General features: G+C 42.4%; 1 protein-coding gene across 6 annotated transcripts; it reads left to right on the top strand.

The window, feature by feature from the left end:
• Positions 1–104,791: 104,791 nt before the first annotated feature.
• RIMKLB (ribosomal modification protein rimK like family member B) lies at positions 104,792–221,686 on the top strand. 6 transcript variants are annotated; one of them, XR_011558188.1, is made up of 12 exons: positions 104,792–105,316; positions 105,927–106,351; positions 112,925–113,144; positions 129,170–129,400; positions 160,943–161,029; positions 186,766–186,969; positions 190,518–190,663; positions 194,952–195,140; positions 196,899–197,056; positions 211,734–211,830; positions 214,190–215,667; positions 221,287–221,686. XR_011558188.1 is itself a non-coding variant. In XM_070741751.1 (7 exons), exons 3-7 carry the CDS (start codon positions 112,970–112,972, stop codon positions 190,979–190,981), a joined length of 1,161 nt encoding a protein of 386 aa, XP_070597852.1. In that variant the 5' UTR covers positions 104,792–105,316; positions 105,927–106,351; positions 112,925–112,969; the 3' UTR covers positions 190,982–193,114. The 6 variants fall into 6 exon arrangements, 2 of the variants coding, with proteins under 2 accessions (XP_070597852.1, XP_070597853.1); XR_011558190.1 differs by having other exon boundaries at positions 215,609–215,667; XR_011558189.1 differs by lacking the exon at positions 211,734–211,830 and having other exon boundaries at positions 215,609–215,667.
• The last annotated feature ends 25,712 nt before the right edge of the window (positions 221,687–247,398 follow it).

A 247,398-nucleotide genomic window follows, 5' to 3' on the forward strand; every position in this document is an offset into this window, starting at 1 on the left:
AAAATCAATGTGGATCCTAGACCAAGGGCCAGCAGGCTGTTCCCACTCAGCCGGAGTTGTTTTGGGGGGACTGGGCCTAGACTCTTGGCACGGGTCACACTTTGAAACCCAACTTTCAATATCAACATCAAGCCCTGGCCACCATAAATGCCCCCTTGCTAGGCTCTTCATCCTGACAATCCCAGGATGGCCCACGTGTAACATTTTGAGTACCTTTTCCCTTAGGCGTTTGGGGATGATCACTCTATCCCCCCACAGCAAACAACCTTTTACATATGATAATTCAAGCCTTTTGTTCTTAAAATCACACAATTCAGGTTTAACAATATCATTTTGCCATCCCTTTAGAACACAGTTCACCACTTGTTTAAGGATTTGGTCTTGCTGCGTGTGTGCAGCTACCTCTTTTGCTGTGGTTAGTGGGTTTTCCTCGAGTTCTATCATTAGCACATCAGTGGCAGGAACAGGGTCTTCTACCAAGTCTGCTATGGGGCATCTGCTGAGGCCGTCTGCATGATTGATTTCCTTCCCCCCCTTGTGGGTGAGCTCATACTGATACCCTGAGAGGAAAAGGGCCCATCTGATTAGTCTTGGAGACATAAAAGGTGGAGTGGGCTTGTTGGGGGCTAGCAGGCCTAGTAGGGGTTTGTGGTCAGTGACTAGCTCAAAGCTTCTCCCAAAAATGTAATTGTGAAACTTCTTTACCCCTGCCACTAATGCTAGAGCCTCCTTGTCTAACTGGCTATAATTCCTCTCTGTGCTGGTCATGGTTCTTGAAAAGAATGCTATTGGGGCCTCTGTCTTATTCGGTAGAACGTGAGCTAAGACTCCTCCTATGCCGTACGGCGAAGCGTCGCACGTGAGCCTAATGGGTAGTGAAGCACTATATTGGACTACTACACTTTCAGAAGTTATTAAATTTTTTATTTGAGAAAAAGCTTCACGTTCAGTTTTCCCCCATGTCCAGCGGGCTTCCTTCTGGAGTAAACGATGGAGAGGCTCTGCTACTGTTGCCTTCTGCTTTAAAAAAACGGAATAAAAATTAAGGAGGCCCAAAAATGCCTGCAACTCATTCTTATCTTGTGGCTCTGGGGCTTCTCTAATTGCTCTCAGCTTCTCTGTTGTGGGGTGGATACCTTCCTTATCTATTTTATACCCAAGGAATTCAACACTGTCAGTTCCCCAGACACATTTATCAGGCTTGATCCGTAACCCTTTGTCCTGTAGCCTCTTAAGTACTTCCCTTATTCTTTTGTTCACTTGCCCCTGGTTTTCCCCTGCAATTAAGATGTCATCAAAATATGGAATTGCCCCATTTACCCCTGACAATAGGCGTTCCATGATGCTCTGGAATATTCCTGGGGCTATGCTTACCCCAAACTGTAACCTCGTGCATTTGAAAGCCCCCCTGTGTGTTACAATCGTTTGGGCGTTTGCTGTTTGTTCATCGACCGGAAGCTGCTGGTAAGCCTGGGCCAGGTCGATCTTTGCGAACCTTTTTCCCTCCCCCAGGGAGTGTAAGAGTTGTTGCACGACCGGGATGGGGTAGGGGTGGTGTTGGAGTGCCTTATTCAAGGTTGATTTGTAATCAGCGCAAACTCTTAAAGAGCCATCTGGCTTCAATGGTGTCACTATGGGAGTTTCCCATGGCCCCTGTTCCACAGGGACCAAAATACCTTGACTAATGAGTTTGTCCAGCTGCATGTCCAGCTTGGGGAGAAGCGGAAGGGGAACCCTGCGAGGTTTCAGTCTGACCGGTGGGACCTTTGGGTCGATAGAGAAAGATATAGGGGGTCCCTTATACAATCCCAAGGTGGGGCTGAACACTTCAGGGAACTCTTTCACAAAGTTAGGCATATTATCACAGTTTACATTACACACACCCGAAATTTCGATCCCCAACGGTTCCATCCACGCTAGACCCAGCAGGGAGTGTTTGGCCCCCGTCACAATAAGCATGGGAAGGGTACATTTCACATTCTTAAAGGCAATAGGTACATTTGCTGTTCCCAGGACCGAGATTACCCCCCCCTTGGAAGTCTCTGATCACCAATGAGGTTTGAGTTAAGTCAGCCTTAGACACATTAGGCATGTATAGTTTAAATTTTTCCCAGGGCATGATGGTATATCTCGAGCCCGTATCCAGCTCCATTGAGCAAGGCTGGTTATTTAGTAACAATGAGATAACAATTTTAGCCCCCTTTTTGGTTGCCGTGTTATTCACGGAAAATTTAGAGTTACCTCTATTGTAGTCGCGGTTAGCGCTTGAGTAGTTCCTTTGACCCGAGCTGCGGAACGGTCTCCTTTCTCGCGATTGGGGGGGTTGGTTTTGAGGTCGCTGGTATTGTTGTGTGGCAAACGTTTCTTCTGGTGCCGTTGCTCTGCATGCGATGGCGATGTGGCCTCTCCGGTTGCAACGGTGGCAAGTAGCGTCTCGGAAGGGGCATCGATGGCGCTGGTGATTTCCCCGGCAGCCCGCGCAGGGGGCTGGGTGAGTAGCTCTAGGATGTCTCGGCTGGTCTTGTAGGAGGAGGCAGTTGTCCCCGTTTCTAGTCGGCTGGCTGAGGTCGTCTGTTCCCTCGGCGCTGGGAGACTCGGCGTTGATTTTGGCAATGATTTCTCGCCTTCCGTGCTCCTTTAATTCTCTTGCCGCTGCGTCGGCTGCTTCCGCGGTTTGTGCTAATTTAATTACGGTTTGTAGCGTCGGCTCTTCTTCGGTGAGGAGTTTGTTTCTCACCGAGTTGCTCTTCATGCCGAAAACCAAGGCGTCGGTAAGGCGAGCTTCCGGGTCTTGAAACTTGCATTGAGCAAGTACCGTTCGAAGCCGCGTTGTGAATTGGCTGATTGACTCGGTTTCTCTCTGAGCCATCATGTGAAATTGATGCCGGTAAACCATGGCTGGTCTGGTTGGTTTAAAATGGCTCGCTAGTTTCTGTTGAAGGACGTCCCACGCTGTGGCTCTTGCTTGTTCTGGCTCGGTGAGAGTTTGGGCAAGTCTACGGATCTCTGCGCCGCAGTAGTTGAGAAAAATAGCCCGTCTGCGATCGGCTCCGGCGTCCTGCATTCCCGCCGCCTCGAGGAATATCTCGAAGGTGGCCATGTACTCGTCCCATGTCATTTTCTCGGAATCGAAGAGTTCTGGAGCCTGGCCGATCTGGATTTTGTCCATGTTGCACGCGAAGTTCTTCCGTTCGTTCGTCGCCAGTGAAGTAGACCCAGAGACAGGGTTTTGAGCAATCGGTACTTTTATTCAGCTCAGAGAACAAGTGACAGCTCAGCAAGGTAAAGTGACAGTTCAGCGAGTACCGACTGACTCTGCAGGAAGAAACCGCTTCTTTTATACTTTTGCGGTTCCCGCCAAAGCGAGAGCCGGCCGCGTCTGAGCCAATCAGGAGCGACTTCCTGCTTGGGCTCAGACAGCGCTGGAAAAGAGGAACAAACTATTTACAGCGTTACAAGGTAGCCATTCCAGGATACAACAATTATACCCATACCTATGTGTCTGACTGTTACTCCGCCTGCGCCGCAATTGGGTGTCTTGGTTTCTCCTTGTCCTTTGTTTCATAATATCCAGCTTTTCATTTTGTTCATAATCCCCTGGTATCTTCTTGTCAAGGTGTCTTTAATACTCAGAGTTATCAACACAATCTCTTCCCAAATTCCTCTCATTTTTAATTTCTTTTCTTTCTTTTTGTCTAATAATCAGCAATCTTATATTCAAACCTAAAAAAAGTTCAAAAAGTTCAATGTCCAGTGCCCGAGAGTCTTTATATCCTGAAGTTAATCAGTCTGTTCCTCTAAAAAATCCAAAAGTGATGGCTTCCCATATCTCTCTGCCAATTCAGTCTTATACTGAAGCTTTCAGAGATCTTTTCCTTAATCAAGTTTTTCTTATTTTTACAATTAAATCTTCAAAAGCCAAATCTTTCCAGGATTTTGGAAATATGTTGTATCTTCCTTTGACAGCAGGTGGCACTCTTAAATCAGATTTCAATCTTGACCATTCTTATCCAAATTTATTAGAATACTCCAAAATATTATGATATTAGCTTTTATATAAATAGCTCCAGCATTTTAAGATGCCTACCCCAAGCCAATGCCTGTCCAATTAAAAAATCCAATTTTCTATATTTTAAACAATTTTTCTAATATCTTCCTTTAATTCTTTTCCCTTCCATTGCAAAGTTTTGTTTCAGGTATTAAGTCACATCCACTTTATAGATAACTGTGAGACTCTCTTTTTCCAAATATTTTTTTTGGGGTTACACTTTCAATAAAAAGTTTTCTTCTCACCGGTTCCAAGCGCTGTTCAATAAATCCACTCCAGCACTCTTCTTAGATGTTAACCTGTCTCTGGCTCTGTGCCAGCCATCTTAAATGGCCTCTTCTCCTCACTGTGTCCTGGAATTCTGCAGGAGAGTTGCACTCTTTCCTGCGACCTCACAAGACACCCCTTCTTAGCTTCACCACCCCACAAGGCAGCCGTGCACAATCTGGGAGATCTATAAGGTTAGATTTGGGAGGCACAGCGGTGGGATGTCTTTGTGGAGCAATGGAAGCAGGACTTTTTCAGATGATTTGCTCCATTTTTGAGATGTATGTTCCAGGGGGCCTGATTCTAACCCAGTGCCATGATAATCCTGCAGCAGGACATTTTGGTCTCTTCAAGACCCTCCACCTTGTTTCTTAGACCTTTTGGTGGCCTAGACTCAGGCATGATGTCCACTCCTTGTAGTCAAGCCAAAACAGCCATGGGAGCACCTCCTGGATTATTACAGCCTTTGCCAATGCCAGAGAGACCCTGGGGGGGGGGCATTTCCATGGATTTCCTGACTAACATGCCCCCTTCCGCCAGTTTTACATCTGTGTCCATGGTAGTGGACATGCTGACAAAGATGGCATATTTCATTCCCTGTTGAGGAGTGCTGACTGCTTGTGTCATCGCTCGTATGTTTATTCAGCATGTCTTTTGGTTACATGGTCTGCCAGATAGAGTGGTGTCAGAGGAGCTTAGTTCAGTGCTAAATTTTGGAAAGAACTCATGTCAGTTCTTGAAGTCCAAGCCTGTTTAGCATCCATGTATCACTCAAAGACTGATGAAGGTATAGAGACAGTGATCGGCATTCTGGAGCAGTACTTGCGTTCAGTGTTCCCTCTAATTTTTTTTTGGGGGGGGGGGGGGCGGAAAAGTATAGTGTCTGAGCGGCAGTCCCTTCGGGGCTGGGCGGCACAGAAATAATAAATAAATAAATAAATAAATAAACAAACAAACAAATAAATAAATAAAAAACCCACCCTGTTTTGCCTCAGAGAATTTCAAAATAAAATACTGTACTGTGTGTCTATAACAGTGAGCTCATAATAGGGCAACTCTATCAATATCAAAATGCCACTTAAATAGTTGAACTAGTTTCAAACTAGATTTTGATTTTCTTTCTCTCTTCCTTACTCCCATTCTTTTTCTTTCTCTTTTCCTTCCTCTCTTTTTTCTATCTGTTTCTCTCTCTTCCTCTCTTCCTCTCTTCCTCTCTCTCTCCTTCCCTCTCACTCTTTCCCTCTCGGCTTCTGGGCAGGTTTGGAAAACTCTGAGTTGATGATGATTTTTAAGTGAGCGATTGCTCACTGCTCAGCTTAGAGGGAACTATGCTTGCGTTGTTTTGTTTTGACCAGCAGAAGAATTGGACAGCGTACCTTGCCCTGGCCGAATTTGCTTTCAACAACTCCCAACACACTTCCACTCAAAGCATTCCTTTCTTCTCCAACTACAGCTATCACCCCAGATTCTTTCTGCTCATGCTGCTTGATTCTCTAGTTCCAGTGGCGGAAGTGTTCTTTTCTGAGCTCCAGGTCATTCACTACATGGTGAAGTGGTACTTGAATAAGGTTAAAAAATATTATAAGAGATTTGAGGACCATTCGCATCGAGACACCCCACCTTTGGCTGATGGGGACTGGGTTTTACTATCCACCAAATATTTATCCTCAGAGAAACTATATCGCAAGCTCAATCATCAGTATATGGGTCCGTTCCCATTGGAAAAGGTCATCAACCTGGTGACTTATCGTCTGACTTTGCCCAGCTCTCTTCATGTTCATTCAGTGTTTCATTGGTCCCCTCTTATTCCAGAAAGTCCTGCCTGTCCACTTCATCCTATTGATCAAGCCAGTGTCTAGTGTTCAAGATGATCTGCCTGAGGCAGGCGATCACCAACATTTGAGATTCCCAGTGAATAAATGATTGGTTCCAGTACCTCGTTGAGTGGAAAGAGGATGGATCAGACAATTGTACCTGGGGGGGATATAATTTATGTTCAAGCTCCTGATTTGGTTCATGCATTTCATGTGCAGTTTCTGTTCAGACCACATCCCCTCCAACAGATCTGGGGGAAGGGCCCTGTGGTGAGGGATAGTGTTGTGGCTGGTTCCCATCATGCTCAGCTGATCATGGATTTTGACGATCGCGAGATGGGTGCATTTTGATATCCTAGGCCAGTGTATCCTAGGCCAGTGACCTGAGTCTGAGAGTGAAGAGGATGAGGCATTAGAGACTGAAAGCCAACCAGAGACTGTGGCACCTCCAGAGATGGTATTCAGTGACTCAGGAGATGAAGAAGAGCCACGTATAGATGGAAGGGTGCACATATTTATGACCAGGCAGGATTATTTGAGAAGAAAGAAGTTTGGGTGCAAATAGTTCTATGGAACACTTGGCCATGCCTTGTGGCTATATAAAAGGGAGAACTCACAAGGAAGCAGTGCAAGCAACAATGTTCCAGCAATGACAAGGTATGGACTCTGGCTTCAGAGATTATGTTTGCTTCAAGACAGCTTTAAATCTCCACAATCAACTCATCCAGGACTTCTGCCAAAATGCTGTAAGTTTTGAGTGATTAGTAGACCTTTCAAAGAGACTTTTAATGCACTCTTGGACTCTGGCCTGAAAAAGTCATTAGCTATGGATTGTTTTTTTGATAATGTGCCTTTTAACCATTTTTATGTTATGAATATTTTTTTGACCAATATATTGCCATTTTATACCTTTCCAGTTGTTTGTGTGTGTGAACTTATTTCCTGGAGTTTCCTTGCTTTGACAGAACACAAGTGCTTCTGTGACAAATAGAAAAATTCCCCAGACCTCCCTAGGAAAGAAAAAAAGATGAGTGTGGGTGATATGAGTTTAAATTATCAAGAGAACAGACTCAGCCATCTGTAGACCAGACATTCAATCCAGAGAGGTATGTTGTCTCCCTGGAGCAAAAAATCAAAGATGTGGTTGAGAATTTAACCAAAATAATAAAACCCTCTTCCACTGCTACCTTGTTTCCCTGAAAATAACACCCAGTCATATTTTCTTTTTGCCTTCAAAATAAGCACTCAGGCTTATTTTGGGGGAGGTCTTGTTTTTTTGTCAATGTAGGAAGCATTGAGCGTGGGGGCCAATGGGAGTGGGAGCACCGCTACTGCTGGCCCTGCCCTCTCTGTCCCACTATCTGCTTGCCTGCTGCAACAGGCCAAACTCTCACCTTGCCCTGACCTTCACTACACTGGGCAGGAGCAGCCCAGCAGAGTGGCCAAGAGCCATATTGCCAGGATGGTGAAGACCCATGTGAGGCCAGCAACAAAATGGATAACCACTTAGCCATTTTAAGACTCATGGATTCCAACTCTCAGAATTCCCCACACACACCCTTTTTCTGTCGATCATCCTTTCCTTGTGCCAAAGACACAAGGAGGGAGCGTTAAAAGTTAAAATTTCAGAAATATTACCTGTGGAGCAAACCTCCTACTTCCCAGTACAGGATTGCAAGGCTAGAGGCTTCGGATGGAGCATTTTTCATATGTGTGTCTGTGTAAGGCTCCTCAAGGAAAGGGCAATCAGCAGGAAAATGGGGAGGGATTTTCCTGCCAATCATCCTTTCTTTGGAGCCCTGCACAGATGTACATCCCAGTGTAATAGCAGAGACAAATAGTTAATAGACAGTGTTGCCAGTCAAACAATTGTTAATAATTCAAAATTCTTTTTTGGAATGGATCCAGCTGGAGGAGGTACAGTAGCCTTGATGTATGGCTGGAAGGCTAAAGTCATTAGAAAAGGCAGTGTGGTGATTCCATGTCTGAAGAAAAGGTTTAGTAGTAAAGTGTGTGCCTGAAATGGAGAATAAATTTCTGAGTGTCTCTAATCTAGACCAAAAAGGCTTTGAGACTATATTTGTAAATGGGAAGTCCCTTATAAAGAGAAATGGGAATGAATGTGCACAGGTTATAAAGCAGTATAATCTTTAGGTGTTGCAGAGACAAATGGTTGAATATACCCAAACATTTGGAAATGTTGTTTAACATGATTCATGCATTCATTTCTTGCACAAAAAGCAAGTGCCAAAATTTCAGAGTTTTGCAAAGGATACAACAGTTTTGAAAAGGGTTAAAGTTAAAAGGGTGTAAGGCAGTGGTGGGTTGCTACCAGTTCACCCAGATCTGTCAAACCAGTAGCGGTAATGGCGGGATGCCTCCACCCACCCAGACATTTCTGCCCATGCACAGAAGTGCTGTGCACACACTCCCAATAATGAAACAGTAGTGAAGGTAATTGAAACCCTCTACTGGTGTAAGGCATACTTGGGCCGTGCAGTATGTAAGTCATTAAGATCCAAGACATTGCAACGAAGCAAGAGTATCACAAGGCAGACAACAAAGTCGCCTTGAGAAGGGTGACATAGAAGAGCGATACATACAAACCTTAGAAGATAAAAATGGGGAACTACAATATATACTGGGGGAAAAAAAGAACATAGCAGTTGAATATTATGCCCATCTATATCAAAAGGAAGAAACAAATCAAACCCAATTAAATAAATATTTAGAGGAAGCGAAAATACAGAAGATACCAGAATTAGATGAAACCATACTAAATAAAGAAATAACCAAATCAGAAGTGGAATACGCAATAGCTAAACAAAAGAATAGTAAAACCCCAGGTACAGATGGGATACCGGCCGAATTCTATAAAGAACTAAAGGAGTCCTTACTAGAAATCCTAGTAATAATATTTAATGAAGTATTAGAAAAAGGTTTGTTACCGACATCTTGGACACAAGCCTTAATAAGTCTAATCCCGAAAGATCCCGAAAAAAAAAAGCACATACAAAACTATCGGCCAATATCCCTCCTCAATGTTGATTATAAAATCTTCATGACAATAATAGCTGAAAGACTTAAACCAATTCTAAACAAAACAATAAAGGAAGATCAAAATGGTTTCCTCCCAGATAGATACATAAGAAACAACACAAGAATAATTCTCAATACTTTAGAATACTATGAGACATACTCAGAAAAACAATTAGCACTAATATTTTTGGACGCTCAAAAGGCCTTCGATAACCTAAGATGGGAGTTTATTCTTGAATTAATTAAAAAAATGCAATTCGGCCCAAAAATGATAAAAATGATTCAAACTATATATAATACTCATATCGGCTCAAATTATATTTAATGGGGAATTAACAAGGTCTCTTCAAATTTCAAAAGGAGTCTGACAAGGGTGTCCTTTATCTCCGCTTCTATACATCTTAGCAGTAGAAACACTTTTAAACCAAATAAGAACCAATGCGAGAATTACAGGTCTCACGACAAAAAAACAGGAATTTAAAGTCCAGGCTTATGCAGATGACCTAGCATTTATCTTGGAGGACCCAATAGAAGCAGGGGAACACCTTCTGAGAGAAGTACAATGATATGGAGAGGTAGCTGGTCTAAAAATCAATAAACAAAAAACTAAAATCATAACCAAAAATATGGACATTAAACAAGAACAGGAACTAGAAAAAATATTAGGAATCCAAACCGTCAAAAAAGTAAAATATCTGGGCATAATACTAACTAATAGATGTGGTACAATACAAAAGGATAATTATGATCCCCTTATTAAAAAAACAGAACAACAGTTAATCAGGTGGAATAAAATTCACATCTCATTATCAGGGAGGATAGCCACAATCAAAATGTCTATATTACCTAAATTTTTATATTTATTCCAGACGATCCCAATAAAATTAAACAAAAAATTTTTCACCAAAATAAACACAACTATTTCAAAATTTATCTGGGCGGGGAAAAAACCAAGGGTGAGATTTAAAGCTTTACAAGACAGGGTAACACAAGGCGGATTTGGACTACCAAACTTTCAAGCTTACTACGAAGCATCGGTCCTTTTATGGGCAAAAGAATGGATAACCCTCCAAGACCAGAGACTCCTGGCCTTGGAAGGACATAATATTCTCCAAGGATGGCATAGCTTCCTATGGAGCGAAAAAGAGAAAACTCCAGTATACTTTAGAAGCCACATGATCAGGGACTCTTTAATAAACGTTTGGTTAAGAATTAAAAAAGAACACTACTGCAAAATCCCGAGGTGGTACTCCAGCCTTGAAGCACTTAGACACCCTAACCTATTTCAAACACAAAAAGTACTGAATTATAATCACACACTAGATGAGAAAGGGGGTATAAAATCTAGACAACAACTACGAAACCAAAATATCGATATTGACTGGTGGTCCTACGCCCAAATTTTGACGAAATGGAATAAAGACAAAAAGAAAGAAGGAATCCAAGAAAAAGATAGTATAATTGATAAAATATTACTAGGATATGGGAAAAAATTTATAACCAAAATGTATAATTATATAATGGGGTACACTATGGAAACTGAATTAGTAAAAGAAAATATGATCACCTGGGCCAAAAACATAGGTCATAGCATTTATATTGAACAATGGGAACAAATGTGGAGAAACCTGAAAATTACTAAATCAGTTCCGTATAAAGAAAATCTACAAAAAATGTTTTATAGATGGCACTTATCACCAACGAGACTGGCCAAGATCTACCCCAACATAAAACCAAACTGTTGGAGATGCAATAGCAAAGCCGGAACCTTCTTTCATCTATGGTGGACATGCCCTCCCATAAAAAAACTATGGAAAAAAAATTCAAATATGGATACAACAAATCACAGCAATCTCATTAAAACTTACACCAGAAATATTCCTCCTGAGCATAATGGATTCGAAAATTAAAAAAGAAGACACATACCTAATACAACATATAATTACAGCTACAAGAATCACAATAGCACAAAATTGGAAAAGAGACAATACACCAAATGAAAGAGAAATTATTAAAAAAAATTATGATTGTGCAGAAATGGATAGGCTCACCCAAAAACTTAAAAATAAAGAAGATTCGAGATTCTATAAGAATTGGGAAAAATTTTATGACTGGGTAAAAAATAAAAAACAAATGGAGAAAGGAAAGAAAAACAAGGAAATAATATAAAATGTAGATTAAAATATATTAATGGATAGCGTAGAAATGGCTATACAAAACGTAAAACTCTGAATGGTTATATCGGATTATTATGAATATTTTGATCAATCCAATACGATCTCTTCTCAAGTGTAATTTAGAAATGTATTGATAAAAATAAAATAACAACAAAACCGCGGCAACCATATGCCGCCCAATTAACAATCTAAACTTTTTTAGAACTATCATAGTTCAGTGGGGGGAAGGGGATGGGAGGAAGACCCAGAAGACTTAAAGGATAACGAACTATAAAGATATAGTATTTCAGCCATAATAGGTTATGATTCTGATATGTATATTGATTAGACAAAGTGTAACTGAATAGAATAATTATATTATGCCCGTGGGTATATGTTATCATAATGTTATCAATTAAGATGCATCTTCCTCCCTTTGTATATAACTCTTTGTAAATTAATAAAAATTATTTTTTTAAAAATAAAAAAATAAAAAATAAATGCCGCCCTGAGTCGCCTCAAGAAGGGTAGCATAGGAATGTAATTAATAAAATAAATAATAAAGAAATAAAAGCTCTAGAGTTGGTACATGCAGATTTGGCGGAACAACTAAAGTAATTTTGGGGCTCTGACATCCCACTCATTCACCAATTCAGAATCTGAGGAAGGAAAGTGCTTCCAGGCCACCAAATATTGTATTTTGCCCCTATGTTTTCTAGAATTTAGAATTTCCTTAACCTAGAAATGTTGTTCACCTTCAATTAGCAAAGAAACAGTAGTAGGGGTCTGATCTGGCTGAAGAGAGGAGGTCTGTTCAGACGTCAATAAGCTGACATGAAAAACAGGGGTTTTGGAAGTTCTAATTGAACAGTTACTGAGTTTATAATTTTCACAATAGGAAAAGACCCCACATACTTGGGCCCCCAATATTTTTGATTTCTGTGTAGTCTGTAGGTATTTAGTTGACAGGAAACCAGGGATGGGCCATGCTCCGGAACGCTGGGAATGCCATTCCAGCAGCAAAATGGAGCATGTAGCCTAGCACTATTGCCACCGGATGTGCAAAAACCATGCACACGAACAGAGCAGGCCACGCGGCCAGAGCTCAAGGTCACCCAGCCTGCTCCCTGTGCCATTGCCCATCTTCTTGGTGCCCTGCAGCAAGTATCGGGTAAGGGCGAGCGGATAGGCTAGTCATGGCGGAGCTGCCGTGAGCGGCAAAGTGGAGCTGGCAGGCCGCTTGAGGCGGAGCTGCCATGACCAGTTGGGGGCAGGTGAGCAGACAGGCTGCTTGTGGTGCGGTGGACCTGGCAGGCTGCTCACATCAGAGCCGCCATGAACAGCACAGAGGGGCAGGTGAGTGGACAGGCTGCTCGCGGCGGAACTGCCACAAGCAGTGCAGCAGAGTGGTGGGGCAGGCGTGGGGACGGGTGGCTGTCATTTACCTATTTTGGCTGGTTTTCCAGACTTTTTGGAAAAAAACCTGGAAATCTCTCTCGTGCGCGTCCTGTGCCAAGCATTCATTGCACTGGGTATGCGCACGCTCCTACACTCCTGGTCTGTTCCATTAGCACTGGGAATGCTGGCAACTTGAGCTGGCAACTTGAGCATGAGCCTTGTTGGGGTGCCAGGAGGGGGAGAGGATGAAAGTGAGGAAAAAGAGGAGGAAGAAGAAGAGATAGCAGGAAGCAAGGCTGAGAAGACAATTTAAAAAACCCAAAACCAACTTGGCATAGCACAATGCCTCTTTGCAAAGAAACCCAAAGCATGCAGTCATTCAGCTTGCAAAACTTTGTAAGGTCTGTCAATATGCTTAAGCCAGAATAGGGCCAAAATGAAACTTAACCGGAAGCTTGAATAACAATCAGCATTTAATCTTGATCAAGGTTAAAGACCAGGTGGTCAGCTGTTCCAAACACATACAGGAGACATGCAAGGAAAAGCCACACTTTCAGAGAACTATAAATCCTTTTTATACAGTTTGAAATGTAGTTAAATCTCCAAAAATATATAAGATAGGATCTTATTTTGGGGGAAATATGGTATTTATACATACCATATTTTTGGAGTATAAGACACACCTTTTATCCCCCAAAAAGAGGGTGAAAATCTGGATGCATCTTATATTCTGAATGTAGCCCCACCCACCCACTCCCCACATTGCATTTTTGGTGGTTCCAGACAGTAGGGATCCTCACTTCCACATGGACCCTGATTCCCGAAGCGTCACAAAAGCATGTTGAAAGCTGGGCTTTCTCACAGCGAGGCCCAATAGAGAGGCAGCACATCAGCCCTCCTGGACCTGCCATTTCATAAACATGCTGCTGGGCTTCCCAGCAAACCCCTGCACCTTTGATGCCTTGGTCAAAGCCAGATTTCCAAAGCAGTCTGGGGAACTGCATTGAAAGCCTTTTAAATGAAAGTGTTTTCAGGCAGCAGCACCACAATCCCCTCCCCAATTCTAAAAACGCCCCCTGAAATGCGAGGATCATGGAGGAAAGAGTTTCCAGCCATTTTTGGAATCAGGAAGGGGAATCTGACACCTGAAAAGTCTTTCCTCCACAATCCTTGCATTTCAGGGGCCATTTTTGGAATTGGGGAGGGAATTGCAGCACTGCTGCTCAAAAACGCTTTCCCTGAAAATGCTTTGCATGCACCTTTGCATGGTGCGTGCAAAGTTGAGAGCATGCATCTTCTCCCTCTCCTTCAAATGACCCCCCCCTTCCCTGCTATACAAAAAGCTTTCCTCCCTGATTTCATAAATGGAACATGCAGAGACAAAAAACCAGCACCACGTTTTCGGACAGTTCCAGGCAGCGGAGATCGCAGGAACAGTGTTTTTCATTGGCAGCGCCTTGCCTTATGCCACCTGAGCAGCACTCAATTTGCCAACCAAGTCTTGACTTCTGCCCTTTTCTGGGCTGCTTGCAGAATCAGGCTCTGGCACTCCAGAAGCTTGGCATTGTGTTTATGAGATGATAGCATCCAGGAGGACTGAAGTGCTGCGTCTCTAATTGGGCCTTGCTGTAAGAAGGCCAGGCTTTCAAATGCCTATAATTATAGGTAGGAAGATAGGGGTGTTTGGGGAGTGGAGCCTTCAGTGCCAAATCTGTTTTCTGCCCCCATAAAAATCATACCCACTCACTCTAGTTAAATTCACATAGGGTGATAGGTTTTGTTTTAAACAGATAAAAAGATTTGTGCTGCTCGTTATCAAAGTCCAAGTGGAAGTGAGGATGTTGCTAATCCTGATGCTAGTAGGCAGAGGCAGAATTCTTTTTTTCTTATTTTCCTCCCCCCAAATTAAGGTGTGTCTTATACTTCAGTGCGTGTTACACTCCAAAAAATATTTCAAGTTTTTTAGCTTTCGTCAGCCAAGCCATACACTTCTAGGATTCGAACCTGGGCTGCTTATGCCTTGCTAGGCAGTGATTTTTCCTCTAAGCCCCAGGCTCTACTCCCTTTTATCAGCTAAGAAATAAGGAAGAACTTTCTGACGTACAGGAATCAGACAATGCCCAAGAATCATATGCATATCAACAGTTTGCAACAAACAAAACGTAGACAAGTTGGAAAGATTAGCAAGACGTAGCCAAATATTATACTCCATCTGCTGCTGCAGGTCCTCAGATCGTCTGGGGCGGGAGTAAGTGGGAGCATGGGAACAGACAATTAGGACAATAAGAAAAACTAAACACAAAAAACACAACACAAATTTAAAAACATGCAAGCAAAGTGACATATATGACATGGGTCCTTTCAATCCCCCACAAAGAGTGACAAAGGAGGGGCGCTTGCGAATGCATAAAGCAGGGCATCCTCGAAGTGGGGGGTGTTTCAGAGGATCAGGAAAAACTTCAGCGTAGGGTGGAGGTTGTAGTCCGGATTCCTGGGCAAGCATGGAGACAGGCTCTGCAGCTGGAGTGGGCATCGTAAATGAAAGAGACAGCACTCAGAGAGGTCAGGGAAGGATTCCTTCTTTTCCTTAGTTTTTAGCAAAAAAGGGCGTACGTGCCGTCCAGGAACCCACAAGACACGATCTTCTAGTAGCACCACGGCGTAACCTCAGCCCCAGGTGATGAGATCTGCGGGGCCTCTCCAGGTCAGATCTGGAAGTATCCTGTAATAAACGTGGGGTCAGGGAGGCAAAGACATGCACAGCAAAGTGTCACTGGGCGGCAGTAGAGGGAGTGGAGGACCCAGTTAAGTTTAAAAAATTAAGAGTAAAAAGTACTCTGTTCAATTGGTTTTGCAAGTACAGGAGGCCCGGAGGGATTTTCTCCATGTTCAATTTTTCTAGTGCCCATTTAACGGTCAAGTTCTTTATGGCGTCTCATCATTGCAAAGGTACGAATACAATGGTTGATAACATGCTTGGCAATCTCACCCCTCTGTGGGGAGGCCATAATAAAACCAGAATAAGTGTCAACGGAAACATGTAAATATTTCCAGGGCGCAAAAGGTTGAAATTGCATAACATCCATTTGCCAAATTTGTAAAGCCTCAAGACCACGTGGCTTAACTCCCATAGGGATGGAATTGGCATGCTGACTGCATGTGGGGCATTGTTGAACAATGGCTGAGGCTTCAGATTTTGAAATACCAAATTGTTTGGCGAGAGCTTTGGCATTGGATAGAAATAAGAGTGGCTGTCCCATGGGGTTGGGGAGGACAGAGAAAAAACAGTAGGTGACCGCGCAGCCTGATGGCAGCGTTATCGCCCTCAGTTAACATGCCAGGAAAGGGCTGATGGCTGCGTATGTGAGCGACAAAAAAGGGAGCAGTCCTAGCCATAACAAGTTGCTGGAGAGTCATAAACAAGGCCATTAAGGAGCTCTCAACATCTGGAGACAAATAGGCATAAAAAATGTTAAGAATAATCTGAGAAACATACAATGAGTCTACAACAAGATTAAAAGGGGTATCAGTTAATTTCTGGAAGGCATGGATGGAAGCGGCCAATTCTGCACGTTGAGCAGAGGATTGGACCAGGGTGTGATATATAAGCCACAGCGGAAACAGTTAATGCCTGCAGGATGAGTTGGTCCTGCATACAGGTGTTAAAGCGGACGGGGACCAACTGAATTAATTGAATGCGAGTGTCCGCAGGTAGATGATATAAAATCTGACCAGGCCAGTCCACAAGGGCCATCTGCAGGTCAGTACTCTGAGAAAATAAAGACTCCCAAGTGAGAAGAGTAAGGGGGACATAAAAAGAAACCGGCTCAAAACCTATGAGCGTTAAGCAGCGGCGGCGGCTGCAAACAATTAAAAGAGAATATAATGAGAAGCGAGAGGAAATAGTTTTCAGGGGTGTGTGTGAAAGATGAATCCATTCAATGATTAGGACTGAGGAGGGCAGCACTTGTATAATACAAGCAGTAGGAACAGAGGGAGTGTTAAGCAAAAGAAGAGACAGGGGGGTGTTCTCCTGGCATCTGTCCACCCACTTGACACACAGCATGCGATTAATTTCAGCCAGTGTATCCAGTTGCTCAGGGGTGAGATGAATAAGATCTGAGGGGGAGGAGGCCCCTGCCAAGGCAGAAAAGAGGGGGGCTCAACTGAGAAGTCGTGAATCCCAAGTAAGGGGGTGCCCAATTCAGCGATCCCAAATACTGCTGGAGCTGAACCAGGGTGGCAGGGGAGGGTAAAGATAAAGAGGGAAGAACAGGGGAAGAACGGGACTGGGAAAGCCTGTGACCCAGATACAAAAAGGGTTCTGTTTGCTGAACCTTCTCAGGAGCTATAGTCATACCATTGGTGGTTAAATGTTCAATGAGAAGGAGCAGAATTTGTTGAAAAGATGGGTGAGGCATATCAGCGGCTAACAAGATATCGTCCATGTAGTGGTATAAGAGAATGTTTGTGTGGGAGCAACGAAAAGGCTCCAACAATGAATGCACCACATATTGACACATAGTAGGGCTGTTTAACATTCCTTGTGGCAAGACTTTCCACTGATAGCGAGAAGTAAGATAACTATTGTTGAAAACAGGGAGAGTAAAAGCAAACAACAAATGGTCTTGGAGTTGCAAAGGAATGGAAAAGAAAGCATCTTTTAAATCAATTACAGCCAGTTCAAAATTTTGAGGAAGAAGATTGGGGTTAGAAGAAGGTTATAGATTGTGGTAAGATTTCTAAAAACAGTCTGACAATAAGCAGAGGTAAGGCCATAATCAGAGATTGCTTGTTTCAAGTTGTTAAGAATCGAGAAAGGGATAGGTTCATAGACCGGGGCAGCACCCGTGAAATCAACAGGGAATTGAGAAAGGGTCTCAAGATCATCTGGGGAAAGGGATGGGTCAGCACGGGTGGAGGCCAGCCCCCATACGACCGCACTGCCGGAGGAAAAATCAGAACAAAAAGGGAAGGTAAAGTAAGCAGAAGCAGAAGTAGGGTGTCCTTGGGAGGGTGGAGGTGGAATAGGAGGAGGAGGAGGAGGTAAGGGTATGGGAGCAGGGAAATCCTGAGAAGGTATAGGCACGGGGTCTTGGGGGGGTATGGATGGAGGAGGAAAGGGGTCGGTAGGGGAGGGGGGACAAGGCAGAAGTGGTGCCGAAGGCTCGGCAGAATGAGCAATAGAGAAGTCGGAGGGAGAGACAGAATCAGAGTTATGAAAATGAAGGGCTGCAAGAACAGCCTTCCAAGTTAAAAGAATTTCTGCAGGAGCCCGAGGCTCCTGATGAAGATAGGTACCTATCTTAATCCAAACGACAGGCTTTATCGAGCCGTGAGGAGAATAAGAGGGACAATGTTTCCAAACATAAGTTAAAAAATTGCGTAACTCGCGGTTAGTAGGGAAAAGAAAGTCTTGTCTAAATTTAGAACCAAAAGCTCTGAGAATCTGTCCAAGCTCCTTCATGTGACTGGCCTGCTGCTGCCGGGACAGATCTCCCCCCATACTTACGAAATTGCCCACTCCTATCGAAGGACGACGAGGGTGCCGGTAAGCGATGAGGGTCTCATGTACGTGTCAACAGCATCGGCACGCCGAGGTAACAGGGATAAATCTGCCCGCTTTCTCCACCACCTGCGGATGCCGCAAAGTCCCTGTGGGGAACAGGGTCTTCAGAGGGACTCATGGCAACCCAGACACGTGGGGTCACTCACGAAACCGAATCCTAGAAAGAAAACCTGGACACATTTCTCTCCGGGTGAAATGACACAGTATAGAGCTGTGCATGCGCTTTTATGGGGGGAATATGCAAATTGGGTAAGGTTATACGTATATGTCAAGTGGTATACAAACATCCAATAACATGACTCTAAGATATGACACAACTTCCGAGTCTTTCCTATCTACATATGGCACGTAACTAGCTTCTACTGAACAAATGTCTCTTATGGCCAATTTCCTGGGACCTTTGTTGTGAATATGGTTATCTTCCTGTTTACCACAAAGCAAGGTTTTTTTATTGCTGCTTTCGTCCGGTGTGCCCCAGGAAATGTAAACATGCATCCTTTTATCACAGTTCTCATCCTGCTGGCACATTCTTGTTATTCGAGGAGAGCTGCCTTGAACTGCTTTATGGCCAGTCACTTCCAAGCAGATTTCACTAGAAATGCAGACTCACTTTGTGACCTATATGCAATCCTGTTCCTGGCTAATGGAATAAAAGTGTATAAGACATTTATGTTAGAAGTCCAGATATTGAATCCTATCCTAACATGATATGGCAGCCACACTCATTTTGTAATGTGGAGGCTTGCTTTGTGTGTTTTTATTATTTTACTGGCTTTACTTGTTTTGCAAAGGCTCATGATAGGTCTTAATTATCACTTTCTTAGTCCTAATCCTGTCAGGCATGGCAATTGATTTTATCCTGTTATCTATTGCCTCTACCCCAGTGGTGAAATCCATTTTTTTTACTACTGGTTCTGTGGGTGTTGCTTGGTGGACATGGTATGGCTCGGTGGGCATGGCAGGGGAAGGATACTGCAAAATCTTCATTCCCTCCCCACTCCTGGGTGAGAGATATTGCAAAATCTCCATTCACAACTCACTCTGGGGCCAGTCAGAGGTGGTATTTGCTGGTTCTCTGAACTACTCAAAATTTTCACTATCAATACTCCAGAACCTGTTAGAACCTGCTGGATTTCATCCCTGCTCTAGTCTGCCTTTCTTAATGGACCAGTGCTGTTTCCAATTTTTCTCAGTGAATGGGATTAAGGTCATACCCTATGCTTCTAATTCCAATCACCCTGAAGCAACATCAGTGGTGGGATTCAAATAAATTAACAACTGGTTCTCTGCCGTTAATGACCATTTTAAGTATAAAAAAGGAATGTTGTCTTATTTTCAGGGGATGTCTTATTTTACAGCAGGGGGCACCGGGGTGGGGTGGGGATCTGGGCATAATTCAGTGTCTGGTGCCCAGATGCCCTCACTTAGGTTTTTGAATATTTGACTCATACCATAGACAGTCCAAATCTAATTATCTGTATTAAGGTTATAGAGAATAGCAGACATAACAGCATCAGAATGATGATGATGATATATATAATATAGTTTGTCCCAAATTCAAGCTTTATCTTTTACCATATTTTTACCACACACTCCCCTCCCAAAAAATGGGGGGAAATTTCTGTGCATCTTATACAGCAAATATTGTGGTGGTGGTTGGGGGTTGGTGTGGCAGTGGAGGCAGTGGCAAATGGGCCATAAAGAATGGGCCGCAGTGGCAATGGCAAATGGACTGCAGGAACAAATGGGTGGCAGTGAATTGGCCATACCAAATGGGCAGTGGCAAATGACCTACAGTGAAAGGGCCACAGTGAACAGGCTGTGGTGGTTAATGCATGGCAGTGAACAAGCTGCAGAGAATGGTGGTGAATGGGCCATGCCAAATGGGGGTAGGGGTGAATGGACAGCAGCGAATGGGCCACAGTGAATTGGCTGTGCCAAATGGCCCACGCTGAATGGGCCAGATGAACAGTGGATGGATCCTGGAAGTTACAGGCAGATTTTTTTTGTTTCCCTCCCCAGAAGGTAGGTGCATCTTATAGTCTGTAGCACTGTTCACCATAAGCTGCGTGCGTGCACTCCAAAATACCACCCTGCACACCCTTTTACTCAGGCGTGTGCTCCCCATCCCCCTGCCAGCCCGTGGGGGGCAGGGGGAGGTGCAGGCAGTAGAAGGGAGCCACAGCCGCCCCTGCCTCTCCATGGTGCCTCCGGCCCCCTCGCGCTCCTGGCCTCTCAGCCCTGCCCCCCGCCCGCCCCATCCGCCCCCTCTCCTCCTCCGCCGCCTCCTGCCTTGGGGCACGACTTCTCTCGCAGCGGCTGCAGCTTCTTGGGATGAAAGCGCTCCCAGCCAGGGGGCTGCGAGAGGGGCGGGGCGGGGATTCCCGAAACGGATGGAGAAAGCCCTCTCTCGCAGCCCCCTGGCTGGGAGCGCTTTCGCTGCAAGAGAGGGCTTTCTCTGTCCGTTTTGGGAATGCCCGCCACGCCCCTCTCGCAGCCCCTTCGCTGGGAGCACTTTCGTCCCAGACTTCCAGCAAGAGGGCTGCAGTAGAGGCAGGGCAGGCGTTCCCGAAGTGCTCGGAGAAAGCGCTCTCGTGGCCCCCTCGCTGACAGAGAGAGAGAGAGGGAGAGAGAGAAAGTAAGTGTGAAAGAGAGAGAGAGAGAAAGGGGGGAGAGATAGCAAGAGAGAGAAGAGAAAGAAAGCAAGAGAGTTAGAAAGAAAGAGAAAGAAAGAAAGCAATAGAAAGAGAGAAATAAAACAAGAGAGAAAGAGAGGGAGAGAGAAAGTGAGAAAAAGAGAGAGAGAGCAAGAGGGGGAGAGAGAAAGAGAGAGAAATGACTCTTGATTTAAAGCATATGGTAAAAAGCACCCAAATAATAACAGAGAAAAAAAACCCCAGCCGTTTGTTTGTGTGAACTCTTGAATCATTTCCAATAGCTCACCTGTTATTGGAAATGGTTCAAGAGTTCACACACACACACACACACACACACACACAAGAGGGGAGGAGACAGGGATGAAAAAAGAAGATAGTAATAATAGTAATAGATTTTGGTTTTGTTTTATTATTAACTTCTTTTAATAAAAAAGGGAATTTTTTTAAATTATTTATTTATTTATTTATTTATTTATACTTCTATGCCGTCCAGTCCCAAAGGGACTGTCGCTCAGACCAGTGTTTTTCAACCAGTGTGCCGTGGCACACTAGTGTGCCGCGAGACATGGTCAGGTGTGCCGCGAAGCTCAGAGAGAAAGAAAACAAGAGAGAGAGAAAGAAAGAGAGAAAGAAAGAAAGCAAGAGAGAGAGAAAGCAAGAGAGAAAAAAAGCAAGAGAGAGAGAGAGAAAGAAAGAAAGAAAGAGAGCAAGAGCGAGAGAGAGAGAAAGAGAACAAGAGAGAGAGAAAGAAAGCAAGAGAGAGAGAAAACAAGAGAAAGAAAGAGAGAGAGAAAGAGAGAGAGAGAAAGAGAGAGAAAGAAAGCAAGAGAGAGAGAGAAAGAGGGAGGGAAGGAGAGAGAGAGAAAGACATAGAGGGAGGTAGGGAGGGAGAGAGAAAGAGCAAAAAAGAGAGGAAGGAAGGAAGAGAAAGAAAGAGGGATGGAGAGAGAGAGAAAGAAAGAGGAAGAAAGGGAGAGAAAGAAGGAGGGAGAAAGAAATAGAGTGAAGGGGAGGAAGAGAGAGAGAGAGATTTTTTTGTCCAAACTTTTTTTAGCGCCCCCCCCCCCCGCTCAATGTGCCCCAGGGTTTCGTAAATGTAAAAAATGTGCCGTGGCTCAAAAAAGGTTGAAAATCACTGGCTCAGACACTATACTTTTCCACCCACACCGAAAAAAAATTAGAGGGAACATTGGTCTGTAGTGTAATTGAAAAAATGTGGTAACTCTTTGGTGCAGAGACTTTGGGTTCTTGCTTAAAACTGAATTAAACTCCTATTCTCTACTACTTGAACTAACAGAAAAGTATCCTAACTTAAAATTTATTGATCCCATGTCAATCTATTGCACTATAGTAATGAAGACCAACACTATTTTTACTATTTTAATCTCAAATTAAGGAGACATTGTAGCAGAGGAAGCCATGTTAGTCTATAGTTTATGGTGTCAAAAAACAAGGAGTTTGGTAGCAACTTCTCCGATTAGCCATTTTTCTCAAAAGGCAGAAGCTTTTTGTGAGCTAAATCTCACTTCACCAGAAAAGCTTCTGCCAGTTTTTTTTTTAATGTTAGTCAAAAAAGGCACTGTGCAGCAAGATTCTCTCTGAAGTTAAGGAAAGCAGTCAAAGTATTTTCCCTGCCACCAAGCATCATTGGTTGGTATGGAAACAATCACCAAATTCAAGCTTTATCATTTACCATATTTACTCACTCCCTCTAAAGTGGAGGTGAAAAGGGATGGGACAGATTGAATGTGAGATTTAGCGCTCTGTCAAGTTATTTAATACAGTGATTCTCAACCTTTTTTGAGCCGCGGCACATTTTTTACATTTTAAAATCCTGGGGCACACCACCAACCAAAATGACACAAAATGACACCCTAAGACACTCTCCTCTCTTTTTCCATCCCTGTCTCATCCCCACCCTTGTGTGTGTGTGTATACACACTCTTGAACCATTTCCAAAAACAGGTGAGGGCTGGGGTTTTTTTCTCTCTTATTCTTATTTCTCTTTTTATCATATGCTTTAAATCAAGAGTCACTTCTCTCTCTCTTTTGTTTCTCTCTCTTTCCTCTCATTCTCTGTCTCAATCATTTTCTCATTTCTCTTTTTTCCTTCCCTTTTTGCTCATTTCCCTCCCTCCTTCCTTCCTCTCCTTTTCTCTCTCTCTCTCTTGCTTTCTCTCTCTCACTCTCTCTCTTTCTCTCTTGCTTTCTCTCTCTCTTTCTCTCACTTTCTCTCTCACTTTCTCTCTCTCTGCAAAAAGTTGCGAGACCGGAACCTGAGCTTCCTTCTTCGCGGCACACCTGACCATGTCTCGCAGCACACTAGTGTGCCACGGCACACTGGTTGAAAAACACTGATTTAATAGATGTCAAACACTAATGGAAAGGAGGGAGAACAGGACAAAGCAGGAGGAGCTCAATGCTCTTGCTAATGCAACTGCTCCCTTGTGCCTTTTCTGGGGGGAAAATAGCCCAATGAAACATGGGTGAAAATAAGGTAATAAAGTGAGCAATGGTATGCTGCAAGGGCATGACTGGGGAAATGACCAATAAACTTTCAATTCTCTTGCCCAGGAGCACTCAGAAGAATCAGCTGGGACTATCAAAACAGGACTGGAATAGACAACATTATGCTTATTCTCCCATGGTGCATTGCACAAAAAAACCACAAGGGAACTGGCAATTGGATAAAAGTGCTGGCTTCCTTGGATTTTTAACCATTTAACAAATGTAATTAATCCCATTATTCCCCTATATTTAGTTAGTCTGATGTGGTCAACAAGCTTTCTTTGTAAATTGAAAGGCTGGGTTCAAAGATTCTGCTTTCCACAACAGCTGAAGTTATTCAGGCTTCTGATTGCAAGGTATCCTTGGAGAGATTTATCTCTGGCTCCAGTTAGATTCTTCACACTTTTCATTTCCATATTTCTTTTTTTTTTTTAAAGGAAAGGTTTCCCAAACCCTGTGTGTGGCTTTTTCATTCCAGGATGGAAAGCACCCAAGGTTAGAAGGGTGATGGATTCCGAATGTACAATGACAGATTACAGTAATCCTGCAGGGATGACTACTCAATCACTAGGAGGGGTGTGAGCAGAATCTACTTGATCTCTGAATTCACTTCTAACTTCACACTAATTCGGAGAGTCAGCATGACATCACAGGGGCTCCTGGTCCTTGAAAACCTGGAGGGTGATTAGCTGAAAGAAGGGGCTGCTTTTGTCCATCTTCCTCTTTGTCTATAATTCTTATATAGACATGAGATGGGGGGGAGGCAGAAAAAAAAAGCATGACTGGGCAAGGCACAAGAAAACAGCCATAGCTACAGCGGCTGTTAGGTGATTAAGTAATTATCCCTTTTCTGTCCCCCTTGCTTCTTCTTGTGTCTCCATTTGGTTTCTATCACTCCGCTCTCAGCCCTTGGGGAGAGATCCCCCCCCACCCCTAACCAGATGGATTTTCATCCAAGAAGCAAAATGTTTTCAAAGAAAAACCAAAAAGTTCAGTGGCCTCTTTAAAAAGCACATTTGGGACATAAAGGTGATACTGTTCTCAAAACCAAAATGAATCCTGCATTCAGGTGAACAGAGATCCTGTCCAGCTCAGGAAAAAAGAGCTCTAAATGTAAGGATATTTAGCATTTTTCTCAGACGTCCGTTTATGCATAAGTATGGAGACTTGTCTATAAAATCTATACTGTAATTCTAAACTTTCCTAATCTAAAAAGGGGCTCTCAAAAATCTTATGCCACCATTATACATAGTAAACACTGGAGGGCACTGCAGCATCACAATGTAAAAGGCACACTTTTAGTTAATCTCTATCAGATTACATGCATTGAAAGCAAAAATAAAAATAAAATTTCTGCTTTGTCATTTGTAAATGTTATTCCAAATCCTATTGTAATCTTAAATTGTTCTCACTTTTATTGTGGACTTTATGGCTCAGGGATTTCCAGAATAGGTTTTGCACAGGAAAGTTAAAAAGGCTAAAAGTTCCTTTAAAAGTTTTGCAAATACTGAAATACTGTAATAAAATATGAAGATTTACTAAATGAACAACAAAAATTGAAAACCAAAGAAGAATTAGTGGAAAGGGGCTTACTACTAGACGGGTGGACTTATGGACAGATACAAGATAAATTTTAAAAGGACAATAAAGGTCAAGTTTTCAAAGGGGCAGGGGTGACTTTGACTGGATAATAATGGGTATAAAAGAAAAATTAAATGGTAAAATCTATAAATTTTTAATTAGATACAAACTAGAAGGGGAGATGGTGAAAGATCCTATGATCAACTGGGCAAAAAACTCTGGACATCCAATTGATCTGGAAAATGGGAAAAACTATGGACATTTAATTGGCAAATTACCAGATCCATTGCATTCAAGGAAAACCAATGCAAAATGTTTTATCGTTGGCATTTATCCCCCTTAAGAATATCAAATATGTTTCCAAATACATCACCCACTTATTGGAAATGTAAAAAAGAAATGGGAATATTTTATCACCTATGGTGGGCATGTTCGGAAGCAAAGATGTACTGGAATAAGGTAGGTATTTGGTTAAAATAAATTAGAAAAGAAGAAATTGAGGGGGGGGCTGTTATTTCTCTTAGGTATTTTTAACAAGATTTATAAAAAAAGAAACTCGAAGGAACATAGAGGTCTTAATAGACTCTAAAGGAGAAACACAATACACAAATAAAAACAAGAAAGAGGTAGCCTATAAATGTTATACTGAATTATATAATCAAGAAGACATAGGTGAAGATTCAATTAAGGACTATTTGATCCAAAGCAAACTACTGACTATATTAGATGAAGAACAAAAAATGTTAAACCAAAAGATTACCCTAACTGAATTAAGAAGCACAATAGATAAACAAAAAAAGAACCAATAAGATTCCTGGTCCAGATGGTATACCTTTTGAACTATACAAAAAGATCCAAAACCCACTTGATCTGATCATGCTTGATCTGTTTAATGAAACTTTGGAACATGGAACCATACCTGAATCTTAGAAAGAAGGCTACATAACTCTCATTGCGAAAGATATCCAAAATAAAAATAAGATACAGAACTGCAGACCCATCTCACTTTTAAATACAGATTACAAAATCTTTGTAGCCATCCTTGCAGAAAGACTTAAAAAATATTAAACAACTTCATCCATCATGACGAAAAGGGTTTCCTACCAAATCGCCATATAAGAAACAACATGTGAATCTTACTGAACGCTCTAGAAATTTATGATTTATGATTGACAAGCAAACTGCTTTTATTTCTATTGATGCGCAGAAAGCATTCGATAATCTTAATTGGCATTTCTTTACTAAACAATTAGAAGTGATGGACTTTGGAAATAACTTTACCGGAATAATTAAAAATATCTATACACACCAGACTGTAAAAATTATTTTAAACAGGGATCTCACAGATAAGATAACAATCAAAAAAGGTGTCCGACAAGGATGCCCATTAGCCCCACTAATTTATATCCTCGTATTAGAAACACTATTGAGAAATATAAGAAACAATCCAATAATTAGAGGACCAAGGATTAGGAAGGAGGAATATAAACTTCTTGCCTTTGCGGATGATATTGCATTTATTATTAAGGATCCCCTAACCACAGCCCAAACTTTAATAAAAGAAATTGAGAAAATCGGTGAAGTCACAGGCCTTAAAATAAACAAAGGAAAAGCTAAGTTAATAGCCAAAAACATGACCCCCATTCAAAATTTAAAACTGGAAGAGTTGCTTGGCATTAATAAGTTAAATATCTAGGAATTATAATATCACAAAGACTTAGCTCGCTGAAAAAGGGCAATTATGACCCCCTAGTTCAAAAAACAATTATGGACCTAGACCCAAGGTCCAAACTACAACTATCATTCATGGGGAAAATATCTGCAATTAAAATGAACATTTCACCAAAATTCCTTTTTCTCTTCCAGACAATTCCAATTAGATTAAACAAATCATTTTTTACAAACCTCAATAGAATAACACACAAATTCATCTGGCTCAAAAGAAAAGCAAGAATGAAACTCAAGTGAATGCAGGACCACAGAACCCGAGGCGGTATGGGTCTCCCAAACTGGGAAATTTACTATAGAGCTGCATCACTAATGTGGATAAGAGAGTGGATTCTCTTAAGAGACAAAAGAACATTAGCCCTAGAAGGCTTTGATTTACACCAAGGATGGCACGCATTCCTGATTAGATTTAGATTAGATTAGATTTATTGGATTTATATGCCGATGATGGCAGACAAGGACAAAAAACACTTGGTATTCAGACACCATTACATTAGAAATAGCCTATTTAATTCCTGGATTAAAATGAAAGAATCTCGTTTTGTACAGATGCCTAGGTGGTTCATACCCATAGAGGCAGAAACTTATCCAAATGTCTTGCCCTCAGGTAAAGCAAAAACTTATGACGACCTATTGGATGAAAAAAAAAACAATTAAGCTTTAAAGAGGCCCTACATCTTAAAGGTATTAATCTGGACTGGTTACAATATTTCCTAATCAAATCTAGATACAACAAAGACAGAATAATGCTAGGCTTTCAAAAACGGAATATCATCCTTGGTCCGGATAAACAAATAATATCAACCCTTTATAAATTTCTATTACAACACGAACTTTTCTAAGAACAGGTTAAAGGAAATATGGTTGCCTGGGCCCAAAACTTTGGTTATACAATAAATCTGTCAGAATGGGATAAAATCTGGACTGAGAATTACAAACTAACTATAGCCACTAACTTTAGAGAGAACATCTTTAAGATGTTCTACCATTGGTACCTTCCTACAGCCCGCCTATCTAAAATGTTTCCAACTACAACTTTTTTCTGCTGGAAATGCAAACAAAAAATAGGGACATACTACCACCTTTGGTGGACGTGCCTCAAAGTTAGGACCTTTTGGCTAAAGATTAAAAAATACCTTGAACAAATTATTCAGAAACCAATTTCCTTAAAACCAGAACTATTCCTCCTAGGAATAATTAAGCAGCCATTAAACAAAGATGATAGATACCTACTGGTAAACCTTTTAACTACTGCAAGAATAACATTCGCCCAATCTTGGAAATTGGATCACACCCCATCTACTCTAAATTTCATTAACAAAACTTATTAATGTGCTGAGCTGATGAAAATGACCCTCGAACTACAGGACAAAGAGGAATCAGAGTTCTATAAAGCGTGGAATAAATGGTACACCTGGTTGGAGAAAAGACAATATACAACTTCATCATGATCTTTTTACCCTTCACCTGAACAATTATCCCACAAACCTATAAAATAATATTATGAATCATTGATAAAAGGATGAACAAATCCAAAATGACAAAACTTAAACTCAAACTCAAGTTTAGAAATCTAAATCTTTTGTCTATATTGATAGCAAAGATTTTAAAAACTGTAATCAGGTCAACAGATAAGTTGACACTATTTATGACATGTGATAAATTTACAGATGAATGTATCTCTTCTTTCTTTCTTTTATGGTTATGCACCCTGAAGAACCAGCATCGTTTAGAACTTCTTTAACAGAGGGGGATTGCACTTCACTGTGACTGTGACTATTAAAGCCATCTAGCCATCTTTTTTTGACCAAGGTTATTGAGGTTTGTTAACATTTCAACATGGTAATGACCTGCTATGTCAGATTCTCTAGTCTTCGCACTCTTAGCACTTTATTTCTCAAATATCATTACTTGAACTGCACCAGTGTTGGACTATTATGCACTTTTTACTCTAGTACTTTGTCATTCCTCCTTATTAAAGGAGAGAGGATACCTTTGGTAGAAGAAGGGAGAGGAGCAATATATATATAAGTTTTAAATTAATATCTTTGGGGAATAGTAATTGTATTAATTAATTCATAAGAATTTTTAACTTAATTTAATTAATGAAGAAAGGTGCGTGAATGAGATGGATGGATAGGGTGGATGTTAGTATAATATTAAATATATATTTTATTACTGTATTTTTAAGTAAATTAATTAACTCAAATTTAATAATTAATGAGACTGTTTTTAACGTAAATAAATGGATATGAATGGAAGTGTGAATGTTTGAACCATATGGGATGAGTGAAATGTATAGGATGAATGGAAGGGCCAGCTTTCCTGGTGGCCTGAGGGCAGAAGGAGTCGGGGAGCCCATATCTGGGGTGGTAGAGGGTCAAAATATTATGGTCCTGCTGGGGAGATGTAGATATAGTGGGAGACATGGGGTAGGTCGTTCTCGGGGAATAAGGGACTGCTGCTTGAAAGTGGTTCCTCATTCCAGCCCCATGGACTCGACCCGGAGTACTGGTGACAAGCGAAATCCAGATCCTGGGCTCAGGCTGTTGCTGCTTAATGCCAGGTCTGTTATAAATAAAGCTCCTGGAGGAGGAGGCAGACCTGGCGTGTGTGACTGAGACCTGGCTGGGCCCGGAGGGAGGAGTTCCTCTCTCAGAAATATGCCCAGCTGGGTTTCGGGGGGGGAGTGGCAATTATAGCCAAGAAGACCTTCAAACTGCGTAGGCTCACTGCTCGTGAAATTGCGGGTTGTGAGTCCCTTCTTATGAGGCTGGACTTAGGGTAACAGGTGGACTTATTGCTCATGTACCTGCCCCTCAGCTGCATGTCAACAGCCCTGTCTGCACTGCTCGAGGAGGTAGCCAGGCTGGCGATGGAGTCCCCCAGACTTATTGTCTTGGGGGATTTTAATCTGTCGTTGCTTGGTGAATCCTCTGGGTAGTTGCAGGAGTTCATGGCCGCCATGGCAACCATGGACCTGACCAAAGTAGTTCAGGCCCGACCCATGAGAGGGGGCACACTCTCGACATGGTTTTCCTTTCGGAGCAGTTGAGTAATGATCTGATACTAAGGGGCTTAGAAACATTGCCTTTGTCATGGTCAGATCATTTCCTATTGCGGCTTGGTTTTAAGGCTCCAATCCTTCCCCGCAGGGAGTTGGAACCAATTAAGAGGTTCTGCCCCAGATACCTGATGGATCCAGAAGGCTTTCAAAGGGCGCTTGGGGTCTTGCTAGATTCACTTGTACAGAGTTCGGCAGAGTCTCTTGCTGCAGCCTGGAATACGGCTGCGATGGAGACTGTAGACCGAATTGCATCTTTGCAACCTCTCTCTGGCAACAGACCCTGGAAGTCTCCTTGGTTTACTGAGGAGATCAGGGGAATGAAACACCTGAAGAGACGTCTGGAGAAGCATTGGAGAAAGACCAGATCTGAATCTGATCGAACACTTGTAAAAACTCATATTAAGATTTGCAAAGTGGCGATCAGGTTGACTAGACATGCTTACAAGGTTGGCCTGATTGTGTCTGTGGAATCTCACCTGGCCACCCTCCTCCCACTCGCTCCCTCCTTAACCATGGGGGAGTTGGGAAGCCCTTGCAGGGTAGTGCCAAGGCCTTTAATAAGTTTTTGCAGATAAAATCACTCAGATCCAGACAGATCTTGACTCCAATTGGAGTGCAGAGTCAGCTGATGAGTCAGTTGAGGTGACAGGGGCTCATTTTGGTCCACCTGCTTGGAGCAAGTTTCACCTTGATCATGGTATCCTTCTGCGGCGACTGGAGGGGTTGGGAGTGGGAGACACCATTCTACAGTGGTTTTTCTCCTACCTTTCTGGTCAGTCACAATCGGTGTTAGCGGGGGTTTAGAGGTAGATTCCTAAGTCCCTACCTTGTGGGATTTCTCAGGGGTCAGTCCTCTCCCCCCTGCTGTTTAATATCTACACGAAACCAATGGGTGAGATCATCCAAGGACATGGGGGGAGTTACCATCAGTACGCTGACGACAATCAGCTGTACATTTCCATCCCATGTCCACTCAGCGAAGCAGTGGAAGTGATGTGCCGGTGTCTGGAGGCTGTCAGGGTCTGGATGGGTGCCAACAGACTCAGACTAAATCCAGACAAGACGGAGTGGCTGTGGGTACTGCCTCCCAAGGACACGTCCATCTATCCGTCCATTACCCTTGTGGGGAATTATTGACCCCCTCAGAGAGGGTTCACAACTTGGGCATCCTCCTTGATCCACAGCTAACTTTAGATCACCATCCTTCAGTTGTGGTGAGGGGGGGTGTTTGCCCGGGTTCGCCTGGTGCACCAGTTGCGGCCCTATTTGGACAGGAAGTCTTTGCTCATGGTCACTCCTGCCCTTATCACCTTGAGGTTTGACTACTGCAATGCTCTCTACATGGGGCTATCTTTGAAGAGTGTTCGGAAACTTCAGATCATCCAAAATGCAGCCACAAGAGCGGTTTGGGGCCTGCCAAGACATGCCCGTATCTCGTCATCACTCCAAGGACTGCACTGGCTGCCGATCTGTTTCTGGACACAATTCAAATGTTGGTTATGACCTATAAATCCCTATATGGCATAGGACCAGACTATCTCCAAGACCGCCTTTTGTCGCACAAATCCCAGCGACTGGAGAGGTCCCACAGAGTTGGCCTCCTTAGGGTGCCATCGACAAAACAATGCTGGCTGGCAGGACCTAGGAGAAGAGCCCTCCAGAGGGCTCCAGCCCTCTGGAATCAGCTCCCCCCCAGAGATTCGCACTTCCCCCACCCTCCTTGCCTTCCAAAGGACTTTAAAAACTCATCTTTGCCACCAGGCCTGGGTTTTTTAAATCTTTCCCTCGACCAATGAATGTTTTAGTATGATTGTCAAATGAATGGTAATGAGCGCTTTTTAATTTTTATATTAATTTTTTTTAAAGAATTGTTTTAAATGTATTACTAATTGGATTGCTTACTATTGTTCTCTGTTTTTTTGTATATGCTGTGAGCCGCCCCAAGTCCCTGGAGAGGGGTGGCATACAAATCCAATTAAATAAATAAATAAATATTCTTCTAAAGAGATGTCTCTTGTGGCTTGTATAGATATTTTAAAATGTGAAACATTTTCTAACTGCCTTGTATAATAATAACAACAAAGTTGGAAGGAACCTTGGAGATCTTCTAGTCCAGCCCCCTGCTTAGGCAGGGTTGTGGTTGGCTCTGGGCCAGCTCCTGCAACGGGGAATTTGGACGTTGCTTCAGGGAAATTCTTGGGCTCACAGAGGCTTGTATTATTGCCAGCAGATTCTGATGGTGAAGATTCACAGCCAAGGACAGACAGTGGGGGAGAGGAATCAGACAGAGAGATGGGTGGAGGTTAGGGTTAGGGTTAGGGTTAGGGTTAGGGTCAGTTAGTGCTCCCATTAGTGAGACATCAGAGTCAGAGGAGGATCCACTTGTGACAAGAAGAGAGCAGCTGCGCAGGCATCTACACAGATAAGGGAAAATACCTGTGTCAGAGACAATTATATTAATGTGTTTGGGGATAAATTACGGGTGTTGGGGAATGTGCGTGTGGGCGTTTATCCTTTGGAGAAAGACCATTGCTACTGTTTGGATTGTTCCAGGACTTCTACTGACTTTTGGACACTTCAATTAAATAACTCTTGTGGACTCATTGAAGGGGTGGCTGTGAAGATTCATAGCTGCCTTAATTGCTCATTTGTTTTGTCTTTTGCTGCATTCCAGGACTGTTATCTGGGTGAGAGAAATTTGGCTCTTTTTTTAGTGTTTGTGCTCACAAAACTGTTTGGATAAACTACTTTCACTTCTTCTATGACGGTGTGTGTGTGTTTGAATTTGCATTCCTAACTCACTGGGAACTATTAGTGAAGGGCCCGGCATAACAGGCAGGAAACCCTACACTACTTCAGATAAATGGGTATCCAATATCTTCTTTAAAACTTCCAGTGTTGGAGCATTCACAACTTCTGGTGGCAATCTGTTCCATGGATTCATTCGTTGTTCTAACTGTCACAAATTTTCTCCTTAGTTCTAAGTTGCTTCTCTCCTAGATTAGTTTCCATCCATTGCTTACTGTCCTACCCTCAGGTGCTCTGGAGAATAACTATAACTCCTCCTCCTTTTGGCAGCCTCTGAGATATTTGAACACTGATATCATGTCACCCTAATCCTACTTTTCATTAAACTAGACATACCCAGTTCCTGCAACCATTCTTCATATGTTTTAGCCTCCAGTCCCCTGACCAAAACCAAATGTAGTATTCCAAGTGTGGCCTTACTGTCACAAAACTGTCACAAAAAGGTATATTGAGATACTCACCTTTGTAATAAATGTTGGACTTAGTCAGATTTACTGATATTGCTTTTGGGCAGTAAAGATAGTTTCCTGAACAAAATGGCAAATAAGCTGTCTCAGACAGTTCTCTTAAAACAGAGCTCTTATAAAATTGAACATTAAGTAATATGCTAATTTATATTTCCAAACTTTGAACTGGAGGAATCAGCAAATGTATGATACTTTAGTGACTAGACTGATATTTAGCAAGACATTCAATATATTCCGCTGCTGGTTGGCATTTATAGCTAAAGAAACATGCAAATAATTGTAGCCTTCTGTTAAAATGAAACCTTCTGTGAACATAATATACCGGTAGTAGTTGGGAGCAAATATACAGTACTTTTTAAACCTATTATTTCCACTCATAAATTAGTTTTGTTAACAAAGAAGATATAAACAAGCTTAACATAGTTTCTCCCTTTGGCAAGAGTGGCGGAAATTTGAGGAGGGATGACTGATTATTTAATATGGAATGATGGTAAAATATATATTTAAATGTTGTTTAATATTAGGATGTATTAATTTGTAAAATTGGATTAGAATTTTAGAACTATATAGAATTACATAGGTAAAATTAATGGAAGATACATATAATGATCTCTGGCGGGCCCAGGATAGGGGAGAGGATAAACAGTGGAAGTGATGTGCCGGTGCCTGGAGGCTGTTAGGGTGTGCATGGGTGTCAACAGACTCAAACTCAACCCTGATAAGAGGAAGTGGCTGTGGGTTTTGCCACCCAAAGACAATTCCATCTGTCCGTCCATTACCCGGGGGGGGAATTATTGACCCACTCAGAGAGGGTCCACAACTTGGGCGTCCTCCTCGATCCACAGCTCACATTAGAGAAACATCTTTCAGCTGTGGCGAGGGGGGCATTTGCCCATGTTCGCCTGGTGCACCAGTTGCAGCCCTATCTGGACCAGGACGCACTGCTCACAGTCACTCATGCCCTCATCACCTTGAGGTTCGACTACTGTAACACTCTCTACATGGGGCTACCTCTGAAAAGTGTTTGGAAACTTCAGATCATGCAAGAGCAATCGTGGGCTTCCCTAGGTATGCCCATGTCACACCAACAGTCCGCAGTCTGCATTGGTTGCCGATCAATTTCCGGTCACAATTCAAAGTGTTGGTTATGACCTATAAAGCCCTTCATGGCATCGGACCAGAATATCTCCGGGATCGCCTTCTGCCACACGAATCCCAGCGACCGGTTAGGTCCCACAGAGTTGGCCTTCTCTGGGTCCCGTCGACTAAACAATGTCATTTGGTGGGACCAGGGGAAGAGCCTTCTCTGTGGCGGCCTTGGCCCTCTGGAACCAACTCACCCCAGAGATCAGAATTGCCCCCACCCTCCTTGCCTTTCGTAAACTTCTCAAAACACCCCCTCTGCCGTCAGGCATGGGGGAATTGAAATATCTTCCCCAGGCCTATATAATTTATGTATGGTGTGTTGTGTGCATGTTCTTTAAATTATGGGTTTTTAACTTCGTATTATTAGATTTGTATTGTACATTATTTCTATCACTGTTGTGAGCCGCCCCGAGTCTACAGAGAGGGGCGGCATACAAATTTAATAAATAAATAAATAAATAAAATAATAAATAAGGGGTTTATGACATGTACCTGTACTGTATGATTTTACGACTTTGCATTATGAATTTAAAATATATTTGGAAATGTAGAAGGTTGATGAAAGTTAAATGCTAAGTACCTGAAAATTAGTTGAGCTTGGAAATATTGAATGGAATTATAGAAAAGTAAATATGGAAATATATACTGCTCAAAAAAATAAAGGGAACACTCAAATAACATATCCTAGATCTGAATGAATGAAATATTCTCATTGAATATTTCATTTGCACAACTATTCCATTTGTACAACAGCATGTGAAATTGACTGTCAGTCAGTGTTGCTTCCTAAGTTTTATTTCACAGAAGTTTGATTTACTTGAAGTTATATTCTGTTTTTTAAGTGTTCCCTTTATTTTTTGAGCAGTGTATTAATTGACGCATTGGATGCAGTGCATACTAGATTTTCATAGTATTATTAGATTACTATAATGCTATGATAAATATTTAAGCAATGAAGATTTTAAAGCATGGATTTATTAATAGTTGTGTTTTTAGTTTTGCTGGGTTTTTTAGTTTTAAAAGTAATAGATTTTGATTTTGTTTTATTATTAATTTATTTTAATAAAAAAGAAGGGAAAATTTTCTTCCCTGTTAATTAGGAAAAGATTGTAGAAGGGTTTTTAGTTGCTTTTAGGAAGAATGTATAAGAAGGAAGAGTAGGCATGATGGCCTATCTGGATTTGTAAGGGAATAATGATATTAATTGAAATATAAAATAACAGAATAACATAGTGGGAAGCAGTGAAGGGCTACAAAAATTTTTACTACCACACTGTGGGCATGGCTTATGCAGGATGCCCTGCATTTTCTTTCAACATCTTTCAGTGCAATTGGGGGCTCCATTTTTGCTACCTCACTGTGTTCCACCCCGTCCGGGCAGCAGGACCTTATTCTGCCCCAGCACTGAACCCCAAATAATTATTCAACAAGTTGTCTTGGGTGACATCTGCGCTCAGGCATGAAAATGTGCCGCTCAGACACTATACTTTTCCACCCACACCAAAAAATATTAGAGGGAACATTGATTTGCAACCTATTGCATGCTCACCTGGTGGAAACTTCACATCCTCATATACCTCAAGATCCTTTAAAGATTTTAATATGCATTACTTTCTCTAGATGCTCTCAATTTCCAGCCATTTGTTAATGATACATGCTGATTACTCTTGGTCATATTAACAAATTGCTCTTTACTTTTAGTTATACAGTACACTGAGATGTCCCACTGTCAATTATCCATATATCATGGTTTACGTCTACTTGATATAGCTGCACTAACATCATTATAAGCTCTCTGCATATTACTAGCATACTGCTTTTTACCCTTTTAGCATACTGCTTTTTACTCTTCTCACAGAATCTGGCTATATGACCCTTAGCCCCATAAAAATAACATTTCCTTTTTAAAAAAATTCTATTTTATTAATTTTTCATAAAAAGACAAACAAAACAAACAAACATCGAACATATACAGGGGCTACAATTGCTCTGCTTAAAATGTTTCTAATACAGAAAAGAAAACACTAGAATTTGTAAGATCCATACAGAGAATATAAAAAAGAGAAAAAATTTATTTAAATTTTTATATATTAAAACATTTGTAAGAGAATCAATTCACATATATATTTCTTTTTATTCCATTCATTTAGTATTCTTTTTTATTCAACCATATATAAATCCTTTCCCAAATTTTATAGAAATCTGATTCTTCTTGATTATTTAACCACCTCGTCATCCTGTCCATCTCTGCACACTCTATGATTTTCCTTAGTACGTCATCTTCCTTGGGGATATCTTTTTCTTTCCATTTTTGTGCATATACAATCCTGGTGGCAACCAAGATATGAGTTATTAAATAATAATTTTCCTTTTAATATTTTTTTATTTGTTATGCCTAGTAGAAAAAATTCTGGGGTTTTCCTAATCTCCTGAAGGATAATTTCTTTTATCCAACTTTCTATTTTATTCCAATAGAGTTTGGCTTTTTGGCAAGTCTACCACTGATGATAGTAGGAACCTATTTCTCTTTTACATTTCCAACAATTTGGAGATATGTTCGGAAACATTTTTGAAATTCTATTAGGTGGTAAATGCCACCTATAAAACATCTTAATCTGATTTTCTTTAAATGAAACTGATTTAGTTATTTTTCAATTATATGTCCAAACTCTTTCCCACGTATCTAAGTCAATTTCTTTTCCTAAATTTTTACACCAACTTGTCATATTATCTTTTAAAATCAAATCGGTAGTTTTAAAGCTAATCAGATAGTTTTCCTATTAGTTTTCTCTGGTTTGTGATTAACATGTTCCCTAAATTATTTTTCCCCTTCCTGAATATATATGTTTTCATGTCTTTTTGATATCTGGACTGAATCTGCATGTATTGCCACCAATCTATTGTTACTCCCTCATCTTGGAACTTTTGTTTAGATTTCAATTTCATTTGTTCATCTATTAATTCTTTATATTTCCATATTTTCCCTTCTTGAATTAGGTTAGGGTGGCAAGTTGCTTCTATAGGAGAAATCCATTCTGGAATTGTTAAGAAATGATCTTTTTTTATATCCTTCCAAACATCTAATAAGGCTTTTCTCATTATATGTTTCTTAAAATAAGAATGTGTTTTATTCTTATCATACCATATAAAGGCATGCCAGCCAAGCATAAGATCATGGCCTTCCAAATTCAATAATCTTCTATTTTCCAAAGTTAGCCATTCCTTAATCCAAGATAAGGCTGCGGCCTCGAGGTTACTCCCTTGTGGGGTGCCTCAGGGGCCGGTTCTCTCCCCCCTACTGTTCAATATCTACGTGAAACCACTGGGTCAGATCATCCAGGGGCATGGGGTGAGGTATTATCAGTATGCAGATGATACCCAGTTATACATCTCCACCCCATGTCCAGTCAACGAAGCAGTGGAAGTGATGTGCCAGTGCCTGGAGGCTGTTGGGGTCTGGATGGATGTCAACAGACTCAAACTCAACCTGGATAAGACGGAGTGGCTGTGGCTTCTGCCTCCCAAGGACAATTCCATCTGTCAGTCCATAAACCTGGGGGGGGGAATTATTGACCCCCTCAGAGAGGGTCCGCAACTTGGGCATCCTCCTCGATCCACAGCTCACATTAGAGAAGAACCGTTGTACCTACCTGAACGGTCTTCTCGATGCCCTGGAAGGAGAGTCCAGCATGGTTTAGCTCAAGTCTTATTGGTAGGACTGAGTTTCAAATTAACATAAATACATAATAATTAGGTACCGCCCCCTTGCTGCCCCAAGTATCCAGTTTTAAAAAACGAAGAGATGTAAGAATAATCAACTTTATTAAACAACCATAATAAAATACTAATAACAACCAAAACAAGAACTCCCATGGTTCTTAGGGAGGGTATGGACTCTCCTTCCAGGGCATCAAGAAGACCGTTCAGGTAGGTACAACAGTTCTTCTCCCATGCCTCCTGGAAGGAGAGTCCAGCATGGGATATACCCAAGGTTTAATATTCCAGGGAGGGAGATTGGTGAACCATGGGTTGTACCTCCCCGCACACTTTCTGGAGTACACGCCTGCCAAAGGCAGCTTCAGCCGAAGCGAAGGCATCTAACTTGTAGTGACGAATAAAGGTTATGGGTGAACTCCACGCCGCGGCTCTGCAGATATCTTCAAGGGGTGCTTGCGTCGCCCAAGCCGCCGAGGAAGCCGCACTCCTTGTTGAATGAGCCTGAATACCACTCGGCGGAGTCCTTGAACTCGCCTTGTATGCCTCAACTATACACAGTCTTACCCACTGGCTAATGGTATTGGAAGACACCTTGAAGCCCAGTTTACTAGAACTAAATGATACAAACAAGGCCTCAGTTTTGCGTAAACTGCTGGTACGCCTGATGTAAAGTTTCAACGCTGTGCGTACGTCTACCTTGTGCCACTTAAGTTCTAAGGGGTGATTACCACGAGCACAGAAATCTGGTAACACTAACTCTAGAGCTCTGTGAAAGTGTGTGTTGATTTTTGGGAGAAAGGTGGGGTCCAAGCGTAAACAAACTCTGTCCGGATAAAAGTGACACAAATCTGATCTTACCGACAATGCGGACAGTTTGGACACCCACCTTGCCGAGGTGACTGCTACCAAAAAGGCCGTCTTGAAGGAGAGGTAACGCAATGAAACAGTCCTCAACGGTTCAAACGGTGGCCCCGTGAGGGCCTGAAGGACCAAAGTTAAGTCCCATGTGGGGAAACGACGAACAGGAGGAGGGTGTGTGTTCGTAGCCCCTCTGAGAAAGTCTTTAATCCAAGGGTGATAAGTTAAGGGTCCCCCATCGTCCCGCTTTATAATAGTGGCAAGCGCTGCGACCTGGCGTTTTAGCGTGTTTGGCGCCAGACCTTTCTCCAAACTTTTCTGCAAAAATTCCAAGATAGGTATGACTGAGGAATCCTCTGGTCGTAGGTTCCTGTCTTTGCAGAAAGAATGGAAGGCTGCCCATGTTGCCTGATAAATTCGGACGGTGAAAGGGCGTCGGGCCGCTTGAATAGTTGCGATAACATTCTCGGGAAGGTGACAGCTCCTCAACCTGTCCCCTTCAAATGCCATGCGGTTAGGTGGAACCATTGGGGTTCCGGGTGGTACACGAACCCCTGACTGAGGGAGATCTGGTCGTCCGGGATCCTCCATGGTGGGGAGATGGACAGTTCCCTGAGGTCCGCAAACCAAGGTCTTCGAGGCCAATGAGGCGCTAGCAAGAGCACCTCCGCCTTCTCCATCAGGATCTTCCTTACCACTGATGGAATAAGCGGAATCGGAGGAAAGGCGTACAGTAGGTCCTTTGGCCACTGAAGATGTAGTGCATTGATTCCTTCGGCTCCCGGAGATGGGAATCGGGAGTAGAACCTCGGGAGTTGGGTATTCTGGGGGGTGGCGAATAGGTCCACCACCAGTTCCCCGAACCGACGCGAGACTTCTTGAAATAGACCCGGATCGAGTCTCCACTCCGTCGGGTCCAGTTCCTGGCGGCTGAGCCAATCCGCCTGTTTGTTGTCCTCCCCCGCAATGTGTTCTGCATGCAGAGAGGAGAGATGAGTCTCCGCCCAGTCGAAGAGAAGGACCGTCTCTTCCATCAGCCTGAGAGAGCGCGTTCCACCTTGGTGATTTAAATGTGCCCTGGTCGCTACGTTGTCCGTGCGTACGAGGACGTGCTGACCCTCCAGTAAGGTGGAAAAGGTCAGCAAAGCCAAGCAGACCGCTCGCAGCTCCAAAAAATTTATATTGATTGGGCGTAGTTCCTGGGGGCTCCAGAACCCCTGAGCTACCTGGGAGTGGACGTGGGCGCCCCACCCCAACAGACTGGCATCCGTGGTGAGGATAGTATGACGGAATGGTCCGAAGGGAGTGCCCTGCCGCAGTGCTGGGGATCTCCACCATCTCAGGGAAAGTTGTAACTCGCATCCCACGGAGGTTAGACGGTGTGTATGGCTTAATCTTCGATGCTGGAATGGGAGTAAAGTCCACTGAAGCAGTCGGTAATGGTAACGGGCCCAAGGAACAATGTCCACGCAGGAGACCAGGGTCCCCAGCACCTTGGACAGGAAAGACAGTGGGACCCTCCGTTCCTGTTGAAGGCTGTTTACCAGAGAGCAGATGTTGAGTTGCCGCTCTGGAGAGAGATATACCTTCTGGGAGACCGTGTCTATCACTGCACCCAGATGAATGAGTCTGGTGGCAGGAATCAAGTGGCTCTTTGGCATATTGATGGTAAAGCCGTGATGTTGTAGACAAAGCATCGTGGTTTGCAAGTCCTCTTGCACCCTCTGGCGGTTTGGAGACAAAAGTAAGATGTCGTCCAAATATTTATTTATTTATTTTATTTATTAATCAGATTTGTATGCCGCCCCTCTCCGCAGACTCGGGGCGGCTCACAGCAATCGCCATACAATGTAAACAAATCCAATATTTAAATTAATTTTAAAACACCACAAGTTAAAACCAATCATACACACTAGCACACCATACATAAATTTTATAAGCCTAGGGGGGAAGGAACATGTCAATTCCCCCATGCCTGATGACAGAGGTGGGTTTTAAGGAGCTTACGAAAGGCTAGGAGGGTCGGACAACGTAGCGACCAGGGAACAGCTTAATCGGTTCCGCCTCCCTGCGGGGAAGGATTGGAGCCAGGAAGTCAAGCCGCAGTAGAAAATGGTCTGACCATGACACAGGCAACACTTCTAAGCCCCTTAGTCTCAGACCATTACTCAGTTGCTCAGAGAGGAATACCATGTCGGGTGCATGCCCCCCCTCATGAGTCGGACCCTGTACTACTTGGGTCAGGTCCATGGCTGTCATGGTGGCCATGAACTCCTGTGCCAGTCCAGAGGTTTCACCGAGCGACGGCAGGTTAAAGTCCCCCAAGACAATAAGTCTGGGGAACCCCACCGCCAACCCGGCTACCTCCTCGAGTAGCACAGGCAGGGCTTGTGACACGCAGCTGGGAGGCAGGTACGTGAGAAACAAGCCCACCTGGACCCCTAAGTCCAACTTCACCAGGAGGGACTCGCAGCCCGCAATCTCTGGAGCAACGAGTCTACGCAAGCCAAGGCTCTCCCTGGCTATAATAGCCACTCCTCCCCCCCTTCCCTGGGGTCGAGGCTGATGCCATATCTGAAACCCGGCTGGGCAAATTTCAGAGAGAGGGACTCCTCCCTCTGGGCCCAGCCAGGTTTCAGTGACACATGCCAGGTCGGCCTCCTCATCCAGGATCAGATCCCGGATGAGGAGAGCTTTATTTACCACCGACCTGGCATTGAGTAGCAGCAGCTTGAGCCCAGGGCCAGAATTACACTCATCACCAGCACCCAGGATTGGGTTCACAGAGCCGGAACAAGGGATCATTATTACGCAACGATCTCTCGTTCCCCTGGAACGGCTAGCTCTGTGGCCCCCGCCATATCTGCCTCTCCCCAGCAGGACCGGAATATTCCGACCCTCTACCACCTCAGACATCGGTGCCCCCTCCCCTCCTGCCTCTCCTGTGTCAGGTAGGCTAATCAAGTCATTCATACCATTTCCATTTATTTCATCCATGCCAAATTCCACCCAGCCCACCCATAACAATCATCCATTTCATACATATCATCATACCCACCCCAATAATTCACTAGTTTTAAAACCCCTTCTAAGAAATTAGCTAAAATATTAATTATTAAAAATTCGATATAGATTCAATTAAAAAGAAAAACAATATAAAAAACCAATTACACTAAATAGGATATTAATTAACACTAAGTTATTCTCAAGATCTTAATAGAATAACATATAATTATTAAAAAATCGTTAAAGTTATAAAGTGCTAAAGTTATAGAGTGCAAAAAATATAGGAAATAATTAACATGATTAAATATGCTAGAATTCGGATTGGCCGGGCCCGCAGATCGGCCAGCAGTACATCCAGTATCTTCGTAAAAGTACGTGGGGCTGATGACAGGCCAAAGGGCATTGCCCTGTACTGGTAATGGACGTTGTGTAGACAGAATCTGAGAAACTGTCGATGGGTCGGGTGTATGGGAACATGTAGGTAGGCCTCCTTTAAATCGACTGAAGTAAGAAGGTCCCCTGGTCGAACAGAGGTCAGGATGGAGCGGAGAGAGCTCATCTTGAACCGTCGATAAAGAACATATTGGTTCAAACGTTTGAGGTTCAAGATGAGTCTGCAACCCCCGGAGGCCTTGGGTATGAGGAACACCTTTGAATAGAATCCCGTCCCTTTGGAACTGTCCTGAACGGGTTCGATCGCTTGGATCTGTAAAAGGTGGAGAATTTCCTGATCCAAGAGAGACCTCCTTGCGGAATCCCTGGGTACGGGGCACGTGACGAAATGATGTGGAGGGCTGTACATAAATTCGATCTGTAGCCCCCGGGAGATAGTGGCTAATACCCAGGGGTCTGAAGTAGTAGTTCGCCATCTCTCGCTGAACTTTTGTAGCTTGCCCCCCAAAGGAATGCCGTCCAGGCAGTCACTTGGAACGTCTAGCGTTCCGTTGCTGGTATCCCCGGAAAGGTCGTCTTGTTTGGGAGAAGCCTCTGCCCCGGTCTTGGGAATACGGTCTCTCATTCCTATATGATGTCGAAAAGGCACCCTGTGAGTAAGGCCTGGCCGGCTGTGAAGTGGCCGACCACGAGTCCCACCGAAAGGACTGCCTACGGGAGTATGGACCAGTCCTTTGGTCCTGGCGGCGGAAAGATCTTGGAAGGACTTTCCTCTTATCCTTATCCTCCACCAGGACAGGATCAAGGGCCTCCCCAAACAATTTTGTGCCCTCAAAGGGAGCCGAAGACAATGTCCACTTCGACTTGGCATCCACCTGCCAGTTTCTTAGCCAAAGTAAACGCCTCGACGAAATGGTGGAAGCCATAGCCCTGGAGGCAAACTTAGCGGCATGCAGGGTGGCATCAGTGGAAAATTCCGCCGTCGCGAGGAGCTTATTCAAGTCCTGTCGCAATCGAGTCTCGTCAGGACCCAGCCTCGCCTGAACCTCCTGGATCCACATGATGGATGCCCGACTGAAGAACGAGGCAGTGGATGCTGCCCGAAGAGCCCATGCGGCCATCTGGTGGGTCTTCTTGAGAAGTGTCTCCGCCCTCCTTTCATCCGGTTTTAAATTGTCAGCTGTCTCCGAAGGTATGACAGCGCGGGAGACCAATGTGGCCACTGGTTTGTCCACAGGGGGAAACTGTAGCAGGTTCTCCATGCTGTCATCAAACGTATAAAACCTGCGTTCCAGGTTGGAAGGCCCCTGCGCCGCCGCCGGATGCTGCCATGGGCGTTTAATATTCTCGAGAAAAATCTCCAGTGCAGGAACCTTGTCCGATTCCTTGGTGGGCTCCTTGCATAATGCCGCCGAAGTGCGTGGTCCATCTCCTGGTTCCACTAGTGGTGTTGCTCCCGGCACATCCAAGGCCTGCTTCGCCTTGTGTAATAAAACCCTAAACAAGGAGGGTTTAAAGAGGCCGGCCACTGCTGGCTGCTCTGGAAAGGTGAATTCATCATCTGACAGGCCATTTCCGTGGTCACTGTCTTCCTCAAAGTTGGAGTGGTCAATTGACATAGAATCCAACCCAGTAGGGGGCGGTGGTGCTGACCAGATGTCTCTGGGTTGGGTAGGCTGAGAAGGAAAGGCATTGGCCCGTTGGGTTGCTGCAGCTATGCCTTGTGTATATGCATTGGCCACAATGTCCTGTAGAGTAGGTGCAAAGGCCTGCCAAGCATCTGAATGGTCTCTAAGACCCGCTGCCGTTGGCGTGAAGGTAGATGAGGGAACATAGTTTGGTGTCTGTAACCCCATTTGAGGCAGTGCCTGGCTATGAGAAGAGGAAGGCCTCTCAGGCCTCGCTGCGGTTGATGGCAATGGAGGGGGAATCTGCCTGTCAGGGGACCAGTCTCTCTCCGTTGCGGTGCCCTGGAGTCCCATGGAAACAGCAGGTGAAAGAGCAGATGGAGGAAGAGGCTGGAAAGGGCCTATAGTCAGTCCTCCTACGATGGGGGGGGACAAGGCCGCCTCCAAACGCTGCTCTAGGGCCTTGATCTTCCTCTCAGCCTCACGAAGAGAGGAGCTCGATTGAGAGGACTTACTCCTAGGCTTGCTGGCCTTATCCTTCCCTTTGACAGGTGTTTTAACTGTCTGGGCCTGCTCCTCCCCAAGGACAAGCTGGTCTGCCATATTTATTAGTATATGGGGCACACAATCGATCCACAAAAGCAATGCACATCAACAGTCGTTTGTCAGTAACAGAAAGCTCTCACTCGCAAGTGATGGCATGCAGGCAGGACTGACAGCGAAACCCCATTTTAATTGGCTGTCAGCCGACCACGTGACCTCGTCGACTGTCTCTGGGCAGACAGTATAGCACTGACAACTTGGCTAGCTGCCCAGTTCGCGCCTATTTAAAACAGCGAATTGAGGCCGTTCGCGCCCTCGGCTTGTTGCCAAAAATGGCGGGCGCGATGAATCGCCTCATAGGGCGAGCGCCCCGTCAGCAAAGCCGGGAAAACATCTCAGTCGCCGCCAGCCGACTCCCTGCAAGCCGCTCGGTGGTTGCCGAAGCCTCCGTTTGCCGCTCGCCGTTTGCGAGCGCTCGATCAGCTGTTCGGCGGCTTGTAATGGCCGCCGCAGCTTTATTTTCCGGCGTCCGTGTCTCCCGCCGCCCCCGGCAATGGGGAGGGACGGAAACCCCCCCATCTGGGGTGATCTGGGCTTATTAGACCACCAGGTCATAATAATAATAATCATAGCCCGGTTGCTCCTCGGTGGGCAGTACCCACTGAGAGAAGAGGCCCCAAAAGGAGAAAAAGGTGGGGGTGGTGCCCGCGGAGGGCAGAGACCCCATCAAAACAGGAACCTATTGGAAGAGAAAAAAGGAAAAAAATTACAAGGTTCAACACAAACATTTAATTAACATTTACATACTCAACCTAGAGGGAGAGAAAAAACTCATGTCCTTAACCTCGACTGAGTTTTTAAAAACTGGATACTTGGGGCAGCAAGGGGGCGGTACCTAATTATTATGTATTTATGTTAATTTGAAACTCAGTCCTACCAATAAGACTTGAGCTAAACCATGCTGGACTCTCCTTCCAGGAGGCATGGGAGAAACATCTTTCAGCTGTGGCGAGGGGGCCGTTTGCCCAGGTTCGCCTGATGCACCAGTTGCGGCCCTATCTGGACCGGGACTCACTGCTCACAGTCACTCATGCCCTCATTGACAGAAATAGAGATAAATTACAGCTCGCGTGGACCATAATAAATAATTTCTGAGAGTCGATGGATTAAAAGAGAGAATCTGCTTTCAAATGAAGTTTCTTTTATTACAAAAACAATAAAATATAAGGAATGCCTTGGGAGGCATATGAGATGCGTGCTACATCATTGCACCTCACAGAGAATATAAAAGACTATATGGAGGATCTCAACAAGACGGAAATGAAACATAAATGATGTGGCAGGATTTTACATTATAATGGGTGGAGCTAATACAAACACACACTGTTAAATATTTAATTACTTAATAACACTGAATGTCTCTGACACCCCTTCTTTGGCAGTCATCAGGGACATTGGTTCACATAAGGCACATTTTCTTGGATAGGTATTCGTGTTGATCAGCTGGCAATGGTTTATTCAGCAAGTCAGCAATTTGTTCAGTTGTAGGCACATATTGTAATTTCACAAATACTTGTTTTACGTATTCTCTTGCATTCTTATATCTTATGTCGATGTGCCGTGAACGAGCTCCAACATATTCAGTTTCAGATATGAACATGACTGAAACATTGTCCTCCATAATAACAATTGTTTTCATGGGATCTCCCCAAATACTATCAACGAGAGCAGAAACACAGGTTAATGCATTACAACAATCAGAAACACCCGCATATTCAGCTTCAGTGGAAGAACAAGAAATAAAATTCTGCTTTCTAACTTTCCAATAAATTGGACAACCATTTAAAAACATTATATAACCAGGAGTACTTTTACGTGTTTCTTTATCACCTGCCCAGTCAGCATCTGCATAACAAATCAATTCAGGATACTTGTCGTGTTTCGGCTCTAGGAACTACTTCATGTCCTTCGTATACTTCTTTTTTTTTTGTAAAATACTTTATTAAATATATACATTAAAAAACAAAGAAAACGAAGAAAAAACAGAACAACAATACAGCATTTGATATATACATATAACATACAACAAAAAATAAAGCATCATGCTTTATACATGGATTATTTGATATCATAGCTTAGTATTATTAACACCTGCTAAATAGCAGTGTAATTGGTTTGCAGCTCATTCATTTATAATAATATTTTCGCTTTATTAGTTATTACACATATACTGTATACATCTTGTTAATTTTCCTATTAATTTGTCAATTTTTTGTTTCATTTACTCAATGGTATAGTAGTGCCTTATATTAATAATATTTCCTCTTAATATCAATTTGATTTTTCTCTCTAAATTTAATATTTAAAATAATTTTATCGTTATTCCCATTTTTCTTTTCTTTTTTCTTTTGTTTTTCGCAATCCAGACATACCACCTGCCCCAAGTTTTATGGAAATCCTCCATATCCTTGTCCTGTAATTCGTATGTAAGTTTTGTCATTTCTATGACTTCATAAATTTTAGTTATTAGGTTAAACATTGTTGGGATAGTTTCCTGTTTCCAAGCTTGTGCATAGATTATTCTTGCTGCAGTCGTTATATGTAATATTAAATGTCTGTCGTTTATTGTGACTTTATGTCTAATTATTCCAAGGAGGAAGAGTTCCGGTTTTAGAGATATTTTTTCTCCTGTAATTTCCTCCATTATATTTTTAACTTTTTTCCAACATTTTTTAACCATTGAGCATGTCCACCACATGTGATAGTATGTACCTGTTTTCTTTTGGCCCTTCCAACAAATTGGGGAGAATTTTGGGTACATCTTTGTTAATCGTGCTGGGGGCAAGTGCCACCTATAAAACCTTTTATAGATGTTTTCGCTATAGGGGACTGATGGCATTATTTTATAGTTGGATGTCCATAATTTCTCCCACTCCTGCAAATTTATGGTATAGCCAAAATTTTGGACCCATGCTATCATGGATCCCTTTACTTCTTCCTCTGCTAATTCTTGATATAATAAGTGCTTATATATTTTCGAAATTAATTTCTCATCTGGTCCAAGTAAAATTTTGTCTAATATGCCTATTTTTTGAAATCCCTGTGTATCTTTATCTTCCTTGTATCTTGATCTAATCTGGTAATATTGAATCCAATCTATCTCAATCCCTTTCTGTTGTAAATCTTGTTTAGAAATTAATATATTGATTTCGTCTAAAATTTGATCATATGTTATTTTATTTTTTTAATTCATTATTTTAGGATATATTATAACCTCGTTTGAGGATATCCATCTTGGTATTTGTAAGTACAGTGGTACCTCAAGATACGAACCCCTCGTCTTATGAACAACTCGAGATACGAACCTGGGGTTCAGAAAAAATTCGTGTTACGAACGCCAAACCCCGAACTTTTGCCGAACTTCCGGGTTCGGGATTCGGGAGGTTGCTGGGAAGCCTCCCAGCCCGGCTGTCACCTTTTAAAACAGCCGCGTGGCTTTCCAGCAGCCTCCGAACGCCAAATGCAGAAGTTCGGGTTTGGCGTTCGGCTTCGGGAAGCTGCTGGGAAGCCACTCGGCTGTTTTAAGCTGCTGGGAAGCCGGGCTGGGGGGCTTCCCAGCAGCCTCCGAACGCCGAACGCCAAACCCGAACTTCCGCGTTCGGCGTTCAGAGGCTGCTGGGAAGCCCCGCCGCCCGGCTGTCACCTTTTAAAACAGCCTGGGGGTTCGTAAGATGAAACATTGTTTCCCATAGGAAACAATGTAAAGTCAATTAATCCGTGCAACCAAAAAAACCCCCCCGCAAAAAACCACTGCCGCCCGGCTGTCACCTCCCGAACGCCGAACCCAGAAGTTCAGGTTTGGCGTTCGGCGTTCAGGAGGTCACTGAGAAGCCCCCAGGCTGTTTTAAAAGGTGACAGCCGGGCGGCAGCGTTTTTTTTGCGGGGGGTTTTTTTTGGTTGCACGGATTAATTGACTTTACATTGTTTCCTATGGGAAACAATGTTTCGTCTTACGAACCTTTCGTCTTACGAACCTCCCCCTGGAACCAATTAGGTTCGTAAGACGAGGTATGACTGTACTGGGATTTTTGTACTGTTGATCATGATTCTATTAAACTTTCTCTTATAAGGTGTTGTGTCGACTAATGCTTCAATATATCTTTCTGATTGTTGATTTGCTAATTTCCAGGCTAACCACCTTCCGGGCTTATTAGCACATTCAAATTTTTTTTGGTTTTGGCCCTTTAATTTTTGTGCTAATTCCTCTTGATTTTGGAGATTAACTTTATGTTTTGTCAAATTCAATTCTTCCAATATTTTTTTGTCTGATGGATTTTTATGTAGTTCTTCTTTCAAAGAGGTTACTTTCTGGGTTAGTTTTTGCATTTCACTCCTCTTTTTTTTGTTATTTACTGCTAGGTAGGATATTGATAGGCCTCTGATATAGGCCTTAGTAGTGTCCCAGAGATTAGCTTTAGTTGTTTCTTCATTGTCATTTATTTTCAGGAAATATTCTAACTCTTTTTCCATCATTAATATATATTTCTTTTCTTTAATTATAGATTGATTTAACGACCATCTTTTTTTGATATAACTTTCTTGCTCCCTCCATTTTATCCAGATAGGATTATGATCAGCCCAAGTATTGGGCAATATCTCAGATTCTGTTAAGTTTTTTATGAATTCTTGATTGGCCCAGGCCATGTCTATCCTGGACCATGACTTATGCGGATATGAGAAAAAAGTGTAATATCTGTTGTCAGGGTGGAGATGTCTCCATACATCTTTCAAGTAAAATTCTTCTGTCATTTGATTAAAGGTAGGGGGCAAAACCTTCCTGATCTTTTTTTTATTGCTATTTTTATAATCTTTTTTCCTATCTACTATTGAATTGTAATCTCTGACAAGCACTACTTTTGCTGGTTCAATTTCTAATAAAATTCTATGTATCTTTGCATAAAATTGAGTCTGATTTGTATTTGGGGCGTATATTGAGATTATTACTGTTGGGATGTTTCCTTTATTTATTTGTACTACTAAAATCCTTCCTTTCTCATCTGAGTATAATAATTTTGGTTTCAACCATGCTTTAATATAAATTGAGATCCCACGTTTTTTAACTGGAGCTAAAGCTACGAAAAGTTTTCCTAGTTTCGGACATTCTAGAATTTGATGTTGATCCTTTTTAATATGTACCTCTTGAAGGCAGGTGATATCTGGATTATTTTTTATTAATTTGTACCATATTTTATTTCTTTTTTTTGGGCGCATTTATACCATTGATATTTATAGAGAGTAATAATATTTCATTGTTTAAGGTTGTATTCTTAATTCCGTTCCCTGGCTCCTGTCTTGGATCTTGTGATTGCACCTTCTTTACCATTGTCAATCTGTTTATATCTAATCTCTGGTTCTTGCAAATTCTCATCTGATGTCAGTTCTTCCCTACTCTCCCCTTCTTTTGCCTTTGTCTCTTTTGGTTCCTGTGTCTCTATCAGTCTAAGATTCTGATCATAGAAGTTTTGGGCCTCCTCAGCTGAATTTATTCTATGCTTTTTTTCCCAGAAGAGTAATTAGGAGACCTTCAGGCATGAGCCATCTAAAAGGGATTTTATGCCGATGTAACTTTGATGTAAGGAATTGATACAACCTTCTTTTCTCCCTAACCCGTCTAGGGATTTGTTTTAAGACTATTACCTCCTTTCCCTTATGTATTATTGTATCTTCCCTTCCTAGGTGGTATATCTCATCCCTTGCTGTTTTTTTAAAGAATCTGACATGCACCTCTCGTGGCAATTTGTTTCTATGGGCATAACTGGTATAAACACGGTATATTTCATCTGTCTCTTTTAGTACTCTATTGGATGTTGACCCTGTAACGCCCGCTATTATCTCTGCCATTACTTCTGCTATATTTTCTTCTTTATTCTCCTGTATGTTTTGGAATCATAGAAAGAAGGAGGCTTTCTCAAGTTCTACATTAAGTAGGGCCTCTTCCATGTTTTTAATGGCTGACATTGTATTAGTTTCCGTTTCTTGTATTTTTATTTCCAGTTTTTCATTCTTCTGTTCAATCTCCTGTATTTTTTGTGCATTTTTAGAGAGTGCACCTTGTATGAACTCAATTTTTTTCATCCATTTTACCTACTCTATCCTCCACTCTTTGTATGTCCATTTGAATCTCACCCCTTACATTTTCCATATTTCCTGTCAGTTTTTCATAATTTTGATCAAGTGATTCTTGCATCTTTAGCATTAGCTAAAAGCTATAGCTGCCAAAGCTATAGCTGAAGTTTGAGGAACCATATTTGTCGCACTTTCTATACCTCTAGTATTTTGGGGAGTTGTTGGTTGAGGTGTTGCTGTTGACTTATTACCACTTTTAGGTTGGAAAACAGTCACTGAGGGTCTCGACATCTTAATTAATCTCAATGTCACAAATGTCACAAAATATCCAAATATACTGTTATAGGTTTTTTTTTAAGTTATTCGAATGGTAGAGGTTAATATCAATTAATTAATCAGTTAATTAGGGCTAGTTGAGATCCCAATTCAAATAATTCAAATAATGTATATTATTGTCAATCTAAAAGTTACACACAATTGCACTCTGATAAAGATCAATTATAATCACACTAATCAATTATAATCACACTAATCAATCAATCCAGTTCATCAAAATTATTAATAATATTAATAGTGTTATCACACTAACAGTTCAATAATACAATTAATAATTAATTAGTTAAATATTTAAATTGATAGTTAAGTGCTCCAACAAATTTCCCTGGTGTTTCTTAAATCACTTAAATTTCTACATTTCTAAATGTCTTAAGCACAATTAAATCACCATTAAATATATATTTAAATTCTAAATAAAATCCCTTAATAAGTAGTACCAAATATATGATTGTATATAATTATACAGAACTATATATTATAGCAAAAAATTGATAGAATCTTAATTATTAAACCAGGGGATAAGTAGAAAGGAATAAGGAAAAGAAAGTAAATGGTTAGATATGTAAAAGAACAAATTATATAATTATATTTCAGACAATAGCTTTGTATAGCTTCTATATAACTTTTATACCTCCAAGAATTTTCTATGATTTTTTATAATCTTCTACGATCGCCTGTCAAAGTATTTAAATGTTCTGTAATCAAAGGTCAGTATTTAGATTAATTCCGTCTGCGTGATGATTCGTATTGACTTGATTCAATTAAAGAGTCAAAAGTCTCAGAGGTTTATATGAAAGTTATATGAAAATTATAAGAGTTATAAAGAGTTATAAAAGTTCTCACCAAGCTGCACACAAAACTGCAAGTATTTTGTAGGTTTCCAAAACTGTTTTGCACCAAATAAATCCAATTGTTATGTGTGCTGATTTGACAGTATATCAGCACAGGCTTCCAATTTGCAAAGTCACCTCTAGGCCACTCCGTTTCCCCCCCTCCTTCTCTCCTTCTCTCAATCCACTTCCATGAACCACCATACACTTCAAGGAACCACCTTGCTCTTGCTGCACAATCTATTCTTGATGTTGTCACTCCAGATCCAAAACCAAGTTGTAAAGGAAGGGTCTATAATCTTGCCGGGCTCCTACCCCCCGGCTCCGATCCAAGCACAATCTTCAATACAGCCCCCACCACCACTCTCAGCAATCAGCAATGGCCACCGTAAAAGATCCTCCAAGACTTTCAAATCACTGGTTATTCTTATCCGTCACAGCAAGAGCTCTTCTTCCAAAATCCTCTGCTTTGTCAAAACACGAGACGCTCCTCATTCGACCACTATACCACCAATATCAATATCTTCCTTCATGAATCAGGCCTATTTCAGCTGCTCTTCTCACTTCCTCATTGAGTGTCGGGCAGCCATGTCTCTGGATCGGCACAGGCCGATCTCTTCGGCTCCAGTCCGGGGTGTTTCCTCGCACCCCCGGGGGGGGTGTGTTGCCTTACCACCGCAGGTGCATGGAGACTTCCCCTTCAAGCTGCAAATCCCTCCAAGTTGCAACTGCCTCTATGGCGACCAAAGGAACCCGAAAAACGGAGAACAATCCCAAGAGCTCTTGGAGACCGCTCTGCCACGATGTGACGTCAAACCAGAAGTCTCTCTCCTTTGTATACTTCATGTATCTCAGCAGTCTCTTTATGCATGTCCAATGGAACGTAGTTGCTTTGCCAACATACCTTGACAAAAGATTCACACTCAGTGAAATGTCGGGTCTTGTCCAACTGCTAATGTATAATAGTGACCCAATTACTGACCGATAAAGCATTTGGTCTTCAAATTGAGGATAATCTTGTTAAGTCAACCTGTAAAAATCAGTTTGCATAGGAGAATGATATGGATGTGCGTTAAACATGTTACAATTATGCAAAAGTTGGTCAACCTTGATCTCTTGTGAAAGGCAAAACCCCTTCTCAGTTTTTTCAATCTGAACTCCTAAATAATCATGAAGCTTTTCAAAGTAAAATGTCTTTCTAAACCATTTGCAAAAACTTCACTCATACGTTTGTTAGGGCCAATATAAACAATGTCATCAACATAAACAAGAATAATTTCATAAACATTACCTTGCCCTTTTGTAAACACGCATTCATCAGAGTCGGACTTAATAAAGCCCATTGAATTTAGTTTCTCTATGAGGCAGCGGTGCCACATGAGGACAGACTGTTTCAAACCATAAAGACTCTTTTGCAGGTACCAGACATCCCCTTCTTAATCCTGGAACCCGGGTGCGCTCTTCACGTAGATTTCTTCATTTAGATCAGCATTCAAATAGGCGGTTTCAACATCAAACTGGAAAACTTCTAAATTCAAGGCAATAGCTGTGGTTAGGGCAATTTTGACACTTTCATTTTTAACTGTAGGTGAAAATGTATCTGTGTAGTCTTCAGGATACACCTGTGAGTACCCCTGTGCTACTAGTCTTGCTTTGTATATTTTCTCATCATTTTGTTTTTGTTTAACTTTGTAGACCCATCATGTGCCAATAATCTTCTTGTTCGTTGGAGGCTCAACTTGTTGAAACACATTAAGTTTCTTTAAACTGTTTAGTTCATTTTCCATAGCCCCATACCATTTTTCTTGTTCAGACTCAGGCAAATGTTTTATTTGAGAAACGTTCTCAGGAGGAAGTGTAACATTGTTACATAGAAAAGGAAAAGGTTTGTGTAATACTTGCTGTTCGTATCTCTTTGGAGGAATTCCTTTCGTGGTTGTCTGTGAACGTCTTGGAACTGTGGTCCATCCTTCATCTTGGTCATCTCCATCTCCAATTGTATCGCTAGGAACACCATCTGCGACTGTTGAAGACTGTGCATCATCTCTTGTAGAAACATCATCTGGAACAGCTACCTGTGGATCAGGTTGCACTGTACCTTGAACATCATCTTTAGGAAAATAAACTGAAGTATCATTACTGTGTATTCTGGACCAATTTGTATCTTCCTCAAATTTAGCTGAATTAGAAACAACAGCTCTGTGATTAGTGTCAGCAAATTTGTAGTACTTAGAACTTTCATCAAACCCAATAAATCTCAGTCTCTCTGACACTGAACCTCCTTTTCTTCTTTGAACCAGTGGAACGTTAACCATGGCGTATGAGCCAAAAATATGGAGGTTTTGAATATCAGGCTTCTTTGCATAAAGCAGGTAGTAAGGAGTCTGTTGTATAACACTACTCCAAGTATGGTTAACAATGTAATTGGCATACCTGAGTGCTTCACCCCAATATAGATTGTCCTTGTCAGCATCTTCTAGAAGGCAACGAAACATAGTCTGTAGGACCCCCTGCCGACGTTCAGCTATACCATTATGAGGGGGGGTAAGGTGCTGACGCTTGATGATGGATTCCATTTCTCTTCATCCATCCTTGGAATTCTTGCGACATGAATTCTCCACCACAATCACTTTGTATTCTTCTGATGCGGACACCATGTTGAGTGAGTACTTCTGCAGCAAAATCTTTAAAGATCTGAAAGGTCTCAGATTTTTGTTTCATTAGGTACACATACCTATATCTACAATAACTATCAACAATAGTCAAGAAATACTTACAGTTACTTTTAGTAGGCCAAATGGACCGACAATGTCGGTATGGACCAAATAAAAAATGCGTGTAGACCAGTGATTTTCAACCAGTGTGCCGCGGCACACTAGTGTGCCACGGGACATGGTCAGGTGTGCCGCAATCCCAGCCCAGCTGGAGCTACCTGGCAGTGACGGCAAGTGAGCTTTTGCGGCTTGTTGGGAGGGCGCCGGCCACTGTTGCCTCTAAGCTGCATGGGTGTGTGCCCGCACAGACATTAGGAAAACTCCCCCTGCAGAAACCTTTGAAGTGGCGCAAATCCACGCAGTCCCGAATCGCTCTCTTCTCCGGCCAGCAAAGCCAGCTGTCCAGAAAAGCGTGCATTTAAAAAGCACGCCGCTTTCCCAGGCAGCTGGCTTGCTGGCCGGAGAAGGGAGCGATCCGGGACTGCATGGCTTTGCGCCATGACGACAACAACGGCGCTGTGGCGGCCTTCAAGGGCCGCCCTTGATGAATACTCACCACCCATTCTTGCAGGTAGAAGTCGGGCGTGCTACTGGGAGGCGGAGGTGGCGCATGGCCGGGCGCTGAGCGCAGTGGATGCCTTGGAGGGCGGTGGATGTGGCTGCTGCCTCTTAGCTGCAGAGCCGGGCTGGGGCGGAGGTGAAGGCGATGGCGGAGTCTGCGCTGGGGCCATGTGGGGCTGCTGATCCAGGGGGCAAGCCACCCTTCACTCTCTCTCCACTCTCTCTCTCTTTCTCACTCTGTTGCCAGCGTGGTGTACGAGAGAGAAAGAGAGAGAGAGAAAAAGGAGGAGAGAGAGAAAGCAAGAGAGAAAGAGAAAGAAAGCCAGAGAGAGAGAAATAAAGCAAGAGAAAGAGGAAGAGAAAGAGAGAAGGAAAGCAAGAGAGAGAGAAAGAGAGAGAAAGCAAGAGAGAAAGAGAGAGAAAGAAAGCAAGAGAGAAAGAAAGAGAAAAAGAAAGCAAGAGAGAGAGAGGGAGAGAAAGAAAGCAAGAGAGAAAGAGAAAGAGAGAAAGAAAGCGAGAGAAAGAGAAAGAGAGAAGGAAAGCAAGAGAGAAAGAGAGAGAAAGCAAGAGAGAGAGAAAGCAAGAGAGAGAGAGAAAGCAAGAGAGAGAGAGAAAGCAAGGGAGAGAGAAAGTGTGTGAGTGAGAAAGCAAGAGAGAATAAAAGAGAGAGAGAAAGAGAGAGAGAAAGAATGCAACAGAGAGAGAAAGCAAGAAAGAGAAAGAGGAGGGAAGGAGGGAGAGAGAAAGAGCAAAATAGAGAGGAAGGAAGGAAGAAAGAAAGAAAGAGGGATGGAGAGAGAGAGGGAAAGAAAGAGGGAGAGAGAAATAGGGTGAAAGGGAGGAAAAGAGGGGTTTTTTGTCCAAATTTTTTTTAGCCCCCCCCTGCACCCCCTCTCCCGCTCAATGTTCCCCAGGATTTTGTAAATGTGAATAATGTGCCGCGGCTCAAAAAAGGTTGGGAAACACTGGTGTAGACAAACGTGTAGCATGCTGAGCGACAGGTGCCGCTTTAGACTTGGAAGAGTTACAAACCATACAGTCTAAATGAACTTTGCAATTACTATCAACCTTAAAACCATTTACAAATTCAGGCATCTTGGCTAAGACTGGGTAGGATGCATGGCCCAAACGACGGTGCCATCTATGAACACACCTGAAATGAAAATATTTGTTTGTTAATACAGGTTTAACATTTGAAACATCATTTGGAACCTCTTGAACCTCATTGGCTTTAGGAACCTTTGTATCTATAGTGGCAACAGGTTTTCTCTCTGGACCTGTGCTATCGCTCTTTGGAACTTTTATACTTACATCAACCTTTGCAGGAGGATTTGGCTTTAAGTAGTAAACATCTCTAAATAGAAAACCGGTAACAATGACTTTACCATTCTTAATGATGTAAGCTTATGTTAGTTTATGAGTCACTTCAGTACCCAAGTCTTCATTCAGGCAATATATGCTAAGTAAATTGCTTGTAACTCTTGGAACATATAAAACACGTGGGATGAATTGATCCAATTCTTTTATGTAGACTGTTCCTTCTCCTTCGACTTTGCATAAGTGATCGGAAATAGCATAGAAACGTAGTTTCTTCTAAATTACTCTGGTCATAAATCATGTGAGACTGGGCTTCTAAAGGCTTTATCATTGGTACATCATAAATCACTTGCTCGCTTTGAAGTTGTAAAAAGGTTTCGGCACTTACTTTTTGCTCACAGCCCATCTCTTCTCTTGGAAGGAAAAATTCCTGTTCAGCTTGGCTGCTTGCTTCATGAGAGCTCTGCTCTTGCATTGTGTAGTATTTCATTTCTCTTTAGAATTATTGATGAGGGCCATCAAGTCATCAATTTGATCACTAGACATCTGATCAATGAAGGACTGAGCTTCTTCTTACGTTTTGCAGGCATTACAGAATGTGGTAGCTATTAAATAAAATCAAACCGAACTTTGCTACCATGACAGAAATAGAGGTAAATTAAAGCCCGCATGGACCATAATAAATCATTTCTGAGAGTCGATGGATTAAAAGAGAGAATCTGCTTTCAAACGAAGTTTCTTTTATTACAAAAACAATAAAATATAAGGAATGCCTTGGGAGGCATATGAGATGCGTGCTACATCATTGCACCTAACAGAGAATAAAAAAGACAATATGGAGGACCTCAACAAGACAGAAATGAAACATAAATGATGTGGCAGGATTTTACATCATAATGGGTGGAGCTAATACAAACACACACTGTTAACTATTTAATTATTGAATAACACTGAATGTCTCTGGGGCTGTCAATACTCAGCGTGACACTCATCACCTCGAGGTTCGACTACTGTAATGCTCTCTACATCGGGCTACCTTTGAAAAGTGTTCGGAAACTTCAGATCGTGCAGAATGCAGCTGCAAGAGCAATCATGGGCTTCCCAAGGTATGCCCATGTTACACCAACACTTTGCAGTCTGCATTGGTTGCCGATCAATTTCCGGTCACAATTCAAAGTGTTGGTTATGACCTATAAAGCCCTTCATGGCATCGGACCAGAATATCTCTGGGACCGCCTTCTGCCGCACGAATCCCAATGACCGGTTAGGTCCCACAGAGTTGGCCTTCTCCGGGTCCTGTCGATTAAGCAATGTTGTTTGGCGGGACCCAGGAGAAGAGCCTTCTCTGTGGCGGCCCCGACCCTCTGGAACCAGCTCCCCCCAGATATCAGAGTTGCCCCCACCCTCCTTGCCTTTCGCAAGCTCCTTAAAACCCACCTCTGTCATCAGGCATGGGGGAATTTAAATCTCCCTTCCCCTAGGCTTATAGAATTTATACATGGTATGCTTGTATGTATGAGTGGTTCTTTAAATTGGGGTTTTTTAGATTGTTTTTAATATTAGATTTGTTTACATTGTCTTTTTATATTGTTGTTAGCCACCCCGAGTCTTCGGAGAGGGGCGGCATACAAATCTAATAAATAAACAAACAAACAAACAAACAAACAAACAAATAAATAAATCTTCCAATTTGGGAGAGCAGGACCTCCTCTTTCTTTAATATCTTCTAAAGCACTTAGTTTTATTCTTGCCTTTTTCCCTTGCCATAAAAATTTCTTAACAATCTTTGTTAATTCTTAAAAAAAAATTCCTCAAGGATTTATAGGAATAACCTGGAATAAAAACAATACTTTGGGGAAAATATTCATCTTAATTGTTGAAATTCCCTCTATGAAGGATAATTGTAAATTATTCCATATTTCAAAATCCTTTTTAATTTCACCAATGAGTTTCATATAATTGTCATTTTTAGAGACATTGTTTTAGCTGTAACCCAAATACCTAAATATTTCACTTTATTTACTATCTTCATATCCGTCAAATTTTCCAATTGTCTTATTTGTATATCTGTCATATTCTTAATTAATACTTGTGTCTTATTTCTATTAATTTTTAAACCTGAAACACATCCATATTCTTCTATCAATTCTATTAAATTTGGGATTGATGTTATAGAATTTTCTACAATAAAAACCACATCATCGGCAAAAGTTTGAACCTTGTAAGTTTCTTTCCCAATCTCTAATCCTTTAATTTTATTATTTGCTCTTATCTTTATTAACAAAACTTCCAAAGTTAAAATAAACAGTAATGGTGAAAGAGGACAACCCTTTCTGAAACCTTTCTAATTGTTCATTATTAAATATAATTTTAGCTGTTTGATTTGAATATATTGCATCTATTATGTTAACAAATTTTGTTCCAAATTTCATTTTATTTAATTGCAGTTTTATGAATGTCCAATCAACATTATCAAAAGCTTTTTTCACATCCAAAAATACCAATGACATTTGTCTTTCTGGATGTTGTTCATAAAATTCTAATGTATTAATAATTGTTCTTAAATTATTTTTTATTTGTCTACCCGGTAGGAAGCCATTCTGATCTTCATATATTATTTCATTTAGAATTTTTTAAAGTCTAAATGCATAAATAGAAGTGGAAATTTTGTAATCTACATTTAATAAAGATATTGGTCTATAATTTTGTATTTTATCTTTCTCTGTCCCTGTCTTATGTATTAAAGTTATTAATGCCTCTAACCAAGATCTAGGGATTTTACCGTCCATTATAATCCTATTAAAAATCTCTAACATGTTCACAGTAGGTACATTACTTTCTATTTTATAAAATTCAGCCGGTATGGCGTCTGGGCCTGTAGCTTTATTATTTTTTTGTTTTTTTAAGATCAACTGAAGTTCAGCCATAGTGAATGGGCCATTAAGCCTTTGTTGTTGTTCTTCTGACAGAAAAGGTAGATCTAATGAATTTAAAAATTTAAAAATATCTTCTTCTTTTATTTCTTCTTTTCTATATAAAGTCTTATAAAATTCCTCAACTATTTTTATTTTCTCTTCTATTCTAAATCTTGGCACTCCTTTGCTATCTACCAATTTCTTTATCATTTTTGATTCTGTTTCCTTAATTTGAATGCTAACCATCGTCCTGGTTTATTTGCATGTTCAAAATATTCTTGTTTCGCTCTTTTGATTTTTTCAGCTATTTGTTCTTGTTCTATAAGATTTATTTTATGTTAAACCAGATCCCTTTTTCTTTTTATCATATGAACTATTTTGTAATACTATTTCTAAATCCTTTAGTTTTTTTTCTAATTGTTCATGTTGTTTCTTTTTTTCTCTATTTTTTCTTGCAGTGTAAGAAATCGTTAAGCCCCGAATATATGCCTTGGTTGTATCCCATAAATTTTGTGGGGATGTTTCTGAGTTTTTGTTAATTTTTTTAAAAAATTCTAATTCTTTTTCCATCCATTCAATATACTGTGGGTCTCGTAAAACATTCCTTTTTTTTTTTTTTTTTTTTTTAAAAGATATCCTTATTGTTACCGTTTATATCTTATGTTATATTTGTAATTCATACATTTAATTTCCAATTTCTATTGACATTAAAGTTTTAGTTATAAAGAGGTGGAATAAAGAAAAAGAGAAGGAGAGAAAAGAAAAGAAAAAAGGAATATATAAAAAAAAGAAATGAAAGAAAGAAAGAGAGAAGAGTCTGCATTTAATGCAGACGTTTTTATGGACGACTTTTGTTTAATTGTGGGGTGGGGAGTATGTGGGTGATATGATGGGTGTATATAAAGATTGATTATTTTGAAAGTAGTCAGTATGTTTGTAATGTGTATTAAGTTAGTTAGAAAACAGATAAAAAGAGATTTGATATATTTTCTTGTTGCAAATTTGATTAGTTTTTGGTGCTTCTTTTCTAATTTATTTTAATATTAATTTAAGTGTTGAAGGTAGTTTTGGGTATGATAATGTATAAGCTTTACATTAAAAGTTTTTTGTATTTTTTCTGAGAAACCCATTTATACCAACTTTCCCATGCTTCGTAATATTCTGAGTCATTTTTGTTTTGTGCTTCCATTGCTATTTTGGACATTTCAGCACATTCGTTAATTTTCGTAATTATTGTAAAGAAAGAGGGTACTTGGTCCGATTTCCAGAGAGAGGCATATGATATTCTGGCAGCAGTTATTATTTGTAGTATAAGGTATTTTTCTGTCTTAGTAAGATTTTGTCTGAATATCCCCAAAAGATAGAGCTCAGGTTTGAGTGGTAATTTGATTGACATGACTTGGTCGATTAGGGATTGAATTGTTGTCCAGTATTTTTGTGCAATTGGGCATGTCCACCATGTATGGTAGTAGGTTCCAGGTTTGATCTTGCACTTCCAGCAGGTCGGTGAGAAGTTGGGAAACATTTTGGATATTCTTGCTGGGGGCAAATGCCAACGATAAAACATTTTAATTTGGTTCTCCTTATAGGACATTGCAGTTGTCATTTTATAATTTGATGTCCATGTTTTCTCCCATTCAATTAAGTTAATCGTATATCCAAAATTCTGAGCCCAAGCTATCATACAACATTTCACTTGCTCTTCAGGATTTTCTTGAATTAGTAAGTAGTTGTACAATTTTGAAATCATTTTTGTAGAAGGGCCAAAAAGAATCGTGTCTATTACATTATTATTTTGAAATCCAAATTGCTTTTTGTGTTGTTCATATTTTAGTTTAATTTGTAAATATGTTAACCAGTCTATATTAATTCCTTGATTGTTCAATTGTTGTTTAGAAATAAGAGCGTCTGATTCATCAAGTAGTTGTTGGTATCTCAGAGTTTTGGAGTACGAGAAAAGATTGGGAAAAGTTATTATTTCATTGGGGGATATCCATTTTGGTATTGAGGTGTAGTAATTTTTTTTTATAGTAAACCAGATTGTTATTAGTGTTTTACGTAAGTAATGATTTTTAAAGTATTTGGGTATTTTGTGGTAGTCTGCTGTCAAGAAAGTATGCCACCCAGCAAGAAGATCAAATCCTTCCAGAGTTAAGAGTCTTGTGTTTTGGAATGTAATCCAATTTTTAATCATAGTTAAAATGGTAGCTTGATAATACAGGTAAAAATCTGGAAGTCCAAGTCCACCCCTGGATCTAAGGTCTTGAAGGTTTTTCAATTTTATTCTGGCCTTCTTCTTGGTCCAAATAAACTTCTTTACTTGTTTGTGAAGAATATTAAAAAAAGTTTTATTCAAATTTATTGGAGCAACCTGAAATAGGTAAAGAAACCTTGGAAGAATGTTTGATTTTATGGCAGCTATTTTTCCCATAATAGATAAGTTTAATTTTGACCATCTGTTAAGATCTTGTTGTATTTCTTTAGCTAATCGTTCATAATTGTCTTTTTTGATCGTAGCATAATTCGAAGTCATCCAAATTCCTAAATATTTAATTTTTTGGGCGGGGGCGGAGCCAGCGGCGGAGCTGAACGGACGGTGTGGAGCGGAGCTCCGTTAAACACCTCCGTTTTTATAGGTTCTCCTTGGTCCCCGAGGGCCACAGACCCTGCGATTAGGGGTCTGACGGATTGGGGGTGACGCTAGTCCGATTTCGAGGCGGCAGCCTGATCGACGAAGCGATCTATCCCCTTACGACGGAGTGCCTGTAAGCTAGGAGCGACATGGCGGCCTAGAGAGCTCCCAGCTGGTCAAGACTACACGGTGACTAGCGGAGGCGAAGGAGACGGCGGAGTTGAACCATAACATACCAGTCTGAGATCGTATTAGAGTGTTTCAACTGGAGATTTTCTTCTCCCACTCTTCTGGGCTGCGTCTTCTGAGCTTGAAAAGCTACTAGCTCCGACCAGAGAAGAGAGAAGGAGGAACTGTCATCTTCCTCTTTCCGGCTGGCGGCGACCAAGCGTTCTGGGTCTTTATAGCTTCTGGCATCTATTCTACTCTTTAACATCACGCGAAGTTTATATAATACAATAACAAGATCTGACGTCCCAGAGGGTTTTCTACCGTCTTAGATATGTTCCCGTTTTGTCTTCCCTGACTTCTGAAACTCATCTTGAGGTTCCGTTTCATTAGCGTGAACAGCGTGACTCAGCGTGACTCAGCTGCTTCCTGGTTCCTGTTTTTCCTTTCGATTTCTTCTTCTGTTGCTGAGCTACAGTCCGTCTTCATTTCTCACGCTGGGAAAACTGACAGCGAGGAAGGAGTTGTTTGCTAACCCCCCTAACAATCTGGGCAGATCTTGAGAAGCTTCAGGGGTGGAATATACCAAGCACTTGAGACAGAAGATCCTTGGAGCGGACAAATCAACATCGATTACACTCAGCAGACTATTTATTTTCCTAACCAACTCAGCACATAATCACCAACTCTACGACCTAGATCTGGAGAACGTAGAATGATCTGATATTCTAATTATTGATATAGCAATATATATATTTTTTTTAACATCAAAGTTTGCTTTCCACCTGACTATATTTGATAACTAACACAAGGTATTTATATTGTCCAATAACCGTTCTATAACTCATAACTTATAACTTATAATTTTACAATTTATATTAAATTTACACTCATCATACTGATTAATTAAAAATTCACTGTACTTACTTTAAAGAATTTTCTGCCCTTAACATTTACTATAGGTACTATAATAGGATACTAACTACTATCAAGCGTATCATCTACATAATCATTGTATATATTAACTGATATTTAAAATTTATTGAACTTATTGTATTTATTTCAATGAATTAATCATCTAACTAATTATCTAGTGTACCATATAACTATTACTGTATATATTAACTGAAGTTAAGCTCCCCATGTATAGAATAATTTGTTAGGAGACCATTCACCCATTGATTCCCTCATAGACTATTTGATTATAATACTAACCCCTTAAGTGATTCTCTTTTTTGGATATATATATATATTAAATACAAAGTTATTATAGTTTAACAAAAGGAATATTAGATAAGATTTACGCATTGTATTACTCTGATTAAGTTTATATGTATTATTCTAGCTAGTGATTTTCTTTGGGTATTTAGGAAGAGATAATTTTTTTTTTTTTTTTTCCCCCTCAGAAACTAACTTCAACCAAGTTTAGGCCTTATTCTCTTAATAATCTATACAATATATATAAGTAATTAATATAAAACCGGCTTGATCCTGTCCCTTTGCCTCTTTCCTTCCTTTTTCTCTTTCACTAGAAAGAAGAACCACTCTTATAATCCATATTCATATAAAACAACTGAAATTAACCTATCTTATTACTTTCTTATTAATTTTCTCTCCTTCTACCCCCTTTAACTGGTTATAATTTTCCATTGCTATTTGTACTAGGGCCTTTCGATAGATTTGTCTGGAACTGCCCTCTCGCTTCTATAACAACTAAAAGTCCAGCAGTATATACTATTTAATTTAAACTCTGGATCGGACCATAAGACAATTATACAAGTGGGCTAGTTGGTGGTCCATCGGAAAAATGACAAGCCTTTCAAATTTGTCCAGAGTGGGTTCTGGGAGGAAACCAACCAACCAATCAACTTCAGCCATACCGAGTCCCTCTACTCAGAGATCTCTGGAAGATATGCTACCCAGAGAAAGATCTAGCTCATATAAAGATCTTCAAGCCACTCTTCTCCAAATGCAGGAGCTAATGCTTAAGAACCACCAAGATATTAAAAAAGAACTTGGTGAGGTTAGAAATGACACAGCAGAGCTTAAAGAGAGGATGCAAAATATGGACAAAAGGCACGAGGCTTTCGAACAACAAATGATTAAACAAGATAAAAGGATTCAAGATCTAGAAGACAAAATTGATCAGGACCACAAACAATTGGAAGACCTGACAGATAAACTAGTCCTTGCCAACAGAGAACTTGAAAATACAGTGATACAATTAGAGAGCGAGAAAGCGAATCAATATCTTAGATTTCAAAATCTTAGGGAGGAGAAAAGTGAAGACCTACCAGACACTATGGCCGATATTCTTTCAAAAGCTCTGGGCATTGAAAAGGATACAATGCTCAACGAAATAGATGAAGTTTATCGTATAAATACCAATTACGCTAGACGCCATAACCTCCCCAAAGAAGTACATATCAAATTTGTTAAAAAATCGGTTAGGGACGAAATACTGCACAGAGCGAGGGACGACCCCATAGAATTCAAGGGGAGACAATTGGTAATCCTTAAACAAGTTCCAAAACACGTCAGAGATCTACGTAGACCCTACACCTTTTTGTCAGCCAAACTGACCAGGCACAATGTAAACTTTAGATGGCTGGTCCCTGAGGGCATGCTAGTGACCTGGCAAGACAGAAAGCTAAAAATCGATTCGGTCGAAAAGGCAGAAGAATTCTACGATAAAAATTTCCCCACTGAACGGTCTTCCGATATACAAGAGAGGAAAGAAACAAGGAACCCCCAACCAACCAGTCCACCATCCACAGAGCAGACCCTACTTAGTTTGGAGGGAAATCAGGCCACTGATACTTTAACCTCAGGTAATAATGGCTATACAGGATATCCAAAGGAAACAAGAAGTACTAGGGCAACAAGACCTAAGTATAGATAACCTAAACCTGGCTCAGGAAAAACCAAACAAGGGAATCGAGTTATATACAATTAATATAAATGGACTCAACGCCCCCAAAAAAAGGAATCAAATTTTAAACAAAATTGCTAAATTGAATTTCGACATCATTGCAATGCAAGAAGTCCATATTAAACATAAATTTGAACATCTACTTCAAAGAAATAAACTTGGGAAGTTGTTTACATCTTTGGCCGCAGAGAAAAAAAGGGGTGTAATATGCTACATCAATTCGAACATCCAAGCTAAATTGAAATATAAAGATAGGGAGGGCAGAATTTTAATCTTAGAATTAAATATAGAACGAGATACAATAACACTAATTAATATCTACGCTCCGAATGAAGGCCAAGAAAGATTTTATAAAAGATTATTAAATATAATTAAAGAGCACTCCACAGACAATATCTGTCTAGTAGGAGACTTTAATGGTATAATTAACCCCGAACTGGATTATAAAAATGACAAGATGACCAAACAAAAGAAAAGAACATTACCGAAAGCTTTCTTTGAATTAATTAAAGAACTAAAATTGAAAGATAGTTGGAGAGATAGAAACCCTAATCTTAAAAAATATACCTTCTATTCCGATAGGCACCAATCTTGGTCAAGATTAGATATGGTTTGGGTAACAACAGAAATTAATACCAAAATTTATTCGACAGAGATCGATTCCAGTTACATCTCAGACCATAATGCACTCAAAGTAACTTGGAAAGGATTTAAACAGTGTTGCAGATGGTCTCTTCAAAAATCCATATTAACTCAGGAAGAGTTTAAGGTAAAATTCCAAACTGAAATGAACTATTTTTTCCAAGAAAACCCCAAGGATCATACAAATCTTCAAAATGTGTGGGACACAGCCAAAGCTGTTATCAGAGGGATAGCGATTTCATATATGGCCAAAGAATTTAAGCTAAAAAAGCAGAAATCGGCTAAATTAGAGGAAGATTATAGGGCCTTAGAAGAAGAACTCCAGAAATTTCCCCAGAAAAAAGAAATTAAACAAAACATGCTACAAATTAAACATCAACTAAATCTAATAGATCAACAAAATTTGGCACAACAAATTCAAAGAACTAACCAATATAATTTTGAAAATGCTAATAAACCTAGCAAATGGTTAGCCAATAAACTCAGAAAGCAAAAAGAAAAGAAACTAATAAATTGTCTTAAAAACAAAAATGGGGAACTATGTCACGACCTGGAAAGGAAGAAAAAGATTGCTGGCGATTTCTACAGTAAACTTTACGAGTATACTGATAGTACACAAAATAACACTCAAGAGTTAAAAATACAAGAAATTTTAGAACAGGCCAAATTACCTAAAGTTCCACAAGAAATGGTCAACATAATAAATAAACCGATCACCGACACGGAATTAAAAGAAGTAATTAAAAATCAAAAAAATAATAAAGCACCAGGGCCGGATGGGCTTCCAATAGAACTATATAAAGATCTGCCTATAGAAATGGAAAAGGCCTTGTTAGAAACACTGAATGAGGCCTTAGACAGAGGTAAAATCCCTACTTCATGGACAGAAGCAAACCTAGCGTTAATCCCAAAAAAAGATACAGACCATACAGATATATCTAATTACCGCCCGATCTCTCTTTTAAACGCCGATTATAAAATCTTCACCTCTATCCTAGCGAATAGAATCAAAGGATTCCTAAACTATTTTATACATTCGGACCAAAATGGTTTTCTTCCCGGGAGACAGCTTAAAAATAACATCAGAATTGTACTAGACACACTGGAGTATTATGAAGTTCATAACGAAAAACAAGTGGCGCTAATATTTCTTGACGCCCAGAAGGCTTTCGACAATGTGTCCTGGAAATTCATGATTAAACAACTAGAATATATGGAATTTGGCCCCAAATTTATAAATGCAATAAAAGCTATCTACTCTGTCCAATCAGCCTATATTATTCTCAATGGGGACACATCGACAAAAATCTCTCTTTACAAGGGTACAAGACAAGGATGCCCACTGTCCCCTTTATTATTTATCTTAACCCTTGAAGTACTAACGAGAATTATTAGAGACAAGGAAGATATAAGGGGATTAAATTGCAAGAAAGAAACCTATAAACTCCAAGCTTTCGCAGACGACCTGGTATTCATTTTAGAAGATCCTTTAGACTCAGGTCCCAAATTATTAGAAGTCCTGGAAGATTATGGTGCAGTGGCAGGCCTCAAAATAAATAAAACCAAAACCCAAATTCTAACCAAAAATATGCGACAATCACAGAAAGATATACTATCAGCTAAATTGGACATTCAAATAACTACAAAAATTAAATACCTCGGCATCAATTTGACAAACAGAGTGTCTAGCTTAAAATCAAACAATTATGATACTCTAATAGACCAAATACAAGCAGACCTGTCAAAATGGAGGAACTTACAACTTTCCCTACTTGGGAGGATTGCAGCCATCAAACTGAATATATTACCCAAAATTCTGTTTTTATTTCAAACAATCCCCATACAACTAAAACAGGTTTTTTTTAACAATCTGACTAAATTAACTAACAATTTCATTTGGCAAAACAAACGCCCCCGAATACGACTGAAATATTTACAAGGTAAGAAAGAAGAGGGAGGACTGGCTCTTCCAATCTGGAAGGATTACTATATTGCCGCTTCCCTGGCATGGACAAGAGAGTGGATGAGTCTAACTAATACCAGACTTCTTAGCTTAGAAGGCCACGATCTCCATTTAGGGTGGCATTATTATCTCTGGGACGAAAAACCGACAACCCATAAATATTTCTCTAACCATTTGATAAGGAAATCACTAATCAACACTTGGAAAAAAATTAAAATTAAATTATATAAAGGAACCCCCATGTGGTACGCCCCGTTAGAAGCCTACGTACATCCAAATTTAAACAAAAGAAACAATATAATAAGATATAATGACATTCTAAACTCAAATGGAACAATTAAAACAAGGCTAGAACTAGAAAATTTGGGTCAAAAAGTGGAATGGTGGGAATACCTCCAGATCCAATCTAAATATAACAAAGACAAAAAAATATCTGGGATAAGGAAAAATGCCCTTCTAGACAAGCTATGTATAGGCCCTCAAGAAAAGCTAATTAAAAATTTCTATTCTTACTTAACTTACAATGAATTGGACAACTTTAATATAAAAATTAACGTTAAGAAATGGAACCTGGACCTCAAAAACGAAATTAAAGAGGAGGAGTGGCAAACACTCTGGACTAGGAATTACAAATTGACTATCGCCACTTCCTATAAAGAAAATTTGATCAAAATGTATTACCGATGGCATATTACCCCAATCAAGTTAACTAAATCAAACAACAAACTCTCTCCAAATTGCTGGAAATGCCAACGAGAATTGGGCACCTACTTCCACTTATGGTGGCAATGTACCAAAGCAAATTTATTTTGGAATAAGATCGGAATTTGGATCGATGAAATGTTAAATTTAACACTCGACAAAACTCCTGATTGCTTTTTATTGGGCATAATCAGACAAAATCTAGCGAAATCCCAAGTACACCTAATCATTCATTTAGTAACCGCAGCTAGACTTGCATATGCGCAGTGGTGGAAGAACGAAGAAGTACCCCCAAATGAAGTAATAATTAAAAAAATATTATACTGTGCAGAAATGTCAAAATTGACTTCACAAGTTAGAAAGGAATCCTCGGCTACGTTCAACGAGTGTTGGGACCCTTTTTATATCTGGCTAGGAAGCAAAAGCGAGAACAATAGGCTATAAGATTGTGATTTTTGACCCCACTTCGAACTGTTACAAATCTGGTATAAACCATTTTATTATCTCATAAAATAACACGAGACGTTATATATATTTAGATATGTAGATTTATTAATATCTGTTAACTTCTCCGCAATGTGTTTATTTCAACTCTGGCATTGAACCTTTCTGATACAATCCTCGAAACATGGTAATGAGCATATACAATTTGACCCAATTTTCGTTCTCAATACAACTCCTCTGTTTACTCGCCGACACTTTTACTCGTTTCGTCTATAGGTTTTTCTTTTGTTTTTCTTTTTTCTTTTTTTTTTCTGTACTGTTTGTTTTTATGTTTCGAATTGTATCTTATGTTGTATTATATGATGTAAATGTTTTCATTTTAATAATAAAACAATTTAAAAATAAAAAAAAAAAAAATATTTAATTTTTTTGGTGGTCTTTATTTTAATTAATTCTTCCAAGGTAAGTATCTCTTTTGGTATCATATTTTTTGTCAAAATTTGTGTTTTGTTTTTATTGATTTGTAGGCCAGATATTTCACCAAATTTATAAATTTCGTCAAATAGAATGGGTGCTGTTCGAATTGGATCTTGTAGGATGAATACAATGTCATCCGCAAAGGCCTGCAGTTTGTAATGTTCTTTTTTAATCATAATACCGTGAATTTGTGAGTTGTTTCTTATAGTCTTGAGAAAGGTCTCGATGGCCAGAATAAAAATAAGTGGGGACAGAGGACATCCTTGGCGTACACCCTTAGTTATAGTGATTGTGTTAGTGATATCATTGTTAAAAAGAATTTTGACCGATTGAATAGAGTAAATAGTTTGGATTAGATTGAAAAATTTGGAGCCAAAATTCATGAATTTAATTTGATTTATAAGATAATGCCTAATCATTTGCCATTTAATTTGTTTCCTGTGTCCTTTCCAATAGATTACCAAAGGGTTGTGATCCACCCAGGTATTTGTATCTATCTCAATATCTTTAATGTATTCTGCGGTTTGTGTCGAAGCTGAGCCTGGTTTCATTTTGGTTTTCCTATTTTTCTTTTTCATGGAGATTGTATTGTTTTGGGCATCTATGATACTGTTTTTTAGGGCCTCCCAGGCTTCCTGTGTGGTTTTACCCTTTAGAAGTTCCTTCCAGGTTTTTTTTTCCAGGTTTGCTCTGAGCTTGTTAAAGTCTGCTTTTCTGAAGTCTGGGACTCTAGTGGTGTTGGGCACAGCAGTTGGTGATTGTAATATGTTGAATTTGAGGATGACATGGTCATTCTCACCCAGTGTCCCTTCTTCTTCAATTCCCTCTATCATTTCTTCCCTGTTGGTTAATATTAGGTCAAGTATTGCAGTCCCTCTAGTTCCTGTGTCCACTCTTTGGGTTAGAAAGTTATCAGTGAGACCGGTGAGAAATCTATCAGACTTTCCACTTGGTGCTGAGTTTGAATTCCAGTTAATGTCGGGGTAGTTAAAGTCTCCCATTATTGTTGTGCTGTGCTTGTTGCATATTTCTGTTAGTTGGCTTGTAAAGGGGTCTTCTCATGTAGCTGTTTATAAAATTCTTTTTGGTTATCATTCAGTGCATAGATGGATACAATAACGAGAGGTTTCTGATCTATTTTCAATTGTACAATTAAAATTCTACCATTCTGGTCACTGTAAAGTTGTTTTGAATCTATTGAATTATCTATGTACATTGCAATACCTCTTTTTTTTAATCAGCTAAACTAGTAAATATATTCCATAATTTCGAATTACATAATAGTTTTCTATTAGTTTTTTAATATGAACTTCTTGTAATATAATTATTTGTGCAAGTTGCAATTCTAAATGGGTTATTGCCTCATCATACCCTCTATTAATTATGATGCTGCGATCCTCAAATTCTTCCATTCTCTGCTCTACAATGTCCATTTTTCCTTCAACTGTCTTAATCCTTTGTTCATTTTCTTTCAAGGTTTGTTGTATTTCTACAATTTTTCCATCTAATTATTTCATCCTTTCCTTCATTTTGCCTGTATCAACTTTCAGGTCGCCCATTTCAGCTTTCAAATCTTCGTGCTGCTGTCTTCCTTCTTTTTATTGGTGTCGAGAGAAATCTGAGTTTTCTGCATAAAATCTTGCATAACTGCTAATGTGTCTTGAATTGTTTGCAGTGTTGGTTGTGGTTGGACTTTTTCCTTTTCTTTCTCTTTCTCTTTTGCCAACATACTTGTTATCATTTTTTGTTGAACTGGTGATGCCAGTGGAGATGCTTGTGGTGTTGAAGATGTAGTTGAAGTTTGTTTTCTAGATGTTTTTATGTTGGTGGATGTACTTGACATCCTGTGTATGTTTCTAAACTTCTTGGTGTCTGTTCTGCTGGCGTGTTTCAACCGCCCGTAATTACAGGGTAATTAGTCCAAGAAGACACACACCACGCGATAAAAGGAAAACCCAAAAGTTTTTATAAACAGAAAAACAGAAACAGCTCCCTTTTTAAATGTCAAAGGGATTTTCTGGTACATACAAGGCACAGGTTAAATGCAATCCAATTGCTCACCCAACAACTGGGAAATTGAGTCCAATTCTAAAGTCCAGAGAGTCCACACACAATCTTGAACAGCACAAAAACCATGATCTTGACGAAACAATGAATCAGATAAACTGCCATGAGGCTAAAACACCAAGCTGCACTTTTATCTGTAGCACTAATTATAGCAGCCCCACCCAACCACAGGTGGCCTCATTTTCTCTTGTAATAATGCTTCAATTGTTGTCTCCTATGCATCACTCTATGCATGCATGGATGTGTCATTAATTCTTGTTCAGAATCCAGCTGATTGATCTCCTCCTGGGCTGTCTGCCAAACTCCCATCTTCCCTGTCACTCACGCTTCCTTGGTCAGAGGAGGCTTCGTTGGCAGATTCCATCGGGAGCAAAACAGGCCTGCGGCATGTGGATGTTTCTCCCACATCCACCTGCACATTCCTTGGGGCAGGAGCTGGGCCAGAGCTAACCACAACAGTGTCTAAGGTAAGCCTGATTTTTTTTCCAAAATAGCATTCATTTATTTACTTACACTTTTTATGTAAAAGAAATAAGAGGTTATTTTAAAAAGGAAAAATTCTTACTATTTACTTCAATAAATTTTTCCAAAATCTAGGATGAAATTACCAATTATCCAATTAACACTAAAGTGATTTCCACCTACAAATCCAGTTAATACAATCAATGTTCCCTCTAATTATTTTCCGGTGTGGGCGGAAAAGTATAGTGTCTGAGCGGCAGTCCCCTTCGGACTGGGCAGCATATAAACAAACAAACAAACAAACAAACAAACAAATAAGAAAAAATCCCTTCTTTTTTATTAAAAGAAATTAATAATTAAAAAAAACAAAATCCATTACTATTAAAACTAAAACAATCAAAAACATAACTATTAATAAAAACAGGTGAGGGCTGGGGTTTTTTTCCCCTGTTATTATTTAAACGCTTTTACCATATGCTTTAAATCAAGAGTCACTTCTCTCTGTTTCTCTCTCTTTCCTGTCATTCTCTGCCTCAATCATTTTCTCATTTCTCTTTTTTTCTCCCCTTTTTTCTATCATTTCTCTCTCTCTCTTTTCCTTCCACTCTTCTCTCACTCTCTTCCTTCCTCTCTCATCTCTCTCTCTTGCTTTCTCTTTATTTCATTCTCTCCCACTCTTGCTCTCTCCTTCTCACTTTCTCTCGTTTTCTTTCTCTCTCTCTTGCTTTCTCTATCTCTCACTCTTTCTCTCTTGTTTTCTTTCTCTCACTCTTTCTCTCCCCCTCTTTCTCTCTCTCTCTCTCTCTCACTTTATCTCTATCTTGCTCTGTCTGTTGCTCTCACTCTCTCTTGTTTTCTCTCCATTCTTCTCACAGCGGAGACCGGCGAAGGCGATTTTCAATGTGGGGCGTGCGGGCGGGCGCACTCCCTATTCCCCTACCAGCCCGCCTGGAACATTCAAAATAAGAAAAACCTTCGCCGGCAAAGGTTTTTCTTATTTTGAATGTTCCGAGTGGGCTGGCAGGGGGATGGGGATCGGGATCATGTGCACCCGCACACCCGACATTGAAAATCACCTTTGCTGGCCACCGCTGCGAGAATGCCTGCCCCGCCTCTCCTGCAGCCCCCTCTCTGAGAGCCCAGGATGAAAGCGCTCTCGGCAAAGGGACTGCAAGAGAGGCGGGGCGGGCGTTCCCGCTGTGGGAGGAGCCACACCCCAAGGCGGGAAGCAGAGGAGGAGAAAGAGAGGTGGATCGGGCGGGCGGGCAGGGGGCAGCGGCAAGAAGCCAGGGGTACGAGGGGGCCAGAGGCGCGGGGGGGCAGGGGCAGCCGTGGCTCCTTGCGCGCCCTTGAAAAAGGATGTGCGGGGGGTGTTTTGGGGTGTGCGCGCACAGCTTAGAGGGAACAGTGAATACAATCTTATTTCAACAATCTATATTTATCACTATCATTTAAAAACTTGATTATAAGACCCTAACAAAAAGCTTATACAGATTATATCAAATTGTAAAATTGTTACAAGTTAGACTAATTAGATCCACTCCAAATAAAATGTAGTATTATCAATGTACTTAATATATAATCAGTTAATATATATATTTAAGAAAGAGAGTATCTTTATAATGCAATTATATGCAAACTTAACAATATGATATAAAACACAATAAACCTTTACTCTATATAAATGTGATATAAAACTTAATAGGCTCTGATTATTACTAATTAGACAGTTAATTAATTATTTAGTATCTTAATCAAATCTATTAAAGCAAAAAGCTGAACAAAAAAAGAATAAGAAAAAGAATAAACCTAGTGACCGCAGCAATATCTAAAACAACAGAATTATTAGGGGTTGGGGTATGCCAGACCAAGTGGGAGAAAAAAGAAAATTAGCACTTCATTATATACTTTAACAATCTATATAAAAAAAATAAAGAACACCAAAATGACTATAGGATAAAATAAGAGGAATAACAACAATGAATATACTTATACTAAGTTTTCTTTGCAGTCTATTTCAGGAGTTCTTAATTAAAAGCTTCTTTATGATTTTTTTTCTTCCTTTTTCTCTTTGTCTTTAATCTTTAGTACTTGTTTAGTCCATTCATCTTGTTTTCCAAGTAATGAACAAAGAATCCAAAAGTCATTTAGCCAAAGAAAAATTGATCTTCAATTATAATCCAAATTGTAATCCAATTGTAATCCACAAATGTTCAAATAATTATATATCCATCCGATGTATGCAATTTAGTCCATCTATAATCCAATCTCTTTCAAAATAGTCCACTCCTGTATGTTTAAACCAAGTACAAATATAAACTTTCTAAAGTCAGATTTAATCCATCAAAGCTCAGTCCTTTATTTTCAATATCCAATCATCTGTTCCATTTATGTTCTAATCCCTTTTAACTTTTATGCATAATTTTCATATTTCTTTGTTATTAAGCAACAAAAAAGACAGGTCTTCCAAAAAAGAAAAGTTCAGGAAACAGCAGCCGTTCAAAATTTCCCTTTTATCTTCTTTAAATACTTTGATTTAATTTATTAACGTACCAGTCCTCATCCCCTAATTTTAATATAAAAAACAAGTTCTTTTATTCTTTCCAGGGATAGGATCGCATGTAGAAACAGATTTATTTATTTATTCTTTATTTCTTACAATTCATTCACACACAAAAAAAAGTTCCAGCTGGTATTTTTCCACTCACCCAAGGATATAACTCTGAAAACCTCTCTTTGTTCGCCTTATTACATTCAAATTCTTAACTGTTCAAAGATTGTGGAATCCAAAATAAAGTTTTTAAACTTTATCATTTTCTTTTCTTCTTCTCTGTAGATCTTTATTTTCAAATGACTTCTTATAATACGTCTTCTCTTCCTCTTACATGGTCATGCTGCTATGGCCGTGTCCCAACTAGCTGAGGCACAGGTCTTCACTCCCGAAGCTGCGGGGCAATCCCTTCCTCCAGGGCAATGGTGTTTTGCCCCTTGGGATCCAGGAGAACCCCTGTTCTGGATCGAGCCCTCCAAGCCCGATCAGATCGCAAACTGCGACCTTCGGGAGGAAAAAAGGAGCATCGGGGATGGAGCTCTATCCCCGACCTCCTGCTGCAGCTCCGTTCCCACCCGGAAGATGGCCAAAAATAACATTTCCTAACAATATAGGCAGTTGAAGACATTTTTTTCTTCCTGTGGTTGCTTTTCTCTCAGTTGGTTTTTATCTTTCCTTCTTCTAGACTCTTCTAACAGTCTCCCAATTATGTCAGTCAATGTCAGTTGATCTCTGGTCAAAACTTCCAGTGAAAACACATAATCATCATAAGAGTCATGCAAATAAGAAAGAATAATATAAACTTGATGCAACTCAATCAGTTCTTTTTCATGTAGCTCTTGTAATGTTCGCTTCATAAACTCCAAATAAGCTAACATGTCACCACTTTTTAACAGACGTGCTCTGAACAGTTTATATGTAAGGTGTACATGTGCATCAACACTATCTCAAACATAAAGTACCAACACTTGGCAGCAGAATCTTCATCACAAATATGTATAAATTGTCAATCATTTAGAGTCAGTCCAATAATACTAAGATCCTTAAAGTCAGCTATTTTCTTCTTATCTTCACCATTTCTTGGATCCCAAGCTGTAACATCTGATGGATTATTAACCACAGTCCATAAGCTTTCTTTACGCAATTTCTGGTTCCGGTGGGGAAGCAGGAAGGAGGGGTGGAACTATCGCTCCACCGGACTACAGTTTAACACCGAAATTATAGGAAATTTCTGTCTGAGTCAGCAAACCTGTTTTGGAGGTTTGGGGAGGTGAAGTGTCCCTGCTCCTGGAGATCCTTGATTCGGTGGTGCTCGTGGTGGTGGAGAGCTGTTTGGCCACGAACACGCCTGGAGTCGGATCAGCTGAGACACGGTAGAATGGCGGCCGCCATTTACAGCTGAGTTGCACTGCTGGGGGTGAGTCGGAGAATGGAAGAACGAAAGACCGTGAGAGCCGGGGAGAGGGAGCCAGCCAAGCCAGCCAAAAACAATTGGCCTGAACGACCTAGATTTCAGGGGAGGTTTTTGGAGGAGGTCTCCTGGAATTGAGGACCCCCTGGAGAAGCCTCGAGCACGTGATGGACGGATGACGGGAGGAGAGAGTGTGTGCCGGGGGAGAGGGGCGAGAGAGGAACAATGAAGGAGAGGGGCAAGAGAAGAATGATGCCCGAGATTGCCCTGTCCCCACTACATGGACCCGAGACGCCGAGGAGCTGTATGGTGGGAGCACCCAGCGCCGGAGGGCCTGTGGAAGAATAAACTAGTGGGAGGAAGGAGAAGAAAAAGGAAGGAGGAGGCCGGGATGGAGATTGAGGCTCACCCTATTGAGACCACATGGAGTCTGTATTAAAATCATATAAGACTGCAGAGGGACTGGAGACTTGGAAATACTATAAGAGCAGAGGAGTGAAAGTGATTCTGGACCCAGAGAAAGACCTGAGAGTGCCAGCCAGTGGCAGTGGCTGGCACCAAAGACCCTGAAGAACAATATGCTAGGACTTCTCCCTGAACATTGATCCTTTTCCCCAGAACTCACCTTTTAGATCTGGTGCTGTATCGCTGACTTGATGGACAATTGATTTTAATTAGTTCCTATATTTTCAGCACTTTATAATCTTGCACTTTATAAATTTACGAATTTTTGATAATTAATATGTTATTCTTTTAAGACTTTAAGAATAACTTAGTGTAATTTGGTATTCTAGTTTTAGGCTAATTTGATGTTTATATTAATTATTAATAAGATTTCATTTAGAGTTTTTAGTTATTAACATTTTAGCTAATTTATTGGAGGGGGGATTTAAATTAGATGGATTATTGGAGTGGTTGTGATAATATGTATGAAATGAGTGATCGTTATGGGTGGGCTGGGTGGGATTTTAGTATGGATGAAACAAATGAAAATGGTATGAATGGTTTAATTAGCCTACCTGACACTGGAGAGGCGGGAGGGGAGGGGGCACCAATGTCTGGGGTGGTGGAGGGTCGGAATATCCCGGTCTTGCTGGGGAGAGGCAGATATGGCGGGGGCCACAGAGATAGCCGTTCCAGGGAAATGAGGGATCTCTGCTTAATAATGATCCCTTGTTCCGGCAATGTGAACCCAACCCTGGGCACTGGTGATGAGTGTAATTCTGGCACTGGGCTCAGGCTGCTACTACTCAATGCCAGGTCGGTGGTAAATAAAGCTCTCCTCATCCTGGATTTGATCCTGTATGAGGAGGCCGACCTGGCATGTGTAACTGAAACCTGGCTGGGCTAGGAGGGAGGAGTTCCTCTCTCTGAAATCTGCCCAGCCGGGTTTCAGATATGGCATCAGCCTCGACCCCAGGGAAGGGGGGGAGGAGTAGCTATTATAGCCAGGGAGAGCCTTGGCCTACGTAGACTCATTGGCCCAGAGATTGCAGGTTGTGAGTCCCTCCTAGTGAAGTTGGACTTAGGGGTTCAGGTGGGCTTGTTTCTCACGTACCTGCCTCCCAGCTGCGTGTCACAGGCCCTGCCTGTGCTACTCAAGGAGGTAGGTTGGCAGTGGGGTTCCCCAGACTTATTGTCTTGGGGGACTTTAAACTGCCGTCACTCGGTGAAACCTCTGGACTGGCACAGGAGTTCATGGCCACCATGACAGCCATGGACCTGACCCAAGTAGTACAGGGTCTGACTCACGAGGGGGGGCACACACCCGACATGGTATTCCTCTCTGAGCAATTGAGTAATGGTCTGAGACTAAGGAGCTTAGAAGTGTTGCCTTTGTCATGGTCGGACCATTTTCTACTGCGGCTTGACTTCCTGGATCTAATCCTTCCCCACAAGGAGGCGGAACCGATTAGGTTGTTCCGCCCCAGACGCCTGATGGATCCAGAGGGCTTTCAGAAGGCACTTGGGGTTATTTCAGATGCACTCGTCCACAGCTCGGCAGAGTCCCTGGATGAGGCCTGGAACAAGGCTGCAGCGGAGTCTCTTGACCGAATTGCGCCATTGCGACCTCTCCGTGGCACTAGACCCCGTAGAGCTCCATGGTTCAATGAGGAGGTTCGGGAGTTGAAAGGCCAGAAGAGATGTCTAGGGAAGCGTTGGAGGAAGAGTAAGTCCGAATCCGATCGAACACTTGTAAGAGCTCATATTAAGACTTACAAAGTGGCACTCAAGGCGGCAAGATGCGGAATCCCGCCTGGCCACTCTGTTTAGGGTGACCCGCTCCCTTCTTAACCAGAGGGGAGTTGGGGAGTCCTTACAGAGTAGTGCCGAGGATTTTAACACATTTTTCGCTGATAAAATCACTCAAATCCAAGTGGACCTCAACTCCAATTGGATAACAGAGTTGACTGACAATAAGTCAGTCGAGGTGACTGGGGCCCATACTTGTCCACCTGTCTGGGAAGAGTTTGGTCTGGTGACACCTGATGAAGTGGACAAGGCCATTGGAGCTGTGAGTTCTGCCACCTGCTTACTGGATCCGTGTCCATCCTGGCTGGTCTTGGCCAGCAGGGAGGTGACATGGAGCTGGTTCCAGGAGATTGTCAATGCTTCTTTGAGGAGGGGGTCCTTTCAGGATCCCTACAAGGAGGCACTTGTGCGCCCCCTCCTCAAGAAGCCTGCCCTGGACCCAGCCATTCTTAACAACTATTGGCCAGTCTCGAACCTTCCCTTTATGGGGAAGGTTGTTGAGAAAGTGGTGGCACTCCAGCTACAGTGGTCTTTGGAAGAAGCCGATTATCTAGGCCCTCACCAGTCAGGATTCAGGCCCGGCTACAGCATGGAAACTGCTTTGGTCGCGTTGATGGATGATCTCTGGCAGGCCCAGGACAGGGTTTTATCCTCTGTCCTGGTGCTCCTTGACCTCTCAGCGGCTTTCGATACCATTGACCATGGTATCCTTCTGCGCCGGCTGGAGGGGTTGGGAGTGGGAGGTACTGTTCTTCAGTGATTCTCCTCCTACCTCTCCGGTCGGTCACAGTCGGTATTAGTGGGGGGTCAGAGGTCGACTTCAAGGTTATTTCCTTGTGGGGTGCCTCAGGGGTCAGTCCTCTCCCCCCTGCTATTTAATATCTACATGAAACCGCTGGGTAATATCATCCAGGGGCATGGGGTGAAGTATCATCAGTATACTGATGATACCCAGCTGTACATCTCCAACCCATGTCCAGTCAACGAAGCAGTGGAAGTGATGTGCCGGTGCCTGGAGGCTGTTGGAGTCTGGATGGGTGTCAACAGACTCAAACTCAACCCAGATAAGACGGAGTGGCTGTGGGTTCTGCCTCCCAGGGACAATTCTATCTGTCTGTCCATAACCCTGGGGGGGGAATTATTGACCCCCTCAGAGAGGGTCCGTAACTTGGGCATCCTCCTCGATCCACAGCTCACATTAGAGAACCATCTTTCAGCTCTGGCGAGGGGGACGTTTGCCCAGGTTCACCTGGTGTGGCCCTATCTGGACCGGGACTCACTGCTCACAGTCACTCATGCCCTCATCATCTCGAGGCTCGACTACTGTAACGCTCTCTACATTGGGCTACCTTTGAAAGGTGTTCAGAAACTTCAGATTGTGCTGAATGCAGCTGCGAGAGCAATCATGGGCTTCCCTAGGTATGCCCATGTTACATCAACACTCCGCAGTCTGCATTGGTTGCCAATCAGTTTCCGGTCACAATTCAAAGTGTTGGTTATGACCTATAAAGCCCTTCATGGCATCGGATCAGAATATCTCTGGGACCGCCTTCTGCTGCACGAGTCCCAGCGACCAATTAGGTCCCACAGAGTTGGCCTTCTCCGGGTCCCGTCGACTAAACAATGCCGCTTGGCAGGAGCCAGGGGAAGAACCTTCTCTGTGGCAGCCCCGACTCTCTGGAACCAGCTCCCCCCCGGAGATTAGAACTTGCCTTTCGTAAACTCCTTAAAACCCACCTCTGCCGTCAGGCATGGGGGAATTGAAACATCTCCCCCGGGCCTATACAGTTTATGCATTGTATGTTTGTGTGTATGTTTGTTTTTAATAATGGGGTTTTTAGTGTTTTTTCTTAAATTATTAGATTTGTTGTACATTGTTTTATTATTGCTGTGAGCCGCCCCGAGTCTACTGAGAGGGGTAGCATACAAATCTAATAAATAAATAAAGGCTTCCAAAGAGAGATATGACAGGGAAAATGAAAGGGGAGCAGAAAGATACGACAGAACCGAGTTGATTACAATAAAGAACTAAATTGAAAGTCAGAAAAAAGATCTTTCTGGAGGATCTAAAACAGTACAATCTATATTACATAATATATCTATATTATTGGTTATTGCTTGCTTTTCTTTGTTAAACAAAATGGACACACTTTGCTGGAGACCAAAGATTGGAGGCACAAAGCAGGAGACGAGAGTGGAGATCGAAGGAAAGAGGAGAGAACGGCGCATGGTGGATATTTTGACAGAAACCAAACAGAACGGAACGACAGATCACATTGCTGAGTGTACCAGTGAGTAGAAATGAAAACAATAGGCTATGGGGAAATACTGGATTAATATTGGATTAACTATTAATTATTAACTATAAAGGCAACAGCATTTACTTTGTTTGTCCATCCCTTTGAGAGATCGGCGATAAGAATGGAGACCGGAAGTTAGAATGGCGGTGGCTGACTTGGCAATACTGGAATGGAGCGCAGTGGTATACTAAACCAGATCATACTGTTGAATGGGAAAAACAATAATTGACTATAGAATTGGAAAACATCAGCTTACATACAAAAGGAACTGAGCAAATGAGACTAGAACTACAATTATGGAGTCTGGTATTGAAACACACACACAAAAAGATCTTTCTTTAAGCTAATTATGTTGCTTTCTCCCCATCCCTCTTTTGACACTTGATATCTCTCCTTTTTTAGCAATTTCTCCTTGATCCCACTCCTTCTATGGGAATTTTTCTTTCTCTTCTCTAACTTAAACTTTAATTTAAAGATACTCCTATGAATTTTTCTTGATTATGTGTGTGTGTATATAACAAAATAGAATATAATATGCAATTAGATTGATATATAGAACATAAGTATAAGAAGACCTTTCTAGATAAACTATAAGTTAAAAGTTAAGATTTTTTAGAAATTTATAGATTTTATAGGTGTATCGATATAGATTTAGGTATAGTATAGGGACATTTAATCTTATAATTAACTATAGATTTGTTGAGATTTTGACATTGTTATTTTTATAACTTATAAATTTATAGACATATGAATATTTATACATTAATAGATATTTAAATATATTGACATTAATTTTATTAGAACACTGTACGTTAGTTGATTAGAGAGATTTTGCTTCTTAATTAACTTCAGATTTACAGATATTTTGATATTAATACTATTATTGTAAAATCTGATTAGTGAAATATTTATATATTAATAGACATTTAAATATTTAAATATATTGTACACATTTAGAATCTATTAAGATTTAAGATAAATTGTTAACTTAAATATTACAAAAGAGTACAGTACTATATGGTCATTTGGAATAGAATATTTAAAATTTTAGAACAACAGAGTTTGATTTTGAAGGAAGTTACCATTACTACAAGTAAAGTATGGCTACAAAGGAGGGGGGACCTGTAACTAGTATAGGGAGTATCTACACCAACCACTCAATGGCAGATAGATGAGATGATAGGGACAGAATAAAGTGTTAATACAATGGTGCAGTGTATGAACAGTACGTTAAATATTATACAAGAAACAATGTTAAAACTACAAGGCATAATTGCACAGAACTATATGGAATTGAAATCGGCTATTCTAAAAATAGACAAGATAGAGCCTATACAGGCTGCAATACAAAAGAATGAACAATGGATTAGTATAGTGGAAAAAAACAGGACAAAGTGAAAAGAAAATTGAAAAAGTAGATTTAAAAATGATGGAGACCAACAGAGACCTGGAACCTTCTTTAATCCACCTGGAAATGGACAGGTCCTCTTTCTTTTATTTTAAGGTATTTAGGATCCAGAACAACTATGCTAGGCAACATCAGCTACCGAGGGAAATCCACATAAGATTTGCACGGAAAACATTCAGGGATAAAGTATACACAGCCACTAGAGGGGAAACATTAATTTACAAGGGCAGAGAAATTAACATCTTGAAACAGATTCCAAGAAGAGTAAGGGAATTCAGATAAGATTACAGATATCTAGCAAACAAACAAAATAAAAGGATCATTATGTTTAGATGGATCATCCCGAAGGGAATGCATATTACAAGGGAGAAAGGTAAAGGTAGATATGATAGAAAGAGCACAGGAGATCTACGATCAATTATCTGGTATAGAAGGGGAAACAGAGAGTGAGGAAAATTAAAGGTAGAAAGCCAAGAGGAAGAAAAAGAGATGGAGGAAAAGGAGAAGGTGGAAGGAACAAAAGAACCAGAGAAAACAAACAAAAAAGCAGACAGAGTAAAAACAAGAACACAAACAGCAGCAGAAACAAATAAGTAAATAGGATTCCCCACAGGAATTAAATTCAACAAGAAATAAAATTTATATCTGTAAACATCAAAGTATTAAATAACCCACAAAAAAGAAGAAAAATATTTGCAAAATTAATCAAATATCTACAGGAAGTACAAATTAAGCAAACACACAAAAAATTCCAGGCAAACTCTACGTTATACTAAATGATAAAAAGAAAAAAGGAGTGGCAATCTATGTATGAAAAGTAATCAAATACAAAGAAATAAAAGCTGACCACAAAGCTAGATATATAATGATAGAAATAGAAATAGAAAAAGAAAAGATAAAAAACAAAAATAATTACCAGCAGCTCCATGAGGAATTAGTAACAATTAATTACAAAAATATATGTTTGATAGGTGATTATAATGGAATAATTCACCCCCCAGAAAGACTATAAGATGGGGGGGAAAGAGAAAAAGAAAAAAAGATGTTACCAAATACATTCAGAGAAATGACAGAAGAATTGAACAGACATATGGTGACTGAGACATCCAAAAAATAAACAATATACAGTGGTACCTCGTCTTATGAACGCCTCTTCATAAAAACTTTTCGAGAAACGAACCCGGTGTTTAAGATTTGTTTGCCCGGGTGCATGGGCTCTCTTACTGCGTGTGCGCTATCTTACTGCTGCAGGAATTCCCCTGCCTTGTGACTGTCACCACCGGGATTTCCTATTTGCTTGTCGCCCCTGCTATGATTCCCCGCCTCCTTTTGCTTGAACCGGAAGTCCTGAGGCGGGGAATCCAGGCTGTGGCAAGGACCCATGCTTTGGCCTCAGACAAGGCTCCTTGGCTCTCCCTGGGTTGCCCAGTTGCCTTAAAGCAGCGAAGCCCCCTGCTGCCACTTTTGCCCGGTCCTCTGCAGGGAGTAGGGGAAGAGCCGTGCCTGAACCTGGAGCCTGCTTAGGAACTGCTGCCTACTCATTTCCTATCACTTTTTCCACTGCGGCTCCCCCCCCCATGGAGAACCAGGCAAAAGCAGCAGCGGGGGCTTCATTGCTTTAAGGCCACAGGGCAACCCAGGGAGAGCCAGGGAGCCTTGTCTGAGGCTGAAGCGTGGTCCCTTGCCACGGCCGAGATTCCCCCCCCTCGGGACTGCCAGTGCAAGCAAAAAAAGGCGAGGAATCCCAGCAGGGATGGCAAGCAAATGGGAAATGGGATTCCCCGCCTACTTTTGCTTGCAACGGCAATCCTGAGGCGAGGAATCCCAGCTCTGGCAGGGACCCGCATTTCTGAGGCCGAAGCGCGGTCCCTTGCCACGGCCAAGATTCCCCGCCTCAGGACTGCCAGTGCAAGCAAAAGGAGGCAAGGAATCCCAGCAGGGACGGCAAGCAAATAAGAAATGGGATTCCCCGCCTACTTTTGCTTGCAACAGCAGTCCTGAGGCGAGGAATCACAGCTCAGACAAGGCTCCTTGGCTCTCCCTGGGACACCCCGTCAGCCCCGGGCAGACCACCTCCTTGGCCTCAGGGTCATTTGGGAAATGGGGAATTGATTCTTCCACTCAGTGCATGTATTATTGCGGTGGAGCCTGGGGGTGGGAAACAAAGCCCAAGCAGAGGGCATCCAAGGTGGGGAAGCCACTGGACACACCAGGGTGGATATTTTGGGCTCAGAGGCATCTATTTTAGCCCCCCATTGATGGCTGAGATTCCGACAACGTCAATTGGGTCAGGGCTTTGACGTCACGGAGACTCCTTCCTGGCCGGGGCCGAAAGGGCGGAGTTGGTGAGGAAATAATGGTGGGCAGATGGGGAGAGCAGCCGGGCTGAGGGCACCTGGAGGGAGCGATCGCGGGTGTGTTTGTGGTCATATTTATTTATTTACTTATTTATTTACTTACTTACTACTTATTTATTTATTTATTTAGTTATTAGATTTGTATGCCGCCCCTCTCCGTAGAGTTGGGGCGGCTCACAACAACAAGAGAAAACAGTTGATAACAAATCTAATAATTTTAACGGTTAAAAAAGAAAACATTAAAATCCCCGTTATTAAAGCATACATACACACAGACATACCATACTTAAATTGTATAGGCCCGGGGGAGATGATTCAATTCCCCCATGCCTGACGGCAAAGGTGGGTTTGAAGGAGTTTACGAAAGGCAGGGAGGGTGGGGGCAGTTCTAATCTCTGGGGGAGCTGGTTCCAGAAGGTCGGGGCCACCACAGAGAAGGCTTTTCCTCTGGGGCCCACCAAACGACATTGTTTAGTTGACAGGACCCGGAGAAGGCCAACACTGTGGGACCTAATTGATCACTGGGATTCGTGCGCAGAAGGTGGTCCCGGAGATATTCTGGTCCGATGCCATGAAGGGCTTTATAGGTCATAACCAACACTTAGCATTGTGACTGAAAATTGATCGGCAACCAATGCAGACTACGGAGTGTTGGTGTAACATGGGCATACCTAGGGAAGCCCATGATTGCTCTCGCAGCTGCATTCTGCATGATCTGAAGTTTCCGAACACTTTTCAAAGGTAGCCCCATGTAGTGAGCATTACAGTAGTCAAATCTCGAGGTGATGAGGGCATGAGAGACTATGAGCAGTGACTCCCGGTGCAGGTAAGGTTGCAACTGGTGCACCAGGCAAACCTGGGCAAACATCCCCCTCGCCAAAGTTGAAAGGTGGTTCTCTAATGTGAGCTGTGGATTGAGGAGGACACCCAAGTTGCGGACCCCCTCTGAGGGGGTCAATAATTCCCCACCCCACTAACACCGACTGCGACCAACCGGAGAGGTAGGAGGAGAACCACTGAAGAACAGTGCCTCCCACTCCCAACCCCTCCAGCCGGCACAGAAGGATGCCGGTGCCTGGAGGCTGTTGGGGCCTGGATGGGTGTCAACAAACTCAAACTCAACCCAGACAAGACGGAGTGGCTGTGGGTTTTGCCTCCCAAGGACAATTCTATCTGTCCGTCCATTACCCTGGGGGGGGGGGAATTATTGACCCCCTCAGAGAGGGTCCGCAACTTGGGCGTCCTCCTCGATCCACAGCTCACATTAGAGAAACACTTTTCAGCTGTGGCGAGGGGGGCGTTTGCCCAGGTTCGCCTGGTGCGCCAGTTGCGGCCCTATTTGGACCGGGACTCATTGCTCACAGTCACTCATGCCCTCATCACCTCGAGGCTCAACTACTGTAACGCTCTCTACATGGGGCAACCTTTGAAAAGTGTTCGGAAACTTCAGATCGTGCAGAATGCAGCTGCGAGAGCAATTATGGGCGTCTCTAAGTATGCCCATATCACTCCAACACTCCGCAGTCTGCATTGGTTGCCGATCAGTTTCCGGTCACAATTCAAAGTGTTGGTTATGACCTATAAAGCCCTTCATGGCACCGGACCAGAATATCTTCGGGACCGCCTCCTGCCGCACGAATCCCAGCGACCGGTTAGGTCCCACAGAGTCGGCCTTCTCCGGGTCCCATCAACCAAACAATGCCGTCTGGCGGGACCCAGGGGAAGAGCCTTCTCTGTGGGAGCCCCGACCCTCTGGAACCAGCTCCCCCCTGAGATTAGGATTGCCCCCACCCTCCCTGCCTTTCGTAAACTCCTTAGGACCCACCTCTGCCGTCAGGCATGGGGGAACTAAACATCTCCCCCTTGCCCATGTTGTTTTGCCATTGATTGATTGACTGTGAGTCTGTTTTAATATACATTGGGATTATTTTATGAATTTATTAATTTTAAACTGTAATTAGAGTGGTGGGCATTGGATTTGTTATTATGTACTGTTTTTTATTATTGTTGTGAGCCGCCCCGACTTTGCGGAGAGGGGCGGCATATAAATCCAATAAATCTAATCTAATCTATACCATGGTCGATGGTATCGAAAGCCGCTGAGAGGTCAAGAAACACCAGGACAGAGGATAAACCCCTGTCCCGGGCCGGCCAGAGATCATCCATCAACGCGACCAAAGCAGTTTCCATGCTGTAGCCGGGCCTGAATCCTGACTGTTGAGGGCCTAGAATAATCGGCTTCTTCCAAGGACCATTGGAGTTGGAGCGTCACCACCTTCTCAACAACCTTTCCCATAAAGGGAAGATTGGAGACTGGCCGATAGTTGTTAAAAATGGCTGGATCCAGGGAAGGCTTCTTGAGGAGGGGGCACACAAGTGCCTCCTTGTAGGGATCCTGAAAGGACCCCCTCCTCAAAGAAGCGTTGACAATCTCCTGACCCCATCTCCGTATAACCTCCCTGCTGGCCGAGACCAGCCAGGAGGGACACGGATCCAGTAAGCAGGTGGTGGAGCTCACAGCTCCAATGGCCTTGTCCATTTCATCAGGTGTCACCAGATCAAACTCTTCCCAGACAGATGGACAAGTATGGGCCACAGACACCTCGACTGACTCGTTGTCAGTCGACTCTGTATTCCAATTGGAGTCGAGGTCTGCCCAGATCAGAGCGATTTTATCAGCGAAAAACGTGTTAAAATCCTCGGCACTACTCTGCAAGGGCTCCCCAAGTCCCCCCTGGTTAAGAAGGGAGTGGGTCACCCTAAACAGAGCGGCTGGGCGGGATTCCACTGATGCAATCAAGGCGGCATGATACGCGCATCTTGCCGCCTTGAGCACCACTTTGTAAGTCTTAATATGAGCTCTTACAAGTGTTCGATTGGATTCAGACTTACTCTTCCTCCATCGCTTCTCTAGACGTCTCTTCTGGCGCTTCAACTCCCGGAGCTCCTTGTTGAACCATGGAGCTCTACGGGGTCTAGTGCCGCAGAGAGGTCGCAACGGTGCAATCCGGTCTAGAGCCTCCGCTGCAGCCTTGTTCCAGGCCTCAGCAATGGTATCGAAAGCCTTGTTCCAGGCCTGGACTGTGGATGAGTGCCTCTGGGATAACCCCAAGTGCCCTCTGAAAACCCTCTGGGTCCATCAGGCGTCTGGGGCAGAACTGTCTAATCGGTTCCGCCTCCCTGCGGGGAAGGATTGGAGCCAGGAAGTCAAGCCGCAGTAGAAAATGGTCTGACCATGACAAAGGCAACAACTTCTAAGCCCCTTAAAGTCAGACCATTACTCAATTGCTCAGAGAGGAATACCATGTCAGGTGTGTGCCCCCCTCTTGAGTCGGACCCTGTACTACTTGAGTAAGGTCCATGGCTGTCATGGTGGCCATGAACTCCTGTGCTAATCCAGAGGTTTCGCTGAGCGACAGCAGGTTAAAATCCCCGAAGACAATAAGTCTAGATAATCCCACCACCAGCCCGACTACCTCCTCAAGCAGCACAGGCAGGGTTGTTGGCACGCAGCTGGGAGGCAGGTACGTGAGCAACAAGCCCACCTGAACCCCTTAGTCCAACTTCACTAGGAGGGATTCACAACCCGCAATCTCTCGGGCAATGAGTCTACGTAGGCAAAGGCACTCCTCCCCCCCTTCCCTGAGGTCGAGGCTGGTGCCATATCTGAAACCCGGCTGGGCAAATTTCAGAGAGAGGAACTCCTCCCTCTGGGCCCAGCCAGGTTTCATTCACACATGCCAGGTCGGCCTCCTCATCCAGGATCAAATCCTGGATGAGGAGAGCTTTATTTACCACTGCCCTGGCATTGAGTAGTAGCAGCCTGAGACCAGGGCCAGAGTTAACACTCATCACCAGTACCCTGGGTTGAGCTCACAGAGCCGGAACGAGGGATCGTTATTAAGCAGCGATCCCTCATTCCCCTGGAACAGCTTGTTCTGTGGCTCCCGCCATATCTGCCTCTCCCCAGCAACACTGGTATTTTCCAGCCCTCTGCCACCCCAGAGATCGGTGCTCCTCCCCTCCCGCCTCTCTCTCATCAGGTGGGCCATGTAAATCATTTACATCATACCCATTTACCCCATCCAGCCATAATCCCACCCACCCCACTTGTCCCATTCACACCACTCACTCATTCCATACTTCTTATTATACCCACCCCAATTATCCATCAATTAGTTAAAAATTAAATATTATTAATAATATTAATATTAAAAATCTAAAAGTTAATATTAAAATTTAAAAAAGTTAAGAAAATAGGAGTCTTGTGCACCGTAGGGATGACCAGCTGGCTGGCTGGCTTGGCTCATAAAGCCTGCAGGGCTGATGGCTCCGGAGGCTGCTTCAGGGCCATTTTCCCTGGCGAGGAAGCCGAGAACGGGTACTGAGGGGACGGCGATGGAAGAAGTTTAAGTTTAAGTTTAATCAGATTTGTATGCCGCCCCTCTCCGCAGACTCGGGGCGGCTCACAGCAATAAGGCGTGCAGCAGGTGAGAAAAGAGGGGGGGACGATGCCCATTGCCCGCCAGCCTTCCATGCCTGCGTGGTCTCTCTCTCTCACAAACATGTACCACACACACACACGCACCACACCTACACACACCACACACCTACACACAAACACACATGCACTTTCTCTCTCTCTCTCTCTCTCACACACACACAAACACACTTTCACACACATATTTACACAACAGGCTCACATACACACTCTCTCTCCCTCTCTCTCTCACACACACATCCCTTTGAAAGCCACCAGCTGGAACCCCCGGTCTTTGGGAAATCCCCTCCTCCCCTCACTCTTTGTGCTTCAAAAGTCCAGATTTCCTCCGCCCTTCAGGGATGGCACCAACCTGAAGCAGGTGAAAGTTGGTACCCTGGAGGGAAGGTTTTGTTTTGTTTTTTCTCCCAAAGGTAGAGGAGCGAAGCAGGGAGTGTCCCTGTCTCTCCCCCTTCTTATCCAACCCCAAGGGACGCTCTTGGGTGGGTTTGGCACTGCAGACGATACCCAGGAGCTCAGCGGAGAGAAAGTCCTGATGCCGTGCCTCCCTATCTTTGCAGCTGGCAGGAGAGCAAGTGAGCGAGTGAGAATGATGAGCGTTCTCATGCAGAGGCTAACGGAGTGGTGACACGGGCAGTGTGGGGATCCTGTCCTGGCAGCAGCTGCTCTCGGGCGGCCTCAGTGCAGCTCTTGGAGCAGGCGCGATGGGCGCCTTTGGCAAAGAAGGGGCGACTGGCAAGGCAGGCAGGCAGGTGGCGGCCCCGGGCTCTCCTGTCTATCCAGAAGCCGAAAATTCCACTCCTCCTCAGATTCAGCTTTGGCCCCTCCCAGGCTTCTGGCAAGAGGGGGCAGCGGGCGATCGATGAGCAGGCTCCCACAGACACATTTTGGCAGCGAGATGGTCTCGCCTGCCTCTTCCTCGGCTTGCCTCTGTCTCCACTCCGTTTGCATCCACTTCGTCCGCCCACCACTTAAAAGAAAAAAAGCTGAATGTTTTGGATTTTCCTAATGGGCTTGCACACATTATTCGCTTTTACATTGATTCCTATGGGAAACATTGTTTCATCTTATGAACTTTTCTACTTACGAACCTTGTCACAGAACCAATTAAGTTTGTAACACGAGGTACCACTGTACATTCTACTCAATACCATATCAATCATTATCAATAATTGATATGGCTTGGATTAATAATGAAATTATCAAAATATAGACTCAATTGAAATTGCACACAATACCTGGGCAGATCACAATCCCCTAATAATAACATGGAAAGGAAAAAAGAAAAGAGTAAAGAGATGGATCTTAAATACCAAATTATTGCAGGACAAAGAATATGTACAAATCATAAATAAGGAAATTGACTTATTTGTGAAAGATAACAAGAAACAATCAACCACTACACAAAATTTGTAAGACACATTAAAGGGTTACATGAGTATGACAATAGTTTATAATTCTAAGAAAAATAAGGAGAAATGGCATTAAGTACAATTAAATAATAACGGATATTAAACAGTTAGAATATGAACTTCAATGAAACCCAAAAGATGATAATATTTACAAATTATTATTGGAAGGAAAGCACAAATTAAATTTAGTGGAACAGCAGGAATATATTAAAGATATGAAATTTGTTAAACAAACACACTTTGAAAAAGCAAATAAACTCGGAGGGCAGTTAACATATAAAATTTAAAAAGAAAAAGAAAACAGAACAATACAACAATTAGAGACACAAAGAGAGAAATACAAAATACAGAAGACAAAATAAAAGAAATAATCATAGAATATTATAGCGATTTATATAGACAGGAATCAACAGAATGGAACAACGCAATTACTTAAAAGATATAAAAATGCCACAGTTAGACGACTTAGATAAGAAAACATTAAACAGAGAAATTACATTACAGAAAATTCAAAACACAATTAAAAAACAACAATAAAGCACCAGGACCAGATGGATACCCCAGAGAATATTATAAAGAGCTAGGAGAGACATTGGATAATACGCTAAAATCCCAGATACATGGAGAGAGACATGCCACCTTGATTATGAAAGAAGGTACTGAGAAAGACGAAATTCAAAATTATAGACCAATTTCATTGTTGAATGCTGACTATAAAATATTCATGACAATTTTGGCAGAAAGAACAAATAAATAAATAAATACAATTATTTATTCAGATCAAAATGGATTCCTACCAATGTGGCAAATAAAATATAATACATGGACTGCACTAGTTATTTAATACTATGAAGCGCATCCAGAAAGGCAAGTAAACTGATAATTTATGGTAGGGTTGATTATTTAAAAATTGGTGACAAATTTTAAACAATAGAGACAATATAAAGCTCCCAGACAGCCAGACTTATAATAAATGGCGAAATGACCAACTCTTTACAGATGTCTGATGTCACCTCTGCTCTTTATACTGACATTAAAATTTTTACTTAATAAAATTAGAAACAATCAGGAGATCAAAGAGACTAAAATCAAGAAAGAAGAATATAAAATACAGGCTTTCACCAACAATTTAGTTGGTTTTTTTTAGAAGAACCCAGGGAATCAGGAGTAAATTTAATAAAGGATATAGAGGAATATGGAAAATTGGCAGAACTAAAAATGAGTAAACAAAAGACAAATCTTTTAAAAAAAAAATGACAATGGAACAAAAGAATGAACGAGAAAAAGCATTAGGCCTGTTGAATATGTAAATAGTTGAATGCAAATAGTTTGAATTTGAATGTTTAAAGTTGATTGGTTGATCCATTTGAGCGGGAGAATTGTTTTACAGTGATCCCTCAATTTTCGCGATCTCGATCTTCGCGAAACGCTATATCGCGATTTTTCCCACCCGATGACGTCACTCTCTTCCTTCCTTTCTCATCTTTCTTTCTCTCTCTCTCTTCTCTATGTTGCTTCTTCCTCTCTCACACTCTCTTCCTCCCTCTCTCATCTCTTTCTTTCCTTCTCTCTCTTTCTCTATCTCTCCCCCTCTTGCTCTCGAGCGGGCCCGCCTAGCAGCTGATCTGCTCGGCAGCGCAGCAGCAGCGAAGAGCCGAAGATCCGGGTTTCCCCTTTCCGTGGGCAGCGATCTTCGGCTCCTCGCTGCTAGGCGGCTGAAGGAACCTTCCCTGGGTCTTCCCCGCCGCCCATGGAAAGGGGAAACCCGGATCTTCGGCTCCTCGCTGCAGCCGCGCGCGCCCCTCGCCTTCGCCTCGCCCGGCGGGCGAAGGAGGGGCGCAGCTCCGGCCGCTCGCCTCGAAGCCGGTCGGCCTCGCTGGCTGCTTGCAGCCGAGCCTCGGCAGGGGAAGAGGCGGGTGGCGCCGCGGTGAGGCGAAGGCGAGGGGCGCGCGGGGGAGCTGCCGGAAAGGAGGCGGGCGACGGAGGGCACAGCTCCGGCCCGCTCGCCTCGGAGCCGGTCGGCCCCTCGCTGGCCGCTTGCAGCCGAGCCTCGGCAGGGGAACAGGCGGTGGCGCCGCGGCGAGCGAAGGCGAGGGGGCGCGCGCGGGGAGCTGTCGGAAAGGAGGCGAAGGAGGGCGCCTGACCGCGCCACTCACCTTTCGGCTGTGCTGATTCTGGCTGCTCATCTTGCAGGGAGCCCCCAATTCTTCTCCCCCGCATGACTTGAGCTTCTTGTGGGCCGGCCGATCGAGCCCCTTCGTGGCGCCGCTTGGATTTGCAGGGGAATCCCCCCCACCTGGTGCACGGGGGAGGGAGAGACCTCGACGTTCGGCGGGTTGCGGGGAGCATTCCCTCGCCGCTCCCGGCAATTTTTCTCGGCAGGGGAGGCCAACTCCGCGGCGACACATCTCTCTCTTTGTGTGGGTGGGTGTTTGGAGCTCAGAACTCCGGTTTATAGTTGGGGAGGAAAGCTGTTTAAGCATTGAAGCTATCACCTTCCGCCGACAGCCTGCGTGTATAATTTTAAACACCTATAGCTTTTATGGAGGGATGCAATATGTAACACGTTCACAGCGACCCCCGTGAGGCGGTGGGGAGAGGTGGTGGGGAGAAGCTCTCTCTCCCTCCTCCCCCCCCCCGGAAAAAAGAAAGCAGCCCCAGCCAAAGACGCCCAGCGAGAAAGAGGCCTCCGCGCTGGACTTGTTGCTTCTGCCTGCCAAGAGAGCCGCGCGTGGGCAGCAGCCGAGAAAAGTCGGAGCCGGTCCGGTGCAGCAGGAAAGGGACGGAGAAGGCTCACTGGCAGCCCTTGCCCATCGCCGCGCCTTCGCTTCCCCCCCCCTCCCCCGCTGGATCCGGCAGCGTGCTGAGGGGAATTGCCGCGGACTGGAAAAACTGCCACCCTTTGCCGGGAGTGCCGTTCGTGGCTCTCTCGGGGCGAGGACTGAAGGGAGGGTCCGTGCGCGGCCCGGCTGGGTGGCGATGCCAAGGCGGCCTGGGGTTTTTTGGGGCTGTTTTTTCCCCCCTTTCGGCGGCTTTGGGAAGAACCTTGCCGGGTGATGCGGCGCTGAAGGCAATGCCGCTCTGAGGAAACGGGGCTCTCTCGCGTGGTTCTCCGGTGTGTGTGCGCGCGCGTGGTTCTCCCGCTCCTGTGTGTCGCCGGCTCTGCGCGCTTTCAGCGGGGGCTGCCCTGCGCTTCTTTTTGCTGCCCGAACGTCAGGAGTTCCCTCCGGCTCAGCGGGGGGTTTTTTGTTTTGAAGGGGGAGAGAGGCCGTGGGGCGGATGGGCAGTCAAAAAGGGTGGGTGAAGGAGGGTGCAGCGGCGAGGCGAAGGCAAGGGGCGCACGGCCGACCCGGCTCCAAGGCGAGCGGCCGGAGCTGCGCCCTCCTTCGCCCGCCTCCTTTCCGGCAGCTCCCCGCACGCCCCTCGCCTTCGCTCGCCGCGGCGCCACTGCCTCTTCCCCTGCCGAGGCTCGGCTGCAAGCGGCCAGCGAGGCCGACCGGCCTGCGAGGCGAGCAGCCCGGAGCTGCGCCCTCCTTTGCCCGCCCGCCGGGCGAGGCGAAGGCGAGGGGCGCGCGGGCTGCAACGAGGAGCCGAAGATCCGGGTTTCCCCTTTCCGTGGGCGGCGGGGAACACCCAGGGAAGGTTCCTTCGGCCCGCCTAGCAGCTGATCTGCTCGGCAGTGCAGCAGCAGCGAGGAGCCGAAGATCGCTGCCCACGGAAAGGGGAAACCCGGATCTTCGGCTCCTCGCTGCTGCTGCGCTGCCGAGTAGATCAGCTGCTGGGCGGCCGAAGGAACCTTCCCTGGGTCTTCCCCCGCCGCCCACGCAAACTCCACCATCTGCGCATGCGCGGCCATGAAAAAAAAGGGCGCGCATGCGCAGATGGTGTTTTTACTTCCGCAACCCTACATTGCGAAAAATCGATTATCGCGAGGGGTCTGGGAACGGAACCCTCGCGATAATCGAGGGATCACTGTACTGCCAACCCAGCATTGGGTGGGAAAAAGAGAGTATAAATAAAGGAAACCAAGCCTTGTTCGCAGTTCACGTCTGAATACTTAGTAGCGGCTTGGAGACAATGTTATTGCTAAACTACAGTGAATAAACCAGTTACTTTTCTACCATCTGAAGTGCATTTATTTCAAGGCCTACAAATGTTTATTTATTTTATTTATTTATTGGATTCGGGGCAACTTACACACATATAAAAAATAAAACAATACAATATAACAGTCTAAATCCAATTAATTTAAAACTAATTATACAATCTATAATCCCCAATTTATTAAAAAAACAGTCATACCCACAAATAACTAAAAAGATTAAATATTTGGGCATAAATTTAACAAACAGATACTCACTTATTTTTTAAAAAATGCAACTATGATAAATTGATAAATCAAACAAAACAAGAATTGAAGAGATGGGAAAAAACACAGCTAACATTTCTAGGATTTATAGCTGCAATCAAAATGAATATATTACCAAAATTTTTGCATCTATTTCAAATGATTTCAATTAAATTAGAGACAAAACTTTTTATGGAACTAAATAAAACAATATCTAAATTTATATGGCAGAACAAAAAAAACCTAGAATCAAATTAATTAACCTACAGGATAATAATATCAGAGGCTGCACAAGGTGGCATCCCTGGTTTGGATAAAGGAATGGATCAACCTAAAAAGCAAAAGAATACTGACTTTAGAAGGCCACGATCTCCAGAAAGGATTGTATGCCTATATATGGAAGAATGGAACCAAATTACATCAGAGCTTTAACCAACATGGACCTGGAGGCCATTTTCATCAACCCCAGGCATTGAATTATGGATGTGGGCACTCGCACATGTGTGATAGCCCACGCATATGTGCTTTCGGCACCCGAGGGAAAAAAGGTTCACCATCGCTGCTACAGGAGAAGGTGAGGAGTTGCATAGTAAAAGGTATTAGTGTACAGCCTTAGCCTGTCACCCTCTCTATGTTTCATCTCTGCCATTAGAAATGGGGGGTGGGATATGGGATCTGGGAGGGGAAGATTCTGGAGGCCCTGATAAGTTTTGTTTTCCCAGCAAAGGCCAGGAAAGCAGGTGACAAGAAAAGTCCGTTAGAAGATGCATTCCATAAGTGTGACGTGGTGGTGACAAAGACGGACAATGGGGATTGGCTATTTTCCCAAGGGGGGAAAATGGGATTTTTTTTACATGAGCTATTGTCACACCTTTTTCTTCAGTCTTGGCTTTGCTCTTGTTGCTTCCAGTACTGATTTTAGTAAAATTCACTTTTGAAGTTCAAAATGGACTCTGAGTTTTATTTTTCTTAAATTCCAATTGAAGCAGCTGACATTAAGCAAAGACTGCAGTGAACAGTCATCCCAGAGAATTAACTTCTACCGTGGGGACTGAGCAGAATATCCTAACGGGAGAGTAGAGAGGAGCAATTAGAAGAGGATACCAGCCTGGCAAGTCCTTCCCCTCCCCCACTTCAAAAGGAGGAAGACTGGGGTCAGCGCGGAGATAACCAGCTTCAGATTGAGCAGCCACGGAGAGCACCCAGATGACCCATGGGTGCCAGAGTAAGTCGCACTTCTGAAGGTAAACCCCTTTTTTCTGATGCAAATGTCATGCCATAAGAAACAAAAGAAAGAACGGGAAGAGTTGAGCCAGGAGGGGCTCCTCTTAGCAAAGCTAGTGATAGGCATCAAAAAGGCCCTACAAATAGTGGAGAAAAAGAGCCGTCAAGTCTTAGCTGGCTCAAAAAGTGAGGATGAGGGGGAAGACAAGCCCGCAGAAGGCCCTTCAGGAAAGGGAGTGCAGCGAACAGCAGCAGCCCAACACCCCCCTAATGCAGGCCCAATTGGGGGAGGGGAACTTGCAGGTGGCAAACTCCAGACGCCCCCCCGCCCCGGCCCAGAGGTATGACGGCTAGCCTGGGGGTTTAAGACATTTCTTAGCCCAAGTTTACCAGTATATGGAAGACTATGAAGAGGAATTCCCCAGCAACCCGGCCTGGGTGAGAGTGGTGACCCAAGCTCTCGAGGGAAAAGCAGCTGACTGGATTGTTTCTCTGCATGGACAGAGACCCCTCCCTGAGGAATTTTGATGAATTTATGTTGCCCTTAGAGAGCGTTTTGAAGACCCCTTAGCGGAGAGGAAGGCTAGAAACAAAATTAAAACCCTGAAGCAAGGCGGGAGATTGGTGGGTGAATATACCCAAGAGTTTCGGGAATTGATGTCCTACATGAGCACGTATCCAGTGGGGATCCTCATGGAATACTACATGGATGGCCTAATTGATGAGATCTACCAACACTGCAAAGCGAGCACATTCCCCAAAGATCTCAGTTGTTGGTTCCAGCTGGTGGCAGAGGTAGAGATCGACCTTCTGAGAGGCCAGAGAGAGAAAAGTTCCACTCCAGGGCAATGTTCCCTCTAACTTTTTTTTAAGTGTGGGCGGAAAAGTATAGTGTCTGAGCAGCACATTTTCATGAGTCTCATGAGTTCCTTTCTTTCTTTCCTCCCTCTCTTCCTCCCTCTCTTCCTCCCTTCCTTCCTTCCTTCCTTCTTTCCTTCCTTTCTCCCCTTCCTCAGCAAAGTTCTTAGTTTTGTGTGTGTGTGTGTGTGTGTGTGTGTGTGTCTGTCTCCCCCTCAACTGGCCAGGACACAACAGAGCTGAAGGATTTACACGTGTGAATATATAGTTCTTCTTTAAAAAAAAACTGCTTGGCTTACGGAGGTTGGGTCTAATTGAAAAATGTCCTCTGGCTTTGTGAAGGTTTGACTTCCCGAGACGGGATTGGTTCATGAAAGGAACAAAAAGAGGGTCCAGCTCTTTTGGAATGAATGGAGCAGAGTGAATGGGGGTGGATGGGAGGGTGGTGGTGGATGGAATGGAGTGGGTGGATGGGATTATAGTATGTATGAACTGAATGGATATAGTATGGATGAAATTTTTGGCACACCTGACGCTGGAGAGGCAGGAGGGGAGGAGGCACCTATCTCCGGTATGACAGAGGGTCAGAATATCCCGGTCTTGCTGGGGAGAGGCAGATATGGCGGAAGCCATGGAGCTAGCCATCCCAGGGGAAGGAGAGATCGCTGCTTAGTAGCGATTCCTCCTTCCGGCTCCATGAGCTCAACTCAAGGCACTGGTGATGAGTGTTAACTCTGGCCCTGGGCTCAGGCTGCTGCTACTCAATGCCAGGTCGGATGTAAATAAAGATCTCCTCATCCGGGATTTGACCCTGGATGAGGAGGCCGACCTAGCATGTGTGACCTTTTGAAAACCTGGCTAGGCCCGAAGGGAGGAGTTCCCCTCTCTCAAATTTGCCCAGCCGGGTTTCGGATATGGCATCAGCCCCGACCCCAGGGAAGGGGGGGGAGGAGTGGCTATTATAGCCAGGGAGAGCTTTTGCCTGCGTAGACTCGTTGCTCCAGAGATTGCGGGTTGTGAGTCCCTCATGGTGAAGTTGGACTTAGGGGTTCAGGTGGGCTTGTTACTCACGTACCTGCCTCCCAGCTGCGTGTCAACAGCCCTGCCTGTGCTGCTCGAGGAGGTAGTCGGGCTGGTGGTGGGGTTCCCCAGACTAATTGTCTTGTGGGACTTTAACCTACCGTTGCTCGGTGAAACCTCTGGGCTAGCGCAGGAGTTCATGGCCACTATGACAGCCATGGACCTGACTCAAGGAGTACAGGGTCCGACTCATGAGGGGGGACACGCACCTGACATGGTTTTCCTCTCTGAGCAACTGAGTAATGGTCTGAGACTAAGGGGCTTAGAAGTGTTGCCTTTGTCATGGTCAGACCATTTTCTACTGCAGCTCGACTTCCTGGCTCCAATCCTTCCCCGCAGGGAGGCGGAACCGACTAGGAGGTTCCGCCCCAGATGCCTGATGGACCCAGAGGGCTTTCAGAGGGCGCTTGGGGTTATTCCAGATACACTCGTCCACAGTTTGGCAGAGTCTCTTGCTGAGGCCTGGAACAAGGCTGCAGCGGAGGCTCTTGACCGGATTGCGCCGTTGTGACCTCTCTGCGGCACTAGACCCCATAGAGCTCCATGGTTCAACAAGGAGCTCCGGGAGTTGAAACGCCAGAAGAGACGTCTAGAGAAGCAATGGAGGAAGAGTAAGTCTGAATCCGATCGAACACTTGTAAGAGCTCATATTAAGACTTACAAAGTGACGCTCCAGGCGGCAAGATGCGCGTATCATGCCGCCTTGATTGCATCAGCGGACTCTTGCTCAGCTGCTCTGGGTGACCCGCTCCCTTCTTAACCAGGGGGGGAGTTGGGGAGTCCTTGCAGAGTAGTGCCGAGGATTGTAACACATTTTTCGCTGATAAAATCGCTCGGATCCATGCGGACCTCGACTCCGATTGGATATCGGAGTTGACTGACAATGAGTCAGTCGAGGTGACTGGGGCCCATACTTGTCCACCTGTCTGGAAAGAGTTTGATCTGGTGACACCTGATGAAGTGGACAAGGCCATTGGAGCTGTGAGCTCCGCCACCTGCTTACTGGATCCGTGTCCCTCGTGGCTGGTTTTGGCCAACAGGGAGGTGACACGGAGATGGGTCCAGGAGAAATCATATGGGTTAGTATAAAAGAAAAGAAGTACAACACTACAATTGCAGTACACTACAGACCACCAAACCAATCAGATAAAATGGACAACCCGGAAGTTCGGCAAAAGTTTGGGGTTCGGGAGGCTGCTGGGAAGCCCCCCAGCCCAGCTGTGACCTTTTAAAACAGCCGGGGGGCTTCCCAGCAGCCTCCGAATGCCGAACGCGGACGTTCGGGTTTGGCGTTCGGCTTCGGGAGGCTGCTGGGAAGCCGCCCGGCTGTTTTAAAAGGTCACAGCCGGGCTGGGGGGCTTCCCAGCAGCCTCCCGAACCCCAAACTTTTGCCGAACTTCCAGGTTCGGGGTTCAAGAGGCTGCTGGGAAGCCCCCCAGCCCGGCTGTCACCTTTTAAAACAGCCGGGCGGCTTCCCAGCAGCCTCCCGAAGCTGAACTCCAAACCCGAACTTCCGCGTTCGGCGTTCGGAGGCTGCTGGGAAGCCCCCCGGCTGTTTTAAAAGGTTTGCCTCTTCTTACGAACTTTTTTCGTGTTACGAACGCCAAACCCGAACTTCCGGGGTTCGGCGTTCGGAGGCTGCTGGGAAGCCCCGCCGCCCGGCTGTTACCTTTTAAAACAGCCGGGGGGCTTCCCAGCAGCCTCCCGAACGCCGAACCCGGAAGTTCGGGTTTGGCGTTCGTAACACGAAAAAAGTTCGTAAGAAGAGGCAAATTTTTTCTGAACCCCGGGTTCGTATCTCGAGTTGTTCGTAAGACGATGGGTTCGTATCTTGAGGTACCACTGTATTTCCATGTGCCGCCTCTATGTTGGTTGAGGCAGGCAGAATTCCCCTGAATACCATTTGTTGGGGGTCAAGGAAAAGGGAGGGTTTTGGCCTTCTCTTTCTGCTCAAGATCCCCATGTACACTGTGTGACACAGAATGCTGGACTCAATGGGCTTTGGCCTGATTCAGCATGGCTCTTATGTTCTTATAGTCTTGTAATCTCAAAGCGGGCTGAGAATGGAGTGTTGGAACGCTTCCCAGAAAAGTTTGAGCTTAAGCCGATAGAAAATGTATTACTCTGAATACTTGCATTGACTTTGCTAAATATTCATATATTTAAGCTTGTGTGAAATCCAATAAAAGAGAATATTGTTCAAGAAGTGGGTTTCTAAGAGTCTTGGTAATTTACCGAAGCCGTCCCCAGAACACTGATGGGATGGAATCCTTCAGGCATTTAGCTTGGTGCCTGTTTAGATGCTGCAGCCCTGCCCACCAAGCCGCCCTGGGGTTTTGCCTGCACTAACATTGCTTGCTTGGAGGGGGCAGAGTAGTGGTTAGAGGAGAACGGGCCGGATAAATTGCTTCAGTGAACTGTATCTGGCCCATGGGCCATAGTTTGAGGACCCCTATTCTAATCCATGGAAAAGGACTGAAAATAACACAGGTAGTCCTCAATTTACAACAGTTTGTTTAGTGACTGATCAAAGTCACAGTCATGGCCATGTGATCAAAATTCAGATACTTGGCAACTGACTCTTAATTTATGATAAGTACACTGTCTTGGGGTTATGTGATCACTTTTTGTGACCTTCTGACAAGCAAAGGCAACCCCATAGCAACTAATTTGGAAGTTCTGGTTCTATCCCGTATAGAGACAGTGCTGATGAAATATCAGCCACAAAGTAAGGTAACCTTTCTAGTTTTGAGAGTCATAACAAGATAAAGCTTTCATCAAAATCAAAATCATGACTGCATTAAGTATCATAAGGTAAAGTTTATCCTCTATGTATGACATTGCATTGCAAGCACCAAAAAATGTCTGTGATGAGGACCAAAAAATGTCTGTGATGAGGCTAATGGATTAGACCGGGGCTCTATAACCTGCAGCTCTGGAGCTGCATGTGGTCTTTGGGCTCCCTGTTGGGTGATCCCATCACTGATTGGACCTGCCCCCCCCCTCCCAGTCACTCTTTGCCTAGCCTAAAAGATAAGGGCAATGGTGGGGGATGAAGAAGTGACTGGGGTTGATTCTCCAGTGCCTCATTCTTGGTGGAGTTTCTTCCAGCCCTTGGTGCTGAGCATGCCTCAGTCACTTGAGGAAATTAGTAACATGTTCTCTGCCCCAAGACACTTGTCTGACCCTGCCATGACTGATACCGGCCTCACTATCATAAGGGCTGGTGGGGTTGGTATGGGATTTTCTTTTGTGTGGGAAACAAGGGAATTAAAAAAACCCTGCTCCCTTCCATCTTTCTTACCAATTTACGTTCACTTACCAACAAGATGGATGAAATGCTGCTTTTAAATAGATGCAATTCTGATTTTCACAACGCATCTGCCCTATGCTTGACTGAAACCTTGCTAAACGAGGAAATTGATGATAATAGTATGCATATACTGGGCTTCCAGATTTTTCGTGCAGATTGGAATGCATAATTATCAGGGGGGAAAAGGGAGGAGGCTTATGTAGATATATCAACAACAGCTGGTCTCAAGACATCACCATTATACAAAAATTCTGTGATGAAAACTTGGAGTCTTTAATTATTAATTGCAATTCCTTTTATTCTCGTGAGATTAATTCTTTCTTAATATCTGCGATTTACATTCCTCCACAAGCATCTGTAGAAAAGGCACTAAAAACCCTAGCTGGTCAGATTACGGAGGCTGAAGCCAAATACCCTGAGTCACTGGCCATTATTTTGGGAGATTTAAACAAGGCAAACTTAAGAGATAAGCTACCAAAATACTTTCAACATGTAAATTGTCCCACCAGAGGCAATAATATCTTAGACCATTGCTACACAACAGTAAAAAATGCTTACCGGGCCTTACCAAGAGCAGTTGTGGGCCACTCTGATCATTGCATTCTTCACCTTGTACCTGCTTACAAACAAAGATTTAAAGCCATAAAACCAACAATTAAATCAGTGAGGACTTGGACTGACGAAGCAAAGTTAAAGCTATAGACTTGCTTTGACTGCACAGATTGGAATATTTTTAAATACACCTCTGCAGACCTAGATGAACTCACAGATACTGTACCATCATATGTCAGCTTCTGTGAAGACCTATGTGTACCAATCAGGAACTTGCAAATATACAGTAACAATAAACCTTGGTTCACAGCCAAACTCAAGCAGTTACGTCATTCTAAAGAGGAAGCCTACAGAAAAGGTGATAGAATGCTGTACAATCAGGCCACAAATATATTAACAAGGGAGATCAGAGCAGCAAAAAGGAACTACTCTGAAAAGTTAAAGAATCAATTTTCAACAAATGAACCAGCAAACATGTGGAAAACTCTCAAAAACATCACCAGTTACAGCAAACCACCTTCCCAAGCCGAAGGAGATCAGCAATTGGCAGATGGCTTGAATGTGTTCTGCTGCAGGTTTGAAAAGAAACCACAACCACCTATCAGCACAACCTTCATTCCAGACACACCAACAGCCGCCAAATCTTCTACAACTGAACCCATCCCATTGGGTTTACAACCCCTAGTGATCACAGAAAAGGAAGTGAAAGATCTATTTCACAGATAGAAGCCTGGAAAAACACCAGGCCCAGACAAGATAACTCTTGCTTGCTTAAAAATCTGTGCTGACCAGTTGGCCCCCATCTTCACCCAAATCTTCAACAAATCACTAGAGTTGTACTATGTTCCTTCCTGCTTCAAACGCTCTACTATCATCCCAGTGTCGAAGAAGCCCTCCATCAAGGAACTGAATGACTACAGACCAGTTGCTCTAACATCTATAGTTATGAAAACCTTTGAAAGGCTAGTGGTGTTCCACTTGAAAACCATCACGGATCCACTATTAGATCCCCTGCAATTGGCATACTGAGCAAATAGATTGATAGATGATGCTATTAATATGGCTCTACACTACATCCTTCAACATCTTGAATCTCCAATGACCTATGCTAGGGTCCTCTTTGTAGACTTCAGTTCAGCATTCAATACCATCATACTGGACATTCTCTTAACCAAACTAAATCAGCTAGCGGTACCTGAACACACTTGTAAATGGATCACAAGCTTCCTAACAGATAGGAAGCAGCAGGTGAAGCTAGGAAAAATCACATCAGATAAATGTACAATTAACACAGATGCCCCCCAAGGCTGTGTACTCTCACCACTTCTCTTCTCTCTATACACTAATGACTACACTATTGAGTCTTTGGAGAGGGGCGGCATACAAATCTAATAAATAAATAAATTTCAAACGATCCATCTGTTAAACTACTGAAGTTTGCAGATGATACAACAGTGATTGGACTCATTCGAGATACTGATGAATCCGCACACAGACGGGAGGTTGAACAACTATCTTTGTAGTGTGACCAGAACAATCTAGAACTGAACACACTCAAAAGCATAGAAATGGTGGTAGACTTTAGGAGAAACCCTTCCACGTCTCACAATACTAGACAACACAGTATCGACAGTAGAGACATTCAAATTTCTAGGTTCTATCATATCTCAAGACATAAAAATGGTCAACATCAAAAACATCATAAAAAAGCACAACAAAGAATGTTCTTTCTGTGCCAGCTCAGGAAGCTCAAACTGCCCAAGGAGCTGCTGATACAGTTCTACAGAGGAATCATTGAGTCTGTCATCTGCACCTTTATAACTGTCTGGTTTGGTGCTGCAACCCAACAAGACTGACACAGACTTCAAAGGATAATCAGAACTGCAGAAAAAACAATTGCTGTCAACCTGCCTTCCATTGAGGACCTGTATACTGTACGAGTCAAAAAGAGGGCGGGGTAAATATTTACTGACCCCTCGCATCCTGGACACAAACTGTTTCAACTTCTACCCTCAAAATATCACTACAGAGCACTGACCAAGACAACTAGACACAAGAGCAGTTTTTTCCCAAACGCCATCACTCTACTAAACAAATAATTCCCTCAACACTGTCAGACTTTTTACTAAATCTGCACTTCTATTTCTACTAGTTTTTCTCATCATTCCTATCATCCTTTTCCTCCCACTTAGGATTGTACAACTGTAACTTGTTGCTTGTATCCTAAATTTTTTATTAATATTGATTGTTTCTTCATTGCTTATTTGACCCTTATGACAATTATTAAGTGTTGTACCACATATTCTTGACAAATGTATCTTTTTTTTAATGTACGCTGAGAGCATATGCACCAAGACAAATTCCTTGTGTGTCCAATCACACTTGGCCAATAAAATTCTATTCTATTCTTTTCTATTCTATTCTAAATGGGCCCTTGGATTGGATGGCCAGAGGCATCATATGAAAATAACCCTTATTCCTTCCTGTCCATTTCCATTTGATGATTCTGAGCATTAAGAGCCGGAATAAGATGATTTGTTCCTTCCTCCAGTGACCTGCTCACAACTGCTTGTTTTCTGCTAAAATTAGAAATGTTTCACAGCAAAGTTGCCCCCCACAATCAAGATGAAAACCATTCTGTTGGTTAAAAGTGGAACTAATCCACCACTCATCCTGCAAAAATCAGTCAAGGCAGATACTATGACAGTATCAAAAGCTAGTGAGAGTTTACTAAGGTAATAATCAATCACCAGCTAAATTTAAGCAGCCTTAGTCTAACTGGCATTTTACAATGGCACTCTAATGGTTCCTCTGTCAGTAACAAGGGATTCTTCTTTAATTCTTTTAGTATTTAACAGGATAAGATGGGGAATTTATTAATTGGGATGTTTTCTTGAGGATGCATTAAGTGACTGTATGAATTCTTCAGCTGGCTGGCAAAGACTACAGGAAAAGAGGGACTTTCTATATTCTGGGTCACAAATCCCGATTCCCCTCTCCCACGCAGCCCATGCAGAGCTCCGTATGCAGTCTGGTTGCTGAGCTGGCAAAGAACGAATGCTCCTTTTCAACGAAGATGGCTCACGAGGTAGGTGCAATGTACACCGTCGGGTGTGAGCGAGTACCATATTTCAACAGAAGTCTGCAAAGTGGGTGGGGTCGACTGGGAAACGGCCACAAATTCTTAAGAGAATAAACCCAGTGAAAACTGGCAGCAGAGAAGAAGAAAAGGACAACTTCACTGCCACAGTAGCTCCACTCCCCTTGTGCCTCACGTACGCGCGCTCCCTTCCTCCCTTTAACGACTACAGCTGCTTCTGAGGAGACGGCACCCAACTGGGGCGGGGGAGGGGAAAGATCGCTGCGCTTTGCCGCTCCCTTCGCGGGATTGGTTGGAGGAAGGGGAGGGGGCTTTCATCTAACGGGCGCGCGCGAAATGGGGCGTCCTCGAGTACGCTGCGTGTGCCGACCGCGCCCCCTCCTTTTTGCGGTGCGCGCGCTACCGGCATCTTCCGATCCCTCCCTCCGACCCCAGCATTAGGGCGGGCTGTCGAGATCGAAGGTGGCGGTTTCTGGAGGTCTGCGAGCGTGATTCAGGCGACCGCGGGAGCCCTACGGGTGGGCAGAGGCGCTGCCTCTCTCTCCCCTAAGTCGTGGGGAGAAATTAATTTCGCTGGTTCATCTATAATACCAAGGCTGGGCACGTCAGCTCCCCCTTCCATCATCAGCCTCTTGCTGACGATCTTGGTGGGGGAGAGCGCGCGGGGCTGGAGAGGCCGATTTCGGCACCTCCCCACTTTTTTCGTTTTTCCAATTTTGATCATTATCACATCGTCGGGAAATCTGATATTACCGACCGAGATTTGAATAGGGCCACATTTGCGGGATCCATCGAGTCTACTGAAGCGTCTTCTTTCCCAGTCATTTTTATATCCCCCCCACACGTATTTTATTAACACCCTTTTATAATATTCGAGAGGACGTATTGAATTCCCTGCCTAATCTTCCTAAAATCTAGAGTCCTGTTCAGTAGGAGTGGGAAACGACGGGCAGAGCAACCAGGTTAGTGATGACTTGTCGAAAGCTTTTCGACTAGAAATTGCCTCATCTGTGCTCAGGAAGGGAAATGTGCATTCTGTACTGTTATTTTAGAATTCTTTGTCTGAGTACTGATGCTTATGTATTAATGGTGACATGCAATCGTAGCTGTGTGAAAAATATTTCTTGCTTGTTTTATATTACAACAAAGCCTCTTTTGTTGTACTTATCTTTGGATAGAAAAAAAATCGTCTGCTGCATAGAAAATACTTTCTTGAACTGTGCTGCTTTAAAGTACGTTTGTAATGAAATAAGTATTCTGTTAAACCATGACTTTCCCCTTCAGACTTGCAGTTTTGTTCATGGTCAACTTGCCTTTTCTTTTTTCAATTTAATTTTTTGTACTATAAGAGGGTTTTGAAGGTATGTTTTTGCTAAATTCAAAAGATTTTTATCTCATTAGAGTCATATCACATATTCATGAGTAGTAAGTTTCATTTTGTCCAGTTTGAATGCTCTCTTAGGACCTTAATCAAATCTAATTTTAGATTATACATTTAAAATCGGTCTTTTTTTTTTCTTCAGTAAGGCCTTAAATGCTAACCTGAATTCTCTTTTTTTTCTTGTTTTGCAGATACTGGTGATGCCAGGTACAGTTTTTGTAAAGGTCCTGTTCTGAGGAAGATACAAACAAGGCGTTTGTGTGCTTCGAATGCTTAGTCTTCTAAGCTTAGTATTCTTTTTTCCTTTGTTTATTCTCCTTTGCATTGAAGTAATTTGAGGATTAAACCTCCCAGCCAAATTACTTTAGTCATCAGAACAGTTTAGGTGTGGACCATCAGGGTACCAGGCAAAAACAATTTCCATGACACCTTTTTTTGGAGGTTCAATGACTACATCATTTTTGAAGAGTCAAAGGTACTGAGAGGACTTGATTATCTTCCAAGTGGGTGGTAAAAGGGAGAGGAAAAAAAAAGAAAGTTCCAGAAATATCTCTTCTCAGAAAGGAGGGCAGAAGCAACAATTCATAAGCATTACTGTTTTTCCCACCTTTGTCTGGTAAGTTATACTCTGATTATTTATTTTTTTCACCCTACTCCTGTCTTAGGAAATAGTGGTAGATTAAGGAAGGCAAGGAAAGGAAAAGGGATGGAGTTTTGAGCATGGTCTTATACAATAATTTGGCATTAGGTTATGCAGTGTGAATGTTCAAATAGCTTGTGTCCTGAATAGACATCTCAAGGAAAAGAAGAAACACAGAATGCAGAGGAACTTCCTACAATCCCAAAGAAAGTAAAAAATGGAGTTGTTTCTGATGTGTGGAATTATGGGCAAGAATTTAAAGGGTAATTAGCTTCATAAGTAGCTGAAAGTAATTGGCTAGATTTTCCCTTATCGACAAGTCAGAAGAAAAAGTTTTTAAAGAGATGTCACTGTTTTCTGAACAGTATAGGATAAGTATTCCCTCTTCACCAGGATGTGGCATCCTTTGCAAATAAAAGTAGTAGAGGATAAGTAGATTGATGCAGTCAAAAAGCATGTTTGATCACCTGGTTTCTGTGGTTATTTCTCTAAAATGAGTGTAGCAGTTGATGACTGGCTAATATTTATGTTACATTTTTTGAAGATATTTAATTTAAACCTTACAACAATGCGTACATATAAAAGGCAGATTAATGCAAAATCAGAATTAATATGTCTAGTTCAACTAGATTTTCATTTTGTAAATTCTAAATATTTATTTATATAGAACGGGGAAGATTTTGAATAAATATATAAGTTTTATATAGTTTGCACCAAATCTGTATTGATTCTTTTCACCTATTGATTTTTAATGTTACCTTTTTTAAAAGGTAGCCTTTTAAATAAATGTTTATAAATAACAGATTAGGATTTTAATCTACAATAGTACAGATAATATTTGGAATTCTCTACTATCGGAGGTGACCTTTGTTATTTTTTTCCCCATACATGGTTCTTTAAGATTAAATAAGTTCATCCTGTCATATGATAAGAGGACGCATCTACCTGATAATCTTACTTTTTCCCAGGGCATAAATATTTCAGTTAATTAAATTCTTCCCAGAGAAATTTACTGCAAAGAAACAGTATGTTTAGATAGTGTTTGACTGTATTAAGATGCCATGTTTGTTGTGGGAAAAATAGGAAGAGGTATTAGATAGGTTGCTGTTTTGACTTATTTATAACATAATAAGAGGAAATTAAAAATGAACAGATATCTTACTGATAAAAATAGCTTTAAACATGTAACATTTAAACAGGTAGCTTTCTTTTAATGGATTAATCATGTTTTATATGATACTCTGCAAAAAGGATTGGGTTGCAAAAAGTACTGGTCATCTGAATTTTGAGGAACTTCATATTGGATCCATGTTGCAAATTATTATTGTGCTATACAAAGAATTTATACCATATATGCTTGATCACATTCTTATAATCTAAATTCTTGATTTGAGACCATCAGTCTGGATTTTAATTCCCACAACTATATATCAAGAACACTAATAAATATAGGGCAGAATTCCATTCTGTCATGATACATTGAGGACTACCTGTATAGGAATTTGCAAAATATTAACATTAATACTTGAAAGTCATTGAGCAACGGGAGCCCGTTCCTGCAGTCTGGAAAACATGAAAAGTAACATCTTTGATTTTATTCTTATTTATATTTTATATTTTAAGATATTAAAACCTTTGTTTTGTGGATTGGCAATCTTTTAAAGAGGCCCTATCATATGCTTTTGTGCAATGTCAAGTGAACAGTACTCAAAAATGAAATATGTTTTGTTTTGCATTTTTAAAATTAAAAATCTGAAATCTTGTCCTCATAAATAGATTTTGTGAAATTTAGGTGCCTACATTGTGACTATCATTAATTTTTAATTTGACAGGTAACACTTTTTCTGTATTTGTTTTTCCATATAATGCAGCAAGCATACTAGGGATAGTAACTCCAAACATATTTTGTATATGACCCTGGATCTCTTATTTATATTCTCCCACACTGAAAAATCTCTCTGAAGTCATAATGCCAGATTTTAAAAATAAAAAACTAAATGACTTTCCACCAACTTTTGGTGAAAAAGAAAAGAATATAGTATTCTTTTGGCAAGCTTAGCACATCTAGAAAAATGAAACTGCCCAAAGCAACTCAGAAGATATTTCCAATCTAATTCTTAATGGCATTATTAACTTCCAAATTGCACACTGCCTCAGATTACTTAAAAATGTTTTTAATAAAAATTGTAGTCCCTATTCACTCAAAGATTATCCACAACTTTTGTACAGTTCTTCCTTCCCCACAAAATCTGAATCTTGGAATTTAGCTGTTATCATAAACATCAAAACAAATAAATTGATTTTAAAACAACCGATTCAGAGAAGATATCACAAGAAAGTAAAAATAACAGCCAGCAAAGTTACGATGTGGAGTATCCTGTTTCCTCCAAAATAAGACATCCCCTGATAATAAGCCCAATCAGGCTTTTGAGGGCTTATTTCAGGGTTCAAAAAATATAAGACAGGATTTAATTTTCAGGAAACACAGTATATAAGTAATTAGGTCTAGCAGCTGACGTAGATCTGTTGCTAGATCAGAAATGTTAAAAAAATCCAGGTAGCATAAATAAAATAGTGGCAGAACAAATGGAAGACTACTTTGTGTATGAGTAAGCCAAGAAAAAAATGAAAAATTTGTCACTTGCCTTTATTTGTCTATCCTGCATGAGGAGTGTGCAGGCTCCATTACTTGTCTCCATAAATACATAGTTGATGAAAATGGGAGCTGAATTGATAACTTTAGAATTATATCAAATGTGTATTCCATGTATGCAGTCACCCATCACTTTATACACACACATATTATTTTTATTTAAAATATTGATTATAGTAGTAAAATGAGCCGGGGTGGCGCAGCAGGTAGAGTGATGTACTGCAGGCCACTGAAGCTGACTATAGATCTGAAGGTCAGCGGTTCAAATCTCAACACCGGCTCAAGGTTGACTCAGCCTTCCATCCTTCCAAGGTGGGTAAAATGAGGACCCGGATTGTGGGGGCAATATGCTGGCTCTGTTAAAAAGTGCTATTGCTAACATGTTGTAAGCCGCCCTGAGTCTAAGGAGAAGGGCTGCATAAAAATTGAATAAATAAATAAATAAATAAATAAATAAAAAACTAATGCAAATTTAAATTTAAAGAGAAAGGAATAGGAAGGAAGAATAAAGTGAAGAAAAAGAAAAGTGGGAATATAATAAAAAACATATATACCGTATTTTTCGGAATATACAACATTCCAAAGTATAAGATACACCTAGCTTTTGGGGAGGAAAACAAGAAAAAAAATCTGCCTCCTAGAAATTTGCCTCCTTACAGCAAACAGTGCAGATGATATACACTGTTTGCGGTGTATTTCTGTGCTTGTGTGCCTGACCCATAGAAATAGCAAAGAATTGGAGAAATGTACATTATGCCAGTATATTAATGCCAGAAATTTTTATTAAATGTAGTCACACTAACCTCCCAATTATTTAAATATATCTACTCCAAACATGAGTAAGTCAGGGTCTAACTCAGCTGCCTTGTCTTAATACAGTAATACCCCGGTTATTGCGTCCCCGACCATTGCGAACAGGGTAATTTGCGATTTTTCAACCCGGAAGTCAAAACACCATCTGCGCATGTGTGCCCTTTTTTTCTATGGGCACGCATGCGTAGATGGCGCCCGGCAAATCAGCTGCTGGGCGGCTTCCCTGGGTCTTCCCCCTCTTGCTGGCGGGAGGGCGAGCAGCGGGCATCAGCAAGGAGTTTCCCCACCGCCCACGCAAACTCCTCGCTGCCGCCCGCCCTTCGCCCGCCCACGCCGTTCATTCTCGCAGCTTTCGAGCTGAGTCCTGAAGCGAATTCGCTCCGGGACTCAGCTCGAAAGCGGCGACAGCCAGCGCGGAGAAGCCGTTCGCTGGCGCTGGCTGTCGGCGCTTTTGAGCTGAGTCCCGGAGCGAATTCGCTCCGGGACTCAGCTCGAAAGCGCCGACAGCCAGCGCGGAGAAGCCGTTCGCTGGCGCTGGCTGTCGGCGCTTTTGAGCTGAGTCCCGGAGCGAATTCGCTCCGGGACTCAGCTCGAAAGCGGCGACAGCCAGCGCGGAGAAGCCGTTCGCTGGCGCTGGCTGTCGGCGCTTTTGAGCTGAGTCCTGAAGCGAATTCGCTCCGGGACTCAGCTCGAAAGCGGCGACAGCCAGCGCGGAGAAGCCGTTCGCTGGCGCTGTCTGTCGGCGCTTTTGAGCTGAGTCCTGGAGCGAATTCGCTCCGGGACTCAGCTCAAAAGCACCGACAGCCAGCGCCAGCGAACGGCTTCTCCGCGCTGGCTGTCGGCGCTTTTGAGCTGAGTCCTGAAGCGAATTCGCTCCGGGACTCAGCTCGAAAGCGGCGACAGCCAGCGCGGACAAGCCGTTCGCTGGCGCTGGCTGTCGGCGCTGGCTGTCGGCGCTGTATGTCGGCGCTTTTGAGCTGAGTCCCGGAGCGAATTCGCTCCGGGACTCAGCTCGAAAGCGGCGACAGCCAGCGCGGAGAAGCCGTTCGCTGGCGCTGGCTGTCGGCGCTTTGAGCTGAGTCCCGGAGCGAATTCGCTCCGGGACTCAGCTCAAAAGCGCCGACAGCCAGCGCGGAGAAGCCGTTCGCTGGCGCTGGCTGTCGGCGCTTTTGAGCTGAGTCCCGGAGCGAATTCGCTCCGGGACTCAGCTCGAAAGCGCCGACAGCCAGCGCGGCGCGGCTGTTTTAAAATGTCGCCGCCGGCATGGGGGGCTTGCCAGCACCCCCCGGACCCCCAACCCGGGTTTGGGGGGCTGCTAGGAAGCCCCCCATGCCGGCGGCGACATTTTAAAACAGCCGCGCCGCCCCCAATCTTCGGCTCCTCGCTAGCGCTGCGGGAGTAAAAACACCATCTGCACATGCGCAGATGGTGTTTTTACTTCCGCAGCGCTACTTCGCGAAAACCCGCTCGTTGCGGGGGGTCCTGGAACGGAACCCTCGCAACGAGCGGGGGATCACTGTACTACAACAGGACACTGTTACATTTCAGACTATACTTGTACAGATGCTGTTAAAATTGATGTGGCTTTCTGGAAGTACAGTATATGTTATTCTCTGCTATTTAAAACAAGATACAATAGCACTGGAACTCTTCAGATCAAGCCTTTATTTTAAAAAGCTTCATTTTATGATGTTGTCCAGAACAATAATAAAGTAGTCTTTAAAAAATAAGTTTAATTTGAACATTCTATAGACATTTATAGTTATTGACTTACCTCCTTGCAGCAAATAGCGCAGCCAGTTTCAGTTTTACTTTCAGTTTTAGTCAGCCTGATTAGCACAGACAACTAATAGTTTCAGGCTGTAGGGGTTGCCATAGCCTAGTCCTGCTGTAGCATGAAACAATGGGAAGCAGTCACTTGTTTATGCTAATCAGGCTGTGCGCTGTTTGCTGCAAGGGGGCAAATTGCTGAGAGGCAGAGGTCAAACGGTGGGAATGCATGGGTGGGGCTACATTCTCTACATAAGATGCACTCAAATTTTAGGGGGGGGGGAGTTTGTCTTATACTCCAAAAATACTGTACATATACATATTGTATATATGATTCCCAATATTCATCACACATATAAACAAACATAGTGGCTTTCCATGTCTATTAAGGCTACAAATAAATATATTGTCCCATATCCTATCCCATATCCATAAAACATAAACTTTTCAGTCATCAGGCAAAAGTCTATAAAGTGTTGGACAATTTTCAAAAGTTATTAGAAAATGAGGTTTGTGATGTTAGTATCTTTAAAAACTCTGCCAGTGTTGGAAACAAGAATGCTGATCCCTTCATTTCTCAGTACTCAGATGCACAAAAAACTACTGTACTGTGGTTTGCTTGCATGAAGCAACCATCTGGAACATATGGGTGCAGCCTTATCCTAATTCAGAGAAGTTCCAAGAAAATTTACCAGTCAATTTACCAGTTTTCTTAGTACTTTGGTGGTCATTTCCACTTTTGCAGAGCTGTTTTCGGTTTGCCATTCTCTCCCCTAGAAATCCTCTATCTCAAACATATGGTTTGGGGCACTAATAAGAAATAAATAGATAAAATATAGCAAAACACTAAATAATAAAGATAGAAGCCAAGGTAAAACCACACAATCAGCATAATTTATGGGCTGAACCCACAGATCTGCTGCATTACTTCTCCTCCAAAAGGAATTGTTTTTGATGGGCAAAGATGTCATTTTTGAATCTCAACAACAATTTCCCTATACAATTCAAGTACTTTTCTTCTTTCTTCTTTCTTAAGTTTTCTTCAACAGGTAATCCTATTATCTCGATTTCAATAAAATAGTAGCGAAACATATTTTTAAAACTTTTTAAACGGTTTCCATCATTTTAATCATTTAAAAGTATTTTTTTCTTTGTCCCCTCTTTTTAATTCCAATTTGAGCAAGAAATAGGTGGAGCATTAGCTTTTACCAAATTTTACAAGAAAATTGTCATTTGGAATGGTTCATATATAAGCGTGAGCTAAGATGGTTCATATATAAGCGTGAGCTAAGTTTCTTACTTATATTTTTTAGATATTCCTTTCAAAGGATACCTAAAGTCTTCAGAACTACTTCAAGATGTGTAGCTCTGTTATTCCCAGGCTCTGGTTTTTAACAGATCGACGTATCCGAGAAGATTATCCGCAGCAGGAAATTCTAAGGGCACTTAAAGCCAAATGTTGTGAAGAGGATCTAGACTTCCGAGCTTTGCTAATGGATGAAGTGGTTTTGACCATCGAGCAAGGAAATCTGGGTAAGAATACTATATAGAAGATGTGAATTAATGACTATTAGTAGAGTATGAAATAGAAGAATGTTTGTAGTTCAGGGTTAGGGTTGAAATGTGAGGGCTTGCTTGTTTTCTTGCAGATGTTTCATTACCAAAGCTAGGCAACATCATCAGTGCTAGTCCGAGAATGGAAATCTCAGAAATGATTGTATTTGGTCAGCCTGACATAGTTTCTTGTTCTTTTGGAAAATGAAGTACTGTAGATTAATAATTTTGATAGTTGGATAGATGGACCACTGCTGTCAGTCTTCTATGTTTCTATGTTTCTGATTAAAATGATAGCCACATCATAGCAGTACACGAGGGGGTGGGTGTCAACCTATAGTGCTATGTAATATAAATGTGTCACTCGCTCTGCCCTGGCACTGAACATTGTTCCGTATTACATGGCATATTTCTATTGTGCTCTACTATCAATATATTACAACTGCAGTGAAAATCTTCCTACTACAGTCTTTTGTACTCTGAGGACACCTGATTTTTGGACTATGGTAATTCCCAGAATTCTTAGTATTGGTTAGATTGGCTGGGAGTAGCTCAATGAAATGAAATGATTATTTATGAACTTCAGGTTTTTTCCCCCCAAATCAAAGCTATGTCATCTTCAAAATTTTCAAATTCTAAAGAAAGTGAATTGATTTCTGAGTCAATGTCTCACAAGTTTGCAAAGGTAATACTGTATATAAATGTACATATATTAATACCCATCAAAAAGTTATTAATTGTGATTTATTTCATTTATGCAATTTGTATCCCTTATAATTAACTTGTTGACAGATTTCACAAGAACATAATACAAATAAAATACCGATGTTAAGAATAAAATAGTTAAAATTATTATAAACATATGCTGTATGCCCACATTAAAATATTTCAGAAAATATTCAAGCAGCAAAAATAATAGAACAATATTAATAGTATACTTCAGTCATTAGCAATAATATAGGTTCTTTAACAGTCATTAGCAACTGTTTGAAATTAAAACTGCTGAGTGAATGAATGAATTAATGTCCTTGCCTGAAGTTGCAGCTGTTGTACAGTCATGGTCACATAATAAAAATTCAGGCACTTAGACTGCAGGGATGCTCCAATTCTTCACCTGCCTATCTTTTCCAGATCTAGACTGTCCTGCACAGCAGTACTAGGCACCCCTCTAGATTAGCCCTAGTCTTGCTATCGCCATTCACGTGCCACTTCACTGTATTTTCCAAGGTGTGCATGCTTTGGTGAATGACACAATTTCCCTCACTGCCAAGTACTCCTGAAGTTTTGCTTTGTTCTGCCCACCTTCATGCATTTTTCTGCTGCTATAAAATGGCTGCAATGACCTATCTGAGGCAGCTGTCAGAGCCTCTTCACTCATGACTTTGTAAACTTTCAAAAGCCATATGTGATTTTGGAAACCCCCATATGAACAGGGCCTACTTGGAAACTTCTGGAATCCCCAATTGACTTTGGAAGCCTCCGGAAGCCCTGCATGACTTTAGAAGCCTTTGGAAGCTCCATATAAACATTCCTTCATTCATTCCTTCCTTCATTCACTCACTCACTCACTCACTCACTCACTCACTCACTCACTCATTCATTTATTGGATTTATATACTGCCCCTCTGAGGACACGGGGCATCTTACAACATATAAAAACAACAATTACAATAGCTAAATCCAATTAAATTAAAATTAAACAAACAATCAAAAAACCCCAATTGTGTTAAAAAATCAGTCATACTCATTCAACAACAATCATACAAACATTTGTCGGCCATGGGGCTGGGATCTAATTGCTCCAAGCCTGCCGGCATATTTGAGTCTTAAGATTCTTTTGAAAGGTGAAGATAGTGGGGACAGTGCAAATCTCGGGGGGGGGGGCTGATTCCAGAGGGCCAGCCCCCCACAGAGAAGGCTCTTCCCTAGGCCCCGCCAAGCGACATTGTCTAGTTGATGGACCTGGAGAAGGCCGACTCTGTGGGACCTCACCGGTTGCTGGGGTTCATGCGGCAGAAGGCGGTCCAGCAAGTAATCTGGCCCAATGCAATGTAGGGCTTTATAGGTCACTACCAACACTTTGAATTGTGTCCGGAAACCAATTGGCAGCAAATGCAGTCCATGTAGTGTTGGGGAAACATGGGCATATCTAGGGAGGCCCATTATTGCTCGCGCAGCTGCATTTTGTACAATTTGTAGTTTCTGAACACTCTTCAAAGGTAGCCTCATGTAGAGAGCATTGCAGTAGTCGAATCTTGAGGTGATAAGGACGTGATTGACTGTGAGCAGAGACTCCCGGTCCAAATAGGGCTGCAACTGGTGCACCAGGCAAACTTGGGCAAACATCCCCCTTGCCACAGCCGAAAGATGATGGTCCAAAGTCAGCTGTGGATCGAGGAGGACGCCCAAGTTGCCGACTCTCTTTGAGAGGGTCAAAAGTCCCTGCCCCCAGAGTAGGTTCTTTTCTAGAGCTTTTGGAGGCTTCGGAACTCATACAGGGATTTCAGAGGCTTGCGGAGAACAGAGGCTGTTCATGCAGGGCTTCCAGAGGCTTTTGAACTCAAGGATCTTCTGAAGTCATGTGCAAACAAGCTATGTTCTTCAGAAGCTTCAGAAAGTCTCACTTGATTTCAGAAGTCTCCAGAAGTCACACACAAATTTGGAAGCCTCTAGAACAGTGACGTCCATATCTGTTGGCATATGAACAGTTGCCCTAGCTCAGCTCCAACGTGCATGTGTGTGCCGGCTAGCTGATTTTTGGCTCACACAAAGGTTCTGGGCAGGTGGCTTTGGCTTCCAAACAGCCTCCGGGTGGTGGGGAGGGCATTTTTACCCTCCCCCGGCTTCAGGGAAGCCTTTGGAACCTGGGGAGGGTGAAACACGAGCCTATTGGGCCCACCAGAAGTTGGGAAACAGGCCATTTTCGGGCTTCAGAGGGCCTCCGCAGGGCGGAGGCAGCTGTTTCCACCTCCCCAGGCATTGAATTATGGATATGGGCACTCACGCATGCACAACTGTGCACGCACATTCTCTTTCAGCACCCGAGGTAAAAAAGGTTTGCCATTACTGCTCTAAAAGTTGCGCATAGACAGGAGCTTCTGAAGAACTAGACAATAAATTAATCCCCTCTTCTTTGTGAGAGCCTTTTAATTACTGAAAAACAGGTATCATGTCCAAACCTTTCTTGAAAGTCTCCAGTGATGGAGTACCCACAACTTTTCAACCTGAAGCTTCTGAAGAACATAGCTTGTTTGCACATGACTTCAGAAGATCCATGAGTTCAGAAGCCTCTGGAAGCCCTGTATGATCTGTTACCAATTCTTTGCCTATTTTGACTTGCACTTCTCTCGGTCCTTGCTTTTAATACATTGGGCTATTTCTTCTTTTGCATAAAGACAGATGCAAAGAAGGAATTGGTTTAGTTTTTTAAAGTTTATTGTTATTGCACATCATACAATGAAATTAAATGCCATATTCAGTGTACATCATAACTATAAAAATAAAACACAAGCACACATCCTTCACATTCTATACAATTGAATTGAAAACCCAATATTGCATTAATATTGCACTATACAGTAGAATTCAATTTTCAGCCTATTTGACCTTGTTTTTATTATCCTGTACTGTCTGCCAGATGGTAATATTTCAAGAAAAGGATTCCCAGGATGAGATGGATCTTCAAGAATGTTTTAATAATAATTTAATAATAATAATAATAATTATTATTATTATTATTATTTATTAGATTTGTATGCCGCCCCTCTCCACAGACTCGGGGCGGCTCACAACAATAATAAAAACAATGTGCAATGTAACAAATCTAATATTTAAAAGAAAGCATCTAAAAACCCCGTCATTTAAAAACCATACAACACAAGCATACCATGCATAAAACTATATAAGCCTGGGGGAGATGTCTCAATTCCCCCATGCCTGGCGATATTGGGTCTTAAGTCTAGAGAAGCGATGGAGGAAAAGTAAGTCTGAATCTGACCGAATCTGAATCTGCAAGAGCTTTTATTAAGACTTACAAAGTGGCGCTCAAAGCGGCAAGATGCGCGTATCATGCCGCCTTGATTGCATCAGCGGAATCCAGCCCGGCCGCTCTGTTTAGGGTGACCCGCTCCCTTCTTAACCAGGGGGGAGTTGGGGAGCCCTTACAGAGTAATGCCAAGGATTTTAACACGTTTTTCGCTGATAAAATCGCTCGGATCCGGGTGGACCTCGACTCCAATTGGAAAACAGAGTCGACTGACAATGAGTCAGTTGAGGTGACTGGGGCCCGTACTTGTCCACCTGTCTGGGAAGAATTTGATCTGGTGACACCTGATGAAGTGGGCAAGGCCATTGGAGCTGTGAGTTCTGCCACCTGTTTGCTGGATCCGTGTCCCTCCTGGCTGGTTTCGGCCAGCAGGGAGGTGACACGGAGCTGGATCCAGGAGATTGTCAACGCTTCCTTGGGGAGGGGGTCCTTTCCGGAACCCTACAAGGAGGCACTTGCGCGCCCCCTCCTCAAGGAGCCTTCCCTGGACCCAGCCATTCTCAACAACTATCGCCCAGTCTCCAACCTTCCCTTTATAGGGAAGGTTGTTGAGAAGGGGGTGGCGCTCCAGCTCCAGCGGTCTTTGGAAGAAGCCGATTATCTAGGCCCTCAACAGTCAGGATTCAGGCCCGGCTACAGCACGGAAACTGCTTTGGTCGCGCTGATGGATGATCTCTGACTGGCCCGGGACAGGGGTTTATCCTCTGTCCTGGTGCTTCTTGACATCTCAGCGGCTTTCAATACCATCGACCATGGTATCCTTCTGCGCCGGCTGGAGGGGTTGGGAGTGGGAGGCACTGTTCTTCAGTGGTTCTCCTCCTACCTCTCCGGTCGGTCGCAGTCGGTATTAGTGGGGGGTCAGAGGTCGACCTCTAGGTTGCTCCCTTGTGGGGTACCTCGGGTCGGTCCTCTCCCTCCTGCTATTTAATATCTACATGAAACTGCTGGGTGAGATCATCCAAGGGCATGGGGTGAGGTATCATCAGTATGCAGATGATACCCAGCTCTACATCTCCACCCCTTGTCCAGTCAGCGAAGCAGTGGAAGTGTTGTGCCGGTGCCTGGAGGCTGTTGGGGTCTGGATGGGTGTCAACAGACTCAAACTCAACCCTGATAAGACGGAGTGGCTGTGGGTTTTGCCTCCCAAGGACCAGTGTTCCCTCTAATTTTTTTTGGGGGGTGGGCGGAAAAGTATGGTGTCTGAGAGGCAGTCCCTTCGGGACTAGGCGGCACAGAAATAATAAATAAACAAACAAACAAACAAATAAAAAAGCCACCCTGTTTTGCCTCAGAGAATTTCAAAATAAAATACTGTACTGTGTGTCTATAACAGTGAGCTCATAATAGGGCAACTCTATCAATATCAAAATGCCACTTAAATAGTTGAGCTAGTTTCAAACTAGATTTTGATTTTCTTTCTCTTTTCCTTACTCCCATTCCTTCCTCTATTTTTTCTATCTGTTTCTCTCTCTTCCTCTCTTCCTCCCTTTCTCCTTCCCTCTCACTCTTTCCCTCTCGGCTTCTGGGCAGGTTTGGAAAACTCTGAGTTGATGATGATTTTTAAGTGAGCGATTGCTCACTGCTCAGCTTAGAGGGAACTATGCCAAGGACAATTCTATTTGTCCATCCATCACCCTGGTGGGGGAGTCATTGACCCCCTCAGAGAGGGTCAGCACCTTGGGCGTCCTCCTCGATCCACAGCTCACATTAGAGAAACATCTTTCAGCTGTGGCGAGGGGGGCGTTTTCCCAGGTTTGCCTGGTGCACCAGTTGCGGCCCTATTTGGACCGGGAGTCACTGCTCTCAGTCACTCATGCCCTCATCACCTCGAGGTTCGACTACTGCAATGCTCTCTACATGGGGCTCCCTTTGAAAAGTGTTCGGAAACTTCAGATCGTGCAGAATGCAGCTGCGAGAGCAGTCATAGGCTATCCCAAATATGCCCATGTTACACCAACACTCCGCAGTCTGCATTGGTTGCCGATCAGTTTCCGGTCACAATTCAAAGTGTTGGTTATGACCTATAAAGCTCTTCATGGCACCGGACCAGATTTATTTATTTATTTATTATTTGGATTTGTATGCCGCCCCTCTCCGAAGACTCTGTATGCCGAATCTCTCCGAAGATTATCTCAGGGACCGCCTTCTGCTGCATGAATCCCAGCAACCAGTTAGGTCCCACAGAGTGGGCCTTCTCCGGGTCCCGTCAACTAAACAATGTCGTTTGGCGGGACCCAGGGGAAGAGCCTTCTATGTGGCGGCCCCAGCCCTTTGGAACCAAATCCCCCCAGAGATTAGAATTGCCCTCACCCTCCTCACCTTTCGTAAACTTCTTAAAACCCACCTCTGCCGTCAGGCATGGGGGAACTGAGATATTCTTTCCACCTAGGCCTTTACAATTTATGCATGGTATGTCTGTATGTATGTTTGGTTTTTATAATAAGTTTTTTTTAGTTATTTTAGGATTGGATTGTTACATGCTGTTTTTATCATTGTTGTTAGCCACCCCGAGTCTACGGAAAGGGGCGGCATACAAATCCAATAAATAAATAAATAAAATAAATAAGCAATTTATGAAAGACAAGGAGGGTGGGGGCAGTTCTGATATCTGGGGGGGGAGTTGATTCCAGAGGGCTGGGCCTGCCACAGAGAAGGCTCTTCCCCTGGGGCCCGCCAGATGACATTGTTTAGTTGACGGGACCCGGAGAAGGCCAACTCTGTGGGACCTTATCGGCCGCTGGGATTCATGCGGCAGAAGACGGTCCTGGAGGTATTCTGGTCCGATGCCATGTAGGGCTTTATAGGTCATTACCAACACTTTGAATTGTGACCGGAAACTAATCGGCAGCCAGTGCAAGCCACGGAGTGTTGGAGAGACGTGGGCGGACCTAGGTAACCCCACAATAGCTCTCGCGGCCACATTCTGCACGATCTGAAGTTTCCGAACACTTTTCAAAGGTAGCCTCATTTAAACTTTATAAAGGCAGCAGGAGCTATAAAGCTCTTCCAAAGAGAGGAGAGAGCAATCAGTGATCCTCTGGGCAGTGACGTTAACCCTCTGGAGTGCTGTCCTATATGCCTCTGTACAATTGGCAAAGCATACACAGATGCAGGAAGTTAAAATACTCTATGGTGCAGCAGTAGAAGGTCACCAGCAGTTTTTCATCCAGTTGTTGTTTCCTGAGAAGTCTCAAGTAGTGTAATCTCTGCTGGACCCTTTTGACCAGTGCTGCAATGTGAATGCCTCAACTCAAGTCCCCTTTTATGATAACACTTTTATGAGTTTGATCTGGTGACACCATTGGAGCTGTGAGTTCCACCACCTGCTTACTGGATCCGTGTCCCTCCTGGCTTTCTTGGCCAGCAGGGAGGTGACACGGAGCTGGGTCCAGGAGATTGTCAACGCTTCTTTGGGGAGGGGATCTTTTCGGGATCCCTACAAGGAGGCACTTGTGCACCCCCTCCTCAAGAATCCTTCCCTTGACCCAGCCATTCTTAACAACTATCGGCCAGTCTCCAACTTTCCCTTTATGGGGAAGGTTGTTGAGAAGGTGGCGGCGCTCCAGCTCCAGCGGTCCTTGGAAGAAGCCGATTATCTAGGCCCTCAGCAGTCAGGATTCAGGCCCGGCTACAGCATGGAAACTGCTTTGGTCGCGTTGATGGATGATCTCTGGCAGGCCCGGGACAGGGGTTTATCCTCTGTCCTGGTGCTTCTCGACCTCTCAGCGGCTTTCGATACCATCGACTATGGTATCCTTCTACACCAGCTGGAGGGGTTGGGAGTGGGAGGCACTGTCCTCCTACCTCTCCGGTCGGTCGCAGTCGGTGTTAGGGGGTCAGAGGTCAACCTCTAGGCTTCTCCCTTGTGGGGTGCCTCGGGTCGGTTCTCTCCCCCCTGCTATTTAACATCTACATGAAACCACTGGGAGAGATCATCCAAGGGCACGGGGTGAGGTATCATCAGTACCCGAATTATACCCAGTTGTACATCTCCACCCCATGTCCAGTCAACGAAGCAGTGGATGTGATGTGCCGGTGCCTGGAGGCTGTTGGGGTAAACAGACTCAAACTCAACCCTGATAAGACGGAGTGGCTATGGGTTTTGCCTCCCAGGGACAATTCCATCTGTCCATCCATCACCCTGGGGGGGAATCATTGACCCCCTCAGAGAGGGTCCGCAACTTGGGCATCCTCCTCGATCCACAGCTCACATTAGAGAAACATCTTTCAGCTGTGGCGAGGGGGGCGTTTGCCCAGGTTCACATAGTGCACTAGTTGCGGCCCTATTTGGACCGGGGGTCACTGCTCACAGTCACTCATGCCCTCATCACCTCGAGGCTCGACTACTATAACGCTCTCTACATGGGGCTACCTTTGAAAAGTGTTCGGAAACTTCAGATCGTGCAGAATGCCCCATGGTAGCCCCATGTAGAGAGTGTTGCAGTAATCGAACCTCGAGGTGATGAGGGCATGAGCGACTGTGAGCAATGACTCCCTGTCCAAATAGGGCCGCAACTGGTTCACCAGGCGAACCTGGGCAAACGCCCTCCTCGCCACAGCCGAAAGATGATGTTCCAGTGTCAGCTGTGGATCGAGGAGGATGCCCAAGTTGCGAACCCTCTCTGAGGGGATCAGTAGTTCCCCACCCCCAAGGTAATGGATGGACAGATGGAATTGTCCTTGGGAGGCAAGACCCACAGCCACTCCGTCTTGTCTGGGTTGAGTTTGAGTTTGTTGACACCCATCCAGGTCCCAACAGCCTCCAGGCACTGGCACATCACTTCCACTGCTTCATTGACTGGACATGGGGTGGAGATGTATAACTGGGTATCATCAGCGTATTGATGATACCTCACCCCATGCCCTTGGATGATCTCACCAAATGTAATTAGATGACAAAATTAGAAAAAAATCTTTTGCAACTCTTGATGATTGATATTAGTTACTAACAAAATATCACATTTTATTCATGGAAAATTAGATGACACACTGTATTGTTTGAATGTATGTTGAGAGAAGAAAAAAAAATTACACCCCCCCCTTCCTTCCTCTGTCCCTCCATTCATTTCATTCTTCCTCTTTCCTTCCTTATTACCTCCATTTCCCCTCCCTCCTTTCTCTCCACTTCTCTTTCCCTCCCTCTTTCCCTTTTCTTTCTCTCTCTCTCTCTTTTCCCTCTTCCCTCTCACATTCTTGCGTCTTCCACTTGGCTGAGCTCCAGTTTTTCAACTCAGTTGCCCTAGAGAGACACAAAATGTATTAATCCATTGTGGGACTTTACTAAGCAACCAGAGGCTTCGATTTTCAGCAGGGCAATTTTCCGCTGGAGCACAGCACCTCAGCGCTTCCTCTTTGGAGTGCCGCAATGGGCACAGCTTGGATTTCTATGCTGGAGTCTTCCAGCATAGGTTCCATATCAAGGCTCCATTTCCACATCACGGGAGCAGCAGCAGAGCCAGCAGCCAGGCCACTCAATGCTTTAGCCCCTGCAATCTGAAATGTAACGGCTCCACTCCCCTTACAGTTGTGCTAAGACAGACTGAGCCTTTGGTTCTGCAGCAAAGAGAGGCTGCCTAGTTTTGCACTTGGAAACCGTGTTGTCGGTTTCACGTTATTCATTCAATTACGGTTCTTGCAACCTGTTGTCTATTTTGCACCTTTTTTGCTGCTGGCTGCGCTTAACAAAGCATGTTGTCATTTTGGCGCCAGTTTCCCGGCCTGACATTCACACTGAGAATTGTAGATTCCCTCAGTTCAGCTTGCCAGCATTTCTTCAGGTACATTAGCCAGCCTTACTATTGCAAGGGGGATCCTTCCAAGGCTTGGGGTTTGCTCCGGATTTGAATTAAGACTAACAGCAGCAAAATTGCAGTAGTGGTTTGAGCACTTCCAAAATGGCAGACCGATCCATTTCTCACAGCAGTAACTTATCTGACTCTCCCCCCCCCCCCCACAGCAGAGATCAGAGGCTTCTGATCCCAAAAGGGCCTGCTACCAGGCCAAAGGTTAAATATTAGAGGGAAATATCAGCCTTTGAGAAGGATGCCAAGATAATGCAAAAAACAACAACAACTCTTTGAAAAACATTTCTTAAAGGCCCAGAAACAGGCAGAAGCAGCCAAAGCGCCAAGAATTTTAGTGGGAAGGTCTGAGGTTCCCATTTCCTTGGGAAAGGAGTTACCCTCTCAGATTCTGGAGGAGGGCCATTTAAACTGGTCTCTTAATGTTACCACTGGACTGCAGTCCTTTCAGGCAACCTCTTACTAGGAGGATTTTGTTCCCCTCTCCTGCCTGAAGGAATTGGAGGCTACTTCGGCTACATGACCTTCCATCTGCTACCTTTACTTCCATAGTGGTGGCACTCCATCCTGAGGAGAATTTGGTCCTGGCCTTTTCTCAAGAGCTGTGCAGCATCACTACAAACACATTTTTGACAGATGGCAATCCAGTTTCTTCTTGAAAGTTTCCAGTGATGAAGCTCCCACAACTTCTGAAGGCAAGCTGTTCCAATTGGTTGATCACTGTCAGAACATTTCTGCTTATTTCCAGGTTCTTCTTGTTCAGTTTCCATCCATTATTCCTTGTCTTGCCTTAAGGAGACTTGGAAAATAGCTTGGCAAATAATGAAAATATGCTATCATGTCTCCCCTGCCCAGTTCCTCTAACGGTTCTTCATATGTTTTAGCCTCCAGTCCCTTAATCATCTATATTACTCTTATCTGCACTTTTTCTAGAGTCTCAACATCTTTTTTATAGTGTGGTGACCAAAACTGAACGCAGTACTCTATATGTGGTTAACATCATTGTCCAGAGCATTATTGATTGGCCTCTCCTCTTTGGAAGAGCTTTACATCTCCCACTGCCTTAAGAAAGTTCAAAATATTCTTAAAGAACTATCTCATTTTGGGCACCCTTTTTTTGAATGATTACCATCTGGCAGACATACAGGATAATAAAAGCAAGGACAGATAGGCTGAAAAACAGTTTCTATCCCAGGGCAGTAACTGTTGAATTGTACTGTATAAGTGCAATGTTAATGCAATATTGGGTTTTCAATTCAATTGTATAGAATGTGAAGAATGTGTTTGTGTTTTATTTTTATAGTTATAATGTACAGTGAAGACGGCATTGAATTTCATTGCACGAGGTGTAATGACAAGAAATTAATCTATACCACACTAAGGCTTTATATAGTGGTATTATTATGGTATTGCATTGACAGAGAGATACAATCAAGATGAAGGGAGGTACTTCCTTGATCTTGATTGTATCCCTCTGTTAATGCAATTTAGGATTACATTGGCTTTTTTTGGCTGCTGCTGCACACTGTTGGTTCATATTTAATTGGTTATCCACTAAGACTCCAAAATCCCTCTCACAGTTATTGCTATTAAGTCTGGTTTCACCCAGTCTATATGTACACTTTTGGTTTTTGGAAACCAATTGTTCATAGTAGCTCTACTAGCATAACATTAAAATATCTTTAAAAACATTTCAGTCATAATTCTAAAAGTAAAATGCTGAAGAGGAGTGCCTCTTCCAATTTTCCCAGTAGAAAATTGTTATTTTTTAAGGGAAAATTAGGCTGTGGTACAAAATCTTCCCGTTTACTCTCACAAGGTCTTTAAATACATAACTACCATACTTGCAGTACTTTGTTTGCATTTGTACATATGGTGGATAACTGGCCACATTGACATCAAATTATCTGCATGGCAAATGAGAATCGTGTTATAGTACGTATAGGATAATAGCCTTCTAGTTTAGCTATAAAGATTCTTGTTTGGTTTGGTGTGGCTTTATTAAGATAAACTTTACTTAAAATTAGTGCAACTGTCTGCAATAAACATCTAAGCACAAATCAGCAGCAATGCAATAGTGCTTGCGTTGCAGCTAATGAAGTATCTTGTAGCAAAATCTGCCCTTTAGAGTAATGTTCTTTCTGTAAAATTTGAAAAATCAGAATTACAATTTTAATCGTAATAGTAAAAGAAGGACGCTGAATAAATTGGTTTGTGTTTTTTAAGCATCAATATGGAAAATATCTAGATAGGTAGAGCAGAAAGAATTACGGTATGAGCTGTGTATAATTATAGCCTTTTATCTTTACTAGATATGTATGTAGTACTACATATGTTGAATATGTTCAGAACTGGAGAAACTAGGAATTATGCTTCTGGCTAAAGTGCTTGAAGAAATTTGTCAAATCTCATTACCTCCTTTGCTAAAACATGTTCAGTTGTTAGGATACCAAGGAAAGGGGCTTCCCAGAATTGCCCTGTTAGCAACAGGAGGACTGCTACAATATATTGACTATCTCACAAAATATATTTTTTAAAAGAGAGATTATTAATCTTCTGCTTTTATTTTTCAAAGGAATTTGAATTTTTCAAAGGAATGTGAATTTATACGACAGTATAAATAGAGACTAACAAAATATTTGAAAAAACGTGGAATAAACAGCATCACCACAAGATGGATTTGCATCTGGCTAACCATCTGCACTCAATGGGCCAGATTTGGTGTCTAGTGGACCAAGTATGAGCCAGTAGTGTACTGCAGCTGCCAAAAAATCAGTTCAGCCTTAGATTGCATCAATATAAAGAAAGTATTAACATCAGGTGAAGTGAGAATACCATTTTATAGTGCACTGATAGGAGTACATTGGAATACCTGGAATTCTATTGGAATACTTTATTGTTCTAGTCACCACAATGTATAAAAAAGTGCTGAAGGCTAAACCATGTGATAAATGGTTGTGGGAACTAGGTATCAAGCTGCTGCAGTAGGTGATAATTTAACGACTTGCCATACTGTCTATATAACAAGGAGTGAACGTGGAGAGGGAACAGAGGCTACTACAAAGCATTCTTTCTATTGCATTCTTCAGGGGTGGAAGTGAGGAAAGGGCAGCCACGCTGGCAGGATCTGAATGGCTAACTTGACAAGTAGGTGGGTGACAGTAAGGATGTGAACTTTCAATTGGATCAACCTCAGATTCAGGTTTCCCTGTGGGGTGCCAGCATGGCTCCGGAAATAAATTGGACCTTCAAAGAATACTTTGAGTCAGTTTCTAATTTAGTGCGGATATTATCTGGAACCTTGACACTAGGCATGTCTAGTTTAATAAAGAGAATAACTAGGGATGACATGGTAGCATTCTTTTAATATTTGAGAAGCTGTCATAGAGAAGAGGGAGTCAGCTTGTTCTTCAAAGCACCTGAGGTAAGAGGGATCAGAAATAATGAAGGATTATCAAAGAAAGATCCAAACTAGAATTAAAGAGAAATTACCTAACAGTGAAAAGAATTAATCTGGGAATTGTGAGTGGTCCTCCTTTTCAAGAAGAGTTCCAGAATGGTATAGGGTGTGATGGCGAACCCATAGCATGCATGCCACAAGTGGCACATAGAGCCATCACCCATTGCTCTTATGGGTTCCAGTGCACCAGACAGCTAGTCTTCACACACACGAGCGCTGGAAGCCAGAAGAGCAGCCACCCAGTGCACATGTGTTCACTGGGCAGCTTCTCTTCTGATTTCTGGTGCGCATGTGCATGCAAAAACCAGTTGGCTGGTGCACATGCCGGAAACCAGAAGATCACCTTCCCCGCAGTGGGGCAGCTGCTCTTCTGGTTTTCAGCGTACACACACACATCTGCTCCTTTTTCGGCACTTGGTGCCAAAATGGTTTGCCAACACTGCTATAAGGTCTCCTGCTTGCCCTCCAAGGTCCCCTCCAACTCTGTGTTCTATGTTCATCATCATCATATTAGCCATTGCCTAGCCACTGCAGGATGAAGGCTTCTTCCACATGTTTTCAACCAATAAGGTCTGAGGTTTCTTTTGCCAATTGAGCCTGCAATACTTGCTGATGTCATCGTTCCATATTGTTTTAGGTCTTTTTTATGGATACTTTTTATCAAGTCGGATCCAATCTATGACTGCCTTAGTCCACCTGCCATCAGTTTTTCTTGCTATGTGACTCTCTTTTCCATTTCAATTCTTTTACTCTCTTATGATATCATATACTTTTTTTTGTCCTGTAATCTATATGAAGGTCTTTTATCTTGCTTAGTAATCCAGAGAATGTATCTTTCCATGGCTCTTTGCACCACTCTTAGCTTTTGTATCAATTGTGAGGTTAATGTCCATGTTTTACTGGTAAATGTTAAGAGTAGGTAGCACACACTGATTGAAAACCTTTCAGCCATAGGGTGAGATTATTCTGGAAAATTATGTTTACCTTGCTGATGATATGTGATCCATTGTGCAGTAGCCACTCCTGAAACCTGCCTGTTCCTTTGCCTGTCCATCATTTAATGTTCTCAATTTTGTTTTTGCTATTATCTTGGTGAAAACCTTGTAGATGGTATACAGGGTGCTTTCCAAAAGTAATGCAATTTTTTAAAAAAAGTAATTTATTGAACAGATTTGCACAAACACTTAAAATTCTTCAAAGTACTGTCCTTGGGCCTCTATGCATTTTTTCCAGTGACTCTGCCATAACCAATACGCGCCCTGGAAGGTATCTTCGGGAACCTCTTGCAGGATCTTCATCACGGCTGATTGGATCTCTTCTACGGATGAAAAACAGGTTCCTTTCAGGGCTGCCTTAATCCGAGGGAACAAAAAGAAGTCTGCTGGGGCAACGTCAGGACTATGGGGGAGGGGGGGCAGCGTTGGCACCTGGTGTTTGGCCAGGAACTCGCGGACTCGTAGCACGTTGTGGCAAGATGTGTTGTCATGATGGAGTTGCCAGGTAGCGGAGATGTTTTTCTCGTCCTGATGACCCTTTTTCGGAGTTTTTATCGCACATCCATGTAGTAGGCAGCGTTAACAGTCTGTCCTTGAGGAACAAACCCCTTATGGACCACTCCTTTACTGTCGAAAAAGACAATGAGCATTGTTTTCACTTTTGATTTCCTCATTCTTGCCTTTTTGGGTTTGGGGGACTAGTTGGTGTACCACTCAGAGCTTTGACGTTTTGTTTCTGGGTTGTATTCAAAAACCCAGGTTTCATCACCAGTGATGACGTTGTCCAAATAATCAGGTTTAATTTCTATACGTTGCAAAAGTTCACTTGAAATTTCCATTCCATTTTTTTCGTGACACCGTCAGCATTTACAATAACTGACGTCCTGCTGCTTCCACAGCTTGGAGAGCACTGAGCACTGAGGCCGGTTTCGCGGCAAAGCTTAGTGTCCCCCCCACCTACTCCAAGTGCTTCGGTCCCACTCCAACCAATAGGAGTGGTGCGGGAAATTCAATTGCATTACTTTTGGAACGCACCTTGTATTATCGTCCTGAAAACATTGAAAGAAAGCTTATTGGGTTCTTTAAATCATCTTGGCCCCTTGTCTATAAAAATTGTTTTAGCGTGTTTCCATGCATTGGGTATTTTTTCATCTTTGACGTATCCCGAGTATACTTGTGCTAGTATCTAATGTAAACTGACCATCAGGTTTCAGCATTTCAACTGTAACAATAATTTCCTGAAGCTTTGCCATTTTTTATTGATTTTATAGCACATGATACTTCCTCCACTAAGATATCTGGCATTTCTTCTTTAATATAATATAGCATACTGTAAGTGCAATAAATACTATGGGGTCCCCAATCGCTGGTACCAGTTTTGGTCCATTGCCTGTTAGGAAATGGGTCATGCAAATGAACAAGTGAAGATTCAATTGCATGCATGGGGATTAGGTTGCGTGCAAAACCATATCCCTGCTCCCATCCCTGGTCTGGGAAAGAGAATATTTTTTTTGAAACCGGTCCCTGGTGCCAGAAAGATTGGGACCACTGATCTATACTGTCTTTATGCAGACCACCAGGATACTTGTGTGAAAATCATGTAAAATCTAATGCAATCATTCTAACAGATTAAATATCGTGTTTTTTCTTTATTAACTATGATTTTAATCAGATTTGCATCTTTTTGTTACTCTTTTCTGCAGGCCTTCGGGTCAATGGGGAACTCATCACTGCTTACCCGCAAGTAGTAGTGGTTCGTGTACCAACACCTTGGGTGCAGAGTGATAGTGATATTACAGCCCTTCGCCATCTGGAGAAGATGGGCTGCCGGCTAATGAACCGTCCGCAAGCCATACTTAATTGTGTCAATAAGTTCTGGACATTCCAAGAATTGGCTGGTCATGGTGTGCCTCTTCCAGACACCTTTTCTTATGGTAAGCCAAGAAAAATTCCACAATTATTATGCATCTGTGAAATATTAACTGAAACTAATATTAAGTGCATCATCAGAGCTTTTGTGCTGACAGGAAATGATCCAACATATAGTTCAACAGGTCCCTTCTTGCAATTTAGTTTTAGCACAAGCAGCTTCCTGCAACTGAGAGTTTGTCATGTACACACATCCCCTCTCCATTTAAATCCAAGGAATAGCATTAAATATGCATAGGGTTGGATTAGAAGACCTCCAAAGTCCCTTCTAACTTCGTTATTCTATGCTCAGTGTTCATGTATATTGGCTAGCAATCTCATGGGCTGGTAACTTATAGTTTTCTGTAGCCTCATGATAGTCATCACATAAGGAAGATATGTCTCTTTTTGTCCCCTCTCCATTCCTACTTTCTTCTTTGGCGATTTTCTGATTTCAGCTGCTTCTATTTCTTGTCTTGACCCTAGTTTCTGGAACTAACAAAGGCTTTAGCAGCCAGTGCTGCCTATAATCCATCTTGGTTCTCCATTCATCACCTTCTTTTCTATAATTCTCATCCTTGCCTTTTTCTTGGTTTATAATATAAAATACAAAAATACAAAACAAATAATAGGAAAAGTAGGGGAGCAAAAAGGGAAGAGAAAAGTGTAGAGAAGAAGGAAAAAAGAAAGAAAAGGCATTGATTTCCTATTCCCTTTGGTGCAGTAGAATAACTTCAAGAACCTCAACTTTTTATTTTTTCATAACACTAGCCATTTCTATAACAGATCTATATAATCAGTAAAATCCAAAATCAAACTTTGATTTTTTTTCTACCTCAAGTATAAAGTCCAGAAGCTGTTTCCAAGTAGAATACAGTTCTTGTATTTGATCAAAACAAACAATTTAGCCATCTTTGATAACTCCAACAACTTTTGCAGCCATTTTCCATTGTGGGAATTGAAATGTCCTTCTTCTTTGTGCATAATCTTGCTGCCGTCAACATATATAATATCAAAGTTCCAAATTATTTTTACAAATCTTTTGCCATTAAGCTCAAAATAATTTTTTCTGGTTTTATCTTTATATTCACTTTATGAATTTTCTATATTAGAGTATGAATCCTACTCAGTGGTGAAATCTAAAAATTTTCCCTACTGGTTCAGTTGGCGTGGCTTGGTGGTTATGGGATCAGGTGAGCGTGGCTATATCGTAAAATGTGGTGAAACTAACTTAACAAAGCTCTTGTTTAGCAACCAAAATTTTGGGCTCAATTGGGATTATGAGTTTTCTTTCTTTTCTCTCTCTCTCCCCCTCTTTCTTTCTTTTTCTTTCTTTTCCCCCCTCTTTTTTCCTCTTATTCTCTTATTCTTCTTTCTTTTTTTTCTTTCTTTCTCCCTCCCTCCCTTCCATTCTTTCTTCTTTTTCTTTCTCTTTCTTTTTCTTTCTCTTTCTTACTTTCTTGTCTCTCTCTCCCTCTTTCTGTTTCTTTCTCTTTCTTTTTTCTCTGTTTCTCTTTCTCTCTCTTTCCCCCCGTATATATCTGTCTCCCTTCCTCTTTCTTTCTTTTTTCTTTCTTTCATGGGTTCGAAAACAGGGATTGGGGGATGGGGCAGCTCAACAGTTCTCCCTGCTTTTGCACATGTTGGAGCTATGCAGGAGGAGGAAGAGGGGCGGGGTGTTGTTGCACAAAAGCCCTGAAGGCCGTGTAAACCTTGGGCGAGCTTGCAAAATGAATTAAATGAACCCTGCAAAAAGGAGGAGGAGAAAGTCATGGTCACCCTAGCTAGTCTGAGCCCTTCCCAGCCTCAAAGCTGGCAGAGGAAAAGAGAAGGAGGAGGAGGAGAAGTTTGGACTAATGAAGTTGTCATCAAAAAGCCATCATGATGATTTGTGTTTAAGACCAATGATCTACAGAATACCTTTTTTCTCAAGAATCAGTTCACTTTCAGATATACATAGCGGGCCTGGGGCTGCTCTGCAGCCAATTGGCCGTGGCCATCGGCAGTATGTAAATGAAGCCCATGGCCCACCCAAAGGCTAGTGGAGAGGAGGGTGGTGAAGTGCAGGAAGTTTGTACCGCTGCATTAAAGCCACTTGCAGGAAGGTTTTATGGAGGGGCTACTGCTTGGTGTGATGCCTACATTCTTCCCCCCCATTTCCCCTTCTTGCACTGGCAGCATTTCAGCCTTGCAGCCACTGCAGTCTGCCCTGCGCAAGCTGCGGGATTGATTGGGCCGCTGGAGGCAAGTGGAGCCGCTGAGCAGTTTTGCAGAGGAGGTAGAACAGCGCTGCAGTGGCTGTCCTTGCCCTATTTCTTGCCAGCCAGCCAGGAGGATGGAAGAGGAAGGAGGGGGCAGCTGAGTCTTCTTGGCGCTTCCGAAAGATGCAAGAGCCATTTCGGGCAGAGCTATTGTGGGGAATTTTTGCAGCAGGCGAATAAAAAGGCTCTAACAGACCCAGATTGTCACAAGGGCCCCTTCCCCTTTTTTTGTATGTCCTGGCATGTTTGCTCCCTTTTTGTTAAGCCCACTCCTCTCTGGTGTCACTGCCCCTCTCAGCCCCTACACAGTCGCCACATCTCCCCCAAGGGCTACCCGCTGGCCAGGCTGGAATCTTCTCTTGTCACACACTAGATGCCCATCTCAGAAAGCAAATGGGCATGTGGGACCATCTGGAAGCCTGCATGGAAGCTTAGGGCAAAGGGATCAGGGGTGTGGCCAGCAACCAGTTCAGCGAACCACTGGCAGCTGCCACTAGCGGTATACCCGAACTGTTCCAAACCAGTAGCATTTCATCCCTGATCCTACTCCAATATTTCTTTGCTTTATCACACGTCCACTATAAATAGTAAAAAGTTCCTTCTTTGCATTTATATTTTCAACGTTCATTTCAAATATTTTTATAGATTCTGGATAAATTGTCTGGTGTTATATACCAGTGATACATCATCTTGTAGAAATTTTCCTTTAAATTAATCCCTATAATCCTTTAAATTATAGTTTAATGTAAATTTTCTCATTGTTCAAACGTAACATATCCAACATTCCTTGCCCACTGAATCATACAACACTTTACTTGTTCACTTTCCAAATTCAATTTTAATAAAATTTTATATACTTTCGCAATTATATATTCATCATTACTGCACAGTAAGATTTCCCATTCATTTTTGACAAAGTCTAAACTGATAACTCTTTTAATCTAATTTAAATCAATCTTTCAATTGTAAGTATGTAATTGTAAACCAATGCCAGACACAAACTTCTGATTCTAACTCTTCCTTAGACTTGAGTGTGGGATCACCAAAATGAAAAAGTACATGGAGGTCTATTACCATAAATCCACCAGTCCTCCTTCACCTCCATTTCTTTTCTGAAGAAGGCTTCTTGGGGGGGACACCCAAGAGGCATCTTAAGAGAGAACATTGTTTTACTGCAGTGCCACATACATTGGACAAACTAATCGAAGAATAAATGCACGCATTGCAGAACATAAAAATGCAGTCAAAAAAGAAGAAAAAACTTATTCCCTTGTCCAGCACATTAAAAAAAAACAGGACATGAAATTGACTTCGAAAAAACTAAATTACTTTCCAAAACAGAACACGTATATAAAAGAATAATCATGGAAGCCATAGAGATAGAAAAACACCCCCTCAGCATGAATAAATGTGATGACACGTCCTGCCTACCAGAAATTTGGAAACCAGCCCTAAACAAAAAAACATATCATAATCATCACCATGTCAATCCCTCAACTAAATGTGATTCCACCAACCAATCAAATCATTAAAACATAGCCGACCAATCTACTTGCTACATTCAAACCAAATCTCCACTCCCACCACCAGTGTTCCCTCTAATTTTTTTTTGGGGTGGGCGGAAAAGTATAGTATCTGAGCGGCAGTCCCTTCGGGACTGAGTGGGACAGAAATAATAAATAAATAAATAAACAGATAAACAAACAAACAAACAAATAAAAAACCCACCCTGTTTTGCCTGAGAGAATTTCAAAATAAAATACTGTACTGTGTGTCTATAACAGTGAGCTCATAATAGGGCAACTCTATCAATATCAAAATGCCACTTAAATAGTTGAGCTAGTTTCAAACTAGATTTTGATTTTCTTTCTCTCTTCCTTACTCCCATTCTTTTTCTTTCTCTTTTCCTTCCTCTCTTTTTTCTGTTTCTCTCTCTTCCTCTCTTCCTCTCTCTCTCCTTCCCTCTCACTCTTTCCCTCTCGGCTTCTGGGCAGGTTTGGAAAACTCTGAGTTGATGATGATTTTTAAGTGAGCGATTGCTCACTGCTCAGCTTAGAGGGAACTATGCCCACCACTATTTATAAGGAACAAATGGCAGTTTCAAACAAACTATATCTACAGCAGCACGAAGCTTACAACTTCAGCCTGATGATGGTGAATGTGATTTCACCGAAACGTCGCATAGACACTCAAAATATTACACGGGGCAAAACCCGAACTCAGAACAATCTACATACATATACCCGTGAAAATCTACGAAAACAAATCTATCTATCTATCTATCCTAGTCTCCCTTAATTTTCAAATTCAGCAAAAACATTTGACACACACACACACACACACACACACACACACATATATATTTGTTTTCGTAGATTTTCACGGGTATATGTATGTAGATTGTTCTGAGTTCGGGTTTTGCCCCGTGTAATATTTTGAGTGTCTATGCGACGTTTCGATGAAATCACATTCACCATCATCAGGCTGAAGTTTTAAGCTTCGTGTTGCTGTAAATAAATGTAAAGTCAATTAATCCGTGCAACCAAAAACCCCCCCGCAAAAAAACGGCTTTCGGCAACTGCTGGGAAGCCGCGCGGCTGTTTTAAAAGGTGACAGCCGGCCTGGGGGGCTTCCCAGCACCCCCCCCGAACTCGGGTCTCCTGAAGCCGAACGCTAAAGCCGAACTTCTGCTTCGGGAGACAGCTGGGAAGCGGCGCAGGTGTTTTAAAAGGTCGCAGCCGGCCTGGGGGGCTTGCCAGCACCCCCCCGAACCCGGGTTCGGGGTTCGGGGGGGTGCTGGCAAGCCCCCCAGGCCGGCTGCGACCTTTTAAAACACCCGCGCCGCTTCCCAGCTGTCTCCTGAAGCCGAACGCTAAAGCCGAACTTCCGCGTTCGGCTTCGGGAGACAGCTGCGAAGCGGCGCGGGTGTTTTAAAAGGTCGCAGCCGGCCTGGGGGGCTTCCCAGCAACCTCCCGAACCGAACCCGGGGTTCAGCAAAATTTTGCCTCTTCTTACGAACTTTGTTCGAGTTACGAACCGGCGTTCGGGAGGCTTCTGGGAAGCCCCGCCGCCCGGCTGTTACCTTTTAAAACAGCCGCGCGGCTTCCCAGCAGTCTCCGAACGCCGGTTCGTAACTCGAAAAAAGTTCGTAAGAAGAGGCAAAATTTTTCTGAACCCCAGGTTCGTATCACGAGTTGTTCGTAAGACGAGGGGTTCGTATCTTGAGGTACCACTGTGTGTGTGTGTGTGTGTGTGTGTGTATATATACATATATATATATGTGTGTGTGTGTGTGTGTGTGTTTTCGTAGATTTTCACGGGTACAGGTATGACAGTCTTTGTATATTCGGGTTTCTTCCCGTGTAGGATTTGGAAATTTCTGGCAACGTTTCGACGAGGTCTCACTCGTCATCTTCAGGCTGGTGTTTCTGTCCTTGTTCTCAGGCGAACACTGCGAGACCTGAGCTGCCTTCCTTCTATAAATACTGGTGGCTGGGTGTGGTTTGATGGCTCAGCAATTGCCTGCTGTGTAGAAACTTCCTGGTGAGTCAGTGGGGTAACAATTGGGGTCATTGATGTAGCTGAGGTATGCTGATTAGTTAATGGTTGTAGATTAGGCGTGATATCCTGAGTAGTTGGAACTTGCAGGCTGCTTGATTGTTTTACAATGTGTGTTCTGAGTCTGGTTTCTATGGCTGGGATACGTTTGAGGGCTGGTTTCCAGATGTCTGGTAAGCGGGAGGTATCATCCCGCTTGTTCATATTTTGGGGATGTTTTTCTATTTCAATGGCTTCCATGATTATTCTTTTGCTGTAGTGTTCTGTTTTGGAAATTAATTTGGTACTGTCAAAATCAATTTCATGTCCTGTAGTTTTGAAGTGTTGGAAAAAGGAGGAGGTTTTTTCTTTTTTCTTTAATGCATTCTTATGTTCTGCAACACGTGCATTTACTCTCCTGTTAGTTTGTCCAATATATGTGGCTGGGCAGATTTTACACGGTATTTGATAAACTCCCTGGTTTTCTAGTTGAATATTGTCTTTCGGGTTTCTTAGGATGTTGGCTATTTTTTTATCTGTACCAAAGGCTGTCTTGATGTTGTGTTTGCGGAGAATTTTACTGATTTTATCTGTGGGGCCTTTGATGTAAGGGAGGAGGGCGATGCCCTTGTCCTGTTCTATGTCTTGGTTCTTGGGGGGTGTCTCTTTTTGGATTAAGTTGTTGATTGCCTCTCTTTGGAATCCATTGGAAATTAATACATTTGTGAGACTGTGTAATTCAGGTTCCAGGTGGTCTTTGTCGGCTAGGCGTTTGGTTCTGGAAATGAGGGTCTTGGCTACGGAATTGATCTGTGCGGGGTGGTGGTGGGATTTTGCGTTCAAGTAGCGGTTGGTGTGTGTCTTCTTCTGGTAGACGGTATGTCCTAGGGCAGTGATTTTCAACCTTTTTTGAGCCACGGCACATTTTTTACATTTTAAAATCCTGGGGCACACCACCAACCAAAATGACACCCTAAGACACTCTCCTCTCTTTTTCCATCTGTCTCCTCCCCACCCTTGTGTGTGTATACATGCTCTTGAACCATTTCCAAAACAGGTGAGGGCTGGGGTTTTTTTCTCTCTTATTCTTTGGGTGCTTTTTATCATATGCTTTAAATCAAGAGTCACTTCTCTCTCTTTTGTTTCTCTCTCTTTCCTCTCATTCTCTGTCTCAATCATTTTCTCATTTCTCTTTTTTCCTCCCCTTTTTGCTCATTTCTCTCTCCCTTCCTCTCCTTTTCTCTCTCTCTCTCTTGCTTTCTTTCTCTCTCTCTTGCTTTCTTTCTCTCTCTCTCTTGCCTTTTCTCTCTCTCACTCTTGCTTTCTCTCTGTTTCTCTCTCACACTCTCTCTCTCTCTTTCTCTCTCTCTTGCTTTCTTTCTCTCTCTTTCTCTCTCTCTCACTCTCTCTCTCAGCAAAAAGTTGCGAGACCTGAACCTGAGCTTCCTTCTTCGTGGCACACCTGACCATGTTTCATGGCACACTAGTGTGCCATGGCACACTGGTTGAAAAACACTGTCCTAGGGAGCCATTGGGTTTTTTGTAGATTATGACATCCAGGAAGGGAAGTTTGTTGTTGGTTTCTATTTCCATGGTGAATTGTATTTTGGGGTGTAGGCTGTTGAGATGTGTGAGAAAGCTGTCCAGTTTTTCTTTCCCATGTGGCCAAATTACGAAGGTGTCATCTACATATCTAAGCCAGAGTTTGGGTTTGTATTCAGATTTGTCCAAGGCGTTGGTTTCAAAATATTCCATGTATAAGTTTGCGATGACGGGTGACAGGGGTGATCCCATGGGGGCTCCTTCTATCTGTTTCTATCTTTGTCCATTGTATTCATCAGGCAGTGGTTGGTCAGATCTAAGATGTGCTTCGGGGGGTTGTATTTGTTTTGGATGGCTGTCAGGGCTTCTTTGATAGGCACTTGGGTGAAGAGAGATATGACATCGAAGCTTACGAGAAGGTCACTGGGTTGTAGGTTTTGTTCCTTTATGATTTCTATGAAGTGGAATGAGTTTTGTACATGAGACATGATGGATTCTGCATAGGGCTGGAGTTGTTTGGCGAGAAATTTGGCAAGATTCTGTAGGGGTGAGCCTATGGAGCTGACTATGGGTCTGAGTGGTGTTCCTTCTTTGTGTATCTTGGAAAGGCCATAGAGCTTGGGGCATCTGGATGACTTTTCTCTGGGGATGATTCTTTGCTGGATTTCTTCACTGATGGGAGAAGCTTTTATTTTGGATTTGGTGGTTTTTTCCAGGTAGGTGGTAGGATCTGTGCTTAGAGGTTTGTAAGCGGGATCTTGGAGTAGGTTGGATAGCTTGTCTTGGTAGTCAGATGTGTTCATCACCACAGTGGCATTGCCTTTCTCTGCTGGGAGGATGATTATGTTATTGTCTTTCCTCAAGTTGGTGAGTGCTTTTTGTTCATCTTTATGTAAGTTGCTTCTGGGTGGAATGCTGGAGCAGAGGACATTGGTGACTTCGAGTCTGATTTTGTTGGCTTCATCTTGGTTGATTTTGGTTAAGGTGGCTTCAACTCCGCATATGATGTTTTCAGTGGGGATGCGTTTGGGGGTGACTGCAAAGTTGAATCCTTTGGAGAGGACGTTGGTTGCTGCTGTGGTGAGGGTCCTGTCTGATATATTATGTACTGTATGCTTCATGAGTTGCTGTGGAAAGGGTTTGGGCTTCTGGTGTTTTTCCAAATTGTGGAGTTTCCTGGTGTGTATGTCTGTATTGAGGGAGGTTTCTGTTTCAGCTCTCCAAAGGGCTAGTTGTTTGGATTTGTCCCAGAGTATTGGGTGGATTCTGTTGCTGAGTTTGAGGTGAAGACTGAGTAGGTCTTTGTTGGTTTGGTCTAGTAGGAATCTTTTTCTGTGGAGTTCATTTCTGATTAGGGCTAATTCAGTTCTGTTCAGGATCCGTTCAGTGGATGGGGTTTTGGAATGGAATTTTAGTTGGCAGCATTTGGGGATCAAGTTTCTGTCTCGGCAGTTGTGTAGAAATTTGAGGTCACATAGGATGGTAGATCTTTGGACCTCGAGTTTCTCGTAGGTCCTGGTCAGCAAGAAGGTATCCTCCCCGTAGAGGTAAGATATTTGTTTTCATAGATTTTCACTGGTACAGGTATGATGGTCTTGGTATATTCGGGTTTCTTCCTGTGTAGGATTTGGAAATTTCTGGCGACGTTTCGACGAGGTCTCACTCGTCATCTTCAGGCTGGTGTTTCTGTCCTTGTTCTCAGGCGAACACTGCGAGACCTGAGCTGCCTTCCTTCTATAAATACTGGTGGCTGGGTGTGGTTTGATGGCTCAGCAATTGCCTGCTGTGTAGAAACTTCCTGGTGAGTCAGTGGGGTAACAATTGGGGTCATTGATGTAGCTGAGGTATGCTGATTAGTTAATGGTTGTAGATTAGGCGTAATATCCTGAGTAGTTGGAACTTGCAGGCTACTTGATTGCTTTACAATGTGTGTTCTGAGTCTGGTTTCTATGGCTGGGATACGTTTGAGGGCTGGTTTCCAGATGTCTGGTAAGCGGGAGGTATCATCCCGCTTGTTCATATTTTGGGGATGTTTTTCTATTTCGATTGCTTCCATGATTATTCTTTTGCTGTAGTGTTCTGTTTTGGAAATTAATTTGGTACTGTCAAAATCAATTTCATGTCCTGTAGTTTTGAAGTGTTGGAAAAGGGAGGAGGTTTTTTCTTTTTTTCTTTAATGCATTCTTATACATACACACACACACACACACACACACACACACACACACATATATATATATAAAATTTATTTATTTATTTTGGACATCTAGGCTGCCTAGTCCCAAAGGGACTGCCGCTCAGACACTATACTTTTCCGCCCATAGGGGAAAAAAATTAGAGGGAACACTGGTACAGGTATTTATATACAGTGATACCTCATCTTACGAACCCCTCTTCATATGAACTTTTCGTGATATGAACCCGGTGTTTTAAGATTTTTTTGCCTCTTCCAAACTTACAATCCCAAGCCGCTGCCTCTGGGATGCCCCACCTCCGGACTTCCATTGCCAGCCGAAGCACCCATTCTTGCATTGCTGGGATTTCCCTGAAGCTCCCCTCGCTGGAATTCCCTTGATTTTTGTCGGCGCTGCTTTGAATCCCAGCAACAAATTCCCCCATTCCAAACTGCATGGCCAAGTTTCTTTTTTTTCTCCCTCCCTTGGCTTCGGAGGCACTATGATAGCAGGATTTAAGGCAAGTGGAAAGGACAGATCCAGGAGGATGGGGGGGATGGTCGTTTGGATGCCGGTGAGAGAGGAAGAGAAAGAAAGGAGGAGGGGGAAGAAGAGGAGAAGGAGGAGAAGGAAGAGGAGGAAAAGAATCCCATAACCAATCCCTCCACCCCGTCCTAAAGCCCCTTCCTTCCTTTTTTCCTTCCCCAAGCTGCCAGTGCTGCCCTACGGCGCTCCAGAAGACACAGCCGGGGAAGAGCGATTGCTTTCCCAGCCCTGCACACCAGCAAACGAGTGAGCAACCTGGGGGGGGGACAGTGGAGGGACAGGAAGAGGGGGGCGGTTGTTTGGATGCTGGTGGAGGAGGAAGAGAAAGAAAGGAGGAGGGACAAGGGAAAGGAAGAGAAGGAGGAGGAAGAAAGGAGGACAAGGAGGAGGAGAAAAGAAGGGAGAAAAAGGAGAACGAGGCAGCAGGGCTGTCAAGGAGGGAGGCTGTCTCTCCCAGCGACCCAGAGAAAAGAATCCCTTCGATCTGGGCAGCCTGGAATCAAGGGAGCGTTTTGCGTTCTCTGGGCGCTGGGGGAAGGGATATGTCTGTCCCAGTGCCCAGACAAATGGGAGACATGGAGCTCAAGAGAGGAGAAAGATGTGGGGGAAATGAGCAGAGGTGGGGTGAACAGAAATGGGAGGCAAGGACTCATGGAGCTCAAGAGAGGAGAAAGATGTGGGGGAAATGAGCACAGTGGAGTGGACACAAACGGAGGCAAAGACTCATGGAGCTCAAGAGAGGAGAAAGGTGTGGGGGAAATGAGCACAGTGGGGTGAACAGAAACGGGAGGCAAAAACTCATGGAACTCAAGAGAGGAGAAAGGTGTGAAGGAAATGAGCACAGTGGGGTGGACAGAAATGGGAGGCAAAGACTCATGGAGCTCAAGAGAGGCTCTTTTCGCCTTGCTTCGTTGGGACTGCCACCTCTTGCCACCTCTTGCTGTCCCTCCCTCCACTCCTTTTGCCTCAGCTTCGTCAGCCCTGCAGCGGCTTTTTTTTAAAAAAAGCCTAAAGTTTTGGATTTTCCTAATGGTTTTGCACACATTATTTGCTTTTACATTGATTCCTATGGGGAAAATTGCTTTGTCTTACGAACTTTTCTACTGGTCACGGAACGACTTAATTTCGTAAGATGAGGTATCACTGTATATATTTTTTGCAATAGTGTATTTGCATGTGAGTGGACCTGCTTCGAGATGGATAGCGGAGCAGTGTCTCGGACCTTAAGACTGTTGGAAATATGTGTTTTCTGATTATCTTAAGTGACTCCTGTAAAAGGGTCATTTGACCCCCAAAGGGGTCGTGACCTACAGGCTCTAAATCAAATAGCCTCTTGTTTTGGAGTTTCACCCTTTTAGTCAGACCAAACAACAAGCACTGAAATTTCACTAAAGTACAATTTCAAATCTGGTAAAACCAAAACCCCTCTTTTCTTAGCATCTTGCAATAGTTTATATCTAATATTTTGGTGTTTTTTCCCCTTGCCATATAAACTTAAAAATATTCCTCTGCCATTGTTTGAATGGAATATTGCGTACTCCCCCCGCTCCCAGTGGGTCGCTCGGGGTTCTCCTAATTATTTCATTCAGAAGGCACGGACAAGAATTTGTTCAGGTGAGACGACCCCGACCGAGGTCAGGGGAGCTCCTTTTATTGTAAACAGACAATTAGAGGGTGGGATACATGTGACAAACCAGGTCCAATGCACAATACTGCAGCAAAGTTCATCCAATGGGAAAGGTACAACACAACAGATAAATGAGGTAGTAATGTGAGGAATTTCCTGAGTCATGCCTTTTGTGGAATGTGCTAGGTGAGGGATGGAAAAACACCCTTTGCACTCAGCACAGGTTAGCCCTGTGTATACCCAACTGCTGAAGGTCAAACGGGATAACATGTACTTGTCTTACGGCAGTAGCAACATCTCCTCTGTTTTTTATTATTTTAAAAGGCAGAGTTTTCCTCCTCATTCATCATTAAGAATGGTTGTTTTTCATGTGTAAACAATAAGTCATATTTTAACAGAGGGTACTGCATTTCATTGTTAATCACCAATGCCTGTTTCTCATTCCTCGGCATGGCTGAAATAACGGACTCAACAGTATTCTGAATTAAATTACGAAGTAAAGGAATCATACATGAAAGCATAATAACACCAATAATATAATTCCAAACATGAAAGCAGCTTGTTTTCAATTTCTGAAAATACCACCAAGAAACCCTTGGTCATCCAAGATTCCTGTCCATTTGTGCACTGGCACATGCACCACTTTCCGGAGCTCAGCAGTGAGGTCAGATACTACCTTGCCAACTTGATTAATTTGCAAACAAACAGACGGACTTCCGGGGTGGTGCTAAGCTATAGCGAAGTTCCTGGTCTACACTCGAGATTTTTCGCTGAAAAACCGTGTAATCGGGGACAGTTCTCACCGGAGAGGAGAGCTAGAGCAAGGGGAAGTTTCCAGAAGTGGGTGGTGTGCAAATCCCCATTGCTGGTAATGAAACCCCCGTATTTGGGTGGAAAAAAGAACCGGGGTTTATCTCCGGCCCGAAGGCTTGGTGCACTGAGTTGACATCTGGGAAGCAAAAAAGAAGGAGCGGTGGTATCAGCAGATCTTATTAAACTACAGTGATCCCCCGGTTATTGCGTCCCCAACCATTGCGAACAGGGTAATTTGCGATTTTTGAACCCGGAAGTCAAAACACCATCTGCGCATGCGTGCCCTTTTTTTCTATGGGCACGCATGCGTAGATGGCGCCGGGCAAATCAGCTGCTGGGCGGCTTCCCTGGGTCTTCTCCTGACTCCTAAAGCGGGGAAGTTCGCCAGGAGTCAGCGGAGAAGCGGCGCGCCTGTTTTAAAAGATCGGAGCCAGCCTGGGGGGGCTTTCCAGCAACCCACGAGCCCCCAACCCGGGCTCGTGGGTTGCTGGAAAGCCCCCCCAGACCGGCTCCGATCCCCCAGGCCGTGTCTCCTTCTCCCTCCTCCTCCTCTTCTTCCCCGCTCTTCCATCCTTCGCCGCCGAGGTTGCCAGGAAGGGAGAAGAAGAGTCAATGAACGGCGCCAGCCGCCGCCTCGCCCAACGCAAAGCGCAAGAGCCCAGACCCGGAGGCAACCCGCTCGCTGTCTGCGGCGCTTCGAGTTTCTCCTCCCGGAGGCGCGCTCGGCGCTCGCTGCAGCGGGGGAAGACCCAGGGAAGGTTCCTTCGTCCGCTGCCCACGGAAAGGGGAAACCCGGATCTTCGGCTGCAGCGAGCGCCGAGCGCGCCTCCGGGAGGAGAAACTCGAAGCGCCGCGGACAGCGAGCGGGTTGCCTCTGGGTCTGGGCTCTCGGAGGCGCGCTCGGCGCTCGCTGCAGCCGAAGATCCGGGTTTCCCCTTTCTGTGGGCAGCGGACGAAGGAACCTTCCCTGGGTCTTCCCCTGCTGCAGCGAGCGCCGAGCGCGCCTCCGGGAGGAGAAACTCGAAGCGCCGCGGACAGCGAGCGCCAGGAAGGGAGAAGAAGAGTCAATGAACGGCGCCAGCCGCCGCCTCACCCAACGCAAAGCGCGAGAGCCCAGACCCGGAGGCAACCCGCTCGCTGTCCGCGGCGCTTCGAGTTTCTCCTCCCGGAGGCGCGCTCGGCGCTCGCTGCAGCCGAAGATCCGGGTTTCCCCTTTCCGTGGGCAGCGGACGAAGGAACCTTCCCTGGGTCTTCCCCTGCTGCAGCGAGCGCCGACCGCGCCTCTGGGAGGAGAAACTCGAAGCGCCGCGGACAGCGAGCGGGTTGCCTCCGGGCAACACGTGTTATTCGGGAAGCTGGGAGGGAGGCGAGGCGACGTTCACTCTCGCTTGACTGCAAGCCAGAAGCTTCGTCCTCCCCCGCAGATTGATGGCTGCCAATCTCTGCTCTTCCCCAACAGGAGTCTGCAACCTTGGAAACTTTTAAGACTTGTGGACTTCAACTCCCAAGGTTTCCTTACATGCTTTTATAGCTGAGGAATTCTGGGAGTTGAAGTCCACAAGTCTTAAAGTTGCCAAGGTTGGAGTCCCGGAGGAGAAAACGTAAAATCGGCCTCCAGATCTCGCAGCTGTTCATGCTGTCAAACTTACCCGCTTTGAGTTTCTCCTCCCGGAGTCGCGCTCGCTGCAGCAGGGGAAGACCCAGGGAAGGTTCCTTCGTCCGCTGCCCACGGAAAGGAGAAACCCGGATCTTCGGCTGCAGCGAGCGCCGAGCGCGCCTCCGGGAGGAGAAACTCGAAGCGCCGCGGACAGCGAGCGCCAGGAAGGGAGAAGAAGAGTCAATGAACGGTGCCAGCCGCCGCCTCACCCAACGCAAAGCGCGAGAGCCCAGACCCGGAGGCAACCCGCTCGCTTTCCGCGGCGCTTCGAGTTTCTCCTCCCGGAGGCGCGCTCGGCGCTCGCTGCAGCCAAAGATCCGGGTTTCCCCTTTCCGTGGGCAGCGGACGAAGGAACCTTCCCTGGGTCTTCCCCTGCTGCAGCGAGCGCCGACCGCGCCTCTGGGAGGAGAAACTCGAAGCGCCGCGGACAGCGAGCGGGTTGCCTCCGGGCAACACGTGTTATTCGGGAAGCTGGGAGGGAGGCGAGGCGACGTTCACTCTCGCTTGACTGGAAGCCAGAAGCTTCGTCCTCCCCCACAGATTGATGGCTGCCAATCTCTGCTCTTCCCCAACAGGAGTCTGCAACCTTGGAAACTTTTAAGACTTGTGGACTTCAACTCCCAAGGTTTCCTTACATGCTTTGATAGCTGAGGAATTCTGGGAGTTGAAGTCCACAAGTCTTAAAGTTGCCAAGGTTGGAGTCCCGGAGGAGAAAACGTAAAATCGGCCTCCAGATCTCGCAGCTGTTCATGCTGTCAAACTTACCCGCTTCGAGTTTCTCCTCCCGGAGTCGGGCTCGGCGCTCGCTGCAGCAGGGGAAGACCCAGGGAAGGTTCCTTCGTCCGCTGCCCACGGAAAGGGGAAACCCGGATCTTCGGCTGCAGCGAGCGCCGAGCGCGCCTCCGGGAGGAGAAACTCGAAGCGCCGTGGACAGCGAGCGCCAGGAAGGGAGAAGAAGAGTCAATGAACGGCGCCAGCCGCCGCCTCGCCCAACGCAAAGCGCGAGAGCCCAGACCCGGAGGCAACCCGCTCGCTGTCCGCGGCGCTTCGAGTTTCTCCTCCTGGAGGCGCGCTCGGCGCTCGCTGCAGCCGAAGATCCGGGTTTCCCCTTTCCGTGGGCAGCGGACGAAGGAACCTTCCCTGGGTCTTCCCCCGCTGCAGCGAGCGCCGAGCGCGCCTCCGGGAGGAGAAACTCGAAGCGCCGCGGACAGCGAGCGGGTTGCCTCCGGGTCTGGGCTCTTGCGCTTTGCGTTGGGCGAGGCGGCGGCTGGCGCCGTTCATTGACTCTTCTCCCTTCCTGGCGACCTCGGCGGCGAAGGATGGAGGAGCGGGGAAGAAGAGGAGGAGGGAGAAGGAGACACGGCCTGGGGGATCGGAGCCGGCCTGGGGGGGCTTTCCAGCAACCGACGAGCCCGGGTTGGGGGCTCGTGGGTTGCTGGAAAGCCCCCCCAGGCCGGCTCCGATCGTTTTAAAACAGGCGCGCCGCTTCTCCGCTGACTCCTAAAGCGGGGAAGTTCGCCAGGAGTCAGCGGAGAAGCGGCGCGCCTGTTTTAAAACGATCGGAGCCGGCCTGGGGGATCGGAGCTGGCCTGGGGGGATCGGAGCCGGCCCGGGGGGGCTTTCCCTTTCAGGGCGGGCGAGCAGCGGGCGCGGCAGCAGCGAGGAGTTCGCGTGGCCGGCGGGGAAACCCCAATCTTCGGCTCCTCGCTGCTGGGAAGTAAACACACCATCTGCGCATGCGCAGATGGTGTGTTTACTTCCGCAGCGCTACTTCGCGAAAACCCGCTCGTTGCGGGGGGTCCTGGAACGGAACCCTCGCAACAAGCGGGGGATCACTGTACTATAATCTACTTACCCGTAACAATCTCAGAGGTAAAAAAAAGTTGGGGGGGAAAAATAAGCAGTCTCCCACTTCTTAAATAGCAGGGATCAAAGAGAGCGGAGCAGTCCAAAAGTGCAAAGAAGGTGAAAGGAAGTGGTTGATGGTGGGCGGAAGTGAATGGTGGTTGATTAATGATTTGTGAAAAGATGGATTAGAATGACATTGGGGCAATATCTGAGGTTGGTGGCCAACGTCGAACATGTGCTTGTGTATCTGTGGGAGATTGGAGGTCGGTTTGGAGGTCGGTAACGGGAGATCGAGGTTGGAAAATTGGAGATCGGAGGGAAGTCGGAGATCGGAGGGAAGCCGGAGAGCGATCGGCGGCGAGTGTGCCTGATGTGCCTGCTGTGTTTGCTGTGCTCAGTGTGTTCAGTGTGAGAGATCCAAAAGCAGTGGTGATATCGAGATCGAGATCATTTTTGGTGATCGGAGATCGGAGGTTGGAAAGCTTGAAGGTTTGGGAAACTTTGAGAGAAATTGGGAAAGATCGGGCGAGGAGAGTGTGAGTGTGTGTTCACGTGACAGAAGGACTGGAGACGCCGTTTTTCGTTTACGAGAGAGACCATTGGAAACTGAAACTCTTGTTGTAATTTAGAGAACTTCCTTCTTTTATCTGGAGATTTAACTACCTGAACTATACTGAACTATCAAACGTTAACAATCAACAGAAACCAACGAACTATAATTTGTAACTGTAATTATAATTTGACCGCTGTTGTTTCCCAAGGTGATTGTTGTCCTCTTCCCCTTTTTCTTTTTTTTCTTTTTTTCTTTTTTCTCTTCTTTTTGCTTATCTTTGTTGTCTACCTCTCTTTTCTCCCTTTTGTCTTTCTGTGTCTCTCTTTATTTCTTTATTTACCTCCTATTTATTTCTTTTTGATTTCTCCCCTCTGGGAGCTGACTTTAAAAGATCAATTGATTAAGATAGTAATATAGTAATATAGTGAATGTAATTTTCAAACTTTAGAATTGTACAGTGTATATCAATTTAGTTATATTAAGAAATATTTAACATATTTAATATATTTAATAGAAATTTATAGAGATTTATAGAATACTATAGAAGAATTAAGTTTACATCAATAAATTAATATACATATTTAACATTTAATATACTGTAATATTCTATTCCAATACTATCCTTAATTAAATTAAATAGACATTATACTTATTGTTCTTATATAAATATTAACTTAGTGAATTACTATTGAATTACTACTACTTTCTGATAAATTAAATAGACATTATACTTATTGTTCTTACATAAATATTAACTTAGTGAATTCCCATTAAATTACTACTATACTTTCTGATAAATTGGTATATTTAGTATATTTATTGATTTATTTAAGATAGATATACACTTAGGAACTTCAAAATTGTTATTTACTGTTATTTATTTATGGATTAATGATTAACAACTGATAAGATTTAAAAGTGTGATAAGATTGATTGACCAAAGCAAGATTACTACTTCTTCCGTTTTAAGTAGTAGGTATTGGTGATTATACTATTTGTGCACTAGCTTTAATATAAACATAGGAAATATCTGGGAACATCTAGAGAGAATTCTGAATATGTCAACAATTTTTTCTAAATATCAGAAGAAAACTATACCTGGAACCCCCTCTACATCCAACACTAAACCAAATATAGAAATGGCAATGATAGAAAAATCTTGTCAAGGCTGCCAGTCAGAATTCATACAAAATGAAACTCAAGAGTCCTTTTGTTTAAGGTTCAAAGTGAATTTATCCAAATCAGAACTTGAAGCATCGAAAGCAAAGCAAAGTCTTAGGAAAAATGGCGCGCACCCCACATACTAAAAACCCCTTTTCCACCCCCTTGTTGGACATCCGCCCAATCTCCATTGTCCAGACGCATCAGGTGGTCCAAGATACTCCTCCCGGGCTTCTCAGGAATTTGCCAGTCTAACGGTCTCCGCTGGCACCTGGGAAATAGAAACTTATTCTAATTGAAGCTTTTCTCCTCCTGCACACTTCCCAACCCTCCTTGATATCTACCCCTTCCCGTCTCTATGACAACCAAGCAAAGAATGCAGCAGCAGCAAGCGCAGGTTGACAAATCTTCTCTCCAATCAATACAGGCCTCATTAGATTTAATCCAAGAATTTATCATGCGAAGCCAAGAATCTGCTTCAGCAACACAAGAAACAATAAAGCAAAATCAGGAGCAAACAAACAAGAATTTTGAAAAAATGGCAGGGAAAATCAAAGGTTTAGAGACACGAATGGAGAATATGCAAGAAATCATTATAAACCACAAACAAAGAATAAAGAGAATGGAAACTAATATAGTATGAACAGAAGACAAAATAGGAGAAGCAGAGGGAAGACTGAGAGCTGCCAACAAAGAGCTGGAGGGCTCGATTGCAGTATTGGAGATGGAGAAATCTGCACATTTCTTGCGCTTCCAGAATATTCCCGAGAACGCAGAAGAAGATTTATTTAACAAAATGACAGAACTAATAATTGAAAACACACAAATAGAAGAAGAAGAGGTGAGAAACCATATCGATGAGATATACAGGATTCAGACTAATTACGCTAAGAACCACAGATTACCAAGGGAAGTGCACGTACGATTTACGAAGAAATCTATCAGAGATGAAATTTACAAAACAACAAGAAATGGGAAAGTAATGTATCAGGGGAAGGAAATAATTGTTCTCAAACAGATACCCAAATGAATAAGAGAGAAAAGAAGAGACTATCATTACTTAACGGCTAAACTCATGAGAAGGGAAATACCATTTCGATGGTTAATCCTGGAAAGGACTTTTAATAACTTGGAAGGGGAAAAAATTAAAATAGATTCATTCGAAAAAGCTGATTACTGTACTTCATAGAAAAAGAAGGAGATAGTAATTCGGACATAGACCGTCAGACGCGGGAAGAAGAAACAGGAGAAAAAGACAGAAGGAGAACAAGAGAAGGGTAAGATACAAAGGGAGGAAAGAATCATAACAAGAGCAGCGGCAAAGCAGCAGTAGAAGGAAGAAGAGAGGAGAGAAAAGGAGAAGAAGGGGTAGAGAGGGGAAAAAATATATTAGGGAAAAACTTCAACCTGAAAAAATCTATGCGGATAAGGAGGGAAGAATATTGGGTATAGAATAGGAACCAAAGAAATAGTCCTAATGGTAATATACACTACAAATTCAAATCAAAAAGAATTTTATAAAAAATTAGAAGAACAGGTAAGAACATATATATTATTGGCGATTTCAATGCAGTACATAATATCCAAAAAGATTATAAAACAGTAAAAAAATAAAAATAAAGAGAAGAAAATTTTGCCAACAAAATTTTTTGAGATGGTGAGAGAACACAAACTTACAGACCTATGGAGGAAAAGACATATCCAGGATTTAGAATATACCTTCTACTCACCACCATAGTTCCCTCTAAGCTGAGCAGTGAGCAATCGCTCACTTAAAAATCATCATCAACTCAGAGTTTTCCAAACCTGCCCAGAAGCCGAGAGGGAAAGAGTGAGAGGGAAGGAGAGAGAGAGGAAGAGAGGAAGAGAGAGAAACAGATAGAAAAAAGAGAGGAAGGAAAAGAGAAAGAAAAATAATGGGAGTAAGGGAGAGAGAAAGAAAATCAAAATCCAGTTTGAAACTAGCTCAACTATTTAAGTGGCATTTTGATATTGATAGAGTTGCCCTATTATGAGCTCACTGTTATAGACACACAGTACAGTATTTTATTTTGAAATTCTCTGAGGCAAAAAAGGGTGGGTTTTTTATTTGTTTGTTTGTTTGTTTATTTATTTATTATTTCTGTGCCGCCCAGTCCCGAAGGGACTGCCGCTCAGACATTATACTTTTCCGCCCACCCCAAAAAAAAATTAGAGGGAACACTGCTCACCACCCCAGAAGTCATGGTCAAGGATAGACATGATTTGGACAGATAAAGAAATAGGAAAAATTACTGAAGAAATTGAAATAGGACCAAATATATGGGCGGACCACCACCCAATAATAATAAAGGTAAAAGAACCAAAGAAAGAATATTATAGATGGACTTTAAACCAAACATTGACTAAAGAACAAAATACATTAATTATATCAAACAAGAACTTAACTTATTTTTTCAGGACAATTGGAACAATGATACTACAATACAGAACATCTGGGACACCACGAAAGCATATATAAGGGGGCAAACAATAGCATACTCAGCTAAAGCAAAGAAATCTAAAGATAAAAAATAGAATGAATATAAAAATAAAATAAAACGCCTAGAAACAGAAATGCAAAAAGATCTACAAAATGAGAAATTAAGAGAAGAAAGAGATTAACTAAAACATAATATTAATTTATTAATACAAGATAAGATTGCCGGTAAAATTAGGACAGCCAAACAAAATCAATTTGAAAACGCAAATAAAACGGGCAGGTGGTTGGCATATAAATTAAAAAAAGAACAAGAAGAATGATACATACAAAGATTAGAAGACGAAAACGGATATACAATGGAAGCGAAAAAGAAAATTGTGGTTAAATATTTTACAGAACTATATAAAAAGAGGAGATAAAAGAAGAACAATTAAACACATATTTAGAAAAAATAAAATTAGAAGAGATATCAGTATCAGACAGAACAATATTAAATAAGAAAATAACGTTAATGGAATTGGAAAATGCAATATTGAAACAAAAAAACAGCAACACACCAGGCCATGACGGTATACCAGGTGAACTTTATAAAGAACTAAAAGAAACACTAGGGAAAATATTATTAATTATATTTAATGAGGTCTTAGAACAGGGAATAACACCAAAATCTTGGACAGAAGTGTTAGTAAGCTTAATACCAAAGGACACCTCAAGAAAGCAAAATACTGTATACAAAATTGCAGACCAATATCGTTGCTTAACGTAGACTATAAGATTTTTATGTCAATTATGGCAGATAGAATGAAACCAGTTCTGAATAAGTTGATAGGAAGATATATAAGAAATAATATAAGGACGATATTAGATGTATTAGAATTTTACGAGGTACACTCCGAGAAACGAATGGCGCTTATGTTCTAGACGTGCAGAAAGCATTTGATAATCTGAGATGGGAATTTATATTTGAACTACAGTGATCCCTCGATTTTCACGGGGGTTACGTTCCAAGACCTCCCGCGAAAATCGATTTTCCGCAAAGTAGCGGCGCGGAAGTAAAAACACCATCTGCGCATGCGCGCCCTTTTTCCATGGCCGCGCAAGGTCTTGAAGTTGGAGGCGGGGAGCGACGAAAGGCTGGCAATGATTGCTTTTAATGTCGGCCACCCACCCAGCGCCTCCGGCCTCCTCGCCGCTACCCACCGCCCACCCGATTCGCCCCTCTCACCAGCTTTCTTGGGGCACGAGTCCTCCTGCAGCAGCGCTGGCGGCAACGGCTTCTCGGCTTTTAGAATGCCCGCCTCCTTCCTTCCCTCCCTCCTTCCCTCCCTCCTTCCCTCCTTCCTTCCCTCCCTCCTTCCTTCCCTCCTTCCTTCCTTCCTTCCCTCCCTCCTTCCCTCCCTCCTTCCCTCCTTCCTTCCCTCCTTCCTTGCCTCCTTCCTTCCTTCCCTCCCTCCTTCCTTCCCTCCTTCCTTCCCTCCTTCCTTCCTTCCCTCCCTCCTTCCCTCCCTCCTTCCTTCCCTCCTTCCTTCCCTCCTTCCTTCCCTCCTTCCTTCCCTCCCTCCCTCCTTCCTTCCCTCCCTCCTTCCTTCCCTCCCTCCTTCCCTCCCTCCTTCCTTCCCTCCTTCCTTCCCTCCTTCCTTCCCTCCTTCCTTCCCTCCCTCCTTCCTTCCCTCCTTCCCTCCCTCCTTCCTTCCTTCCTCACAGAGAGCAACAGAGAGCGCGAGATGGAAAGGAGAGAGGGAGAAAGAGAGAAATGAGAAAATGATTGAAGCAGAGAATGACAGGAAAGAGAGAGAGAAGTGACTCTTGAATGAAAGCATACAGTATGGTGAAAGCACTTAAATAATGACAGAATAAAAACCCCCAGCTCTCACCTGTGTTTGAATTTCATTCATTCACTCAGTCATTCATTCATTCTTCTGTATGCCACTCAGTCCCAACACTTTTAACCCATAAATTACCATTTCCCATCCCCTTAATTACCATTTCCCCTTCCCATTACTGTACCTCTACCTGTACCTGTACAGTACTGTACTGTACCCATTGAATAAGACACTTAGTCATCCTGATAATAAACGATAACAATATTTATTTACATTTTTTGGGGGGGGTTAGCATAACTAGGATAACTCGGGATCTTCTTCTATCACCATTTCTACAATGGACGCTGCAGGTGATGGTGTGACAGACCTCTTGGTTTTCGTGACAAACATAGTTATGGGCAGTTGTTGGTGCAGTTTCTTTTTCTGGGCTAACATGGCTCTGTATGGTGCAAAGGTGTTGTCAAGGGAGGCCTTAAAGTGTATAGAACGAGTCATGTTGGGATCCCAAAGTTCCACCATGTGTTGGAGATGTGCAGCAGCTCTGTTCAGTTCTGCAAGCCGCTCAAGCGTTAGGCCAACATCTTCTTCTTCCTCAGCTTGTTCAGCTTCCTCTTCCTCCTCTTCTTCACTCGCTGACCTGGTCAGCTCCTCCAGATCTTTGTCTGTCAGCGGTAGGCCATGCTCATCAAGCAAACCATTGACTTCATCTGGTGTCATGTCAATGAAGCCTTCTCCACCCAGTGCCTGTGCCAGCTTCACAGATTTCTGGACTGCAGCATGTTGAATTTATTCGGGAGCAAATCCCTTGTAATCATGCACCACTTCTGGCCACAATTTCTTCCAGCAGGCATTCATTGTCTGTGACTTCATATCCATTAAGGCATTCTGAATGTTCTTCAGACACGATGCGATTGTGTACTGACGCCAGTAGCCCTTCAATGTGAAGCTTTCATCAGCGTCCATTGCTTCCACGAGGCTTGCAAGGGAATTGCGCGTGTACAGTGCCTTAAATGCGTGGATAACACCTTGATCCATCGGCTGGATAAGCGATGTGGTGTTTGGTGGCAAGAATTCGACTTGCACCCCAGCATGTTCATGTGCCAGGTCATCATGGCCTTCAGCATTGTCCATTAGGAGAAGCACTTTGAAATTGAGTCCTTTGCCAGCCAAATAATCCTTCACCTGTGGGATGAAGCACTGATGAAACCAGTCCCGCGTGAGGGGTTTTGTAATCCATGCTTTAGGATTATGCATCCAGTACACTGGCAATGCATTCTTATTTCTGTTCTTGAGGGCTCTTGGATTTCGTGACTTATAAAATTAGCCCTGGCTTCATCAAAAAGCCTGCTGCATTCCCACACATAATCAAAGTTACCCGATCTTTCTGGGCCTTAAAGCCAGGGGCTTTGGCTTCATCTTGCATCAAGAAAGTCCGTGAAGGCATCCTCTTCCAGAACAGGCCTGTTTCGTCCATGTTGAACACCTGTTCTGGAAGGTAGCCCCCTTCTTCAATTAGGTCTTTAAACGTGCCCTGGACGTACTTTTCGGCTGCACCTGTATCTGCTGAGGCAGCTTCTCCGTGCAATGACACACACTTCAGGCCATAGCGCCGTTGAAATTTCTCGAACCACCCTTTGCTTGCTGTGAATGTGTATGGGGCCGAAGAAGCAGAAGATGTTGATGGCTGGGGGTCTTCAGAGTCATCAGCACCTTCACCAGCACCTTCATCTGCAGAGAATGACAGGAAAGGGAGAGAGAAGTGACTCTTGAATGAAAGCATACAGTACTGTATGGTAAAAGCACTTAAATAATGACAGAATAAAAAAACCCAGCCCTCACCTGCATTTCCCTCATCTGCATCGCCTCCTTCTGTGTTTGCAAGACGGGTGTAGAGTTGCTGTGCCTTTGTCCGTATGGTGTTGGTATCCAAAGCAATGCTCTTTTTACGGCAGTCTTGTACCCACACGGACAAAGCAGCTTCCATCTTCATAAGGCGTTTGTTTCTAGGCATCACCATTCTTTTTGCAGCCTTGTTGAATGTTATCAGAGAAGTTTGCTTATCTTCTTTTCGTCTTTCCGAATGTATCGCACACTTGATTCGTTGATCCCATAATGCCGACCAACATCTGCATAAGAGCGTCCCTCTTTCAACATGTCCAAAAGTTCAATTTTCTCCTTAATTGTCAGCATCTTCCTGCTCTTTTTAGCGTCGCTGCCTCCGCTCCGCGTGCAACGTTTAGGAGCCATCTTCCAACAAGTCTTAACAAGTTCCAAAAGTTCCAAAGCATGCTGGCCAAACAACACTGATTGGCCGAGATTTCTGTCCATCAGCAGTCGGGCGAAATTTTTGCAATGACAATGCTGATTGGCTGAGATTTCGGTGCATCAGCATTGCCGGGCAAAGTTTTTGCGATGGCAAAGCTGATTGGCCGAGATTTCGGCAATCAGCAATGGCAGACGTTAGTTTGGTGATGACGTATGACGTCATCGGGCGGGAAAAACCGTGGTGTAGAAAAAACAACGCGGACTATTTTTAAATTATTATTTTTTGAAAAACCGTGGTATAGCCGTTTCGCGAAGATTGAGACCGCGAAAATCGAGGGATCACTGTATTGCAAAAAATGAAATTTGGCCCTAAATTTATTCAAATGGTACAAACAATATATCATATGCAATTTGCAAAAATTATGATTAATGGGGAATTAACAGAATCATTTCAAATTTGCAGAGGTGTACATCAAGGCTGTCCGTTGTCTCCATTATACATATTATCTGTTGAAACAATGTTAAATCAAATAAGGACGAATCCAAGGATTACAGGTTTGAAGGTTAGAAAACAAGAATTTAAAGTGCAGGCATATGCAGACGATCTAGTCTTTATAATAGATGAGCCCATAGAAGCAGGGGAATACTTAATGAGGGAAATAAAACAATATGGAGAGGTGGCAGGTCTAAAAATCAATAAACTAAAAACTAAAATTATAACTAAAAACATGAAACCAGAACAAGATCAGGAATTAGAAAAACATTTAGGGATTCAAACTGTAAAGAAAGTGAAATACTTAGGTATAATACTAACCAAAAGATGTAGTACAATTAAAAAAGATAACTGCGAAACATTAATCAAAAACAACTGATTAGATGAAACAAATTGCATATTCCACTTATAGGGAGAATTTCCACAATCAAAATGACGATCCTACCAAAATTACTCTACTTATTTCAAACGATTCCAGTAAAATTAAATAATTTTTTTTTTGTAAAACTACAGAGTACAATTTCTAAATTTGTATGGGAAGGGAAGAAACCGAGAATAAAACTTAAATGGTTGCAGGACAAGACCAAACAAGGCGGATTCAGTCTCCCAGATTTTGAAACCTACTATCAAACAACAATACTGCTTTGGATAAAAGACTGGATAGAGGTTAAAAATCAAGGACTACTAGCTTTAGAGGGACATGATATTCTACAAGGGTGGCATGGATTCCTATGAAATAAGAAAAATAAAGTTCCAACATATTTTAAAAATCATATAATTAGAGATTCTTTATTAACGACATGGATAAAGATTAAGAGAGCATTATATTAAAATACCAAGATGGTATTCCAGCATGGAAGCACTTACACCTCCAAACATCCTTCAGATAAAAAAAATAGTGAACTATAATCATATATTAGACGAGAGAGGTAATATCAAAACAAGACAACAACTGGAAATATTATTATTGATTGGTGGCCATATACACACATTCAGGTAAAATGGCAGAAAGACAAAGAATAACAGAATCCAGGAGAAGGATACTATATTAGACAAATTTATATTAGGCTAAGAAATTTTTTTGATAACTAGGCTAGTTTTTTAATTGATTATAAAATGGAAACAAAAATGGTTAAAGGAAACATGATCAGATGGGCAAAAAATGTAGGACATACCATATATTTAGAACAATGGGAATCAATGTGAAAAAATTAAAAAATAACAAAGTCTGTTTCATATAAAGAAAATATTCAAAAAATGTTCTACAGATGGCACCTGGCACCAGCCAGAATAGCAAAAATGTATCCAAACTTGAAACCAAATTGTTGGAGGTGCAGAAATAAAAATGGAATGTTTTTTCATCTATGGTGGACATGCCCCAAAATAAAAGAAATATGGAAAAAGGTTAAAATGTGGATTTTTGAAATGACTACAATTAAATTAACACTAAAACCAGAAACATTTCTTCTAGGCATAATAAATCAGAAAGTTAAAAGAGACTACTACTATTTAATACAGCATATTATTACAGCAATCAGAATCACGACAGCTCAAAATTGGAAAAAAGAGGAAACACCATCAGAAAGAGAAATGATTAAAAAAATCTATGACTGTGCAGAAATGGATAGATTAACCCCAAAACTTAAGGATAAAGAAGTATCAAAATATTATGAAATTTTGAAGAAATTCTACGATTGGGTCGATATAAGAAGAGATAATAGTGGTAAATAAATCGGATGTTCCCAGAATCAATCCAAGATACAAAATTAAGATCAAACTAATCTGACTCTAGATTAATTGAATTACAGAACAAACATTTGATAACCACTGATGTCATAGGCCGTATAATGAAATAAAAAAGGAAGAACTGGGCGATTAACAGTTCAATTGGGAGGGAGGGGGAAGTACTGGCAGTTTTATAGTTTATATTCTAGAATGTAAGTACAATATTTCAACAAATAATAATTATATTGTAAAATGATATAATATGTACTATCTTATATATCTGCTTTTTAATCTTTGTATAATAAAAACTTTAAAAAAAAATATGCGAAAAACAATTTGTCAGATTAAATTTCCTGCAAACTCCACCCTCTGCGGCTAACAAATAGTCAAGAGCTAGGCGGTTTTGATAGACTGCTGTTCTGAGTTGTTATTATTATTATTATTATTATTATTATTATTATTATTATTATTATTATTAATTAGATTTGTATGCCGCCCCTCTCCATAGACTCGGGGCGGCTTGTTCAGTAGCAATAGTATTTAAGGCTTTGTCAATTCTGTTCCCTGCAATTTCCATTACGGCCTGAAGCCTGATTATTCTGTTTAACATGTAGATTGCAGTACAGTACCCCCAACTTCCGTCCTCAGCCCAAGTGGCAGGATCATAATAAGCAATGATTCTCTTTGGGGGCCACTCATCTGCTCCCCATTTGCCCACTTGGATTCCTCCGATGCCAGTAGAAATATACCGGCGTTTACGTGAAGGCTTCCAGGCATCATAAATAGGAATACCAAGGCGTTGCTGGTTGTTCAAAGGTATTAGAAAAAATGAAGGATTAATCCATCACAAAACACAGGTGCCTGACCAATTGCCTGGTAAATACTCATACCCTGTGTTTTCCCAAATCCAATACATATTTTTTGGGGTGGTCCAATTAGCGTGAGTGTCATTTTTTAAAATATGCGTAAAATCATGTGGGGTAACTGAGAAGTTGGATTCACTAATCCATTCCCCTTTCTCCCAGAAGCCCAAACATAATAAATTTCCTACCATGACACCATTTGTATGATTTTGTTTATAACAAGCCTTTCCAATTAAATTAGTAGTCAGATTGGCCAATGTTTCTACATCTGTTTCCAAAGCTTCTCATGGCCAAACTTCTCCCATGTTGGTACCTGCACAAACAAAGCAATTTTTCACGCCTAAAGTTTTAGCAACATTTTCTGAAAATTCCATAAAGAGGTTCCTTGCTACATCAGTGACAATGGATTGTTTTCCAGTTTTCTTTAAGGTGTCATATACTGACCACTCTATTTCAGTAACATTTAAAGTCCATGTTCGTTTAAAAGTTATATAAGAGGTAGGATCAGTTCCTTTATCATCTATCCCAACTCCCATGGATTGGACAACATCTCCTTCTTTAATATTCCATGTGAGACGTACCCGGTTCCCATTCAGAAGGCATGATAAATTTGCAATGGTCCCCTTACGGCAACATGTGTATTTTGGGGTTCCTGTGTATTGGCAAACTTTCCCAAGTGACACCACAAGTGGTCCATTTGTGTTCACTAATTCTCCCTGCTACTGCATTTAATATATCAGAATATACTACATTATCATCGTAGCAGAGATATTTTTCATTATTTTTATACGTCTCTATCCATTGTTGGGATCCATAGGTGTATGTGGAAGAGGAGTCTATAAGAGTGCAAACATCAAAATCCAAAGCAATTTGATTAACCTGTTCGGTGTACACAACACTGGTGTAGTTAATAAAAACGAGTTGCGTTTTCTTAAACCATTTCTTTACGCTCTTGTGGCCCCCGTATACTTATAGTGTAACTTGTTTTGGAGCCCTTGGGTTAGAGCACCAGTATTTATTTTTTGAGTCTTTATAAATATCATATTGCTGCTGTTGGAAAATACAAGTTCCTTTTTTTACAGCTTTCGATGGTGGAATGTTTGTGTGCAAAAGAGTTTTTATGGTTTTAGAACCATAAGTAGTGATAGTCACACAGATGCTACAATTAATACTTGTAGTATGTACTAAGGAGCGAGGGGATCTAGTATGACTATGTTCAGGAGTGTGAAAGAATGGGCTGTATGAGGGAAGGGTTTTTGTGTTGTGATTTTGGTTCTTAGCCAAGTCTACATTATCACTTACAATAATAGCCATAAAAATATTCCTAAAACCAAAAACAAAGCCATAATAAAAAAATGAAAAAGAAAGATTTTACATGAGGTAGACATTATAAGCTTTTCCCATAGAAAATAAGGATATCCTGGCCATAGTTCCCTCTAAGGCGTGCAGGTTTTTAGCAGTCAGCCCGGGAATTTTGAATTCCAGCACACAGGACCTTCCCCTCGCCTCCCCGCTTTGGCTGCCCCGGCTCTGATACCCACCTGTGTGGCGTCGGAGGAGACGTTGGCCTCCTCCCCCGCCACCGCGCTGGGGGCTGTCCCCTGGAGCTGGGGGCTTCCCTGTGCTGCTTTCCTGGTGTGGGAGGGGCAGCTGCCTCCCCCCTCACGGCACCAGGCGAGCACGGCTGTCCGGAGGTTGTTATCAGGGCAGCCGATGCTTTTCAAACACGCCAATTTCCTGGGGAGCCCACTTTGCTGGCCCACGAAGGGCAGCCGCCACGACAGCAACAGCACCGTGGAGACCGCTGATGAGGTGAGCTGTGCCAGGGGCTGCCAAAAGGCAAGCAGCCTAGCGGCGTGCCCAGCCACCAAGCTTCTTGCCATCCGTGGGGGGCGCCGATGCCAAAAGGCAAGCGGTGCGCCCCGCTTCCAAGCCTCTTGCTGTTCGTGGGGGGCCGCCGATGCCGAAAAGCAAGCGGTGCGCCCCACCACCGAGCTTCTTTCCGTCCATGGGGAGGGCGCCAATGCCGAAAGGCAAGCGGCGCGCCCCGCCACCGAGCTTCTTTCTGCCCAGAGACCCAATTTCAGGGCTTCTCTAATCTGGGCCTTGGACCTGGTGCCCCCTTGTCTGCCAATATGACTCTTTGTGGCTATATTGTCAGTGAGAATCAGAACATGTTGATTGATGATGTGCGGTTTGAATTGTTTGAGGGCCAAAGACACTGCTCTCAATTCCAAGTGCATTATTTTACATTTGGAAACATTAAACTGCAGTTACCATCGCTTTGACCATTTATCTAGTAAAGCTAAATCATTTACCATATTACAGACCCCTCCAGGAATATAAACCCTATTGCACACTTTAGAGTCATCGGCAAATAGGCAAACCTTCCCTACCAAACTTTCCCCTATGTCACTCACAAACATATTAAAAAGAATAGGTCCCAGAACAGACCCTTGTGGCACACCGCTTGTAACCAGGCTCTGCTCAGAATACTCGCCATTAACAATAACTCTCTGATGTCTATGCTTCAGCCAGCTTGAAATCCACTGAACTATCCAGGGATTAAGTCCAATCTTCACTAATTTATCTATCAGCTCTTTATGTGGAACCGTATCAAAGGCTTTGCTGAAGTCCAGATAGGCAATATCCACGGCACCACCTTGATCCAACACCTTTATGACATAGTCAAAGAAATCAATGAGATTAGTCTGACATCATAATAAGAGTAATAAGAAAAGTGTATATATGATTGATATATATGATTATATATGATTGATTTCAAGCATTGTTGTTGTGTTTATAACTATATATTATTTAATGGTGAAGAATTTTTTTTTTAATTATACCTGAAAGAACAATAGAAAACATCCTAAGTCCAAATTTAAAATTAATCTAACTAATCTAAAACCCCAAATACTTAAAAACCAATCACTCTCATTCAGACAGTCAGACATACATTCCATTCATCGGCCGGGGGCTAATGTCTAATGGCCCCAGACTTGTCGACACAGGTGGGTCTTTAGGTTGTTGTGAAAGGCAGGGAGAGTGGGGGCAGTACGAATCTCTGGGGAGAGCTGGTTCTGGAGGGCTGGGGATCCCACAGAGAAGGCCTTCCCCTAGGCCTCGCCAGGCAACATTGTCTAGCTGATGGGATCTGGAAAAGGCCAATTCTGTAGGACTTGACTGGTCGCTGGGACTCATGCGGCAGAAGGGGGTCCTGTAAGTAATCTGCTTCAATGCCATGTAGGGCTTTATAGGTCATAACTTTGAACTGCCTTCAGAAACCAATTGGCAGCCAATGTAGCTCGCGGAGTGCTGGAGAGACACAGGTATACCTAGGAAGGCCCAAGACTGCTCACGTGACTGCATTCTGCACAATTTGTAGTTTCCAAACACTTTTCAAATATAGCCCCATGTAGAGAACATTATAGTAGTCAAACCTCGAGGTGATACGGGTGTGAGTGACGGTAAGACTGTAGACTGCTGGTCCAGATAGGGCCACAAATGATGCACCAGGCGGACCTTGGCAAATGTCCCCCTCGCCACAGCTGAAAGATGGTGTTCTAAGTTCAGCTGTGGATTGAGGAGGACACAAATGCAGCCTGCCATTCAGGTGGGAAATGCCTGGAACGCAATAAAGCCCGCCCATTCACCTCCTCCTGTCAGACTGGCTAATGGGGTGAGAGGAGAGGCGGAGAAGTCGAAGGGGAGCTGATTGGAGCCCCCCCTCCCCAAAAAAGGGTCCTGAGGGAAAATGCATGTGCTACAGCATTACCTCGCTCCTTTGCCTGGCTTCCCTCTTTCCCCGGGACCATGTGTTCTCCAGATAAGCGGCTGTTTCTCTCCCCTGCCGGTTAGGATGACAGCTCTGCCCCTTCAGGACCTGTCACCAACCTCCTCAGATTCGGCGGCAGCCTGGGGCATGGAGGTGACACCTCCTGTCCTGCCTCAGCAATATTCAATGTATAAGACGCACCCAATTTTTAAAGCACCTTTTAAAGATACAAAAGTGCATCTTATACAGTACACCAAAAATATGGTAAGTATCATATATTCATTTACATAATCATTAATAAATATTTCATTATTAATATTCTTTCCCTTTTCATCAATCTGCTTTTCTTGTTCTGTTATCTTCTCCATTTTTTCACTCTTTCCTTCAAAAACTCATATTTGTATGCATCACTTTTTATAGCTTTGCCTATTTTTTTCCTAGGGGGTCATGAAAACTTTGCCAAAATGATTGATGAAGCAGAAGTGTTGGAGTTCCCCATGGTCGTGAAGAACACACGAGGTCATAGAGGTGGGTGTGAAACGCTTATATGATTGTTATAGTGTTAAATGAGATGTTTCATTAAAAATAGTACAAAGTGCTCTTAATCATAAGTATAACGGTTTTTAAAATGACATAAATTAGCAACTTGCTTTCAGAATACATTGAGCAAATCTACATTTCCTAACTTATTTGTATTCATTTATATATATATATATATATATATATATATATATATATATATATATATATTTAGAGATACATTTTTGTCTAATTATACAAGTCATGTAGCTACACTACTATATGGCATCTTTAATTATTGTAATAATAAACATTTACAATTTTTTTCTTTCAACTACCACAAAACTTAATTCATTGATAAACTTGACCCAACAGTTCAATTTAAATTTATTTAAGTTGTCAAGTTTGAGAAACTTTTGTGGCTGTTTGATTCTGCATATAAATTAATGAAGCATTCTTCATGAAAATGCCCATGAGTTGAACGTTAACTTCATGGACATATTCATGTAGGGTTTTTCATGGAAAAGCAGAGAAGTGGTTACCTTCTTCTGAGATATTTTTCCTCACTCTGTCTTACTGCATTAGTAATATATTTTTAAATGCCATTTTATAAAATTAGTAAAAGATGGTTCTTCTCCAAAATAGAGCAGAATTTATTAACAAATGGGAATCAAACAAGCTATATTATGGTCAAAGAACAGCCTAAGGAGGGTATAATGTAAACTAAAAACTTAGAAAATACAAAAATAACAATTACAATAAAATCTAAAAAGTCTAAAAAGAAAAAGCAATAAATGAGCATTAAAAATATAAACTAAATCCATTACAAAGCACTATTACCTAGGTGTTCATTAAAACTGATTTGTGGCATTGGTTATCTAAGTGCTGCTGTGCAAAAATTTGCAAACTATGTTGTAGCAGGGATGGTATCTGAAAGTAGCAGGGAAATATAAAATTGTCTTGTGTGTCCTTGGGTATTTCATACAGTAATGCTAAGTTGAGGATAGTACAAATGTATATGTAGGAACTGGGGAAGTAGATATTCCATTGTTTCTATATAGTAGAGAGAGTGTGCATGTGCACAAATGTGCCTATCGTCCCTGTCATTGTATTTTTATTCTCTTATTCTTGTTCTCGTTTTTGTTTGATAAATTCCAATAAATAAATAAATAAATAAATAAAAATATGTCTAGAGTGGGTGTGGCAACCCGCAGCTCCCGAGCCATATACAGTTCTATACCCCTCTCCTGCAGCTTCCTGCTGACCTGGTTGCGTTACCTGTCCTTTGCCCAGAGACATTAGCCCAGCCCTGCCATGGTCAACATCAACCTCACTAACATGAGGGTTGACAGGATGGGAATGAGAAGTGAGCACAAGCCATGGCAGTAGCTTCACTGCTATTGATCCTCCTCCCTGTCCTCCTCATGCAACCCCCTTGGCCAGCTGTTGTGAGGCCGGAGGGGAGCAGGCTTGGTCCAAGTGCAGCGAAAGGACACAGAGCGGGTGGGTTGACCGGCTGATGGGCGAGCGTCTTTGGTGAGAACCTGATCCCCAGGATGGGTGTGCAGCAGGGCCAACCCCCTATTCCCGTTGCCCTGAGCTTTACTCCTCCAGCAGAGTTAATTGAAAAGCATTATCTGGGAGGAGAAAGTTCCCCATGCAAGCCGCCTGGAAGATGTGTTTCAATTAATACTGGCTGTGGCTCTGCTCATTTGAAGAGGCTATCCCCGTTTGTGCATTCCCTCCTGGCCCTGCAACAACCGCCCAGGGGGTTATGTGAGGAGGAGGAGAGGGGGCTCATGCTTGCTCCTCAGCTAGCCTGGATTTCCGAAAAGTTGCCAAGAAGAAAGGAAAAGAGAGGGAAAAGAGAGAGAAATAGAAATGAGAGGGAGAGCAAGAGCGACCCATTTCCCACAGAATATACCGGGAGCCACAAAATCTGGTAGGCATGGCTGGGGGGACAAGGTCATGCGACTGGATAGGAATGATATTGAGTTGGCTACGCCCATCCAGGTTTTGTGGCTCCCAATCATAGTTCCCTCTAAGCTGAGCAGTGAGCAATCGCTCACTTAAAAATCATCATCAACTCAGAGTTTTCCAAACCTGCCCAGAAGCCGAGAGGGAAAGAGTGAGAGGGAAGGAGAGAGAGAGGAAGAGAGGAAGAGAGGAAGAGAGAGAAACAGATAGAAAAAAGAGAGGAAGGAAAAGAGAAAGAAAAAGAATGGGAGTAAGGAAGAGAGAAAGAAAATCAAAATCTAGTTTGAAACTAGCTCAACTATTTAAGTGGCATTTTGATATTGATAGAGTTGCCCTACTATGAGCTCACTGTTATAGGCACACAGTATTTATTTATTTATTTATTTATTTATTTATTTTTTATTTATTTATTTATTTATTTATTTATTTATTTATTTATTATTTCTGTGCCGCCCAGTCCCGAAGGGATTGCCGCTCAGACACTATACTTTTCCGCCCACCCACCCCAAAAAATTAGAGGGAACACTGCTCCCAATGTTTTATTTTAGGTGGAAAACAGGTCCAAATAGCTCTTTAAGTGTTTAAGGATGCAAATCCCTGGTCTAGAGTCACAGGGTCTCCGGGTAAGGAGTCTTTTTGTATAAGCCTTCAAGGATAGCTGAGGGGTGTGTCATTGTGTCAAAGTAAAGGCCATTCGATGGTCAGGTATATCAAGATTTGTTAAGTGTGCCCTAAGGGAAGCAGAGAATCTGTTGGGTTCACTGGTGAAAGAAGTTAAGAACCTGGATAGATCAAGTTGGTGCTCTGTGTGTTTTACACAGTTGTATAAGAACTTCAGCCTGATCATATTCTATGCTGGAGAAGATTCCAAGGCCCCCAAGGATGAGATTTTAGTTGTCACTAGATTTTAGATTTTAATTCCTTGTAGGCTGAAAATCATTCCTATAGTGAGTGTGGCAAAGCTAAAAAGGAAAAAGAATAATGTAAGCCAGTACTTGATTATGATTGCCTACATTCTAGTCTCCACTTTCACGAGGCCTGTCTCTAGACTCAAGGTGGTATTAGAGAGACATTTTAAGGCTTGAAAGCCAATCTTAGGAACACGTTCCAGTGGTGCAAAGTTGGAAATGAGCCTTGCCTGGCACCACAGAGAAGTTGTGTTATTGGGTTGGCTTCAGATATTTTGAATGCTGCAGGACTGTAGTGGAATCCCCTGTCATATTAAGTTTCTGCTGATAAAAGCTGGACATAATTCTACCTCAGTACTGCATTATCATAATCGTCATGCCACCTCCATCATTAGGTTAGGTGGAGAAAATTGTCAAATCCAGTCTAAACATCTGGCTGACTATTCAACCAAAAATAGTAAACAGCCACTTCGAATGTCTCTGCTGACATGGTTATGCCATGGGGTAAAAATCTTCCTTTTAAATTTCAATGATCATGAGATTTTAAAGTCCATCCTACATTAATTAAACTTTGTTGAGGGTTACCGTACGTTTCAGGGTATAAGATGTACTCTCACGCACACACACAAAAGAGGGTGGAAATATTGGTGCATCTTATACACCAAACAGCCATTTTGGGCCTCCCATGCATCCTGTTTTCCCCCAAAACAGGTCCATTTTTTGCAAAAATGGGATGCACAGATGCTTTGAGAAGCCTGCAGTGTGCTCCTGGGGGCTGGGGAGGGCAAAAATGTGACGTGGGGGGTTTAGGAGGGGAAAAACAGATCCCTTTTTGTGAAAATGGAGTGTTTTTGCTCTCCCCAGCCCCCAGGAGCACTCTGCAGGCCTCCTAAAGCCTCTGCACACTAAAAACAGGATGCACAGAGGGTTTGAGAGATCTGCAGAGTGTCCTGGGGACCGGGGAGGGCAAAAACTTTTTTTTCTTGCTTACCTCTTTGAAATCTTGGTGCTTTTTATACTGCGATGCACCATACAATTAAAATAATATGGTAATGACTTGCATCTATATAGATAAATGCAGCAAAATATTATAATGCCTATATTCTTTGTAGGAAAACATTTTTATATACATACAGTACTTCCACTTCCTCTGAGAGTTTTTGAAAAAAAATTATGCTACTTGTTATTTATTTCATTTTACAAGTAACTCCTTATAGCAGCAGTCCTCAATCTTTGCAGCTTGGTGGCCCAACTGAGGGCAGGTGGGAGGACAAGTGGCAGGCTGGTGGGCACACACATGCACACACAACTCAACTTAGGAAACCAGGGCCAGTGCATGCACATGCCACTGTTTGTGTGAGTTGAAGTGTGCGCAAGTGCACACTGGCCTGATGCTCACATGAGTTAATTTCTGCATGCAGGCAGGCATGCATGTCAGCCCACCTTGTGCAACCCAGTTTTGAATAGGCAAGTGATGGTGAATGTTTTTTTCCTCAGGTGCCACAAGTGCATGCATGCGGACTATTGTACATCCGCAAGTACCCACACCCATAATTCAATGTCCAGGGAAGGTGAAAATGGCTTCTCTTGGCTTCTGCAGAGGCCCTCTGGAGGCCAGAAATGACCCATTTCCTGACTTCCAGTGGACTCTGTAGGCCCGTTTTTCACACTCCCCAGGCTCCAGAGGCGGTAGAGCCTGTGGACAGCGAAAATGCCCTTCCTTACCCCAGGAGGCCCTCTGGAAGCCAAAAACACCCTCCTGGACTCTACACGTGAGGCAATAATTAAGTGGCTGACACGCACGTGTGTGCTGGAGCTCGTGTGCCAGCGGATATGGCTCCATGTGCCACCTGTGGCATGCTTGCCATAGATTCGCCATCACTGGAATAGGCTATGGCCTGGTAGTGGACTGCAGCCCAGAGGTTGGGAACACCTGCCTTACTTACAGTGGTATTTTTTGTCTTCATACAGTTTCCTGATAGTGTTTATTCTATCTAATCTTGTGAAATTGCAATTACTTTAAGTTAATTACAAATTATATCTGATCCCCCCCCCCAACAAATGGGAAGGTTCCATTTAAATCTGCATAAAATAGAATAGTTGAAGAGAATGACATAAATAAAGTGAGAACTCTTGGAAGAGCAATGTAAGATGATTATATTGCAGGTATTGCAGAAGTCTACAGAAGGAGGCTTCAGTTTAACTCTGCTGTTCTTCAAATGCCTGATGTTCTTCAGTACAGTCTCAGATATAATGTTGCTTTTGAGGATGACTTCAAAATGAAATTACTGCCTTTGGGGAACCATTCTTTTTCATAAAAAAATAGGTAATATGAACACTTTGAAATTTAAGTTATAAATAATGTAATAGTAGCTAAAAAAACCTACCATACAATTCTAAAATTATTGTATCACTCATGTGGACCTATTGTATGATTTTGTTCTCCTATCATGTCACTAGGTTGTATAAATTAAGGTGGACTGCTCTGTTTCACCAAAAATCGACCCTAGCAAAAGCAAGGTCTATTGACCCATGAAGCATCATGAAAGAGTCAGCATTAATCTTTAACTGTTATATCCTAAAGATTCCTTGATAGGGACTTGAATGTATTTAATCTTCATCCAAGTCTATTAAAAGCACCTTTTGAAAAGGAAAATGCAGGCACTAAAAGGAAAGAAAAGTATTATTGTAACACCCTCAAATCTTTCCAGCTTAGTTGAATGTAGAATTATAAAAAACCTACAGATTCCCTCAATACTTCTGCATGAGACAAAATTTTGCAGAGAACACGGAAAGAAATTTCCAAACCCACCAGTAATGAAATAAACTGCTACATTAGTTACAGCAGCAAGTCCAACCTATAGCAGTAATTGATAATATCTCTGCAATATGGTCATCCTTAATGGAACATTAAAATATAAGCAGTGCCCTGCTAAATCGTACCCCATCTAATCCAACAGCTGTCCCATAGTACTCAACAAGAAAGCCTAATAGTTTAATAGCAGCTAGCCTTCAGAGGAGTTATAGCCATATTTGGCTCTAGGTTTTGCCTCCGTTTACATTCCCAGTAAGCAGCCGAGGGGGTAGGTCATTTAAAAGCAATTTATTAGGGTACCAGTGGTGGGATTTGGCTTGGTGGTCATGTGACTGGGTGGGTGTGGCCAATTCAGTGTCACTCATGTCAATGAGTGCTTTGCCCAACCACTCCCCTCCCAGCCTTGTCACCCCCAGCCTCAACGTATCTATAGTTCTGTAAAAATGATGTTCAGCTTTGTGCATCTGATGTGCATTTATGTACTATAGATGTACTTTCATGGACCACTGAAAGGAGGAAATGGCTCACCTGCTTTGCCCAACAGTGGGATAGGCAAATCACAAAACAGGATTTTTAGAGGCTGCCACAAAATGGGGGGGAGGGCAATACATTTTTCCAAAGCAGCAGAAGGCAAAACAAGAAGCAATGGATGAAAATGGAACAAAGAGAGAATCAACCTAAAACTAAAGAGAAATTTCCTGACAGTGAGAACAATTAAATGGTAGAACTGCTTGTCTTCAGAGGTTCTGGGTACTTTCAATGGCTTGAAAGTGGCTCCTCTGCCACCACCCCCATTCCTCTGCTGCCTTCACCAAACACCTCCCCTGATTGCAAATGCAGCCTGCCATTCAGGTGGGAAATGCCTGGAATGCAATAAAGCCTCCTCCTGTCAGACTGGCTAATGGGGTGAGAGGAGAGGCGGAGAAATCGAAGGGAAGCTGATTGGAGCCCCCCCTTCCCGAAAAAGGGTCCTGAGGGAAAATGCATGTGTTACAGCATTACCTCGCTCCTTTGCCTGGCTTCCCTCTTTCCCCGGGATCATGTGTTCTCCAGGTAAGCAGCTGTTTCTCTCCCCTGCTGTTCTTGTTGGGAGAACATCTGGTGCTGCACAGTGAAATTTAGCAGCCATGGCCTGCCGCTTTCCTCTTAAGTCCCATCCAGAAAATACTGCAGAAGAGAGAAGCAGCCAGATTGAATGCTGTTTCTCTCTGTTGCAGCGCTTTCCAGATGGGACTTAGAGGAAAGTGGCTGCTCACTGCTGCTAAATTGCCAAGATGCTCTTCCAGCAAAAGCAGCAGTGGAGCGAAGCAGCTGCCGACCCAGAGAGCACATGAAGCATCTCTGAGTGACCGAGACTCAGCTATGGACGGAAGAGGCAGCTGCAAGATCTCAGCTGCAGCGCTTTCTGGATGGGATTTCTTACAGGTAATCATCCATTCCATTGCCAAACTACTTTGGTCCTCCTGCGCCCATATGCCTATCCATGGTTCTTCGGCCTATAGCCGCAGGCTGAATAAATTCCTTTGGGTTGGGGGGGCACCTTTGACACCAAAGGGGGGGCAGCATGCAGGCAGAGGTACAAAAGAAGGTCGGAGTGGGGGAATGGCACCTTTGCTGGCCAATGCAGGCAGAGGCTCTGGGGCAAGGCTGGAGTGGGGAAAATGTGCATTCCCCAATGCAGCCGAGGTGAACGATAAGCAGGCAGAGGCTCTGGGGCAACACTGGAGCTGGAGAATGACACGTTCCCCAGGCCGGCTGAGGCGAATGGCAAAGCAAGCCAGGCAAGCTCTGGGGAGGGTGATTGGGGAACTAGCCAGGCCGCAGCGCCAGATGGGATGTAGCTGCGGTAGCGAAGCAAGCCAGGTAAGCTGGAGGCTGGGGATGGTGTGGGGGACAGCTAGGTAAGCCACGACTCACAGGCTTACTTACCCATGGAGGCAAATCAAAGCCACTAATTTGGGCTGCAGGCACCACATGGGAAGGCAGGCAAGCTGCAGAGACTGTGGTCAATGCAAGCGAGAAGCTACACGGTGTTCTATGCCAGGGAGGCGAGATGAGGAGTGACTGGGTGGGGCGGGGCAAGCCAGAATTTTTATTACCGGTTCACCCAAAGAGGTAGAATCCGACCACTGGAAACTCCAATAAAGTGGGATCTCCCCATGAAAAGGGAGAACCTGGAGACTCATCTTGGATTCCTTTTTATAGTTAACACAATAAAGAAAATGCAAGAGGATAGTTGATTGGATAGGATAAAAGTAACTTTCCCTTTGCATAGAAAATCAGTTATATGTGGTCAAACCTGTTATATATTTGCATCCCATAATATCACACTTATTCATTAAAATGAGGTCTGTCATCAGAAGGGGCATACATTTTAAGAAATAGGGTTGTTTGGAGTTCTTTCAGTATTCAATTTCATTAAGTATCCTCTGATTCTAGTATTTTGGAAAAGAGAAAATAGCTTCTCCTCCCACCATGTCTAATTTTTACACCTCAATCCTATCCCTTCTCGTTCAGTACTTTAGCCCAAAAATGTTTCATGGAAGAAAAGCCTTCCTTGAAGGGAAGCTTTTCCAACTCCTTGATCATTTTAGTTGCCGTTTTCTGAATCTGTATGATATCATTTTCCACTTAGCTTTTAGCCTCTGCTAACATCATCAGAATGTAAAAACTACCATTGAAGATATATTTGCCTTTATACATCATTGATCAATTTGGCCATTGCGTGCTAGGCCCATACACCCACCTCCCACCTATAATTAGCTCTTCGGGCCTGTTAATTGATGGAGGCCTAGCTCCTTTTGCTTCCTCCCCTATCACACACCACTTGGGCTGCTCATCCCCAGGAAATCCCCAGCTGCTCATCCCCAGCTGAGCTATCAGATATTGCTTTAACAGCATTCTCTCTGGCCCCTTCCTACACACCACTATTCCTCTGCCTCACAGGCACATTTGATGTATCAGCAAAATTTGTTTGTTGTTTTGCTCGTGATCTTGTAACCAATCTGGCTTGTTCCTCATTATCCATGTTTATTATGGCTTGAAACTCCTCTATGGGGCTCCTCAGCATTTGGTCCAGGTTGGCTATGCCTCCACAGGACAAACCTACTTGTCCAAAGTGGGGGGGCGGATGTCATTGATCTCTACTTCCTGATAAGAATTGGTCTCTGCTCATTCTGCCAGGTCTTTCCCAGTGCCTCAATGCTTGGTAAGCTGGTAACAGGTCAATGTGCTTATTGATGGAGTTATTGTTGGAGAACCAGGCTTCTTTCAATAGGCAACAGCCCATTAAGAGTATAAGTGGAATATCTACATGGAGGGCACAGTGGGTATCTGAAACTGCTGCATACATTCTCTCAGAGCATGGAGTCAAGGTGTTGCACATACCAGATCAAACTCTGAGAATGAGAGTGATGTGCCCAAAAGAAATATTACCCAAAGAGGAGGCATTTTCAGTAATTTACTGTATTAACTGCAATAACTATGCAAGGAACTAGGTAGGAGAAACAACTAAGTGGCTACAAGACTTGAGTGCATGAACATGAACTGGATGTCTGGCGCAAAGAACAGCACTTTCAGATCTGGACACATATGGAGGAGCATAATCACATGTTCAGTTTTTCAAGTGGCTGAAGTAATGATGTAACTAAAGGGGGATACCTATTGAAAGAAGCCTAGTTTTCCAACAATAACTCTATCAATAGGCACATCGACCTGTTATAGGATTTGTATTTGTATTTATATTTAAGGATATTATGAATCTATTAGTTCATTCATGTTACTCTGAATTAGTTTTTAAAACTCCTTTATTAGAGAATGAAAGCAGAAGTATATGTAGTTTATCTACTTTTGTAAATGAGTACAGTAATACCTCGTCTTACGAACTTAATTGGTTCTGGGATGAGGTTCCTAAGGTGAAAGGTTTGTAAGATGAAACAATGTTTCCCATAGGAATCAATGGAAAAACCAATAATGCGTGCAAGCCCATTAGGAAAATCCAAAACATTAAGGCTTAAAAAAGAAAAAGCAGTGGGCAGACGAAGCTGAAGCGAATGGAGTGGGGGGAGGGACAGCGAGAGGTGGCAAGAGGTGGCAGTCCCAATGAAGCAAGGTGAAAAGAGCCTCTCTTGAGATCCATGAGTCTTTGCCTCCTGTTTTTGTCCACCCCACTCTGCTAATTTCCCCCACACCTTTCTCCTCTCTTGAGCTCCATGAGTCTTTCCCTCTCATTTTTGTCCACCCCACTGTGCTCATTTCCCCCACAACTTTCTCCTCTCTTGAGCTCCATGAGTCTTTCTCTCCCGTTTTTGTCCACCCCACTGTGCTCATTTCCCCCACAACTTTCTCCTCTCTTGAGCTCCATGAGTCTTTCTCTCCCGTTTTTGTCCACCCCACTCTGCTAATTTCCCCCACACCTTTCTCCTCTCTTGAGCTCCATGAGTCTTTCCCTCTCATTTTTGTCCACCCCACTGTGCTCATTTCCCCCACACCTTTCTCCTCTCTTGAGCTCCATGAGTCTTTCCCTCTCATTTTTGTCCACCCCACTGTGCTCATTTCCCCCACAACTTTCTCCTCTCTTGAGCTCCATGAGTCTTTCTCTCCCGTTTTTGCCCACCCCACTCTGTTCATTTCCCCCACATCTTTCTCCTCTCTTGAGTTCCATGAGTCTTTCCCTCCTGTTTTTGCCCACCCCACTCTGTTCATTTCCCCCACATCTTTCTCCTCTCTTGAGTTCCATGAGTCTTTCCCTCCTGTTTTTGCCCACCCCACTCTGCTCATTTTCCCCATGCAGTTTGGAAGGGGGGAGTTTGTCTCTGGGATTCAAAGCAGCGCTGGCAAAAATGAAGGGAATCCCAGGTAGAGGAGCCTCAGGGAAATGCCAGCAATGCAAGAACGGGGCGCTTTGGCTGGCAAGGGGAGTTCGGAGGCGTGGATTCCCAGGGAAATCCCAGTGCTTTGGGGCATCCCAGCCATGGCGGCTCGGGTTCGTAAGGTGAAAATAGTTAGGAAGAAGAGGCAAAAAAATCTTGAACACTGGGTTCATATCATGAAAAGTTCGTATGAAGAGGGGTTCATAAGACGAGGTATCACTGTATTTGTTTCTATTTTGCTTACAGCTTCATTTAACCATTAGAACCTACACTTATTTGTAGATTTCAGTCTCTGGATTTTGTTTTGTATTCCCATTGCTAAGTATTTATTTAGTTTAGTTGTTTATGTTAGGATATGCTTTGTAATCTATGACAGGCTTACAACCCAAGACTTAAGTAGATTTGAATATACATGAGTACATCAGATTTCTTAATGAAGAAATTTTAAATAAAATCAACATCTTTTATATTATTTATAAAATCCTCCTTAAGATTGCATGAAATATGTTTTATTTATTAATGATATTATCTTAAATTCTGATTGTATTCAACTAAAGGATATTTATCAATAAATTTAACATTTGAATCAATGTATTTAATGTGAATTTTGATTTGGCAAGTATTTTAAATAGGTGTTATATTCCATTGCTATACTAATTATTTTAATTGGTAACTGCAATTTAATTGGGACTGGTTTGCTTTGATTCATCAATTAATCATGAACAGCACCTTGGAATCTCTGCCATCTTTAGACTGTGATTGGTGCAGCCCTCTGTTTTATGTGTCTAGAGAATCCCAAACCTGTTGCAAAACACTCTTGCAACCTAGTTCTACTAGAATAGCACGGAATGGTACAGGCCAAGATTGAAGGATACTGAGAGAGCTATACTGAGGGAATGAGAACTGGAATAAGCCCTGGAAATTGTGAGTGTACTTCAAGGTAATATTTTCCAAATTTTGCTGTTTTAGTAGCACTAAATTTATAAGTGCTTTGCCATTTTTAAAATATTCATTCACTAGTGTTAACCAGGATAATGATTCTTAGGACTCCATAACTGTTGAGTTGGCAATATATTGGCTGCAGGTGTTGCAGACTGCCACAAGAGGGAGCTGGAGTTCATAGCTTATTTCTCTGAGTCACCCTCTCTGTTTCTCTTTGTCTAAGCTACTCATTGTTAATGGCTACTCACTGTATGTAAGCTCTGCTATGTCTCTGCAACTCTCTGCAATCTCTCTGTATTTAGTTATGTATTAAAGCTAAAATATATTTAGGCTTGATATTTTTGTTTGTTGATTATGACAAAGACTGGTAAGAAAGGTTATGTCCTTGATAATATTTGGACTGTTTATCTGAACATGCTATTTCTCAAAGTAAACTTGAATTCAAGTTAGTATAGCTGTACGTGACTGAGTAATTTATTCACAACTGATCTCAATATAAACATTTCTGTGTGTGCACAACCTTGGTAAACAAGGAATACTCTGCTCATACATTAACACTGGTTATGGGGCCAGATTGATATTGAGAGTTAATGTGAATATTCAGTTTCATATTCAGACAGTTAATTTGTGGTTTACTATTAAACTAACAATGGCCAAGAACAGTTAACTAGGTTATCCCTGAAAACCTGGTTAGAAAGAACAAATTATGTTTCTTGGTCTATCAAGGGCAGTTTATTTCTGCGTAAAGAAGGCTTATGGACTGTGGTTAATAATCCATCGGATATTACAGCTTGGCATCCAACAAATGATGAAGATAAGAAGAAAATAGTTGATTTTAACCAGGATAATGAAAAGGCTCTTTGCATTATTGGACTGACTCTAAGTGATCAACAGCTGGTCCATATTTGTGGTAAAGTGTTTGCTGCCATACACCTTACACCTAAATGTTCAGAGCACATTTGTTAAAAGGTGGTGCATGTTAGCTCATTTGGAGTTTATGAAGTGAACATTATAGGAGCTATATGAAAAAGAACTAATTTTCTCAGAATTGCATCAAGTTTATATTATTCTTTCTTCTTTGGATGACCTTTATCATGATTATGTGTCTTCACTGAAAGGTTTGATCAGAGATGAACTGACATTGACTGGCATAATTGGGAGACTGTTAGAAGAATCTAGAAGAAGGCAAGATAAAAATCAACAGAAAGAAATAACCATAGCAAGAAAAACTGTCTTCAACTGCCTATATTGTTAAAAAAAATGTTATTCTTGTGGGGCTAAGGTTCATATTGCCAGATTCTGTAACAAGGATAAAAAACAGAATGCTAGTAATATATAGATATGTTAATGCAGCTATATCAAGTACAAATAAAACTGTAAGCCATGATATCTGGATAATAGACAGTGGGACATCTCAGTGTATAACTAAAAGGTAAAACAGTTACTGCAAGGTTGCAGATGATAACCCATTAAATAAGGCTAACTCAGTTTATGAAAATAGAAAGCCTCATGAAAAATGTGTTTATTTGCTCCATAGACGTATGGGACATTTGAATTTCAAAATTTTAAAGAAAACTGTTGAGCTATCTAATGGTATAAAACTAAAACCTTGTGCAAGATATTTAAATTGTAATACTTCCAATCAGCAAAAGAGCAAAGTAACTCCTGCAAACAGATTCAATGGGTTTAAAACCAAGGAACCATTAGAGATTGTATTTTCTGATATCGTTGGCCCTAAGAAACCTAGTTTAGGTGGAGCCTGTTATATATTGACCTTAGTTGATCATTTTTCTAGATATGGTTTCTGTTATCTGATGAAAATAAAGGCAGAAACATAGCAGCATTTTGTAAACTGCTTAAGGTTTGTTGAACGAAAACAGAAAAGGAAACTGGTTAATTTAGTAACAGATAATGGTACTGAGTTTACCAATAAGAGATTTGTAGATATGCTAAAGAGAGCTGGATTGAACATAACCATCCTGCTCTTTATAGACCACAATATAATGCATATATTGAATGTAAAGGTCAGACATAACAGGCTATGACTTGAATTATGATTGCAGATTCTGGTTTACCAGAGAAGCTCTGGGGTTAACCTATAATGTATGCTAAACATATTTTGAACAATGTAGTGAAAGCAACAACTGGTGAATTTCCATTTGCTCATTGGAATGGTAGGAAGCCAAATCTTAGTTATTTGCATACATTTGTAGCACCAGCTAGGGTTCATATTCCCATGCAAATAAGGTGAAAGGGACAACATAGAGAAAGGTAATTATGTTTTGTAGGGTATGAATCTAATTATAGATCATTTAGATTCTGGGAGCTAGGTACTACTAGAGTATATTGTAGTGCAAGTGCTAAATCCTTGAACATGTTGGATGGAGTAAGCTAGAAGATGAATACAAGATATAAGATAGTGATTGTTTCCTAATGATCCTGATAAGAATAGAATTGATGAGGATAGTGGAAGAATACTCAATAGAGGAATTATCAATGGGAGAGCCTTCTATGGATGATGTAGAAGATACTTTAATAGGGGAAGTAAAAGAAAAGAACCGTTGAACTTAACTGAACGGTCTTCTCAATGTACGGCAAGGAGAGTCCAATGTGGGTTATTCTCTAGTCTTATTGGTAGGGTCTGAGTTCAATTTAAATAATAGGCAGGCCCTGCCCCCTGGCCCCTGAGTCAAAAGCAAAATGAAGGAGCAGTAACCATACAACCTATTTTTATTGAATTATCAAAGTAAACACAAGATAACTTGAAAAAAACCTTTCAACCCAACAGGAAAAACAAGTGGTCCTTCCCAGGCCTGGGTGGGTTTGGACTCTCCTTGCCGTACATTGAGAAGACCGTTCAGGTAAGTTCAACGGTTCTTCTCCAATGCACTGGCAAGGAGAGTCCAATGTGGGATATACCCAAGTTCTAATTATAGGGTGGGAGCAGGCTGGACCACGGGTGCTGTAGTTGAACATACCCTCTGTAATACCCGCCTCCCAAAGGCCGCCTCTGAAGAGGCAAATGAGTCAATGCGGTAATGTTTTATAAAAGTGGACGGAGAAGCCCACGTAGCCGCTCTGCATATGTCTTCAAGGGAAGCTTGCGTAGCCCATGCTGCTGATGTGGCAGAGCTACGTGTCGAGTGTCCGGTTATCCCTTGTGGGATCTGTTGACCCTTGGCTCTATATGCTTCTGTAATACAGTCACGTATCCACCGGCTGATGGATTGGGACGACATTCTGGAACCCATGTTTTGAGGAGAAAACGATACAAACAACGACTCAGACGTTCTGAATGGTTGTGTCCTGCGAATATAAATGTTTAGAGCTCTTTGCACATCTAATTTGTGCTACATCAGTTCTGACGGATGTGTGCCGTGCGTACAAAAGTCCGGTACGACTATGTCCTGTGTCCTATGGAACCATGAATTTATTTTAGGTAGAAAAGATGGGTCTAATCGTAGTGTTACTCTGTCCTGGTGAAACTGACAGAGATTTGGGCGTACTGATAAAGCTGAAATTTCTGATACTTGCCTAGCTGATGTGATAGCTATTAGGAAGGCAGTTTTTATTGACAAAAAGCGTAAGGAAATTGTTCTAAGCGGTTCGAACGGGGGGGCCTGTTAATGACTGTAATACTAGAGTCAAATCCCAAGATGGAAATTTATGAATTTTCGCTGGGCAGATGTTTGAGGCCTTAGAAACATAGAAGACTGACGGCAGAAAAAGACCTCATGGTCCATCTAGTCTGCCCTTATACTATTTCCTGTATTTTATCTTACAATGGATATATGTTTATCCCAGGCATGTTTAAATTCGGTTACTGTGGATTTACCAACCACGTCTGCTGGAAGTTTGTTCCAAGGATCTACTACTCTTTCAGTAAAATAATATTTTCTCATGTTGCCTTTGATCTTTCCCCCAACTAAAACACTTCCCTCCTGAACCCTATTTAACCCTTTAACATATTTAAATGTTTCGATCATGTCCCCCCTTTTCCTTCTGCCTTCCAGACCATACAGATTGAGTTCATTAAGTCTTTCCTGATACGTTTTATACTTAAGACCTTCCACCATTCTTGTAGCCCGTCTTTGGACCCGTTCAATTTTGTCAATATCTTTTTGTAGGTGAGGTCTCCAGAACTGAACACAGTACTCCAAATGTGGTCTCACCAGCGCTCTATATAAGGGGATCATAATCTCCCTCTTCCTGCTTGTTATACCTCTAGCTATGCAGCCAAGCATCCTACTTGCCTTTCCTACCGCCCGACCACACTGCTCACCCATTTTGAGACTGTCAGAAATCACTACCCCTAAATCCTTCTCTTCTGAAGTTTTTGCTAACACAGAACTGCCAATGCAATACTCAGATTGAGGATTCCTTTTCCCCAAGTGCATTATTTTACATTTGGAAACATTAAACTGCAGTTTCCATTGCTTTGACCATTTATCTAGTAAAGCTAAATCATTTACCATATTACAGACCCCTCCAGGAATATCAACCCTATTGCACACTTTAGAGTCATCGGCAAATAGGCAAACCTTCCCTACCAGACCTTCCCCTATGTCACTCACAAACATATTAAAAAGAATAGGACCCAGAACAGACCCTTGTGGCACACCGCTTGTAACCAGGCTCTGCTCAGAATACTCGCCATTAACAATAACTCTCTGATGTCTATGCTTCAGCCAGCTTGAAATCCACTGAACTATCCAGGGATTAAGTCCAATCTTCACTAATTTATCTATCAGCTCTTTATGTGGAACCGTATCAAAGGCTTTGCTGAAGTCCAGATAGGCAATATCCATGGCACCACCTTGATCCAACACCTTTGTGACATAGTCAAAGAAATCAATGAGATTAGTCTGACATGATTTGCCTTCAGTAAAGCCATGCTGATTTGGGTCCAATAAGTTATTGTTTTTTAGGTGCTGATTTATCCTCTTTTTGAGTAGAGTCTCCATCATTTTAACTACAACTGATGATTACCAGCTTCTTCTCTACTGCCCTTCTTGTGGATAGGCACAACACTGGCCATTCTCCAATCCTCAGGAACATCTCCTGTTAACAGGGATTGGTTAAACAAATCAGTCAGGGGGGTAGCAATGACAGATCTGAGTTCTTTAAGAACTCTGGGGTGGATGCCATCTGGACCCATTGCCTTATTTATCTTTAATCGTTCAAGTTCTTCTAAGACATCGGCTTCTAAGATCACTGGAGCTGAATCCGTACAGCTGGAAGCAATGCTATATCCCTCTATAGTATTATTTTGTAAGGTGTCTTTTGAGAAAACTGAACAGAAGTAGCTATTGAAATGGTCAGCGATCTCCTTGTTCCCATCAATGCATGTATTATTCCCGGTACTAAGCTTTGTGATGCTTCAGTTTTTCTTCTTCCTATCACTAATATATCTGAAGAAGGTTTTATCCCCCTTCTTTACAGATTTTGCAATTTCTTCCTCTTTTGAGGCTTTAGCAGCATATATTATCTGTTTCGCCTCCTTTTATACACCTCTCTATCAGCTATACTTCCAGAGTCTTTATACCTCCTATAGGCAGCCTTTTTTTCATTGACTATAGCCCTTACATCATTGCTAAACCATAGCGGTTTCTTCTTCCTTTTACCTTTAGTTATTTGCTTTACATAAAGTCTTGTGGCTTTTAAGATGGCCTTTTTTAATACAGTCCACTGGGTGCTCGCTCCTGCTATTTTATCCCTCCCCTTTAATTCATTATTTAAATATTCCCCCATTGCATTAAAATTTGTTTTTCTGAAATCTAATACTTTGGTTGCAGTATAGGATTGCTCACAATCAATTTTTACATCAAACCACAAACATAGATGGTCACTGCAACCTAAATTTTCTCCCACCTTGACCTCTGAAACCCAATTCCCATTTGTAAAAACTAAATCTAGAATATTCTCCCCTCTAGTTGGTGTCTTAACTAGCTGTGCCAGAGCTGCTCCTGTAAAGGCCTCTACTATATTCTTACTTTTGCATGTAAGGGCACTGGGGATATTCCAGTCAACATCAGGCATGTTGAAATCATCCATAACCACAATATCTCCCTTTACTGCCATTAGGGTAATTTCATCCACCATCTTGTTGTCATGTTCATCAGATTGCCCTGGAGGCCTATAAATCACCCCAATTCTAATGATAGAACCGTCTTTATTTTGCATGCAAATCCAGAGGGTCTCCAGATCTTTACATATATTTTGAATTAGTATTGTTTTTAGACTTTCTTTAACATAAATGGCTACTCCACCTCCCCTTCTCTCTATTCTATCCTTCTTATACAGTGTATATCCTGGTATGGATATTTCCCATTCATTAGAATCCTTAAACCATGTCTCAGTTATGGCAACCAGATCCAAATGATCTCTAGATATTATGGCCATTAACTCACAGAGCTTGTTGCTCAAGCTTCGAGCATTCGTGCACATTACCCGAAGAACATTATTTTCATTATTAGTTTGCCCCTTATCATCAACAACTACATCTATTTTATTTACAACTCCCTTTTCATAAGCTTCCAGAAACTGATTTATCCTCATTGGTCGGGGACAGAAATCATCCACATCTGGTACATCTCTGTCCCCTTTACCTAGTTTAAATGCCTGTCCAAAAAAGTTCTGAATTCCTCACCGAGCACCTGGGTACCTCTGTATGATGGATGCAAACCATCCCTCTTAAACAACTCCCTATTAGACCACCTACTGACATCATGACTTACATAGCCAAAACCTTCAGCTTTACACCACTTCCTTAACCACACATTAAACTCTCTGATACAAGTTGTTTTATCCTCCTGGCCACAAACCAGTAACACCTCTGAGAAAGTCACTGAATCAGTTATTTTACCCAGCTCCACACTTAGACATTGAAAATCTCTTTTTACTACATTAACATTTCTCTGGGACAAATCATTTGTGCCAAGATGCACCACCACATCAACGTTATTACCTTTACTCACAGCCTTGACAATGTTTGTAATCCGCCTCCTGTCCCTGCGGGCAGTGGCTCCTGGGAGACACCTTCACCACATCCTTCCTCTGTCCCAAATCACCTCTAACAATCGAGTCACCCACAAGAAAATGTGTCTTCTTTTTATTTCTACTAACTGGACTTGGATTGGTGACACTATACACCTCTTCTCCTTTGAACATCCCCTCATTCTCCGCCTGAGGGGCCTTGCTAATACCTAAAACATTTTAAATCCGCAAGAACATTATAGGAATTGGATACAGAGAGACCAAAATTGCTATGTTTTTGCTCAACTACACGTAATCTTCCTGAACCAACAGTTGTCCACATAGCCCTCCTCCTCGGGGGGCGCTGTGGAAGTGGAGGCTGCACACATGGCTGCATTACAGCTTGTGTGTGAGTCTGTTAGTTTGTGGGGTTTTTTAAATCTTTAAAATTTTAAATTGTTGATTACTTATGATTTGTCTTTTACATGTTGTGAGCCGCCCCGAGTCTTCGGAGAGGGGCGGCATACAAATCCAAGTAATAAATAAATAAATAAATAAATAAACATGGCTGGGACAATCTTTCCACTTCTGCCTGGCAAGCTACAAACTAAGGACTGCAATCTAGAGATCTCGCCATCTAACCTAGATGTCCTTATGCAAAGAGGGCAGCACCCCAAGTTCCACAAGGTACTACGGAATACAACAGCCAAACAAGTGTTACACTGCACCAAGCCAATCATCTTAACAATGTATTGAAATACAGGTACTTAGCAAGAAAATCAATCCCTATTGCTGCCAAACTTTGCTGATTTTGGTTTATAGTTATATAATTTGCGCGCCACCAGGCGCGCGGGCCACTAGTTTTCTCTCCTCTTTCTCTGTGTTCTGAAAGTGCAGTTTAAAATGGCGTTTCTCACCCTTTTATACTTCCCAGTCTAGTCCCCTCCTCCCTGAATTCAAAAACACAATCAGCCAATAAAATTTCCCCTTATAGCCAATAATATCCCCTCCTCCTTCAATTCAAAACTACAAACTGTAAAAGAGCACTAGTTTTCTCTCCTCCTTGATAGGGGGCGGTCGAAGTCCTGGACTAAGATGGTAGATAAAGCCACCACATGTCTTCTCAAAGTGTTGGGTGCTAGCCCTTTATCTAGACCCGACTGAAGGAAGCTTAAAACTATGTCAGGAGAAGCAGACTGAGGATCAACTTTTTGTATTGTGCAAAAATTACAAAAGGTCGACCATGTGGCTGGATAAATACATCTGGTGGAAGGTCGACATGCTGCTTGTATGGTGGCAATGACCATGTCTGGCAATTGGTGACGTCTTAGGCGATCCCTTTCAAGTGCCACACGGTCAGTTGCCACCACTGTGGTTTCGGGTGAAGGATGTCCCCTTGACGGAGAGAAATCCGTTGATCTGGGATCCGCCAATATGGGGAGATGGACAATTCCCTCAGGTCTGCGAACCAAGCTCGTCGAGGCCAATACGGAGCTATTAGTAGAATCTCGGCCTGCTCTTCCAGGATTTTTTGAATCACTCTCTGTATGATTCTGATTGGTGGGAATGCATAAAGTAGAGCTGTCGGCCACGACTGATGAAGAGCATCCACTCCCTCCGTTCCCAGAGATGGGAAATGGGAGAAGAATCGGGGGCGTTGTGTGTTCTGGGCTGTGGCAAAGAGGTCTATAACTGGAGTACCGAACCGGTTGCATATTTCCCAAAACAGACTGGAATCGATCGCCATTCCGCCGGATCCACCATTCTGCGGCTCAACCAGTCCACCCAGACGTTCTCTTGACCGGAGATATGTTCTGCCGTGAGTGAGGCTAGGTTGGATTCCGCCCAACGAAACAGATACTCCGCCTCTCGCATCAACCTCCGGATCTTGTTCCCCCTTGATGATTGATATGAGCTCTCGTGGCAACATTGTCTGTTTTTATTAAAATTTGTTGTCCCCGTACTAAGTGGATAAAACTTTGCAGTGCTAGTGAGACTGCTTTGAGTTCTAAGAAGTTGATGTTTACCTCTTGTAGATCCTGAAGGTCCCATAGACCTTGGGTCGTGTGTGATGCTAAATGGGCTCCCCACCATGTCAGACTGGCGTCGGTTGTTATAGTCAGTGGGGCAGTGTGGAGGATGGAAGAGCCGCATTGTATTGTTGGTGATGCCCACCATTGTAGAGATCTCCTGATCCTTGGGTTGAGTGTCACTTTTCGCTATGTATGGCTGGCTTTTCTTCTTTGAAATGGGAGCAGTAGCCATTGAAGAGGTCGTAGATGGTGTCGAGCCCAAGGGACGATGTCTATACAAGACACTAGAGTTCCCAAAAGTTTGGACAGGAAGGCCAGTGACGGTCTCCTTTGGTGCTGTAAATCCTGAAGTAGATTGAGAATGTTGGTCTGTCTTTCTTGGGAGAGAAAGACCATACCCGATTCCATGTCGATGATCATTCCTAAATGTGCTAAACGTGTTGTTGGGTTCAGATGACTCTTGTCCCAATTGACAGTGAAGCCATGAGATTGTAGGGTAGTTAAGGTGTTGAATACATCTTGACGAGCTTGTGTCTTTGATTTTGATAACACTAATATGTCGTCGAGATACGCCATCAGACGTATTGATTGGTGTCTGAGGCTTGCTGTGAGAATATCTAGCAATTTTGTAAAGGTTCTCGGTGCCGAAGATAGGCCAAACGGCATTGCTCTGAATTGGAAGTGTGAGCCGTCTATGCAGAAGCGTAGGAATTGTCTGTGCCAAGGATGGACTGGCACATGGAGATACGCCTCTTTGAGGTCTATTGACGTGAGAACATCTTTGGGACGCACGGCTGATAGGATCGAACGAAGCGAGTGCATCTTGAATTTCCTGTGCAGTACATAAAGATTCAACTGTTGTAAATTTAGAATTAAGCGGCATCCTCCTGAGGCCTTGGGGACTACGAATACAACTGAATAAAACCCCTTGCCTCGTTGTGAATAAGGAACTTGTTCGATTGCTTCTATTTGTAAAAGGTGTGTGACTTCCTGGTACAATAACTCTTTCTTTTGAGGGTCGACCACTGGGGGACACATCAGAAAACGGTTCGGGGGAAGGTGAGTAAATTCAATCCGTAGACCATGTGATACAGTAGCTATTGCCCAGGCGTCTGAGGATGTGACTTCCCAGACACCTGCGAAGTTCATCAGCTTGCCCCCAAGTGGTAGAGGTCCGCTGAGTCACTTGGTATGTTTGAACCCTTTATTGGCAGTACCTCTGAAGGGTCTTCATCCTTGTTGGTAAGGTCTGCTACGGTCTCCAAAATATGGTCTGTCTGTGCGGTAATTGCCTTGATTAAAGGAGCCCTGGAAATAAGGCCTCGAACCCTGGACCGTGGTTGAGGCGGCATCAGACCGAAAGGGCTATCTTCTGTTATATGGGGTAAATCGTCTCTCTGGTCTCTTGTTAGATTTTGGCATCACTTTCTTTTTATCTTTGTCCTCCACTAGGACATCTTCCAACACTTCTCCAAACAGTTTTCCCCCATGAAAAGGTGAGGCTGCCAATGACCATTTTGATTTAATATCAGCTTGCCAGCTACGCAGCCAAATTAACCTGCGTGAAGATACTGATGAGGCCATTGCTCGAGAAGCAAACTTTGCCACGTTCACTGTGGCATCCGCGGAAAACTCGGTGGCTGCCAGAAGCTTGTTGAGATCTTGGCGCAGGCGGCTGTCATTCTGGTCCACTCTGGATTGTATCTCCTGGATCCATAATATGGTGGCCCTATTGAAAAATGAAGCAGCAGAAGCCGCTCTTAGGGCCCATGCTGCCATTTGGTGAGTTTTCCTTACCACGTTTTCGGCTCTCTTGTCCTCGGCCTTGAGTCCATCTGATACCTCTGAAGGGACTAAGGCATTGGATACTAGGCCAACCATTGGTTTATCAATGGTTGGGAACCCTAGTAAATTCTCCATGTCGTCTTCAAATGTGTAAAGTTTACGCTCCACCATTGACAGACCTGGTGCCGCTGTTGGATTTTCCCAGGGCCGTTTAATGTTTTCTAAGAATAGCTGGGATGACGGAATGTGTTCTGTTTGTTTCTTTGGAACTGTGAACAGAACACCGGTGGGTGCCGTGCTTGTGGAAGCTTCCATCTGTTTCCCCTCTCCGGCCTGTTCAATGGTTATCTTGGCCTTATTGAGAAGAACTCTGAACAATGAATTCTTAAAAAGACCTGCAAAAACGGGTGGCTCCGGTGGTTGCTCATCCCGATAGGTCGTTATCTGCATCACTCTCCTCCTCTCTGTATGGTCTGTCCTCTTTTAAGGACTCTGGCCTTGAATGAGGAGATGGAGCTGACCACAGGTCTCTAGCTTTTGTGTTAGAAGCTACTTGTGACCCATATTGTGGTGGAATGTATTGTTGTGGGGCATATTGCTGTGTGGTATATTGCTGTGTTCCCGCCACTATGCCCTGGGAATATGCACTAGCTATAAGATCTTGAAGTGCTGGAGGCATATTCTGCCATGCATCTTGGGCTCCACGCAAACCAGCAGCTGAAGGTGTAAAGGTAGCTGCAGGTGAATGTCCATATTGTGGTAGTTGACCCATCTGGACATTTGAGGAGTAATTGGGCCAAGCAGGTTGTTGTCTTAGAGTATCTTGTGTATCTGCCCTTGTAACAGGTGTTGATCTGACAGGTCTCTCTGGGGACCAATCTTTTTCATTAGTTGAGCCTGCTACCCCTTCGCTGTTCATGGGGGAGGCTGGTGAAAGTAAAGGTCCTGAAATTGAGGCAGGAGGCAGGAGCTGTTTCTGTGCCTCCAATTGCTTTTCTAAAGCTCTGATCTTACCTGTAAATAAACGAAAGAAAGAAATTTTTATTAGTTAAAATAAGCATATAAATTAACATTTTGTAGAGAGAAGAAAAACTCTAAGTCCCTATACTGCGACTGAGGGTTTTTTTGACTGAGGGGCCAGGGGGCGGGGCCTGCCTATTATTTAAATTGAACTCAGTCCCTACCAATAAGACTAGAGAATAACCCACATTGGACTCTCCTTGCCAGTGCATTGGAGAACAGAATTCCAACAACTTGTACTGAATTGCCTAGAAGGTCAACTAGGGAAAGACGTCCAATGAAGATGGGTGTATAAATTAAAGGCTGGTGTGGATGGCACAGTTACCCATAAAGCAAGTTTAGTTGCTCAGGGATTTGCTCAGTCAGATAAAGACTATGATGAGGTATTTGTACCTAGTCTGAGAACAAATACATTGAGAGGGGCTTTAATTTGGGCAGCTTTAATTTGGGCAGCTTTAATTTGGGCACCAATACAAGTTTGTTTGTTTATTCGCTTTCTATGCTGCCCTCTCTGAGGATTTGGGGCGGCTCGAAAATTAATCATGTAGATGTTGAAATAATAATAATAATAATAATAATAATAATAATAATAATAATAATAATTTATTGGATTTATATGCCGCCCCTCTCCGCAAACTGCATATCTACATGTACCTTTAAACATACCATTTATATGAGAAAGCCATTAGGTTTAAAGGATGATGGAAAAATTGGTTATTGGAAATTAAAGAAAAGTCTTTATGGTTTAAAGCAATCAGGTTATGAATGGAATAAGTTTATTGTAAAATAATTAGTTTCTATGGATTTTAAAGCTGATATAGCTGATCCTTGTTTATTTAGGAGAGAGAAAGATGGTTTGATTTCTCTGTTGCTATTATTTACTGATAATATAACGATTACAACAAAAACTGAACAAGAAGCAAATGATATTGTTTCTAGATTAAAGAGGAAGTTCAGGATTAGAAATTTAGAGGAGATTAAACATTATTTGGGTTGATATAATAAAGACAAATAAAGGTTTTGAAATTTTGCAACATAAGATGATTAGCCAATTGTTAAAAAGATATAATATGGATAATTTTAAAACTGCTAAGACACCAATGGATCAGGAATTTACACATAGCGATAGTAAATGTCCTATATTTGATAAGGAAATATATCAATCTCTAATTGGTAGTCTCTCATATTTGAGTAATTGGTCTAGATCAGATATATCTTACAGCATAAATCAATTAGCAAGGTATAATGCTGGACCAAATAAAAGACATTGGCAAGCAGCTAAGCAAATATTTATTTAAAGCACACAATACATTATTCTTTATATTTGGAACCAAGAAATGGAACTAACTGCATATGCTGATGCAAGTTTTGCTACTGATACAGTGACTCATAAGTCAACATCAGGTATAATGGTATGTTAGGTAATTTTTAATACGATGGAAATCTATTAGGCAACAATATATTAGTTTATCCACTATGGAAGCAGAATTCTTGAGTTTATCATTAATGTGTACAGAATTGGTGTTATCAGTTGTTAAAGGATATAGGAATTACTGTACATGAGCCATTTACTGTGTATGAAGACAATCTGCCATTAGTATGGCTAATAGTTTAGCTGTGAAAACAAGGTCTAAACATACGGATTGGAGATATTGTTAGACAATGTGTTCAAAATAAAATGATTAAGTTAGAATACTTCATGACTGGACAGAGCATTGCAGACAATTTCACTAAAGCTCAAAGTGCAATTAAATACAAAGAGTGTTGTGAAAACGTATGATTTGAAGATGTAAGGTATTATATATTGACCTACCCAAAGGGGAGAATGTTAGGCCTCTGTCCATAATTGTTGGGTTGGCAATATATTGGCTGCAGGTGTTGCAAACTGCCACAAGAGGGAGCTAGAGTTCATAGCTTATTTCTCTGAGTGACCCTCTCTGTTTCTCTTTGTCTAAGCTACTCACTGCTAAAGGCTACTCACCGTATGTAAGCTCTGCAATGTCTCTGCAACTCTGTGATCTCTTTGTACAGTATTTAGTTATGATTAAAGCTAAAATGTGTTTAGGCTTGATATTTTTATTTGATTATGTTTGATTATGACAGACAACTGGTAAGAAAGACTATGTCCTTGGTAATATTTGGACTGTTTATCTGAACGTGCTATTTCTCAAAGTAAACTTGAATTCAAGTTAGTATAGCTGTACGTGACTGAGTAATTATTCACAACTGATCTCAATATAAACATTTCTGTGTATGCACAACCTTGATAAAACAAGGAATACTTTGCTCATATATTAATAACGATGCTAGTACAGAAGTTGAGAATGTATAGACACACTGCCATTCCAACTTTTTAAACTACAGGCAGGAAAATCACTGACTATTTGTCATCTGTGTTTTGTTTTGTTTTTTGATGCAGGAAAAGCTGTGTTTCTAGCCAGAGATAAACACCATCTGGCAGACCTGAGCCATCTAATTCGTCATGAAGCACCTTATCTATTCCAGAAATATGTACAGGAGTCTCATGGCAAAGATGTGCGTGTCATCGTGGTGGGAGGCCGTGTCGTGGGCACTATGCTGCGTTGCTCAACAGATGGAAGAATGCAGAGCAATTGCTCACTTGGTAAGAATGAAAATGTGTTTGAATTTACTATATATGTTGAATTTTTAAATTATAATTTAAGGCATACATTTTCCATAGACAGAGCTATCTTAAATGTAAAGATAATTGTGAAAGAAACAAATGCAATAAACTTTGATTTAACGGACTAAAAGGAAAATCACTATCTAACCCTAAGACTGCAAATACCCTAAAAAGCAAATTGGATTTTTCAAGTTCTAAAACATGCCTCAACATAGAAAAACTAATAACATCAAACACCTTTTGATGGAAACCATTGGTTATTATATGAACTGTCTCACCAAACAACATGTTTGAGTTTGTAATTTGGGGCAAAGTCCTGAAAGTTGATCAAAACTCAGATCTAGCAGCCATTTATCCATTAACTTTTAAATACACTAAATTAAGTAACTGCTATACAATACAGTGATACCTCGTCTTACGAATCCCTCTTCATACAAACTTTTCGTGATACAAACCCGGTGTTTAAGATTTTTTTGCCTCTTGTGAACTATTTTCACCTTACAAATCTGAGCTGCCACCGCTGGGATGCCCCGCCTCCAGGCTTCCATTGCCAGACGAAGCGCTGGGATTTCCCTGAGCCTCCTCTTGCTGGGAATCCCCGTCTCCGGGCTTCTGTGGCCAGCCGAAGCGCCCGTTCTTGTATTGCTCAGATTTTCCTGAGGCTCCCTTCGCTGGGATTTCCTTGATTTTTGCCGGCGCTGCTTTGAATCCCAGTGACAAACTCTCCCCTTCCAAACTGCATGGCCAAGTCTCTTTTTTCCCCCTCCCCCCTTGACTTCGGAGGCACTATAATAGCAGGATTTAAGGCAAGCAACGGGGATATACTGGCAGCAGAAAGGACAGATCCAGGAGGACGGGGGGCGGTTATTTGGATGCCGGTGAGAGAGGAAGAGAAAGAAAGGAGGAGGGGGAGGAAAAGGGGAGGAGGAGGAGAAGGAAGAGGAGGAAAAGAATCCTGTAACTAACCCCTCCACCCTTCCTAAATCCCCTTCCTTCCTTCCTTCCTTCCTTCCTTCCTTCCTTCCTTCCTTCCTTCCCCAAGCTATGCCAGCGCTGTCCTACGGTGCTCCAGAAGACACAGCCGGGGAAGAGCGATCGCCTTCCCAGCCCTGTATGCCAGCGAACGAGTGAGCAACCTGGGGGGGGGCAGCGGAGGGACAGGAAGAGGGGAGCAGTCGTTTGGATGCTGGTGGAGGAGGAAGAGAAAGGAAGGAGGAGGCCGAGGGGGAGGAAGAGGAGGAAAGAAAGAGGAGAAGGAGGAGGAAGAAAGGAGGATGAGAAGGAGAAACAAAGAAGAGGGAGGAAAAGGAGAATGAGGCAGCAGGGCTGTCAAGGAGAGCAGAAGCCAAAGTGGGGCTGTCAAGGAGGGAAGAAGTCTTTCCCAGTGACCCAGAGAAAAGAAGCCCTCCCTTCGATCTGGGCAGCCTGGAATCAAGGGAGCGTTTTGCGTTCTCTGGGCACTGGGGAAAGGGATAAGTCTGTCCCAGCGCCCAGACAAATGGGAGGCACGGACTCATGGAGCTCAAGAGAGGAGAAAAGTGTGGGGGAAATAAGAAAAGTGGGGTGGACAGAAACAGGAGGAAAAGATGCATGGAGCTCAAGAGAGGAGAAAGGTGTGGGGGAAATGAGCACAGTGGAGTGAACAGAAACGGGAGGCAAAGACTCATGGAGCTCAAGAGAGGTGTGGGGGAAATGAGCACAGTGGGATGGACAAAAATGGGAGGTGGGGACTCATGGAGCTCAAGAGAGGAGAAAGGTATGGGGGAAGTGAGCACAGTGGGGCGGACAGAAACGGGAGGCAAAGATTCATGGAGCTCAAGAGAGGCTCTTTTCACCTTGCTTCATTGGGACTGCCACCTCTCACTGTCCCTCCCTGCACTCCATTCGCCTTAGCTTCGTCAGCCCTGCAGTAGCTTTTTTTTAAAATAAAGCCTTAAAGTTTTGGATTTTCCTAATGGTTTTGCACCCATTATTTGCTTTCACATTGATTCCTAGGGGGAAAATTGCTTCGTCTTACAACTTACGAACTTAGTCACGGAACGAATTAAGTTTGTAAGACGAGGTACCTTTGTATTTGAATAGATTCCCTTTACATTTACATTATTTGTGCAGTTTCCTTTGGCTCATTCTCCCAATCATTTACTACAGTTAAGAAGTAGCAGGAGTATTTTATGTGCTGGGTCAACATCATGCAATTTCACATGATATAATCAGAACCTTTTTAATACCCACATCCCATAATATTAAATCAATCACTAGGTCTTACAAAGATTTTAACTTTCTCTATCCTGATCATGAGATTTTGTATAAGTACCAGTCAGGCCACCCATGCCCTGACACCTCTTTGCGGCCATCTGCAGCCATAGCCGCATGGCCACTGGCCACTTCTGCTTGCAGCCACTACGGACCAGAAGGCCAAGAGATGTGTTGGTGCCGTGGCTGCAAGGCAAGGCAAGTGTTGGGGCATGAATGGCCTGGCTGCGGTGGCCCTAAGGTAGGCTGATGCGGAGCACATGTAGCAGCAGCACCCTCACCACCTCGCCTCATGGCCACGGCACTAACAAATCATTGAGCCTCCTGCTCCATTGCGGCTGTGAGTAAGCAGAAGTGAGCCAATGGCCATGCAAGTTTCTGCTGGATGGGGCTGGTGGAGGTGCTGCCATGAGGTGAGGCAAATATAAGGGTGTATACTATCCTTGTAGTAGTATTGGTTACTCATTTCTTCTATCTGGGAATTAACACTCTAAAATGGCCCATATTCTGGATCAATTCTCCTCTGTGGGCCTTGTTTCCAAGGTTAATACTATTTCAACAGCTTTCATAATTGTTCTATATTCCTATTTAATTTCATTCAATCCTTTATTTCATCTCTTTAAGATGAGAGTGGGGAAGAAATCATGGATGGGTTGCTACTGGTGCGGTAGGTGGCTGCGCACTAGTAGCGGCTGCCAGATTGCACAGTTTGCACATGACTTCGGGCGCCGCCATCTTTTTTCTTTAATTTTTCGTAGTTTTGCTTCATATCCATGTGCAGAATGAGATTTTGGTGTGAGATTTTTGTGGGGGGGGTTTTGTTTCCGGGCATGCGTGAAAGCAAAAAATTGCCAAACTCTCGCACGTGTGCACATTCCATTGTGAGATTATGGTGTGTTTTTGCTTCATGCACATGCGCGCACGTGAGATAACCCAAACCGGTAGCGATTGGTAACAGCAATCTGCCCCTGGAAGAAATGCATGGTCAAACAGGTAAGTTGTGAATTAGTTAAATAAATGGTATGATTGAAAATAAAGATAAAGATGATATATCAGCCTCTATTAGTTATCTTCTTATTCACCTATCAAAGTTTTTCTAGAACACATTTAGTTTTAACACTAGCAATTAGATTCCTTATCACAAAATTTCTTAAAAGCTAGCCTCAATAAGCATTAAAATATCATAGTACTCTCTGTGGCTCATGTAGGTTTATTGATGATCATTTGAGTTGGAATACTATTGTACCCTGATTTAGCTTTCTTCCTGTTACTAGGTGGTATAGGTATGATGTGCTCACTCAGTGAACAAGGGAAACAACTGGCAGTCCAAGTTTCTAACATCTTGGGGATGGATATCTGTGGCATCGACCTCCTAATGAAGGATGATGGTTCGTTCTGCGTCTGTGAGGCCAATGCAAATGTAGGTTTCATTGCCTTTGACAAGGCTTGCAATCTAAATGTAGCTGGTATCATAGCGGACTATGCCGTTTCACTGCTTCCTCCCGGTCGCTTGACACGACGCATGTCCTTGCTCTCTGTGGTATCCACGGCTAGCGAGACTAGCGAGCCAGAGCTGGGACCTCCAGCTAGTGCCACTGTCGACAATATGAGTGCTAGCTCCAGCTCTGTCGACAGCGACCCTGAAACCACAGAGAGAGAGTTGCTCACCAAGCTCCCGGGGGGGATATTCAATATGAACCAGCTAATAGCCAATGAGATTAAGCTCCTAGTGGAGTGATGCCACATGTAAATAACTATGACCAACTTTCTTGTAATTTTTTTTAAAAAAATACAACCAACTTGTAGTGCTGTTTATTGGAAGCAGCTTATAGAGGTGAGGTGAGGGTTTTAACTTGGCGCTCAGAATCAAAACATGCATGTTCTGTGAATGCTGCTTTCCTATTAATCTTACAGAACATATGTTTAGTTGTTATTTTTAACAACTATTTTTCCTTTGATAATACTTTGTTAATACTCTGCATTGGGAAATGGAGAAAAATAACTGGATAAGAACTGTTTTTGATAGGGATGCCATTGCGATCTTTGAACTCATGAAAATGTTTCATCTTCATTTATGTTTTTTTGTAATTTGAAGTTAATGCTCCGAAAGCACCTGTGAACTACAATACTTTACCAACCATCCCCTCACCTCATTGGAGCTCATTCCTATCAGTTATTATATGCCTTTTGATTCATGTCCTATAGGAGTGGAGAGGAATTAGAACAGCCATTTTCTATTTCATTCAAAGGTTCTAAATATCAGCATTTCTATCTATTATCAATAAGATCTGTAAAATTGTATCCCTGGCAACAGTCTACAATTAAATTTTAGCCCATAAGTAGTTTTACCGGGTGCAACATTGATTACTTCAGCATGAGCTTTTGAAATAAACCTGCAACTTCTGCCATTTCTGTGTTAACAGATGTCCACATGCTTAGATTTAAAATCAAATTCATTTCCTTGGGAGAATAAATGTATCTGGATTTTAAAAATAATTTTAAAACCTTGCTTTATGTTAGGATGGGAAGAAGCTGTGTGTAAAATTCAGTTCGTGCCATTGATGGCAGAAGCGGCATGTTTTCTTTTGCACAAGAACTGAGATAAACAGCACTGTTAACTTTTGGTGTACAAAATAATGTTTAAACCAATGTGAAAAAGAATAACACTAGTTTAAAACAAATGTGCATTGACTTGTATTTGTTAGTGTTTTAGTCCTTTTTGCAAGATATATGCTGTGTTAATGTTTCATTTTTAATACATGCTCGTCCAACACTTCCTTCTCTATGCCTACATCTTTAACAGGGACCCAATTTGAAAAATACTGGTACTCCTCAACATCAGCATTAATAGTAACAAACTTATACAAAAAACATCTAATGCCTAGAAAATATGGGAGGGGTGTGGAGGAGGGTCGAAATGGTTGCAAATTTCAAAATTACATTTTGTAAATTGAATGTGTCACTATTATTGATAGAAGGCATTAAAATCTAAAGTGGCCTGATTTACAAAGGATAAATCCTGAAAGAAACAAGCAGGTTTTGGTTTTGGGAAACACTTTACCAGTAAGGCCCAGCCAGAATGGGAATATGATTTAAGGCCGCCAGTGTGTGGATCTCAGGCCCCTTTGTATGTGTCTGTATTTTGCTTTGTTTTTGTCATTAATTTTTGTCTGTCCAGTTCGTCAGTCTTTTTTCCAGAATGCCTGATGATCTCCTCTCCCAATCCATCCCTGATATTTCTGGCTGTGCATTTTCTTATTAAATTTGATAAAATAATCAAAACAACAGCTTTGGGTCTGTTTTAATGGCCTCATCTTCCTCCTCCTCACCCATTTCTCACTCATTTATTTACTTTGGGTATATACAATATTGAAACTATAGAAAAATGTAAATAAAATCCTGTTACTTTAAAAACAGCCATCCACAACATGACACAGTAAAATATTTATAACAGCAAGTTGGCTTATGAAAGGGTTTTGGAGGATGGGCAGCTTTTGTGTGCAGAGTTGTTTTGTCTCAGTGCTTCAGAACAACCATTTATCCTAGAAGACTCAGAGCTTCATTCTACTGACCAATTTCACCACTCAGCTGTTTTAACTTTCATTTCAGTATTAAATGCCACCTGTAAACACTTTTCAGAGACACTAGGAATAAATAGAAAAATATTAGTTTTCATGAAGGTTGATCATGCCTCTTTGTATAGATTTTTAAAATGCAGTAATAACATTTTTGTAGAATTAAATGTTATTGTTAAAAGCAAAATAGAAGGATGATTGTTGGCATTAGCTGATGAAGCAGAAACAATATTTAGTATGTGTAGGTTGAAGAAAATACAAAGGTTTCTGTTTTTAAAAAACTCAAAAAAGAAAAACCCAAATTAGCTTTCTTTCCTTCTGCTTTGTGGCCCTTCACCCCTTTGTTAACTAGACATGTGCCTTCTAAAATACAGGTTTCTTTAAAAGATTGCACATCTTTCAGAAACAAGAGCAAAGAATTTACCTTTGTTAACTAGCAGAAAAATATTGCAACATTCACAGGAAACAAAGTTGATGCCAGAAGAAGCTTTACAACTCTTTCTGATTTGGGCTATTTGAGTTTCTCCACTGTTTGAAAAAAACAGTTTGTGACAAATGTTTTTCACATGATTTTTTTTCAAAATGTATAGACCCAATTTACACCACTATAAATGCAATGGAATGACATACACTATGTTCTGAATCATACACAATGAACACATTAAGGGATTTTATACTTTGGTTTGTGTGTTTGCCATGTGATGGCCACATGTGTGTTGTGGTTGTATTGGAAAGATGGAAAAGAGACTGAATAGTGTTTGGGCAAAGAAAAGTCTAATACATTGTTGAAATAGAAGCTGGCATTGCATGTTAAAATCACATAGGAAATTCTATACTTGAAAAAAATGGGGTGGTACATTCTCGCCTTACATAATGTAATTTTTTTAAAAAAATGTAAAAAGAGTTTTAAAAACATTACTATTGCTAAAGAAAATGAATTTAATTTCTAATAACTAGAGTTTAAGTTCTGTAGAGAGTAGTGGTACACACCACACTTTGCTGGGAAAAAATACAGACCAGTATATTAAGAATATCAACATTATGTATCATAATTTGAAACGAACAATTAGTAAAGCAGAATTGAACAATTGGGGAAATAGAAGCTGTAATGAATGTCAGCATTCAAATGGAACCAAGCTTGTGGGTTTGATGATGATGATGATGGAGTTTAATGAGTATTGTATGTTTTCTTTGTGCTTTTATTTTACAGATGCAATGTTTATACCTTTTCTACTGTATAGAATTACAGGTTGTATTTGTAGCTTTGTATCTTCTCAGATTTTATACTGTTGATGAAAATTCTCATTCTGGATCACTTTGGTAGAGCATTAATAACAGATGTTGGGAGGACAGCATATTTGTGGACTATTTTTGTTGTTGTGTTCCACCAAACTTTCAACCTGTTGGATCAAACTACACTGACTTTGTTCAGCAATTTACCTTAGAAGATATGCCAAGAAAAATGTTTTGAACCTATGAAAATTGGAAAAATAAAATAAAAGACAGTTTTAGACATATTCCAGACTTGGACATATACCAGACTTGATTAATACTGTTTTAAGCTTCATATCCTCCCATTTAATAAAAGCAGAGCTCAAGTTGGTTAAATGTATAAGGGTTTAAGCTATGTAAGATGTATCAACATGTACAATTCTTTCTCATGGCTCACTCTTTTTGAGAAGGTTTATGAGCTATTTGGCTGGTGTGAGACTCACGACCCACTCCTGTTCTCTCTATGGAATTGTAGGTGCTCAGACAGGTAACCTCTGCTGCTACTGTCTCTTTCATTTTTAATTTCACTGTTCTAGGAATTTATAAAGTATTATAGAATTTATGACAAAAGGTTATCTTTTTGTTTTCTTTTTCTTTTTAATATATATTGAGAGTCTTGATATTGGAGGGTGAGTTTTGGGATGTTCTAATGATGGTTTTGACTATCATTGGCAATTTCTGTATCTCTCAGGTTACAGTTTTCAGTTGAATGACTTTTATTTGTTTAATGCATTGTCAATAACTTGATGTTTTGGGGTGGGAATTTGTAACACTTAAGGAACCATTGTGTAGTGCATACTACTTTTTTCTGAATGTTCTAACAATTCACACTTTCTTACTGTTCTTTGCAAAACTTTTCAGGAGGCAAAAAAGTCAAACAATGCAGAGAAAAACTTCCCTTCTCCCCTTTCTGGTGACAAGAGAGAGAGAGAGCGAGAGAGAGAGAGCGCTTGTGAAAATCCTTGAGAATGTTCCTCCCTAAACTTCCCCCCCCTGTGGTAAAACAATAAACGCAGCAGCCCGTGGCATCCAATACCAACCCCTTGGCAGGTAACTTTCAGCTCTTGATCATCCCATATTAGCTAACACTGCTTTCCTTTTTTCTCTTCCTCAGTCATAATATGATTATTGTTAAAAAAGAATGAGTTTTAGGAAGCAAATGGCATTTCTTTTCTTGTTCTTCATTTTGTCTATATTTAGCAGAATTAAACTTTAAAACTCATTGTGATCCATGTGTTCAAGTAGGATCACAGCAAGAGAAAATTTAAGCAGTGTGCAGTGACAGAAAGAAGGGATGGTATGGTATGTAACTTCACAGATTCTGCCATCTCGATCTTCCCATGTACCTACCTCTTCTTGCTGCCCCTTCCCCCAATATACGTTCTTGGCTTAAGTTTTACAGGGCTTTGATGCTTTCCAGGGGCACAGTCAGCACAAAACTAATCGCCATCAATTAACAGGTACGGAAAATAGGAGTAAAAGGTTTATATAATTTTCTGTTTCTTATATCCGGGCTTGGGTGGGGGGCATTGCATACTTGCAAAAATTCAGAGGGGGATTTTATTTCAGGAATTTTCCATATGGGTTGCTCAGTATATTGCTATTTATTGGTAATAATGAACAATCTGAATAACTTCTTAATATTTTACTTTTGATTTAATATTCAAATATGTGCATAAACATGTGACAGCAGTGACACAACCAGTGGTAGAAATAATGGCTAATATGAAAGAATAAAATGTTCCAGATGAACATCCCCGAAATGATTTTGTATGAGAACTCACACATGTCTTATTACAAGAAAAAAAAAATTTTTTTCTCAGGTTAACCTTATAGAAATATGTCTTTTAAATTTAAAAGTGCTGGTATATTCTGCTAAAATAGATTAAAATACAGTATTTTTTTATGTGGATGACTTACCGTTATTCTGCTATTTCTGTAACTTCTATTTTTCATGAATAGTTAATCTCTCTCAGACATAGCTAACTTTTTTGCAAATTTATTTGAAACAAAAATTAATAAATAAATAAATTTGAAACAAAAATGGCTGCTCTGCAAGTCATAAAATTTTCTTCCCTGTTATTTTTGATGCAGAGGCATTGCATAATGCTGTTCAACAGACTTTTTTTCCTTCTCTTGCCATTTTTTAGGCTTTTTGACACAATCTGATTCCTATTGCAACTTTTGTGACTTGAAAAATCTAAACAAGAAAAAGGATCATACTGCAAATTGTTCCTTATAATTGTCAACGCTCATGCAAATTAGCAGTTGCTGGAATTAGGGGGAGAAGAGGAAAAGTAATGTTAAAACAATAGGATGCTTTTTATGCTGTTCAACAAAATTAAATTTTCATTTTACACTAAAAGGGCAATCCAATAAGGAAGACATTTGGCACTACCCAGAGTTACAGCTTTCAGGAAATGCTATTTTACTTTTTAATGTATTAAGTTTATAAATTGCAGAGTTTGCTTAGAAATATACTTGGAAAATGAAATAGGGTACTATGAAAGAGGAAAGTAATAACTAGGTGTGCTTAATGCAACAGAAAATATTTTGTGTCGAAATGTGATGGTAACATAACAGAAGCATCTGGTGGCATTTGTATTTTTAATCTGGCATGTAGTATTCATCTGTAAGGATACTTTCAAAGTTTATTATTTTGATCTTCTGTTCAATATTTTTCTGAAGGAGATGGGAGGTATGGGAGGAAAGATTGTAGTGAGCTTCATGCCTTTAAAGGACCCCCATTGTATGGTTTTTCTGTAAGCTGAACAAGAACTTCTTCTATATGCCCTTGTGCTGCAACAGAATAATAAAACTGGTAGGTGGCAGCAGAAGAAGGAGATTATACAGATGGCACCCGAGAACAGAGAATGCTGCCATGTGGGGAGAGATGGATTCCAAAATATTAGCTGATGTAACGTGCAAAGATGAGAGACAGCTTCCTTGACTTGTTACTCTGCATGGTGAGTCTGACCCTTGATCAGTTCTTATTCACCATAACGGATATGTTAAGTCCACATTTCTGTTTAATCTGGAATGCTGACTAAGGGAGCTGACAGATTTATTTATTTCTCTTAATTTCATTATCACTTCCTTAAAAACAAGTTGAAGGCCATTATTATCAATGTTTTTCCTTTAACAACTACGTATATCCTTATGTTAAATATACAACAAAAGTGACGATGTAGATTAATTATCACTTTCTTCTATCCTGCATTGATTCTATTCATGCACATAGAGATGAAGCTGTCACTAAGGATGGGAAATATGTTTACAGTGTAAATAGAATGGGAAATGAAGCCATTTCTTAGGAACACTTATCTCCACTTATTTGCCCAGAAGCAATATACCAGGGGTCCCCAAACTTTTTACACAGGGGTCCAGTTCACTGTCCATCAGACTGTTGGAGGGCCGGACTATTAAAAAAACGTGTGAACAAATCCCTATGCACACTGTACATACCTTATTATTTAAAGTAAAAAACAAAATGGGAACAAATACAATATTTAATATTTATTCTTCCTCTTTCTCTCTCTCTCTCCCTTTCTCTCTGTCCTTCTGTCTTTCTAGTTCTCTCTCTCTCTCTGTCCTCTCTTTCTCTCTCTCTCTCTCTCTTTCTTTCTCTCTCTTCTCTTTCTCTCACTCACTCTCTTTGTATCTCTCCCTCTTTCTCTCTCCCTCTCTCTGTCTCCTCTCTCTCTCCTCTCTCTCTCTCTCCCTTTCTATCTCTCTTCTTCCTTTCTCTCTCCCTCTCTATCTTTCCCTCTTTCTCTCCCCCTCTCTCTTTCTTTCTCTCTCTCTTCTCTTTCTCTCACTCACTCTCTTTCTATCTCTCCCTCTTTCTCTCTACCTTTCTTTCTCTTTCTCTCTCTCCCTTTCTCTGTCCCTCTCTTTCTTTCTCTCTGTTCTTCTCTTTCTTTCTCTCTGTCCCTCTTTCTTTCTCTCTGTCCCTCTCTTTCTTTCTCTCTGTCCCTCTCTTTCTCTCTGTCCCTCTCTTTCTCTCTGTCCCTCTCTTTCTTTCTCTCTCTCTGTCCCTCTTTCTTTCTGTCCCTCTGTTTCTTTCTCTCTGTCCCTCTCTTTCTTTCTCTCTGTCCCTCTTTCTCTCTGTCCCTCTCTTTCTTTCTCTCTCTTATCTCTCCTCTCACTCTCTTTCTCTCTCCCCCTTTCTATCTCTCCTCTTCCTTTCTCTCTCTTTCTTTCTCTCTCTTTCTCTCTCCCTTCTTTTTTTCTCTCTCTCTTTCTCTCTGTTGCTGGCATGGTGTATGAGAGAGAAAGAGAGAGAGCGGAGGGCGGCTTGCTGGTCCACGCCCGCCTGGATGAGCGGCCCCGCATGGCCCCAGCGCCGGACTCCGCCGCTGATCTCCGCCCCCGTTCGGCTCTGCAGCTGAGAGGCAGCAGCCACATCCACCCCTTCGCCCTCCCCCTGCGTCCCTGGCACCCAGCGTCTGGCCCCACACCGCCTCCACCACCCAGTAACACACCCGATCTCTACCTCTCTCTTTCTCTCTCTGCTGCCGGCGTGGTGCATGAGAGAGAAAGAGAGCGAGCGGAGGGCGGCTTGCCGGTCCATGCCCCCCTGGATGAGCGGCCCCGCATGGCCCCAGCGCCTGCCTTCACCCCCGTTCGGCTCTGCAGCTGAGAGGCGCGTCCACTCCTTCACCCTCCCCGGCACCCAGCATCCGGCCCCACGCCGCCTCCACCTCCCGGTAAAGCGCCCGATTTCTTCCTGCAGGAACGGGTGGTGGGGCGCCGCGAAGGGCCGCGCTTGAAGGCCACCACGGCGCCGCAGTCCCAGATTGCTCACTTCTACGGCCAGCAAAGCCGGCTGCCCGGGAAAGTGGAGTGCTTTTTAAATGCGACGCTTTCCTGCATCAGCCAGCAAAGCCAGGCAGTCGGCTTTGCTGGCTGGAGAAGCGAGCGATCTGGGGCTGCGTAGTTTTGCGCAGGGGGACAGGGCAGTCCCCGCCGCCTGTGTCAGCGGCGAGGTGTGCTCACCTTGTGCCGTGGGGGGCAGGTGATGGAGGTCAGGGGTTTTCAAGCAGCCGCCTCCCCCCCCACACACACTTAGCCATGGTGCACTTAGCTGTGACTTTCAGTGGACAGTTTTTCAATTGCCAATCACCTTTTCATGAATTTCGCGTCCACTCACCGCGGAGGAGGAGGTGGAGAGGCAAGGGGGCGGGGAGGAAAGCGGGCCTGCAATTGGCCAATTTCTTTCTCGCCTTTAGGGAGAGGAACTGTTGCTGCTCTGCCATAGGGCAGCAACAGTTTCTCTCCCTAAAGGCAGCAAAGGAATGGGCCAATTGCAGGCCCGCTTTCCTCCCCGTCCCCTTGCCTCTCCACCTTCTCCTCGCTCAGCAGCCGACCGCGGTGAGTGGACAAGAGATTTGGGAGCTTATTTTATCGACCAGTAAAATCTTGTGAGTTGCCGTGGGCCGGTTAAAAGACCTCATTGGGCCGCAACCGGCCCGCAGGCCGTAGTTTGGGGACCGCTGCAATATACTCTGTAAAACAGAAAATTAAAAATAGTTTTCATTAAGGGAAAGAATTTCGGCATCTAAAGAAATGTCAAACAAAAATGTATATTCTAAAAAGTTGAAAATTAATTTCCTTTGATTCTAATACTTTCTTTCTGGCCTTTTCAAAATCACACTTTGAACATCCCAATTTTTGAGGCTTGTTAGAAATTAGTTATTGCACTGCAAAATTGTGAATCAGAAAATTTCTTTTAACAGTTGTTAATAGTGTAAGAGAAATATGCTTAATCTCAAGAGTTGTGTATTAAGCACAATGTAAATCATTCAGTATCTCACAATTTAAAGAATTACATGTGAGATTAATAATTTTCTCACATGTGAATTACTGTGATAATTGTAGGAATCACTGAAATCTAAGCAGTACTTCTTTTTGTAGGAAAGATGCCCTATGAGAAACAATTTATTTGTGGTGCCATATATGTGAATGTGGTATATAGTTTGACAAAGTATCTCAGGAATTTTATTATATGCAAAAGAAGAATGTAAAAGAAAGAAAAAGGGAGAGAGGGTAGGAAAAAGAAGGAAGGAAGGAAGGAGCTCACAAAAGAATGTAAAAGATTTGTATTATATTATACATTAGTAGCATTTAAGTAGAAGTTTCCTATTTTAAATGTTTAGGCCCAGTACTTTTCAATATCTTCATAAAAGAATAGAAGGGAATTCATCAAATTTGCAGACAACACTAAACTGGCAGCCAACATTCCAGAAGATTTTGAACACTAGGCCCTGTCTAATACAATGAAATTCAATGTAGAGAAAAGTAAGATTTTACCCTTTGGCAAGAAAAAACAAATGTACAGGTACAGATTAGGCAAAATTTGGCTCAATAGCAAGAAGGATCTTGGAATTTTAGTGGACAACCACTTAAAAATGAGCCAGCACTGTGCAATCCTAGACTGCATTAACAGAGGGATAGTATCAAGATTACGTGAAGTGTTAGTACCACTTATAAGGCCTTGGGAAGACCACACTTGGAATATTGCATCCAGTTTTGGTTATCACAATATAAAAAAGAGGCTCTGGAAATAGTGCAGAGATGAGCAACCAAGATGATTGGGGGCTGAGGCTAAAACATATGAAGAATGGGATCTGCGACAAGTGATCACAGCCAAATCGCTGTGATCAACTTGCTATGGGACAATTAGTCATGGAAGAAGAGTTACATTAATACCTGTGAAAGGAGGAACAAAATGAAATGTGAATGGCAAAAATAAAAATAAAAATGATTTTTAAATTATTTTAAATAATTGAATTGTTGAGTTGTCCTGTAGTGAGTTGACCCAGGGTGAATTAGTTATGGTGAGTTGTCCCACAGAAAATTGGCCGTGATGAGTTGTACCACCACAAATTGGCCATGGTGAGCTGGCCGCCTGAATTGGCCATGGCAAGTCTTCGGAGAGGGGCGGCATACAAATCTAAGTAATAAATAAAATAAATAATAAATAAATTGGCAACTGGCTGACTAACTGAACCTAACAAGTAGTCCTAAATGGGTCTATGTCCACATGGAGGGAGGTCAGTAAAGGGGTACCACAAGGATCAGTCCTAGGCCCAGTACTTTTTAACATATTCATCAATGACCTAGATGAGGGAGTAGAAGGGGAACTAATCAAATTTGCAGACGTGGCAGGAGTGGCCAACACCCTAGAGCAGTGGTTCCCAACCTTTCTAATGCGACCCCTTAATACAGTTCCTCATGTTGTGGTGCCCCCCAACCATAAGTCTGGCACCAATTCTCCCAACAGAGCTTTAAGCTGATTGACAGGAAGGTCAGAGGGACACCCCCACTATAAAAACCTGATTGGTCCAATTGTAAAAATATGTTCCAAGGCACCAGAACAGAAGATTTAGTTCCTAACACCATGGGAAATTTGTCTTTTCTAAAGGTCTTAGGCGACCCCTGTGAAATGGTCATTCGACCCCCAAAGGGGTCCCGACCCCCAGGTTGAGAACCACTGAGGTTCTCTAGAACCCTAGAGGTGCCCTAGACAAGTTCAAGATAAAGAGGGATCTAGACAGACTAGTGCAATAGGCCCAAACAAACAAAATGAAGTTCAATGCAGAGAAAAGTAGGATACTTCAACTAGGTAAGAAAAACCCCAAACATACATACAAACTGGGCAAAAACACTCTCAACAGCAGTGAATGTGAAAGAGATCTTGGCGTCTTAGTGGACAACAAACTAAACATGAGCCAATAATGTGCAACAGCGGCTAAAAAAAGCCAACACAATGTTGAGCTGCATAAACAGAGGAATATACTCCAAGGCAAGGGGAGTGCTAATACCACTCTATAATATCCTAGTTAGGCCACACCTAGAGTACTGCATTCAGTTTTGGTCACCACACTACAAAAGAGACATTGACACTGTAGAAAAGGTGCCGAAGAAAGCAACCAGAATGATAAAGGGACTAGAAACAAAAACATAAGAGGAAAGGTTGCAAGAACTGGGCCTGGATAGTCTAGCAAAAAGGAGGTCCAGGGGAGACATGATAGCAGTCTTCAAATACTTTTCCAAAGCACCAGAGAGCCAGACAAGGAGCAACAATTGGAAGCTGTCCAAGGAGAGATTCAACCTGGAAATAAGGAGGAACTTTCTGACGGTGAGAGCGATCAGCCAGTGGAACAGCTTGCTTACAGAGGTGGTGAACACTCCAACACTAGAGACTTTCAAGAAAAGACTGGACTGCTATTGGACTAGTGTGATATAGGGTCTCCTGCCCCAGCAGGAGGTTGGACTAGATGACCTACAAGGTCCCTTCCAACTCTTAATAATAAAATAAAATAAAAAAGTTGATCCTGGTGAGTTGGCTGCAGCGAGTTGTCCCAGTCTGTGAAGAACAGTTGCAGAAATTGGATATGTTTAATTTAGTGACATTAGGGTGACATTATAGCAATGTTCCAATATTTGAAATGCTGCTACAAAGAAGAGGGTCCACCTGTTTTCTTGTGGTGTACAAGGCAAGATAAGAAGCAGTGGTTGGAAACTAACCAAGGAAAGAAGCAATCTAGAACTAACGAGAAATTTCCTGACAGGGAGAACAATCAACCAATGCTATGGCTTGCCTTCAAGAGTTGTGGGTGCTCCATCACTAGAGGATTTTAAAAGGAGATGAACAGCCGTTTGTCTGAAATAGTAGCGGGTTTCCTGCTTGGAACAGGAAACTAGAACAGGCTTGGACTAGAAGACCTCCAAGGTCCCTTCCAACTTTGTCATGCTGTTAATGTTCTTTGCATATCTGATTTGTATTTGGCTAGAATTCCTTCTGTATCTTTAAAAAGTGTCCTCTGATTTATAATTCTAACACTAGTCTGGTTCGTTTTATGGAAACATTTATATATAAATTGTAAATATTCTTATAAAACATAAACTTCATATAATAATCATTTTACATTATTGCCCTTTGCCCAACCTGAATGTTATAATTAAGTGGCAAATAAAGAAATACAGTGAATAAGTATTTGTATAGGAGAAGATTAACTGATTGAGATTCTATTTTTAATTCAATTCCCTGATTTTCTTAATTTAAATTTGTACACATATGTATAAAGGATTATTTTCAGCTTGGGGTTCAAGTCAAAATTAGAATTATGTTTAAAGATAATTTTATATTGGGCAAGTATTGTATTTTCAAATAATTGTCATTTTCGTTTGTTCTGTAAAAATTCCATTTTCTCTTTTCTATACTTTTTACAAAATACACCCTATAATATACAATGTTTCTTTCAGAATAAAATAAAATAGATAAGACTAATTGGCTAGTGCTAAATAAAGCATGAAGGTTGATGATGGAATGGCAAAACAACTGTTAAAGTCTAAGTGAAAGAAAATAACAGGATAATTCAACAGGATAATTCAACATAAACTAGAGCTACATCTTTTTCCCAGCATCAGATCCACTCAGAAACTTTTTGCTTTATCATATTTTAAAAATATAGTTGATCTCAATAAAAGCATTTTTAAATTAGTGTGCCATATTTTTCGGTGTATAAGATGCACCTTTTCCTCCCTAAAAGGGGCTGGTAATTAGGATGCGTCTTATACTCTGAATGTAGCTCCCCCCCCCCCCTAACTAGCTGCTAACAATCTTCCCAGCTCTTACCTTGTAGGCTCTTTCATTGTTTTTCTCTGTGAAAAATGTTTTCCAAGCCCTAAATCTTTGCAAGTGTTTTTTCATTGCTCTGACTTGCTCCGAGTAAGTTTCTTTCCAGCCCTCACCAGGTGGTAACGATGTTCCCAGGTCTCACCGGCTTTTAAGCTCTTTCATTGTTACTCTCTGCCAAGAATATTTTCCAAGCCCTGTTTTTGATTTTTTTTCCCCATTCTCTATTTGCTCCAAATGTTTCTTTCCAACCCTAACCAGGTGCTAATAATGTCACCAGCTTTTACCAGCTTGCAAGCTCTTTCATTATTGCTCTCTGCCAAGAATGTTCTCCAAACCCTGTCTTTGCAGAGGTTTTTTTTCATTGCTTTTACTTGCTCCAAATGTTTCTTTCCAGCTCTAACCAGGTGCTAACAATATTCCCAGCTCTTGCTGGCTTGCAAGCTCTTTCATTATTAACTCTCTGCAAAGAAGAATGTTTTCCGAGCCCTACGTCTTTGCAGGGTTTTTTCCATTGCTCTGCTTGCTCCGACTGTTCCTTTCCTGGCTTGCAAGCTCTTTCATTGTTACTCTTTCGGAATAAAGGTTTTTTTAAGCCCTTAACCAGGAGATAAAATAATCTGCTAAAGGTGATCAGACTAAGGACGCTAGCCAGATGAATACCTGGTAAGCAGATTTTTTCCCCTATTTTCCTCCCCAAATACTAAGGTAAATACTAAATACTTCGAAAAATACGGTAGTTGTTCCATAAGCACAATTTTGTGGGATAGAGTCATGTATGGGGAGGCAAGGATTGACCTCACCTTGTCTCTCTTACTACAGTTTGTCCCTTGCAAATGTTCACATGGCAAAAAGATTTTGAAAATATTTTTTTGATACTTTATTCTCTTCCCTCAGACATATCAAAAATTAACAAAAAATGACAGCATGTGCTAGCTGTCTCCATGTAGCCTTGGACAACACTACTCTGAGAAAATGTGGCCCTGAGAAAAGTTAATTTCCTAGTTGCACTTTGATAGGTGTCAGGGTAATCATAATTAATCCACAGTCATCCATTGGAAGCAGACCTTTTTAGTCACAATGCTTACCCTCAGAAATACCGTTCCCACAATGTGAGATTCCAAAACACTGAACATCTAGATGTTATTGTTGAATGTTTATTATAATTATTGTAGAATCCATTGTAGGCTTTTATAGCTACAGTGATCCCCCGGGTATCGCGATCCCGATCATTGCGAACGGGCTAAATCGCGATTTTTCAACCCGGAAGTAAAAACACCATCTGCGCATGCGCGCCCTTTTTTTTATGGCCACGCATGCGTAGATGGCGCCGGGCAGATCAGCTGCTGGGCAGCTTCCCTGGGTCTTCCCCCTCTTGCTGGCGGGAGGGCGAGCGGCGGGCATCAGCGAGGAGTTTCCCCACCGCCCACGCAAACTCCTCGCTGCTGCTCGCCCGCCCTTTGCCCGCCCACGCCGTTCGCTCGCGCCGCGAGCAAACGGCTTGTCCGCCGCCCGCGCGCCCGCCACTCGCCCGCCACTCGCCCGCCCACGCCGTTCGCTCGCGCCGCTTCCCAGCTGAGTCCTGAAGCGAATTGGCTTCAGGACTCAGCTGGGAAGCGGCGCGAGCGAGCGGCTTGTCTGCCGCCTGCCTGCCCGCTCGCCCGCCGCTCGCCCGCCCTTCGCCCGCCCACGCCGTTTGCTCGCGCCTCTTCCCAGCTGAGTCCTGAAGCGAATTGGCTTCAGGACTCAGCTGGGAAGTGGCGCGAGCGAACGGCGTGGGCGGGCGAAGGGTGGGCGAGCGGCAGCGAGGAGTTTGCGTGGGCGGTGGGGAAACCCCAATCTTCGGCTCCTCGCTGCTGCGGCGGAAGTAAAAACACCATCTGCGCATGCGCAGATGGTGTTTTTACTTCCGCAGCGCTACTTCGCGAAAAACTGATCATTGCGAGGGGTCCTGGAACGGAACCCTCGCAATGATCGGGGGATCACTGTATTGGTTTTTGTATTGTTTCTGGTATATTGTTAATTACCCAGTCACAGCTGCAAGATGGGCAGACATATAAATCAACATATATTAAATTAAATGTCTTTTAATTTTTCTCCTATGTCCAAAATTGGAACTTGCATTCAAGTACAATGTTGCAAGTTTGTCTGAAGTGTTTGAATTCCTCAGGTGTCAGTTCTCTATCCTGACCATGTTGATTGGTGTTGGGAGAAATATTTCCTGCTATTTTAAGAGTTTAATTTTACTTCACCTAGTTAATATTTTGCAGAAAAATCAACTTCGTTGATCAGGAAGACCTAAATACCTGAGTAAGATTGGAAGCATTTGCAGTTTCTTGAAGGAGGCAGCAGATGGACTTTTGTCTATAGATCAAACATTCCTTTTTGAGGTAGAAATAGCTGAACGGACTATGGCAGTGGAAATCTATGGATGGGATTTTTTCCCCCAGTTCTGATTAAACTGAATTATGTAGATTCTAGTAATGTTATTGGGTGAGCCCATAAGCTCAATTAAAATGAAGTGCTTTGGGGTAAATTTAAGCTAACCAGAAAGATAGCATTCAGCATTTGCAAATTTGGGTAGCACTCTGAAATGAATTAGATTAGTATAATGATTAAAAAAAGGACATTTTTTGATATGTCAAATAGCAACGAGATCCGTGATTCTGATTCACAGTTTCTAAAATTCGGCTTACACTTCCTAAAATTAAAAGCATCTGCATCTTTTGTAGTAGTGGAAGTGCACTTTCTAGCTTCAAAAACAAGGAAAGCTTTAAATCACAAAACAACAAGGAAAATACGAGGGTCACCCAGAAAGTAGTACGCCACATTGTTTTCCTTCAACAATTATTTATTGAACACAATGAAACTTATACACAAGAAAGAATGATGTTTCTTCTACACTCCCTATTTTTCCACATAATCTCCGTCTCATTCTATGGCCTTCCTCCAGCAAGACACAAGGGCATGTATGCCATGTCAGTACCACTCCTTGTTCTGGTCACTGCCAAACCGTCTTCTAATGGCCTCACCATCTGTGCCCACTGACTAATCATACTTCTGTCAACTGCAGATTCTCCATAAACTGTACACAAACGTTTGTGAATGTTCCCAACAGTTTTTTCTCTGCAGTGAGAAATTCAATGACTACACGCTGCTTGTAATATACATCACTTACAGACGCCATTTCGAAACTGCTGCAGCTACGGTATCTGTCTGAATAAACTCAAAATTTATGCACACAGTCCTGACAATTCAAATAATATATATCTAATGTATATACCATTACTGTAGGCTGAGAAAAAAAATGTGGTGCATTACTTTCTGGGTGACCCTTGTAATTGATGTTGGGCTGAGAACTGAACCCAAGATTGTAGTAGTAGTTAATTGTCCTGGAGTAGTTTGTTTCAATTTATTTTCTAATTCTATTGTTTATTAAAAAATTAACATATCTTTTTAGTGGAAATATTCTTTTATGGCAATCAAAATACCTACATGAGGGAATAGTTGGAACCTGTAAACAGATAGTCCTCGATTTACAACAGTTCCTTTAATGAACGTTCAAAGTTACAACAGCATTAAAAAAAGTGACATGATCAGAGAGGGGCGGGGTCAAGGGCCGTGGCAACACGGGGCTGCCCTCACTCCATGGAGGGTAGCCCTGAATCCCCACCATCCAGGGGTTTTGCTTCTGACAAACCTGAAGGGGAGGTGACATAGGGGACACTACCAGGGGCACGGTTGGGAGTTGGCAAACCCCCACCAGGCGAACCAGCCTGGTCTCGCACCGGCGGTGGTGCGAGGTCGGCCAGGCTGCAATGCCTGCGTCGGTGCTAGCCGTCGATGACAACGCAACGCAGGAGATTGAAGAAGACCTGTAACATCTGGGAAGGGAATAATGTTTAAGCATTAGTGAGGTGAAGAAATCTTAAGCGGTGTGCTGGTGAGTTTGGAGTGCTAAAAGAATCTAAATGGACTGTTGGAGAATTTTTTGCAATCGGAATTAGAAAAGCCGGAAATAGATCACAGCGGCTGCTCATGAAGGGAGGCAAACAGCGGCAGCATGAATCAGCGAAATGCCTAATATCTTCTCTTCTTTTTGAAGAGCTTTAAAGGCTGTAAAAAAGATGGAATTTTAGATCAGAGCCGATTTGGTTTTCATTTGGACTATTGCTTTTGTTTCGTTGAAATTGTTCCCCTTTATATTTGAGGAAATGACGTGTCGGTTTTGAAGGTGATTCGCCATCTTGGATTTGAGAAGCTATTACATCGTGGAGATCTAGACATTAATATCGCTATGGAATAGAAGAGCTTTGTAGAAAATACTGTATAGGAACTGTCTAATAGAATAAGTCATCATATACTGGATACCTTCTAGGTGTGACATTGATATTTAGAGATACATATGGAGAAAATCTATGGAGTGGGAATTTGAAAGACAACGTTAACTTTAACATTAACAGTATTACTCTAAGATAGGAAGAAAGGACAGTACTATCAGAAGAAGAGAACCCGTTTGAGACATGGACATACTATTTGGCAAGAGATCTTACCCATATAAAACTTCACTTCTATTAAAGTTACTGGATTTATTAAGAGACTTATTTATGGAGAAAGAATTATGGATTTGAAATTTCTTTGATAATATTAACATCATTAAGGAAAAGAGTTTTTTGAAAAGATTATGTAGTATAATTGTTTTCTAATTATTTTAAGATGGGGATTATATGTAATATGTGTTCATACTAGAAAAAACAGTATAATTTTAGAGGGAATGTATTTCGGTTTGGAGATTGCATGGTTGGAGGAAAGGGGAATTAATTATTATGAACAAAGTATTTATGTTGCATATGATGTGAATATAACAAGGGGTTTTTTTAGGCTTAAAAGATGTTTATGCTACGTATGTTGTGAATACAATGAGGGGGGTTTTTTAGGCTTAAAAAATTATTTTCTGGGTAAAATCTAAATTTAAATTTAAAAATTAAGGTATAAATTTTGAAACATTAAAATAGGGAATTACCGAAACAGTGAATAGAGAGATGGATTATGGTTTTTTTCTTCTTGTTCAGAAAGACTGCTGTTAATGATTATTAGAAATATATGGTTATATGGAACTATAGGGATTTAAATGGAGGAGAGGAGCAGAGTAAAGTAAGCGTTGGGAAGAATATAAGAAAATAATTTTATGGAATTTAAATTAGCATGAAATAAGTACTGATAATGGAATTAATAATGAAATGAATTTGGATGGATAAGAATTGAACTGATTTTTTATTTAAAATATTTTGAAATGGAATTAAGATACCCAACTTACTGATTTTAAGAGTATAATTTTTTTCTTAATTTTTTTTTAATTTAGAAGATAAGGATTATGATTGATAATTTTTTTAAAAAGATAATACTTATACAACACAGAGACTATTGATTATATATCTTAGAGAGCTTTGCACTATTCAGATTGTAATAGATAAAAAGTGTACTAAAATGATGGTCAAATTATAAAGGGTTATAAGCTAATTTGGATCAAAGAGGGGGAAGCTTTCTTTTTATCTATTGGGATCAATATAATTAGAATAGGGCATGAAAATTCTGCTGGGTATACAACGATAAAATTAGAAAAGGGCATAATGATTTAGCTGGTCATCCAGCGATATATTTACAAGTTGATTCCAGTGGGTTGTTGGAGGGTCTTCACTTTCGCTATTTAAAATTTTCTTATGCATAGGCGTATTAATTGTTGAAAGGCTATAAATTGAGCTAGGATTAAAGAAAGGGAATTTTCTTTTTTTATCTATTGGGATCAACATTTCAGGATAGGGTATGATGATTCCGCTGGGCATGCAGTGATAAAATTAGATTAGGGCATGAAGATTCAGCTGGGTATGCAGCATTATACTTAGAAGTTGACTCCAGTGGGTTATTAAGGGATTTTTTTTCCTTCTTTTTTTCCGTATTATTATTTTGTTGGGATTGCATTAATATAACTAGAAGTGGGGTATGAAGATTTGGTTGAGTACACAGCAATAAAATGAGAGTAGGATATGACGATTTTATGAGATATGGATAAGAGAAAAGGTTAGGGTGGATGTTTATTTCTTTTTTCTTTCGGTTTTTTACTATTAGATTTACAGACACATAGCTTTGAGTGGGTTGGAGGATTTCAGCGGCTTGTTGTTTGGTTGTATTTTAAGACCCTGTGAACATGGATGGTGTTATATGGAGGTATCTGGGGAAGTTAGGGAGAAGAAGAGGAAAGCTTTCTTATATCTCTTCCTCTTTTTCTTTCTTTTTTTTGTTCTACATTCTTTTTTCTTTTCTCTCTGCTACAGTTTTCCTTTTTTTACATATTTTTTCCTTTTATTTAAACTTTTTTTCCTTAATCTTTCTTCCTTTTTTAATCTTTATAATTTTTATTTTTATCTGTTTATAATTTTTATATAAAGGAATTATTAATTAGGTTTGTAATTTGGTTAAGTTGGCAGTATTATGTGATATTATTTGGTTTATTCTTTCCCCCTTGATTTTGTTACTGGAAGTCTTTTTTAGTATTTTTTAAAAGGGATTCCTTCTTAATAGGCATTACTTATTTTAAAAGGTTATTGACTATACATAAAAATTGACATGAAAGAGATTTGGAGACATTCAAAATATTACAGCCTAATCATCATGAGGTTTTAAAAATTTGGAACCGCTTAAAAGGTGATTTAGCTAATAGCATACTTGTACAACATGAGAAAATTGAGCAGCTATTTTTTACCCAGATGTCAAAAGTGAAGGAGGCAGTATTTGATTTGCATACCATAATTTGTAAAATTGATTTATTGTAAAGCAATTTGATGGTGTTGATATATTTTTTTACTGTATTGTGATTGAAGAGAAAAATAAAAAAAATCTTTGCCAAAAAAATGTGACATGATCGTTTTTCACACTTACAATCTTTGTAGCATCCCCATGCTCACGTGATCAAAATTCAAATGCTTGGCAACTGGTTCATACTTATGACTGTTGCTATGTCTCAAGATTATGTGATCACCTTTTGCAACCTTTTGACAAGCAAAATCAATGGGGAAGCCAGATTCACTTAACTGTGGAAAGAAGGATCAAAAAATGGGGCAAAACTCACTTAACAAATGTCTCACTTAACAACAGAAATTTTGGGCTCAATTGTGATCATAAATTGAAAACTTTCCTGTATGTAGTAGAAAGAAGGACAGCATATTTTAGCCTTTGAAAAATAGATTAAAAAGACCTTCTTTTTAAGGCTTCTGAACATAGCTCCTCCTTAGACATTCTCAATAGAGGGCAGGACTGTCTGCATTTTTCATGTCAAATCACACAAGGTTATATCTTTAGCTCTCTTGAGGTTGGGAATAGTCTGATCTGCCCATTCAAGATTAACAATAACTGTGGAATAACAGATTGAATTCTGAATTGGTATATTATTATGATCTGTGTTTGAGGAGGAATTTGTCCAAAACTGAATCCAATCTTGCTCTTTTGGCTCTGTAGTATGGCATTTGATATAAATACTTGAAAGATTTGTTTATCTTGGTTACTATAATGCATGATTTGCAGCATAGTAAGTAGACGAATTAGGAAGGTGAATACAAAGCATGAAATAATTCTGCATTATGCAAGCAAGAATCTATCTTGAATTACCAAATTCATTTTGGAATGAGCCTCACTGGATCCAAAAATTATGTTGTTTTTCATAAGCAGCTTAAAGGATGATTTGTGGTAATTTATAATAAAATTTGTTTATTTTTATATAGTCTTTTGGTCACAAAGGAACCAATGTATAATTACTTAAAACATAGTTGCCTTTGCAGCATTTTAAAAAGTAAATTCTGAAATCCAGGTGTATCCTTTTTTCTGTCTAAAAGCAAAGAAGAAGAAGGAGAAGCTTCATAATAAGGATCCCAAGTGGAGTATGTGGCAGGTGATATGTAAAATGATCCATTACCTTGATATTTCCCAATTCAGATTTTACCCTCCAGGTCTTTAGAAAAGGAAGTGGCAGAAGATAAGCATCAGATCTTCATCGCAGAATACAACTTCCCAACCTTGCAACACAGCTTTTCGAGAAGGACACAGGTCTATCAAATTTATAGCTCTGTTGAAAAGTAATGTATTCACTTCTGGATGACTTTGCAAGCAAAAATAATGTGTGTCATTCCATATCTTTATTTTAAAAGGAAGAATGAATAAAGATTCCCAAGAACACGCCACCTTTTGATTCATCTTTATATTTGAAGTTATATCTAAAACAAATAGGAAATTGAATTGAATACTTCATTTGGCCAAGTATAATTAGACACACAAGGAATTTATCTCTGGTGAAGAAGCTCTCAGTATACATGTAAAGCAACAGAGTAATAATCATCATCATCCTAATACCAATAAGAAGGGGTACTAGAAAAGATGAGAAGATTAATAATTATATTACAGCCATACAACATGGATGAATATACTTAGACATGTGACTATTATGAGGATATTCAGAACAATGATGGCACAAGAGAGAGAAAATGTCCCTGAGTCTTTGGTTTTGCCTTATAATATAGCTACAAGAGAAGCAGTTTAAATGGTTTATGTCCAGGATGTGAGAGGTCTGTAGTTATTTTCTCAGCCCTTCTGACCCTCACAATATACAGATTTTCCATGGAAGGCAGGCTAGTTGCAATTGTTTTTTTTTCTGCAGTCCTGACTATCCATTGGACTTTGTACCTGTCTTATTTATTTGCTATAACAAACCAGACAGTTATAGAAATGCAAATGACAGACTCGATAATTCCTCTGTAAAATTGTATCAACAGCTCCTTGGGCAATCTGAATTTTCTAAATTGACGTGAAGAACATGCTTTGTTATGCCTTTTTAATGATGGTTCTAATGCTAGGTATCTATTTCAAACCTTGAAAGATTATAAAAAGCAGAAACTTGAAGGATTCTACTAGATGATACTGTGTTATCAAATATAGTAAGAGGTGATAGAGTAGGAGGGTTCCTCCTAAAATTCACTCTCATCTGTAAATTTTTAAGCAAGTTCAGCTCCAGGTTGTTCCTGCTGCACGATAGGGCCAGTTGTTCAACCTTCCATTCATTGGTGTGTGTGTGAGAGAGAGAGAGAAAGAGAGAGAGAGCATGTGTGTGCATGTGTTTATATATACTGCTCCAAAAAAAAAGAAGAGAACACTTAAACAACACAATATAACTCCAAGTAAATCAAACTGTCCACTTAGGAAGCAACACTGATTGACAATCAATTTCACATGCTGTTGTGCACATTCAACTTTGTACAGAACAAAGTATTCAATGAGAATATTTCATTCGTTCAGATCTAGGATGTGTTATTTGAGTGTTCCCTCTTTTTTTTGAGAAGTATGTGTGTTTGTGTGTGTGTGTGTGAGAGAGAGAAGACAGAGTAATGCAAGAGAGAGGGAAGAGTAATGGAGAGAACACACAGCTTTGAGCGGCGCCTGTATTAATTGTCCAGGTGCTTAGGGTGATTTTTCCTAGCTTCACCTGTTGCTTCCTATCTGTATATAAATACATAAAGTGAGTGTCAAAGATATATAGTGGAATACTTGATGATGTTCTCAATATACATGATATAGGTAGATCTTTCTCATTGCTCTTCTGTTAAGTTTTTCTATCATGTTTGCTCTCTCTTTTCTTTGGTTTATTATTATCCATTTATTAATTTTTTTTAAACCTCCTAAACGTAAAAACTTTTAATAGTCATCCAAAGAGAATGTCAATGGCTGATCGGTATTTGGCTAATCGCTAGAGGATCACCCATATACAAATTATAAGGCACTGGTGTATCAGACGCATCAAGGTAAGTACGGAAAAACAGGTTTTGTCCTTCTTGGCCCCCAGGAGCACTCTGGAAGCCTCCCAAATCCTCTGCACGCCCCGTTTTTTCAAGAACAGGCCCTTTTTTAAAAAAATGGGTATGCTATTGCCTTTCCCCAGCCCTCAGGAGCATTCTGCAGACCTCCTAAACTCTCTGAGCATCCATTTTTTGCGAAAACAGACCTTTTTTGGAATGCAGGGGCAGGGCTTCTGGAGGCCAAAAATGGCTGTATTCAGTGTATATAAGACGCCCCATCATTTCCACCTCTTGGGGGGGGGTGCGTCTTATACTCCAACAATTAGGGTATATTCAGATCCATTGTTGAAGAAAGATGGTTTATCAGTATAATTAAATAAATGATCAAACATTTCATTTTTAAAAAAATCATACTGTCGCTTTATTTTCATGTTCTTATTGCTTTAGCTTTTTTTTAAGTTCCTATCTAATTTTTTACTGTTCCTTTCTCTTGAAATGAGTAGACAAATATGTTTTCTAACTCCACATATTAAACAGAAAGGTGAAAACCGCTGTATTTTTTAATATGTACCGGTGGAATGGATTGTTTTTTTTAATGTGCATTTTATTATTTCAAACAGGTTTCTTAATTCGGCAATGGTTACAGAAATGATCGCAATTCAGGGTAATAATGTAGAAGGGTTTAGGTTTGCTGACATGCTTCATTTACATCTTAAATTCAATGAATTTCAATCATATTTTCCTTAATCTACAGAACAAGATATTTTAATGTATAATAAATATATTCATTCACATGTAATAAATTATTGCAATATTAGAGTCCTGGTCATGCTAACAATGTGCAAGTCATTATTTAAAGAAATTAGATTTTATTTTTTTAAGGTGGATTCATTTTTATCCTTTTCATTTCAAGGAAAGTCTTTAAGAAAAGATTTTACAAAAAACATTTATCCTACCCATGAACAGCAGAATTTAGCACTGTGCTGAGTGTATTTTGATACTATCGTATTTCCCTGAAAATAAGACCAGGACTTATTTTCCTTTCGACTTCAAAATAAGCACCAGGGCTTGTTTTCAGAGGTGTCTTATTTTGTGGCTGCCCGCCCGCTCCTTGCCACTATCTGCTTACCTGTGGCCACAACAGCTTACAGGGCTTACCAGGCCAGACACTTTTTGCCCGGACAGAGAAATGATTGAGACTCAAAACTTTTTATCGGCTTGCAAATGGGATGCTCTGAAATGGAGCTAAGCATACTGAGATTGCCTTCCCACACACACACGCACACACTGTGCCTCTGCTTTCTCCTGGCTCTGCCATGCAATTTTTGCCCAGATGGAGATGCTGTTTCAGTAGCTTGCAAATAGAATGCTTTGAAATGGAGTTATTCGCTTTGTCTCCCTCTGGGCGAAAAGTGTGCAGCAGAGCCAAGCCGATGTATGGGGAGAGGCAGGCAATCCCGATGTGCCAGCCACTCCTTCCCATTGTCTGTCAACTTCCTTGCGGCCATGCCAGACAGGCACTCATGAAGGGCATTGAGATTGCCTGCCTCCCCTGTCCCCCGTGCCTCTGCTTCCACCTGCTGCCAGTGCCGCTGCATAAGCGTCCCATGAGCCAGCATGTCCAGATTGCTTGTCTCCCCCCACCTCTGCACTCAGACTTATCTACCCTGCGCTAAGGAACCGGTGGCCTGTGGCTACTGCCAGACACTGGCCTCGCACACTCACCATCTCTTATGCTTATCACGCCCATCCCTGGGCTTGTTTTTGAGGTAGAGCTTATATTAGACCACCCCCAAAATCATGCTAATGCTTATTTTTTGGGTGGGTCTTATTTTCGGGAAAACATGGTATTAAAGAGATGAACATATTTGCCATATGCTACCAAAGATCTTGCAAACAAACTGCTTCTCTTAGAATTCTATTTTGTTTCAGTTGGCAATGTCTGAGAAGAACTATGGGAATGTCAGGGAAACAGATAATATTAATTTGTTCTGAAATCACTTATCCATATTTTTCTTTTCTATTAAATATTTTCACAGGACTCTTTGATGCTGTAGGTCAGCAGGCCAGAGACAGCAATATTTGTACTGCAGTCCAGGTAATGCAGGACTAGGAGGCAGTGGCAGCTGAATGCTATTACAATCAGTTTTTGTTCATAATCTCTATTGTGCCCCCCCCCCTCATATTAAAGAACCATCTTCAAGGCTAATTGATGAGTCTCTATTGACCACCAACGCAGAAGCCAAATCCTCGGGTGGTTTAGTGATGTTTATATTTTCATTTCCCTTTAAGGTTTCCCTTAGTTATCTGTTATATTGTCCTGACCATTTCTCTTTCTGACGTATTTCTATAGACTTTATGAAGAACCAAGCATCATTCCTTCCTCCCCTGTTAAGAATTGTGTTTTTTGCCATTTTGTTTCTTCAGTTCTAAAAGGAATGAATCGTGATGGCACAATGTCCAGAGCTGGAAAAATGACAGCAGTATTAATGTATAGATAAGATGAAAGTTATTCAATAAATAATTAAATTTTAATTTGAATGTGCAGTGTGACTCTGCTGTGAGCTTTTACAATGCAACTGATGAACCAAATTGATAATATCTAATAACACAACATAATGTCAGTGTTAATTTTGATTTTCTGTTTTCCTGATATTATTTAGAATAATATTATTTCCAAAGCTTTGTTGGAAAGACCATTTAAATCTGTACTACTATATAATTTATATTGTGACATATGTTAACAAGTATATCCACTTTTTAAGAAATGATATACCGGTAATTGTTCAGATCAGTGAATTGGCTGACAGTTGAACCTGATATGGTTTCATCACTTCTGTCTGTTACATGTAGTTACATGTAGTAAAGTAACAATGTTACTCTTAATGTTAAACATTTTATTTCTATTTTATCTGGAATCCAAGCAATTGTGCAAAACCTTATTCTAATAAGATGGACTTTTTTTTTTACATCAATTCACGGTCATGAGCTTTTCTAGCTTGGAAGTATCTCTGATTTATATAGAGTCAGTCAGTCTATGCATTATTAGTCAGACTGCTGTCAGATTGCTCCACATTATCATTCAGTTACATAAGTTAGGAAGCCAGGATTGATGAGCTCAAGGGGCAAAGATGAAAATAAGGATGATAATGGAGTTTTTAGCTATACGCTCCATGAGTGATCAAAAACTGCCACTGTTCACTCTGAAGTTCAACACTGGCATGTGGTCATGATATGGAATGTTCATCGAATAGTATTCTATGATATGGAATGGTCCTTGAGAAAGTATGGACTGTTTTGGAGTGGGCTCTTCCCCATAACAAGAAACAGTTTTAAAGCTTCCTCAGTTTTGCAATTTTTTATCATCAGTTTATCCCATTATTCATTCAGCTAGCACTGCCAATTACTAATTTATTAAAGACAAAAGGGTAGGGGAAAATCGAGCTCATTCAACCATTAAAATACACAATGGAATGCCAAGAGACATTCAAAAACCTCAAATATCTATTCACAGCAGAGCCTTTGATGAAGCACTCAAACACTAGTGCAGTGGTAAAATGCTATTGGTTCAGACCAGTTTGTGCATACTGGTAACAGTGGGCGCCAGTGGTTTGCCAAATCCATGGTGAAGGTTGGCTGGCTGGGCCCCCAAACTAGTCTCCCAATCACCACCCGCTCGACCTGTTCTACCCAGTCTCTGCTCTTCAGCTTGCCTGCCTGCCTGAAGCGCTGCACCCCCTGATCTGTCTGCCATATAAGCCTGTGAAGATGTGCCCTACCTAGCTGCCCCCCCATCCAAGCCTGCCTTCCCTACTCCATTCCCTGCTGCCCACAGCCCCTATATGTATTCCTGCCTTCCACATGGACTTCCCAGTGTCCCCTTGGCCACCTTGCAAAGACAGGCAAGTGAAAGGCCACGTGGAAGTCCGACAAGCATGTCAGGGCAGCGGTAACAGCGGAGTAAACCCCCCGACTCAAAATCCTTTATGAACATTCCTTAGATAACAAAGCCCTTCATGGCACCGGGCCAGAATATCTCAGGGACCGCCTTCTGCCGCACGAATCCCAGCGACCAGTTAGGATCCACAGAGTGGGTCTTCCCCGGGTCTGGTCAACCAAACAATGTCGCTTGGCGGGACCCAGAGGAAGAGCCTTCTCTGTGGCGGCCCCGACCCTCTGGAACCAACTCCCCACAGAGATTAGAATTGCCCCCACCCTCCTTGCCATTCGCAAGCTGCTTAAAACCCATCTCTGCTGCCAGGCATGGGGGAACTAAGATACACTTTCCCCCTAGGCCTTCACAATTTTATGTATGGTATGTTTGTATGTATGATTGGTCTTTATATAATGGGTTTTTAACTGCTTTTTTAGTATTGGATTTTGTTGTACTGTTTTACTGCTGTTGTTGGCCACCACAATAAATAAATAATAATAATAATTTATCATTTATAAATAATAATAATAATAATAATTTATCATTTAAGCATATGAATTTTGCTCACCGGAGTCCTGGCAACAAACATCCAGCACAGAATGAGTTTTATTGAGGCAGAAAATCATGGTTTTAAAGCCTTGTTCAATCACACCCCCATCTCTTTCATTGAATGCCATTGAAATTCCACACCCAATTTCCCAAGATCCTTTGCCTTTATACTGCCTAGAAGTGACATCACACCCCAAAGAGGCTAAGTCAATACATTAATACCTTTTACTATGAAACTTCTCTCGCCTTCTGAGCAATCTCCTATAGCGGGGGTCTATCCATTGACTTTCCACTCTAATGTTTTCCTCATCCTCTGACTGGGACATAGAAACATAGAAAATTGACAGCAGAAAAAGGCCTCATGGTCCATCTAGTCTGCCCTTATACTATTTCTTGTATTTTATCTTAGGAGGGATATGTTATCCCAGGCATGTTTAAATTCAGTTACTGTGGATTTACCAACCACGTCTGCTGGAAGTTTGTTCCAAGCATATACTACTCTTTCAATAAAATAATATTTTCTCATGTTACTTCTAATCTTTCCCCCAACTAAGCTCAGATTGTGCCCTCTTGTTCTTGTGTTCACTTTCCTATTAAAAACACTTCTCTCCTGAACCTTACTTAGCCCTTTAACATATTTAAATGTTTCGATCATGTCCCCCCTTTCCCTTCTGTCCTCCAAACTATACAGATTTAATTCATTAAGTCTTTCCTGATAAGCTTTATGCTTAAGACCTTCCACCATTTTGGTAGCCCGTCTTTGGACCCGTTCAATTATATCAATATCTTGTAGATGAGGTCTCCAGAACTGAACACAGTATTCTAAATGTGGTCTCTATACAGCGGGATCACAATTTCCCCCTTCTTGCTTGTTATACCTCTAGCTATGCAACCAAGCATTCTACTTGCTTTCCCTACCGCCTGACTGCACTGTTCACCCATTTTGAGACTGTCAGAAATCACTATTCCTAAATCCTTCTCTTCTGAAGTTTTTGCTAGCACAAAACTACAAATACAATACTCAGATTGGATAAATAATTAGGAAAATTGGATTAAGAAATTGGCATTTGATATTATATTGTATTGTATTTTAATTCGAGGTATGTGAATTTGAATCTGTAAGGTGTGGAAAAACAATAAAAATTTATACCCCTCCCCACACACACACAAACTTGTCACATTGCCCAATCAGATTGTGCCAGCATGGCCAGTCCTTTCCTCACTTCTGGCCCCGGTAGTTGCATCTGTTCCCTCCTATTGTTCAAACCTCCCAAGTTCCTACAACATCAGGTCTTCTATAAATGGTGAGGCAAGCCATTAATTTCTCACCAACTTCTGCACTGGCTTGACACTGTAGCCTTAACAGGATACTATATGTTGAACATCCATATCCCCTAGCATTGATGAAGGACATGCTCGCAACCTTGACAACGGCATATTTTATTAAGTTTATCAATGTCAAGCTGGTGCAGAAGTTGGTGAAAAATTAATGGCTTGCCAAACTATCTGATGTTTATGGGAACTTGGGAGGGGTAATTTTCATGAGGGAACAGATGCGGCCACAAAGTATTCTTTTGAGTGGTTCAAGGACATCCTATGCTCACCCACCTGGGTGGAAGCAGAGGAAGGATTTGCCATGCTGGCACAAGCTATGTGACAAGTTTGTGGGTGTGGGACAAGGGATGTGAACTTTCAACTGAGTGGGAAACTCAAACTCAGGTTTCCCAGTGTCAGTGTCAGGATGGCTCCGGAAATAAATCAGAACTTTGAGGAGTACTTTGATTTGGACTCCGATTTAGTTCAGATGTTACCTGGAAGCTTGACATTCAACCTACTGAGACCTATTACTGGGTCTATATCAGGCCAGGCGATGAGTGGAAAATCACTTTCAATTGTCCCCTAGGGAGCTATCAATTCCAGATGTTGCCATTTGGGTTACAGGAAGTCCTGGCTGTGTTCATGTGGTTAATCAACACGTTTTGCATGAACATTTATACTCTGGAGTCCTTGTCTAATTGGACATTATCTTAATTTACAACATCACCATGGAGGAAGACACCCAGTTAGTAAGGCAGGTATTGCAGAAATAGTCACTGTAAATAGAACTCTCAAAATATGAGTTCCATAAAACCCAATTGGATTACCTGGGCTATCGTATATCCAGTGAAGGTATAGAGCTGGATCCTCACAAAGCCTAGGCTGTCCTGGAAAAGCAAGCTGCTAAAACACAGAAACAGTTGCAAAGCTTCCTCGGCTTTGTCAACTTTTACCAGCAGTTTGTCCTATCAGATCACATTACCACTAACTTTTGCTACATATAAAATACACCATAGTGAAACCTTGGCCAGGACAGCCTCTTATATGGACAACCGCTTGCCAAAGAGTGTTTGAAGAGTTAAAAGCTCTCTGCCAGGAAGCCGGTTGTAAAACATACCAACCCTGCATAACCATTTGTTGTGCAGGCTGATGCAAAAGAAGCCATCCTGTTACAAAACAGCAATAAGGACCATTTGCAACCCTGTGCGTACATGTCCCAGAAGCTCACACCCACAGAACAAGGCTGGGTGATGTGGGAAAAGGTCTTTGTGGTGTGATGGGCAGTCCTTACTTTGTGACATCTCTTGGAGGGTGCTAGGGAATCATTCGAGATGTGGACAGACCTCAAAAATCTGGAAGCCCTTCAAACCCTGTGGAAGTTGTCTCCAAAACAGGTTCTGTGGGCGCAATACTTCCAATGGTTTAACTTTAATTTTAAGTTGAAGTATGTCCCAGCCAGAAATAACTTTCTAGCCGATGCCTTATCATGCATGCCCCAGTATAACAGCCAATGAAATGATGTAGTCCAACCTGGGGCCCAAGAATCAGGTCCTTGTGTGATCAACCCCATCACAGTTGAATTAAAACTTCCACCTTTACTGGGCAGAATCCATCCTGTCTTCCAGAGTAACCTATTGAAACCTGTGAAGATCACTAACATCCGGTCTCTTCCAGAACCACCAGGCCTGGTAGGGATGGACAACTATGAGATAGACAAAATATTAGATTCACGGCTGTATAGAGAGAGGCTCCAATACCTGATAAGGTGGAAGGAGTACCCTTTACCAACGCATCCTGGGTAGCTGCACAAGATGTACGGGCTACTGCAGCTATTCTACAAGGAAAATCCATACAAACTGGGTGGGGGGATAACCTTGTGTGGGATTATGTCTAATGTTTCTCCATTCTCTCTTCCAGGTGGACCCCTGGTAGTGAGGAACTACCTGTCAAGCTCCAGTCTTGGACTCACCATTCCTGCAGGGGAGAGGCAGTGGGCATTGTGGCTGATGGCAATTCACATGACGGGCAGTGCTGGGATAATGATGGTGCTCAGCCTTGCAGATGTGATGGCCAATGCCCGGTGCCAGGCAGTGATCTCCGATCCCCAGCTAAGCAGGGCATTAATGGATGATGTCACACCACCCTTATGTACCATGCTGAGCAGGGGATTTGAAAGGGATTTGACAGCCAGCTGACAGGAGGAGGAATCCTTTGGGATGAATGCAGCCAGCCACAGGAGACAGAAGGTCCCAGCAAGAACTGATCATGTGCTACAAATCCATCTTAAATCAGGAATAAAGGCTCTGTGACACTATGATTAGCTGAGCGTACTGGCTTTTCATTTCTTTGGACAGATCCGGTCTAGATAGGCTGGACCTGTCTTGAATGGACTTCTGTCATTCTGCAGAGGAGGTGGAGTTGCAATCTTCTATAAAAAAAATCACTCAACCCCCCAAAAAGTGCAAGTTAAACAATAACTTTATCTTCCTGAAACCATCATCTGTGAACTGTCCTTAGGATACCACATTCTGCTTTAAGATTACGATATCACACACACGAACAAACTAACTTCATTACTAATGTGGGCAACCTCCTACTCACATCCTCTTATATTTCTTGGAGACTTAAACATACCACATATAAACAGGACCCTAAATGAACATACAACTGAACCCGTACATTCAACCCTTTACAATGGTATTACTAGTCTAGGACTAGATCAACTAGTTACTGACAACACTAAACAATTGTCTTGATCTCATCTTCTGCAATAGTCTATTCTCAATTTACGGACTACAAATAAAAAAACCCTTTTCTAACAGTGACCATAGCATGATTGACTTTAACCTAAACATATGCCCTCACAAGGGACAACCAACTATAACTTCAAAAAGGCCAACTATGACCTCATCAAAGCCTACCTCACACTTTTTCACTGGCATAGTGGCATACAATATTCTCTGACTGCATCACTGTCAAAGATTACTACAATATATTTTTACTTGAAATCCAACAAGTTATCAAATTATACTAATATTCATCAAAACTAAGAAAAATAAAGTATCCATAAAAATAAAAAAGCTCCAAAAAAGAGATTTCTTTGGCATAAAAGTAAAACAGGCTATGTTACAAACTCTAAAAGCAGCTACAAAACTTTGTGTCACCAAATAAAGACTGAATACCAATTATCACATCATCCATGAAGAAAACCTTATATGTACAAAGTTTACTCATGCCTTCTATAACTTTGTTTATATTTATGCCTTCTATAACTTTGTTTATAACAAACTCAAAGACTTTAGATCATCCCACCTTTTAAAGGACCAAATAACATAGACTACAATGATGAATCAGTCAAAGCCAACCTCTTTAACACCTTCTTCAGCTCTGTTAACAGCAATGGCTCATGCCCAACATTTCCTAGTCGTACCACAAACAACCTCCACTTCCACAGCGCCCCCCGAGGAGGAGGGCTGTGTGGACAACGGTTGGTTCAGGAAGATTACGTGCGGTTGAACAAAAACATAACCATTTTGGTCTCTCTGTATCCAATTCCTATAATGTTCTTGCGGATTTAAATAGTAAGGATGCTGTAGATATTAGCAAGGCCCCTCAGGCGGAGAATGAGGGGATGTTCAAAGGAGAAGGTGCTGTAAATGAGGAGCATAGTGTCACCAAACCAAGTCCAGTTAGTAGAAATAAAGAGAGGACACATGTTCTTGTGGGTGACTCGATTGTCAGAGGTGTTGATTTGGGACAGAGGAAGGATGTGGTGAAGGTGATGAGGTGTCTTCCAGGAGCCACTGCCCACAGGGACAGGAGGCGGATTACAAACATTATCAAGGCTGTGAGTAAAGGTAATAAAGTTGATGTGGTGGTGCATCTTGGCACAAACGATTTGTCCCAGAGAAATGTTAATGTAGTAAAAAGAGATTTTCAATGTCTAAGTGTGGAGCTGGGTAAAATAACTGATTCAGTGACTTTCTCAGAGGTGTTACCGGTTTGTGGCCAGGAGGGTAAAACAAGTTGTATCAGAGAGTTTAATGTGTGGTTAAGGCAGTGGTGTAAAGCTGAAGGTTTTGGTTATGTAAGTCATGATGTCAGTAGGTGGTCTAATAGGGAGTTGTTTAAGAGGGATGGTTTGCATCCATCATACAGAGGTACCCAGGTGCTCGGTGAGGAATTCAGAACTTTTTTGGACAGGCATTTAAACTAGGTAAAGGGGACAGAGATGTACCAGATGTGGAGGATTTCTGTCCCCGACCAATGAGGATAAATCAGTTTCTGGAAGCTTATGAAAAGGGAGCTGTAAATAAAATAGATGTAGTTGTTGATGATAAGGGGCAAACTAATAATGAAAATAATGTTCTTCGGGTAATGTACACAATTGCTCGAAGCTTGAGCAACAAGCTCTGTGAGTTAATGGCCATAATATCTAGAGATAATTTGGATCTGGTTGCCATAACTGAGACATGGTTTAAGGATTCTAATGAATGGGAAATATCCATACCAGGATATACACTGTATAAGAAGGATAGAATAGAGAGAAGGGGAGGTGGAGTAGTCATTTATGTTAAAGAAAGTCTAAAAACAATACTAATTCAAAATACATGTAAAGATCTGGAGACCCTCTGGATTTGCATGCAAAATAAAGACGGTTCTGTCATTAGAATTGGGGTGATCTATAGGCCTCCAGGGCAATCTGAGGAACATGACAACAAGATGGTGGATGAAATTACCCTAATGGCAGTAAAGGGAGATATTGTGTTTATGGGTGATTTCAACATGCCTGATGTTGACTGGAATATCACCAGTGCCCTTACATGCAAAAGTAAGAATATAGTAGAGGCCTTTACAGGAGCAGCTATGGCACAGCTAGTTAAGACACCAACTAGAAGGGAGAATATTCTAGATTTAGTTTTTACCAATGGGAATCGGGTTTCAGAGGTCAAGGTGGGAGAAAATTTAGGTTGCAGTGACCATCTATGTTTTGGTTTGATGTAAAAACTGATGGTGAGCAATCCTATACTGCAACCAAAGTATTGGATTTCAGAAAAACAAATTTTAATGCAATGGGGGAATATTTAAATAATGAATTAAAGGGGAGGGATAAAATGGCAGGAGCAAGCACCCAGTGGACTGTATTAAAAAAGGCCATCTTAAAAGCCACAAGACTTTATGTAAAGCAAGTAACTAAAGGTAAAAGGAAGAAGAAACCGCTATGGTTTAGCAATGATGTAAGGGCTATAGTCAATGAAAAAAAGGCTGCCTATAGGAGGTATAAAGAGTCTGGAAGTATAGCTGATAGAGAGGTGTATAAAATGAGACAGAAGGAGGCGAAACAGATAATATATGCTGCTAAAGCCTCAAAAGAGGAAGAAATAGCAAAATCTGTAAAGAAGGGGGATAAAACCTTCTTCAGATATATTAGTGATAGGAAGAAGAAAAACTGCAGCATCACAAAGCTTAGTACCGGGAATAATACATGCATTGATGGGAATAAGGAGATTGCTGACCATTTCAATAGCTACTTCTGTTCAGTTTTCTCAAAAGACACCTTACAAAATAATAATAATACTATAGAGGGATATAGCATTGCTTCCAGCTGTACGGATTCAGCTCCAGTGATCTTAGAAGCCGATGTCTTAGAAGAACTTGAAAGATTAAAGATAAATAAGGCAATGGGTCCAGATGGCATCCACCCCAGAGTTCTTAAAGAACTCAGATCTGTCATTGCTACCCCCCTGACTGATTTGTTTAACAAATCCCTGTTAACAGGAGATGTTCCTGAGGATTGGAGAATGGCCAGTGTTGTGCCTATCCACAAGAAGGGCAGAAGAAGCTGGTAACTACAGGCCAGTTAGCTTGACATCAGTTGTAGTTAAAATGATGGAGACTCTACTCAAAAAGAGGATAAATCAGCATCTAAAAAACAATAACTTATTGGACCCAAATCAGCATGGCTTTACTGAAGGCAAATCGTGTCAGACTAATCTCATTGATTTCTTTGACTATGTCACAAAGGTGTTGGATCAAGGTGGTGCCGTGGATATTGCCTATCTGGACTTCAGCAAAGCCTTTGATACGGTTCCACATAAAGAGCTGATAGATAAATTAGTGAAGATTGGACTTAATCCCTGGATAGTTCAGTGGATTTCAAGCTGGCTGAAGCATAGACATCAGAGAGTTATTGTTAATGGCGAGTATTCTGAGCAGAGACAGGTTACAAGCGGTGTGCCACAAGGGTCTGTTCTGGGTCCTATTCTTTTTAATATGTTTGTGAGTGACATAGGGGAAGGTTTGGTAGGGAAGGTTTGCCTATTTGCTGATGACTCTAAAGTGTGCAATAGGGTTGATATTCCTGGAGGGGTCTGTAATATGGTAAATGATTTAGCGTTACTAGATAAATGGTCAAAGCAATGGAAACTGCAGTTTAATGTTTCCAAATGTAAAATAATGCACTTTGGGAAAAGGAATCCTAAATCTGAGTATTTCATTGGCAGTTCTGTGTTAGCAAAAACTTCAGAAGAGAAGGATTTAGGGGTAGTGATTTCTGACAGTCTCAAAATGGGTGAGCAGTGTGGTCGGGCGGTAGGAAAGGCAAGTAGGATGCTTGGCTGCATAGCTAGAGGTATAACAAGCAGGAAGAGGGAGATTGTGATCCCCTTATATAGAGCGCTGGTGAGACCACATTTGGAATACTGTGTTCAGTTCTGGAAACCTCACCTACAAAAAGATATTGACAAAATTGAACGGGTCCAAAGACGGGCTACAAGAATGGTGGAAGGTCTTAAGCATAAAACGTATCAGGAAAGACTGAATGAACTCAATCTGTATAGTCTGGAAGACAGAAGGAAAAGGGGGGACATGATCGAAACATTTAAATATGTTAAAGGGTTAAATAGGGTTCAGGAGGGAAGTGTTTTTAACAGGAAAGTGAACACAAGAACAAGGGGACACAATCTGAAGTTAGTTGGGGGAAAGATCAAAGGCAACATGAGAAAATATTTTACTGAAAGAGTAGTAGATCCTTGGAACAAACTTCCAGCAGACGTGGTTGGGAAATCCACAGTAACTGAATTTAAACATGCCTGGGATAAACATATATCCATTGTAAGATAAAATACAGGAAATAGTAAAAGGGCAGACTAGATGGACCATGAGGTCTTTTTCTGCCATCAGTCTTCTATGTTTCTAACCTCAATGAACTTACACAAATTGATTTTACAGAACAAAACATTAGAAAGACATTTCATAACCTAAAACCATCTTTATCTATTGTGCCTGATGGACTATGTGCATCCTTTTTTAAAAAGCTCTACCTAGGCTGAACCTCTGAGCATAATTTTAAAAAATCTTTCAGTACTAGCTCCCTACCCACTCTATGGTCACTTGCCACAGTCATCCCTATCTTCAAAAAAGGAGACCCAAGCAACGTTGAAAATTACAGACCAATCTCTTTGGGTTGCATCACCTGCAAAGTCATGGAATCAATCATAAACCAATCCATTACACTCCACCTCAAAATTAATAAACTACTTTTCAACAAACAATTCTGTTTCAGAAAAAAAGATATCTTGTAATTTACAACTCTTACACTGCAAAAACATTTGGACCATTCAACTTGACCAGGGTAAATCAATTGATGCAACCTATATCAACTTTAGCAAAGCCTTTCATTCAGTTGTTCACAACAAACTTCTTCTGAAACTTAAATCCTATGGCATCACTGGACTACTACAAGATTGGTTAACAGCATTCCTATCTAACAAACAACAAGTGACCAAAATAGGAAGTGCCATATCTAATCCTGCTCCTGTCAACAGTGGCATCCCTCAAGGCAGTGTTTTATGACCAACACACTTCATACTTTACATAAATGACCTTTGTGATCATGTCACAAGCAATTGCAATCACTTTCCCAATGATGTTAACTTATTTAATACTACCAATAACACTGCTACCCTTCAAAAAGACCTCAACCATGTAGCTGAATGGTCAAAAAACTGTCAATTTCAAATCTCTACCACTAAATGCTTTTTCTTACACATTGGTAAAAAGATTCAGAATACTAAGTATACACATGGTGGAATTGAACTTGTTGATGACCCTCATTCTGTCAAAGATCTTGGAGTACTCAATCCAATGACCTACGTTCTAGAGCCCACTGTAACAACATTGCCAAAAAGACTTTAAGAGTTGTTAACCTAATCCTTCGCAATTTCTTCTCTGGTAATATTGATCTGCTAACCAGAACATACAAAACATGTGTCAGACCAATCCTAGAATACAGCTCACCTATATGGAACCCACATTGCATATCTGACATCAACACAATTGAGAGAGTCCAGAAATATTTCACAAGCAGAGTACTTTACTTCTCTTCCCGTAACAAAATACTTTACTCCGCCAGATTTGAATTCTTTGATTAGACAACTTACAACTCCGGCGTCTCCGTTCCAACTTAACTATAGTTCATAAAATCATATACCAAAATGTCCTTCCTGTTAGTGACTACTTCACCTTCAACCGCAACAACACACAAGCACGTAATAGATTTAAACTAAATGTCAACCGCTTTAAACTAGATTGCAAAAAATACGACTTCAGCAATAGAATGCCTGGAATGCACTATTTGACTGTGGTTTCTACTCCTAACCCCAAAACCTTTAAGATTATCTACAATTGATTTCTCCCCCTTTCTAAGAGATCTATAAGGGGCATGCATAAGTGCCTACCATTCCTATCCTACTGTCCTATTGTCTTTTGTTATTACTTTTTATCATTGCTTCTCTAATGTTATGCTTATACAAATTACCATCCTATAATTGTTTGACAAATATATATAAAATAAAATATGGCTCAAACAAAAATAAAGCCAGGAAAGCTGAGGCTTCAAATGAAGTAAGGCTGGCAACAAATATCAAAAATAATACTAAAAAAGTTTATTTCAATATATAAAAATTCAAGAAAATATTTAATCCACTAATAGGATAAAAAGGAAATAAATGTCAGACCTGTTCCAATCCAATCCCTAAGGAAAGAAAGGCCCTTGACTCTATTTGGTTAAAGCAAAGGGTTTTTACTAAAGGTGTTGATTGCAATAAAATCAACTGAGCCCTGAAATCTCTGGTACTTGCTAGATGCAAAAAAAGTGTGGATTAGCCCACAGCCAGCCCACTCCCCACCCCAGTGACCAGTCCATTTAGAGCCAACAGGCACTTGCCAAAATGTTTTTGAGAATTCTGAGGTGTTTCGGGGTACATATATATCCACAGCTCACATTAGAGAACCATCTTTCAGCTGTGGCGAGGGGGGCATGTCCCCAGGTTCGCCTGGTGCACCAGTTGCGGCCCTACCTAGACCAGGAGTCACTGCTCACTGTCACTCATGCCCTCATCACCTTGAGGTTCGACTACTGTAATGCTCTCTACATGGGGCTACCTCTGAAGAGTGTTCGGAAACTTTAGATTGCGCAGAATGCAGCTGTGAGAGCAATCATGGGCTTCCCTAGATATGCCCATGTTACACCAACACTCTGCAGTCTGCATTGGTTGCCGATCAGTTTCCGGTCACAATTCAAAGTGTTGGTTATGACCTTCATGGCATCGGACCAGAATATCTCCAGGACCACCTGCTACATGAATCCCAGCGACTGGTTAGGTCCCAAAGAGTTGGCCTTCGGGTCCCGTTGACGAAACAATGTCATCTGGCGGGACCCAGGGGAAGAGCCTTCTCTGTGGTGGCCCCAACCCTCTGGTTGATTAGGATTGCCCCCACCCTCCTTGTCTTTCATAAATTTAAAACCCACCTCTGTCGTCAGGCATGGGGAAATTGATTCCCCTGGGCCGTTTCTGTTTTATGTATGGTTTATATGAGATGTATGATTGCTTTTTATATTAAGGGTTTTTAAATTGTTTTAATCAATTGGATTTGTAATATTTTATTGTTATGAGCCGCTCCGAGTCTTTGGAGAGGGGCGGCATACAAATCTAATAAATAAATAAATAAATATATACAGAAAATATGACTTTAGCAATAGAGTGACCAGTGCCTGTAATGCACTACCTGATTCTGTGGTCTCTTCCCCAAATCCCAAAAATTTTAATCTGAGATTGTCTACAGTTCACCTCCCCATTTCTAAGAGGTCTGCAAGGAGTGTGTGTAAGTGCACCACTGTGTCTACTATCTCTATCCTACTGTCCTATTGTCCTCTTTTAGCGTTACTTTTTTTATATTATGTTTATACAAACTACTACTATCCTATACATGTTTGACAAAGAAAGAAAGGTGAAAGGAGGGGTGAAGAAGCTAAAATCAGAGGAGGGGGAAGGGAGAGAGGGAGGTAAAATCAGAGGAGAGGGCAAGGAAGGGAGGTAAAATTAGAGAAGGGAAAGAAAGGAAGATAAAATCAGGGAGGAATTTTAGGGAGGATGGAAGGAAGGAAGAAAGGAAAAAATAAGGATGTGAAGGGAGTTCATGTGACTGGGAGTGCATGATGTCGGGTTCGCCATGCCCACCCAGGCTTTGTGGCTCTTGGTGCTTCGTTTTCTGTGGAAAATGGGTCCAAATGGCTCTTTGAATGTTTAAGGTTGTTGACCCCTTACCTCAAGTAACAAAAACCCCAAAATGATTTAATGTGCCTCATGCATCATTTTTATTGGAGGTAATAAAAATGATGCATGAGGCACATTAAATCATGCAGGTTTAAATGTCATTAAACCTCCATGACATTAATCATTCAATTTTTAACGATCCAAGACTTCTAAATCCTTTACTGGCATACTCCTTATAGTAGAGGTAGCAGATCACATGAAGATACATATGAATAAAATCCACTTATATCTATCAGTAGGGCTCATATAGGGTGTTAAGAAAGAGAGAGAGACAGGAAAGAAAAAGAGACGAAAATAACCCACCCAGTGACATCACCCAGCTACACTTGCCCAGTCACATGACCATGAAGCCATGCCTGCCCAGTGTTATGACCATAAAGCCACATCCCCTATCACATGACCATCAAACCATACCCAGAAAATAAGCCATGCCCACAGCACTGGTAGTAAAAATATTTAGAATTGTTCTAGAGACTTCCAGTGGCCGCTCGAGGTACAGCAGCTGTAAGGAGGGGATCTCTCCCTCCCAAGGCTGCTTTTTCCTTTGTTATCTGATATCCTTCGAGACACAGATCGTCTGGAGGGTGACATGGGTAAAGAGGGGACTACCAGGCATCGGTGGTTAAAGGCATTTGCCCCCCGATGCGAAGGGCACCCTCTCTATTGGGACTCAAAGGCGTCCATCGCTGCTGATCAGCATGGCAGACCCAAAGCTTTGACAGCCACGAAAAGGGGAAGCAATCCAGATTGACAGATCAACCCGTTTACTGTAAGCTGTAAGCTGAAGTTTTGTATTTTTGGGACACTTACATGACAACATTTTACATAATTTAATAATCTGATAATTGAAAGAACTATAATAGATAAAACTGACGGATTCTGAAAAGAAAACCGGACCAGGTGATGGGAAGAAGGGACCCAAACACTACTTAAGCGGCAATAGTGAGTGGAGTGAGAAAGACAACACTCCGATCATTTAGAGAGGATTGTGTAGAAACCTGGTCTGGATGATTATGTTACTTGCTCCTTCAGAATCCAGGAATATAGTTATTTGGATCTGATTGGACTGAATGAGCTGAGGATTTGTTTTGATTGATTGGGCAGCTCAGATCAAACTCCTGGATTGACTGACTGCGATTGCAATCGGATTGTGACCTCCTTTTGGTTTCCTCTACTTGCCGGGTTGCTATCAGGCCACCAATCGTTAAACCAGAGGTGAAGTGTGCTGAAGCAGGAGGAAAGACAAATTGGAACCTAAATTTCATGACTCCCTGAGCCGGCTAGAGAAGATCCAGACAGACGTGCTGACTAACGCCGAGTCTGTCTGTGGATCCAGAGGAGCGCCGATCCCCCCCCCCCCAGATTGATATAGAAAGGCAATGGGGATTGAAGAGGTGGCGTACAGAAAGATTTTGTTTGTTTGTAATACGGTGAGGAGCCGAGAGCAGAGGGTCACGGGAACTGGAGTGTAGCTGGTGGAGATTTTGTGATTCAATTGTGCCTTAGACCAGCGTTTCCCAACCGGTGTGCCGCGGCACACTAGTGTGCCGCGAGACACCGCCAGGTGTGCCGCCAAGCTAGTGAAGCTCCAGCTGGGCGGGGCACTGCCGGTGCCTCCGACCTCCCGGCTCCTGCCCAATGCCGCGGTTTCTGGCGCTCTCCTGCTGGGCCCCAAAGAAGGAAGGCAGGAAGGAGAGCTTCATTCTTCGCGCCTTTTTCCCGCCTTCCCTGGCGTCGGCGGCAAGTGTCCTTTGGGGCCCGGCGGGAGGGCACTGGCGGTGGGGGCGGTGGGGGCGGGGGGCGACTGCAGCAGCCCCGGGCAGTTGCTGGGAGATGGCAGCGGTGAGCAAGAGCTCCAGGGCGGAGCCACCGGCAGCACCCCGCCCAGCCGGAGCTTTCCTGGCGGGGGTGGCAACAATTGTCCTTTGGGGCCTGGCGAGAGGGCAATGGCAGCGGAAACAGGCTGCCGGCTGCAGCGGCCCCAGGCACCGTTCCCTGTAGGCTGCGCACGCCAACGCACCCCAAAATGCCCCCCGCGCACCCTTTTCCAGGGGCGCTCAGGGAGCCGCAGCCACCCGCCAGCCTGCCCGATTTCCCTCCGCGCGGCTGGGGACGCGGATCCACCGCCCTCGCCAGCCCGATCTCCCTCCACCTGGGTGGGGAGGTGGATTTGCCGCCCCCGCCAGCCCGACTTCCCCCCAGTGGCTGATCTCCCTCCGTGTGTGTGGGGGGGGTGACGAACCGACGACCGGGGGCTGTCCGTCCGTGTTGGGTGGTGCAGGGCAGGCACAGGCAGTCCCAGGGGAGAACAAGGGAGGGAGAGAAAGGAAAGAGAGAGAAAGGGAGGGAGAGAAAATTGAATGAAGGAGGGAGAGAAAGAAAGAGTAAGAAGTAGAAAGGATAGAGAAAAAGGAAGAGAAAGGGAGGGGGAGAAAGGAAAGAGGGAAGAAGGGGGGAGAGAAAGAAGATATGAAGGAGGGAGAAAAAGAAAGAGATAGAAGGTAAAGAGGGAGAGAAAGGAATGAGAGAGAAAGGGAGGGAGAGAAAGGGAATGAAAGAGGGAGAAGGGGTGAGAGATAGAAAGGATAGACAGAAAGGGAGAGAAAGGAAAGAGAGAAAGGGAGGGAGAGGAAGGAAAGAGAGATGAGAGAGGAAGGAGGAGACAGAAAGAGAGGAAGGAAGAGAGAAAGAAAGAGGGATGGAGAGAGAAAGGAAGGAAGAGAGAGAAAGAGGGAGGGAGAGAGAAATAGAGCAAAAGGGAGGAAGAGAGATTTTTTTTGTCCAAACTTTTTTTAGGGCCCCCCCCTCAATGTTCCCCAGGATTTTGAAAATATGAAAAATCTGCCGCGGCTCCAAAAAGGTTGGGAAACACTGCCTTAGACTGTTAGCTTATTTTCGGCTTTGACTGTCTTCCGGGTTTTTCATCCTTAATTTCTTTATCAAGTGACCCAAAAACAATCTGGAAGTGACGCAACGGGAGCATTGCATCAAGAAATCATAGAGAAACCATAGAGAAACCACAGAGACTATAGACCACAGAAATCACAGATCATAGAGACAACAGACCATAGAGACTGATAACTAGAGAAAGACTAAAGCAACGCAAACGAGGAAAAGCCTTTTGAACTTTTTTCTCTCTTTTTTCCCAAGCTGCTCCCTCTGGGATGCCCCGCCTCCGGACTTCTGTTGCCAGCGAAGTGCCCGTTTTTGCGCTGCTGGGATTCCCCTGGGGCTCTCCTCCATGCAAAACACCACCTCCGGACTTGCGTGTTTTTGCGATGCTGCAGCATCACAAAAAGACGGAAGTCCGGAGATGGGGTTTCAAGGACTTCCATGTTTTTGCAATGCTGCAATTTCGCTGAGGCTCCCCTCGCTGGGAAACCCCACCTCTGGACTTCCGTTGCCAGCGAAGCACCCGTTTTTGTGCTGCTGGGATTCCCCTGCAGCATCACAAAAACACGGAAGTCTGGAGGTGGGGTTTCCAACAGAGGGGAGCCTCAGGGAATTCCCAGCAGGGGAATATTTTTATATTTAAATTTTTATGCTTACTGTTTTTAGTTAAATTATTTGGGGTTTTTTAATTGATGGATAATTGGGATGGGTGTAGCAATGTGTTTGGAATGAATGATTGGTATGGGTGGAATGGGTGGGATGAGTGAGACTATGGTATGAATGATATGTTTGGCCCATCTGACGTTGGAGAGGCTGGAGGGGAGGAGGCACCTATCTCTGGGGTGGCAGAGAGTCAGAATATTCCGGTTGTGCTGGGGAGAGGCAGATATGGCAGGAGCCATGGAGCAAGCCATTCTGGAGGAAGAAGGGAACGCTGCTTGAAAGCGATCCCATATTCCATCTCCGTGAGTTCAACCCAGGGTACTGGTGACGAGTGTAATCCTGGCCATGGGCTCAGGCTGCTGCTACTCAATGCCAGGCCGGTGGTTAATAAAGCTGTCCTCATCCGGGATTTGATCCTGGATGCGGAGGCCAACCTGGCATGTATGACTGAGACCTGGCTGGGCCTGGAGGGAGGAGTTCCCCTCTCTGAAATCTGCCCAGCTGGGTTTCTGGTATGGCATCAGCCTTGACCCCAGGGAAAGGGGGGAGGAGTGGCTATTGTAGCCAGGGAGAGCCTTTGCTTACATAGACTCATTGCTCCAGAAATTGCCGGTTGTGAGTCCCTTCTGGTGAAGTTGGACTTAGGGGTTCAGGTGGGCTTGTTACTCATGTACCTGCCTCCCAGCTGTGTGTCAACAGCCCTGCCTGTGCTGCTCGAGGAGGTAGCCGGGGTGGCTTATTGTCTTGGGAGACTTTAACCTACCGTCGCTCAGTGAAACCTTGGGGCTAGCGCAGGAGTTCATGGCCACCATGACAGCCATGGACCTGACTCAAGTAGTATAACGTCCAACTCACGACGGGGGGCACTCACCCGACATGGTATTCCTCTCTGAGCAATTGAGTAATGGTCTGAGACTGAGAGGCTTAGAAGTGTCATGGTCAGACCATTTCCTACTATGGCTTGATTTCCTGGCACCAATACTTCCCCGCAGGGAGGCGGAACCGACTAGGTGGTTCTGCCCCAGACGCCTGATGCATCCAGAAGGTTTTCAAAGGGCGCTTGGAGTTATTCCAGATGCATTCGTCCACAGTTCGGTAGACTCTCAGCCTTGAATAAAGCTGCGATGGAGGCTCTTGACCGGATTGCGCCGTTGCGACCTCTCTGTGGCACTAGACCCCTTAGAGCTCCTTGCTTCAACAAGGAGCTCCGGGAGTTGAAACACCAGAAGAGGCGTCTAGAGAAGCGATGGAGGAAGAGTAAGTCTGAATCCAACTGAACGCTTGTAAGAGCTCATATTAAGACTTACAAAGTGGCGCTCAAGGCGGCAAGATGTGCGTATCATGCCGCCTTGATTGCATCAGCAGAATCTTGCCTGGCCGCTCTGTTCAGGATGACCCACTCCCTTCTTAACCAGGGGGGAGTTGGAGAGCCCTTGCAGAGCAGGGCCGAGGATTTTAACACATTTTTTGGTGATAAAGTTGCTCAGATCTGGGCAGACCTCGACTCCAATTGGATAACAGAGTTGGCTGACAATGAGTCAGTTGAGGTGACTGGGGCCCATCCTTGTCCATCTGTCTGGGAAGAGTTCGCTCTGGTGACACCTGATGAAGTGGACAAGGCCATTGGAGCTGTGAGTTCTGCCACCTGCTTACTGGATCCGTGTCCTTCATGGCTTGTCCTTGGGAGGCAAAACCCACAGCCACTCCATCTTATCAGGGTTGAGTTTGAGTCTTTTGACACCCATTCAGACCCCAACAGCCTCCAGGCACCGCCACATCACTTCCACTGCTTCACTGACTGGACATGGGGTGGAGATGTACAACTGGGTATCATCAGCATACTGATTATACCTCACCCCATGCCCCTGGATGATCTCGCCCTCCCAGAGTCTCTGTGCAAGCCAAAAATCATCTGGCCAGGACACACATGCATGTTGGAACTAACCAACAGCTCACATGTCAGCAGATATGGCTCTGCATACCATCTATGGCACCCATGCCACAGGTTTGCCATCTCTGGTCTAGATAATTGGCTTAATCTAAGGACCGCTGGAGTACCACCACCTTCTCAACAACCTTACCCAGCAAAGGCAGCTTTGAGACTGGGATACTGGAATACTGCTACCATTCACCCTTAAGAAGAGACTGGACAGCCACTTGTCCTGAATGATATAGCCCCTCTAGCACCGGTAACCAGACTGAGAACTCCTGTACCCAATTTCTAGGACTGATGTTCTAAATAGATTTTATCCTAAAAAAAAAAAAAGTATTAATGTTGCGGGAATAATATCTCAAAATGGTATTCTCTTGACAATCATGTACTGCAGTGTTTCCCAACCTTTTTTGAGCCGCGGCACATTATTCATATTTTCAAAATTCTGGGGAACACTGGGGGGGGGCGGGGGGGGGCTAAAGAAAAGTTTGGACAAAAAAAATCTCTTCCTCCATTTCACTCTATTTCTCCCTCCCTCTTTCTCTCCCTTCCTTCCCTTCTTTCTCTCTCTCCATCCCTCTTTCTTTCTTCCTCTCTTTTTTGCTCTCTTTCTCTCTCCCTCCTTCCCTCCCTCTATGTCTTTCCCTCTCCCTCCTTCCCCCCTCTCTTTCTCTCTCTCTCTTGCTTTCTTTCTCTCTCATTCTCTCTCCCCTCCTTTTTCTCTCTCTCTTTCTCTCTCGTTCACCACGCCGGCAACAGAGAGAAAAAGAAAGTGAGAGAGCCGGAGATAGTGGAGGGAGAGAGCCGGCGGCTGTTGTCTTCGCCTCCACCCGCTGGCTCTGCAGCTAAGAGGCAGCAGCGATCAGCCCCCTCGCCCTCCCAGACGTCCCCAGCGCCCAGCCACACGCCATCTCCCTTTAGCCCGGCTGACTTTTCCCTGCTGCCGTTTTCTCTTCATGGTGCAAAGCCACAGTCCCGGACTCCCGGATCGCTCGCTTCTCCAGCCAGCAAGCCGGCTGCCGGAAAAGCATCGCACTTTTTCAATGCGCGGCGCTTTCCTGGGCAGATGGCTTTGCTGACCGGAGAAGCAAGCGATCCGGGAGTCCGGGACTGTGTGGCTTTGCGCCATGAAGAGAAAACGGCTCGGGCAGCAGGGAAAAGTCGGCTGTTTTCTCTTCATGGCGCAAAGCCACACAGTCCCGGACTCCCGGATTGCTCGCCCCAAGGCAGGAAGCGGCGGAGGAGGAGAGGGGGCAGATCGTGCCCCAAGACAGGAGGCGGCGGAGGAGGAGGAGGAGGAGAGGGGGCAGCTTACGGGGAACGGTGCTCGCAGCTGTCCCCCGGCTACTGCCAGATGCCGCTGTTTCCAGCGCTTTCCTGCTGGGCCCCAAAGAAGGAAGGTGAGAAAAAGGAGGCGCGAATAATGAAGCTCTCCTTTTTCCCGCCTTCCTTCTTTGGGGCCAAGCAGGAGAGCGCTGGAAACAGCTGCATCGGGCAGTAGCCGGGGGACAGCTGCGAGTGGGAGCTCCAGGTCCGAGGCACCGGCGGTCCGGCACCGGCAGCGCCCTGCCCAGCTGGAGCTTCCCTAGGCTTCGCGGCACATCTGGACGTGTCTCGCGGCACACTAGTGTGCCGCGGCACACCGGTTGGAAAACGCTGATGTACTGAATGCTCTAATTCTAATTACATTCTTCTTTATTTTCTTGAATTTATTAATTTTGAATCTTCTAATTATTGTAATGGTTAATGTAACCATTGAATAGCATATTATTTTTCAAAAAACGAAATGTAATGTAATGTAATGCTAGAGGGTTTTTTTTTAATCTTAACCTTAAGGTAGTCCATATTTAGCTATCAAAATATGTTTTAACTTGGATGATGGCATTTAACATTTTGGGGCAAATTATGCGTAATTCAAATCCTTTAAAATTAAATCTAATCCTATTAATGCTAAGATAAGCACTCTGCTGGTCTTTCAACAAAATGTCTTGCAATTTTTAAGTTCAAAACTCAGCTATTATTATTCAGAAATGATAAATACTTTGCATCATGCAATAAACCAAGAATGGGTGAGGGTATCTGTTTTCAGCTCTGCAGGGGGAATTCAAATGGGGAAAGTGTTTCTCTACTCTGTGATATAAAGCTGAGTTTTGGACCACATATCCAACTTTTTTCCCATTAAGTAGTCACCACATTTCTTGACATTGTTCTAGAGACAATTATTAGCAATTTTTTCAGCTGTTGAAGCCAATCTAAAAGTAGCTATACCTTATCCTGATGACAACCTTGATTTAGAAAGGTATAACTAGTCACTGACCTACAGAGCACTGTTCTTCCATGTTTATCTAGCTTTCTCATCAAATATAAAGTTCATTCTGTTCTGTACTTCTGGGAATGCACATACCATTTATATAACAGTATAACTAATATAACAAGAAGCCTCATTTAAACATCAGGAAGAAAGAAATGCATCTAATAAAATTGTAACAAAAGCCAAGTTTGTGGAGCAATTACTTGATTTTTACCTTCCAGTGATATATCTAGTTTTATATATTCCAACACTTGCATATTTACCACCTTTGCTATCCAAGGAACATAAACAAGTCTTTTTCAGCACCACAGCTTGAACAAGCTAGGCACGAAAGCCAAAGAGATGGGAACCTACGTGATGTTTTCATCAGTACTCCCAATGAAAGGTAAGCATTTGGTAAGAGAACAGAACTTTTGAAGGGTTAACTGAGGTGATCGGTAGCAGGGAAAAAGTGGGACTGCTTAATTCATTCTTTGCATGGATCTTTACATAAAAGGAAAAAATAGCCCTATCTACCAAACACAGAATAGGAATACAAATCAAAATAGGCAAGAGATGGTAAGAGAACATCTATACATTCTAGACAAGTTCAAATAATCAGGATTCAGGACCAAATGGATTATATCCCAGAGTTCTGAGGGAGCTGGCGAACATTATCTCAGACCAAATGAAGCACATCTTTCAAAGATCCTGGAGCACCGGGGAATTATCAGAACAATGGAAAAGAGCTGATGTCATTCCAAACTCCAGAAAGGAAAAAAATGGATCCAGGAAACTACAGATCAATCAGCTTGATGTGGAAGACCCTGGAAAAGATGAGAAAGCAACACTACGGTAGGAATAAGCAAAACTGTTACTAGAAGCCAACAAGGGGATGTCAAAAGTAGGTTATTCCAAACAAACTGTCAAGCTGTCAGTCAGAATTCAGACAAATAAAACTCAGAGTCCTTTTATAAAGGTTCAAAAGTGAATTTATCAAAATCAGAACTTGAAGCATTGAAAGAAAAGAAAAGTCTGAGGAAAAATGGTGCGATACAGCATATATCAAAAACCCCTTTACACCCCCCCATTTGGGCTTTAGCCCAATCGCCATTGTCCAGATGCATCAGGTGGCACATGTTGCCCCTCCCGTCACTCTTCAGGAATTTTCCATCTAACGGTCCTCCTGGTACCTAGGAAAACAAAACTTAACTCTCCTCCTGCGCGCTTACCAACCCCCCTTCACAACTACCCCACCCCGTCTCTATGACAACCAAGCGAAAGAATGCAGCAGCATAGTGAAGGTTGACATTCGGCCCCCCTCGAACAGGGACTTCAGTCCTAGAAAACAAAACAAACAACACCAATATATACATTTTATTATTAGGGTTTATCAGGATACTTCATTCTAAAACGATCAATTTCCCTCTGGGCATTCATGTGTTTCTCATCAACCCATTCAGCATGAGATGCAGGAAAATGTTTCTAAGCTACTAAATACTGAGTCTTCCCCCTGTGCTTTCTGGAATCCAGCACTTCTTTAACCTCAAAATGTTGCTCACCCTCAATGAGTAATGGGGCAGGAGGATCCGCTTGCGGCGGCCGCAAATCACTTGTTCGTTCCAGTTTAAGTAAGCTTACGTGGAAAACTGGGTGAATTTTCCTTAACTCTTTTTGCAATTCTAACGTCATTGCCACCGAATTCACCACCTGCATAATTGGGAAAGGACCCACATACTTAGCTCCTAGTTTCTTTGACTTTTGAGTGGTCTTTAGGAACTTAGTGGAGAGATAAACCCTATCCCCCACCTTATAATCCACCGCAGCCGTTCTTTTTTTGTCAGCCTGGGCCTTAGGTGTATTTTGAGCCTCATCCAATGCCTTTCACGGTATGGGCCAGGTTGCCTTGAGCTGTGTTACCCAATCCTTTAATGATGGGTGTTGAGGCTCATCTTGGGGTAATTCCAGGATTGGCACAAAATCTCGTCCACTCACCAATTTAAATGGAGTGAACCCAGTACTACCTTGTAGGGAATTGTTATAGGCAACCTCTGCGAACGGTAAAAGATCACTCCAGTTATCTTGTTGATAATTCAAGTAACACCTAAGGTACTGCTCCAGCACGGAGTTAGCCCTCTCACCCCCCCCATTGGTCTGAGGGTGGTGGCTCAAACTGAGCCCTTGTTTCGTACCCAACAACCCTAAAAACTCTTTCCAGAAGTTTGAGGTAAATTGTACCCCTCAGTGCGATATGATTCTCTCAGGAACCCCGTGAAGGTGATATACATGTTGTGTAAACATTTTCGCTAGTGACCTGGAAGTGGGGATTTTAGAGCATGCCACAAAATGAACCTGTTTGGAGAAAAGGTCAGTTACAACCCAAATCAGAGTACAGTAGTACCTCTAGATACGAGTTGCTCTACATGCGAGTATTTCCAGATTCGAGCTAGGAGGGGAGAGACATTTCTGTTCTACTCCTGAGCTGAAATTCGGGATACAAGCCGAGCGTCCACTAGGTGGCGCAAGAATCCTTGCTTTTGGTTATCTCAGAGGGGAAAAAAGTTATTTGTTCCAGAATACGAGTTGCCTCGAGATACAAGCTCCCTTATGGAACCAATTATGCTCGTATCTAGGGGTACTACTGTATTCCTCCCACTCTCAGGTAGGTCCACAATAAAATCCATTGAAATTTCCTTCCAGGGTGCCCCAGGTCTCGCCACTGGTTGCAACAGTCCTTGGGGACGATCTGGGGGCCGCTTGGCTGCCGCGCACACAGGAGTCTCGATGTCCTTTTTCATGGAAGGCCACCAGAATTGTCTTCTCAATAAATGCAATGTTTTCAGGAACACGAAGTGACCAGCCACTTTAGAGTCATGTCCCCTCTCCAGTATCAGTGGCCTCATGGATAGCGGAACATATAAGTGGGATCCTATCCAGGCTAGGCCACTTCTCTTGGTGCAATCTCTATGATGAGACAAGAACCAGTCATCAGATTCTAGTGCCTTCTGAAGATCCGCCACCAGACTGTCAGGAAGCTCTGTCTTCCCTGAACTTTGGTGTCTGGTAAGTGCCGGGCACACTGTTTGTGAAGGCCGAAATACCAGTTGAATTAGTTCCAGTCTCCTGCTGTTGTATTGCGGCAATCTAGACAACGCATCAGCCATGAAATTGTTTCTCCCCCCCCCCCCTGGTATATAGCACAGCAAAAAATTGAACCGACTAAAGTGCTGCGCCCACCTAGCTTATTTTGGGGACAATTTCCTGGGGGTTTTTAGAGCTTCCAGGTTTTTGTGATCTGTCCACACCTCAAAAGGTTGCTTAGCCCCTTCAAGAAAGTGCCTCCGGGAGAGTAAGGCCCAGCGTACTGCAAACACTTCCTTTTCCCACACAGCCCGTCTCCGTTCGGTTTCAGTTAGCTTTCTAGAAGTGTACGCACAGTGGTATAACTCCTGTTCCTCATCCTTTTGTAACAGTACTGCTCCCACGGCGACATCACTTGCATCCACTTGTACCACAAAAGGCCATTCTAAATCAGGAAGTTTGAGAAATGCCTCACTCGCAAACAGTCTCTTCAGCTTTTCTTTGTTTTTTTTAAAATAAATTTTATTGCTTTTTTAAAATTTTAACAAAAAGATAAAACATAAATTCAAAACATAAATGTGTGTACCTTCACCAAACAAACAAAATCATATATCCCTCCACCAGGGAAGATTCAATTCTATATCTTTCATTTACCTCAGCTCCGGGTTACATTGCTCATTCTTTATAGATCTCTTCAGCTTTTCAAAAGCTGCCTGACACTCCATGGACCACGATAGTGGACTGTTGGGCTTGGGCTTACCCTCTCCCTTGATTTTCAGCAAGCTGATGATTGGCAGTGCTATCTGGGAAAAAGCTGGAATAAATTGTCGGTAGAAGTTAGCGAATCCTAGGAAGCTTTGCAACTGCTTCCTAGTGCATAGAGCTTCCCACTCCAAAACCGCCAGCACTTTCTCCGGATCCATCTCCACACCTTGGTGTGAAATGCGATAACCTAGGTAGTCAATCTTGCTCTGGTGAAACTCGTACTTTGCCAAATTAGCATACAGTTCGGGAGCTTTAAGTTTCTTCAGGACCTCCCTGACAGAGCCACATGTTTCTCTAGGGTCTCTGAGTATATTAAAATATCATCCAAGTAGATCAAACACCCTTTAAACAGGTGCTCGTGCAGCACCTCATTGATCAGTTGCATGAAAACTCCTGGCGCCCCCTGTAGGCCAAAGGAGAGCACCCTGAATTGAAAACATCCCAGTGGAGTGTTGAAAACAGTTTTCCACTCATCTCCTTCTTTTATGCTCACCCGGTAGTATGCCTCATGTAAGTCCAATTTTGTGAAAAATCTCCCTTTTGCCAAGTAGGTCAGCATGTCCTTCATTAATGGCAGGAGGTACACATTATGCATGCAAATTGTATTTAATATTTGGTAATCAACTACTAATCTCAGGGAGCCATCTTCTCTCTGAACATGATAGGGGCCGCCATTTGAGCCCTCGCTGGTTGTATAAAACCCCTTGCCAAGTTCTTGTCAATGAACCTGCGTAGCTCACCCAATTTCCCAGGGGTTAAGGAGTACATCCTGGATTTTGGCAGTTTTGCCCCAGGTGATATATCAATGCTACAGTCCGTGACCCTATGGGGTGACAACTTATCAGCTTCCCTTTTGCTGAAAACTGCCTTAAGATCCCAATATTCCTCAGGGATTTTCTCCTCTCCTGTAATTTTCTCCAACGGGGGGGGGGGGGGGTCACCATCCCAGTTCTGCTAAAACAAACCCTAGTTCCTCCTTCCCTTTGTAGGAGATGGTGACAGCACCAGTGCGCCAGTTAATTTCAGGATTCCATTTTTGTAGCCAAGGCAGTCTAAGTATAACTGCATTATCGGGCAAAGGTCCCACAATAAATTGTATAGTCTCTTGGTGGGATCCCATCATCATGATAAGAGTCCCTGTCCCATGGGTGGCAGGCTTCCCCCCTGCCATTGATCCATCCAGCTGGGTAAAGAAAATAGGGTCCCTCAGGCCTCTTAGTTTGAGGCCCAAGCTTACCGCCACCTCAGGAGACATCAGGTTCCTGGTGCAGCCTGAATCCAAAAGGGCTAGCATGCTTTCCCTTGTCTCCCCTGTCGGGTCCCTTAAAGTGAGAGGAATGTACACACATCCAGGGGGGGGGGACTTACCGAGATAGCTTCTTCCGGCTTGCTCTCCACGATGTTTGGACGAACCGGAGATCCCAACTCCTCCCTTTTGGGGGGAGCGACCTCTACGGTTTCCTTCCCCACCCGACCAGCATCTGGGGATTTCTTGATCCACTGCTCTGGGTTCTTTCCACCGCTAGGTGTCACTCTCGGCACAGGCTTGGCCAAACACTCTGCAGCTCGGTGACCTTCTTTTCCACATCGGAAGCAAGCCGTAGTTTGGGGTTTCTCTGGAAACACCTCCACCTCTGCCGCCAACTTGAACCATCTGCTGAGGTTTCTAGGGGTTGCTCTGGCTCTGTAGTGCTGGTAAACCTCATCATCCAACCCATCCATGAAATATTCCATCAGGATATTTATTGGGTACGAAGTAACGTAAGTCATCAGCTCCCTGAACTCCTGGGTATATTCAGTAACTGATCTCCCTCACTGTTTCAGCGTTTTCAGCTTGGTTCTAGTCTTCCTTTCAGCCTGGAGATCCTCAAAGCACGCTCTGAGGGCGGTCATAAATTGATCGAAATTCCTAAGGACGTGGTCTTTCCAGTCATCCAATCTGTGGCTTTCGCATCCAGCGCCCGGGTCACCACCCTCACCTGGGCTGGGTCATTGAGAAACTCATCTTCGTAATCTTGCATGTATTGATTCACTTGGGCCAGGAAATATCTCAATCCTCCTGGCGCTCCATTGTATCGCTGGGTGAAGGGGGGGCAGTCGGGGCCTTGCTCCTGCCTGCCTCCCCCCCCTTTATGGCGTACATCTTGGGATCAAGGGACTGAGATCTCGTGCCAGAGGGGGGCCATCACTCTTCAGGAATTTTCCATCTAATGGTCCTCATGGTACCTAGGAAAACGAAACTTAACTCTCCTCCTGCGCACTTCCCAACCCCCCTTCCCATATTTACAACAGCACGAAGCTTAAAACTTCAGCCTGATGACGGTGAATGTATCATCTATACGTCCCGCCTACCAGAAATTTGGAAACCAGCCTTAAACAAAAAAAACACCTCATAAAAATCACCATGTCAATCCTTCTAATAATTATGAATTTGGAATTTTGAAATTTGGAAACCAGCCTTAAACAAAAAACACTTCATAAAAATCACCATGTCAATCCTTTTAATAATTATGAATTTGGAATTTTGAAATTTGGAAACCAGCCTTAAACAAAAAACACTTCATAAAAATCACCATGTCAATCCTTCTAATAATTATGATTACACCAACCAATCAGATCACTGAAACATAATCACCCAATCTATTTGCTACATTCAAACCAAATCTCCACCCCCACACTATATACTAGGAAGAAAGGACAGTTGCAAACATTCCATTTTACAACAGCACGAAGCTTGGAAACTTCAGCCTGATGATGGTGAATGTGATTTCACCGAAACGTCGCATAAACATGCAAAATATTACACAGGGCAAAACCCGAACTCAGAACAATCTACATATATATATATATATATATATATATATATATATATATATATATATATATATATATATATATATATACACACACATACATACATACATATATATATATATATATATATATATATATATATATATGTTTGTTTTTGTAGATTTTCACGGGTATATTTATGTAAATATTTACAGCAGCACGAAGCTTAAAACTTCAGCCTGATGATGGTGAATGTGATTTCACCAAAACGTCGCATAGACACTCAAAATATTACACGGGGCAAAACCCGAACTCAGAACAATCTACATACATACATACATACATATATATATATATATATATATATGTCACATGTTTAAGCTGAATTTGAAAATTAAGGGAGACTAGGATAGATCTATTTCGGCCTTATTTTGGCCTCATCAGCTAGCCATACCCACTGGGACTTGAACCTGCAACCTTTGCCTTGTAAGGCAGAGAATTATCCTCTAGGCTACAGTATCCAATCCCTTCAGCTCTGTACCAGGGAAGGGTTACATTTTGTGTCGAATAACCCTGGTATATTGAAGGAACATCACAGCTCCTTTTTTGCCTCTCGGTCCAACCCAGGGCCATTTCCAAGGCAGTTAATTTTATTGATAGCCGACAATTCTATCTGTATGTGTCACATGTTTAAGCTGAATTTGAAAATTAAGGGAGACTAGGATAGATCTATTTCGGCCATATATATATATATATATATCAATATACATAATAAATGATATTTATTAATTGGATTTCTAGGCAGCTCTTCTCCAACTGACTTATATCCCAATGGATATGAGATGAGACTCATATCCCAATGGATATGAGATTGTGCAAAGAATACAGAAGAATAACAAAGATCATTAGAGGCCATGTAAAGGATAAAAGGAACAGCTGTGTGAATTGCATATATCTAGTCCAGGGGTGTCAAACTGGTGGTCTGTGGGCCAGATTTATCATGCACAGGCCACGCCTACCCCAGCTCCGCAAAAGCAAAAAATGTTGCAATATGTCATGTGACGTCATGTGATGCAATTGAGTTTGACACCTGTGATCTAGTCTAATGAAGAAAAGGACTAGGAGTGACATGATAGCAGTCTTCCAATAGAAGAAACAGTCAACTTATTCTCCAACTCACCTGAGGGCAGGACAAGAAGTAACTGATGGAAGCTTATCAAAGAGAGATTCATCCTAGAATTAAGGATAAATTTTCTGTCAATGAAAACAATTGATCAGTGGAACAGCTTGCCTCCAGAAATTGTGGAGGTTTTTAAGAAGAGATTGGACAGCTATTTGTCCAGAATAATATAGGGCTGTGATTGCAATCCTATGGCACACGTGCCACAGGTGGCATGCAGAACCATATCTGCTGGCATGCAAACCGTTGCCTTAGCTCAGCTCCAGCACGCATATGGGTGCATGCCAGCTGATTTTTTTTCTTGCATGAACACTCTGAGAGGGTGTTTTCAAGCCACTGTAGCGCCTCCAGGGAGGCAGGGGAGGGCGTTTTTGCCCTCCCCAAGTTCCAAGAAAGCCTCTGGAAGGTGAAAAATGAGCCTACTAGGCCCACCAGAAGTCAGGAAATGGGGGGAGCAGGGGCACATGGGAGGCATTAAATATCAGTATGGGCACACACAGTCGGTCAATAGAGCACACGTGCCCTATTTTGCCACTCGAGGAAAAAAAGGTTTGCCATCACTGATATAGGGTCTCCTTCTTGAGCAGACAAGTAAGAGACCACCTGTCTGAACTTAACAAATACAAATCACCAGGATCAGATGGACTACACCCCAGAGTCCTAAAGGAACTAGCAGACATCATTTCAGAACCACTGCACCACATCTTCCAAGAATAGGCACTATATAACCAACTAAATATGAGCCAGCAACATGCAGTGGCAACATAAAAGGCTAATGCAGTTCTGAGCTGCCTAAATAGAGGGATACAATCAAGGACCAGAGAGGTACTAATACCACTCTATAAAGCCTTACTTAGATCACACTTAGTGTACTGCATCCAGTTTTGTTCACCACACTACAAAAAAGACATTGAAACTCTAGAGAAAGTGCAGAAAAGAACAATCAGGATGATAAGGGAACTGGAAACTAAAACATATGAAGAGAGGTTGCAGGAACTGGGCATGGCTAGTCTAGCAAAGAGAAGGACCAGGGGAGATATGATGGCAGTATTACAGTACCTGAGGGACTGCAACAAAGATGAGGGGGTCAGGCTGTTTTCCAGAGCACCAGAGGGCCAGAGAAGGAATAATAGATGGAAGCTCACTAAAGAGAGATTCAACCTGGAAATAAGGAGGAACTTTCTGATGGTGAGAGCAATCAACCAGTGGAACAGTTTGCCTGTGGAGGTTGTGAGCCCTCTAACACTTGACACTTTCAAGGGGAGATTGGACTGCCATTTGTCCAAAAATGGTATAGGGACTCATGCTTGAGTAGGGGGTTGGACTAGATGACATACAAGGTCCCTTCCAGCTCTAATACAGTAATAAATTTAAAAACGTCTGATATTCTGTATTTTATAAGTCAGCATGTAGATAGTACACTTCAAACAATCTAACAGAGCAGACTTGTTGAGAGAAAATAAAATCAGTCAAATACAAAAATAGATTTAGATATAAATCTAAATTATTGTATTTTGACAATTAGTATTTTTCTTATCTTTAGCTTGTCTACATGGTTAATGGGGGGGGGGATCGCTGCCCGCATTGCTATGAGTATTTGTTATGAAATACCTGCAAACTAATGTCCCAGATTTTTCCAAAGGGAAGCATGGGCAATTCTCTGGAAGTGTAATAGAAACATCACAAAAATATTATCCCATCCATATCTCTTCAACACAACATTGCCAGATTTCCTGCAGTTATTCCAAAGTACTCTGATCATTGTAAACAAAGTGTACCAATAGGTCCAAGTGGCTTTTTTCCTCCCCTTCATGTG

This window comes from Erythrolamprus reginae, chromosome 2 (genome assembly GCF_031021105.1).
Source record: "Erythrolamprus reginae isolate rEryReg1 chromosome 2, rEryReg1.hap1, whole genome shotgun sequence".
NCBI lineage: Eukaryota > Metazoa > Chordata > Lepidosauria > Squamata > Dipsadidae > Erythrolamprus > Erythrolamprus reginae.

Coding starts and splice junctions, on each gene's coding strand:
- RIMKLB (XM_070741751.1), top strand. CDS start 112,970: ATGTGTAGCTCTGTTATTCCCAGGCTCTGGTTTTTAACAGATCGACGT. Junction 161,030..186,765: donor GAACACACGAGGTCATAGAG/GTGGGTGTGAAA, acceptor TTTTTGATGCAG/GAAAAGCTGTGTTTCTAGCC. Junction 186,970..190,517: donor GCAGAGCAATTGCTCACTTG/GTAAGAATGAAA, acceptor TCCTGTTACTAG/GTGGTATAGGTATGATGTGC.